Source organism: Neolamprologus brichardi, chromosome 5 (assembly GCF_056152115.1).
Source record: "Neolamprologus brichardi isolate AB-2024 chromosome 5, ASM5615211v1, whole genome shotgun sequence".
Taxonomy (NCBI): Eukaryota; Metazoa; Chordata; class Actinopteri; order Cichliformes; family Cichlidae; genus Neolamprologus; species Neolamprologus brichardi.
The window spans coordinates 2,228,963-2,517,320 of NC_142108.1; the positions used below are offsets into that span (position 1 = coordinate 2,228,963).

Sequence of the window (288,358 nt, forward strand, 5' to 3'; positions counted from 1 at the left end):
GTGCTAGCCACTGTGCCACTGTGCTACCTTTAATAATAACAACAATAAATAAAAATAATAAAAAGTCTCAAAATGTTGGTCTACCTTACACTCAAAATTTTAAAATCACTGATGCAGGATATAAGAAAACCATAATCCTAATCACACGAGCCAAGGTGTGAAAACGAGTGTGGGTCACAATCAGCCAAGGTTTTGGGTGAACCCACTGTGAAATCTAGCCCCACGCTATCATGTGTTTTACTGAGGTCAAAGGGCCCACGATGTGAGTGACCCCTCCCCCTTAGACTTCAAGCTCCTTAGACTTCTTGACAGGAACTTGTGGTCTTGCTGACAAACCACTGATAACTGAAAACATTATAACCAGATTTCATTTGCTTCATTTGTGTGGTATCTAAATATTTTTTTCATTTACAGTTTAAAAGTATAATGCTACATGCTGTAGCTAAGAGGGGTTTTACGGTGCAAGCAGCGTCCGATTTTTTAGGTTCTTCTGACAGTATGTCAGAGGAAGTCTAAATAGCTGCTCTTGCTGATGTGGTTCAGGCACCTGATCGAGATGTCACTCAGATGTGTCCCTGTGGAGGTATTCCAGACTGATGAGCAGGAGACACTGAAAAAGCTGCAGACATCATACTGCATATTTCATCTTACCTGAGGATCCCTTAGGATGGAGCTGGAGGCTGTGAGTGAAGAGACTTCTGGACTAGAGTGATTAGTCTGCTGCCATTGCAGTTGGAATAAATGCATGAATAAGTGGGCAACACAAACAAGCTAGTACTTAGCTCTACTTAGCTTACCTAACTTGCCTAGCTGTTGTTTGGATTCGGGAGACAGACACTATCTCTACTTTTAAGATTAGGCTTAAAACTTTCCTTTTTGCTAAAGCATATAGTTAGGGCTGGACCAGGTGACCCTGAATCCTCCCTTAGTTATGCTGCAATAGACGTAGGCTGCCGGGGGATTCCCATGATGCATTGAGTTTTTCCTTTCCAGTCACCTTTCTCACTCACTATGTGTTAATAGACTTCTCTGCATTGAATCATATCTGTTATTAACCTCTGTCTCTCTTCCACAGCATGTCTTTATCCTGTCTTCCTTCTCTCACTCCAATCAATCACAGCAGATGGCCCCGCCCCTCCCTGAGCCTGGTTCTGCCGGAGGTTTCTTCCTGTTAAAAGGGAGTTTTTCCTTCCCACTGTCGCCAAAGTGCTTGCTCATAGGGGGTCATATGATTGTTGGGTTTTTCTCTGTATCTATGAAGCGCCTTGAGGCGACTTTTGTTGTGATTTGGCGCTATATAAATAAAATTGAATTGAATTGAATTGTTGTAAAACCAAATACATCTCACAAATATTACTGCTTTACCAAGAGTTATAAAATTATATACTTAACACAAATGCATCTGTTCAGCCTTATGTAGAAAAGAATGAACAGATCCTTGGTTTCAAAAGCCAGTACTGTCTACTTCAGCAGGAAAAAACAAACAACACAATGCTTAATTTATGATTCTGTGATTCTGTCTGTCAGTGTAAGGATAAGGATGTGCTCCAATGCAGTTCTCCAAAATTCCAACTGCCTTTTACTTGACGTGGATGATATTTTTCTTTCTTTTTGGCACTCGGTTTCACTTCAACTTCAACTCTTCTCTGCGACTGGGTGATGACCTAACAGTACAAACATATTTTAAAATTGTTAAAGTTTCCGCCTGACCATGAAATCAAAACAGTGAGCTGGAGTACACTACAAAGCTCCATCCAGTTAACTACAGAACTGAGAGATAATTCTGTTTCGTTTTTATTATGAGACACTATTTTTAAGTCACACAAAAGCATTTGGTGGAGTGTTAGTATGAAAATTTTAATTAATGCGGCCCTAATTATTGCATTGGAGCAGCTTCTGTTTTGCGAGTATCCTAGTGCTGCCCTTCCCAAGTTGAATTTTCTGATGTGTGCAGATCTTCACATCGGCTCCTTGTTATTGCTACGTGGCATGAGTACAACCCAAACAACTCAGCAGGCAGCTTCTTTTTTAAAAGTGATTTAGAAATTGGGCTAGTACCTCTGGGACTGTCAAGAGTTTATACGCTGTGTTAAAGATTCTCTTTCTTCTATTTCATTGATTATCTACATTGACCGCTCGACATCAAAGGTTAATTTAAGGTTGATACTATTCCATACTAACCCATATGGAAAATAAATATTAAAAACTTATATGATTTACTCATGAAAGTGGCCACTTTCTCATTACTTTCATATATTGTTTTAGTAAGTATCCAAAACATACAAGTTTCATTATATAATTTTTCAAGGGATCTTATATCTGTTTTCACTCTTGTAAGCTTTTCATACAAGTTTCACACAAGACAGATACAAACTTTATAAGATTTATATATATCTTTTCCATATGGGAAAACACAGTGCTGCGCATAAACAGATGTGATAGCATTAAATGCATTTATCATCCCTCGATGAAAGGAGGTTTCATAATTAACATATTTATATCATAAAGACAAACAAAATTTTAAATACATTTCATGGATTCATTAAACTGTCAACGATGGGCAGGTGATTTCAGAGAAAACAGTGTTAAGTAAAATCATACTCTTTAAAGGAAAACCGTGGTGATGTTTAGTTAGTGAGAGGAGGGCTACCTGGTTGCAGGGTTTCATTAAAACTTTTGTGACTTAATGTAATTTATTCTGAACAAACACGTGAATAATTGGACGAGTGCAGCTTTAAATCTGTTACTGTGTGGCAAACATTTACACAGTGATTAGAATGAATTCATCAGCATACATTCCTTATTTGGCAAACACTTATGGAGACACTTTCGGCCCAACAAAGTGACACACAGAGCTCATTGTTATGAAACAATTGGTTTGTCCTCACAAAAGATACAAATTTATAAAATGAGGAGATATCTTTTATTACACATCCTAAAGTTGTGGCTAAGTTACAGACTGTCTCTGTGCTGACAATTTGTGCCTCTCAATTCACTGACCTGGACCTCTCTGCCTTTTTTATGCTGTTGGTGCCTTTTGGAGCATTTTTAATGGAATTCTCTGACAATACAGCTTGCTCTCAGTTACACACTGTCCAAGTACATACTGTGCAGTGCAACCTCATAGTTTATATGGACGCAGCAAGACTCTACTCTCCAACCTAATCACTAATTCTGGCTCCAAAAAAAGAGAAAACAGTTCACATACTCGATATATACTAAAAGTTCAAAGACTTCAAAAACTCTGTGTGACGTTCCTGTCTCATCTTTTCTTTACAATCAGTATGAAATAGTGCATAAGCCCATTGCAGGGAACATTGCCTGTATAAATTACAATACACTTGCAAATGTGTTTTCGTTTGCATGCTTAAATTGAGTATTCTGAGGACTAAGTTACAATTGACAAGCTTTACTAATCCCAGGGGGATTGAGTTAACATAGCAGCATTTCCTGTCAGGAGTGGGATTTGAACTCGCGCCTCCAGAGGAGACTGCAGCCTAAACACAGCGCCTTTGACCACTCAGCCATTCTGACACTTGATGATGACCTGTAGCACCGATTCCAAGTCCTAATTCTACACCAGTGTTTTACAGAGATTATTTGCTTTGTCCTCTGATTGCCAAGATTCATCACTGACACTGACTTCACAGTGTTAACCATGCACAGTAAATGCAAAGCACATTGTGAATGTTGATGTGCAGAAATCTGCTTGCTCATCAGTGCTCCTTCCATTCATGTAGTCCTGCAGTGGTTCCAGTACATCCATTGTGCAATATAACACAAGTGTTACTGCAGTCTTTAAAGTTCTGATACATATGACTGTTTCAAAGATTGCCAAAATGATCACTATAACCAGTAATGTCACTGGTTGTAATTGGTGATATAATATATTCGCAGTATTTGTACTGAATCATATTAATGATCTGTTCTGTGATGTTATTGTGGACTTCATAAACCAATGATGATCATTTCAGTTTTTGCCTCAAAATCCAGGGAAAGGTACTGTGACGCACCACTAATCTTTAAGATATGATGTGAAAACTGATATGTGAGCACAGGCGTCTTTATGATGATTCCTCAGACTTCATTTTAAAAGCCTGGCTTCAGTACATCACTTCGCCATACACACTATGTCACCAGGTCTCCTAAATATTTACACACATGGGTCAGAGTTTCTGAATAAAAGACATGACCTAATGTCAAGGTTCAGTTTGCAGAGCCCCTTCATTGCATGAGATGTGGTGCATGGCTCTTTCAGTTGTGTCACATGGGTCCCTGTATTACAGTTTTTCTCCATTGGTTTGGCTCATTTCTCAAAATAACATGGACAAACCTCCAAACCTCTTGGCAAATGTTCACAACAGAATGGCATTTCTCATTCATTTTATCAAATGGCAAATGCCTTGGTACATGTCTCAATTGTCTCAGTGCATCTTTGCAAATGATTAAGTACAAGTAGCCTACAGTTATACAGTTAGCCCACATGTAGCACATTTTCCAAATGAATAGATCTTGTAGATCTAAACTGATTAGTTGATTCTCAGTCTAATGATCATTCTCTCCAAAACATGTCAGCATGATTTCATTGTATAAGTACTCGCATGCACAACCGTCTGTTCAATCGTCAAAATTGGTCAAGAACATAATACCATGAATACCATACATGAATTTCTTTGAATATTTGATAAACTGATGACAGTCATTGACAGTCAGGTGAAACTAGACTAACAAAGGGGGAGTGTCACACACAGGTGCGTTCCATGATTGTGTGCTGCCAAACACAGATATATAGAGCTTGACCAGAGCCAGTCCGATCTCTGAACATGGATAGACAAGGCCAAGCAAACGGACAAGGGGAAGTTCTTCCTCAAGGAAGAGGAGGAGGAAGAAGAGGAGGACTGAGAATGCGTGGTGGAGGAATACCACCACGGGGAAGAGGCCGAGTTGCGCGAAGACACTGTGCTGTCCCAAATGAAATTTGGGCCACAATTATAGACCATGTCATAAACCATGGCCTCACAATGGCAGAGGCAGGTCGTCGAGTGCAGCCTAATGTGCCTCGCTCTACAGTCTCCTCCATCATCCAAACCTTTCGCAGGGAAAACAGGTATGTACTCCATGTAATCTATGATGGAATTATATGTTGTATAGGACAGGGCACTGTGCGTGAGGCAAAAAATGTATAACTTACTGTAGAGATTTTGTGTGCACCTGCCTACAGTAGTAGGTCTATACTAGCAGGTGGAGAGGACTAGTGGAATGTTTTGATACTAAATATGACAAGAAATATATTGAACAAATTACTCCTTTACCTGATTTCAGAATCAGTATTTGCTTCATCTGACTTCAACAATTTCAACAGAAAACTGCAGTTTTACTGTAACATCTCAGTAAGTCATCAGTATTTCCCACTCCCCTTTCTATCAAATACCCCTGCAGTACTTCCTCATAGGCCTATCACTAGTTTAGAACCACTGGAGGAGTGGCCTGTAGTATATTGAACCTGTGGGGGAGAACATGTAATTGTCTAACTGTAGTATATGACTCTTCTGTATGACTGATTTTATGTTCTTTACTCTATTTTAGAGAATAATGCATTGGAAGGACATGAGACCCCTCACATCCTGGTGTTCGTGGATGAAGCTGGCTTCAACCTGGCCAAGGGCCGAAGACGTGGCCGTAATATTATTGGCCACCGGGCCACAGTGGATGTCCCAGGTCAGCGAGGGGGCAATATAACTATGTGCGCTGCCATTTCTGAGAATGGTGTAGCCACTCACATCCCCAGTCTTGGCCCATACAACACACACAAGCTCCTCATCTTCTTGGATCGCCTTTATAGCGATTTTATCCCTGATAATGAGAGAGGTCTCATAGGGCCTCACCTACTGATTTATGTAATTGTGTGGGACAATGTCAATTTCCACCATAGCCCACTCATTAGGGGCTGGTTTGCAACGCATCCAAGGATGGTCATGGGGTTCCTACCACCTTACTCTCTTTTCCTCAATCCGGAGTTTTTCTCTGCTTGGAGGTGGAGAGTGTATGAGCATCATGCTCAGGATCAGCCGTCCCTGCTCCATGCTATGGACACAGCGTGTGACGACATTACAGGAGATCAATGCAGGGGATGGTTGCGGCATGCACGCCGTTTCTTCCCTTGTTGCATCGCAAGAGAAAGTATCCACTGTGATGTGGACGAGAATCTGTGGCCAGACGGACAACAGCATGTAAATAATCAGGAGGGTGAAGACGGTGGACAAGAGCATGAGAATGAGTACAGCGACCACTGAATAAGTCCTTGTTTTTTGATTTTGTGTTCATACAATTTACTACTGTAATGTACATTTTCTCTTTACATATGTATGAAACTTTCTTTGCGTGTGAATAAAAAATGGTTATCATTTCCTTGGTAGTGTGAGTGCAATCTGTGATGTCAAACCTTGGAGGCTACTCTTTTCTGTTGTATATTGTTGGTCCTCTGCCAATGTGACAAAACATCTAAACATTTTGTATGGCAGTACTCCCATAATGCCAAAGGGACAATGCATTTTGGGGGCATTGACTATTCAGATTAGAAAGAAATGTAGTTTTGACACATGAGTGAACTGTTTTAGGGGAGATATGAGCTTTTGCAGGTGGACCATGTTGTTGTGATCAACCATCCAGGTTTATTTTGACAAAATTACCAAGAATGATGAGAATGTCCGATCTGTGTCGAGAAATGAGCCAAAGCTATTGAGAAAGATCTTTGCCATTTTGGAGACACTGACTGTTTAAATAAGAAAGGGATTTAGATTGAAGCCTGAGTGAACAGTTTTGGAAGAGATATGAGCTTTTGCAGGTGAGCTATAGTGTTGTGCTAAACTGTAAGAGTGTTTTGCCAAATGATCTTAGAGTTTTGAGAATGTAATTTATGTTTCAAGAAATGAGCCAAACCAATGGAGAAAAACTGTAACACTATGACCTGTTCACATATGACACAGAATCCAGGTGACTATGTGGAGTGTTAGGTTTACTTACCTGTATTTCATTTGAATTTCTATATGTATGTTTATTTTGTTAGTACCCAGCCAGCCCCAGCAACTGTCTCACCTCCTTTTTGGTGAACACATCTGTAACGCAACAACATCTACCCTCTGGGCCTGTGTGAGATGGTTATCACAATGGAGGGAGGTGGGAATGGTGGAATTTAGCAACTCCGGCCCCAACTCATCTCTCTCCCAAAACCAGGCTCACCAGAGAAGCATTTTCAGTTTCTCTCCATGCTTTAAGAAGTTTGAGGTGATATATCTGTGTGGCTCCTGCCCTGTCCGACCGTACAACCTCATAGTCAATGTCACCCATCCGCCGTTTGACCAGGAAGGGTCCTTGCCACTTGGAGGGTAACACTAAGTTGATAGGCGGAAGTAATAAAAGCACTTTGAGTCTAGCCCCTCTGTTGTACAGGCGCTGTTGCCGTTCCCGGGCCTGTAGCAAATTTTCCTGTGACAACCTCCCCATCGTGAGCAGCTTTGCTCTCAGATCCAGGACGTATCTCACTTTTAGCTGGGGTTGGACCTTACCCCTGGTTTTCTTTAATCAGTTCCAACACCCCCGTGATTTTCAGTAATTCACTTCAAGCGCCTCCCGAGTGATCCGAATTGCGTTCATCCTTGTGAATGAACTTATGAATCACGGGCTTTAAAGTCTTATTCAGCCGCTTCACCAACCGATCAGTCTCAGTGTTGCAGATGCTGGGCCGAACAGATTTAATGCCCAAAGATTTGTACAGCATTTTTACTGAGCGAGATATGAATGATGTTCTGTTGTTGGTCAGTATCTCTTTCGGGAATCTGATTTGAGAGATGACCCGAAACAGCACCTGCGCCACACTCTTTGCAAAAATGGTGCGCAGTGAGACTGCTTTGGGATTTGTCCATGCTAATATGCTTAAATGGGATCTCCATTAACGGTAATGGGTGCAGCTTAACCAGGTAAACCAGCTGATATTCAGAATGCGCACCATCAGGGAACAACTGGGTGTGTTCCTTCTCTGTGCGAGTGTCACAACTCACTCGGTAAAGCCAGTCATGAATTAATTCAAAATGCAGGTAGGTCAGTGCTGCTTCAGATCGCATCAAGTCATCATACATTTTTATAATTCTGTCAAACGCTGAGCGTAGGCTGTCGTTACGAGATGCCCAAGTGGAAAATCTTCTGAATTACTGAGAGATGGCAACATCACTTTTTCAACTAAACAAAACTAATACTTACACTAAAATATCCTTTAGTTAACCAGATTGAAGATACTGGAAGCCATAACAGATCCATATAATTTCCTGCTTCATTGCCCTTTTTGACTCTAATGGGAACAACATTTACAAAATGAACATCACCATTAACATCATCAGACAAAGTCTTTGCTAAGGTCAGAGATAGGGATGGGTATTGATTAGAGGTGGGAATCACCATACATCCCACGATACGATATTAAATGGCCTGCATTTGTATAGCGCTTTTCTAGTCCTTAAGGACCCCAAAGCACTTTACACTACATTCAGTCATTCACACATTCACACACTGGTGATGGCAGCTACATTGTAGCCACAGCTGCCCTGGGGCGCACTGACAGAGGCGAGGCTGCCGGACACAGGCGCCACCGGGCCCTCTGACCACCACCTGTAGGCAAACATGGGGTTAGTATCTTGCCCAAGGATATTTGGCATGCAGCCAGGAGGCAGCCTGGGATCGAACCACCGACCTTCTGATTAGTGGCTGACCTGCTCTGCCACCAATCTGTAAACTGTCATGTTTATTGCTGCCAAAAAAAAGTTAAACACATTTGGACAGTGAAGGAATGTCAGGATTCTTGCTCAGAAAAAGGATCAACATGCTCTGAAGTCAGAGCACAAAAACCTTTTTTGTAACAAAATATCGATTTCTGCTGTCCCTGTATCGATACATTATTAGCAAACAAAATATCACCATACTACACAGTATCGATTTTTTCCCCCACCCCTAGTTTTGATAAGATTTTCACGATTCCGATTTCATTTTCGATTCTGTTTAACGATTCAATTCTTTATCGATTCTTTTTTTTTTAAAGGAGAACACTAAGGTTGATTAGCTTAGCTTAGAACTTTGTTTTATACCTTCTCTTTGAACAAGATAGAAATTTAGGAGTAGCATCTTTCTAATCTAATCTAATCTCCAAATGTTTTATTTTTATCAACCAGCTCCTCTTTGGTAGCTGCCGTGTCCATCTTGTCTTTGCCTGCAGGTGAAGCAATAGGGGAGAGAGGCGAGGCAGAGTAACGTTGCTTAGAGACAAAAGTGGACGAAAGAGAGGCAAACTTGCGGTTCCACAAGTGTAATTATAATGTAACATAGACTATATTGATATAAACGATACTGTCACATCTCATATCTCGTATAAAAATATATCAATATATTTCAAAACTCGATATTTTGCCCAGGCCTACTGTATCTCAAGTAGAACAGTGACAAATTAATCCAGCTGGTGATGAAACCTTTCTCCCAGTCAAATAAACTACTGTGTAATAGTGGAGGTGATGTTCTGTTTAGAGCTCACAATGGGGAATAAAAACTAAACCAGTTATAAAGTGAACTGTTGAGGCAGTCTCCAATGAGAGCTTCTTTCAGTGTTTTCCTGATGAAATATAAAGAGGGAATTACAGCAGTGAGTTATGAACATGCATTGTTCCAAGGTTATTCACAAAGACTTCATTACAACTCTGCAGAGATTTACATAGATTTGAGAGTGTGTTAATGAATTTTTATTGTCGTACTTCTTTAACGACAGAAGCAAACTTGACAATAAACGCTTAAATCCGTGCATATTGTTTTCTGCTGGCGACGTGGACCTGCTGTGAGGCGATAAGAAATGGCAAAACCACTTGCTGTCATGATCGGCTTTGCGCTGTGATCGCAACCAACATGACGGGGGGACGCATGGACACAAGAGCTCTGAGGGTTTGTGACTACAGATACAGAGTGCTATAACTGCCACTCAAGAAAAGTCAGTCAGGGGACAGCGGAGATTGTTGTCAGTGATATGTGGGAATAAGCATCATCACGAAGACAGGGTAGCATCTGATAATTGGGCGTGGGACTCAATGGCAACAAAGCAACATGGCCTTAGTAATGAGATTAATGATGTTGTGTTAGGTCTCGTTTCACTAAGGAGAGGATTATCTCCGAGCAGCCCTCCTAAGGTGAAGGAAAGGACAATTACTCTGAAACAGATTCACCAGACCATTCCCTTTCTGGCTGTAAACAAAATAATGTTTCAAAGCTGGGTCAGGGCTCATTCCCACAGACAAAAAAGCTATTTAGTCAAAAGCTCCTCCAATCAGTATAATAGAGAAGACAGTCGTTTAGCTTGAGTATTGCAGGGTGATCTTCGGGGCTCTGTCAAGTTGCAAGTTCTCAAAAACCTCATGGTGATTATAAATACACTCCCTGTATATGACCAAGCAGAGCACATAATGGTTTGCTTTAACACAGGTGTTTTCTACATGAATTTACTGAACACTGCCCTCACTGAAAACAGGAATGTCATCCATTAAAGATAAGTTTTGGACAGTATGAGGGTCTTGCTTAAATGATGCAGCACTTCTCCACACAATCTCTCTCTGAAAGCTTACAATGCCAGAAATGTTTGTGAAGATGGAGGGAATGGAAGAAATTTGATTTAAGCACCAAACTGTTCTTTCCAAATTACAAATGTAATGATTTCTGGGACCCTAAAGCTTGAAATGGCTAATAACTGGGAAGCAACAAAAACTGCTTCCGCTCCTGTTAACCCTTTTTGGACACTATTGTAAAAAAGGATCCAAAAAATTTTAATTTAGTTTTTTTTCCACCTCTTCCCCAGTCTACATCCCCCCAGTCTACATCGGACTACCCAGAGTCCAGCACAGACTCCCTACCTGTCGTGAACGCACACCAACACACTGCCCCATTAATCTACTAAACCTGAGTCAATCTTTTCCCAAAATCAAGGGGTGTATCAGCCGTGATCTTACCACAGCCTTCAGTCTATGCGTTTTGCCCCATACTTAATGTCCTCCAGCACCAGGGAATATTTATGAATGTGCCCATACATGCACCTAACCTCCACCCACTCTGCCTCTAACAATGCCTCCAGACATACCAATGTTTTGTGGGATAGAGTGTGTGTAGCCCAGGTCCACCATTGGCTACTCCCTCGGTTGTTGGTGCTACCAGGTGGTCCTCTGCCAAGGTCACGGCGATCTCGAAGCTCGCCGGCCCTGGCGGCTGGTGTAATGAGGAAGTCATTAGGTGATCCTTACTGGCTGTAACAACCAGCCTCCAAAAATGAGGGAAAAAAATACATTATATAGACAAAAATTTGGGGTCACACATCTTGACTTTTTAGTCTTTGAAATTGATCTTTGAAGTTCTCCGTCAGCCTATTTAACACCATTCATTCACCAATAAGGTTTGTTTTTCATTAGACCTATGACCTATGATTTTAAATCAAACTGTTGCTTAATCAAACTGTCAGGTGTGGTTACATCTGTCAATCCCATGCATCTGGTCGCAGTAGTGGTCTTATGATGCTCTACATTGTTTGTTCAAAGAAGTGTAAAGCATCAATCTAAAACCATGCCTCAGTATTGTTGTCTCACAAATCACTGGGCCTACTCCCACTACTGTCTCTACAGTCTTTGCACAAGTTGAATAAGGACTTTTTAAATACATTTTCTCAGTCTACTAATTCAGTTTGTTCTACCTCCTCTAACTTTTGTTGGGTGATTTGGATGCACATATGGCCACTGTCACTAATTATTTTACGAGGGGTCTACAGTTTATTGATTTTCCTTCGTACTCTAAAGGCCATATTTTTGATGTTACTCCTTAGCATCCGGCCTTCCTATTATCAGACCATGAGCTGGTATCTTTTGATGTAAATTTAATATTATATAAATCAAATAATTCTCACGCTATTGTATATCACATCATTAAGAACATTGAACTGCCTTCTCTGGTGGAGTTAACAGATGTTAAATTTATCTGTTTCCGATGAACCGGTATCCTTCTATAATGATGCACTGCACAGCATTCTGGATACTTTTGCTCCCTGAAAACACATCTCTCTTTCACTCTGCTCCCTGTTTCACCCTGGAATTACACCAACTTAAAGCTAAAGGCTGCTGCTTAGTAGTGATGGGATTTCTGGCTCTTTTTAGAGATCTGGCTCTTTCGGCTCCCAACCGGCTCTTCAGGTTGTTTTGTTGCTTTAATTAATTTATTATTAACAACAATATAAAATTATGCAGAAAAGGAATTGCTAATATAAAAAAATGTGGTTTTATTTATATATGCTTATATATAAATATATGATGAAAATGAATATGAAATATGACAAAAATGTTCATTTACGTGTTACTACCACACACCAAATCCGGTTGTTGGTACTTCCTGGCTTGTGTAGCCTCTAGGTAACAAAAGCTCAACACTGTGCCTAACATCCTGGAGCACTTCTCTTGTGTTTTGTACGTGCTTCTGAGTTTTTACGTGTTTTGGAGTTTGTACGTGTTTTGGAATTTGTACGTGCAGTAAATATACTTTAAATATACATTAAATATATTTTTATTTATTCACTCCACATAAAATGTAATAAATAAATCATATCATACAAAAACCAACTAGTCACAGTTCAACTTTTAACTATTTAAATTTTCAGCTTTTTTCTTTTAAACAAATTTAAAGTGAAACAACACCAAAAAACACTGCAAACCACAACACAATTAAATATAAATTATAATATGAAAAAAAAAAACATGCATATTCTCTGTCATATGGACCTGCATGAATAAACTTTCTGAATCCTTTATCATCCGCAACTGAATATAGTTGTGGATGATTACTATACCTTTCTACTGTGACGTTGTTGTCCCTGGCTCTCTTTCTCTCTCTGTCTCTCCCTCCCGCTCTGTTCCTGTGCTACTGCGAGTGTAACTACCGCCCCTCCCCCCTCTTCCCAGCGCAAAGCACAAGGCTGCATGCTGAGTGAAGCAGAAAAAAAGTGTGCGAGAGAGGGTGAGAGAAAGAAAAAAACCCACGGCTCACGTCGCTCACTTCAAAGAGTCGGCTCCATTGACTGTAGAAAACATGGACTACTTGATAGCTCCTGAAAAATGAAGCCAAAACGTCGCTATCACCCCCTGGTGTCTGGCTGCAGTATAGGTCATAAACCCCGCCTCCTCCATGTTAGCGGGTCAGACTAAAATAAATTAATTCTCCTTAGATAATTTTTTTCCAAAGATTCTTTCTTTTGTTTTCAATAGTTCTCATCACGCTGATTGATGTTCAATGGGTCTCCTTTCCCATAAGTTTGATTCTAATTCCTACCGCGGTGATGTTAAATTGGGGTGAAACGTCATCATAACAGCTTTGACTGGCAGCTGCAGTCACGGAGAAACTTGCGTATCTCTGTTCGCGAATAGCAGATAGAGCGTAGGCTCTGAGAGGACGCCCAGCGTTTACGCTACGAAAACACGACCGAGTGTTTTAACCTGACAGCCTGAGGTGTTCTTCAGTAAACTGGACTACCCGACAGAAGGACCTGAGGCCCCGCTGCACTTTTTCGGTAAGTTAAATGTGTTTGTAAGCTAATCCGTAACTACCGTCCTTAGCTAGCTCCTGAGACCTAGCTAGCTATAATGAGCACTCGGCTGTCAGGGTTCGTTTAGCTAATCTGTGCAGGTGAATAAATTTACTAAAGAAATCAAGAGAAACGCCCTGGGCTGCTCAGTCACTAATTACTGTTACTGTACTTTTATTACAAGTATTATACTGTAAAAGGAACAGGCTGCACCCTGCTTCAGCTCCTGTGCAGAGCTGAATATTAAATATGTGCAAACAACAGCATGTTTTCAATTGCCACATCTGTAAAGACAGTAACAATTTTTTTTAAAGCTTGTACTTCAGTAACTCCTCATTAATCAGGAACTATGGATTAAAGTACTGTAGTGTACTGTAATACTGAAAAAAATGTAAGAGAATAACTTCAGATCCTGAGTGTGTGAGGACAGAAGAATCAGCTTTATTTCAATATTGAGGGATAAAATTTATATCTGAGTTTGATGGTTCTGTTGTCTTTGTGATTACAGGAGCTGCCCTCAGATTCAGACCTCAGCCCCATCGAGTGACAGCAGACAGATCATCCAACATGTTAACTGCAAAATGAACTGATGATAACAGTACAAAGGTTAAAGTACCACACGTGCTGTAGTGAAAGCTGCAGCTGTTTTATTGATAAAGTTAAAGACAAAAAAACAAAAGGATTAATCACTCATGTAACTGTGTCACTATATATCAGCATTAACAGGACCTCAGTTTGGTGTTTCACAAAGCTGCTGATCTCAGACCTGCACAGCTTCCGTTTTAAACACTTGATGTACTGAGCTGCATGAAGAGCATATGAGATTTTCTCTAACACAAATAAAACCTGATGAAGGTCAAAGGTCGTCACTTCTATGTTGAACTACAAACTTGTCATCTGGAATTTTTTCACAGTTTTTTTACACATAGTGTGTTATTTACCATAAAGTGATTCAGAGTTATTCATACCAGAGTAACCAGAGAGGATCACATATTTTTAAATATATAACTTTCTACAGGACTGAATATAATATCTTTATGTAAAAGTCCGGAGCCTCTGGGGAGTATCTGAGTATTTATTACATTACACAAACCAAAGGTCTCATTACAGTGTTGATGAAATGCTGGGTTTATCCATCTCCTGGGGTGGGCCTACGGAGGAGTGCTGAAGATTTCCCTGTGAGGGAGCTGCTGGTGAAGATCATGAGTCCTGCTTGATCAATGCGATGAGCTTCAGTCTTCCTGGTGTTTCTTAAATGACGCCTCTTACAGCGGGTCAACAGGACTTCTGGCACAGGACAGCTGTGATGAAAGAAAGGCAAGAAGTTTCTCCAAACCTCTGGACCCAGGAAACCCAGCTTGGTCCTGATGGTCTCCCTCACTAGTTTCTCTCCAGGGTGAATGTAGCTGTTGATATAATATGGACTCTATTATTAAATGAAAAAAAACCGAATTAGACTACACTACTGAAACGTTCTGCTGACGTTTTTAAAGTCTCCATGTTACCAGGCTGTAGAGGGCTCTGAAGATTTAAACAGTTTTAGATCCATTACACTCAGTCTTATGTTAAAATCTCAAAGGACAGCATTATATTTTTGATATTAACAGTAACTCTGGGCCTCTGTGGAGTGTGCAGCTGATCTCAATGGATAAAAAAAAAAACATAAGTGTTGAAGACTATTAAGAGTAGCAGGTGTGTAGCATCGCTAACTAGCTAGCAACAAGCCTCCAACACAGTGCGTATGCTAGCGGCTAATCTAACTAACGAATTAACAACAGAGTGATTTTAGAACTATAAGATGATAAGCTGTGTGTCTTTTTTATAACAGTGACATGGTTGTATTTACCTTAATTAAACGAGTTGTCAGTCGCGGTAAACCAGCAAAAAAACTCGAGCAGCCGGGCTACGTAAAAAGTGTAGGGGGGCGTGTTTGCGGTCACGTCCAGCCGGTGTGTGGGTGGGAGCGTTACACAGTCGCTCTACCTCAAGTCACTACTGCGCAGACTCTGGCTCCAAATTTGCAAGATGGCAGCCTCCACAAGCGGGGTATTTTGGCTTCATTTTTGCACAATGGTAGGAGGCGGTGTCGCGTCGTCCATGTTTTCTACAGTCAATGGTCGGCTCTAAAAGCCGTTTTGTTCGCGACCGACACATAACTACTGCTTAGAACGCCTCTGTACAAAGGCTAGTCTTGTTTTTCATTAGGATATGTATTATCAACACATGCACCACTGCCAGTGTTGTGGAGTAACGGAATACAAACCCAAACAAAACACGCATTAAGAGGCTCTAATGTCTGTGTCTCAATCTCGCGGCCCATGTCACCGCTACTTGTGGCCCGCATAATGACATGAAGAAATATTTTTAAAAATTATTCACAAAAATTATTTAATATGAAGGCAATAGGCAGAGTGTTACAGGCATAGCCCTAAAGAATGCTGCAGGGAGAATGGACTGTCATACCAGTTAAGTGTCTGTGAGCGCAAGGCAGGGAGAAAACGGAGAGTGGAAAAGTACGAGCTGTCATCGAGCACAAACGGGAGATGGAAGCATGTAAATATAATAATAACCACTGCAGCCAAGAAGAGAGCCTGACGAGCCCAGTTGTAAGTAAGCTATTAAGACTCGACTGTACACCATGTTCGTGTTTTCCTCCAAAAACAATAATTGGAGTTGGAGCAGCCTTTCAACGCCTCTCTCTGTCTCTCGCTAGCAAAGTTGACCCAGACAACAAAGTGAAGCTAGTTTTCAGCTATGAGCCCAACACGAACCCGAAGTATTAGCCAGAGGTCCCTTTATGGTTTACGGTTTGGAGCCGTGGACCTGTTTTATATACGCGCGGAATAGTTTTCTATACGAGATCGCTGCAAAATATGCATCTTTACCTAATGTCCACCCAACTGTTACTCATTTATATTAAGATTTAAAAATCTAGTTGGTATTGGTATGGCGAGTAGTCTTCAGTAATAGTAATTAATCACACAGCAATAGTACAATCATGTAGTTGTAAAAAGTATGATAATAAGCAATCCAAAGTATTCAGAATACGTTACTCTCATTGAGTAACGTAACGGAATACGTTACAGAATACATTTTGGGGGATGTATTCTGTAATCTGTAATGGAATACATTTTAAAAGTAACCTTCCCAACACTGACCACTGCAAGGATGCTGTGTCTACAGATAAACCTGAATATTATGCAACACTAATAAGGTCTGGTGAAAGGAATACTTGGACTCTTTTCTCTACTATAAACAACATTTTTTGACAACTTGACAAATTTTTAATAGTAATATTCATCAACAGCTGAGTCTTCTAGGTAATATATTGAATGATCCCCCTTCTTTTCTTTCTAGCTTAAACTCCTGATTGTTGAGGAAATATCGGAATTTATTAAGAAATGTAAACTTTCCACTTGTTATTTTAACCCACTTCCCACTCATGTGGTTAAATCCAGTTTGTCCTCTCAGTTTCTTGCCTTTTACTGGCATTAACACAGATTAGGGAAAACCTAATCACTGGCTTTGTTCCTTTACCCCTCAAAACAGCCGTGATAATTCCAGTTCTTTAGAAACCAAGTGCAGACGCTTTCAGTGAAAACAATTATGGTCCTAGTGCTAGTTTACTTTTGCTTTCAAAAATGTATGAAAAAGTGTTGCTATGCAGATTTACCTCACTCACCTTAATAACACTTAATTTCAGTATGGTTTTCAGAGACAGCCCTGGTCAAAATCACACGTGATCTACTGATGTAAGCAGACTCTGCACTCCTAACTATACTTCCTTTGACATAATCGCTGATGATATTTTCTTGAAGAGAATCTATTGTTCCATTGGTACTTTACATGCCTGGTTTAAAACATGCCTCGTTATGTACAATTAAAATATATCAGATGTGTGCTAATTTTCTCACATTAGTAACAAAACATGTTCTTCTGTTTTGGATAAATGCATTGAAACCTCTCTATGTTGAGAATTCTCCAACTCTTTCATCCCAGTTAACAGTTCACGTTTGTGGCACCACAAATTTCAAAACACATATAAATAAATAATATTAATAATAATAATGTTATATTTTCAGTTGTGTAGTTTTAGTTGGTAATGCACATCCCTTACAGCTAACAATAATGGTATTCTTGTAAATGCTCAACTCAAAACATATCATATAAACATATTAAATCTTTTGAATCTTCTCTCTATCTCTTCTCTCTCCGTCTTTAAAGCCATGGTAAATGGACTGGTTCTTATACAGCGCTTTTTTACTCTACCTGAGCACTCAAAGCACTCTATACACTATACTTACCTCATTCATTTATTCATACAAGCACTTTTTCTATGCTTTTTCTGTTGAAGTGCTTTATATCTAACATTTACACACAGTCATAATCCGATGGCTGCATCAAAGAGCAGCTCGGGGTTAGCATCTTTCCCAAGGATATCTGACGTGCAGACTGGAGTAGACAGGGATAGAAACACCAACTTTCTGATTCATAGATGACCTACTCTACCTCCTGAGCTATAACCACCCCATGAGGTTATGATTTGACATGGAATTTGCTGATATTGAATTTCTGGTGTCATTGTGGGCTATTGATGCTCAGTCCATCTCATGATACACTGAGCATTTCTTCTTCACTTCTTCTGTGTATATCTCTATTTATACACCACTATTGCATTTAATCATTGGTAATTATTAAACCCAAGCTCTCTGTCACCCACAGTGTCCCTCTGGTCCTTTCTCCCTCTCTTCTCTTTCCGCTTACCCCTAAGCGTTCATAGTAGATGACTGGCTCTCCCTTCGCCTGGTTCTGCCAGAGTTTTCTTCCTGTCAAAAGGGAGGTTTTTTTTTTCTTCCCACCGTCACTGCTCATATTCAGTCATCTGATTGTTTGGGTTTTCTCACTGTTAATCTACGGCATTTTCTTTGCAGTTATATAGTGCCTTGATGTGACTGTTAATGTGAATTAAAGGAATAAAAAAATTTCAAATATATATACTCACATACATTTAGTATATTTCACACAAATCTTATGTAAAAATGAAGAGCTCAAGAGATGCTGTGTTTAACTTAGTCACATTTAAAAATAGCATGTAATTGTTTTCACTTTCATAGTGCAAATTGGCTGCTCTTTAGCCATCTGTTGGATGGGATGCTGTCACATTGATATTTTTTATTTCTCAATAGAAATCTACTAAAACCAGTCATGTTTTCAACAGTTACAAAATAATTTTTCAGAGGTCTTTAATACTAGCAAAGCAGGTAGAAAACCAACTAGCAGCTTTGCTAATCTAAAAGATCCCAGGTCAGCTGCCTGACAGTGATGTAATCAATCACAGTTGCATAACAAAATAATCAGTGCCAGCAGGAAAGTCCCTCAGCTCATGCAGTCAAGCATATAATAACTAGAAAGTGATAACTGCTCATCACACTTCATGTTCTGGACTCATTTGACTAAAACAACAAATGTGAAAAAACACGAACAGCTCCGATGAAGTTTAAGTTGCGCAGACATTCAGGACTCAAGCTAGTGCAGCGACAATTAAAAACAGTAAAAACCATTGTGTTAAAAACAGTCGCAACATCATTGTTGCAGTCACACACAGACAAACGTTCCTTTATTGTGTATTTATGGACAGTTTGCACATTAATGATTTATCATTAGCAACAAGAATGACTCATCGACTGTAATAAAACCTCTCTGATTCGTATTATTTGGAAAACAAATGAGCATGAATAAATAATGAAAGGTGAATAAATCCGGTTGTTATCATTTTTTTTCTTCCTTCCAGTGACTGAACTTGCTGTATACATTATAAATCAAGTCATCTAGCAAAAACATATCCTAACTTTATAAAATATGGGTTTTCAGTCCAGTATCTTCAAAAGCATCCTAAAGGAAAAATAAACCAGTAGTGAAATGCCACTATAATACATATTCATGAAATATCATGAGGTTCTTCTAATAAAAACTGACATCAACCATCTAGAGGAAAAACCTACCAAGGTGCACAAGAAAAGACATTCTCCTGATGGCTCGGGGGGAGGGGGGGTATAAATTAGGACTGATTATGTACTTTTTCAAAGTGTCTCGAAATAAACATTCTACTTACATGTTCTTCTTAACCTTTCCCTCAAACACTGAGGTAAACAGTGTGATCACATTTGATCAGAAGTAACACTTTATTTTACAGTCTGCGTAGCTTATGTGTATTATATCCCATTATTGAAAGACAGAACGCTGGGATACAGATTTATCGCACTGAATAGTGTCGGTGCTGATGTCAATCCCAGGAGTAAGTTTCACTGAACTAAACACGCTTTGTAGCATTTTGTTTATGGACTGCCAAAATAGTATGAGGGCTTCCAGTTGTAACACACCCAGTAAAATATTATTCAGAAGATACAGAATCTGCAATTTCCACCCAAATATTTCATTTCAATTGCAAGCTCTAGTAACTTATTACTGGAATACTAGTTAGGGGATTATTTAAGCACAAAATATAAAAATGTACAGTATGCTTAGTAATTTTCATTGTCATTTATGGGGAACTTTGAGATCGACCTGATCAGGACTACAAACATTTGTTGTGTGTAATGGTGGTAACAGCATGGAATAGATTTAGCTAACATTGGGACACTGACACCCATATTCAGGAAACAGGTGTTCTCTTATGTGAAAACAGAAATCGGTAAATATATAAATTTGTGCTACATTGATATTTATTTCACAAATGCGTGTAACTTGTTTTGTATTTTGTAGATTTTTTTCTTGCTAACAGATAAATATCTGCTTAGCACTCTCCTTCATTAAACATAGCTTAACAGCTCTTTGAACTGGCAATAAAATACAAATTTATTTTTTAAAAACGAAAAGGAACAATGTCTCTATAGTGTAGTGGTTTAAATGTTTACCTAAAAAGCAAAGATTCACTGGTCCCGGGAGGATGCTCTTTGGGTTTTTTCAGAAAGTGTATCTGGTATAAAACCTCTGCCAAATCAAACATGGAGTTATCCGCTATGGTAATCACTCGTGAATAAGGAAGCAGCCTAAAATAGTTTTACTGTGTAAGATGTAATGGTGAGGTAGCACATTGCAGCTGACTCCTTTGCTGTTCTACAGGTGAAAGCCTCACTTCAATGCAAAAAGCCAGAGTTAGGTTTATCCATTCATGGCCTTGTAACTTGGCAGGCCATGTGAAAGATAACCCTTCCACCTATATAAATAAGAAGAAGTGGTTTAAACGGACACATTTTTTAAAAATAACTGCTGTATTATAAAGTTGTAACCTCTGGGAAATTAAATTTGAAGTCACTGTGAAGTTGGAAAAAATTGGATCTCTCTAATATCTCAGGAAGAACGTTGAATTCCCAGCTTTAGGACAGCTAAAAGTAAATTTACAGCCTGGTGCTTTTATGACGGCTTCTCCTGTCATAATGTGTTAATCTGGATACTGATGTTAGAGGCATAGCCACTTTGATTTACAGGTGTACGGTCAGTACACTCGTAAATCCTCACCTCCTCTAATTTTTTTCATTGAACTGGACTTCTTGGCCATGTTTGTGCTGTCGATGCCCTTTGTAGCATTTTATGTTATTTGGTAAATAATATGGCCTGCTGTGGTTTACATCCTGCCTAAGAAATTTGTACTCCAGTTTTGTTGAGGGAACTTATAGTATTTTATTAGTCTGCTACTGATTAGCAGATACTGTGGGTTGCAAGCATAGACTCTCTGAATGCAACTCGCTAACCAAGCCTAATACCCTTAACCTCTATTTAACCACACAACCCTTTATGTAAATGTTCTAATTTCTGGCTCCAAAAGCAACACAGCAAAATGCTAACTTTGAGGCATCAAAATGTTCAGAAACCAATGAGTGTCACGTATCATTTATATACAACATGTGCTTACAGGCCACTAATGAAATCCTAGGTTTAAAACCTCTATTTCAGTTCTGCCTATAGACTCCAGTAAATTTGACACACTGACCCATTCAAGCAACAATAAAACATAGTTTTGTTTCAGGAAATATTTGCTTTGATATCCTACAACATATGTTGTAGGAAACGTACAATAAGATGAAAACAGACTTTAAAACCATTAGCATGGCAACAGTTCGACGCTTACTAGCTTGATCTCACAACTAGTAAGATCAATTCATCAACCTGCTGTTCTCGAGGTCATTACAAACTAAACGGATTCATCTTGCGTCACATTTACACCTGATTTGAAATGAATTTCAGATGACAGTGCACTTGGAATAAATATTCCCAAATATACTTAAAATACATCCGATTTATACCATTTACCACAACATAAAAATGGCCAGCATTGCTTAATATTATGCACACGGAATAACAGTGCCTAATATTTCAACATATTTCTTTTTCTGCTTTCTGACGCAGTGAAGAAAAGACTGAAATAAATCTCATAAGCAATGTATTTACTGTATAACCCCAATAAATGTTAGATTTCTCGTCTACTTCTTGGGTTTATTAATGCTTTACTTCATTATTTCCTTATTATTCTTTAAAACAGCTAACTCTTGAAAGGACTGGAGGGAGATCTAGTTGCAGTCGTAGTTGTGGCTGCAAAGAGATCTGTGACACAACTGCAAGACCTCTACAACAGAGAGAGATTGTAGAATAAAGTGCACTGTAACTGAATCACACACATCTTCCGAGTACAATAGTTGTGCGCCGTGCAGCTTCAGACTGGGCAGAGGGCTCTTGGGCTCTCCTGGGGTCATTCATCAAGGTTGGGCGGTGGAGAAATGTGCCTGCTGTTGGTATTAATAGCCCGGGGTGAAATAGGTCCTCTCCACTGCGGAGGCGATCTGGCAACTCGGGTAAACCCTATTTCACTTTCCTCAACTTTTTTTTGTCCCGGCTCAAGCTTCATTGTGGACCTCATTCTTTTCAAGCTTCTCAAGCGCCATCGAAACATTTAAACCCCCCACCCCCACTTACTACATCACTCCATCTACTCTTGCTATTGCCTGGTTCCGCAAATCATATTTCTCTGATAAATTCATGATTGATAAATTATTTTCTCTTTGTAGAATACAATAAAATCATTTGTGCTAATTAAGGCAGTCTTTTCATTTACAAACAAGACATTTAAACTCAGAAAATTTAATTGGGTTGGGAAAAAAACAAAACAAAAGGTTGGACTTTTCCCAAAGAAGTCATTATTTACTTGTTCTGTCAGTAAAACCTTTCACATTTTGTTCTTTAATCTCTTGAAGAAAAGTCTTGGAAAGTTCCCAACATCTCCCAGTTTTCTGATCCTTTTATTTCCAGTGGAGTCCCTCGTGACCTTTTAGAAGCCTGGGTTTCCAGATTTCAGCAGAGAAACCACGGCGTTGGAATTATACGTGCACCGACGGCACACTCTTGTTGAGGACTTGCGCCCTCATCAGCTGGACGCTGGTCATGATCTTCTTCTGATGGCCCATTAATGTCACCCCGAGCCTCTGGATATCCCTATATGGCACACACACAAAAACAAATCAGATTTGAAGATTTGAAGTTGAACTCTACAGGCCCCAGTTAGTGTGTTAAAGTTTATGACATGTGATCAGGAAAACAACTGAACAACTACAGCTCGTTTAGAAGGTTTTCCAAGACGAAGCCTCTTCTCTCTAAAATGAACATGGCAGCACAGCTTTTGAAATCTGACAAACCAACAACAACCTGTTTAATCATAATACATAGCGCCATATTTGGTAAAACAAATCACATTATCACAAACATCTCATAGCAACTGTCACATACTGTGATGGAGGGCAGATGATTATTATTCACAGGACCTGGGCATCTTGCAGGTAATTACAAACCTTTGCAATGGAAGTAAACATCATAACTGTAATGTGATTACTGAATTTAGTACAATAACATGTAACGCGTAACATAGAGTGTTAAGTGTCAAGACTGAGTCTGAAGCAACTGTATAAATGAGTGTATTTACCTAGAGGAAAAAATGCAAGACACGTGTGTCATTAAATATCTCACTAGCATTACTGCGCCGCTGTTAGGACATGGGAAGATCTGAGTATAATTGTAACTGATTATTCCATTAATTTAATAGGCTGCTTTAATGCAGGTATCAGTGTTTGAAAGATTTTCCTCTGATTGTTCACTTGCTGCCTGCTGAAGTGAAACAGTGTAAGAGTAATTAAAATGGTAAGGAGGCTGACTTGTACATTTTATATATGGTCAAAAAGTACAATGCCCAGGTGTTCTGTTTTATTTATTTCTATGTTATGGATTTAAAAAATAATAGCATTTATTTCCTTGTATAAGGAACACAACCAAGTTTCTCCCAAGACTTTAATGATTGTATTGGTGCCCGTCAGTAAAGGACAAAGGCTTTAGATGATTTCTGAAAACTACACACATTCTTACTTCCTACAGACCGAGGTAACGGTTTGTGGATTCATACCAGCAGTTTACTTTCAACAGAATCCCAATCAACAAAATTTGGATATTAAAATTAAATAAAAGAAGATATGACATTACAAAGTAGTTTATATAGAGTTTTTTACATTCTTCTTGTTTACACAACAGTTTATAATTTATCCATCCATCTAAAAAAAAAAATCCCCTCTTGCCCCTGCGGGCAGTCTTTATGCTTCAAACTTGGGTCCTCTACCAGCCTCTATGGATCTTGTGCACAGAGCTTGTTCCTGTGCTGCCATCTTTAGTGCCTCTGTGCTGTCTTTTAGTCCAGCTTTGTCCAGCCACTGGTAGGATTCCTGGATGTCAGCCGCTTCCTCTATCTGCCGGTGGTACATACCGTGCAGGGGCCTGTCCTTCCATGATGGTTCCTCCTCTTTCTCCTCATTCATGAGTTTCTGCTGCCCGAGGTATTCACTGAGCATGCAGTCAGTTGGGGCCATCTTCCTGATGTACTCATGAATGTTGGTTGTCTCATCCTGGATTGTGGTGCTGCTCATTAGTCCCTGGCTCCCTTCCTTCCGCTTAGCGTACAGCCTCGGGGTGAAACCCTCCATGCATGGTCAAGAGCTTCCTTTTCCTGACGTCAGTGGCTTCCATCTCCTCCTTTGGCCAGGTTATTATTCCAGCAGGGTACCTGATCATCGGCAGGGCGTAGGTGTTGATCTTGTTCTTACCGTTCAGCTGACTCCTCAGGACTTGCCTGATCCTCTGGAGGTACTTCGTTGGTTGCAGCTTTCCTAGCGGCCTCTTCATGGGTCCCATTTGCCTGTGGGATTCCCAGGTACTTGTAGCTGTCCTCTATGTCTGCAATGTTGCCTTCTGGTAGTTCGATCCCCTCAGTGTGTGTGTGTGTGTGTGTATAGATATAAGCATACAGTAAGTCAATGTATTAAATTAATGTATTAATGTAAATAATTCACTCAGAGCAGGTAATGGATGGCAGAGCTCAGTGAGCCTGACATTACCCTCGTGTTACTATACAAGGGACTAATTCCATCAGCTGCTAATATTATAACGCCTCATACTTGAGATGGCCTTTTTTTGGATATACACTAATGGACACTCAAGAAATTGATGTGAGAGAGTCTGAGTGATTTAGTTTCATATTATAGGAAATCTGTGCTAATATAGTTTGATGCTAGCTGAAGGACAGGCTTGAATGCTGGGTGGCATAAGTTCCTGACCCCTGGGTCAGATTTGAAAAGCACTGTGGGAGGTTTTAATATGTGTTCGACTGAGCTCAGAGGCTCATGGGACAGAAGAATGGAGATGATAATCAATAAGTGGTATAATATAATATATTACCTCTTTTCTGTGCACAAGTTATTCTATGTCCTGTCAAGCAGTTTAAGGTCTGTGTGAGGAGATTTTCTCTCACATTAGCTGGTAGAGATTGTAGAGCACCTGCACTACTACTATTACTACTACTAATACATTTCATTTGAGGGCGCCTTTCAAAAACTCAAGGTCATCTTACAAAAGAACAACATCAATAAAAGAAGCAATAGTCATAAAATACATAAAGTAAGTTAAAATTGCAAAGCAGAACTTGACAATCAGCACTAAAGCTGATTTTACTACATCTAACAGCTCACTGCTGCCTCTGAGCTGCTGAGACTTCCCCAGGAAGCGCTTACCCTTGGTTCATGCTTATGATGTGACCCAGAGTGTGGTACCCCCCAGCTGCAAAGTGTTCCTTGTAGCGGCTCATCTTTATGGTGTCCAGCCACTCGTCTACTGAGTTACAGCTGCTGAAGTCAGGGATAGCTCTCTCCATCAGCGTAGGACTGTTTAAACTGCAGCAAATAAAGACAGATGGCAGTGGATCAGAAGTGAAAGAGACAGGAAGATGTATCGGAAGACAAAAAGATTAGTTGAAAGCAGCTTGAAAAGGAGAGGAGTCAAAAAGTGAGCAAGAGGGAGAATCCTGAGGGAAAAGGGGCTTTTGAAATGCACGAGTATGTGAGACGGGAAATCGATAGCAGTTAAAATGATTGAGAAGAGGTGGTGACCGTGGTTGCAGGATGGCTGCTTTGGGTAGATTAACACAGGGAGAAATGTTTAACACTCCTACTGCTTCTCTGCCTCTTAATATTCCTACTGTTTCTCTCACCTCACAGTGTCATGCACCATTGACTCCATAGGACCTGAGATCTGAACTGAGCAATTTACACAGGTCTAGCTTTAGCCTGGGTGTCCTTTCAAACCTGCTCCCAGATTCACTATGGATCAATGTCAATATCACAGCGAGGCTTTTACTTAATGCACAGCGCGTCTATCAGAGATGAGCTTATTGGAAAACGAACATGACCGCTCGCTTCATCTGCCAGACAACTTTGAGGGAAACTTTAGGCTGCAACTTTATCCCACCGCGCCCATGCTTGATAGCAGCGGGATGAGATTGGATTTACTCTGCTTCCCACACCAGGATGGTTACTTAGTAGCTTAACAGTCAGTCACCATATATTGTCCTGGAGATCATCTTCTCAGGCCCTCGCAGGTGGTGTCTTGCTTTGATTTGCAGTTTAATCCGCTAATCACATGAACCAATATTTGATTAAATTTTGGCGAGCTGTCTTGCCAAATTAAATCAAAAAGACTCCTCGGCATGTGACATAATGCACTCATGTTGTGCCACTGCAAATATGGATTTATTCCGTTGCCCACCTACCTGCAGAGTGTGTCCATAGACTTCAGGTTCTCTGGGTTGCGGATTAGCTTGTCAAGAACGGTGACTATCTGGCAAAAACGGGGCCTCTCGTTGCGATCCTTCTGCCAGCAATCCAGCATGAGTGTGTGTAGAGCAGCAGGACAGCCCATAGGAGCAGGCAGCCTGTAGCCCTCCTCAACAGATTTGATCACCTGTACATGTCCAGCAGAATATGCATAATGAACAATATGTAGCATAAAAATAAACATCACATTACCTCTGGTCGCTAAATGGTAAATCAGCAAACACCACCCACATCTCTGTTAGTGAGATTCCAGTATGGTCGCTCTCCATAGGACATCACCTCCCACATGACCACGCCATAACTCCACACATCACTGGAGGAGGAGAATTTCCTGTATGCGATGGCCTCTGGAGCTGTCCACCGGATGGGGATTTTTCCACCCTGCCAGGAAGACAAAAAGATTCAAGCAAGGATACAGAGGAGAAAAAATGCAAGAAAGACCACATCCAGAGCTAAACGTTTCACTGCCATTGTGTCCACAGAGCCTGTGTCCTGTTCCAACCCTAACACATCCTGCTATTGCCAAATTGTTTAAATATAGTCAATTTAATAGATAAGTAGGTAAACATGTCATTAACGGATAAATCAGTTTCATGGTTAGCTAAAACAATAGATGCATAGTTTCAATCGCTTGCAGTAGTAATTGGTATATTTTTGAAAATAGTTATTTAGCAGATCTATTTAAATAACGTGTGGTAAAGTATTAACAGTCCTACATAATGATCATTTGAAAACAGTTTACAGGAAAAAGTGAAACAAATAGAAGTGGTTAAAATTAGGGATGCAATGATACCAATTTTTTCAAACCGATACGATACCGATACTTGGATCTGAGTACTTGCCGATACAGAGTACAAAAAACGATACTTCTACCACACACACACACACACACACACAAATGCAATGAATTGGAAGACAGGTTTTATTATATTCTCTGCCGATAAAAAATAAAATCTTAATAAAAATGACCACAAAAAAATTTCAAGTGAAAAATAAGCACATTGTAATTTTACAAAATATCACTGAACTATTGGCACTGTCTCGAGCTTTCAGAATAATAAATAAACACTTCTGTTCGGAATAAAATAAATACAAATTAGGTTTGTGAATAAAATAAACTTTTAAATTATTGCAGAGTGTCCATATTGTAAACAAACTAACAAAATAATTATTATTAAATAAATAATAAAATATAAAAAATTATAAAATAAATAATAAATAAAATAATAATTGCCCCCCTAGTGGCCAATCTAAAAAACTACAACAGAAATGACAAGCCACCCTCTAGTTAAAATAGACTTATAGGGTTATATAAACTGGTGGTTTTTATCCGACAAGGCTTTGGGGGCTTTGTCTGAGAAAAGGATTGAGAACTGCTGCCCTACAGCACCAATAATGTATATTAAAACACACATGAAAGTTAGCCGTCATGTCATGAGTAACACCTTTTGTGACCATTTTGAAGGAAAAAGTAGTGATGATGTGATTAGGGATTCTGCTAAGGGTTTCAGTATAATATAGGAAGAAAACACAGATAAAGGCGCACACACACACACACACACACACACACACACACACACTGTATTGTAGGATGTTAGTCAGATATCAAAAGTGACCAGTAATGACATCAATAAAAGAGATTTAGCAACATAAAAAGAGCAACATTTTAACCATGGAAAGAACCTCTAGTTAAATAAAATTACTACTAAAGTAAAACAGATTCATAAATGAGCTACATGCCTGCTCACTGTTTAACAGCAAATGTTAATGAAAGCAGAAAAGAACAGCACACACTAAAGGGCAACGATGTGTATGTGTATGTTCTCAGGACAAGAATAGACTTGCAAGTGTTAGCAAGTGAACTACTTGCATTGTACTTGATATTAAACTAGCACCTAATTAAGTTGACAAATGGATACATCACTTCCTAAACAAACAAATCACTCCCTGTGGGTAATTTTAAGCCTCTGAAGGTTACTCACCAAATATAGCCAATTACAGACACTTGATGTTCTGCTAAACATTTAAAATAGGCCAAAGTTTCCGTACTTCCAATTCCTTCAAAGTTACTTTGCTGCCACCTTTGACTCCATAGAAGAACTTTATACCTCCACAATTTCCAAGCAGTAATGTTTTAATCTTCAGCTACAATCAAGTGTTATTGTGACGCCATAATGTCCGTATATCACGATTCATAATCAGTTTCTCCTTCACTGGGTGATGCTGTACATAATCACCTTGGTGTCTATAATCTGATTGCTGTGAGTTTACAGACTAATAGACAAATGGGTTTGAAGCAGATTTGGATCTGAAAGCACTGGAATATTTTACTTTTTTTTTTTTTAGTTAACTCTCAATGTTTCAAACTGGTTTAAAATGAGAGTTTTCTTTAAAGTAGCTCTTTCAGTTGACTCAAAATCCATTTGTACCGCCTAATAAAAGTGTTTTAACTTCCAGCCTTTGTTTGTTGTGCTTCTACTTTCATTCTTGTAATTATCTGATACGTTCATATAATCAAGATATGTTTTTAAAGAACAAAATTCAGTGGTTTGTGCTAACTGACTGAGTACAAATTTAAAGCATCATGTTAAAGAATAAAGTTCAAATTGCTCGCTATGAAGAGTACTTTGTCAAGCACACAGCAATCAGAGGATCCATACATAAATTAAATATTTTATTGCTCAGAACAAAGCAATGTTGTGTGTGTATATATATATATATATATATATATATATATATATATATATTAGGGGTGCAACGATACTCGTATTGATATTGAACCGTTCGATACAGTGCTTTCGGTTCGGTACGCATATGTATCGAACAATACAACATTTTTAATTTATTTTATCAACTTTCCTTCTGACGGTGCTGTCTGTGTTGAGCGCTCAGTGGATCTGCGCTCGACAGTGCAGCCTAGGCGGAGTAGTCGAACGCAGATCCACTGAGCGCAGGGCAAGCTAGCAGACAGAAGCTAAGCTCTCTTGCAACATGGCAAATTGAACCTCCCCCACCCTCATTCAGATCTGGCGTTTGGAACTATTTTGGTTTTCATGTGACGTATGACCCTGAAGGTAAGCGCGTCATGGACAAAAGTAAAACAGTATGTTGGATGTGCCAGCAATGCTCAATTGCAAGGGTGGGAACTAGTGTGTTAGCGCAGTTAGCTCGTTAACGTGTTGGCCGTCCAGCCCCACGCACGGGGAGATCCGCGGTAGCTCGTTAACGGAGATTTGCCGTGTTGTGGCGTTAACCTCATTTCAGATGACGCTGACAGCACTAGTGGGAACACAACGAATATGACTGCACATTTACTCCGACATCATCCTAGTGCAAAGACAAGTGGAAGCAGACAAAAACAACAAGCAGCATGCTACAAACTTTACCCGAGTCATTTAGACAGCCGTTAGCACATGATTCTCCTTATGGGGACCTGATATGTTTAATATGCTGCTGAGAATATAGCCCAGAAGAAGCGTATAGTATAGCTTTTATTTTGGAAAGAGACATTTCTCTGTAATAAACTCTTTTCCAAAGATGAGTGATTTCTCGATCAGATACAGGGCTCGCAAAATCGCTAGCCCAGCTAGCGATTTTTCCAGTCGGGCTGCCCTGCCCGTCGGCCTATCGTAGGAAGGAAAAATATATGTCAATGCTTTTGCATTCTTTCGGAAATGTAGCTGGGTAATTATGTCATTGGCATCGGTGAGCCACTGTCAATATGTGACATATTGAAATCGCGTTTGAATTTGCGCTTGTTTTTTGCTTTCACTTTGCAATCGCGCGAACTGTGTATAGAGAGCGACAGCACTGATTGGTGAGTGATGATAATTTGCGCACCAATTCCTCTGACATCGTCTTATCAATCGTTAGCTTGCTATGCAAACATGACAAGTGAAATCTCCTGCAGCTTAAACATGTGAGAGGTTGATCGCGCAGAGAATCGCTGAGCATTATGTGAGTGCGTGTGTAAAAGCAGCAGGATATATATTTTAGTTCTGCTGAGCCAAATAAGACAGGTCAGGGTGAAGAAGTGACAGCCAAAGAAAAGCTTACCACAAAACGGGAAAGTTATGACAAATCAGACTATAAGGCAAAAAGAAAGTGCAGCTTTATGGTTTCATGGACAAAAGAATTTCTGTGGCTGCAATATGACGAGCTAAATAACCAGGGCTGCACATAAGTGGTCCGCAGGTGCGCATTCGCTGTCAAAATAAAAAACGCGCACAAGATAAGAAGTTGCAACGCGTGTTTGCATACATAAGATTTTCAGGAGGAGGACAGACATTTGTTTAGAACTCTTAAAGATGTCAAAGAAGCTCCTTTAAGCAATTACTTTGGTTTTCCTCCACCTCCAAAGAAATGTCAGAAGGAGTCCGAAACACAATAGAAGCGCGTATTTTTAGAAAAGTGGCTTCAAACAGCTGGCTTCAAACAAATGATGAACGCACAGAGATGTGGTGCAGAATGTGCCGTGAAAATTTAATAAATTACAAATTAAACAGCATGAACATTTTTTTTATTAGGGGTGCAACCCTTTATTAGGGGTTGCACCCCTAATAAATTTATTAGGGGTGCAACGATACACAAAATTCACGGTTCGGTTCGATACTTTGGTGTCACGGTTCGATATTTTTTCGATACAAAAAATGTTCATGCTTTTTTAATTTGTCATTTATTAAAATTATAAATATATATTTTAACTCAAATGTACAGTTTTTAAATTTAATGTTGCTGAAACAACAAAGGGATAAAAAAACAAATCTATCTGATCGAGAAATCACTCATCTTTGGAAAAGAGAGTTTATTACAGAGAAATGGCTCTTTCCAAAATAAAAGCTATACTATACGCTTCTTCTGGGCTATATTCTCAGCAGCATATTAAACATATCAGGTCCCCATAAGGAGAATCATGTGCTAACGGCTGTCTAAATGACTCGGGTAAAGTTTGTAGCATGCGTGCTTGTTGTTTTTGTCTGCTTCCACTTGTCTTTGCACTAGGATGATGTCGGAGTAAATGTGCAGTCATATTCGTTGTGTTCCCACTAGTGCTGTCAGCGCTAATCTCGTTGAAATGACGTTAACGCCACAACACGGCAAATTGCTGGACAGCGTCAACAGGTTAACGAGCTAACTGCGCTAACGCACTAGTTCCCACCAATGTAATTGAGCATTGCGTGTCACATCTGATATACTGTTTTACTTTTGTCCATGACGTGCTTACCTTCAGGGTCATACGTCACATGAAAACCAAAATAGTTCCAAACGCCAGATCTGAATGAGGGTGGGGGAGGTTCAATTTGCCATGTTGCAAGGAGAGTTTAACTTCTGTCTCGCTAGCTTGCCCTGCGCCCAGTGAATCTGTGTTCAACTACTCCGCCTAGGCTGCACTGTGGAGCGCAGATCCACTGAGCGCTCAGCACAGACAGCATCGTCAGAAAGAAAGTTGATAAAATAAATTTAAAAATTTGTATTGTTCATACATATGCGTATCGAACCGAAAGCACTGTATCGAACGGTTCAATACGAGTATTGTTGCACCCCTAGTATGTATGTATATATATATATATATATATATATATATATATATATATATATATACATGTGTGTGTGTGTGTGTGTTGGTTTTAAACAACAATTATAGTTTAAGATGTGTTGGATAATGTATTTTCTACAGTTGTGGAGAGGGAACAGACATGCTGTGATAATAATCTCAGAAGCTCGATGTGTTCATAAAAGTGTAGCATAGATATTTATCATTAGATAGTTAAAGGTCAGAATGTGATTATATTTACTGAAGTTGATGCCTTGAGCAACACAATTAAAGGCGCTCCATCAATTTATTTGGGCACTTACACAAAACTGGGGCCTTAAAGGAATCAGTGTTGGTGCTAGTGTGGCCCATTCTTTAAAAGCTGCAAGATCTACTCTCCCATAAGGCACAACAGAAGCATTTTTAAATAACGGCAGCACAAAATGTATTAACAAGCTGCAGATATAAACAGCTTTATGTTGTTAAACCTTTACATTTAGAATGAGACAACTACAACTAAGTTAAAAAGAAGGAAAAGTGAACCGTTATCTATGATCTCCATTAGCCTATGCTCCACTGCTCCAGTTTTCACTGTCACTTACAAGCAAAATAAACATTATTAAGTTAAATGCATGTTCTATTGTTAAAAGATAATTCCTAGTGATTAGTAAAATTATGTTACATTATGTGTGTTAATATACAAATATTGTAATTATTATGTCATTCATTCATCTTTAATCATATGTCATTTTGTGTGTTACAGCAAAGTTAATAGGAGACAATATCGCACCCGCATGCGTGTGTGTGTGTGTGTGTGTGTGTGTCGCTGCATTAATGCTTGCCTCAATGTGAAAACTCACACTGGTGGTGTATGCAGCGTCTGGGTCATCCTCGAGTACTCTGGATAGCCCAAAGTCAGACACCTTACACACCAGGTTGCTGTTGACCAGGACGTTGCGCGCGGCCAGGTCGCGGTGGATGTAGCCCAGGTCAGACAGGTAGGTCATGCCGGCTGCGATGCCACGCAGCAAGCCGACCAGCTGGATAATGGTAAACTGGCCATCGTGTCTCTGCAAGAAGGAACAAAAAAAATTGAAAGATCAGGAAGGGAGTGGCAGGGAGGTAGAGTATTAAGGCCAGATCAAAAAAATAAAATAATGCGATGGCATAGCAGCTGAGAAGATAAGCAGTGATAATAGAAGAGATTTTAATCAAGATAGAGCAAAGAGTAAAGATAAGAGAATAAAACATGACAGGGATTTGCTTTTAAGTAATAATCTGCTGTATTATCATATGAGCAAATACAGGAGCTGTTTGACATTGTCAATGTAATACAATGTTAAACCAACCTACACATGATGTTGAAGAAAACTTTCATATTTGCTCCTCTACACTATTCTCAACTCCTTGCAACAGCTCTCCATCACACTGTCAGTAATGTCTCTGCACTCTGAAACATGCAAACACCAAACATCAACAGAAAAAATGCCTAACATCACAAGATAGGATTTTATTTTCCATTTTAACAACCAAATTGATCTCTGCTGTGTTGTCAGTGCCATTTTTCAAAGATGTTGATGAGGGCACAAGATTCAGTGTTTTTAATGAGAATTAAGGTGAGTTTAAAGTGCTAAAAGTTCACCAGTTGCTGGCTATGACTGGTAAAGTTAGTGCTAGGTTCATACCAACCCACTGTATGTAGTGTTTCCCTATATGGCATACTCCAATGGAAATCTTATCACAGAGGTGAGAGGCCAAATGTGTGAGAGAGATGATCTGAAAGGCCACACGAGCAGTTTTTGAAACGTTTTATCCAACGTGTCTAAACACAAATCTATTCCTAACCTACCTGTGGTGGTTCACTAGCCATCTGACGAATGTTAATAGGGGAAACAAAGTGAAACTGACAAAACACCAGAAAACTAATGAAAGTTGTGAATCAAAGCTTCATGAATAGGTTGCTTCAAAATTAGATTTGAGTATAAATGAAAAACAAAGCCTTATTTTAATTTTCCATTTCTGTGTGTGTGTGTCAGGGGCACTTTACAGCCGGGCACAAACCCATTTGCACAACCACGTTATGTGTTATTGGAGACATTTTAAAACAGAGTTTTGGCACTCGGCGAGTCCTGAACATAAATATATAATGAAATTTCACAGCAGAGCAGATGGTGGTTGTCCAGTTTTTGCCCAAAAAAGACGAAGTCAATAACAGAAACTGGGTAAAATATGAGACAATTATAATGCTGCATTGATATATGCACGCAGTTACAGTTCACGATAAAGATTTATTTTCTTGGTTTACTGCATAGAAAAACTGAAGATGGAATTTGTTTCATGTAGACTGAGCCAGACACATTTATCTTAGCATGAACAGCATTTTAAAAATCAGCTCTCATTTTTTATGTGCCAGTGATCATTGAAAGGACAGCTATGGGTCTTTCCCCATCCAAGATAGCAGCTTCACAATAACTGTCCAGGCATTACCAAGATGGTTGCCAAATGGCAACACTTTTCTTTAAAGTTTCATGAACATTTCAATAGTTGCTGAACATGATTGCTGTTTTGTGTTTGGTCTATTGCTATATTATTTCTGATGCTACAGTGGGTTGAGTTCTTGGACATGCAGCTGTGACCTCAAGGCTGGATTACTGCAACTCACTTCATTTTGGTCTTCATTCTGCCCTCCTTCATAGACTGCAGACAGTCCAAAATGCTGCAGCACGCATTCTGACCAGAACTGGGAAGTTTGCCTGTATCACTCCTGTTCTAGCTGACCTGCACTGGCTACCCATAAAATATGTCTGTGAAGGTTCTCAGTCATCCAGGTCATCGTAGTCAAAGGAGCTTGCAAAGAAAAGCGTCTGGACTTACTTGGGGGGTCCATCAGGGGGTCCTTTTGTCCCTCTGTGGGGGGACACTCCCACCAGGTTTATATCTGGGACTCTCCACCATTTGACCTTAGAACTGAAGAAGCCTCTCGGATGAGAGGTGAAACGTCTTCAAGTAACTTAAAGAAGTCCAGACGCTTTTCTTTGCAAGCTCCTTTGACTACCCATAAAATACCGCATCCAATTTAAAATACTGCTGCTTACGTTTAAAATTACCAACAACACAGCACCGAGCTACCTTAAGGAACTCCTTAAATCGTATGTTCCTGCCAGAGCATTAAGATCATCTACTCAGTTACTCTTGGTGCAGCCTAGATCTCGGCTGAAGTCTAGAGGTGACCGGGCGTTTGCCCTGGCTGCACCAGAGTTGTGGAATAACCTTCCGATTGTGATCCGGGCGTCTGTTTCCATCCAATCTTTTAAATCACGGTTAAAAACCTATTTGTTTAATCTTGCCTTTCCTGCTTGTTAATGCTCGCACCTGACTTTTAGACATATTCTATTTTTTCTTATACATATTTTTATGGCTTGTGCTTTTATTATGTTTCTATTTTGATATGCATTTTATATTACCCCTGTGTATTAGTGGCATTGACCTGTGAGGATATTTGATACTTTGCTAAGGCCTTATAATACTCCTGTTACTTCTCTGTCTCTTATGTTAAGCACTTTGGTATACCGCTGGTTTTTAAATGTGCTCTATAAATAAAGATTGTTGTTGTTGTTGTTGTTGCAGCTAGCATTTGAAAGTGAGTAGCACAAACCTCTCCACTAACGCATTAGGAGAAAATCAAAGGAAGGAAGACTTTACACAAACTGTTAGCTGAACAACTCATCAACAGTCAGAAGTGCACTAAAACAGTTGAAATGAGATGGCATTAAAGGAAAAAGGAGTATAGAGCTCTTTAACTGAGAGTTTAAATACCAACCCGGAGGAAGGAGTCCAGAGAACCATTCTCCATGTACTCTGTGATGATCATCACTGGTTTGCCTGGAAACACAAACCAAAAACTTTATGAGCTTATTTGGATATCAACTACTTATTTGTTTGTACACACTGTACAGTAAGTGATGCAGGTGCTGAATAAAAACAAATGCAATGTCTTAAATCTATTATTTAATGTGTTTACCTCTATTTTCTTAAAGGGATTCAATCCCTCAAAAACCTATAATTTTCTGTCCTTCTCTCCCACTTGTCAGTGTCTAACTATACAGGTGGTTTCTTGGAAGAGGTTCTTGTCTTTAACGACACTGCATACTAATTCTAATTAAGAGTCTGTAGTGCTTCCACACAACTACACAACAATTTAATTAGACTCAAGGAAGGTCTGAATGCGACACTTTGCTGGTAGCTGCTCACTGTAGCAATTTGTTCAAATAAATTGTGAAAAGTTGCTGACAGTTATATATACAACTTGGAAAATACGCGAGAGAGATGTTGAATACGTGATCATCTAGGAATGTTCTTCTAGTATTTCAAAGCTGCACATTGTACAACCCACCCACCCCCACACTGGCTGTCTCCTCTACATTATTATCTACAATATCATTTATTAAATTACATGCTGTATGGAATTCCAGCACAATGTGAATCTTCTTCAACCAAAACGTTACATGACAGCTTAATTATACATCTAAATCTCAACAAAACCATATAAAACATAAAACCATATAATTAGATTATTTCTCTAATCCATAGATTTCCAACTCATACCATTTCCATTAAAGAGGCGCTAAAAGTCACCAAAATAGATAAAAGCCTTGTATTGAATCATTACTGCTTTGATTAGTATGATTCACATGGCAACAGGTTGTTTTTTAATGCAGTGCTGATCGTTTTATGCTAGAAAACGTGCCCCATGTTTGTGGAACAGATACTACTCTTTTTCAGAAGGGTACGATTACTGGCCTGCACCAAGCAAGGAAAACGACTAAGGGGTGGAAGGGTAGTGGTGAAACATCATGATGAGTAAGAAATCAAGAAAAATATCACATGTTCCTGATTGGAAATCAGTGAAACATTTGATGAAATCAAAGCTATGTTTCAGTAAGAGCATGTCCACCTGCACATTACAAAGACAACTCCAGGAACTGGGACTAAGTAACTATTTAGCTTAAACAAAAACACTTAACAAGTAAAGTTACTAAAAAAAAAAGGCTTCACTTTGCTCGGGAGCAAAAAGATTGGATTGAGAAAAGGTCATGTGGTCTGATAAGTCCAGTTTTACGCTTTCAGGCAGTATTACCAGATAACTGATCTTTTTCTTCTGCCAAGGTTCAGTGGACTCTGAGCCCACTGAGACAACATGATGACACATGAATTGACGTCACAGACTCTAGACCTTAGCCCCATTTAGAAAACTTGAGATTTGCCGGAGAAGAATTTATACAGTATTACAATTTTCCCATCATCAATAGAAAATCTTGACACACAGTTAATGCAACTCTGGATGAAAATAACTGCATAAACTTAAGCTACAATTAAATGAATGAAACAGACTTTTCATTTGGCCTGGCAGTGTATATGCTGTTACAAAAGGGATGCCTACATCATAAATTGTGTGCAAAAGTCTTTAAATGCCCGCATTTCTTTATTTTCTTTAGGGAGTTAGACTTTCTTAGTAGTCTTGATCAATAGTTCTCCAGGCTTTCCAAACAGCTTCACAGTGTGTTCATCTGTTTATTTTGGTGGTTGAATTGATTAAAAATATTTAAATATGATGGTAGTATGAGATTTAAGGATATACAATGAAATAGAAACTAGAAGTACAATTTTAGCCTTTAAACTATACCTACAGTGTATTCACGGCCTTTGCCCAAAACCTTGTTGAAGCACACTGCAGAATCTCCAGTGTTAAATTGACACTAGAAAGTGTCTATATGTGTCCACTCAAGATTAACAATGACTAACACTGAGCAGTGCTGGTTTTCTATCACTGGAAAATAACTAAAAATGCTAGTAACATTTCAGTGTTAGAAAAACAACACTGCTAATGTTAGTCATTGTTAATCTTTAACACTGACTAGGTTACTATTTGAAATCTAACACTGTCAAAAGTGTTAATTTAACACTCAAAAGAGTGGACACTTATAGACACTTTCTAGTGTCAATTTAACGCTGGAGATTTACAGCCACAATTTTTTGTGAATGTGTCTCGCGCAGAGTCCAGACTTGGACCCAATTGAACATCTCTGGAGGGATCTGAAAATGGCTGTGCACTAACACGCTTCATCCAACCTGATGGAGCTTAAGAAATTCTGTAAAGAACAATGGGAGAAACTGGCAAAAATAAGTGTGCCACGCTTGCAACATCATACTTAGAGTGGTTTCAAAGCCACTCCTTTGTTATGTTGGCTATGTGGTCAGGGTCATTGTCCTGTTGGAGATGAACCTTCTCCCCAGTCAGAGGTCCAGAGCACTCTGGAATAAGTTATCTTTAAGGATATATTGGTACATTGCTCCATTCATTTTTCCTTCAACCTAGTAGTCCCACAGTTCTGGCTGCCCAAAAACATCCTCACATCATGATACTGCCACCACCATGCTTCACTGTAGCGATGGTATTGACCGAGTGGTGAATGTCTGGTTTCCTCCAGACATGATGTTTGGCATTCAGGCCAAAAAGTTCACTCTTTGTTTCATCACACCAGAGAATTTTGTTTCTCATGGTCTGAGTGTCCTTCTGGTGTTTTTTGTAAACTCCATGAGGAGTGTCATGTGCTTTTAACTGAGGAGCAGCTTTTGTTCAGCCACTCAACCATACAGACCTGATCTTGGTAACCTCCCTGACTAAGGCCTTTCTACTCTGAAAGCTCAGATTGGCCAAGCAACCAGCCTAGGAAGAGTCATCATTCATAAAGGGTTCTTCCATTTATGAATGATGGAGGCCAGTGTGCTCACTGAGAACTTCAATGCTGCAGAATTATTTCTGTACCTTCCCCAGATCCGTACCTCAATACAATCCTGTCTTGGAGGTCTACAGACAATTCCTTGGACTTCATGGCTTGGTTTATGACATACAATGTAAACTACGGGACATTATAAATAAGCAGGTGTATGGTTCTCCACATCATGGAGGAGATCGTGGAGATGTAACTTAACAAAATGTGGAATAATTATAGCACAGTGAATACTATTTGGATGCACTGTAGTAACACTGGCTTTTCACTGGAAACTTTATTTATTTAATCAATAGACAAAATTGACTTTATGTACATGTGTGATCAGAGAAGCTGCAGTGCCTCGTCAAACTGTTTTTAGAGGTGTGGTAAGGCTGATATTAATACTTAATTTGGAAGACCACAAACAGTCACTTTCTCATTGTTTGATAACTAGAATTCAAACTGGTGCTTGCACTGTTTGAATGAGCCTGACAAAACTACAACGGTGAAGTAATTCTGCATTAAAGATTTTTGCTAGACAAAATATTAGTTGCTAGCTGCAAGCCTGGTTCTGTGAGTATGTGTAGCTCCCAGGCTTTCTTCGTTGGTTATTTGGATTGGTCCGATGCGTGGCCAGAGCCTCAGCAGAGAAAAGTCTGGCTCTGCCTCTGTTTCCAATTAGCCAAAAAAAGTAAATAAATAAATAAAATCATTGAATCCCCAAAGACTCGTGTTGTTTGCTTTTACACTTGTCTGCTGATGTGCCAGGACTGCTCCGCTATTAAGATTTAAACAGAGCTGTTAATGTTGGACTTGGAATGTGAGCTATGAAAATGGGAAAAACAAAAATACTGAACTTTGTTTAACTATACGCTATCATCATTTAGTAGTAATATGCATGTTGTGGTCTGCATAGCTACAATGAGGAGTTACTTTTTTTTACATCAAGCTAGGAAACTGCACAGGACATCGGGATTTAATGAAGTACTGTAAATCAAGCATTAGAGTGAATAAACACATCCTTTGTAATAGTGTTTGCCCATCTGGAAGGGTACCCCAGCCCAGCTAGCATGCTATAGCTGATAATGTTGACGACACGTGTGCTGCCAAAGGATTTCAGGCAGGCCTCCCTCTCTAGAGTTTCTGTGCCACCATTGCAAGTATAGTGGAATAAGCAGTTCAGGATTAATACAGGTCTTGCCATACCTGTGTCTGAAAGCAAATAGTTTTGAAAATGATCTATATTTTTCACAATGATATATTGTAGTTGATGGAGCGTACTGTGGGTTACTACCCCCTCTAAACGGATGACATTGGGGTGGTCGAACTGGGCCATTATTGAAGCCTCGGCCAGGAAGTCTCTCTTCTGCTTTTCTGTGTATCCTGCCTTCAGGGTCTTTAGAGCCACCGGGATGTCTCGTTTTCCCGGGAGCCTCATACGTCCGTAGCAAACCTCCCCAAACTCCCCTGAAAACATGGCAGAGGAACACAGTAATGCAGCACATCAAACATATTCAGCCTTTAAATCTGTTCCACAATAGTAAATATTCGTTGTGCTGCACCCTCCACCCACGCCTAAGCCATTTGTGTGAATGAGAACATGTCATTTAATTTGCCAGGGTAGATAAGAGAAAACAACCCACTTACAAACTATCTGTTCGCATATATGTGCAAAAGCTGCCATGAGCTAATTAGCCATCCGTTCTTATCTTTAGCTCAACAGAACTTTAAACTGGTGGTTGCACTGTTTGAATGCGTCTGTGTCATACATTTCTATTTGTCTCTCTGGCTGCAGCAGTCATATGTAGCACAGTGAATTGTGAGGCTGACACAGTGTTAGTATTCTCTTCCTGTCTGAGGAGCTTTGATTGACAGCCCCACGCAACGCTCTGATTCCACTTTGCTATCCTCCTCTCTGCTGCACACCACAGCCTTTACACCGGCCAATGATTTTAAGTTAGCATAGCCAATGATTCTCACTATGTGTGTGTATGTGTGTGTGTGTGTGTGAGCACACACAAGTTCATGGTTTTACCTGAACCAATGATTTTCTCTATTTTGATCCTGGAAGCTTCAATTTCTCTGGCAAACTCGTGGACCGCCTGGCAGGGGTCCTCGTACGTGTGTGGGTCGATATAGAACCTCGCATCGGGGAATGACACTAAGATAAACAACATTAGCATTTGGTCACATATTGGAGAATGAGAGCAACATCGCATCTGAGCCCCGTCACCGGTGTGTGCAGGGAAAACCTGATGAAAGAGGAGAGAAATGACACGGAAAAAAGAGCAGACAGAGGGAGTGGAAGAATACACAGCGTGCAGGGGCCAAGGAGTGTATTCTCCTGTAATCACTCAGAGCCTGATGAAAATTGTTTGCTCTGAGGATGAACTTTATTAAACAGGGATGAAAATGCGACTTTGTCAAAGAATGCCATCTAATCTACTATGAGTAATAATTGAGAAATGGGCCAAACATACCGTGACCATTCTGGTAATGCATCTTCTCCTCGTCGGAGTCCTGGAAGGCTTTGCTATAGCCACAGTGTCTATACAAAGCACACACATACACACACACACACGCACGGCCACAAAAACACACACACATGCCCATACATATAAACATACAGAGGGATGAATACAGGACAATAGTGGAAAACACTTTCAAACTCTAAGTAGAGTTGAAAATTAATAAATCAATATTTGCTCATAATTAATCACTAAGTTTAACAAAGCTATTCATCACTTACTGACACTTAGTCATTTATTAACAACAAGCAGTGAGACTTTACGGTGTTACTGGCAACCAGTCAAGGGGTAGACTGGTTGAGGTGGTCTAGGTGTTTTTTGTTGTAGCTGCAGAATAAAATGTAATGTAGAAAGAAGGGGGCTTTTCTTATAGTCTCATACATTATATATACATCATTTTGGCAGGTTTTCTGTTAAAAGCTTTTCCACACAGGGGTTCCAATTACCCTACCCCTAACTCTAGACTGGTTGTTGGTGAATTGGAGGATGATAAAAGGTTAAAGAGCAAAATTCCTTTCTGTTAGTTTGGTGAGGTGAGGTATCATTTTTATAATAGCAAACCTTTTTCTATGGGCATGTCCACATAATTAAAACTCAATATTATTAGAATCAATATTCATATTGACAAGGCAAAGCAAAGACATCCCGGGAGTACATTTAAGAGCGAACAGGAAAATGGCTTCTTCACTCATACACATTCAAATGTTGCCACTGTAGCTTTAGGGCATGTGTTTTTTGATGTTACGTCTACACTGATGCACTGCAGGGTATTTCATTTCCTGCTTACATGTAAAAATATCCTAGTTTACTATTTTGATAAAGATGTATAATAAATCAGTGACTGACAACCTACCCAGAGTGCAACAAAGTGATTATGGTGCTTATTAGCATAGACTGTATATATAAGATGGATTTTACCATTGGTACCCATTTACATGTATACTTTGGTATATGTATACCATGTACCTAATGTTAGTTCTGTTTTAGAGCCTTGAGCTGAGAGGTTTCCCTGTCATCACCTTGGTGTTTTAAAACAGGATGATCGATCAGACTGTAAAACTGAGGGGAACTGCACCCATGTTATAAGTAAATCTTGGTTTACTCTCATTTCTGACTCTAATTTGGACCATAATTTACAAGATGTTGTGTTCAATATGCCCTCAAACTAGTGACTGAACCCATAAAGTCATCAGGAAAGTATCACAGAACAAGAGGGAATTTCACCTCAAATTACTCTTAAAAAGTGTTTTTGCAACTGCAGGACTCACCCCCTGCAGGTCATTAGAAAAAAAAGCAGGTGGTAAATATGTAGGTCTAGAGCTCTAGAGCCTGGTATGTCCACTAAATACTGACCATCAGCTAAAAAAGTGAGATGAGTGACAAATGAGATGCATGCTAGCATTAGCATGACTGCTAGCATTAGCTAGGCTACTTTGTTTTATTTTCTTAGATATATATTGCATTAAAATTTTAATCGGTATAATAGATATATTATATCTATTAATATTTTGCAAAGCTGTTTAATGCAGTTTACTTTCTTTGTAACAACTAAACCTTTCCCTTGTGGTTTATTGCCTTGCAGTTAAACATTTTCATGAGTAAAGTGGCCATCCCCCTAAACTCAAATACCAACTCTTCTTTTTTCTTTTTCTTTTGTCTCAGTGGCATATGCTAAAAACTCTCCAGTCACGACAGCAGGATCTTGTCTGGAGTCCTCTAACTCATTATATTTTTTCTCACTTTTTCTATTGGCAATGAAAAACCTAATATGCACTGAAGTGTAAATTAATTAAGGGCAATGAAATTAATTATTTGGTACAGTTCTACAGAGATGTAACTATAAGACATCAAAAGGGAGGGGTAGGGGGGTGGGATAAGTATGAATATTTGGCTTGCAAGCTACTGGACATGAATCAACACAATTAAAACCACTATGAGGTGGAAATTACAAGTTAGGAAATTAGCTAAATAAGACAGCAAGGGCTAAGGAATATTAGCCTTCAAAACTCTCTCCTTTATACATTATACTTAAGCTTGAAAATATACCATGCAGGCTACTTGTGCATCCAGCATTACAAACATTTTAACGTCATAAGGGGTACTAAAAGGTACTAATGGTACTTCTCAAACACAGGCTTAAACAAGATCCTTTCCCACATTTTTAGGTGGCAACAGCTGAGAGAAATACAGTGCACACGAAAGAAACTACACAAAGAGGCATGGTCGTAAGAGTAGTGTAAGAAAGTGTTCCACACACAGCAGAGATGGGTAGTGTGGTAAAGTGTAGCCTTGCCGTTTCCTGCAGATGATGATGGCCAGAAAGGTGACCAGACCAGACACCAGGGCCATGCAGATCCAGATGATGGTCATGGTGTTGTAACGCAAAGGAACTGCAGAGACACACAAACACAGTGTGTTAGCTGAGGGAACGCTGCCACAAATGCTCACAGTTTACACAAACACTGGTAAACACAGGTGGCAGATAGAGTGTCATTGGTTAAACAAGATAAACAGAAATTTGGAGCTTTGTTAAATAGCCTCGCCATTTAATAATCACCTCCTGTTTGTCCATCACATTAGGTAGGAAATATCCAGCTAATGTGGTCAAATACCCAGAAAGACCGAATGTTGTCATAAAAGATTACATCTATATCTTTAAGTACACTGCCATACATAGATACATAGATGTCTGAGTTGATCTGCATAATAAAACTAAAGGTTTTGGTTCAGTGAACACTGAAGTACACAGTAAGTGTTAGAAGTGTGCACCAACTATCAGATGAGCTTAGTAGCAGTGAATGTGGGAACAAGAAAGACAGAGGTTTTATAGAGTGAAAAGAAATATTGAAACCAATTAGATCAAAATTTGAGTCTCCAAGCCAACAAATGCAAATATCCGAGGTGTGAAGATCCCTGTGACACAATGTGATTTTTCTGATCTCTCATAATATAAATAATTGAGCTTGTGGGTCTTGCAGAGTATCTTCACTGTCCCTAGGACTGATCTCTTCTGGACAGAGATCTTGGATGTTTTTCCTGGGATCTGCTGGAGCCCATCGCTTAGTTTCAGAGTCACTGCACCAAGTGCTCCGATTACAACTGGGACCAATGTTATCTTCACCCTCCACATCTTCTCGAGCTCTTCTCTGAGCCCTTGGTACTTCTCCAGCTTCCCATGTTCCTTCTTTGTGATGCTGCTGTCGTTTGGTATCTCTACGACTCTCTGCTTGTTCACCACTACCATATCTACTTGGTTAACCATCACCAGTTTGTCAGTCTATATCTGGAAATCAAACAGGAACAGTCCTTCCCAACCAGCCGAGGGGGCAGCTCCCATTTTGACCTTCCAAGCCTTCCAGGCCATACTCAGCACAGATTTTTCTGTACACTATGCCGGCCACGTGCTGATGGCGTTCCATGTATTCCCTGCCTGCTAGCGTCTTGCACCCTGCTGTTATGTGCTGGACTGTCTCAGGGGCATCTTTATACAGCCTGCACCTGGGGTCTTGCCTGGTGTGATAGACCCCAGCCTCTATGGATCTTGTGCTCAGAGCTTGTTCCTGTGCTACCATGATTAGTGCCTCTGTGCTGTCTTTCAGTTCAGTTTTGTCCAGCCACTGGTAGGATTTCTGGATGTCGATCATTTCCTCTATCTGCCGGGGCACATACCATGCAAGGGCCTGTCCTTTCATTATGGTTTCTCCTCTTGCTCCACTTTCTCAGGCTTCTGCTGCCTGAAGTATTCACTGAGCATGTGGTCGTTTGGGGCCATCATCCTGATGTACTCCTGGATGTTCTATGTCTTATACAGGACAGTGGTTCTGACACTCATTAGTTGCCAGCCTCCTTCCTTCTGCTTAGTGTACAATCTCAGGGTGGTGGATTTGGGCCAAAACCCTGCATGCATGGTTAGGCGCTTACTTTTCTTGATGTTAGTGGCTTCCGTCTCCTCCTTTGGCCAGCTTATTATCCCAGCAGGATACCTGATCATAGGCAGGTCTTGCACGACTGTGTTTTACTCCTTTGATAGTCCTGATATTAAGGCTGCACGATTTTGCATAAAATGAGAATCACAATTTTTTTGCTTAGAATTGAGATCACGATTCTGTCACGATTTTCTTTTCCAGTATAAATATTTATTGCACTTATTAACTGCACATCAACTTTGTAACAGTTGAGACTGAACATACAAACAATAAATAAACATAAAACAACAAATGTCTCACATTTTGTCGTTGCCGCAAAATGTTGTACTGCTTGTAATTGCGTCTCCACCGTTGCTCGACACTGCGTGTATAGAGCAGGTAGTGCAACAACAGAAAAATAGTTGCGGGACGGCACTGTGGAACGTTTGTCTAGGGTGTTGATCATTTTCCTAAATCCCTCGTTTTGCACAGTGTTGATGGAGCCATATCTTTGGTCAGGTGATAAGTAATAGCCTCCGTAATTTCTTTGTGCCTGCGGGAGTTCGACGGGTATAGGGAAGCGCTGTATAAGGTTCCCGTTATTGATGTTTGGGTGGTTGACCGGGACGGATTTTCTCCAGTCATTTTCTTGGCCTTTACAGCTTCATCATCTCTCACGTGCTCTCTGTTGTTTTTTCCCTGCCAGCCAGCTTCTGTATCACGTGGTATGAGGCTCCGCCCTTGTCATTTGCTGAGCAGGAAGAGTGAGCGCTTGTTTTCATGCAGATTACGTCCCGGATGAAAATGCGGTACAATCGTCGTCTTTTTTTCTTTTTTTAAAAAATCGTTGTCATTTGGAAATGAGATCGCACATAAGTATGAATTGAGATCACGATTTTCTAACGATTAATCGTGCAGCCCTACCTGATATTCCTGCCAATTCTTTTTGTACTGATGAACGGGTACATGGCTCAAAACATGGGTGTTTTGAGCATGGTATGAGCCCCAGCAGATAGAGGAAATGATTGACATCCAGAAATCCTACCAGTGGTTGGACAAAACTGAACTGAAAGACAGCACAGAGGCACTAATCATGGTAGCACAGGAACAAGCTCTGAGCACAAGATCCATAGAGGCTGAGGTCTGTCAAACCAGGCAAGACCCCAGGTGCAGGCTGTGTAAATTCTGTGGAGAACAGCTGGTTTATTCTCCTGCCTTCTATTTCTTTAAGCAGCTTTCCAAGGCTGTGAGTCTTTGCTTGGGAGTCCTCAGGTATGGGCAACAAGATCAGGGCAATCAATCTTAAAGCAATGAGAATATAAAATATAGAAAGGAGACACAAAGCCACTGACATCAAGACAAGGAAGCTCCTCACCATGCATGGAAGGTTATAACCGAAATCCAGCACCTTGAGACTGCATGCTAAGCGAAAGGAGGGAGGCCGAGGACTAGTGAGTATCAGAACCACTATACACGATGAGACAACAAAGAAACATGAGTGCATCAGGAAGATGGCCACAACTGATTGTGTGCATAATCAATGCCTTAGGCAGCAGAAACCCAAGGAAGAAAAAGATCAAGCAAAATAACCATCATTAAAGGACAGGCCCCTGCATGGGATGTGACACTGGCAGATAGACGAAGTGACTAACATACAGAAATCCTACCAAAGCTGGACTGAAAGACTAATTTCGCCTTTTCTCCAAAAGGTCTGCTTGAAAATGTTGATGATGGTAGAATTAATTACAGCTTTGTGTGAGAAAATTATTGGCAATTTTCTGTAATTATGTGATATTGACAGCTGACCTAACGTTCACCCACATTTTTGCGTGGCTATTAGTAGTTGTTTTCTCTGTTTCAGAAACAGCTGATGAAATCAGAGTCTTGTACTTGTCAGGATTAAGAATAGAGATGTCATCATCCTGCGCCGGAGTCAGAATTGATTGCAAACGAAATGGCAAGACATGTGGATGAAATGGATTCACTGGGCTGTTGAAAGTCAGTTAACAGAAATGGCAAACCTTAAAAAAAACATATAGATTTGACACATAGATGTTAGATTTAACAGTCTGAGCCAATGTCACAGCCTGTATGACTACCCAGCCACTGCCAACTGATTGGGGCAAAATAACCTCCACTACCAAACACTGACATGAACTGGATGTTAAAAAAAGCTGAATCCTGAAAAGACAGGATGGTGCCAAATGGTCCTCAAACTGGTCCCACTGCAAACCTTCACAATATATAGAGAACAATACAGAATTCTGCCAAAGGATAATTTAATAGACAAGTTAAAATTTTGACCTGATGTTGGATCTAAATACAGGTTGGATTATCAAAGCCTTAATATTTGATTTTAAGTGACCAAATTTAACCAGTCCATTTTATAACTGTCAAAAACAGTTGTCACACATGAACTCGACTGTTGCCTATGCAAGCACGCAAAAGGAAAGCCCAGGGCTGCAGTGCATGTGCAAAAACAGCTAAAGACCTTTGGAAATGAAAGTTGGGTATCAGCAAAATAAAAGTTATTCTATATTTGTCCTCTGGGAACCGTACACATGTCCATTGTTCATTAGAATCCACCCAGCGTGGACTAAAGTGGTGCACTGACTAAGCCAGTCTTCATGTTAAGCGTCACAGGCTTGCGCACAACTCAGTTCTTAGAATTTGCATAGTTTGCAGTTGGCAAAACACACAGCTCTGGAAAAAGGCAACTGTTGTCTGTTGATCATAAAACTTAGGACTTATTGATTACTCAGCATGAAGGCTCATGGAATGTGTACAGCCCTCTTGTTCAGTCAGCGAGAGTTTGGTCCAGTGAACAGCCTCCAAAAGGAGGCTATTAGTCAGTGAAACAGCACTGGGACTCCAACTAGGCAGGTGGTTGAGCTTTGCAGACCTAGCGCCTGCTCAGGACATTATCTGCCAAATCCCTTATTAGGAAAGAAAAATATTCGAATAGAAGTTTTCTGTAACAGTCTGTGTTGTTCTTACTTCAGGTGAAAGACATGAAACCTCTACCCCACAGCAGCACTGTGTTTAGCTGTTTGAAGCCTGGGTAGGCTGCAGCTTTGCTGACAGGGGTGACCCTCTAACAAAGCACAGATCAGGAACAGAGGGGTGGACTGGGGCATTATCACCCAAACCTTTCCAGCCTAGGACCATGCTGTGCTGTTTGGCTTGACTTTGAGGTGATAGTCTTTTAACTGTTGTTACTGGACTTTTTTTCCCAGTGTATCAAAGGTTTCTAGTGACTCATGGAGGGCAGGAGATTTTACCAAACAATTTAGCGATACAGCGTTTTCTCTTTTCTTTTCTCCTCGCAGACCAGTGTACACGCACATACACACACCTGCTTTCCCAGTCTGGATCTCTATGTTCTGGCTGAAGCGTCCGCAGCCTGCTGAGGTTCTGGCTCGGACCTGGAAGATATACTTGGTACCTGGCTTCAGCCCTGACACTCGGGCGCTGGTGTTTTTGGACTTCAGAGTGGAGTAGCTGTGCTCTTCATTATCCTGCAAGAATGACAAATACATCTAAAGATTAGGGTTGTGAAGATTGGTGTGACTTCTAAAAATGTGAACAATAGTTTCAGAAATGAATTAAATCAGTTGGCTGTTATTCTCGAGGTGTGGAGTAATGTTGCTTTGCTAAACAAGTTTTACATTCAAGTTGTTATTTGGCATCAGTGCGCGATGCATTAAACTGTAACAACAGCAAGACCAAATCTAAGCAAGACACCTTTAGGGTCTACACTGAGCTAGGCTGTTTTTGTGACTAAGCCTGTGACTGAATACCAAAATGAAAAGTGAATAAAAATTAAAATATTAGCAGACTGGGGGGAAAAAATCAAGTGGAAAACAAGTCTCTTTCTTGACAAACCCAGGTCCTCGATGCAAATATTACTGCATCCAGGACCACCTGCAAAAAACATAACAATGAGACACAAAAATTGCAATATATGACACTCTGGGTTGACTAAATCCAACAAATGTACTGACATAAAACTAAAATATTTACTTTAACACACAATGACATGAGTGGCTTTATTTCTTATTAATGAACAAGACAAGTGAATTCTAAAGCAGTGGTACAAAATCCCACTTTTCATTCAAAATGTGTTTTTTTAAAAGAATAATGACATAACCCCCAAAAGCTGAGAGACTGTCTAAAATGTAAACAAAAGCACATTGTAATGATTTACATAAACCCGTATTTTGTTTATAATAGAACACAGAAAACATCCCAAATTCTAAATGAGAAAAATTGCAATTTTAAGCTCATTTAAATTAGATGAAGGCAACACAATTAAGCTGGGATGAGGCCATGTTTACCAGTGTCTCGTCTTTTAATAGCAGTCTGGACTTTACTGTGCTGCATCCAGTTGCTGGATTTTTGGGAGAGGATGCTGTCCCATTCTTGTCTGATCTAGACAACAGTCCTGGGTCCCAGCTCTTCTTAGTCATAGTTTTTATTTCATGATATGCCATGAGAGTTGAAAGTCGGTGGATTCTGTTCTTATTTACATTTTATATACACCCTTTCTACAAATAATAAAGCACTTTTAAAAGCACACAGATTTTCAGTTTGGATAAAACCACACAGTAAAGACAAATATATATGTCCCAATATAAAAACACACAGTACAGTCTTGCAGGCTGTTCTGCTTACACACTTCATGCACACACTGGATGCAAACAAGCCAAGAATAATGGACACAAAAAATGAAGGAAATGCTAACCAATGATTCAGCCAGATTGGTGGGCTGATCCATCATCAGTGTTCATCATCATCTCTGATAGATAAATAACCGAAATCAGTTGTAATCCCAGTAGCTCTCTAACAGAAATGCTATTTATTCTTTCTATGCCTCTATAAAACACTTCATCATACATGTAAACTTACCTTGCTGTACACATACAATTGGTAAATCTCATACAGCACACATTATTTAGGATGCTTTATCACGCCCACAGCTGCTACACAGCTGCAAGCTGCTTAGCAACCCGACTTTCTCTCATTCTCTTTCTTTTTATTTTGCATCCTCATCTGTGTTTTGTAGGCAATTAAAAACTTTTTACTGTGTATTCCATTTTTAACAAAAACAAACTTAAACAACAGGCAGATGATATTCTTCAAACCAACAATTTAAACTACATTTATCACACGAATGCATGAACACTATAGTTTACTTGGACTCCTTTCCAAATGCACTATTATTCTTCCATGAAAACCCACCAGAGCGCCAAATGTGTATTGATCCATGGCTGACAATAGACCTCAACAAAATGCAGCATTTCCACCTGTTTGAGTAATATTTAATCAAAGCTACAGTGCCACCATTGTTTTAAAAAATAACTGAGCTTCTTTTTGGAAATGACACTTTATTATTGAGGCCCATTTCTTATGATGAATCTGTTCGGTATGAAGTAGAGGACCTGGATCTGAGGTTTGCAGACACCGTAGAAAAGATGTAATGAATTATGAGGCAGAATTATAGGATTTGGTGACAATAAGGAAACTGCAGCCCAGATTTATCCTGTAAGTGCCTTTAAAGACGATTGAAAAAAAATGGAAGATCACACTGAATCTACCACAGCTATCACAACACTCACTTTATTTCTTACAGTCTTCTTTAACTAGTAGACTCATTAGAGCCAATGCTGAACACAGGAAATGAATAGACTTTATTGTAAATGCCTCAGAAAATCTTTTCATCTGCTTCTGTCAGTCAGAAAAATGACATGTACCCTGAATCGTGTTTGTCCTATTTTCTTGTTTCTTTTTTTGATATTAGATTCATTTGTGATGCATCTTTTAGTTAAAAGTGAATTGTCAATATTATTATGCATACCTATCTGTGTTACAAAATTCACAGATAAAATTACAAAATTAGTGTTACAAAATTCAGCACATCCCCTTTCATCAAAAAGGGGATGTGCTGTTTACCATATTCCTATTTTGAAGTCTTGATCATGTTCATCATTATCAATAATTTAGACATATTTTAAATGTGTGGTGGAAAAACACTCAACAAAACAATCTAAAGAGTTACAAGGTGCATGGAAACAGTGGAGCAGCTGAATCATTTGGGTGTCCCGGGGAAGGATAACAGCCAAATTATAAAGTGTTGGCTCTCTCTTGTTTTCATCATCGTCAGCTGCAGCAGCCACCGTCCTCGCCGTGACTCACTGTTGTTCAGTACAGTACTAAAAAACCTTACGAAAGCACATTGCTGACTTGTCCACTTGAAAATCCCCCACAGGCGTCTCACCCCTGAGCGAGGCCAGATTAAGACAGCAGCGCAAGAGACGAGCTAATCCTTCAGAACTCCCCACACCATCCTGCTTGTTTGGCTATGAGACCGCCGGCTCTCAGGCTGCTCCCTCTGCAATTAGCTGATTTCCATCAAACCACACACACACACACACACACACACACACACAGAAAACCACACATACTCACCCAAATGCACATACATGCACGTTCTGGCAAACACTTGTGGCAATTAGCTTATCGACAGGTCACGCCCACCAAGCCGCTCGCTGTCACTGTCCCTTTCGCTAAGTTGGAAACTACACCGTCTCGTTCTCTTTCTTGCTCTCATTCTCTCAAAACCCCCATTTCCTTTCAAGTAGCTCAGCTGCCAGCAGGGTCTTTTTCTCGTATTAAGTTATCCTGAGTCTGTCCAACCGTCACTCCTCTGTTTTCACAATATTGTGCCTCAGCTCAGTCGAGGCCCTTTGAAGACAATGCGTTTACAGGTACAGTTTTTCCTCTCATGAGATGCCTGAAGAGTTTCACGTAAGTTCTTTTTGGAAAATAAGCACAACAGGTTGGCATCGGCCTCAAACAAGTGACTACAGAACTGTTTTTAAGGCTTGAGTGGTACAGATGTAGCAGCTGGCGTACCTTCTCATAATATTTGATGTCGTACTCGAGGATAACTCCGTTGGGCTGATCGGGTTCGTGCCACAGCAGAGTCACGCTGTTCTGGCTGGTGTTCTCCTGCCGGATCGCTAACACTTCAGAGGGGGCTGCACAAGAAACAGGGAAGACATGGTTTTGTCAACTCTAGATGTTTTTCCATGGTTACAGAGCGTAAGGAGATGAGGTTACTATGAAGTAAGTAAAGGTCTTCTCTGACAGGCTTTTTGTTTGGTTTGTTTTTTCACCTGCTGTTAGCTTTAAGCTGCAACTCGCTCGCTGATGGCATCCAACTTTATTTCTAGAGTTTCTAGAATTTTAACTGCTAATAAGATAGAGGTTCTAATTGTTGCCCAAGGCAAGGTGTAATTAACAAAGATTAAAAGATTTCTTCATGAAGTCTTACTTTAAACCTAGATTAAATGTAATTCTGTTGCACAAAAATATTGTATTGTTATCAGTGTATTACCTTGGCTTTTTACTTGTGTGCTGTACTCACATTTGGTCTTAAATCGAATTCAAAGTTGTATTAAAGATGTATTAAAAAGAACAAAACCTAATTTTACATCCACAAACACTGCTTTTCACCTCCTGTCATTTGTACCAGACGTCCTTTTGGAGACATGCATTAGTCAGTGAGTGACATTAACAGTTACTTCCAACTAGTCAACCAGAGACTGATTACAAGTCATCGCTGTCACATTCATCACAACAGAAATGGGACGAGTTGTGTTCGTGACGTCAGCGTGGAGCATAGAAGAAAGTTAGCCATGAGTCCTGTTTGCTGACAGTAGCAGCTATTCCAACTAGTCCTTACAGAAACAAAGTGCACATTGCACAACCTGTTTTTCATTATCAGCACAAAATGTCACTGAGACAGCACATTCCTTTTAAATATTGTTATTTTGGCACTTCTGCACATTTGACAGTAAAAGAACCGCAAAGTGAGAAAAGTATGTCTGATAAAGGGCCAAGGCTCCGAATGATGTGACTGCAAGTGAGTCGCCAATAACTCACAGGTGACTTTTAAACTTGAGATTTAAACATTTTATTTCATTTCATTTTCATAACATTTCTCTTCTTTTTGCTTCGGATTATTATATAGTTTTCACACTGACTTATTTAAGGTTAGATGTGTGCACTTGCATGTATGAACATGCACCACTGATGCAATCATATCTTATGCTACCAATATAAACCTGTCACAATCCTGCTTCAGTGCACCTTTATAGATCTGTAACGACGTTGTCATCCATTTACTTTATGTGCTACACCTACAGATTTTGTATTTATGATTATTTATTTTATTATTTAAGACCACACTCCCTTTAAGCCAACTTATTTCTGAATGGCTCAGAGCAGCAGATTTGTAAGGAGGGTGGAGATTCTGTGTCTACTAAAGCTTTGGGCCTGAGATGACCACATCCATGATGTCATAGATCCAGAGCAGAGCAGATAGTTATGCTGCAATAGATGTAGGCTGCCAGGGGATTCCCATGATGCATTGAGTTTTTCCTTTCCAGTCACCTTTCTCACTCACTATGTATTAATAGACCTCTCTGCATTGAATCATATCTGTTATTAATCTCTGTCTCTCTTCCACAGCATGTCTTTATCCTGTCTTCCTTCTCTCACCCCAACCAATCACAGCAGATGGCCCCGCCCCTCCCTGAGCCTGGTTCTGTTGGAGGTTTCTTCCTGTTAAAAGGGAGTTTTTCCTTCCTGCTGTCGCCAAAGTGCTGCTCATAGGGGGTCATATGATTGTTGGGTTTTTCTCTGTATCTATGAAGCGCCTTGAGGCGACTTTTGTTGTGATTTTGCGTTATATAAATAAAATTGAATTGAATTGAATAGATCCAAGAGTAGACATAACTGTCTGACGCCTGTGCTTTTGCCTCACAGGGACAGTTTAATATTCACTGGCTTTATTTTAATTAGAAACTACACCACTGTAACAGAATATAAATGACAGAAAATAAAGAAAGTCTCCTTAATGTATTTGTGAGAGATTCACAGACTCTTTAAATCTTTACCAAAAGACTTACAAACATTTCTACTTGCAAATTCTCTTGAACTCACAGTTCGTTTTCTGCTGTCGTTACTTTTTTCGTTTCTGTTAAGACACTTTCTCTTTTATTTCAAAATCTCTGTCATACACTTCAATTGTTTCTACTTTAAAGTCTGTGAGAAAGTAGCCATTAGCATGGCGACCACTGAGGCTTCAAATTGGACTTTACATCCAAATTAGTTTACATTCCTTGTATTTTTTTCAGCTTTATATTTCCTAATTTTTTCTTTGTTTCTTTTTTGTGTTTCTTGTGAGTTCTTTGTATTACTATCGCCTGTTTTTGAATTTCTACACTTTACAGATCCTTGTGTGGAGGCTGTGGCTTGTGCTCCAGCTCCTCTGGAGAAAAACGTCTTTTATATATTTGGGGACCAGGAAGTAATGAAGTCACAAATACACTCCTAAGATCATTTCCTCTCATCGCACTTCAGACAGAGAAATTTATTTTGAGGAAAAGTACAAGCCAAATACACTGGATATACATCAGGCTGTGATTAACTGAATTCAAAGTAAGGGCTGCCTACTAAACTCCTCGTAATGATTTCCAGTACGTCATTGTTCTGAACCCTACCTGCCTGGTTCGTTGTGATGTTGACCACGGCGTAAGGTGTTGGCTCATTGGTTAGGTGTGACACTGCATTCATGGCCAGGATGCGGAAGGAGTAGTTGGTGTGGGCCACCAGGTTGAGCACTGTCACCCAAGACTCCTTCAGCCCGGTCTGGCGAGGAACGAATCGCACCGCAGCCGTGCCCGAACGCTCCACCATCCCTCCTCCCCCAACACTTGCCCCTCCACCCGCCTTCCCTCCACCAGTGATGCCTCCAGGGGAGGATGAACAGTCCTCACAGGGCCCTGCTTCTCCTGAGCACTTCATACACAACACGCTGTACTGCAAGTCGCTGCGACCCCCTGTATCCAGAGGACGGTCCCACTCTAAATTCACAGAGGTCCCATTGACGGAGGAGATGACGCTTACTGGAGCAGATGGAGGGCCTGGAGAAAAGAGAGATTTGAGTTCATTTGGAGGTTTGATCATGTCTGAAAAAAAAAGTAAATTCGATTTCTGAGGCAAAGATAAGTTCAGCACATCATGTCACGGTTATCGTGTGCTGTTTGAGTGTGTTTATGTGCATGTCTTTTCACTTTTTCAAGGCAATCCCACACCTCGCCTGTGGGATTGGGCTTTCTGGCACACGGTGTTTTTGTACTTACGGGAGCATGGAGCTGCCGGTGTGTCATCTGCTGCCCGATAGTAGTTGGTGTCACAGGGGCAGGAGAGGGCGGCTCTGGTCTCTGAGTGGCTGTGTTGAGGACATTTACCACACAGACCATCGCCTGCCACCGGCTTATAGAAACCCACCTCACAGGCTGCAGAAACGGGGAGATAGAGACAGAAAGAGTGAGAGAGGGGCAGGGAGAATAAATAGAGTAAATAGAGACCTCGCAGGGAAGCTGCATTGCCATAATCACTCAGACCGTGATAAAATTCAGAGAGAGTGCATTCAGAGAGGCATGAATCACACTCTTATAGCAAGCTGTGCATATCAACGTGAAGCTTCAACTTTTTCAAAACTGTGTCATCTCCTCTAAAGCATTCATTTTAGGACATAGACCCACCCCAACTCCCCCTTAATCTATGTATAATTACAGGCCTTGTAACCGCAGAGACTGCAGAGCAGGGGAGATGAAAGTCATACTTCTTTCTGTTCAGATTTGGGCTGAAAAGGCGCTGCACTGTTGATACTCCCAGTGAGACCATCTGAATCCAGACCGTGTTTCAACCTTATTCAGCTGCTCTGATACATATTCACTTTTAACTCTGCACTGATTAATAATAGAGGGGCTCTGATAAATATATTCTCTTTCCAGGCAGTTAATAGGCTTCTGCTTTGGTAAATGGGGCAGGGGTAAACCTCGCGTACACGCAGCAAAGCATCATATATGAAAACGATGCATCCCTGTTTTTCTTTTTCGCACATGGTAATTTGCGCTTCCTCAAAATGCTGTTTTAGTTTACAGATGCAGTCTTTGCCTAAACTTTCCTTCTAAAGCAAATAGAAGCATTTTAGGGCTTTAGACATCAAAGACACTGCAAGAAACATAAAATGGGAAATCAAGAAGATTTATAAGAAAATATACAGCTGACATGTGTTCCTGATTATTGAAGACATTTTCAGATATGTTTGTAAACGATTAAAACCACTCCCCATGCAAATGTTCAGCAAATTCATTCAATGTAGGGTCAGGCATTTGATGCAGTTATTTTTATGATATTATATTTTGAGAATCCCTCATAAAGCAGCTTTTAGTTATTTAAAACAGTGACAGCTGACAATATAAGAATCCGTCCCTATCTAAAATCTACCCATCTTCAGTGAATGGGAAGTTGCTACCACAATAATGTAATCCCACTGGCTTCCCCACAGCTGAAATTACAGCTTTTATCTGCCTGAACCTGGTGGCAGTGGGAAGTCATCCGTCCACTACTCAGTAGGTATGCACAGGTAAGCTTTGACTGACATATGAATATGAAATGGAAATGGGGACAAAAGACAAACAATGTGGAGGACTTCTTGGCTCCAAAATTTAACCAAACCAAACAATCATGATGTTCCCTCCATGTGTCACCTCTTCATTAGATGCTTTGGTTAACAAAGGAAAGAAAGAAAACATCTGATCTTTTACCCAAATGGAAGTCCAACCAGATTCAAAACAAACACCAGAGACCAATTAGCAATTGCAACACCAATTAAGTCTTACACCCAGAGATGGGCAGTAACGCGTTACTTGTAATCTGATTACTTTTTTCAAGTAACGAGTAATGTAAGGGATTACTGTTGCAAAAACGGTCATTAGATTAACGTTACTTTCCCGTAGGAACGCTGCGTTACTGCGTTACTGAAACCGTGATTTTTTTGCCAGAATGTCTCATGACAGTGACGTAAGCGAGTGCGACGTTCGTGACAACAGCTGTGTGCAGATCAACAATGGATCATATATCGAGTGCAGAGAGAGTATTAGCGTGCAGCGTGGAAGTACTGACCTTACTTTGAGTTTGATTCCATAAAAAGTGACAAAAACATTAGTGTCCGTTGTGCGTGGGAAGAAAACTTCTTTTTACAGCGAAACGACGTAATGGGAAATTCACAGAGAAACTCGCGGATTCTTCCACTGACCGCTGCGGCACACCTGCACCAGCATAAACCTCCGCCTACCCCACTCCTGCTTTACAGGTGAAAATAGAGCAACAGGACCGCTAGTCTTTGACTTTATTTATTTTCTGCTGTGTTTTACTTGCATCTATTTGAAAGACTGAGTGTAAACACAAAAAATATTTTATTTTATGTGCTGGAATGTGCAGAAAATAGGTTTAAATGTTAAACAAATTTCTTCAAGTCAGAGAATGTTGCATAAAATTAAATTTTTGCTTGATGCATGAAGTTAAAAGATTAAAACTAATAAAACAAGTTTTAAAAAGAGACTTTTCCATTTGATTACATTTTGTATGATGGATTATGCAGAAAAAGTAGAATTGGGCTGAAAGATCTATCGCTTTATTACCTATTCAGGTTGTAAATCATGTTTTTAAAAAGTAACTAAGTAACTAAGTAATTAATTACTTTTGAAAATAAGTAATCAGTAAAGTAACGGGATGATTTTTTTGGGGAAGTAATCAGTAATTAGTTACTGATTACATTTTTCAAGTAACTTGACCAACACTGCTTACACTACACCCACTTTGGAAAATATACAGTATTTATATACAAGATATGAACTAGAGATGTTGGGAGATACTTACACAGGTAACATGTAAATGACTTTCAGGGGGGTAAAGGAGGAAGAGGCCATGGAGCCTCGGCAACAAGTGTTCAGGACACTGCCAGGTTTGTATTTCAGAGCCAGAAGTGGCCATATTTACACTGAAATGTGAGCAGTTTTATTTGGGTTTACTTATATAACAAGAACAATATAAAGTCTCACTTTATATTGTAAGCTAAGGATGCTACAATTAGATACAAAAACAGTGCTAAATTATAAGCTACAGCTAGGAAGCGAGGTTAGCAGGCTGAATTCATGGCTGCAACACATACTTGCTAATTAATCTTGTGAGTGAATGAGCTGCCTGGACATGAGGACACAGGAGTAATTATGGAGACAGTGGGTTTTATTTAACAGAAAAAGCAAAAATATATTATATATAAGTAAACAAATATAAAAAACAAACAAAAAAGTAATAAAAGCAACTTAACAAAATACCACCAAATTAATTGCATTAAAAAAACTGACTTAACAGACAAGACAAAGTGGATTTAAATATTAGCTCATCACACTAGTCTAACACACAAGGGACAACTGACAAAACGCCCCCAAAATAATTAAATAGTTACTTCAGTTAATGGGAATCAAGCAGAAAACCAAATATGTCTCATAAGTCAAAGAAAAGAAACTAACACGTTAACTTCCACTGTGGTTTTTTAATGCTTATTTTTCAGTCTCGAAAGCTTTTGGGTTGGATCATATCCTTCATTGAACCTTTACTTGGATGTCTGTACACTCCAAGTACACACATACTAGATTTCACTCCATATTGGACTGTTATTACATTAGGTCACTGACTAAATCTGCCCAGACAGACACATCCATCCAACTTGTGCCAAAAAGCTTAAAACCTGCAGAAGTACATTTTGCCACGATGACCTACTGTGACAGGCAGAAAAATTCACAACATGAAAACCGTATCAGCGAGGCTGGTAAACATTCTGTCAAAAAGGGGACTTTATATCGTAGCTTCAAAATCTGGCACCAAAGTTCTATTTTGAAGTGCAGCGAAAGCTTAAAGATTAATATATGCAAAACTGGCTATCAATTATAATCGATTATTTGAGGAAATAATCCATTTAAAACCTGTCAAGTATAGTAACAAAACATTCTGAGAAACTGAAAGCAGCAACAGTGTCTGTCCCAGGAGGTGTCAGCAGTGTTTCAATGATAAAGGCAACCATGTTAGTGGGTTCACCAAGACATTCCCAAGCCAGCCCAGAAGCATGTCCTAGGCCCAAGAGCCTCGTCCCAGCCTAAAACACCTCCCCTAAGAGTTACACAGAAATCAGATACCTGCCAGATAGAACAGAATAGACTAGACTAGACTAGAATAGAATAGAATAGAATAGAATAGAATAGAATAGAATAATCCTTTAATTGTCCCACAGGGGAAAATTTGCTTGGTAAGCAGCAAAAAACCCCCAAAAAACACATATAAAAACAGAACAGAAACACACAATATTTTTACATATCATGGACAACAGTTACCAAAACAGTTATTAAAATTAAAGTACAGATAATTAGAAAACCCAGGTTTTTAAATAGTTAAGAATGTTTAGAATAATTAGAAAAGCACAGATTGTGTATTGCACATGTGCATTAAAAAGTAGGTATGTAACTTCCAATAAGTTAGTATATATAAACTGAGAAAAGTAATGTGCAAGTTATAACAGTAGTAGTTGTTCGGTTGATTAGTGCAAATTACAGCGCTGATGTAAACATCTGTGTTTGTTGGGAGCAGTTCTGATTGTACAGTCTGACAGCTGCAGGGAGGAAGGACCTGCAGAAACGCTCCTTCATGCGTCGAGGATGCAGCAGTCAGATACCTGAGCTACATCATATGGCTCTTATCCAGTGTGGAGGAGTAACAGCTCTACTCACCCCATCTCTACATTAGAGCCCTGACACCCTTCAGAAGAGGTTAATTTCTTTCATTTCTTCACTGCCCACTGATTATAACCATAGATAAGGGAAGGAAAGTAGATCGACTGGTAATTGGACAGTTTTACATTCACACTCAGCAGCTTCCTCACCACAACAGACTGTAATGCAGTAAAGCAGATGCTGCACCAATCAGACAATCTACTCTACCCTCATCTGTGAGCAAATTCACCATACTTCACACTCGCAACTTGTTCCAGATGCACAGTGGGCATTCCACTGGTTTCCGGCTACAGGAATCAGACTGGTTCCAAATGATGTCTGCAGCATTTTACATTCACATAATATTTACAGAAATCAGCAATAGCTTGAAAATATTGTACGTCAGTTTTTGTTTTTTTTACTTTATTTATTAATTTATTTGTGAGAATATTTCATTGCACTCTGTATAAAAAGCTACATTACTGGTGTGGTAGCTTCCTCGACCTTTGTAAATGATACAATTCAAACGATATCATGACTGATACTTTCCATGAAGCAAAAGTTCGAACCGCTGATTTTAAATTAATCAACTCTACACAGAGAAGCTGTTTAGAGATCGTTAACCTACATTTTCTAAGACTCTGGGGAAAAAAAGCATTTTAAAGTAGTTTTTACCCTCTCCTGACTTTGTGTGATCAAACATCTCTTTTGCCATCTGTTGGGTTTTTGTACTTTTCTGTTCCAAACTGGTCATTTACAGTCTTTTAACTCTACAAATTTCAATGTAAAACAGGACTATTCTAAAGGCACTTCATTTATAAGGAACATTTACATAATACAGCCAGTTACAATATATTCTGGCTTTCAGGACGTTTTAGCATCTAACAATTACTAATTTAAATTTTTGGATGCTTTGGGACTGTAGAGCTAGCTGTTTGTTCAGGTGTTTCTATTATCACTGAGTGGTGTATACATAAGAAGCATCCCTCTGTATAATACCCTGTAATTTAATAGTACCACAAACAGAAGGTTTATCTTCCAAAATAACCATAAAGTTGACGTTAACAGCTCTCTAAGACTCTAAGCAAAATGGCAGATTGACACCGTGTTCATCATCTGTGGGTAGCTTACAGTACTGTATATGGGACTGACTAACAAGTCAAATAACAAAGCTATCAAGCAAAATATGACATCACAAACAGCTGGAGCTGATATTGGTTGCAATGCACAACAAGGATTTTAATTAATTACCTTTCATCAGGCTTGATGACTAGGGTTTTAGACAATGGTGCACGCACAGTGTTTTGTTAGTCTTGTCCGTAATTCAATCTCTATTATTTATAATTCACCATTTAATATACCATGACTTGTTCCTGTCTGCCTGTCCTTTCAGACAAAGATATAGGCGTCCATTAAGAGTGAGAAAGAGATGGAGAGAGGGGCTGCTGTGCTTCTAGATGTGTGTTTGTCATATAAAACCTGTCAGGGCTGATCACATCAGAAGACCTGGACAATCAATGTTATAAAAGAGCAACAGAAGACTTCTATGAGAAACGCATAACAATTAAAAGCTGGAAAAAAAAGAAAAGTTCAGCTGAAAATTCTCTGACGTGCACACATTTTGTTTTCTCCAGAGACTCCAAAGAGTAAACAACAGAAATGCAAGGCTGGCAGCAACCTATGATTACATTTGTTAGCTTTTCAAACGCTACATTTAAACACCACATATTACTTGTGGTGTTACTGTCAAAATCAGAAAGCATAATTTTTCATACATATTGTTTTAATGCTATTCAGAGTTATCTTAAATTGCCTAACTAAATATATAATAATCTTCAGTAATATTGTCACATGTTGAAAATCTTGAACATCTTTAAGATGCTGCAAGAACATAAAGAAAGCCATAAGAAAACAGTTTTTAGGGGGCTGACACATTTGGGAACACAAACCAGAATGGGGAGCTGAGGTCGGTCAGCTGGTAAGTGTAAGGTGGAGAGGAGGCAGAAACAGCTTGCTTTACCAGCTCACATTTATTCTGCTGTTTACGAACAAATCCTGTGCTGAGACAAAAACGACTGGCTTTTATTTACAGTCATCAGGCTGACATGCCTGCAAAACCGAGAGGGATCTGCAGTGTTTGCAGCACATACTTCAGCTAAGACGGTTCGGGGGATTTTACTTCGAAGTCCATGGATTCCACCACAAAGCTCATTCTGGGTATTTATCCTTGGTTGTCAGCAGTGAGCGAGTCAGTATGGAAGCAGTATCGTCCCAAGTGAGACGAATATATTTTATTTTGCCACTTGGGGGCAGCAAAACAATCTGTAAATACATAATTTATACACTATTGCATCATAAAGTTGTTTACGGGAAACATGTCACACGTTAAGAACAATATCAGTATTTATATGAAGCTGTGTTTTTGGAGAATTTAAAGAATTAAAGTGTTCTTTAAACTCAGTTTTGGTCTCCACCAACTCATGAAGATGGTTTATCATTTATAATCGCATATTAAATTCTTCTGCATGTGTTGTCAAGTACGAACGATCAGATTTAAGTCTGGACTTTAAGTCTAGGACTCTAGAAACTTGTTGTTCCTAGAGTATTTAAAAGTAGAATGGGAGGCAGAGCCTTCAGTTTTCAGGCCCCTCTTCTGTGGAACCAGCTTCCAGTTTGGATTCGGGAGACAGACACTATCTCTACTTTTAAGATTAGGCTTAAAACTTTCCTTTTTGCTAAAGCATATAGTTAGGGCTGGACCAGGTGACCCTGAATCCTCCCTTAGTTATGCTGCAATAGACGTAGGCTGCCGGGGGATTCCCATGATGCATTGAGTTTTTCCTTTCCAGTCACCTTTCTCACTCACTATGTGTTAACAGACCTCTCTGTATTGAATCATATCTGTTATTAACCTCTGTCTCTCTTCCACAGCATGTCTTTTATCCCGTCTTCCTTCTCTCACCCCAACCGGTCGCAGCAGATGGCCCCGCCCCTCCCTGAGCCTGGTTCTGCTGGAGGTTTCTTCCTGTTAAAAGGGAGTTTTTCCTTCCCACTGTCACCAAAGTGCTTGCTCATAGGGGGTCATATGATTGTTGTGTTTTTCTCTGTATCTATGAAGCGCCTTGAGGCAACTTGTGTTGTGATTTGGCGCTATATAAATAAAATTGAATTAAATTGAATTGAATTGAAGTCTGATTAAGTCACTCCAAAATGGTGGACTTCTTTGAGTGTTTTGGATCATTGTCCTGCTGAAAAAGTGCAGTTGACCCGAGCTTCACAGCTGGAAATTCCCCTTTATGATTTTTGGTAGAAACTCTGGTATTCATGGTTCCATTAGTTATGGTAAGTTTTCCAGGCCCACACTGTCACCACCATGTTTGACTGTTGGTATGATGTTCTTTTTATGATGTGTCAGTTTTACGCCGGTGAAATGGGACTGAAACCTTCAAAAAGTTCAGATTTTGTCTCGTCAGTCTTTTGTGGCCTTCTGGAGGACTCATCGATGCAGAGTAGTGAGGAATAATTTTGGAAAGCCAGCCACTCCCAGCAAGGTTCACCACTGTTCCAAGTTTTCTCCATTTATAGATAATGTCTCTCACTATGGTTTGTTGGAGTCCCAAAGACTTTTTAGTTATTTTGTAACCATTTACAGACTGATAGATGTCAATTACTTTGTTTCTCATCTGTTCTTGAGTTAGATTATGCCATGATGTGTTGACATAATCTTAGGATGCCTCAGGAATGGAGAAGTGTACTGGTACAAGAACAAGAACAAGGCTGATGTGCAGAGCTTTAGTAACTACAGAGGGATAAAACTGATGAGCCACACCATGAAGATATCGGAGAGTTGTGTAGATTGACAAAGTTGTTGAAGCTTTGAGCGCCTGGGGAGGTGGAGGGAAGCATGGGAGAAAAGAGGATTGAGAAGCAAGTAAGAACCATGTCTGTGAATGAAAAGAAGACAGGTGAAAAGGTGAAGATGTGAGGAACAGAGATAATGAAGGTGGGTGAGTTTAAAACTTGGGTTCAACCATCCAAAGTGACAGACAGTGTACAAGAGAGCTAAAGAAGAGAGTGCAGGCAGGGTGGTGTGTGCAGAGATGAGTGCAGGGTGATTTGTGATAGAAAGATAGCAGCAAGAGTGAAAGGTTTACATGATGGTAGTGAGACGTGTTATGACGTATGGGATGATGGTACTAACAAAAAGACAGGAGGTGGAGCTGCAGGAGCAGGTGGAGTTTAACATGCTACGATTTTCACTGGGAGTGAACAGGATGGACAAGGCTGGAAAGAAGTATATCAGAGAGACAAGTTGAGCATTTAGAGACAAAGTTAGAGAACTGAGATCGTTTGCACATGTGCAGATGAGGGAAAGTGAATGAACTGGACAAAGGATGTTTAATATTGAGCTTTTAGGCAAAAGGAAAAGAGAAAGACCCCAGGGGTAGCTCTTGGATGTAGTGAAAGAGGACATGCAGAGGTTTGGTGTGACGGAGAAGAATGCCAGGGATCGGGTGAGGCAGATATGACCCGCAGAGGGAACATTTCAAAGAAGAAGAATCATGTAAATTAACCCACTGCCAACAGTGAGAGTTGGGTAAAACTCAAAGCTGAGATTTTAGGGAGGTAGAACAGATCAATATTTGGTTCAGAGGTCTTAAAAGTGATGGTGGAAACAAAATCTTGTGCTGCACAAGTTTCACAGCCTTCTGTTCAGTCATGCAATTTGGCTACAGGGCTGAATGCACTATAGGTGGATAAAAACACATCTGTTCATGTGCTTTCCCTTTCAGAATACTATGTTTGTAGTGACCTCTGTGACTGCCATAAACAGGGCCTGTCAGACAGGACAAAAATAATAATCCTGCATTTAAGTACAGTTTCCTGAAGAAAAAGCTGCCCAATAGCACAGAGACCTGCTACAGAGACAGTGGAGCTCAAGCTGCTGGTCAATACACTCAGATATAAAAGAAAACCCTCAAAAAACAGCACAAAATTCTCCATTTATCAATAATTAAGATTCTTCCAGTTAGTGCAGAAGCTCATCCCCAACCTGCAGAGGGCACTCGACCCTTTTTCCAGCTGTGAACCGCCTCAGACTGGTGGGAATGAGCTTTCTTCAAAATGTTTCTGGGCTCAGCCTCAGAGATCAGATAAGGAGCTTGGTCATTCAAGAGGGTCCATATCATATCAAGAAGCGCACGTTGAGGTAAATGGGATATCTAACTAGGATTTCTCCTGAATGTCTCTTAGGTGAGGTGTTTTTGGCACCTCAGAGCAGACCCTGGAAACACTGAAGATATCATGTTTCTTGGCTGGCATGAGGAATGTCCCCTGAAAAGATAAAGGAAGTGGCCAAGGAGAGGCAGGGTCCAGGCATCTCTGCGTAGACCCTGTTATCAGTTGTAGAAAATCCATGGAGGGATAATAATTTAGACCCCAAAATATGAAAATCTTACTATGAAAATCTCATTTTCAGTATATTATATAGTTTTAAACTGCTGAAATTTCCTTTAGAACAAAACCTCTAAATAAAAATTGCCTTAGCTTCACTGAAATAGCAACACAGCACATAAACAGAGCCACACTTATCTGCAAAAAAGAGGAACTGTTTGGATATGTATACACACACACAGACACACACACGCTCACGTGTATCACTATAGATAAACAGACAGGGGGTGATAGTGTTCTGCTCTTTCACTCCCTAACAGGAGCCAGAAACTATTTGTGTTTACAATATTTATCTCAGACTGTTTTCTCTTCCTCCTTTTTTATCCCGTTAATCCCTCCATCCCTTGATGTTTTTTTGTGAAGCCCCTGAGTTGAAAAGCAGGTCACGATAAACATCGGAACAGCTCGTTCATCAATGGGAGAGGCGGCGAGAGCTTTGAAGTCTCTGACAGATTCACCAGGAGTTTCACGCACACACACTCGCGCGCACACACAGAAAGGTTATGGTAATGCAAAAAAACGCACAAACATACACATTAGGGTGATGTCTGATGCTGCCACAGTAACCACACGCAGCGTGAATTTATCAACCCACAGGTGAATATGCAAAGGCAGAGAGAAGGTGCTTTGTAGCAGGACCAGCTGTGATAACCTTTCATTTCACATCTGACGTGCTGCTCATTTGATGCTCTGGATGGAGGAAAAATTAAGATATAACTGGGAATTACAAAAACTAATGCCGTCATCAAAACACGAGTAACATGATCAACTAGTAAAAAATCTCATCAGTGCCAAGCAAAGAGGAGCAGAGCCAGCAGCAGGGCCTGCTTGGCTTTCCGTCTGCGTCACAAGGTCTGATGGATTGCTTCACAGCACAAAACAGAAACTGTTTTGGAGTGTTTCTTTCGCAGTCCCAAAGTTTTGATTGACGGCCAGAGATTGTCACTTTTGTTCACTCTCATTTCCAGCTATTTAAATTTCTGAATGTGCATTGCCGATTTCTACTTTAGCAAACAATAGCAACCCGTAGCTGATACTGTCTGCTCTCACAATGAGTTTCAGGCATTGTTTCAGTGCATTTTGCAGCTGTAAGAACTTTTCTCTCCAAAGATATAGGAGATTAAACTCCAAATGTGATATTAAAGAAAATGCAAACTAATGAGCGCTCTTGATTTTATGTGCAAATTTCAACACTTACGTCACATTATGATTCCAGCTTCAAATTTCAATATGAAGCCTGTTTTACTGGGCTCTTAGCCCAGAAAGATGTTTGATAGGCACTTTATTGATCCCACGGGGGAAATGACTGTATTACAGCAGTGTGATAAAGAATAAGAACGGTATAATCTGCAGTTGTTAAAAGTACCACAGGCCCACAGCGAAGGCTGAACGTTTAAAAATGTGGGGATTTGCAAAGACTGAGAGAAGAAAATCAAAGATCCCTCTAAGTGTGAAATCCAATACTTCTATAATATTACATTTCAGGGCTACCCCTTTACAAAAAAGTATAATGTGGAGTTGATCTTCATTAAAAAGAAAGCTGCATGTGATACTTATCTCCTTCTGGTGCTATTTTAGTCATAGAAGCACAAGGCAGGCGCTTTAGTGAACGTGCCACACTCAGTCGTCAGAAATGGTGCCAATTATGTTTTATATAAGATCCACGCTGGTTCGTCTATAAGGAACTCCTGGATGGAGGTGGTTGATGCACTTATGCACCAAATCTGTCAGTAAAGAGAATACATGACAGCTTCATAGGATGTTTCCATGAACGAATGAACCAGGAGTCAAACATTACTCATGAAGAAGAAAGGCAGACCACAACTATCATGCAGTACTGCTTACTACAAATAAAGGCTGAATAAAGATGAATTGTTAACATTTTACGTAGCACTGTGTTCCTAAAGTTGTTTCCCTTCAAAGTGACATTTGTGTGTTTGTTTTCGTGTTTCAATAAAGCGTGGATGTGAATTATTAGCTGCAGCAGCTCCTCCTCGCCTGCACCTGCGTCTGTTCCTCCAACACAGAGATGATTTTAGCCTCCAGAACAGTAATTAACGTCAACAACATTAATTAAAAGGCAGATTCCCCAAACATGTCAACATGAGAAATATTTAGGTTTGCTTAGCTAGAAAGTTCTAAATCCAAATACTGCGTTTGTGTGACGACTTGCTCGCCGCGTCAGGGATTGGCAGACATCTTCATAGCAGGAAAAGAAAAAAACCTCGAGCGATAAAGAACTTGTAACATATTGAATTAAACATGCTTGAAAATAAAGCTGTGAACAAAACGTTGTTCGCAGCTTTGCAGCAGCATGAAATGCTAATTTTGTTGATTTTATAACAAACATGTTTTGATGTTTAACAACATGTATGCTCATCCTGGGAGCCAGAAGATTCAGACAGAATCAGTTCAAGCAACGATTTTTGTTCCACATGACACACAACAAGCACTGTTCTCATAAATCACACCTCACTGTCTAGATTTTAAAAAATACATTTTTAGTAAAAGCTGGTGACTCTGTTTTTCCTGTACATTAAACTTGTGTGTTTTTAGACGGTTTCCGCGTCTGTAGCTGCTGTTTTATTATTAAAATCTTACCCAAGCCTCATAACTGACCCTAAACTGCCGTCTTCTGTGTTTTGTTACCTCATCTCAGCTTTATTCCAATACTTTACCTTTAAACATTACGAAGTCTAAGCTGACCCCACCTCAGCCCTACCCCCAAGCCTAACCTTAACCTTATTTTTTGGAGAAAAGCAACATGAAAAAAAAAAGTATGTGTACATAAAATGTTTTTGACACACATAAAAAACTATTTACAGTCCCAACAAAACCAAAAAGTTCATTTTTGTTCATTTATTGTCTCCTCATTGCCAAGAGAACTATTTTATTTTAACTGTCTAAACCTAATTTTAACCCTCTCAAGGCAGGCGTTGCCGATTTGCAACAGTTAAAAACTAACAACCTAATTACCCCACATACATATTTTATGAGTTTTTTTTACTCAGAAGTACCACTGCAGGACTTGGTTGTGCATTAGCAACAAAAAGTTTAATTTGAGCCTGAGAGGGTTAAGGTGGAGTAGAGGTAGTGCTCCACTCCAGGGCCTGCCCAGCTGCCTCCAGGGAGCTCTGTCGTCAGTCTTGTTCTCAGGTATGTAGAAAGTATGCGGTACGACCAGTGTGTGGGCCACTCTTGCTTGTGTTGTTGTTGGTCAGTCAGCCAACCCTGCAGGACAACTGAGTTCTAAACTACAAAGCGTGATGACAGGAGACCCCGCCCACTTTTTACATCTTGCGTAAGCTTACGTTTATATCGTTCAACAGTCTAAAAATATACAAGTAGTATAATTTTCTGCACTCAGGTACTACTGAGCAATTAACCAAACCACTTCTTTGAAAGCTGTTCGAGTGAAACAAGGAGTTCTTAGAAATGCAGTCAAAACGTATCAATAAGGAAAGCCAGTCAGAATTAAACAGCTGTGCTTTTATCTGCTTTTATGCAGTTTTCTGGTGAACAGGAAGCTGGCAGAGGTGTGGTGTGAAGTGGCTCGGATCCTTTAGGCAAACTGTTTACAGAGTATTACTTTGGTAGTATGCACGAGTGTCTGCATGTGTGGCTGTTTGCGTATTGCCCACCATGTCAGTACCTGTCAGTGTATTGCAAACGCTACAGCAGAATTTGCATCACGATGAATCTTAATAGCCATGTGCAGCATTGTGTGCTGACCTTGATTTATTCCTTGTATAAGTGGGTAAATAAGTGGGAGCTGGAGAAAGCACATCACTGTCCCATGCGTGAGGAGACTGTGAGGGAGGAGCACGGATGAGTGGGGGTCTCGAGTACAGCCTGGACGGGCCGGTGAAAGCTCGCAGTGTTGGTGCAGCACTGGCTCTGAGCCCTCTCTGCTCCAATAAGGTGATTTTGTAATTCTGGGGAAAATATCTAATAAATCAATAAATCAATTCTGAAGAAGGAGCAAAATAGAAACATTGTGGCGTTGTGTTAAAAGTCCAATGAATGATTAAAGGAAGGAAAAAACAGTCAAAACTTGATGAATCACATTAAAGTATTCTTACAGCACTGAGATGTGCATAGCAAGCAGTTGAAGTTGAAATGCATTAGTACGCTGATGGTCACACACTATGCCCCTCAATTAATTCTCAGCTATGCTGACTCCATTTGTTATTTCTTAATAGTTTTCTAGTAGAGCTTTTTGTTTGGTCCCTTTTTCTCCTGCTTAACTGACTGCTGCGCTGTACAAACGTCAAGTTTTCTTGCAGTGCCCATTGTGAAATATAGGCGCTAATTTTAAGCTTATTGCTACGGTCGCTTTTGTCTGTTTTGCTTTTGTTGCCGTTTGAATCGTTCTCCTTTTGCCTGTGGGTGCTTCGGTTTGCTCGCGTCGTAAAATCTGTTTGTTAGATTAATTGGTGTGGATGCAGGGTGACCAGATGTCCCATTTTATGTGGGACTGCACAGCATTTTTATCTCTTATCCTCCTGTCCCACATATTAAAGATGTTGCCCCACATTTTATAGGCTCCAGTTTACAAAGGTCAAATCGCATCTCAAAAGAAACATGTTGTTCAAGAACAGGTGTCATCCCTGCCATAGCACCCCCACCGAAACCCAAAGATGGCAGCTTTAAAAAACCTAGGGTTACAGTTTCCGTAAGTGTTTCCTTACACACTTACATATCCAGCGCTGATCTCTTAAACCTTGCAAAGCACTGACCTTATAATAAAACACGCATTCTCCAAAATCTAGCGATAAACTTTGCCAAAGGCTTCGAAGCTGCTTCCCCAGGGAGCAAATGAAGGCACTAACAAGCTGCTGAAGCTGTCTGAGTGATGGATGAACGTGCTGCTAAGATCAGCTGTGGAAATGGGACACTCACCATCCGCGCTGTCCCTCCTGCTACATCAATAGTCCAGATACCAACAGCTGAATAGCTGCACTACTACATCTCACTGCACACTTTAAACGGGGACGTCACCTTCCAATGTGAGGTAAGCTCGATATACTTCTAACCCTGAGCAGAAAATGGATGGGGCTGGTTAAGGATCATTTAAGGACATTTAAGTTATGAATGGGTTCAGCTGAGCTGTGTTGAGGTCAAAGGACCGCACGTTTTTTAGTAAAACAACAGATTTTTGACCAAACCCCTGCATTAACAGGTGCTTTAGTATATCTGATAGAGAAAAGATAGTCAGCAGGGTCACAGTAAATGTGAGGAAACATCTATTAGAGCTTGAACAAATGAGACCAAATCCTGTTAAACCTGCGGACTGGTTTTGAACTACTGCTGGCCATTTAACACCACAGCCCAAAATAAAAGGAAAAACATCCACTGGAGAAAAATGGCCGGCTTTACAGCTTCCGAGAGCGTTTGTTTCTCTGACTGAGTGCTTTGTCTTCCCCTGGCAATATGATCCAAACACACATTTAAAGTCATCTGTCTAGTAATTATCTGACCTGGGAGAGAAACTGTTGCTAGAGGGAAAAAAAAGGACTCAAAGCAAACTAGTTTCATGATATTGGTTTAGATTATCGGCTGTAACTGCACAAATGAGTTACCAGCATTTTACTGAGTAATAAAGTTTGCCAGGACTTTGTTAACTGTACAGTTTGCTAATCTTTTTGCTTTTAGCTACTAAATTAGATCTCTGATGTCAAATTAGACATCAGTGCTAAATTCATTGTCTTCATCAACAACCTTTGTTTTTCCCGATGAGAACAAAAGCTAGGTGTCATGGCCCTGGGTCATGTGACCCAGTATTCTGAGTTTCTTGGTGTTTTGTTATTCTTTTTAGTCTAGTTTCATTTCGGTTTATCTAGTTACATTCTGCCATGTTTCATGTCCAAGTTTTCTTTGTTTGTTCAAGTCATGTCTGGATCTCCTTATGTTTCCTGTTTTATTTTGAAAGAGTTGTGTTTATTATGTTTAGTTTCATGTGTCCTGTCATTATGTTAATTGTTGTCAGCTGTTTTCCCCATGTGATTCTACTTCCTTTGATCTTTCCTTGTGTGTATTTAGTCTGTGTGTTTCCACTCAGTCAGCGTCAGATCGTCTGTTAACCTCACCACAGTTCTCATAGGTTTACTCCATTGTTTCTCTGTGTTTTCTAGTTTACTCAGTGTTCATAGTTTATCATAGTTTTTCACTGAGTGTCACAGCCTTTTGTTCATAGTCTCCTTAGTTTCCCTAGTTCCTTGTTTTTCTTCTGCAATCAGCCAATAAAGGCTCGCTTTGTTTTTGAAACTACGTTTTGTCTCCACCGTGTCTGCATCTGGGTCTACCTCTTTCCTCACCCGCTGTGACACTAGGTAAAAACCTGTGCACAAAGAAAAATTATTATAATGAAGTGTATTATCAGTTTCATCAGCGAATAAAAGTGAGATAAAATATTCTCTGATACTTCCTGTTTCTCATGAAAATGTGACAGAAAACCTGTAGCTTTTGAGGCGTCACACCTACTTCAGTTCTACGATGTCAACACAAAGCTAGCAGCAGGAGATCGCTGAGCCTGATGAACGAGCTTGATTTTACGATGTTAAGAAGTAGAGATCTACAGGAGTTTTCCTTGAATAAATCCACTGCCATCAGCTCTGTGGGCTGTCTTTCACCATCAACACAGTAGTAAATAAGCTTGTTACTTCTTTTACACAATTTGCTTTTTGTAAATTAAAAAAGAAATATTTTCTTATTATCAACTGGAAACTGCACTAACGTCACAAACGTTCCTTTCTAAAAACAACAAATGAGTAAAGGGATGGATTGCTTTTTAAAAAACGAAGCACCATGTGTGATACATTGCTTTCTGTGAGTAATGACCCCTACACTTTTGTATCATTATGATAAATGATACAACTGATTCCTCTTTTGTTGGCAACATTTCTGTAAGAAGAAACAATTTTAGAAAAACTAAGACAAATAACAAGTATGGCGTCGATGTCTTCAGTCCCTATACGTTCCTGCCTCCCCTCAGCTCGCCGTTGGCCTCCACGCTGGGTTCAAATCAATTCCATCAATGAAGCCATCACAAAGGGAACATTACCACAGTGTTTTCCTGTGGAACAGGCCTGGTAATTACAAATCAAACGAGACAAATACATCCCGGTTAATGAGCGTTAAACGGATGTTAATTATCCGATTGAATGGCTGTCACCATTAAACTGTGTCTAATGGAGGGAGTGGGAGGAGGAGGGGTGGGAGGGGTTGAGAAGAAGGGTAGCTTTTAAAAAAAAAAGGGGGAAAAAAAGACGGGCGTTCTGAAAGGCATATTAGCAGCAGATTGAGAAGATCAGACAGTGTGAAGCGCGTGTGTCGGAAACGCAAGCGAGAGGGGAAAGGCGTGGGGAGATGCAGCGGTGGGAGGCGGGAGGGGCGGGGAGGCTAAACTTTCCTCTTTTTCCGACATTAGCGATCGCTGCGACGCATCAGAGGGGAAATTAATCAACTGTTTTTGATTATTTATATATTTGAAAAGGACAAAGCTTGCGGGAGGAGGAGGCAGGAGTCACACTGCGCTAATGTGGTCACAGCCGGTCTACCAGGCAGCTCCAGTCAAAACAAATCCGTCACAGAAGGGTGGAAAAAAAGAAGAAAGTTCACACACTTAACATTCAAAACAAGGGACGACCCCTCTGTGATTCATCAAGAATGTAACAAGAGGAGAATCTGGATTTGGATTAGCAAGTATGTACTGAACAACTAACAAACTGCTGTTTCAGGATGAACGTGCCGTAAAAGTATCGTAAAAATCCTCACGGGATAAACAGAATTCCTGTCAGGAATGAAGGATGCAGGTCACTAAGTGCTGAGCTCGTCGGAACCATTCAGCATCGCCGTCACCCTCTAATAAATGCAGTTGTTGCAAGCATGTTTGCTAAATTAGAAGTTTTTCACAGCTCCAGGTGTTTCGCTCGTGGAGGTCAAAAGGACAAGTGAGTTTCATGTTCTTGCATCTGCAGAGGATGGCGCCATCATTAAAAGGCTCCCCGTGGGTATTATTCTTAAGCTTTTTGGATAAAACATTAGCCTAGCATTAATAGCAGCATTACAGTTATTTTATTACATTAACAAGCGCAGTCAACGTCCTGGAAATATCCAGGCTGAGCTTGTTTCCGGACGTCAATTAATGCCGTTTTGTCAAAGCCGCTGATGTGGCTCATTTAGGCACATGGTGGCCTTTGATGGTGGAACTTAACACACCAGGTTACAGCATTAAGGTGACAGGTCTGTCACTCCCAAGTCATCATCGTTCAGTGAACCGGGTTGTTTTTGTGAAGGAGCGTATTTGAAAACACGTCACAATCTTTTCCTAAACTTCACCAAGTGGAGTTTAGTATCTAAAACTAACCAGGGAGTGATTGCAGCACTGAAAAAGTTCAGACTTCAGTGGGCTCTATCAGAGTAGTGTTAGTATACTGCAGTGTCAAACTGTCACTGCTTTCTCTATGGCTTCAGTATAGAATATGAAGGAAACACAGCTCATTCTTAATCATTAAAGACTTAAAAATAGCATGAATAATCTTAATCACTACAATTAGAATCTGAAAAAGCTTTTTCTGACACCGCACTGATTACCAGCTGTGCAAACTGGCCCCACAGTGGATTGTAGATATATCGCAATACATGCTTTAAAAAAAACATTAGCGAGTTGCAGTGTTGCACACGCTGTGCAATTTATTTTAACTCGACTACATGTGCATTCACTAAAATGGATTTAAAATGTCATCCACTGCTTAACATAGGCTTACACTTCCTTTGTGTAGTGTTGTGCACTAAAAAATTAAAGTGATCAGCTCTGTTTATCATTTTTTTTAACAGCGCCCATATTTCCCACCTGCTTCCATTGCATTTCAAAATAATGTTTTAAAGAAAGGCCTAAAAAGAAACAATCATAAACTGTATGACATGATAATTTATGGCATATTATATTTGAGTTTTCAAAAAGAAAGTGAAAAATAGTTCATAAACTGATATAAGAGTGAGGATGACGATGATTGTTTTGGTTTTTTTTAACGTGGCTATTTCTTTATTTCTCTTGCTGTTGGCACTGAAACGCAGGCTTTTCAATCATCGTCATTAAGAGAGAAAAAGCAGCTCGTTAAAAAACAAAGCAGCAAAAAAACCCAACAAAATCAAAGCTTCAGAAACTTTGTGGGAAAAGAAATGAAGAATATAAAAGGATGAAAACAAATAAAGCTCCGATTTTCACCTATTTATTTCACCAAAAGAAAGAAATAAATCAAATAAAGCTTTGACCCAACTTCAATCTCCACACATTTGAGCAAAAGCAGACAAAAAGCGAAAAGTTTGGCTCGGCTCGGGAACGAGAGCCAATTACGTGGTGAAGCAACGGCATTAGAGCCTCCGTGACTTTGAATAAGAAACGACAGATTACACAACATAAACTTTCTGTATTTCTATAGTCTCACTTTTATTTATCCAAGCAATCAACTGACATTGATGGAGGAGTGAAATTATGTCGCAGCTGGTTCCTCTACTTGAAATGCCAACATCATTGCAATTCACGGCACACACACACACACATACATTGGAGCACGCACATCCATACAAACTCTCATCCCTCCAGCGGAGGCCGTGAAAGAGCGAGAAGTAAATGACAGCGCCCCGTGTGCACATCAGTTTAACTCAACAAGAAGTCAGGGCAGAAAATCATTTGAAGAAGTCCCGCAGTCCCTTCAGATGGAGGCTGCCAGCTTCTCAGTGATCTGCTATCATGTTGCCTGTCTCTTTACTGTCAGCACTAATAGCTCTTAGACACTGGACCGGGACATGGGTGGCTACTGCAGGCCAAGGGTGGCACACACTCAATCAATAATGTAGCCAGCAGCTTCCCGGCCTTTTGTGTGCATGTTTTCAGCCCTGAATTAAGCATTCATATGGGCTGCACATAAGAGGATTTGTTCGTGCCAGTGTGCGTCTTTTTGTTGCCGCTAACATGGGTATGCAAGTGTGTGTGTGTGTCTGCAAAGTTGCTTTGTGTGCTGACGTGCAGCCCTCTGCACCTGCTGTGGAGATAGGGCTTCGGCCAATCGCAACAAAGATTGGAGGGAAGTTTGAGTGACACAACTGTGCTGTGGCTGGCTGAGATACGATTCATTCTGTTATCTCTCTCTCTCTCTCTCACACGCACACACACAAAGAGTCATGATGGCTTAACAGAATTAAATGTTTAATAATGCCAGCTATTCTCTTCCCCTTCTTTCCTTCCTCTCATCTCACCCATCTTTTCAGTTCTTTCCTTCTTTAGATCTTTTCTCATCTCTCCTCACGTCTTCTACTCCATCTCCTCCATTACCTCCTTTCCTTCCCTATATTTTTCTATACTTCTCTGCTCTTTTCACCTGTTCTCTCTTCCCTTCTTTCATTTTTCTTCGCCCCACTTTCCTTTCATTGCTTGCTCCTCGTGTCTCCCGCATTTCTTTCCTTCTCCCCATCTGCTCTCTTTCCTTTACGCCCGTCTTTTAAACTCTTGTGTCTTCCTTTCTTAAGTCCTCGATCCTCCAACTCAATTTTCCTTTATCTCATTTCCATCTGTTCATTACTCTTCTGTCTTTCCTCCTCCTCTCCTTTTTCCCCTTTCAGTTTTTCCAGATCCTCTCCTTTGTCTCTCCTTCTCCTTCTCTCACCCTTTCATCTACTTTCCCCCTCTTTGCACCTCTCCTTCCTTCCTTACTTTGTTGGACATCCACGGGCGAGGACCAACCGGACCAACACAAAAACACTAATTAGTCTTGGCACGGCAACAGCAAATCCCTCTCCACTGACGCTCCCACCCCTTAACAAACAGATGTAGGCTGCTCACACGTTTGGACTCACACATTTGGACACATTAATGAGACTCACACATTTGGACACACGCACACACATTTGTGCAATAACACACAGGGTCCCAGTGCCTGGTTTCCCAAAGCGCAGCAGGCAGCCGCTGCAGCTGTGACGGCTGTTGTTCGGCGCTTTTGTGAAGTGGTTTTTGTTTGGCAACATCAGTGTGGCTGACGTGAATGTGAGGAGTATTTAAATGTAGCAGCGTTATTATCAAGTTGAATACCCTAATTTGGCTGATTGAAATGTTTCAGTTTTGCCTCTTGCCATGCCCCACCAATCACAGCTCTGTGCTTGTCTGATTTACTCTGGAATATCAGCAAAACAATGGATACGACTATCATTCCCGAGACATCATTGCAATGTTAGTCAAGATATTCCACTTTCTGGGCTCTGCTTTTCAAAAGGGACGCTGGTGACATCATCGCCAGGTTCTTTCAGCTGAGAACAGCCAGGAGGGACATCTGGTTTTCAAAAAACGTTTTTTATTTTTATTTTTGGATAAGTTTACAGAATATGGAATACAGTGATTTAAATATATGGTAAAAAACAACAACACAGATATTTTATTTACTTGAAATGAATGTTATTATTATGTAATACTGTTACATTGTCACTTTGTGGTTAGTTAAATCTTGTATGTATGAGGGGAGCAACACGTTCTCACTCCCAAAGCGTAACATTTTAGGCTAGGTGACAAATCGTCAACATATTACGTTTTCGGCTACCCACCACGTTCCTACATGACGACCTCGGAAAAATGAGGAAATATGAGAACCGTATGGACTCAATCTACACATGTTCGCTCTTTTTCTTCAAATCGCTTCGAAACACGCTATTTAACATCATTAAAGTCCTGGTTAAGATCAGGAAAAAGGTTATGGTTAGGGCTAGGGATAAGGTTAGGTTTAGGGCTGGAACGTCGATTACCGCGGGAGTGTCATCTCACTGGATTTCGGCCATAACCCGCTGCGTACCATAAGAACGCTGAAGGTCTCCTTTCGCGTTCCTCAGGAACGCCGCGGGACGTGACAAAACGTCGGCATGTTACGCCTCGGGAGTGAGAACGGGCTGAGGGGAGGTGCATATACGCTGTTGTTTGTTGGATTCCTAATTTTACTTCTTTATAATCAGACAGAAGTAAAATAAATGAAAATAAATTAAATGACAGTTCACAGGAAACAGGATTTTGTGGAGCTACAGCATGAAAAAATACTTTCATCAGGTAAAGGTTTGATTTTTTTGAGGGGTTTGAGATAACAGATATTAGTGTAAAACTTTAACATAGGGAGGTAACATCATCTAGCTCCTGAAAATTTGCCTCTTTAGCATGCAGCTGAAGTAAAAGTGACCTGGTGGATGTTAGGAGGTTAGAAAGGTGCACCACCCGGTGCCAGTGTAGTTCACAGGGCGAGCAGGTGACCATATGCCACAAGGCTGCAAAGGGCCAGCCCGGGCTCCAGTCTGACCTGAGGCTGCTGCATGTCTTCCCCTCCTCCCTTTCCACCATCGAATAAAGACAAAAATAATACTAAAGAGGAAAGTAGTGCCATTAATTCAGCATGTGTTTAAGGTTGTTTTATTTCAGTTTGGCCATATTATTGATATATTAAAAAAAAAAAAAAGAGTGGTTGAAAAGCTCGAGTTGAGCATTCAGAATGCAGATGTTTTAGGGATTAAAAAAAATTCCATCCTAAATGAAAGACAGACAGCAGCATGGAAAGACAGCAAGTTCAAGGTAACTCCAGAAAAAAGTGATGTGCTCCTAAAAGTTCTTTATTACTCTAAACCACCACAGACATTAAAACCAAACCAAAACGATGGTCATATTTTGTTTTTTTTTCCCTTCCAAAACAAAGTGCAAAGTCCAAGTTTCATAGCCAGCTGATATCTCATCCTCTCAGCAGTTTGCCTTGTGTACAATCTTCCTGGAGATGAAAAACAAATGTTTTTCAGCTGCACAGATACAGATCCCCGGTGGATCGGCGTTACAGGACTGTGTGTGCGTTAAAGCCATATTTGTGAGTGAGTGAGTGGATGTGCGCTCGCACCGGGCAGCTTTCCCACCCCCAGGCAGCGAGTGTGGGTGTTTTTCTGGAGCCTCGGTGTCATTTGCCTCCAAACAGTAACAATGTTGTTGATCAGCAGTTGTTTACAAACCGCCAGGAGGATGGAACTAATTTGTTCACTGTGTATTCCCCCGTCTCTCCCACTCTGGAGACCATTTCAATTTGAGCTCCTTATATGTTCTCGATAGCGGGCTGCCACAAGTTGATTCTGACAGCAATTATGAATATTGTGTTCCACTCAAGTGGTCGTGAGCGGGAGAGTAATGAAGTTCTCACCAAATCATCTGTTCCCCAAATCACTTAACTGCATCTTCATTAAGAACACTGCAGCGTAGAAGAAATCATCAGATCATCAGATTAACGACGTCGCCGCTCAACATCACGCGGGACGAGCCAAAGAACTGTAGTGTTGCCTAGCTTTCCATCTTTCCGTACATACATACATAGATATTCTCAGACTTGCAGCCTTTAAACTTGATCAGGGCTGTCAGCAAACACGTGAAACAAAATGAGACACATCGTTGTGAAATTTTATAATTGGCTGTCGGAGGGGGGGCCGTCCTAGCAGCAGCCTTTGGACTCCTGAGGGGCACAGAATGCAAAGCTGGCTTTTCACCAGAAAACTTGTTAGACGCTGCACTGCTGGGGTTTAACAAGGCACTATGCATACTGTGTGTGTGTGTCTGTGTCAAGGCTAGTTGGAGTATTAGTGAACCTAAGCAGACAGATATCGGTTTTGCTAAACAGTGTTAGGTTTTTTTTATCTGTGTGATGTTTTTTCTTGTTTGTTTCATACGTGTACACACATGTAACGAGTTTGTGTGAAAACTTGCCTGAGGGAAGGTGGGAGTCACACCGTATTTGAAAGGTTGGATTCTGTGTGGGGCATTTTGGACAAATAATAATAATAATTATCACGAAAAGAACAAGACAGCAACTGAAGATTCCCAACAACAACACACACATTAACCGAGGGATGCTCGGGATATAAGAATGAGTGGAGTGTGTGTAATGTGAAGAGAACTGCTGTGTAAGTAGTTTTAACCACATTCCCTCAGCGATCGAATAAATAAATGCATCAAACTTGGTTTTGATGGTTTATCCGTGTGTAAAAATTGAAAGTAGTGCTTTGAGCTCCTTCACCTCGGCTGACACGTCGGGTCTTTTTCATATCGAAACTCAAATCAACACTTAACATGAATGTTAAGAGAACTTCAGCAGCTGTGAGTGTTTCCACAGCACATCAGCACATCCTACAAACACAAACACGTTGTTTTAAGACACTGTGAGCTATTAATATGGAAACACGCGAGCATTAGCAAAGTTGCATGTAAGAATTCTGACACTGCTTCAGTTTGTTGCATTTTTAAAAAACGATTTTTATTCTCTTTCCTTTTAATTCCAGCACTTTTTCTTGTAGCCACGTTTAATTTGCACTGCCTTTCATTTCACAAAAAAGCCGCCTGTTGTCTTTGTAAAGTGTTTTCTGACTCCTGTGTGAAAAGCACTTTTTAATTTTTTTCTTTTTGCATTTTCCTGAAAAACAACCAAAAAAAAAAACTTTTGTAGTTTTCTGATTTGCTTTTAAGTCAGTGAATTGACTTAATTGACAGACGTTTTTAAAGTGATTTGTGCAAATTCCTGCAAATTGCTTCTTTTGCTCAGTTTCCAATTATATCTTCAAACGAGAAGAGAAAATTCAAAGTGAAATTTTATTGTAAGTTGTGTGAACAAATATATTGATCTCGATGGAAAAAACATTTTTCATCAATAATTGCTGAAATTATGCCGGCTTTTTATTTGATAGATAAAAATGGTTTGAATTATAATAAGAAATATTCTCTGATATTTGATATACACAATTATACAACAATTATTCACATGTTGAATGACAGGTAATCAGAGAAACCTTTGGACCTGTGTGTGTGTGTGTGTGTGTGTGTGTGTCCACCTGTGTGTATGAGCATCATGTTGTATTTCTGAGGCGGAAAATAAAAGCTGTGAGGAAGAATGACAGCAGAGAGGAAGGAGGTACTCACAGACAGAAGCAAGGACAAAGCTCCTCACCTGCTCTGCGTGTGTGTTTGATGAAATAATAAATATATAAAGGAAGAATATTAAATCCTCCTCGTCGCCCGCTGCTGTCATCCTCTGATATTTCTCTACGGTGCCACGCTGACAGATAACGATCACATTACTTCTCCCATTCGACTTTGTTTCATAACCTCTGCGACTCGAACAAACTGTATGTTTGATTATTTTATTTCGCCCCCTTTTATTCTGCTTACCTTTCCCTTTATTCTTTTCTTTCTCTGGTCGAACCTCTGCTTAAGCCCCCGCCTGCCAGCCCTCCACCCTCACAGGGAGAGCAGTTTGCTGACACAAGAGTCAAAAAAGGCCCTGAGCAATCCTACAATCCCTCAGCGACAGGAGGAGCCAATAATTGTTGTCTGCTTAAGAGGGAGAGGTGAGGAATTTCAAGAGCTGCCAGGGTGGCACACTGTCAAACACACACACACACACACACACAGTCAGGACGTGCTTTTCTTTTTCAGATCAGCACATTTTCCTGATCGTCATCACTCACGACTAAGATGCGTCACATTACTAGAAATGTTGGTGGTTTTCAAACAATCTCAGTTTCAGCACGAATGCCTGCATGTTTTTGTGATTAATGTATTTACATAATTCCTTTGATAACATTTTTAATATCTCTTGATATTAATTAATCTCCAGCTCACCACGGAGGTAAAAAGCAGTGTAAGATAATCCTGTCAGATTTAAATGTTATCAGACACTAGAAATAACCCTTCTTTTGCTCTGCTGGCTCTGAGTGACATTGCAATTTCCTAAATCTGATTATTCTTCTGGTCATGATTTTATCTTTACAAAGAGATCAATTTAAGCCGAGTATGGGGGACAAAAAATCATCTAAAGGAACAGTTCACCACAAAAGTACAGTTTAGGTGATATCAGCTTTAGAGACTTTGTCTTCAACGCAATTAAACAAAATTTCCTTTGATTTTCACAAAAAATCCTAAAGAAATTTGACACAGCAGTAATGTATTTTCTTACGAAACAAAGAAAGAAACACAAAGCTTGCTGTGATTAGACGTAAACAGGAGAGAGCTGTTTCCTCTCTCCTGTTTACGTCTGTCACCCAGGCTGCTAGCTAACAAGCCGGCTCGGCTGAGGAGAGCTCCACTAATGTTTGCATCCTGCTACTACTGTGACCTTGTTGTCATGAGGAGCTTCACGAGCTCCTCTGCAGAGCGATACAGCTGGCAGCTGTCGTTCAGTAAAAAAAAAGCAGAAAAGACACTTCCACAGTGCAGATCAGCAAAACTGTGCAACTGACAGCAAACGCAATCTAAACAACATTTGATGTTGCTGTGAACGCTCCCTTTAAAATTATGGACATACATTACCGTGGCAAAAAATGTAATTAAATAAAATCCATCAATATTTAAGTCTTTTTTTATGTTATTTCTTTATCTTTCATTTTTCTAATATACATATTTGAATTTCCTTTCATACGATGTCTGTATGCTACCATAAATAACCGGTTGCAAATCCACATTTCTGTGTTTTAAATTGGATAATCATTTAATAATGAGACACAAATATGAAATAAATCCATGAAGGGATTTATAAAGTGTAAAAAATTTAATTATTAATGTTGTTAAACTAAAGTGTTTAATTTTTTTTCCATCTACAGACAGACAGAAAGATCAGTTGATGGATATTAAAACTGCACAGATTATCGAGTGTAATAAATTGGACAAAGTTTACAAAGCGATATTTCAGGTGTGATTCTGTTTTTACTGTTTCCTCTCTGACAATGAAACTTTTTCTTTTTCACAAATGAAACTAACGTAGGTTATACACTGCTGAGTCTGTAAAGAAGAAAGAGTTTCATTTTTAGTGGCTTTAGCATTTTAAAAAAGAAAAAAAAATGTGGCTACAATTCGGAGGAAAATTCCAAAAAATAATCTCTGTGCGGAGTTTGGTGGTGTCGATGCTCCACTGTGGGAAACGAAGGCTGGAGCAACATGAAAGATATTCAAAGTTATAAAAACAGCAATTATTCAAATGTGTTTCAGTGAATTCTTAGAGAGCACGTCAGGAAAATCTTTAAAAACTTAATTTAATCTGGAATGGCAAATAAAGAACATTATTGTTGTTGCACATTTTAATGATGTTTTGGGGATATGTGAGGAGGACAGATAAGGAAAAAGGCATCAACACAATATCACAAAAAAAGTGATAATGTATGAATATGCATCACATTAATTATTAAATTATTAAACCTGTCTTCTCTACACGTTCGACTTTACGTCGTTGCAGCTGGAACAATAAATCACCTGAAAGTATGAGAGGTACAGCGGAGTTCTCGGAGTAGGAGGACGCGTTGTGGTCCACTGACTGAGCAGAGCTAATACACATCTGTGAGTACGAACCCTCCCCTTTGCTCTATCTCTCTTGTTCTCCCACTTTCCCTTTGTATGTGTGTGTGTGTGTGTGTGTGTGTGTCAGGGTTGGATGGCCCGACTGAGCTGAGTAGATGTGACCAGACTAAGTGTGTGTGTCTCATATCAGTGTGTCCTTGATCGCTCTCACTGTATGGGGCACTTTAGCCCATTCTTCACTGGCACCGGGAGGCATGCCTCTCCACACACACGCAGACACACACAGCATCCACCTGCACACATGCATGCATGTACAGCTACACCCACACACACTCAGTGTTTTGATGTAAACGCAAGTAGACGAGGGGTCCAGTCAACCGCTCCGCCTCCGCGTCTCTCCCCCTACCCTCCTCTCTTTTTCCCTTCGTCTTTCATTGCCTCCCTCCCTGTGACATCTTTAACGGCATGTCACGCAACCCTGTGCTCATGCACACGCGCACACCATGTCGTGCTCTCTGCCAAAGCGCTGCATCTTTGTCTGGGGAGAGCCACTTAAGCACGCTCATATACGCACATATTCAAACACAGTCATGTCTGATTTTTTTTCCCCTTCTGCACACACACACACACACACACACACACAAGCAACTTAAGCCATCTTCCTTTCACCATCTCGTGCCCTCCCTCCTCTCTGGGTCTCGTCTGGTCTCGTGTGTGCGTGACTGTGGCTGGCTGTGGTGAGGGCAAATTAGCACAGCGACCCAGTTTGGTACCAGAAGAGTCAAGACATCAGCGGAAGATACACTGAAAACTCTCCCTTCCCACTGCAAAAACTCACTTTGTGCTCTGACACAAAAAATAGAGAGTATAAAGGAGCACCTCCAGCTGAGGATTATCACAAAGTAAAAGAATTCTATTTTCTCTTCCTTTTCATGTTATTTCCTCCCTTTAAAAGATCCTATCTCCACAACCTCAGACAAAGTACAGCAGTGTGTTACATTACAAATGTGGTTCCATAAACAAAACATGAACTCACCGTGGGTTTTCCCTCCACCCCTTTCCTCTGCTTTCTTTACCGGGCTCTGTTTTGCATTTCTCTGCTGCTGCTAATTGCCTGCAACTAATTATAGAAGGTCTGTATGTGGCCCTCTGAACCGGACACACGCTCACTCACGCACACGTGTGCGCACACACACCGTTTCCTATGCTTTCAAACACATTTTGACAAGTAGCTCTCACTGTGTCGGAGTGAGAGGGGGGGTTTGCCGCTGGCCTCAGACACAACATAGATTTGTGGGTGTGTGGATGAGTGCGCGTAGATGATGGGAGGAGGAAGGCTAAAAGGAGGGGGATGCTAGCAAACCGGTGTTGCGTGTCTCGTTCGGCTCGTTTAGCTGACAAACTGCTTTTAGCGTTTAATTATCCAGCGCTGTATGATTAATAGATTTTAATTACTGTAACCCAATTGCAACCTGAAATATGCACAGGTCTCTGAATGAGGTCAGCCTATCAAATCCCTGGCGAGGGAAAATCAAAAAGGACAAAACAAACTGAGTGTGAGGGCAAACAATAGCAGATCAAAAATCTCACTTGGTTTTTTTTTCATCAGCGAACGAAAGAAGAAAAGCGAGCTCGGGCAGACAGGCGGCTGTTTTCATCAGTATTTACCTCCTTGAGGAAAATGTTAGACCTCTGAAAGGCTTTTGACCAGACCTTGAACTTTTTCGTTTCATTTAAAATTTTCTTTACATGATCTGCAGCCGGAGCTTCAAAGAGACTTTTTGATTCGTTAGAAAGGTTAGAACCTTTCCACATTCGTGCGTTGCTTCTAAGGCGTTTTGCATTCTGCACACACGCTGCTGCTGCTGCTGCTCCGAGGAAATGTTCATATAGCTAATTTACTGTGCAACTGCAATGCGTGCACAATCATTTTCCTAATCAGAAGACTGAATAGCACTGATAATTTAAAACGCGATCTGAAATCTATTAGTAGATACTTTGTAACTGAAGCTGCCTTTTACACAATCACTTTGTCTCCATAGCATTGCCAACGTTGAGCCCAAACAGCACTTATGCAGTTTAGTGTTGACGACCTTGAAGTAGGATTTGTCCAAGCTGACGGGAAACTAGTGACAATTCCAGTTAAATGAGGCAGTGCACGATGAGTTGCTGGTTTATCAGACACAAGTGCCAGCTCCAGGTCTGACAAATGAGGCCAAAAACTGCAGTGCTTCTGATGACTCCAAAAGAAAGTCACTTCCCATAGATTCCCAAGTTACTTTTGATCATTACAAGCATATTTACACCCTATAGTTTTTACATTCATACAAACTGTAGATTAAAGTTTTCTAACAGCTCATCCATAAGGGTTAAAGTTTTGAAATGAGCTCAGCATAAAAGGTGTCAGAGTACGGTGAACATGCAATCAGAGCATGAAAGAAAGTAACAGCAGCGAGTAGAGTGAGATTTTACTCAATTCTTCATTGGCTCATGTGTAGTAGATATATTGGATAATAGTTACAATGTATAGTTCTAAACTTCATATCCCATAATAACAATGGTTAATATGTAATAAACTGTCAGGTTGCTACATTTCAGTTAACTATCATTTACTGTACACAATCACTAGAAAAATTCTTAATGGTAACCATTAATATTTGTGCTTGCTCTAGTGTTTATGAAACTATGTAAATAGTTAATAAACTGGAATGAATTTGATAAAATTGTAAAGGATACGTATAATACCTTTAATATATGTACAACAATTAAAGAGCGTAGTCTAAGTAGGCAGGTAGGGTGGGGTGCAGTCGTGGTGGTCTGGGTAGCTCACTGGCTTTTTTTCTTTAAGCTGACGAAGTTTAGTTCAAATTACATTCTTTGATAATGAAACTTTGAATAGAAATTGCATAAAAAGTAATGCACTCATGTCCTGTATGCTAATTAATCTTTAGTTTAACAACAAAACTTGAAGCAAAGTCGTTTTCCATTAAAATCACATACCACAAATTCAGACGTACAGATTAAACTGGTCAGTTGTGACACAGTGCAATAGGATGTAACGTTTAAGATAACTTGTAAATGTGTGCATAACATGCAATGTGTTTGCTTTTGCACTTTCAGAGCATTGATTATTACTCAAGACACCCAAACACTAGATGTGAACCTGTTCTTCTCCTGCTGACATCACGTGTGCAAGCACGAGAAATAAAAGTCGAATAAAAAGCAAAACACCTGGAAACCAGCAGCAAAGTAAAAACCACGAGCTGATGGCAAACTGCCATGTTTTATAACCCACTTCATCAGGTTTAAGTGCACAGCCCCTGCTGAGCAACAGTTCACCTCTCTCTGATTAACTTTGTTCACCTCCAGCTCTCTCTGGAGAGTTAACAGTGTGGGTCACCCTCATCTCGCCGTCCACCATCTCATCCTAACGCAACAATTTCCCTCGAATACTCTCTCTGTTTTTGAGCATTCTGTGGTCTGTTAAATGGATTTCCAGTTTTTGTTCATGAACAATAGCAAAGGTTTTAAGTTGACAGTTTTTTTTATGGAAGTACAAAAAATATACTTCTCACTAGAGGTGGGAATCACCATACATCCCACGATACAATATTATCACAATACTTAACGCACGATACGATATTATTGCGATTTTTAAAAAAATATTTTGCAATATTCAGATTCTGTACATAAAGGTAAACTTTATCAATATTCATTTTATCTAATATCAAAGTCTCACACTCAGTCTTTCTCTCATTTCAGTTTTATTGTTGACAAACTGAACGGTTTGTATTACAGTCTAGTCCAACTTAACTGAATCAACCATCTGGTACAATTATAGCTATTCTGAACTATGCAGTTTATGAAAACTATGCAGCCCCTTCAGCAACTGAAGAATTTGAAAGTAAATTAAAACAAAATATAATTTTACATTAAATAAAAAAGTTTTAAACTTAATTAAAATAAAACATGTCTTAAATGAAAATAAGTAAACTGTCATGTTTATTGCTGCCAAAAAAAAGTTAAACACATTTGGACAGTGAAGGAATGTCAGGATTCTTGCTCAGAAAAAGGATCAACATGCTCTGAAGTCAGAGCACAAAAACCTTTTTGTAACAAAATATCGATTTCTGCTGTCCCTGTATCGATACATTATTAGCAAACAAAATATCACGATGCTACACAGTATCGATTTTTTCCCCCACCCCTACTTCTTACCATGGATACTATGGCTGCACAGTTAAATAGATCTCTTTGTAAAGTACTTCCTTAATGGTTCCCACAGTCGGCACATGTCATGAAGGCTGACCTATAACTGAAACCTTGAACGCATGTTAACCTTCCCTAGGTCGCTGTTTAAGATTGGGGTTAGGGTTCGGTTCAAATCTCTCCCTTTATACCCAGAGAGAAACTGTGCAGCCAAAATTCATGTCAGAAATCATATTTCAACTCTAACATCTTCCAGGTTTGAAAACTTGCCAGTTTATCACGAGGTAAAATGCAGCATAACAGAACCTTCCAGGTACAGTTATCTGTGCCTCATGAGGCAGGCTGTCTACTAATTGGAAAGTTGGTGGTTTGATCCCTGGGTTCCACATGTTGAAGTATCCTCAGGCCAAATACTGAACCCTAAGTTACCCCGGAGTGGGTTCACTGGAGTTCACTGGAGTGTGAGTCTGTGTGTGCATGTATGAATGTGTGTGTGAATGGTTGAATGAGACTTGTGACTTGTGAAAGTGCTTTGAGTCCTCAGATAGAGTAAAGCAGTTCTACATAAGCAGCAGGCCATTAACCATTTATCTAAGGTTAGGGTTGAGTTTTTAGCTTTTGCTAAATTGGAAACTATCAGATCAATTTGGCAAATAGACTTTTTTTTTTAAAAGAAAATATAAAAAGTGTCTGATGCCCTTCACTCAGAATGGTCATTTTCTTTGTTCCCTTATTTTCAAAACATGAAAAACGAATAAAATGTTTTAAAAATGACACACTATGATTGCTCAGAGCAGCAGCTTTGCCTCCACTGCAAAGCTCCAAATATAAATACTACCAAACCAAAAGTGCAAACACACCATGCACCATAAAGACTTATCGTCAGTGGACTCATTGCAAACTTACCTATGCAGGAGTCCCTGTGCTCCTCAAATCCAGCCGAGCACACGCACCTCCCGATGGGCACCAGCCATTCCCCCTCTGCACTGCAGTACATTTTGGGTGTGTCCCTCTCCTCAGCGTGATCCACACACTGACCTCTGACCTCTACCAGAGATGATGAGTCAGCCCCCGTGACCACGTCAGTGAACACAGCCAGGTTACGGTTCACGCCCACACAGCGTTTGTAGTACACCCTCACCGAGGTGAGGGCAATGCAGGCGCCGATGTCCTGGAAGGCCAAGTAAAAGCCCCGCCTATTGAGAGGGCCCACACCGCGCACCTGTGAGAAGACAGGAAAATAATTTTTCTTAAAATGCAGGAATGCTCTTAATTTTGCAGGAACTTACCTGTGCACAATTTAAAGCCCAAAGTGTACACGAGCATGCATGTAGTAACTTTCTAGAGTTTAGAAAGTTGTTTTATTTATTTATTTATTTCATGAAACATAAACAGTGGTTGATACAGAGGTTTCTTAACAAAACAGGTGGAACAGTATGAATGCAGCTGTAATTTAATCTCTGGACCGGTGTTTGGTGCTTTGCTTTGGCAGCAGTCATTAATCAACTGCTCCGCTTCCGACCACAATGAGGAAACAGATGATTTTACATTTTTATATGCTTGTTTTTCATAAGATATCACATCACAGTTGACTATTGTTAACACCAAGGAGCTAATTTACAACATTATTTTAAAAGTTTGCAGCAAAAGCATCTAAAAATAGGCAAAAACCTTGTTCTTACTAGTAGACAGATAGAAGACTGGCCACCCACTCTGAAACAAGCTGGGGTGGCACCTTTCCCTTCAAAGCCACACGTTAACTTTTTTTTTTTAGATTGGTTGCTTCTCACAAACATAAGGTTTGTACAACATGTGGCTGTGCTCACAGCTTAATGCCTGAGATGACAGGTTTTTTTCTTCTCGTAAAGGAGACACAATAAATAAGAAATATTTTGTTATTTATATATTATTCATCTCACAGAGAGAAGTACAGTGGTATAAAGAAAGCACCTATTTTCAGTGTGTAAACTCTCAATGGATAAATGTTTTCTTATCCCCCCCAATTCTTGTACATATCTGCGGTTGCTGCTATAGGACAAACGACAAATGAAGCCCAGCATGATTCAGTGAAGCTCACTTATGTCCAGTGACAGTGGTACTGAGGTAAGTTGTTGAGGATATCCTGAACTCTTCTGTCAGTAAGCACTGCTGCTAGGAGGAGTTAGTGAACCTTTCTTTGAAATGACAGTGTTGGGGAATAACGGAGTACATGTTACTGGCGTTACGTATTTAAAAAACATGACACAAAACATGTTCTTTTTCTCATACTAAATATATATATATATATATATATGTCTTAATTAATGTTAATCTTGGTGGCATCAGTTACACAATGGACCTTGAGCCAGCACAACCGAGCCAGCAGTGCACGGGCACGAATGCATTTCTTACTTGAAAATTCTGACACCACTTCATATTTCACTAGCCGGGCCCACGTCCTCATTTTAGGTTTGACAGCATTTTAGTAGGTAAAAGTGAATGCTTTGACATGAATTGAGCTACGGTTTGGGGAAGGCCTCGAAGGGGACTGCCGATGGCTCCCAGGCCTGGCAGATCCCCATGCAGGAAATAGAAATGAAGAAGTTAAAGAATTGAGAACAAGGACGGAGGGAGGGTGGGGCATGTAAACGAGAATGAACAGCTTTCAGAACTGGGGGAACCTATATAGATGACAACTGGAAGGTGAGTGTTTGGAGGCGTGGTCCTGCTCCTGAAATTCCGATAGATAATCTCCAATTAAAGAAGAAAGGGACGGGCGAAATCTGACTGTACAACCAAGCTGCTCTCAAAGTCAAAAGACTCCACCTCAAACCTAAAGAAACATCTGGAAGTAAGTTCTTTTTTAAAAACTAACATTAGCCTACTGCAGCTACCTTGTTTTAGTTGTGGTAGCTATCTGGGTTATGTGCCACTTCAGTATCTTCGATGTATTATTGCTGTGTGATTTATTTCTATTACTGAAGGGTACTCACCACCGAGCTAACGCTGTTAGCTGACGTTAGCTGAGGTTAGTTCTGTAGTGGAATGCTGCTGGAAATGGATAGAACATTGGTGTACTCGGACACTTAGTCAAATTCTTATAATGCGAGAATATAATCACATTGTTTATCGTAGAGAAAGTGAGATTTTTAGGTCCCAGCTTTGCCTGGCATAGCTAATTGGCTGGCATAGCGTTAGCTTATAACCAGCTGTTGTTGTTTAGCTGGCTCACTGTCGGCTGTCCAGAGACAGGAGGGGTGCATGTCTAATAAACTGAAAGAGCCATTGATTATAAGCTATACTACATATGTGGCTGGTCTCTAGCTACAGACATAAAACAAGGTGGATGGCGCCATGTTTGGCGATGGCGATGTCCATCTCAGCCACTGTATTCAATATGGCGGGGAAACATGGCAGCCTCCACAAACCTGCACTCGCTCTTGATTATTTTTAATGGATTAATTCTACATTCATGAGAACGCATTAGCGTCAATTTTCATTTTTTCTATTAAGCAACCTCAAAGCTGACTTATTGTACCTTTAAAAGGGACATGTCTAAATGCTGAAAAACCATCACTGCAGTAGCTTTGTTTGCACACCTAATTGATGAATTAAATAGGCATTTCACCATCAAACAAACTCATCAAGCTTCTGATGCATCAACACTGTTTTGCTAATTAGTCAGCTAATTATGAGTTTTGCTGCTCTTTCCAGGTTATCAGGGGGCGGCTTCTGTAGCTTTTTCTTGTAAGAATTAAACATATGCTGTGCAATCATGAATCAGCATTTGTCATGAGGCAAAAATTATCATTTCCCTGTGTGCTACTCCTCCCCACTTAAACATAGATGCACATTAAGTGATCAAGTGAATGAACTCCTCACCTTACACAAGTCTAGGATGGTTCATAGAGGGGATCGGGCGTTTGCGGTTGTAGCGCCGAAAATGTGGAACAATCTACCTCTCCACATTAGAAAGGCCCCAACTGTCACTCTTTTTAAATCCCATCTTAAAACATATTTTTTCACTTTGGCTTTCGATACTGCATGAGAGTTACCAATTCTTTTTATCCTAATTTTCTTTTAATTTTCTTACCTGTTGTTGATGTTAATGTCATTATTTAATTATTACTTTGTACAGTCAACCCTGTGTTGTTATTAAATGTGCTGTATAAATAAATAAATAAAATAAAAATATATAAAATTACTTCTTTGGATTCATTTGTGAAAGTCACAGATTCTCTACAATATATATCATTAAGTATAATTATTATAATGTAATTCATTTATTTTTTTTAATGATCTAGTAACAATATTATTGGCCACAATAATATTTGTAAAAATAAAAATTAATGTCTACATGAAAAAAGAAACTGAATTTAAATACAATAATTAAATATTTCTTTTAACCTTTTTCCTGCTGCATGGTGAGAAAACCTGAAACAAGGCAAAAATTCAGCTTTAAATTTCTAAATCTAAGATATAAAAAGACTACAGTTCCTGTTGTGGAACCTCATACACACTCCACTGTTGTGAATCCTAACCTCAGTCATGAAAATGACATGTTTACACCCAGATAGAAAAAAACATTTGGGCCTGTTATAAGCTTCACTGTCATATAACATTTATAGCTAAAGCTCTTTCTGATAGCTAACTTTGAGGCTAAGTCACACCACACTACTGGCTCTCTCAGCTGTGTTAATGTGGTTGTTATATGGCCTTCCATGAGATTCAGAAAAGGCTTCAGTATTGCTGAGTAACATTCTGTTTGTATTAGTACAATTAGAACACTGCATTGCATTTATACAATGGTTTCATGAAGCTTGCTAACCCAGCTTGCTAGCTTTAGCTGATAACTAAGTAAATGTCCTAATACTGATTGTTCTGCTTCCAAACAGAGTTAGGTATCAATAATAGTGTAGTACTACTATCCTATATCAAATTTGAAGCTGTTGTCAATATCAAATCACAACTGAAAACACTGAGCCAAGTGCTGCTATTTGTTTTCTCTCACAGCTGTGCAGACGCGAGCTCAAAACAGTTTGAGTGACGTGACTGGAAGAAGCTCTCCTGTGGATGTGGATGCTTCCAACTTGTGTTGAACTTGTGTGGAGCTGTGCATGCTAACTTACAATCCAACGTGAGATTTTGCTTTGAAAGCCTGGTGTTAGGTTTTGTAATGTTGATTGTCATTTATGCTTAGAAATATCTACTTATATATGCTTAGAGTTTTATAATTAGTTTTAGATTGGTAGAGGTGTTTAATTAATTGTGTAGTGATAGGATGTGTGATCTTTAGCAGGCTGCAAAGGCTTGGTGTGCATTCCAGAGTGTTCTGGAATGCACACCTACATCCTGGGAGCATGGGAAGAGGTCGTACCTTGTTTTATTGTTTTATGGTAGGATAAACGTGGCTATATCTGTTTTAGGCTAAGTGCTTTTTGTTTAGATGAACTGCTGGACTTTCCAGACCAGTAGGTTTAGGGAAGTCATTTATGGGGTCACACTCTGACCACACACACACACACACACACACAGGCAAGGTACTCTTTGTTTGTATGTAGACGTCGTATGTTAATGAACCTATGCATATTCATGTAACCTCAATAAAAGAGCAGTGTTACGGGGGAGCGGACGAGAGCAACTGGGGTCAAGCGAAGGAACGGCGTTTGTCCGGTTCTCTCCCGAGCACAAGAAACATGAAGAACTTTGCCTACTTCGTGTCTTGCTTTGCTGTGTAATTATATTGTCTTCAACGTTCCAGCGAATAGGTTCAAGCTACAAACCTATCACCTGGACTGACATTCACCTGTAGTATTGCTGAGTTACTCGTACCTCTGTGTTGAGTTTGAGCCGTCTGACTCCCAGGTCCACCCCTGTGAAGCTCTCGTCAGCAGCGATGGTGTCGATCTTAATGAACTGGTTCTCCCGTATGGCTGAGCCCACCGCTCTGTCAGACTCGTAGTAGTACAGGTTGAAGGTTTCCTGCAGGACAATTATGGTGTCATAAGTACTGCACGCTTGTTCATCATATTAAAAAATCAGAGGTATGTTGGAACCATATCTCCATGCTTTGCAAAAGCCAAAATACTGATGTAAGGCTCACATAGTCTGTCATTTTCCCTCCCAAAGGTGGCATTTGGAAACAATTTCTACAAATAATGTAGTCTTTTCAGTTCCTCTAAAATTTGTTATTGTCCCTCCCAATGTAAGATGCTATCACCACCACAGTGATTCAAAAATGTTGTTCTTATCTTGTTCTATTACCAGTCCAAAAGTCAGGTTAAGGACTCATGTACATAAACAAGTTAGTCTTGCTAGCATTGGAGCACTTTTGTTGATAAATAACTAAGATTTAATAAGTAAAATTTGACTATCAGTGTTTATTTTATTAGCATCATTTTGAGTAAACTACACAATAGTCCCATTGTTACTTCTGGTTAGCTTCCTAGCTATGGCAAAGCTTTCATAAGTCTATATTTAGGTCATTCAATGAAGTAACAACACAGCCTCAGAGCTGCAGCTGGTTCTCATTTTCTCAGGTTTCGGATGGTCATAATTAGTGTTGTGATGAAAAATGCTTTAATTTTAGCACATACGACAGACCACCAGATGGCAAATGTTTGATACCATTACTCTGAGTTGACATAATACTCAGAATAATGAGCATACTCGATACAGTGAACACAAGTTACTCTGTGTGCATTTTCTTTGCCAGCTTTAGTCAACAAATGTTGGACTTCACCCACCCACCCCCTCCCCCCTTTCCTTCCAGTCTGTCTGTTACCTTGCAGGTGCCCAGTACTCCAGGCATGCTGTTACAGTCTCTCAGGGTGAACTTGACCTCGATGTAGATCCTCCTGGCTCCTTCCCGAGGGAGCCAGCCTGTCACCAGCCAATTGTTCTGGCTCGGGCTCATCACGTTACAGACCTGATTCAGAGGAAGATCTGTTGTCATTTCACAGCTTCTATTTGGGACATGTACATAGAAGTCATTTGCCTTAACATTAGATTAGAATAAAATAAATAAATAAATAAATAAGAATATTTCCACATAAGAATTTTGAATGGGGAATAAAAAATGATTGTTTTTATTGCTAGCTCTGGCAATTTTCTAATTTAATTTGTTATTGTTAATTAATATTTAAGAGCAAATAATTAGGATTTAAGTAAGCAAATTGTTTAAATTTTTCATTTTAATAAGTAAACTCTAAAGTAAAGTGTTTATAAACTACACAAATGTCACACATATATTTGCATTTTGTTATTCTTTTCTCAATTTGAATTAATTTCATGAGCTGGGACCACGTCCGTCCGGCCCCACTACACCATTCAGGTAAGACTTTCAGAAAAAACTGTGATGTGAGTTGAACGATGGAGAAAAATAAACAAAAAAAAAAAAAATAGTCCCTATATTATTTAAAATATTATTTAACAACATCAAGAAGTCCAGGACTGGTCACTTAACACCAGACCTTTTGATGTAAAACATCTCAGCATCTACAGTTACGGCTGCAACAGTTTGGCTCAAAGTGACTGTTCCTGCAGTCATGATGGGATTGCTCAGGTTTAGCCAGTATAAAGAAGTCAACTCAGAAAAAATAATTATATCAATATCTTTGTCGAATAAATGATTGTATAAGCTGATTTCTCTTATTGTTCGAGTATAATAGCTTTATCTATGGGAACTGTTTTATAAACAATAAAGTGTCCAACTATGTCAGGACATGGAATATCAGCCCTACTGATATACTTTCCTAGGATTTCATTGGATGTTTTTGTGAGTTATAGACTAGTCGATGAATGAAGACAAATACATGTCAAAGTTCCATCTGTCACAATCATTCAGGTGCAGACTGAAAACTTACAGATAAGTTAAAAATGTTCAACTTTGGTACATAATGAGGAATTGTAATTTCTGCAGTATTAGTAGTGCACCATCTATATAACCTAATAAAATAAAGAACTGATTTATGATTAATTAATTCACAGTTTGTGTTTTAATATCAAACTTAATTTAGATGGAAAAATCCCGGTTTCCCCAGGATCAAGATGAAGTTCTTATAACAGTAAATCCTAACACACTCAGCCCCACAGTACAATACGAACATTACACACCTGGTATGTGTGGATAGGACTGAAGTACTCGTCCATCTCATTAATGGCATCCCACTGTGGAAAGAGAGCGCACGACAGAGAAGCAAACATTCTCAGGTTAGTCAGACGTTCCTGCATTTCTCAGATTCATCGTTTCTATTTCCCACATGATCGTGCATTCTTTTGTGATCATTAGTTTTGACATCAAATAAAACACGAGGCGACTGCCGTCACAGAGGCGGCAGTCAAGCAGCAGATGCGTCATGTACTGTATATGAATCTCAGAGAATGTGAAGAGCAAGGTCTCAGTTTCCAGATGATTGGTGGTGATTTCAAACCTCATTATCTTGTGCGTGTGTTGGAGTGACAAATGTTTGCCAGTCAGAAAAAAACTGACCTTCTCATTCTTTTTCTCCGAAAAGCATCTTTTTTCTCGTTTTTAATCTGTTAAACTTAAGAGCTTAAACATGCTGATTCATTCCACCTGATCGTGCTGGTGCACGATACACACATGCAATCACAAGATCTACATTTCAGCATTGTTGGAATTCACTTTACGGAATTCCGATGGGGAGCATTTCCTTTAATGTAATCCACCTCATGTACATGCATGTGATCTGATTTACACTGTTTACTGAATACCGTTAGTGGGTAATTAAAGCATTACAGGAGGAATAGTAAGTGCAATGCTTTGGTATTTCCAAAAGTGTTTATGTGTGTTACACTTCCTTGCATCTACATTCAGGCTTAGATAGAAAGTCAATCACAGGAAGCCCCTTTCACTCCTTTCCTGTATGGTGGAGGCAGATATACAGTACCTGTCAGCTGAACTTCTAAATTCGTCTATCTACAGATACCCAGAAAATGTTCAGATTTTATGAAGTACAATAAACAGGAATATTAAGTTCAAAATCATGTATTTAAATGCACCATTGGGCACTGTTCTGCATCTTTCCAAGAAGAGGCCTCTGCCTTACTAAACATACCGCTCAGACTATTTTTGTATTCACAAGCACAACAAATGTAAACGAGGCATTTTAATTAGCATCCATTTGCATTTCATTTCACATGTAGATATGCCTGAAACTGTATAGCTGGCTGACACATAACTGTCAAATCCCAAATCGTTAGTCAAATTAGTCAATGTGAGGGTCTAGAATCAGATTTCAGTGTAGGGTGACAGTAGTGAAAGTCTAATTCACCTGACTTTATAATAATGATGAGTGTACATGTAAAATACACTTTACAACAGCGGTCCCCAACCTTTTTTGCGCCACGGACCGGTTTATGCCCGACAATATTTTCAAGGACCGGCCTTTAAGGTGTTGCGGATAAATACAACAAAATAAAACTAGTACCGGTACCGAAAAAAAGAAGATTTATTCATAACACACGTGTTATGAATAAATCTTCTTTTTTTTCGGAAAACCGAGTTAACGATAAAAACGATAACAAAATAATGCTGAAAACCGATAAAAACCCTGAAAACTATACATTTCACGCCTGAGCCTCAACTCTCGCGGCCCGGTACCAAACGACTCACGGACCGGTACCGGTCTGAGGCCCGGGGGTTGGGGACCGCTACTTTACAATACTTCATAAGCAGCTAAAGAGAACAGAGACACCCAAAGCACATATAGTCACTTCTCGACATCCATCCTGTAGCGACAAGTTCATAGTTAGGGTTAGATTTACATTTACCCCCAATATGGAATATTTAAATTGTGGCTTACCAAAAGGGAACTCTTATAAAAAGTAGGACTGTAAGACCAATGTAACATTTAGTTACATTTTTAAATTTTACAGGTGGCTGTAGCTCAGGAGGTAGCGCAGGTCATCTACTGATTGGAAGGTTGCTGGATCGATCCCTAGCTCCTTCAGTCTGTATGCCAAGTATCCGTAGGCAAGGTACTAACCCCAAATAAGAGTCTAAATGTGTATGAATGAATTAGGAAGTACTAAGAAGCTTAAAAGATGTGCTTGTGTGATTGGATATATGTGGCATGTTGAGTACTCCAGAAGAGTAGAAGAGTGCTCAGCCTGTTCACCATTTAGTCTCTGCATTTTAGCATGTATCTAAAATGCAACCCAACTCTCACTCTGTTGGATCTTAAAAGCTGAATATCCAGGTGCAAACCTGTGTTTCCATGGAGGGAACATAGGCTTGCACTTTCACACCTGTTGAGCATCAACTCATTATGCTGTGTATTTAAGGGCCAACTGTGGCAGTCGTTCGCTGCCAGTTCATTATGTCCACTCAGTATCTTTATCTGTCTTCTATTTCCTTGCCTGAAGTCGGATCCAAATCCATTGGAAAATCAGCCTCAAGGAGTCGAGAGTTCACAGCCAATCACAAGCTTTTGTCGGTCTCACAGCCAGATACTCTCTGTGGATTCCTGCCATTCACCTGCCCACTGACTCACCATCGACACTCTGCTGCTCACCTTGGATCTTCCCAGAACCCCGTTCCAAGGAACGTTCTCCTGCACTAACAAGTAAGACCACAACTTGTCCACTCATTTTATTTTGGTAATTCTCTGACTGAGACCAACTTTATCTAATACTCTCTTTCTCCTTTTCTACAGATACTGCCCCAGTACTCCCTACTGCCTGTCACTGAACTCTCTTCATTTGTAAGTAAACATTATAAAACTCTCAATTGTAGTCACAGTCTGCTCTTTGGGTACAAAAAAAGTTCAAATCATGATAGAAAAATGACTCCGGAGATGGCAGTTTCAGTCTTTCTGTGACACAATGACTCATCCGGACATGACTATCTCAGAAATCTAAAATAGCCTCCGACTGACATTTATGGTTCCAAGATGGTGAATACAATTGGGTTCCACTGATGGCCCAGTTTGTGACATGTCAAAGATTATTGCATTATATGTGAACTGTATTAATTGCATGAAATAAATGTTATCATATCATGGAAAAGTCATTTAAGATAAACACATGTGAAGTTCAATGTACATGTAAGCACTTATTACAATCTAGTCTAGACTGAGTAAACTGCTGTATAGAAGGACTTTATATATTCTTCCTACTTATAGTTTTCTCTGTATGTGCAAATCCACTTGCTCAGAAACATCATACACGAAGATGAGAGAGGGTAAATATCATCCTTCTCAGCTCCTCTAATAGTAATAAAAGCATCCCCAGACTTTTATTGAGGAAGTGGGGATATTCTGTCAACTGGTTTATTCATGGTAACATGGAGACTCAATTGTGAGATGTCAAAACTTCATGCAAATAACCAGAACTGTAGGGGAATGTGATTTTGAGAGCAGCTTTCTTCCTTTTTCATGCTTTTGTTGAAAAAATATTTTTGCATGTTACATAAAGCAAATAGATGTCCTTATAAAGGGTGAATTGTTCACAAGGGTGATTTGTATGGAATGAAATGGGTAATTTTATAAATAAGAAATCAGTTTAATTGTAACTTTTATGTGAGATCTGCCATTTAACACTAGCCAAACTGATGATTAACTATGTAAACTCCCCATGGCATAGATATCCATAATAACTACCATTGGAAAACACAAACAATATCAAAGACAGAAAACGATCTTCTAAACTAAAGGAACAATTGGTGCCATAAAGCAGTGCTTTATGGAACATTACTTAACGAATGAACACCACATTTGCAAAAGATATTTTGCAGCTGGAGCCTATCCCAAGACAGCTGGGATGTTGCAGCTTTGATGAAGATGTCGTACAGCTCTTTCTAACATGTATGTCCAAAACCTCCCATATGTCTTTCTTGTTTTTTAGGTTGAGATGTGGCCCCCAGTCTACCCTTGCTATGATGGCAGACTGGAGAAAACTCCCCTCCATGGCTGACTGCAGTGACCATACCCTCTGAAGAGACAAGTGGACCCACTTTATCCCACCAAATGCACAATTACACATTATTACAGAGCCACTGTCATTATAACAGAACCAGGTCACTAGTGTTCAGTGATGGTGTGACTGCTAATGGTATGATAAATTTTGAAGTGTACAGGGCTGTGCTCTCTGCTCTTATTCAGATGAATGCTGAAAAATGCAACCCTGAATGGACAGCACGTCACAGTACAAATAGATAATAATCGAAAGCGTACTGCAAAAGCAACCCAAGAGTTTCTCAAGGCAAAGAGAATGGAGATTCTTCAATGGCCAAGTCGGTCACCTGAACTGAACCCAACGAGGCATGCTTTTTAGTTTACTGAAGAGAAGACAGAAGGGAGAGAGACCCACAAACAAGCTGCAGCCAAAAGTGGCTGCAGTGACTCGATCTGCACAGAAGCAGTGTTGGGAAGGTTACTTTTAAAATGTATTCCATTACAGATTACAGTATACATGCCCCGAAATGTATTCTGTAAAGTATTCCGTTATGTTACTCAATGAGAGTAACGTATTCTGAATACTTTGGATTACTTAATATATTATCATGCTGTTTACTACTACATGAATGTACTATTGCTGCGATTTATTACTGTTACTGAAGGTCCGCGGCTCCGAACCGTAGTAAAGGGACCTCTGGCTAATACGGTGGGTTCTGTGTCGGGCTCTTAGCTGAAAAATAGCTTTACTTTGTTGTCTGGGTCAACTTTGCTAGCAAGAGACAGAGAGAGGCGTTGAAAGGCTGCTCCAACAGAACTTATTGTTTTTGGAGGAAAACACGAACACGGTGTACAGTCGAGTCTTAATAGCTTACTTACAACTGGGCTCGTCAGGCTCTCTTCTTGGCTGCAGTGGTTATTATTATATTTACATGCTTCCAGCTCCCGTTTTTGCTCGATGACAGCTCGTACTTTTCCTTTTTCTCCCTCCCTCGCTCACAGACAAATAACGTGTATGGCAGTCCATTCTCCCTGCAGCACGGACTACACTGCCTATGATGCTACATTCTTTAGAGCTATACCTGTAGCATTCTGCCTATTAGCTTAGCACAACAACAAAAAAAAGCTGCTCTCTCACCCAGGAAACACAGAGAGAGAGAGAGCGTCACCCTGTAACCATGGCAACCGTAACGCTGCCACCTGGAACAACAGAACGTAGCTGTCAAACAAAACCCAAACAGGCCTGACCCGCCACAATACGAAACAGGGAAGTACCGCCGTGTAATCCATTTATTTCAACAAAGTAACTGTATTCTAAATACCACCTTTTTAAACGGTAACTGTAACGGAATACAGTTACTCATATTTTGTATTTTAAATACGTAACGGCGGTACATGTATTCCGTTACTCCCCAACACTGCACAGAAGCAATAAAAAACCAAAACAACAACAAAATGTGATTGTGCATTGGCTCTGACTATACGTTGCCCAACTGGCACCCATATTTCCTACACTACTTCCTGGGTAAAAATCATACCAGTTCACACTGTAATTGCACACGACACTTTGAGACAAATTTTGAGTGTAGCTGTCAAACTCAGCAGCTATTGCAAACTTCTTTGTTTTGCTAACAAATATATACTTTTTAATCTTCATGCCACATCAGCATCAACAGGAAGTATTTACTTGTCATTTGTTATCCTGCCCCTAACCTGTGAAACCTTTTGCATACAACGTTACTATCAAAGAATTTTAACTAAACTATGTGAGAAATATTTGTAGCTTTTTAAATCTTTATTTTGTTGCAAACTTTGAAAGTGTTTTATTACATGGTGACCACTGACATTAATGTTCACTCAGGTAACGCTTCTAAATAACTACTCAAACAAATGCCCAAAGGCGTCTCATGAATGTGCAACTATGCATCAAAACACTGATGGGTGGGTGCTGCGTACTGAAACGTAATGACTTCCTCCTTCACCAAGAGAATAGAAACTCTTCCGATGAGCTGTTGTGGGCATACGTCAGAGGTAAAGTTGATACGTTTGAATCGTCATCACGATGTCACAGAAACTCAGGACTGATCATTCCTGAGTATCACAAGCTTGAGCGAAGCCAATTTGTATGCGTGTTTGAATTAAGTAATGCATGTGTGTTTAACCCCCGGGTTATCCATGATCCTCCTGGGCTGAGAATCCTTGCGCAAGTGGCGAAGTAATTGAAAGGGAAATCGTTGACCCCAGGAAGCTCGGGGCCGACCCCCAGCTGAACCTCAGATAAGACGTCTGGGTTTTCCGTAGAAGCCCTTCAACTTCTTTCCTCATCCTGAACTCACTCTGTGCCCTCCCTCCTTTCCCCAGATTCCTCAACACATGCCCCCCCCCCCCCCCCCCCCACCACCACTAGATAATTAAGATGTAGAAAGCCTCAACCAACCTCACCCTTCCCTGCCATCCTCATCCTCTCATCTTTATCAGCTAAATTGAAACTGTCCTTGAACTTGTAAAGACCCCAGCTAATTAGCGGGGTGTATACCTCTCTATCTCCCTCATTATTCCCGTCTTGCCATCACTGTGCTCTCAACCTTTTTTTTTTTGGTTACACTTTTCTTGGGAAATCTCAGAGTTTAGCTCCTGGTAATTTTCTTCTAGCGTAAAAAAACACAGCAGCTGACGGCAGACTGTCAGGAGGTTGGGAGCGGTTCGGCAAGCAGGGAGGGAACAAGATTGAACCAGATTGCTTGTACTTTAGTTTTGAGAATAATGGAAATCTTTGCAGCTCTTCCTCAGCAAACAGACAGGGAAAAGAAGAAGTGAAAGATTCAGCGGGGCATGTTTATCTTTCTGAGAGCACGATAAGGGAGTTTTCTATCACCCCAACAACAGAAATGCAGTGCTTCACAGAGCGGCCAGCTGACAGTGTGGTGTAGGTGCGCGTGGTATTGTGTGTGTCAGACAGAGTGAGAACGAGTGTGAAGTACAACAGAGACACAAAATGCAGCAGAGAACAAAATTAATTGGCTGTAAATCACACATCTGTTTCCTGCCTTTCAGATCATCAGATCTCTCATCAGGAGGAAGCAAATGTGACAGACGGAGAGTAAAAAGCCACTCGTATTTTCTGAGGTTTTAGGTCAAAGTACTTCTGGACTGCAGCGTGCATCAAAATGAAAAATGTGGCAAAATTCCTCTCCAATATGGTTTGCTTTATTTTATAAATCCAGACAATGTAATATTTAAAGTGCCATGCCACGGTTTGACCGGATTTTCTTAAAGCACATTTTTTAATAATAATAATGGATTGGATTTATATAGCGCTTTTCAAGGCACTTTACAATGCCACTATTCATTCACTCTCACATTCACACACTGGTGGAGGCAGCTACGGTTGTAGCCACAGCTGCCCTGGGACAGACTGACAGGAGTGAGGCTGCCATATCGCACCATCGGCCCCTCTGGCCAACTCCAGTAGGCGGTAGGTGAAGTGTCTTGCCAAGGACACAACGACCAGGACAGAGAGCCCAGGGATCGAACCACCAGCCTTCCGGTTACAGATACGCTTCCCAACCCCCTGAGCCACGGTCGCCCCACATCACATTTTAACCCACATCAAAATAAACATGACCATCCTCCACATCGATAACTGGGGTTAAAAGGCAAAACTGCTCAGGTTTGTTTAAGTGATAAAGATTTTAAAAAACTATTTCTCTCATCTGCGGAAAGACAAATTTCCATTTTCTGAACCAAATTTTCAGTGTCCTGAAACCATTTATTAAATAAGTCAATTTTTAGATAAGCCTTGAATAAATTTCACCTGTTAAGACACTGAAATATTTAATGTTTTTATAGAACTTTAAACCCATTCTCACTCATGCAAAACATTTTTTTCCTTGAGTTTTATTCACTTGAGTTGCATAGTGTTAATCACACTTGGTGCCAATGATTCAATGAAAGCCAGGTCAGCACTGGCTGCAGGGGTGAAGATTAATAATTGCAATTGTAAGAGGCTGAAGACGGGAAGGAAGGAAGAAAGAAAAAACCCAGTGACAGTTCTTTGAGATGAAACTGAGCTACTGCAGTAGAGCATGTTTTTATTCATGGGTTGACAGCCCATTACTTTAAGGTCTGTGAATTTTATCTAATGGGTTAAAGCTTTGCCAAAAGAGTAGCCAATTCAATAAATTAGCTCGGTGGTGGTGACGATTTGATCCAGAGAATATAAGTTGGCACTGCGACAAATCAGAAAAAGTGTAAGTTAACTGAGGAATGAATCTGCAAATGGGGGGAATCCATAGAGGTGCAGGGAGGACATGTGTGGTGGAGTGGTCTAAAGTTTTTCATGAGTAGAGATTTGGACATTAATCCCATTTTTATGGCCGAAAAAAGAACTAAATACAAACAGCGTCCAGGACAGAAAGAACTGGACTGTAGCCTCAGGTTTATACTGTTAACTGGTAACTATGAGACAATGTGTTTGATATCATTTAATGGAATAACAATAAAGAAATGTAACCAACAGTGCAAGTAATTACTTTTTCTGGTGAGTAATGTGTTGTATTATTTAGAGAAAAGTAATGAGTAATGTGTAATCCATTACTTTTCTTGAGTAACTATACCAACACTGATAAACAGTTTGATACAACAGTAAACAGAAGAAGCGATAAGACAGAGTGCTTGATAAACCACCGACTGTCTGCACCTCAGTCCACCGATCTCCAAAACATGCCCTGAAAGGACAGATAACATGACTGATACATCACTTCTTCATTAGGAAAAATAACAAGCAAAGACAAATTGATAAAAAAAAATCCAGGCTGGTGATAACTTCTCCTTATTTATCTCTGATTGTGTTTCCAATCAGGATGTCATGGGGTCACGCAGTCAAACAGCTCAGCCTCTGCTAACTCTGCGGCAATTATTTCTTCCCTGATCCACATTCTTTGATTCATCTAATTCTTTACACTCCCTTTCTCTCTTTAATCTCAATTTCTTTTGTTTGTCTCCGTCCATTTACTGTTTCCAAAGAAGCTGCCGTCTGAGTGGCCGGGAGATCAGAGAAGCTGTTGTTAAGCAGAATAAAAGCGTTTGTTAAAGCAGTCGTTTCTAAGCTGCCGTCTACATCTTGCGGGTCTATTCTCACAGAAGTTGGACGTCCTGTACCATGAAATCGATATCAGTCTATTCATAATGTGTGATATGAAAGAGAATGGATGCTGAAAAAGATAACAGAGAGAATCAAAGGCTGACTCACAGATATGTAGAGAGGAAAGGAGTTGAAAGGAGGGGTTATCGTGTGCTCGTGACTGTAGCATAAACACACATGCTGTCGCAGGGAGTCTGCTGTGCTGATGAATAATACGTCCTGCTCAGTTTCATCTCATACAAGTTTCCAACCAAGTATGCTCCAGGCTTCAGACCACACAAGCAAACAAAGTGTTGTTGAACTGATCAACTTCTTAATGAAAAATAAAAATAAGACTGAGGCAAAAATGACACAAGTTCTGTTTCTCACTGTAACCTATCAGTATGTCCCCTCCTTTTGTCCTTATTTGTATTTTCCTCCAAGCCCATGCTTATTTACATAGACCTCCATCCATGTGGTTACAATGAAATAACCTCAGATGCCCTGTTCACTAGGGGTGGGGGAAAAAATCGATACTGTGTAGTATCGTGATATTTTGTTTGCTAATAATGTATCAATACAGGGACAGCAGAAATTGACATTTTGTTACAAATTTTTTCGTGGACTGGAACATGCTCTGACTTCTTTGATCCTTTTTCTGAGCAAGAATCCTGACATTCCTTCACTGTCCAAATGTGTTTAACTTTTTTTTTGGCAGCAATAAACATGACAGTTTACTTATTTTAATTTAAGACATGTTTTATTTTAATTAAGTTTAAAACTTTTTTATTTAATGTAAAATTATATTTTGTTTTAATTTACTTTCAAATTCTTCAGTTGCTGAAGGGGCTGCATAGTTTTCATAAACTGCATAGTTCAGAATAGCTATAATTGTACCAGATGGTTGCGTTCAGTTAAGTTGGACTAGACTGTAATACAAACCGTTCAGTTTGTCAACAATAAAACTGAAATGAGAGAAAGACTGAGTGTGAGACTTTGATATTAGATAAAATGAATATTGATAAAGTTTACCTTTATGTACAGAATCTGAATATCGCAAAATATTTTAAAAAAATTGCAATAATATCGTATCGTGCGTTAAGTAATGTGATAATATCGTATCGTGAGTTGTATGGTGATCCTCACCTCTACTGTTCACCCTTATATTCCATTTGTAGTTTTGACTAATCCTGTAAAATCTGCAAAAACATAATCAAAATAAACAGTAATAGCAAATCATGAACACCTTGATTGACACTAATGTGGCAGCTGTTACAATGAATTGAATGAATTTTTAATGTAGGTGAGTGGCTGAACTGGATTTTTCCCCATTATATGAAACAGACAATTTAGCTAAAAAGCAGAAAATCTAACGGAACTTTATTAACTAGGAAATTGCTGCAGTTCCCCTTAGTTTGCACGAATGTCTGCAAACTCTCCCGATTCACTCACCAAGCTGTAGTGCAATGTGAACCACAAACACAGAGCACCTGCCTTCAGAGTAAAGGTTGTGGCTTCATCTTTTACACTGGTCTTCATTTCAAATTTGTGTCACACTTTTTGCAGTTGGAAGGGAGAGGAATGAATGTCTGCAGCAGCGAGACAGAACAGTGAGGGGCAAGGAGCAGAGCTAATAAAGGCTGATGAGTTCAAACGTGCACAAGAGAAGTGAAGAAGAGAGTGCAGAGAGGTGGAGAGGGAGGAGTTTCAGGGGGGATTTGTGACAGCATGGACAAGTTAAGAAATGAGTACATCAGAGGAACAGCACAGGTTTGGAGACAAAGTTAGAGAAGCAAAGGCAAGATGGTTTGGACATGTGCAGAGACGAGAGTGTGGATATTATTGGACAAAGGATGTTGAATGTTGCAGGAAAAGAGAAAGACAAAGGAAGTTTTTCTGAAGACATGCAAGCACCCTCCTCTGGTGTGACAGATGAGGGTGTGTAAAGGCAGATGACCCGCTAAGGTAACACCTAAAGGGAGCAGCTGTAAGAAGATGAAGAGAAAGAGTTTTCAATACGACTTGGAGAGTAGTTGGAAAGTGTTTACAGGCAAGTTGGTGTTTTACATCCAACCTTTTGGCAGTCGCTGTAATCAGCTTTTTCGGCAGCACCATACAGTTGTGGTCAGAAGGTTACATACAATTTGGGGCTTTAATCATTTCTTGAAACTGTTCTTTTCCCCCGGGGGACTGATTGCACAGCATACATCTTAAATCACTTTAGAAAACAAGAATCGGGGCCACACGTTTTCATTTATTTTGGATTTTCTCTAATCCACACAGGGTCAAAAGTATAGATTCATAAATCTGTTTAGTAATGAGGGAACATTTGGGCATTAAGAAGGACGCCAGCAGCAACAAATATAATGTGTACAATTAGCAGTATGAGCTGTGTAACTAATGAAGATCCTGTGATGCAACTGCTGGAAATAGTGAGCAGCTCTGTGCACTCTGGCAGTCGTGCCTGTGAGCCATGACTGTTCAGAAGTGTCATATATATGTCTGCATGACAGTTATTAACTGCGTTCAATATTTAGACAATGTGTTAGCTTGTTCCATTTTTACTGCAAAAGTTGGATAACGGAACAATGTGTTGCTTTGCTGTACTCAACTGGATTGCACATCTTTACTGGCTACTGAAATCCACAGATTATTGCCATGCCCTGTTTTAAAATACTAACACACTATCTGTCAGACTTCTGCACTTAACGGCCAGACGATACTAATAATATTTTAACCCGCTCCACAACCTGCATTAAAGCAGACACAAGTTTTCAGAAGAGAAATGAAAAAAAAGAAAAGACAAAGGAGACACAGCTGATGAATGGTGTCTTCATGAGAGATCTAATTTCAGATTAGTATATTTGATGGAGCTGTGGACAGCCAAAGAATGGCAGAGGGAGGGGAAACAAAAAGAGACGCTGAAGACTGAGAATAAGTGTAGTCTGCCGGCTGGCTAATACTGTGTGTGTATGTGTATGTGGAAGCTCATTGGTGGCATTTCCAGGCTTAATGCTGGGCTCTATGTGAAGTAACAGGTCTGAATATTAACTCAGTGGAAATATCAGGTTCTGCCCCGCACCTTTCTGCTTCTCATACTATCGGCCACACAACCATAACAGACTTAATAACTCCTGTGTGCGCATCTATGTGTGCGTGTGGGTGTCTGTGGGCTCTTTGACAGCGATAACCTTTCTGGAATAGGAGTGTTAATTGCACTGGTCTGGGATCAGCCGGGGAAATGGTCTAATTGCTATTAATATCTATTCTGAGATGCGATTTTTACCAGATTGCGTGCGCAGCTGTGTGCAAAAATATTCAAACGAACGGGAATTTGTTACACAATCGTTTTTCCAAAGAATGTATGAAAACAGTATCTACAGTGGCAGCGTCCACGGCAGAGGTCCACAGCTGTGTCAGCTTATGGTCTCAGTTCACTACTGCAGCCAGCAGGAGAACAGGTCCATCTTTGATGATGTCTGTTTCACAAAGTGCTTTTGCATATTTGTCACACCTGAATGTTTCAGATCAGACAAATTTTAATATTAGACAAAAATACCCTGAGTTCAGTTTTATTTGCTACATCCAGGCCTGGTTACTGCCAGAGCTGTTGTATTAAAAAATCTCTTAAATGAAATCTGTCTGTGTAATTAGATTGACCCTTCAGCCCACAAGTGCATCAGCCCTCTGGGCAAATGCCGGGGATGCCAGATTGCCAGACCAGCCACGCCTGGAGATGTATCTGGATTTGTCTGCGCATACATTTTCATGTTTCTCATCCTTCCAAACTCATTTATTGTTTGTTCTACACAAACAAGAAATAAATGTTAATAAAGCAAAATTAATCTTCAAGCCAGCTGACCAGGAGCAAAACACTGTGTGAGAATAATGTTTTGGCAAACAGCGGCTGGGTAATAAAGGGAACTTATGAGCTAGACAGGCCTCCAATAACTGGATAAATACATTCGATTTTAGAGTGAGCAGCTATAATTTTTATTGTTAGTATTAAAATTATTATAATTTTCTCAAAAAGCCTTTTTTTTAAGCTAAAGATAAATCACATTTATTACTAATGAACTTAGAAAAATAATATCACAGTGAAAAATTCTTAAATAAAACAGAGCAGTTATATTAGCTCGTTTTCATCCTTTCTATGATAATGAGGGAAGAATCCAATATGTGTTTGTGAGAAGAAGATTTAATATGTTCTGTTTTCCAGGTCAGAGGGTAATCCTAACCCTAACACATTTTAGAGAAAGACCAAAGATAATATTTTTATTTGAATAGTTTTTGTTGTGTATCAGTTAGAATTATTATTTAATGCCAACATGTGAGAGAAAATCAAACAGGGTTAGGGATAGGGTTCTGGTTCTGGTCAGGGTCATCAATGATGACAACTTCGATATCACAGGGTCAACCACAGACTAAAAGAGCAGCTACTGGTTTACTTTTTCACAAGTGAAAATTGAGATAATACAGTACAGAAAATCCATATTTGTGTAGCTTGTCAGAGAGTGAGTTTCACTGGAACAGTCAAGATGATTTCTTCCAACAGTTAGCATTTTTAAAGCTATCAAAAATGCCTCATACATGTTCAGAAACTGCTGAAGGACTTGAAAAACCATTGCAACATACATGACCAGTCAAAAGCTTTAGAACACCCCAATTTTTCAATTTTTTCACTGAAAATCATGCAGTTTAATGCCTGATTGCACTCTGAAATTAAAGCATAGTACAAATAAGTAACTGGAGTTAAAAAAGAAATCATGAAATCAATTTATAGACCAAAATGTATTTTAAACGTCTGACTCATCAAAGGTAATCTGACGGGCTTGAACCCATATTTGGGTCATTATCTTGCTGTAGGATGAACCCCTGACCGACTAGATGCACATACCAGAGGGTACTGCATGGTGCTGCAAAACGCTGAGGTAGCCGTTTTGGTTCAGAGTGCCTCACTCTGCACAAGTCACCGACCCTGGATCCAACAAAACAGCCCCAGACTATCACACTTCCTGATGGTGATGATGCCACACACTGTGGAACCATCCTTTCGCCAACTCGACGCCTTACAACGATCCTGTGTGATGAACTGAAGATTTAAAAGTTTGCTTCATCTGTCCATAATACCTTCTTCCAGTCTTCAGTAGTCCAATCGCAGTGTTTCATGGCCCAGACAAGCCTCTTTGTCTTACTCTGACGTCTGGCTTTCTTGCTGCAACTCATCCTGTCAAACCTGCAGCTCAAAGTCTTCTCTTCACAGCTGAAACTGAGACTTGCTACTACGACCACTATTAAGCTGTGCTTGAAGCTGTTGTCCTGTCGCCTATCACGAAAGCTGTTAACTCTCAGAAACTTGTCCTCTGATTCAGTTGTGGCTTTGGCTCTGCCAGATCTTCCTGTCAGAGTTTGTTTCTGAGTGCCTTTTGATGGTGAAGGAACTGTACTCACTGACACTTGACTTTCTTTGCAATTTCTCTTTAGGAAAGACCGACATTTTTAAGTGTTATGATGGTCCGTGTCTCTTCTATTGTTCATTGCCTTTTTCTCACCATTTTTGTTGCAACACACTACTTTCTGCAGTACAGTACTCTTCAACTGATGCTCATGAGGGTATGATACCACAGTGTGTTCCAACACTGCTTTTATGCAGACAGAGGGGGTTGTAAATAATCCAGAAACGTTGGAACACTTGTAGGAATTAGTAGCTTCAAGGCTTGATCAAACGCTATTGCTGCAGAACAGCTTTAAATTTTTACCCATTTTGTGTTTCCTGAAAAAGGTCTTTTTGTATAATTCTGAAATGTACATTATTTTTTGGTAACCTTACCTTTCTTTAACCTCTGTCAGTTCACCCGTTACATTTCTCCATTTCAAGCTATTCATTGGACTTGAATGACTTGAATAAATAATAAATAATAAATAACTGGAAAAATTAGGGTCTTATAAAAATTTGGGGGCAGCACTGTTGCCGCACAGCAAGAAGGTCCTGAGTTCAATTCCACCATCAGGCCGGGGTCTTTCTGTGGATGCAGGAGTGAGTGTGAGTGCGAGTGGCTGTCTGTCTCTGTGTGTTGGCCCTGCAATGGACTGGTGACCTGTCCAGGGTGTACCCCGGCTCTCGCCCTATGACAGCTGGGATAGGTTCCAGTGCCCCCCACAACCCTGAAAAGGAGAAGCGGAAGCGAATGGATGGATAAAAAGTTTGACTGTTAGTCGATATGACTCCAAAAGGTATTTCCTGAATACATTGCACAACAAACTCATCTTCCACCAGGTTCATTGGCGCACCATTTAAGGCCAGCCTTAGGGGTATGGGCAGGCTTTGGGTTAGGTTAACATGCATCTAATTTCATAGAAAACCTTCACTTAGGGTAAGGTTAAATTGAATGTTTGAGACTTCATTAAGAAGGTACCAGCTTCTACTTTCTAAAAACTGTGACTGAAAGAAAACCCAACTTCTTTTTTTAAGTTATTTTAATGCATTAAATGGGTTTAGGTATGCTAGCAAAGCGTTTTTTGTCTAGAAAACACGAACTAAAGCAAAAAGAAAGAAAAAATTAAGCTTCCAGTGGTGTAACAGTCTACAGGCATCTTAAGACAATAAAATGCTTCAGAGGGAGAATGCTTTGACTCAAGAGCATCTCAGATCCTTTCACTCTGAACAGATGATCCCTGCTGCACCTGTTAAAGCCAGCAACACAATGGTGGCATCCTGGGGAGCCTGAGCTACTCAAACACCTGGGCATTCAAACCACGAGAGGGTCTTTACCAGTGATCCAGCACCTGTGGAACATCATTGCCTTCACCTGACATCTTTATTAAGAGAAATATTTCCAAAGAGCTGCTGCAGAGGTGAGTTAGCTCCACCACCATCCAGCAGCAGTTTTGCTGAATTGTAGGATGCTACTGTCTCGTGGGAGGTTGTCGAGCCAATTACACTGTAGCGGATGGTCATCGAGAGGGTAGCAGAGATAGTTCAAAGACAAGCTAAAGGTGTCTTAAGGAAGTATGCAATCAGGCCTGGAGAATAGTCCTGCTGATGGCAGCAGAAAAGCACCCAGAGGGTTCGTTTTCTCATTGAGAAAAGCAATTCTAAACTAATTTAACTGTAATATCATCAATTAAGTCATAACACAGTGCAGCGAAATACATTTTTTATGAGAAGCCTTTTCCTGTTTCAATATAAATAAGCAGGAGCTTAATAACTTGAATTACCAATTGATTTACTTATTATTATGATTAAAATATGGTTAAATGAGTTACAATCATTAAAAGTTTAATTAGCATTTTAAGAACAGATTTTCACTTTTAGTCGATTTTGATCAAATGAATGGGAATAAAAGATAAAGCTACGTCAGTGACACTGCTGGATATATATGGTAGTGTTTCTGTTTTATTGCATTGGCACCAGCTCTTATACAACTTTCCTCTTCTGCCCTCAAAACTTTAAATTGCATCTTGTCCTGCTTAAGAAGCTTCAATTAGACTCTGGTGAAAAACAGTTAGTGTTATAAGTTAGTGCTCATTTTAACTTTTCTCTCTATTTTAATGTTAACCAATTCTGTTATATTATGTTTAGCTGTTATATTGTTCAAAAAGTAAAAAAAAGAAATTGTTCTAATCTGTTTTCCTTTCCTTAAAAGAAAAAGGGGAGATTGTTAAGATGTATCTGTCCCACTGCGCAAGTGTCCAGTGAAGGGCTACGTGGAGGCGGGAAGGGGAAGTACAGGTTTTTGGAGGGTCGGGTTTTTCCTTGTGTGGAGGAACGAAAGAAGGCAACCATTAAAGTTGGAGTTAACATACCAGTTGTGTGATTATTGGACTAACAATTCAGCTTCAGGAAAACCTCTGGAGCAGCTGTAAACTCACAAGACAAGGCAAGAGCACTGATGGTTGGATTACACGTTTACGCTACACTTTGAGTCCGCTAGCATTCCCTGTTACTGAAACAGAGAAATGCAATAAAAAGCTAATACTATAGTACATTTGGTGTGTATACAAGAAGATACGTACAGGGTGTGACCTGGCAGAGGGGATGTCCCTGGCTCTTCTAAATTATTTGGTCGCAGCAGATGGCTGCCCCTTCCTGAGCCTGGAGGTTTCTTCCTGTTAAAAGGGAGGTTTTCCTTCCCACTGTCGCCAAAGTGCTTACTCATAGGGGGTCATATGACTGTTGGGTTTTTCTCTGTATGTATTATTGTAGGGTCTATCTTACAATATAAATAGCTTTGAGGTGACTGTTGTTGTGATTTGGTGCTGTATAAATAAAACTGAATCGAATTGAATGACTGAGAACCTTCACAGACATTGTTAGCACTTGTACTTCTGTGACAGTACAGATGACACTGTATGAGGATGGAGAGGAGGGCATTATCCAGATTGTGTTCTGTTCAAACATCTTATTATACCACCAAGTACCAGTGTTTAAACATGAAAAGCACTGATAGGTAAATAAAAGATCAATTAAAAGGATTCAGTGCAACAGATCGTCGGATTTTAAAGGAACCTCGGAAAAAAATAAAAAAAACCCTACTGAATGTCAAACACGTGTTGGCCATCTAAACCAAAATTCCTCAACAGGTTCAGAGAGGGGTTACTTCATTTCTTTTCTTCTAGATTTGCTGACGTGGGTAAGAGAGCAAAAGAGGGCATCTCCTTCTACTGTAAAAGAAGGGTGAGCATCATCTACCTCTGTGAGGTCATCTTCTTTTGACGGTTGTATTTTGTAACAAGAGTAAACCTCCTCCAAGGCAGCTCAGTCTCTGGGCAGTATTTACTTCTGAGGGAATAGCATTGTATTTTTCATATGATTTCTATACATCATTATTATCACTTTGACCTTCAGATCAAACTTTGAAGGAGAGATCAGAGGTCAAATGCAAAATGATATTTTAAATCTTTACACACTTTCTATGTGTTGAGAATACACACCACACTTGTAAGAATCATACTTTCTAAGCTGTAGGGCTTTTCTCAGTTTTTGACCAATAAATTGTCTGGCTGACTTTGAAGTACTTGATGGATGTAACCAAAATTTTAATGGATTGTTAACAAATTATTAACAGAATTCATTCAAAATGAAAGAATCACTTTGGCAGAGTTATTATCCATCCATTCATTGTGCTCATCCATATTTCATATTAAACACTAAAGTTAGGTGTCAGCCCTGGAAAAATGGCACTAAGTGAAATCGAGGTAGCATGTTGCATCTTCCATGTTACAAAGCATTTCGTCTGTTGCACCGTTGCGTGTCATTGGATCACCACGGTCTGCAAGAGGAAACCATGAGGCTGAGAATAATGTGCATATTCATTTTATTTTATATGTTGTAAATATCCTTGAAATGCACTTTTAGATTGTTAAAGGGTTTGTAGCTTTTTATTTTATACACCTCTGACCCATTTGGGCATCCTTTAAAGACCTCTAGTGGTCTTTCAAGTCACTTGTATGTACTACACCAATGCATGCATGTTTACTGGTTCCTACAGGCTTTCTTCTTGTGCTGGAGAGCACCTACTCTGGTGTAGGAGCTAGAGCACCCTCATAAAAGACAGGGTGTTGAACTTTGAACTGTAAACGGTAGGAAGGATTTCCTCCAGAAGTTATAACTATGGAAAGTTCAAAAGTGCCTACTGGGTACTTTTTTCCAACTACCACAACAATTATATAGCCAGCTACAGTGAGACAGTGTATGCTATTCCGCTCTGTGCCAGGGTTTGAATATTGAATCCTAGAAACAGAAACTAAAACAGAAATGTATGGTTGGTGTAAACTGCCCAGCTGTTCTGCTCAGCCACATGTCACCAAGTGGAAGGTGCTGTGAAAAACAAGTATGTAAATGTCAATGTGCAATGTGTGTGTGTGTGTGTTCATGTGCATGTGTGGTGCATGCGTGTGAAGAAAACAAAAACAAGGAAAAGGAGAAATAATAAGAGTGTTGGTTTTTGACACTTCAGCTCATCACTTGCTCATACACATCATGGCTTTCCTGGCTGAAGTTAATCACACTCGCTCTCTGCCTCGCTCTCACACACACACACACACACACACACACACACACACACTGTACTGTCAGCTGTATCGATTGTGGGGTGGCCGGCGGATGAACCTGTCATGGCCAACATAGACCGGACTGGAGGATAATGAAGTCTTCCTGCCCTATTTGACAAGCTCCAAGAGAGTGTGTTAGAGACTGAATGAATGTCTGTGTGTGTGTGTGTGTGTGTGTGTGTGTGTGTGTGTGTGTGTGTTTGAGAGAGAGAGAAGGAAAAACAGAGAAAGATGCTCCTGGGACAGCCCAGAGGCGTCCTAACATTGCCTGAATAAATTGGATGGAAAGAAGCCCCTTGAGTTGAAGACGTGATCTGTCATGATGTCATCTAAACGAGACTTGCAATGGGAGCGGTCAGGGTGCTAATAAAGACATAACCCCTCAACACACACGTGCGTGTGCAAATGCATCCCCACATATGCACGCACACACTCACAGACACATCGATTGAAGAGTAAGTGCGAGCTGACATTCCCCAGCTATTTTGCTGGGAACATTTTAATCCGGCTGTAACGGTGCTAAAATATTCTACCCACCTCTTGCTGTCTCTCTCCATCATTCCCCTCCATCTCTCCGTGTTTCTAGAAGCAAAACTTTAGTCTTGTTAACTAATTTACTGCCTTACTTATATAATAAGATTATTTAATATTTGTTATGAAAAACCCCGTCTCCATTTAATGACTGTAAAGAACTTAGTGTCAGTTAAGCCAATTTGTAAGAACAATCTGTCTTATACACCAACCCTTTGCAACATTAAAACTTCTGACAGATGAAGGAAAGTGAAACTATCCAGATCTCCACCTGAGCTAAACAGTGAACAGAGACGCCATGAAATTCACAAGATCCAAGAGATCTCCTGCCTCCTGATAGTGGAGGATACCCCCAGAGGTCCTGTGTCGGTACCCCAGAGGTTGTTTAGCTCCACAAAGGAAACACAATCAGGTGGTTTTCATTTTGTGTCTTAATGGTTTGTTTATACAATTTTATTTTTATTTTCGTTTTTAAAGTTGTTCCAGAAGACAAAATTTGTTCAAACAGATTCCAAGGCAAACCTTAAAGCAACTACTGTTTATTTTTTATTAGTATCTATCTGTAAGTATTAAGAATATTCACAGAACCACAAGGTCACCCACCATGCAACCACCAACTACTGCTGCTTGTTATGTACACGTACATGTAGGTTTCTGTTTGAACTTTACCTCCCTTCCTAACATCTGATTTAATTAAACCAAATTCAATCCAATTTGATTTACACACAGCACCAATTCAGCAGCAGTGAAGCTTACATCTTAAACTGAAGAGCCTACATTAATAAAGAGAACGACCGCCTGTGAGCAAGCACTTGGTAAAAGTGGGGAGGAAAAGCTCCCTTTAAACAGGAAGAAACCTCTGGCAGAGGTCTTCCTACATTCAGTTTTATCTTCCAATAAAAAGATGCATCCTCTGTTGGGTTAACATCAGGTGACTTAAAGGAAATGATGAATATCACATTTTCTTGCAGTGAGAAACTCTTGGGTTGCTTTTGCAGCATGTTGTGGGTCGTTATCCATTTGTAATGCAAAACACTGTTTGATCAGTTTTTCCAGCACTTGGCTAAAGCAGAGTGCCAGGAAGAAGGGTTAGAAAGAGAGGACCCAAAGGCCCATTTCAGACAGAGCTTGACATGCCCCCTTTTAAATCTGGAAACAGAGGTTGACGGGTAATTTGAGCTGGTGAAGAATTTCAGTGAAGATTGTTCAAAAACACATTTTAAAGGAAATTAAAAGAAAAAATATTTCACATGTCAACAGTTATACCATTTAAGCAGATATCACGCATCATTCGTACATAATTTAAGGCACCAAATCAAAGGGAATGAATCTGACTGTTGGCGCTGCATACGGCAAATGTCTGCATCCAATCTCTAGCCCTCTGCCTAAAAATTACTCCACATTCAGGAAACCGCACAATGACAGCTTTAATCCATCTTCCTCTGGCACGGACCTGACACTTATTCCTCCTGTGTTCCCTGTGGGCAACCTCTCCATTTCTCCCTCTCACCTTTGCCTTTTTCACTCACTCTTAGTGACACGTGTGTCGCTTCCTGAACAACACTTCAAGATAAAAATAACATAATTGAGCCAGCGGACTATCAGCAGATCCATGCTTAATGCATCTGTTATGTCACAGTACATTCACACAATACTGCTGAATCCAAACTTCTCACCCACTTTGTGAGTCAAACACAGTGCGACTGTTCATGTAGGAGTCACGCTCTGTGCAGTAACAACAGCTTTTTGTGACACAGTCCTTCTGCTGCACTTGTATTTTCTCTACACTAAGAACATCAGAAAGCTGCTGTGCCCAGAACCGGATGCTGCTGGCATGGCACATCCATAACACTGTAAACTGTCAGGATGGCAAAAAATGACCTTATCCTGTATACGTGCTGCATGCGTGAGAATGTGTGTATGGACGTGTGACAGAGAGACATGATAGAAAGTGTCAAAATATACTTATCAAAGAACCCACGAGGTCTCACTAATGTTTTCCTCTCTTACACTGTGTCTCAGTTAAAAGTCAACCCGGACTATGAGCAGTGTTGGGAAGGTTACTTTTAAAATGTATTCCATTACAGATTACAGAAACATGCCCTAAAATGTATTCTGTAACGTATTCCGTTACGTTACTCAATGAGAGTAACGTATTCTGAATACTTTGGATTACTTAATATATTATCATGCTGTTTACAACTACATGAATGTACTATTGCTGTGATTTATTACTGTTACTGAAGGTCCGCGGCTCCGAACCGTAGTAAAGGGACCTCTGGCTAATACGGTGGGTTCTGTGTCGGGCTCGTAGCTGAAAACTAGCTTTACTTTGTTGTCTGGGTCAACTCTGCCAGCTAGAGACAGAGAGAGGCGTTGAAAGGCTGCTCCAACGGAACTTATTGTTTTTGGAGGAAAACACGAACACGGTGTACAGTCGAGTCTTAATAGCTTACTTACAACTGGGCTCATCAGGCTCTCTTCTTGGCTGCAGTGGTTATTATTATATTTACATGCTTCCAGCTCCCGTTTTTGCTCGATGACAGCTGGTAGTTTTCCTTTTTCTCCCTCCCTCGCTCACAGACACATAACGGGTACAGCAGTCCATTCTCCCTGCAGCACGGACTACACTGCCCATGATGCTACATTCTTTAGAGCTATACCTGTAGCATTCTGCCTATTAGCTTAGCACAACAACAACAAAAAGGCGCTCTCTCACCCAGGAAACACGCAGAGAGAGAGCGTCACCCTGTAACCATGGCAACCGTAACGCTGCCACCTGGAACAACAGAACGTAGCTGTCAAACAAAACCCAAACAGTCCTGACCCGCCACAATATGAAACAGGGAAGTACCGCCGTGTAATCCATTTATTTCAACAAAGTAACTGTATTCTAAATACCACCTTTTTAAACGGTAACTGTAACGGAATACAGTTACTCATATTTTGTATTTTAAATATGTAACGGCGGTACATGTATTCCGTTACTCCCCAACACTGGCTATGAATACACATATTATTTTTACCATAACATTATCATCATCAGATATTAAAGCAGAAGGTCTGGATATCTTAGTTTGTATTAAATTTGAAGGAGTGCAGGCTCTGGTTTAGCTCACTGGGAAGAGCAGGCGGCCACATGCTGCTTGGCGCAGAGCGGCCGGCCCGGGTTCTGCGACCAGCTCTTTCCCGCATGTCTTCCCCCTCTCTCTCCATCTGCTTTCCTGTCACTCTTCACTGCACTATACAACAAAGCTGAGAAGGCCAAAAATAAAATATCAAATAAATAAATAAATTTGAAAGAGTGCTTTACATAGAGAAGGCTGCCATGACATCTGATCTCAATTTAACCCTCAACCAAATGCAACTGAGGAAGAAAATATACCAGACCTAAGTTTGTTCTCAGTGTTTGTTGTCCTTTGTAAAATTCAGCCGTCACATAACTACAACTACACCAAAGAGGAGTGACAGTTACAAACAAATATTAAGAACAAAGTGCTGCACAACATCAGCAACAGTGTTGCCAAGAAGCACAGTAATGCACAAATGAAGCACATCTCTTGTCAACGCGATTTTATCAACATATTATATATTAAAAGGTCACAGACAGTTTGCAAAGTTACTGCCCCTGATGTCAGCAACTCCACAGAGACGTCCTTCTCCTCACACACAAGGTCTTGTGCTTCTCATGATGCACTAAGAATTTCTTCTTCATTCTCCTCTTTTCACTCTGTGTGCTTATTCTCTCTGCATTTAATCATTAGTTATTATTAATCTCTGGCTCTCTTCCACAGGATGTCTTTTGTTGTCTCTTCCTCTGCTCACCCCCAACCGATTGCAGCAGTTGGCTGCAGCTCCCTGATCCTGGTTCTGCTGAAGGTTTCTTCCTGTTAAAAGGGAGTTTTTCCTTCCCGCTGCTGCCAAATGCTTGTCTCATTGTTGGGGTTTTCCCTCTGTTATTGCAGGGTCTCAACTTTACAACATAAAGCTTTTTCAGTCAAATAATATAGTCCCTCAACTTTTTCTAGCCACAAACATAGCCCATATTTACCAGCTCATGGTGGCAACAATCAGTTCATAAACCTACAACACGAAGCAAAACATTAATGGTTATGACACTACAGTGCTCAGTCAGTCAGTTGATGTAAACTGTTGATCTCATCTTTACAATCTAGGCACCACTGGAAGCTCATATGCAAGAACACTGAGCTCTGAGATTGTCTGCCACTTACTAAAATAAGTTTGTTTGGCTTTCCTTTGAAAACATCATGTCGCAGGCTTGTGCATTCAACTCTTTATCAAAGAATCTGATATTATATATAATGATAGTAATGCAGTCAAAAATTACATGTTAGTATTGATGATTTAATGAAGACAGTTTTGTATCAAAGCAGCCCTTATTCTAGGATTATGAGCAGTGTTGGGAAGGTTACTTTTAAAATATATTCCATTACAGATTACAGAATACATGCCCTAAAATGTATTCTGTAACATATTCCGTTACGTTACTCAATGAGAGTAACGTATTCTGAATACTTTGGATTACTTAATATATTATCATGCTGTTTACAACTACATGAATGTACTATTGCTGTGATTTATTACTGTTACTGAAGGTCCGCGGCTCCGAACCGTAGTAAAGGGACCTCTGGCTAATACGGTGGGTTCTGTGTCGGCTCGTAGCCGAAAACTAGCTTAACTCTGTTGTCTGGGTCAACTTTGCTAGCAGAGACAGAGAGAGGAGTTGAAAGGCTGCTCCAACGGAACTTATTGTTTTTGGAGGAAAACACGAACACGGTGTACAGTCGAGTCTTAATAGCTTACTTACAACTGGGCTCCTCAGGCTCTCTTCTTGGCTGCAGTGGTTATTATTATATTTACATGCTTCCAGCTCCCGTTTTTGCTCTATGACAGCTCGTACTTTTCCTTTTTCTCCCTCCCTCGTTCACAGACACATAACGTGTATGGCAGTCCATTCTCCCTGCAGCACGGACTACACTGCCCATGATGCTACATTCTTTAGAGCTATACCTGTAGCATTCTGCCTATTAGCTTAGCACAACAACAACAACAAAAAGGCCTCTCTCACCCAGGAAACACGCAGAGAGAGAGCGTCACCCTGTAACCATGGCAACCGTAACGCTGCCGCCTGGAACAACAGAACGTAGCTGTCAAACAAAACCCAAACAGTCCTGACCCGCCACAATATGAAACAGGGAAGTACCGCCGTGTAATCCATTTATTTCAACAAAGTAACTGTATTCTAAATACCACCTTTTTAAACGGTAACTGTAACGGAATACAGTTACTCATATTTTGTATTTTAAATACGTAACGGCGGTACATGTATTCCGTTACTCCCCAACACTGATTATGAGCGATACATTAGTCACTGCTCATCCAATCTGACGTGAGTACAGTAATCCATTATGATGTATACTCATGCTTGAGGCAGGTCTTCACCTACATCACAGGTGTAGCTGATCAGAAAAAAAAAATCACTGCTTTCTGGCAAGAACAAGACAAGAAGAAATTTAAGCAGGAAACAAAGTTTTCTGAAGAACGTGTCTTCTTATTTCACCGTTGCAGCAGTACCTCCACTGTGTGTCCTGACTGCACGAGATGCTCCTGCATTAATATATCATAGAAACACTTATGAAGTCGTGGCATGCTTTCACATTATTGCCTACAAAAACTCAGGAGTCCATGTCTACTCATTTTGTCTAACAAGAATGACATCAAAGTGCACCGTGAGCCAGCAGTCGCTTGTGGCACAGCCCACCGTTTCAAAGAAGAACAACAGTGAGCACCAACCGGTGTCAGGAGTGTGAATCACCGAACATTTTCAGTGCTTCTCCTGCCATAGGGTTGGGGTTAGCCTAACTCTAACATACAATACATATACCATGTGATTCCTGTGCTGAGGTACGATTGAGCAAATCGCACCACCGCTTGCACTCATGCTCACAGTTAACCTTAGCCCACCTATTGTAAACAGCTGTGCATCAGCACCTCTAAATTCTTTATTATTTATCGAGCCATACTGTATATTTATTCTGGTGCAGTCCTAGCGAGGAGACTCAAACCATTAAACATAGGTACTTTTCTGGTTTTCTCTCACCATGGCTGAAAAAAACTGGAAGCAGAAGCTGACCCGCAGCAGCAGTAAGCGCTGCCGCTGCTTCAATAGCTTTGCTGAGGAATCATTTTGAATGCATCATTATCAAGCTCAAAACATACACACTCTACTGTCGCACTTACTGCTCTGAGTATATCAAACCTCCCACACGGAAGACAGCAGCTCCTTACTTACATTAAACAAGCCTGTGCCCAGACTCACAAATGACAAAATCCAGCTGGAGGCCATCGGTGGTGAAAATACAAACAACCTTAATTCTATGTATGCACAGTAATGTATAGTTGATAGATTCGTGTGGCAATATGAGTCTTGAATATTTAATGCCAGCATGCCAGAAATACCAAGCGCTGGATACGCTCTTGATCTCAGGTAACGTGTCAGCAGCATGATGTGTATTTATCCAGCTACAAACATTAGTTTTGTCTTACACAAACGAGCCGTCAGAGAAATGCAGAGCTTCTCTCAATGTCAAAAAATGAAGAGGAAATAAATTTTTTTAATTTAAATATTTAAAAAATTAAATATAGCGCAGTTCTTTTTATAACACTGCCCATGACACACTCTACCCTTGAGAGGATACAGAACATGAGGAAAGAGGTGTCCTTTTTTTTGTTGGCGTGGCAGGAAAAAGAGGTCGTTTTGATAACTCTGTGACCTTGACTCTGTTTAGTAGTAATTACAACAACAGCAACACAAAATCACTGAGTCTTCTTTGCAGTCTAATATATACAATTTAACTGAATACTTCAGATAGGACGTGTTTTTAAAGTGTAGGAAAACAATAAACTTGTGCTGGATATCGATATGGGCCGGGTAACGTATTGGGAATCGATGCCAAATGGTTTGATGGAAATATCAACCTACAGACATCGGGACAGGTGGCAGGACCCACCAGGACCATCTGCACCAGCACAGGGTCTGAGGATTTCATCCTGATGGCAGTCCGAGTGCCACAGCCTGTAAAGGTCTGTGCGTCCTTCTGTGGATAAGCCTCCCTCGCCTCCCTCACTGAGCCACGACCAAACCAGTCATGATAAACAATGTTACAGTCAGCATAATGTTCTCCACAGCTTCTTCACACTCTTTCAAACCTGTCAGATATGATGAACTTGCCCTCAGCTTTGAAAACAAATGCCGGACAATGAGCACAGGACCCACTAGAGCAGCGGTCCCCAACCCCCGGGCCTCGGACCGGTACCGGTCCGTGAGTCGTTTGGTACCATGTGAAATGTATAGTTTTCAGGGTTTTTATCGGTTTTCAGTGTTATTTTGTTATCGTTTTTATTGTTAACTCGTTTTTCCTGGGTCTTTTCATGTGTATTATGAATAAATCTTCTTTTTTTCTGTACCGGTACTAGTTTTATTTTGTTGTATTTATCCGAGACACCTTAAAGGCCGGTCGGTGAAAATATTGTTGGGCATAAACCGGTCCGTGGCGCAAAAAAGATTGGGGACCGCTGCCCTAGAGGATGCGGGGTCCTCTGGCCACCCTCGAGAGGTCTGCTTCTGATTGTTTGGTCAGAGACATTCACACCAGTGTCCTGCTGGAGGTGATTTTGTATCTCTGGCAGTGCTCATCCTATTCCTTCCTTGCAAGGAGCAGAAACCAGTCCTGGACCTTCTACAGGCCTGTCCAGCTCTCCTAGAGTAACTCCCTGTCTATCCTCTTCCATGCTCTTCCCTACCTTCTTGCAGTCACATGTATTCATGTGCCAAACTAGAGAAGTTGCATCCTCCAACCTGTGGATCCTCGATAAGTTTGAAGCAGTGTTGCCAACTCCTCAGTAAGGAAAATCGCTATTGGCTGTCCTAAAAGTCGCTAGAAGTCGCTAAATGACGTCATCACCTAATTTGCATAATTGGTCATGCTAATGTAATTGTAATCTATGTTGTTGGAGATAGAAATAACATCATGGACGAGACATAAAGTGAGTAAAAAACGTCCTAAATGCATTTAGAATTTATTTAGAACTACAAAAATAAATTTCTTTTAGCAATTATTGTTTTTGTAATGTCACAATTCCAACCCTGCTCCTTTACCCGGGCTTGGACCGGCAAAAGTGACCAGAAATAGGCACTGTGGTGGAGTTACTGTGTGTGTGTGTTTATAAGTAGTTTTAAACCTTGTGATCCACAAAACAGCATAAGAGTAAAAGAGTAAAAGAAGAACTGACTGCGTTACAGCACCCGCTGCTTGTTGAGAGTAAAAGCGATATGCGCTTTCACGTCTTTTTTCAGACCCCCTAGCGACTTTTTTTCTAAAAAAAGTCACTAGGGGGTCTGAAAACTCGCTAAATATAGCGACAAAGTCACTAAGTTGGCAACACTGGTTTGAGGTATCACATCCCACCACCAGTGGCAACACTGACCCTGGCCAAATGCAAAACAGTTAGAAAAGTTGAAGAGGGAAAAATGTCAGTGGTATGTAAGACCATCCCAGTTTTCAGGGTTGTCTCCTTGCTGTTGTTAATGTCATTAACACCAAAGCAGCTGAAACTGTTAAAGAGCACCCTCTGCTACCAAACTGACCCGATCAATATCCCAGAAGTTTGATTGACTTGGTCAAGTGTTTCCTTCATTTTTTCAAGAGTATTACTGTTATATTATAAGGCTTTTTGTAATTTAAGGCATGATTTTCGGAAACTCTGAATTTTTAATCACACGTGCAAATGGGTCAGTACAGTCAATGGAGTGAGCAGCTGAAATGGGCTGGAACAATCCAGAACAAAATTCCAACACTGTCAGTTAACAAGTAATTAAATGTGATAGACAGTTTAATACTTAATGATAGCGAGCAAGTTCATTCTCCGTCAGGCTGGCACGGTTTCCAGCTGACGCCATGAAGTTACTCATCAAGCCTGAAAGTGATGTCACCCTGCTGCACAATCTGCACGCACACACCCTTTCCTTCGTCTCATCCCCATCAGGTGGGGAGGGCAGCGAGCATAAACTGAATTACTTTTTCTTCAGTGGCAAAAAAAAAAAAAACTCTCAGCAAATATCATCAAACACACAAGATGTTTCTGCGCGACTTGGCCAACTGCCTCACTAGCCTAAAGGTGCAGTAGCAGTATTTAAGGGGGAAAAAAATATGTGTGAGAACTTCACTCTCAGAGATGCAGAAAGATGTGAGAAACTGCAGACAGAGGAGGAAGGTGAGAGATGACTTTTAAAGGTACAGACTGCTCAGCAAGTGATATTTGATAAACTGGAAATCTAAAGCTTACATGTACTTACTCTTTGTATTTCTTTTAAAGTCGGGCAAAATCGTGATCTGTTCATGATGAGTTGGAGAAACAACAACAAATACAACAATTTCACCTAATTCAAAGGTTATGACGGGACATAAAATTAATAATAAGAATAAGTGGTGTCCAGTCATAAATGTAGGAGAGTAACAAGTCGTCACTTTGAAACTGCAGATTTCCACCTTTAAACTAACTTGCAAGGTTGGGAAGCTGCTAGGACGGATGCAACATCTGCTTATATACTGAAGACTGGAACCTCAGAGCCAGCAGCCACACGGGTCAGCTGATCCAGCCCGTCCGCGAAAAAAACAAATTAAAATAGTTCATAATACAAAGTACTGTGTGACCTATTTCTAAATGAGTCTTTTCCCTGTGCTACACACCTACCCAATAACTTCGGATTCCCTCATCTTCCAAATCCCATTTTAATCCCTGAATACTGTATATTAAAATAACAGCTAGCCAACGGTACAGCATGTAATGACTATGTTGTGATATTTTAGTGTCTGTGAATCTTTGGGGAGGGTTTGTATTTATGCTTTTGCTTTGTTGCAACTTCATTTCCACTGAGGAAACTATTTTTATTAAAAGGATTTGTCTAGATAAGACTTAAAAATGTATGTGTTACCACAATTATTATTCTAATAATAATAATTATTGTTGTTATTATTTTGTTTTTCCACTGTTTTTTGGAGAAGCTGTCTGCAGGGGAGATACGAACATTACTTTTTAATGCACAAAAGGCAACGAGTGTGATGGTGAAAAGCAAAGTATATCCAGACTATATGTGCATTATAGTCAGTGTTGGGGAGTAACAGAATACATGTACCGCCGTTACGTATTTATAATACAAAATATGAGTAACTGTATTCCGTTACAGTTACTGTTTAAAAGGTGGTATTTAGAATACAGTTACTTTGTTGAAATAAATGGATTACACGGCGGTACTTCCCTGTTTCATATTGTGGCGGGTCAGGACTGTTTGGGTTTTGTTCGACAGCTACGTTCTGTTGTTCCAGGCGGCAGCGTTACGGTTGCCATGGTTACAGGGTGATGCTCTCTCTCTGCGTGTTTCCTGGGTGAGAGAGGCCTTTTTGTTGTTGTTGTGCTAGGCTAACAGGCAGAATGCTACAGGTATAGCTCTAAAGAATGTAGCATCATGGGCAGTGTAGTCCGTGCTGCAGGGAGAATGGACTGCCATACCCGTTATGTGTCTGTGAGCGAGGGAGGGAGAAAAAGGAAAAGTACGAGCTGTCATCGAGCAAAAACGGGAGCTGGAAGCATGTAAATATAATAATAACCACTGCAGCCAAGAAGAGTGCCTGATGAGCCCAGTTGTAAGTAAGCTATTAAGACTCGACTGTACACCGTGTTCGTGTTTTCCTCCAAAAACAATAAGTTCTGTTGGAGCAGCCTTTCAACTCCTCTCTCTGTCTCTGCTAGCAAAGTTGACCCAGACAACAAAGTAAAGCTAGTTTTCGGCTACGAGCCGACACAGAACCCACCGTATTAGCCAGAGGTCCCTTTACTACGGTTCGGAGCCGCGGACCTTCAGTAACAGTAATAAATCACAGCAATAGGACATTCATGTAGTTGTAAACAGCATGATAATATGTTAAGTAATCCAAAGTATTTAGAATACGTTACTCTCATTGAGTAACATAACGGAATACGTTACAGAATACATTTGGGGCATGTATTCTGTATTCTGTAATGGAATACATTTTAAAAGTAACCTTCCCAACACTGTTCATAGTGTTAACAGCACAGACAGCATGTTAACACAAAGTTAGCCATGAACCCAGAGAGATGTTAAAGCTAACAACCAACAGGTAACACAAAGCAGTAGGCTGCAGCCTCCGTTTCTACCTGTTTAATTTCTAAAGTAGAATCGCCATGATGATCACTTTAAAGTTTATGCTGGTTTTCAACTTTGCTCTGTGCTGTCGGCTTTGTATAAAAAGAGATTTGTGTTATTGTATGGAACTGTTGGGTAATTATGAGACAATGTGTTTTGTAATGAGAAAGTAATGTAACTAGCAGTGTAACAAATTACTTTCTCCGGCATGCAATCAGTGATTTTACAAAGTAGTTTCTTTTATTTATGATTCATAACCTTAACCTACAGGTCGTGTTTGCTGTGCATGAATGGATATAAATGGCCTGAGCTTCTGTTTAAAATAAAGAATCCCCAAAAAGTTCAAATGAATTCTGTGATTTCATAGACAATCATGTAATCATAGTGTGTGTAGCCACAAAGCTGAACTCCTACTCTACATCTACTCTGCCAAGTGTTTGTTCTGCAGGAGCAGCGAGGAAAGAAAAACTCTCTCATCAAATTATGAGTGAATATTTCCTGCATATTGAACCAATTAAATGAAACACTACAGGCTGAGTTTATGTAATCTAGATGTTAGAACATGGACCTGTCAGGATGGAGGAGACTCCTCACGCTGGTATCACGCCGAAGGAGTGATTTTACTCAAAGCTCTAATCCAATTCTTCCAGCTCTTTTCTCAGGACTTGAAAGACAATCCATCTGTTCCTCCTGGCCGCCGTTCAATCACACCGCCTTCTGTTGTGTGGGCCGGAGGTGAGTTAAATGTTTCTAGCACTTCGCTGACAGCCGAGGGAGTCAGGGACACGGTGGCATCTCTCTGCTATAAAGATCGCGGCTGGAGTCCTAATTCATCACCCCAGGCATCATCATGTGGCATTACAATATGCTAATGCGGCGACGCCGTGCCCTCGCTCTCACCTCGTTCCCTCTTTCATCTTTTTCTCTCCTCCCTGTCTCCCTGGGGGCTGAGCCACCTCCGCCCCAAATCCCACTCTGCAATACGCACCTTGCTGCCAGTATGTGCAGGGGGCTTAAGAGTGATGTCAAAGCCAATGTTGGAATTAGGTGAGTGCTGTGTGTAGTTGTCTGACTGCAAATGACGAACATGTAATTAGCCTTTCGTGTCAGAGTTACAACTGGATCACGTTTAATAAGAACAGGCTTCCCCGCCAACTGGAAAATCACCTCACATGCTTTCAAATGGGAAAAATTAGAAATAACTTGCAAACAGGTATTTTTGGGCTTTAAATTTATGGACTTGGGATTAAGCGCAGATGCACTACAAAACGACTGCCCTGCAAACATGCCGGTATCAGATGTCATTCTTACCCCATGTGATGGATATGTTAGCCAGCCCCAGTCTCCTGAGATTGTAGTCGTGTCCAGTAGATTCACTGCAAAAGAGAGAGAAGAGAACAACACACCAGAGGGGGTAAGTGGTGAACTTTAAATGATTGTTTTTCCTCATCCTGCCCCATCCATCCTGTCCTTCATAACTATCCTCTGTGTGCACTGGCACCCGACAGAGCACCCCACATACACACATACACCTGTCTGACAGGTGTGACTGATGAGCCGGGACGGTCGTCACGGCAACTCTAAGCCAGGTGTCACATCCGTGATGTCACCTTGACCTGTTTCACCCATCACGGCACCTCAGAACCTCAGTGGTATGAGCTCAGAATAGAACAGGACACGAAACACTGCTTTTCAGAGTGGAATAGAAACATATATATGGGTGAAAACCACCAATCAGAATGCTCCATTTTCATATGCGTTTTAAGTCAGGAAAGAAGTGGCATCTAAAAGGCAAGTACCAAACACCAGCATGTAACACGTGGGACGGACATACAGAAGGTTAACAAGAGTGCAAAACAGTTTGACAAAACATTACAGCAAAGTGTCACTCAGGCAGGCGGCGACCAATCAGACACTTCCTCGCATGTCTCTATTTTTCATGGTACTTTTGTTTATTGCTTGTTGGCTGGAAGTTTCAAGGGCAGCACAATGGTGCAGTGTGAACATGCCCCACAGCAAGGCTGTGGTTTCAGACCTTTCTGTGCGCCTGTGTGGGTTTCCTCCCACAGTCCAGACATGTACATGCTAGGTTGACTGGTGCTTCAGTATTGGCCGTAGGTAAGGATGCAGGCTGCGTGAATTTGGCTTACAGTGCAAACCACTTTTGTTTAGTCAGTAAAAGTAAAAATACCAGTCCAGTACTGCAGTATTATTTGGGCATTTAAGTGCAGATTTGTTCTGTTTGAAGCCAATTAAGTCAGACTGGCTAACACTTAACTTATCTTTAGCTTTGTTACGGCAAAAAAACTGAAATGAGAAGTTTTTTTTTTAACCTGGTAATTAAGCATTTGGTGCATGTGTTTTTTTTTTCCTGTTTGTTTGCTTGGTTGTTTAATTGTTTTTGGTTTTTAAATGAGCCCAACCTGAAATAGCTAACACATAGCTGAACTCTTTTTTTACCATCATAAGTGTTGTTCAAATGACTGTAACTCCATTATGCTCATTGTTTTAGAAAGTTGAGAAGACAAGCTGAACGGGATAGGGATGCACCGATACCGATACTGGTATCGGGTATCAGCCTCAATACCACATTTTCTAAAGTACTCGTACTCGTTAAAAGTCCCCCGATACCGGGAACCGATACCACGGTCTGAGACCTGTCTAAGTTTGAGCGGCATGTAAGGGGTTAATCACAGGCGCCGAGTGCCCGCTCCCAGGCCCCGAGTGCAGCTCAGAGCGGGGAGAAGGCGAGGGGAGACAAGTCAGCCGTGTGGAACTATTTCAAAGTGAACGAAGACGCGAAAACAAAGGCGGACTGCAAATTGTGCTCAGTGAAATTGTCCAGAGGAGGCTCTAAAGGTAGCGCATTTAACACAAGTAATTTAATCAAGCACTAAAATCCCAACACGACAACGAGTACAAAGAGTTTACCCACGCTTATTTACCCACGCTTATTAGCACAGAGGAGCATAGCTGATGCTATAGCAGTGGGACGGAAAATAGTTGGGCATTTTAAACATTCCGCCTTAGCCTACTCCCGCCTCGAGGACATTCAGGGACAGCTCAACCAGCCAATAAAGAGACTGCAGCAGGACGTACAGACGCGCTGGAACAGCACGTATTACATGCTCCAGTCCCTCATTGAGCAAAAGCGAGTGCTGGGCGTGTCCGAGCACGAACTCCCCGACTATCTCACCGCTCACCAATGGGCTCTTATGGAGACGACTGTTGTCACGCCCCCTTTGAGGAACTAACTAAAAAAGTGAGCAGCTACGACGCACTAGCCTCTGATGTCATCCCAGCTGTGACTGTGCTAGTGAGACTTCTAAACAGAGAAACAGACGAACAAATTTAAAATTAAATTTTGTTTTTTTATAATTATTTATTCTGTAATATGTTGCAAACAACATGCTTTTCATTTTAAATAAATGTTCTTAATTCCAAACCAGTCCCTTGTTGTTGTTGTTTTTGTTAAATTATAGGACTAAAGTTGTTACCTGTAAATTTAAATCATGTTTTTATTAAGTACTCGGAATCGGCGAGTACTGAAATGCAAGTACTTGTACTCGTTTCCAAAAAAGTGGTATCGGTGCATCCTTAGTACGGGATATTCGGTGTGTCACAGTAACACAAAGCATTCACAAAGTACTGCTGTCTGAACACGGGCAGCATAATCAGCTCCTCGATCATTTTGGGCTAGAGAGAAAATCAAACAGAAAGCCCGAGCTAAATGTTACAATAAAAGTTAAAAAAAAAATGGTTTTAGAGAAAGTCATGTCACAGAAATAGTAGCAATTTTATAAATATTTAATATAAACATAATTTAATAACTATAATTATATAATAATTCAATTTGGTAGCACTATGTAATACAGCCCAGGACCAACCCAGTAAGCTTGTTTGGTCATCAAGCTTTTAAAAAGTGCAAACAGCTAACTTAAAAAAATAAAAACCTCCATTTACTGTGAATGACCTGTAGCAGTGTCTTCATGGAGACCCACGCGCTTGAGTCATGTTCACTTCAAATGGAAGTTCAAGTATTTTCAGCTCACACAGACTCGTCCTTCTTCCTATAATTTCTGTATGTTTTGTGTCTTTATCCGATACAGCTGCATCTAAAATTCACTCCACATTCGATCAAAACACATCTGAGTGACAGGACTTTACACGTTGGGATGGACAGCTGAGGAGAAAACGCATCTTGGTGAACTATTAATTCTACACAGCAGCAGTGTCCATACAGTCTGCTCAAGCAGGTATGTGTGTGTATGTGCGTGCATCTCACCCCTCCAGCACTTCCAGCTAATATGATCTCTGCCCCAAGGCTGCTTGTCAAGCAGCCAAGTGCTGCTCCCCATATTAGAACGAGTTTAACAAAACACTTCGCACTTCTTAGCTTTCGGTCTCTCATCTTCATCTCTCTGCTTGACACTTGCTCTCTTCCCGTCTCTTTTGCTACCGTATGCAACTGTTTTGCCTCAAAGCAGCAAGCGAACTGCCAAGGCCTGGCCTCCTCCCCCTCAGCTGGCAGAGTTCATGCTTTTTACTCGTACGGATAATTTTTCAGAAAACAACCGTGAGGTGATCTCTGTGGTTTCCTTGGAAAATGCTGCAAAGTGAAAGTTCAGAAATGATGACACCGACTGTTCAGAAGTTGCGCTTTTGTGCATTTGCATGTTTTGTAGATGGCAGTCTGCCGGCAAAAAGGAAATGATGACATCTACATATCTTCCTCTGTGATAGTTCATGAGTAACTATGATGTCTGAAAACTAGAAAAGCGCCACAGAGAGACATTTCATGCACAGGAAGAGATGCGCAGACATTGATTGACGATAAGTGACAGGAAAAAAGCTGATGCGCGTAATGAGCACTTAAAGCGTCTGCACAGCTATGGTACACTTACACAGGTGTTTTCTCTTCTGCCTGATTAGATGTCCTCTCAGAACCGTGCGAGCACTTTGTGCTTGACTGACGTCTGGCTTTCTCCATAACTTTAACAACAAACACTCCTACATATCTTTTCATAATACTGCAATAAATATGCAGCATATATAATATACAGTAAAAAAAAAAGACTATAGAAATTTCAACAAATCCAAGATTAGCCCAGTATCAGCTCTAACACTAACGTCAACACCGCCTGAGTAAAACTGTATCTGAAGCATCCTGCTGCGCTTTTTGTGTTTATCAGAGTTTGTTCACTGAAACAGTTGCTTGTCGCTGCTGGAAACACGGCTGATGAGAGAGCAGAGACGGGTTCACATAGTAAATGTGGCATGGAACAAAAATAAGGGTGAAAACAAGGAGTGAAGTATCTATTGTGTCTGCAGAAGTGCCTGTAATCAGTGTGCCTCTGTGAGCCTTTACTCAAGCACGGATAGTAAAATCCCTTTTTTGTTTCACCCACCGGTTAGTTTGATTTAGCCACAAAGAATATTTGGTTAGGTCAACAAAAAACGCACTGTTTTACAGCGTTGAACATCTAAGAAGGCTCCATCTTCTAGCATGAAAGAAAATCTTTCCCTCCACATCTAAAGGTGTCAGCACATTTATTACAATAAGAGCTTATGTGGTCTTTTTTTTTTTGAGTACAGTCCTATCGGAGGTTGGCCAGAGTTTTTCTGGTTAGGGTTAGACAGCAACTGATTTTTAAATATTTACGGCAGTTAGTCACAATATTATCACAGATTACACGTAACTCCTATCTTGACACTACAAAGTACAAATACTTCGTCACCGTACTCGAATGTTCAGGTTTCTGTACTTTACGTTTTACTTTTACGCCCTACTTTTTTAAACAGATATCTGTACTTTCGACTTCTTATAATTTCAGAACAGGCTCGTTACTTTTGCTTTAACAGATTTTGAGGGGAGTTACTATTTGACGTCCCTGCAAGCCTTCAAACATTAAAACAAATATGAGAGTGAACAGTGACACATGAAAGGCAGTCCTGTTTCAGTATTAATCACCAAGTAAAAAGAGATGAAAGAAGCAAAATTGTTTACCAAATTCAGGGGTTAAAGTGGCTCGGTGTTTTTAATTAATTACTCCGGGTCTCCGTAAGTTATGCTTGCAGTACTTAAGCAACTAGCAAGCCCTACTGAAGAGGGGCACACATAAAGAGAATTTATTTTATTTAAGTAGCAGGTCATTTCAGTGCTATCAGCTCAACAAACATTAGCAAACGCACAACCTGTGTGAAGTTTGTCTCACGGTGTGTTGCAGCTAAAGGTCCAGCTGCTGTATTTCACAGGGAGAGAAAAGAAAGAAAGCTAACTTCGCTCAGAGATGGAGAACGATAAGAAAGGAGAGGAAGAAGAGAGCTTTGATTTAAAGGTGAGGACTGCTCAGTGGTGTTAAATGTAAATGTGAAGCTTATATGTAAGTCCTCATGTTTTTAAATCAGATATCGGGTCTGTACATGTGACATTAGGGTTTTTTTTCATATTGTGAAACATGCTGAGGTCGACTAACTGTGTTATTTAAAGGTTGTATGAAAATCCTCTGCAGGTTAGTGCAGGATAAACAGGTTAGTTTGCTGTAGCGTGAATGTTTCAAAGGTTCCCGCTGGATCCCATTTTAGCCTCTTCTCTACTAATGTTCCTTTAAGAGGCAAAGTCACTCTACAGTGTAGGAAACAAACTAGAGATATTTTTAAAATTCCTTCTTTTTCTCTGCTTATGTTCTTTTTTTACTTTTACTTGAGTAAAGAAGTTGAATCAGTACTTCAACTCTTACTGAAGTATTTTTAACACTCTCTGTACTTCTGCTACTCTATAAAAGTACAGAATATCTGTACTTCTGGCTGTTTCTGTTTTAATGCTGTTTTAGTGTCATCTTGATGCGCCAAAATCACTCTGAAGAAGGCAACTGACTGCAAAGCAATTATTTTATTTTTATTATTAACTGTAATTTGTGCTGATAATTATGTAATAATTATGAATTAAGAGCAATAAGATGCTTTTCAGAGTGTAGTGACTATCGAGTCTCCTAGCATAGTTGTTCCTAACTGTAGCCTGAAGAAAGTTCTAATTAGGCAGAATCATTGAAAACACCTGTGTGGGTTGACAGCTCTTCAACGCAAATGATGCGTGTGCATACACGCACACACACACGGACATGCACAAAATCACTTATTTTGCAGCTCACTTTATTAAAATGATTCTGGGCTGTCTGGCTCTTTGGTGGCTCCAAATAGCAGGAGTCAGCCATTCTTAGAAGTAATGAAGAGATCTAATCTGGGTTAGTCCAACTCTGAACAGTGCTTACTGGCTGCTGTTTTGCAGGGGGAGTTGTGTGTTTTGCTCTCAAGTGTCAATTTGTGGCTTGCAGTGGGTCAAGAACACCCACAATTCATAGAGGCAACTAGGATGAGTGCAAAATGAAGTAATGGGGATGGAGCACCCTTCTTTACTGAAGCGTCACTTCATGATTTAGAGTAATAAGACACGAGTATTTTTCCATAAAATCTTGCCAAGTGGAGTCTCGTCCTCTTCTAATTTCTCTGTGCAAAGGCTGTAGCTTTTCTCACGTGTTGCAATTAGCTGGTGTGTCACTCCTTCTAATTTGGGCATCGGGCCGCTGTGGAGGGCAGTGGGTCAGAACACATAGACAGATGGCAGTGCCACCATTTGCTCATCCCCTCCATCCATCCCTCCCTCATCTCCCAGCCTTCTCTCTGCCTCTCCCTCGCCAAGGCGCCGACATCCCATTGCATCGTATCGATGATGCGGTAGCCCCTTGCGCTCTAGCCAAGGTCACAAATGGATGTCGCCAATTACGCTCCCCTGAGTGCTCTCCGCCGGCCCGCCAAAGTGACATAATGAAAGCAGCGTACCGGTGCAAGTGGATTTAATAATTCTTCGCTGCACCGAGGGAATTTTGCTCCACTATACTGTTATTATTAAAGCACAAAAAAAAATCAAGACAAATAAATCCACTCCCTGAATCTGAAAATATGTGAGGCGGCATGTTATCGCCGCCGCAGACCGTGTGAAGATTCACAAGCCGTTCCCAGTGGTATTAATTTAATTTCCACTCAAATGAGAAATCCCTCTGTCTTTGAAGGTGGTGGGAGTCATTTATCTAATTTGCTCTAGCTGCCTGAATTATGACTCGTATACAAGCGATAGGGTTTAGTGGCATGTCTGCTGCTTTGCTTTAATGTGACGGCAACTGTGTGAATAGAAGAGAGGACAGGCAGTAATTAGCACTTTGTATACACACACCCCAACACACACACACTTTGTCTCATCTTGTATGGAGGAAAGCGGAAAAAAGCTCAGTCCTCTTCTTTTATTTCTCCTTTTCTTCCTTGCATTCCCACCTCCACCTTCAAGCGCTGTTTTCACAAAGTTCTGAAAGCAGTGCTTTGAGGGAACAGGCTGACCTCCAGTGAGCTCCAGCAGCAGAGCTCGGTCTCAGAAGCTCTGCAGCAGTGAAGAGGTTAAAAGCGTCTGTTTGGCGTTGGACCGAGAGTGCATCTCCTTGAGGACCCCCGGGCTTGAAATTGAGTTTGTTCCTGTTTCACAGCGTTCTCTTAATAACAGGAACACAAACCATCACCCCCACCTACACCTTCACCAATTTCTCTCCGTGCTGCTCTCCTCCACATCTCGGGGAGCGCCAAATGAAAAAGCTGTCCGCCAACTTGGGAGCTTGTTCCCACTCACTCAGAGACACAACACATATTTCCCAGGGCGGCGCTCAACTTTTTCGCCATTACTTTTCCCTCCTCTCTCGCCCCCACGACTCCATCGGACTGGTAGGTTAGCGCCGGGGCTCGTGCGCGAGCGCCTGCGGCCTGGCGCTTCATGTCACAGGCATGTGTCAAATCAGCCAGGCCTTCCGATGCCTCTGAAGAGGCAGCGGTGGTCGTGGCCGGCTGAAAGAGGGCGCATGTGTGGCTGGAGTCAACGTGGAAGGATTATGGGCTGTCACAGAACGGCTCGCCTGCAGCGCTGTCGATGGCTCGCAGCAAAGTTGTCTTTATAAAAAAAAAAATATATATATATAGACACACAAACACAAAAAAAGAGGCGAGTATAGATGGAGGAAATGGCAAAGCACAGCAGATGCTCAAAACTTCATTTCCACCCCAAAAGACATGGTCATACATTTCAGAAGGGAGAGTGCAGCCATCACTCTACACAAAGTGTATCAGCACACACACACATATAGCATGTGTACATGCAGAGAAATAGAAGGCAACATTCGACGGCAATCAAAAATGTGCACAGACCAACGCATAAGTGTACATCCTTTCAAGCAAATATGTACGCTCACACATATGTACAGACACACTCATTGATGGCGCAGCTCTTGTGTGAGACGGGCACTGTGACAGCTGTGTAATTGTCTCATCAACACCTCCCTGCTCTAACAAGCTTCTCCTTCTCTTGTCTCTCTTCGAGCCGCCTGTAACGCTCCTCATAGCTGCTGCGACCGCAGACGATAAAAGCCTTCACGGAGATGAGAGGAGCTTCACCAAAACACCGAACGCTCGCTTTTGCTCTTTTATTTCCTCTTAGTCCCTCTCTCACACACAGACACACACACTGGGACACACAGAGCTATTGTCCGTCCTTTCTAGTTTTGTTTTTAGAATTGCTTCGCAGTCCCAACACCAATTCCGTACTCTCCAATTATAAGAACAAGTCCACATAAATTACTGCCTCTCAAGAAAACTCAAACCAATATGAAATAATTTACAAGCATTATTTTCATCGCCAGCGCTCCCCTCCTCTCCTCTTTACAGATGCAAGTATATGTTGTTGTTTTTTTGTTTTTTTTAAAGAAATGCTGATGATGAGCGGTGACAGTCACAGGGAGGTGTGCTGGTTTAAGTCAGGCAGATGAAATGAAGAAATGAAAGGTGGAAATGAATTAAGGGAGACTGATACGATTCCCAAATTGTTCATTTGGTGCTCACAAGCAATGAGAGAGCACATTATTAGTAGATCATGTTAATGCACCACAGCAGGACACTTGAGTATCCAATGATGGTGGGTGATTAAAGTAAAGTAGTTTTCAGGTATTTTTGAGATTGAAAGTGTGAATCCTCGGTCACCGATGAGTTGGACAGCAGTCCAGATCCAGACCCAGATGCCATTCTTTGCTGCTTATTTCAGTCTGAATGGGTTCATGAATAAGGTAGATGTTAATGGATATATTCAACAGCTCTGGTACACAGGAAACACACAGACCAATCACATGCTTTGTGAGTCATTCCATGTTATGCTGCTCAGCCAATCAAATAATTTATTTAGAGTGCAGGTGGGAAAACAGAAAACTCCACGAGGAGATGAGAGAAGCCTGAAGAGGAGCAGCAAGAAAAGAGGGGTTAAAGCTGAGATGGGTTACATGTGAAGGAAAAGGAAGAAAAGGGGAAACGCAGAGTACAAGTTTTCCTTTTTTTTAAATTAAGCATTTTATTTTAGGATAGCTTTTCCTAAAGGTTTTTAACTTTTGAATGCAAACTTTGATTAACTTTGAATGAGAAAGAATTAAATATATTGAAATATCTTGCACTGAATTCTGATGCACGTGGAACTTTAGGACATTCTGGACCTCTTTCATTTTTAACTGACAGCCCTGCTGTATAGTAAAGAAACAATCGTGGCTTATCAGGCACAGCTGTGCTGCAGAGTGAGAAAAAGTCCAAAAACTAAAGAAAAAAATATGATTTTATTTGGGGTAATAAGTTACGAGCTGGAAGAAGTGCAAATAGATTTATCATGACTGTGAATGTGTTTACATTTTATTTTTACCTGTTGAAAGACATTTCATTCAAATACTGGCTTCAAATTTAGCGATCTACGATGGAGGAGTGCTGGCAGACTATACGCTAAAATGTTATGTCTGTAACATCTGTTCCCTGAAGGAGGCAAACGAGGTGCAACACAAGGTTGCCTCCCTGTGCAGCTGGGCTCGATGAGCAGTGGTCATCGAAATGATCGGGCTGCTCATAAGTCATCACAGTTCATCTCCCTATCATGTTTTCAGTTTGGAGTAGGGCTCATGGTATAGTGTTGGTTTATGAAGTTATTTATGTTCCAGTTATTCAGTATTTCATGCGCTGTATTCACTCTGTTGTTTGTATCCTCGCGTCCTGTGTGTGCTATTGTTTGTATAGTCTGTGTCTCAGTGTCTTATTGTGATAGTCCTGTGTAGGTGTTCTGTTCTGCTTCCCTGTTTCGTCAGTCAGATTATGTCCAGCCGTGTTTCCTCTCTGCCTCGATTCCCTCTTGTGTATATAATGTCTCTGTCTCCTTCTGTCCAGTGTTGTGATCTCCTTCTTGCTGTTTCCTGTCTGTATAGTAATTCCATGTATAATTCTGCCTGTTTAGTATCTCCCAGTTAACCTTCCCAGTTTAGTTGTTTATCTATAAACTCACAGTCCTGCCTGTGAGTCTGCACTTTGGGGACATAACTCTGCCTAGCACACAGATCCACTAACACTACCTTAAAGGCATGAATAGACGTGTCTTCAGCCAAGACATGCGGGGCTATGACATCCCACACTATATGTGTTGTATCGAGTGAATCAATTGAAAGAGAACATATCCTCCAGTACCAACTTGGGTCATCTTGGCACTCCACGACTCTCCGCGTCACTCTCTCTGTAACTGCTTGGGGGTTCCAAGCGATCTGAGGTGATCCAATGTGATGTCAACAGTGGGGTCACTCGATGAGTCATGTGAATGTCTCCATCACAAAAATCAAAACCACCATTTTTGAAACCTGACAACAAGGGAAATGGCTACACAAAAAAACATGACCGAGGTTCCCAAGTCTGACACAAAGCCATACACCATATTTGCCTTGACATCCTCCATTGTTGTGGCGTTCATGTTGCATAGGTACAGGTGCAAAATAATAATTGACTTTAGGCCATGAAAAAAGATCAGAGGGGAAAATGAGTGTAAAGTGTAAGTGTTAGCACATGTTGGAAAACTTCAAAGGGCTGTTCAACTTTCAGTTGTCATGTCAAGACCCAGATGCACAGAATATAATCTTATCAGAATTAGCTTGAATCATGGCCCTCTTTGAAGATTTTCTTCATAACAAAGCAGCTTTTTCTTTGCTTATCACCATGGTTACTATTCCAAGACCCATCTTAAAGTAAAATGAGTCTGATGAATGTGTGTCAACATTAGATTCTTCTTCGTCACTCGACTGAAGTTATCTGGGCTGCTTCACTAAATTTCCCTAAGTCTAGTTTTGTTTGACGAGATTTGAAGAGTTCATCAGAAGAAGAAGAAAAACCTGTAAAGTTTCTTCAGGCAGTATTGACTTTCATTTTACAGAGAAGGGAACAAAATCATGTGGCTTCCTGGATGACAAATGAGCTGTAAATAAACCACAACACATGGGAGCAGAACTCCAGGCTGGGATCACACCCAATACATAACATGTTTGTGTTGCTGCAACTGCTTACCCACAACATATGTTACTACACATTATGCCAGCGTTCTTAGTCATTTTTCTTCTTTTCCTACCTTCTTGCTTAATACTATTTTGATAATTACTGAGTTAATAGTATTAGTAAATATTATGTGTAATGCATTTTAAAAACCTTCATAGAGTTTTTTGTTGTTGTTTCTTTGTTTCTTTGTTTGCTTTTTTAAAATAAAACTGTTGCAGAAAACCTTCTTTTATTTTCAGGCTATAAGAATTTTCAAGCAGGCTCCACGAAGGTTTGCATGTGTACAACCTGCTGGCTCTCATCCACTGTGTAATAAACTAAAGACTCGAGAGAGACAGAGAGATGCTCTCTCTCTCACACACACACACCTACACACACACACACACACACACAGTTCAACACTGAATGCTCATCACTGATAAGAAGGTAGTGATCTGTGACAGAGTGGAGCAGCCATTAAGGGAAGGAACGACAATGCAGTGACTGCATCTTTTCTTGATGAGGTTTGCCTTTAAAATGTGGATTGGATTAGATTACAAACCTGAGTACATCAGCTAATTCCTTATTATAATGGTACATTTTTTTTAATTAATCTAAGCACATTTTAATGTATTTATGCTACTTTGTACTGATCGTAAAAGCTGATGCCAGTTAACATACTTTCTGGTACCTTTTTGGCCATGAATAATTTCAATAATCACCTCCTCACCTAACAAACTGATTATAATAATTTTGAGTAAAATGTAACTGAAATGTATAAACGCAAAAGTTTATTTACTCACATAATTAATCATTAGGGAAAATATGCTTAGTATAAATTGAATGCATACCAATCCAGTACATTTCATTTAAATTTAATGTTTTCCTTTGTACTTATGCAAAAAATTACTTGAAGAATTTACATCAAATCACTAAGGCTACGTTCACACTGCAGGTCTTAATGCTCAATTCCGATTTTTTGATCAAATCCAATTTTTTTGTCTGCTCGTTCACACTACAGATAAAATGTGACAGCAAACGCTCTAGTGTGAACGCTCAAAGCGGCCGCATGCGCAAAAGAAGACGTCACACACAACGCGCTCTGTTTAGACCCAGAGCAACAGTATTGTTTGACTGATGGCCGTTAATATAAAGACTTCGGACTTTACGTTTCCCAATTTTTGCTTTAAATTATTCAGTTATTTACATAATAATGTAAATAACCTAATAATGATCCTTATTGCTGTTTTAGAGAGGAGGTGCTTCAAAGGATAGTTGCAGATTTCTGTCAGAATCTGCAGATTATACAGTACAAATAAAATGTTCACGTTTCTCCAACGCTGTCTTCCCAACAGTTTCACTGACATCTACACTGGATGGCCAGGAAGCATTCATGATGTCTTCTCTGGCGGATACGGGTCGCTAAGGGTCAAAAAAATTGGATTCGATGCGCTTTCTCCTGCAGTGTGAACGTAGCCTTAAAGTCAGCATTTTGAGTTTAAATATTTTCTTCAGTGTGTCCAATCACTTGGACCTGTAGATACATGACTATAGACGTTACCTCTATTTTTAAAACTGTAAACAGTAAGAAACCACCAATGGGAGAGAACACTGCCAGCCTACAGAGGAGCCCTGCTCAGTAGAGCCACAATAGAGAAACAATGATGTAACAGAAATATATGGGCACATTTTTCTTTAAGAGAAAATGAATATTTTACACATTTATGCCTTCATTGTCCTTGTCGTTTCTAAATTTACTCTCAGCATGTTTTTCTACATATCCTCACATCTCCCCATCTGAATAAATACTCACAGTCCTTTCTGGCAGTTTTCCATATGTCTAACTTGCTGTAAAAACGGTGCTTTGTTCACTGGTGTTCAGCTCTTTTTTTTCCCATTTTCTTTCTGTGTTTCTTGCTGTGTCTTTTTAGCATTTGTTGCAGTGGCCCATTTTCCCCACAGGGATCATTAAAGCTTCATCTCGTTACCTCCACACCTACACTAACCTTCCTCCCTCTTCTTCCTCGTCTCATCTTTCTTCAGACTCTCCCTGAAGTTTTTCTCCCCAGAGGCTCTTCTTTCCTCCGAATGTCTCCATTGTGGTGTAAGCCTTTTGTCCTTGGTACCAAGAAAGCAGTACAACCGATGGCGGGAGAAGACTGCTGAGAGACTTATAATGACACGCAGATGCAGATGTTCCCTTTAGAAAAGACTTCGTTTCAACTCTTCACCCTCTGCTTCTGAACTCATATGATAAGTGCCACCAATAGGTTTTAAAGTGGTAGACAGAACAAACAAGTGGAAATGGTATGAAACAGTGTGGACACACGCACGCACACACACACACTCCTCGTGTATATGGTACGACAGCTTTTCTCCGTGTCCCTGGTACACTGCGTAGAAGCACTCTGCCACCCACACACACACACACACACACCAATTTTTGGATAAAAAACAAATATATATATATATATATATATATACACTTGCTTTTTATCCTCACATTAAATATTTTGAATGGCTCAGATATGTTTGCATAAATTTACATAATTATACAAAAAATTGTTCTTTTTGAGTATTTTGTCAAAAATTGAATCCTGAACCCAACTTTTTAATTTTTTGAATCGTTATTTAATTTTTTGGCCTAAAGTTCAGTGTTTAGTCAGGAAACAACTGTTTAATTTCTTGTGAACTTTCCTTGAATTTGGATAGATTTTAGTCTGTTGTTTCTGTGTTACTTGCATTGCAAGTTTTCTTTGGACTGAGTTTACAGAAACAATTACCACATTTAAATGGTATTTAAATCTAGTCCATTCACCCCTGCTTATTTTGTGTGGTATACACAAAAATGTGTAATCTCTTTTTTCTTTATTTCTGACATCGTTTACATATTTTAATTGTATTATTTGTATTTGCTTTATTTTCATAACATTCAGTTATTATATACTTATATAGAAACACAGTTATTCAATTCAATTCAATTCAATTCAATTTTATTTATACAGCACCAAATCACAACAACAACACCTCAAGGCGCTTTATATTGTAAGGTAGACCGTACAATAATACATTCAGAGAAAAACCCAACAATCATATGACCTCCTATGAGCAAGCACTTTGGTGACAGTGGGAAGGAAAAACTCCCTTTTAACAGGAAGAAACCTCCGGCAGAACCAGGCTCAGGGAGGGGCGGGGCCATCTGCTGCGACCAGTTGGGGTGAGAGAAGGAAGACAGGATAAAAGATATGATGTGGAAGAGAGACAGAGATTAATAACAAGTATGATTCAATGCAGAGAGGTCTATTAACACAAGTTGAGTGAGAAAAAAATAAAAACATATTATTATTAGTTCCCTGTGGAAATGGAGAGCGAAACTAATGAAAGTGGAACGAGCACATTAACAGAAAGTTAACTGGAAAGGAAAAGTGTGGCAGTCATCTCTGTTGTTTTATTTTCCTTCATGGGTCAACAAAAGCAGATTCAAGAATGAGATCTGGACTGAGGCTGATTACCAACTTCCTCATATCAAGCTACTCCTTAAACTGAGAGAACAGCTAAGCATCTTACCTGGGCTGTAACAGTGCCACATGCTGACTAATTGGTAGTGAAGTCAAAAACAGACAAACTGAAGGCCAATATGGGCTGGGCTTCATCAGCAATGCCAGAAGCTGACTGCCTCCATGCCATGCTGCACTGATGCAGTTTGTTAAAGGAATCCTAACCAAGAAACTGTACTGTCAATATTTTAACAATTTAAAACACTGGATTCCTTTGTAAAACACCAGCAAAATCATCAAAATTAAAACAAAAAAGATTAAATATTTTACTATATTGACTATACAATATATAAAAAATGTACCTTTTGAAGTTCTGTTTTTTAAGATCCACTAATATTTCGAGTCAGTCACAGGATGGTGGACTGATGGTTTTTACTATAGAAAATGCCCCTGACAATAAGGTACGTAGAAGTTTGAATGAAGGGTTTCTGCTTAGAATCTACTATTATAACTTTACTGTGTTAATACGCAGGTAACGGGTCTGACTAGAGCTCCAAAAAAGGCTAAATTAAAAATATCAGTTCAATGCTGCCATATTGAGGACATGGCTGACTTTGTTAAGTTTAAAGTAAATGAATAAATAAATAAAAATCAAATTAAAACTGAGCCAGCCATTACTTGGTCAGAAATTGGTGCACAATACAGAGTCCAGCAGCTGTGCAATAATTCTACAGTCAAACAGAAGGTCAATATGCCTAACAAAGCTCATTTTTAACATTTAATATCCATGAAAATAAACAGATCCCTGGCACCGTGTACAGCAGCAGGGCCCCCACGGGACTCCAGCACACAGAGAGTGAGGCCTGAAAACTCAATCTGTTAGGTGTACTAAAGTGATTTTTAGCATTATCCCAGAGTAATAGGATTCCCCCGCATGGTTTATACTTTTTTAATGCAATCATTACCTGGTTCATGCATTTTTGATTTGTTGATTTTTTCCAGCTCAGCGCTATAGGTGTCAAGTTTAACAGCACACAAATGTGGTTTTTTTTCACTAAGGTCTTACTATCATCCTAACACTGGCAAGAATGAATAAGAAGGCTCTTAAAATAAAAACAAGGCAGATATTTATTACATGATTGATGAAATTGTAACAGTTGTTGTGAAGGGGAAAACTTCACCTACAGGCAGAAAATAAAAAATAAATACAAAATCCACAAAAAAAAAACATTTGACAGGCAGTAAATAATGCTTTTTCATCTTTTTAGTTGGGCATTTTTAGTCTATGGGAATGGATTCCAGGTAAAGCCAGCCTCTAGTGGCCACTACAGGAATTGCAGTTCATATTGCTTCCACACTCACCCTAACTTTAAGCCCTGAATGCTGCTGGTTACCTTTGAGGCATCTGAATGGGGAAAAGGGTGATTGAGGATTGTGTGTTCACTGTTAGAGCTGTAAGTCTTATATTAGCATATTAAAGATATCACCTCTCAAAAAAACTATCTGAAACTGAATGTTTAGAGCTTTTTCATGTCAGAGCTTTTGGCTCACAGGAATTATTACTGCCATGTTTAACTTGAGCATCTGCTGCTTTAACAGTATGTATATAACAGAAGAGGAGACTAAATATGCTATATGTGCCGTGATACGATATTCTTTTTTTTGTGAGGGGGGGGGGGGTTAACACTGGAGACACAAGAAAGCTGTCGTCGTCATCACTGCCAGAGCTTCCAAAATTGTTATGGAAATGAAGCATAGAAGTGTGCACTGCACAACTTTTTCCATAATATCAGCACAAAATGCACTGGAGACAGCGCTTTTTCAACAAGTAAACAGCAGAATACACCGTAAACACGGCCCAGTTTACCGCTATCCACAACCACAAGATTGGGTCAGAAGGAGCAGGCACTACAGTACCTGCTCCTCTGCTGGATGCTTGATGAGATGATGCAGTTTACTCAAACCCCACCCAGCACAATCTCTCACATCTTACTTTACCAGGTGCTCCCATGCTTGAGCGTGAGACCCCGCTTTGTATATATATCCCTGCATGGCGTCATGCTTGCTGCATGATGAAGGGTGGAGGATGCTCAGGGCCAGCGAGACTCATCCATTCCCAGAGGAGAGAGGCGTGAATAGCAGGCTATACTGCTGCCTGGGCCTGCCTGGCTTCCCCAGGGAAAACATCCACAGGGGTGTAGACGCAGCAAAGGAGAGACATGGCAAGCTATTTATAGAGCAGGCAAAGAGGAGTGGTGGGGCAAAATGAGAGGAGGGGGCAGAAGACAAGAAGAGAAGAGCCAGAAAAGTCTGAAAGCAGATGACAGAGTATGATATCTGTGGCTCACGGTGTCCACAGAGATCTGGGCGGATGTTGTCTGCAGCACCTGCTGAACAGAACAGCTCTCCTGACTTGTAGCTCATGCTGCTGAAAAAGCTGACCAAGTATGCTCAACTTATTGATTTATGGCAGAGAGAGTTCACGCAGAGGTTAGCTGCGTTGAACTGAAGAGCAGCGAGACAGAGCAGAGAGAATAGTTAAGTCAAGATGACGGTGATATTTTATCAATACGGACTCGACTTGCAGCCCAGCCCAGAGATCCCTGTGATGTTTCCATACCAGCTCCGTTCTCACCATGCCTTTGTCATTAATAAGTAAAATTACACTTCTTTATTTATTTTCCTGCACGCTGGTTGCTCTATCCACAAGCCCCTGCGCTGTCAGCTCAGTTCAGCCCTAGTGCAGCATGTATGTCTCTATTTCAAACCAATGCCCTTTAATCATTTTCATCATTTCAGCGGGCTGACATTTTACATAAAGAGCTCTTATCATCCCTAGCTTACGCTTAATGATGAATGGTGATAATTACTGTCAGTCAGTGTGTCTAACATGCCATGGTCCCCTCACTATGTCTGCTCTGGAGGGCCCATGCTTGAAGAGGGAAAAGAGACTGCAGTATCAGTAGCAAGATAACATTGAAGAAAGAAGAAGAAAGGAATTGGGGCACACATGCACTGTACCGTATGTGTTCATGAAAATCTTTATGTATAACCCAAAGATTTCTCTGGTTTTCTGCCTCCAGGCTGAGAGCCTTAGGAACATTTTGGAGCCAGGCAATAAGAACACAACTAAATACAATGAATGACTTTTTATGCTACACTCTAGGCAACCATTGACCAGGTGTTCCCTCTGGGTGCGGGCTATATTTCCTGCCTAGACTTACAGTAGGTATCTGTAATAGTGGCAACCTGTCCATCAGTGCTGGCTGAGCTGCATTCCTGTTAGTTCCTATTAGTACAGGAAAATTACAAAACACTTTTTCAATAGAACTAAAAGCTTTAGGGAAGACACGGAATGAAATACGGACACCGGGGACATAAGGAAATATGTGGCACTCAAAGAATGTGGAGAGAATTTCATAACAGAAAATGCAGGGAGGGGAAAACCCTTATTATAGGGCAAAGTCTGCAAAAAATGCCTAAAAACAATTAAAAGATTTGGTTCTTAAATATGTTTTCTACTATACCTAAAATACTCAAAGCACTTTGTACAGCTTGCCTCATTCACACAAGTACATTTTCTATGCTTAAGTGATTTCTCTCTAATGTACACACACATTCAGACTCTTATGGCTATATCAGAGAGCTATTTGGGGTTGGTGTCTTACCCGAGGATATTAAGCACACAGACTGGAGCAGCCAGGGATCGAATGAGCAACCTTATTTTTTAGCAGATGACCTGCTCTTCCGCCTGAGCTACAACCACCCCACAACATCACAATGTCAGCATTGGACAGCTTGCAGAGCCGTTATTTATTTATTTATTATTATGCATTATTAGTTCTTTATTTAAAATTTGTATTTGTGACAGAATTTTGTTCAAGTCACCATTAAATATGGAATAAAGAGACAAACACTGCTCATATGGCAAGGTTTATATAACACTTCAAAGGATCTGCCTAAGTAAAGTATCACGATATGTGTGAAATGGTAAAATGTTCAAGGGTATTATTTATAAATGTAGCTTTTTGTATTCTACTACTTAATATATTGTAGGCAATAGTGAGCAGAAAATTTCAAAAGAATAAAATTAAAATGACAAATTTTAAATTAATATTTTGCTGTAAAATGGGCTCCATCTTTTCAGTATAGCACAATAACAAAATAATGATTTATATGTTCTAAGCTATCAGTAGCCTAGAGTAACCTACTAAGCAAGGTCAATTGAAAAGCACCTTTACATTATAAAGTATGTCTTATCTTGATAAAAATTACTATTTTGCGGCTGATAAGATATTCAAAACAACATATAAAATGGGAAATAAATTTGCATAATCATTAAAATAATTATTCCTTTGGAAATCTGCAGCAGAATAGTGAAAACTGCTCCAGAGCTGGTGGACCTAACTGTCTGTAGATTTGAATGAACTACAGAGTAGTGACTCTCTGCATCATTAGCCAGTACCAAAAAAAGCAGCCTGAGCATGGAAACATCAGCAGCAGGAAGTAAGGTGCGCAAATCAGTATCAAACCATAATTTCTAGTGCACAACACAATGACATGCTGCTGTGTTAATGTGTTTGTTTTCCCCATGGAGCCATGCGTCGAAGTGCAGAGAGCTAACTGGAGCTCGCAGAAGCCTGCAGCACGCCCTCTGCTCAGGGACTCACAGGGATACACCAGCTTTGTTGTTAATCTAGTTTGAGCACAAGTAGATGAATGAGTTTATGCATTTGAAAAGGGCTGTTTTTGAACAGAAGACGAATGATGTCAGAGAACAGAAGAACAGAGGGGGAATAAAAGAGTGTTTGGACTCCCTGTTTTGAAAGAGTTAGCCACTGCACGTCACTGAGACAGCTGTGCATTTCCTCTCCCCACTTGGCTATTCTTCTTTCTTTCTTTCTTTTCTTTTTTTTTTGCTCGTACATTCACCTTAAAAATCTTTGATCTTCCTACATTTATACGAGATATCACTGCACTGATTACACACTCACATCATCACACAGAGGTAGTTGTACTGGAAGAACATGGACCAAGAGGAGAAAAAACATAGTAGGTAACACAGCTCTCTACCGGCCCTTCCTCTTCCAACTCAGAGGTTTCAGATTAACTTCTTTTAGACTTTTCAGTGTAAGAGCCCAGGATCTAAAAATGCTCTTCTGTGCTACTGATCTGAGTGATGTCATACACAGGCCAGGCTTGTTTTTGGCTTCATTTACTATCTCTATCTCTACTTTTAAGATTAGGCTTAAAAAATTTCCTTTTTGCTAAAGCATATAGTGAGGGCTGGATCAGGTGACCCTCCCTTAGTTATGCTGCAATAGTTTTAGGCTGCTGGGGGATTCCCATGATGCATTGAGTTTTTCCTTTTCAGTCACCTTTCTCACTCAACATGTGTTAATAGACCTCTCTGCTGAATCCCACTTGTTATTAATCTCTGTCTCTCTTCCACAGCATGTCTTTATCCTGTCTTCCTTCTCTCACCCCAAACGATCGGAGCAGATGGCCCCGCCCCTCCCTGAGCTTGGTTCTGCCGGAGGTTTCTTCCTGTTAAAAGGGAGTTTTTCCTTCCCACTGTCGCCAAAGATATTTTTTCGATACAAAAAAATGTTCATGGTTTTTTAATTTGTCATTTATTAAAATTATAAATATATATTTTAACTCAAAAGTACAGTTTTTAAATTTAATGTTGCTGAAACAACAAAGTAATACAATAATAAATCTATCTGATTGAGAAATCACTCCTCTTTGGAAAAGAGAGTTTATTACAGAGAAATGGCTCTTTCCAAAATAAAAGCTATACTATAGCTTCTTCTGGGCTATATTCTCAGCAGCATATTAAACATATCAGGTCCCCATAAGGAGAATCATGTGCTAACGGCTGTCTGAATGACTCGGGTAAAGTTTGTAGCATGCTGCTTGTTGTTTTTGTCTGCTTCCACTTGTCTTTGCACTAGGATGATGTCGGAGTAAATGTGCAGTCATATTCGTTGTGTTCCCACTAGTGCTGTCAGCGTTAATCTGAAATGACGTTAACGCCACAACACGGCAAATCTCCGTTAACGAGCTACCGCGAATTGCCCCGTGCGTGGGGCTGGAGGGCCAACACGTTAACAAGCTAACGGCGCTAACGCACTAGTTCCCACCAATGTAATTGAGCATTGCGTGGCACATCCAACATACTGTTTTACTTTAGTCCATGACGCGCTTACCTTCAGGGTCATACGTCACATGAAAACCAAAATAGCTCCAAACGCCAGATCTGAATGAGGGTGGGGGAGGTTCAATTTGCCATGTTGCAAGGAGAGTTTAACTTCTGTCTTGCTAGCTTGCGCTGCGCTCAGTGAATCTGCGTTCGACTACTCCGCCTAGGCTGCACCGTCGAGCGCAGATCCACTGAGCGCTCAACACAGACAGCACCGTCAGAAGAAAAGTTGATAAAATAAATTAAAAATTTTGTATTGTTCGATACATATGCGTACCGAACCGAAAGCACTGTATCGAACGGTTCAATATCGATACGAGTATCGTTGCACCCCTAATATATATATATATATATATATATATATATATATATATATATATATATATATATATATATATATATATATATATATATATATTTTATTTTTTTTTTTATTTTTTTATTTTTTTATTTTTTTACTCTAAATGCTAAGGTTACTGCAGGAGAAGGTAATTCATAGGCTAGATGCTGATGCAAGACATTGAAATACACTTTTCCAAACCTTTTGCCAAAATACCAAAATACTCTTCATTTAATGTATTCACTTTCTCCTCCTTTTATCTTTCTCCCCTATCTGTGTATAAAAGTAAAATATCTTGAACTGTTTCCTTTAGACTAACGCTTCACATTTTCCAGACATTAATATCATCCCCACTGAGATAACTCAGTTAGATGTGTGTGTGGGAGCATGCACATGTACATATGTGTAGCCCCGCGTGCAGAGTACATGTGTGTCTGAATTTTCATCATTCCCCTTGCCAGGTATTAATTTCATCAGGGCTGTGATATATGAACAGATTACTGGTGTAAAACGCATTATTTCCTTATGGAAACAGGCCCTGGGAGAGATCCATCAGCCTCTTTCATGGTTGCTTTGGGGCTTACTGAATCATACATGAGCACTTGGCTTACCTGCCGTAGTCACCGATGGTGCACTCTCCTGCACTCAATATGAAATCAAGACTGGATCGTTTTTCAAACTCTTTATAAAAGAAGTCACTTTCATGTCTAAATAGGGAAGTAAATGCAGGTCTTCTATCTTTCTAGTTAAGTCGGTCTAAATTCTACCTACAGTCTCAGTCAGAGGTTTGGACTTTTAATGATTTCTTTGAACTATTGTTTTTCCAGGATGGAATGATTGTACAGTATAGAGTTTTGGCTCATTATCTTGCGGTAGGATGAACCCCTGACACACTAGGTGCACAAACCAGAGGGTACTGCATGGCGCTGCAGAATGCTGTGGTAGCCATTTTGGTTCAGGCTGCCTCTCACTCTGTACAAGTCACCGACCCTGGATCCAGCGAAACAGCCCCAGACCATCATACTTCCTGATGGTGATGATGCCACACACTGTGGAATCATCCTTTCGCCTACTTGACTGCATACAGAAATCCTGCATCATGAACCAAAGATTTAAGAGTTTGATTCATCCGTCCACAGTGTTGGGGAGTAACAGAATACATGTACCGCCGTTACGTATTTAAAATACAAAATATGAGTAACTGTATTCCGTTACAGTTACTGTTTAAAAAGGTGGTATTTAGAATACAGTTACTTTGTTGAAATAAATGGATTACACGGCGGTACTTTCCTGTTTCATATTGTGGCGGGTCAGGACTGTTTGGGTTTTGTTTGACAGCTACGTTCTGTAGTTCCAGGCGGCAGCGTTGCGGTTGCCATGGTTACAGGGTGACGCTCTCTCTCTGCGTGTTTCCTGGGTGAGAGAGGCCTTTTTGTTGTTGTTGTTGTGCTAAGCTAATAGGCAGAATGCAGAATGTAGCATCATGGGCAGTGTAGTCCGTGCAGCAGGGAGAATGCACTGCCATACTCGTTATGTGTCTGTGAGCGCGAGGTGGGAGACAAAGGAGAGTCGAAAAGTACGAGCTGTCATCGAGCAAAAACGGGAGCTGGAAGCATGCAAATATAATAATAACCACTGCAGCCAAGAAGAGTGCCTGACAGCCCAGTTGTAAGTAAGCTATCAAGACTCGACTGTACGCTTTGTTCGTGTTTTCCTCCGAAACAATAAGCTCCGTTGGAGCAGCCTTTCAACGCCTCTTGTTGACCCAGACAACAAAGTAAAGCTATAGTAAAGAATCCGTATTAGTCAGAGGTCCCTTTACTACGGTTCGGAGCCGCGGACCTTCAGTAACAGTAATAAATCACAGCAATAGTACATTCATGTAGTTGTAAACAGCATGATAATATATTAAGTAATCCAAAGTATTTAGAATACGTTACTGTCATTGAGTAACGTAACGGAATACGTTACAGAATACATTTTAGGGCATGTAATCTGTATTCTGTAATGGAATACATTTTAAAAGTAACCTTCCCAACACTGTCCGTCCATAACACCTTCTTCAAGTTGTTAGTAGTCCAATGGTGGTGTTCCACGGTCCAGCAAGCCTCTTACAGCTCGAAGTCTTCTCTTCACAGTTGAAACTGAAACTGAGACAACGACCACTATCAAACTGTGCTTGAAGCTGTTGTCCTGTGAGCCGCCTATCAGTTTGCCCCAGTTTCTGAGTGCTCACTGACACTTGACTTTCTTTGCAATTTCTCTGTAGGAAAGACCTACATTTTTAAGTGTGATGATGGTCTGTGTCTCTTCCATTGTTAATTGCCTTTTTCTCACCATTTTTGTAGCAACACACTACTTTCTGTGGTACAATACAGTTCAACTAATGCTTACAAGAGTATGGTACCGCAGTGTCTTCCAACAATGTTTTTAGGGAGACAGAGGGGGTTGGAAGTAATCCGGAAAAGCTGGAACACTTGTAGGAATTAGTAGCACTAGTTTTCAAGACTTGATCAACCTCCATTGCTGCATCTTTTGTTTCACCTCTGGCAGTTCACCACTTACCTTTGTACCATTTCAAGCAATTCACTGGACATGAATGACTTTAATTGCAATAAATAACTGGAAAACGTTTGACCGGTAGTGTAAGCTGTACAATCATTCTAAAATTACCATGATATTTATGCCCATGATGACTGAATGTGAACCTCTGACCACAGCTGTAAGTGTGAATTTGAAGATGAAGCTAAACAACCACCCATCCATTGATCTGAGACCTCAGTACAGAGATTGCAGATGAAATTATGGTCTCAGTCTCCAGTTTCAGTTCATATTCTCATGCTGCAATGATAGTTATTTTGTACATTCCCGTTAGAGTCAAACAGGACGGTAGGTAAAGCAGGGTGTGCTTTACCGTGCCAACCGATAAGTCACTAGTTTTATTGTGCATACGGTTCTCATTCACTTCTGTTGACTAGTCATCATATCTGGCTAAAGAGCACCAAGATTGTGTGGTGAAGCTCCAGGCTTCTTTACACACTTTATACAATCTGTGGAAACAAAGTTTGAGGATTGTCTAAACGGGACCTATTTTGACTCTCATCCAAAGCCAGTTGTCTCTGGAAGGTGCAACAAAGGAAATTACTTTGACACAGCAGCAGTGAGCAAACTGTTTCCACTTAGGTGGCTGGCCAGCGACCAGGGCAAATAGTCAGTAGGTTTTGGGTCACCGACTCTTTCATTTACTCACTCACACAACAGCGACTGCTCAATGAGCTCCGTGCCTCGTATTGCAAATACACATTTACGAGTCATGTGGGCTTTTCTTTCATATAATCATTGCCAGATGAAGGTATTTGTGATGCCCTTATCAGGGTGAAACAGTGTCACTTTGATGAAATAGTGGCAACAGAAACTAGTACAGGGCATACTGGGGGACTGTCATTTATGTTTTTGTCTTTAACCTCTCTTTAGTGTTGCTTTAAAGTATTCATCTGTTGGTGAATTAACGGTACCGTTTGAATGGGATGAAGAGCAGGAAGACATTTAGATGTACTTCCATCTTAGCATTGCCTTAACTGGTTATTCAACTAGGTAAGCATTTAATATTAACTGAGCATGCATCACTTTAGACAGCAGGAGGAACAGGAGCACACAGGCAAAAGCAGAAAATCCAAAGTTCCCAAACAATAATCTGCATTTCAGTTTGACTAAAGTCATGCTTTAAAAGTGTTTTACCTTGATTTGGAGCAGCAGTCAAGCAAACAGAATAATATTTAAATGAGCACACCGATATCAGTCTGCAAACGTTAGCATCTTTAGGCTAATGGTTATAGTGAACCAAATAAAGCTCTAACAGCAAAACTGTTTTGAGTAGGGATGCAACGATACCAATTTTTTCAAACCGATACGATACCGATACTTGGATCTGAGTACTTGCCGATACAGAGTACAAAAGCCGATACTTCTACCACACACACACACACACACACACAAATGCAATGAATTGGAAGACAGGTTTTATTTTATTCCCTGCCGATAAAAAATAAAATCTTAATAAAAATGACCACAAAAAAATTTCAAGTGAAAAATAAGCACTTCTGTTAAATTATTGCGGAGTCTCCACATTGTAATTTAACAAAATATCACTGAACTATTGGCACTGTCTCGAGCTTTCAGAATAATAAATAAACACTTCTGTTCATTTATTATATTTCATATCGCGGCTCGAGTATGCTGAGAAGACGGTGCAATCCTATGTTTTCCACGGCCGGCATTGGCTGGTCATCCAGAGCGATAAAATGAGTCAGAACCTCTGTTATTTTAACTGCCCGTGGATTTTCTCTTGACATTTTTCATCGCTTTTCCAAAACCTGAGTTAAAGTTGGCTGTTCCACACTGCTGACATTTTGTTTAGCCTAGCTACAGCAGCCTCCAGTTTCTCTTTTTTATCTGGAGCCGCCAGTCTCACTCGCCTAACCCTGTGCCTGTTTAGCGCGGGATGTCCCCCTAGTGGCCAATCTGAAAAACGACAACAGAAATGACAAGCCACCCTCTGATTAATGAAATAAGTTAGTATTGGTTCATGGTATTGGTTAACTTTTACGAGTATGAGTACACACACATTTTACAGTATCGGCACCGATACCGATACCAGTATCGGTATCGGTGCATCCCTAGTTGTGATTAAAACTTTTTTAGTTTTGCACTGTTACTTTTTTTTTTGCTTTAAATTAGTAAAAATATGACTTTTAACAGTCATCAAAAGAGTGCCTCTCTATTTTAAAATCTTAGGCTGATTCCTAATTAGTTTTGACATTAGTTTAGCATTTTAATAGTACTGCTAATGAACAGATAACGAGACAAACCGCCTTGGTAGAAGTAAAATATCACTTTGTAATTGATGGTTCAGACCAATGTGACAGTGTGTTGAGGGCTATAGTGGAAATTTCCTTTTCTTGACTCTCCTTCTTCTTAACAAAGGCAGCAAAGCAGTGACAGTGGTGCTCCTTCTCTAAGCGTCACATTCAGAGTGCAGTGACAGACGATGTCTTCCCACCTGAAGTGGCATCAGATCTAAAAATTTCGGGGTGGCTGTAGCTCAGCAGGTAGAGCAGGTCACTTCCTGATCGGAAGGTTGGTGGTTCGATCCGTGGCGCCTTCAATCCCTGGGCAAGATACTAACCCCAAGTTACTCTCTGATGCATCTATTGGAGCATGAATGTGTGCAAATGTACTTAGAAAACGCTAAGTTCAGAGAATGGGTGTGATTGGGTGAATGTGGCATGTTATATAGAGCGCTTCAAGTACTCCAGGAGAGTAGAAAATTTCATGGGTCATTGTGAACAGCACTGATGATAATCTATTTTTACTTTCTACTTTAGAGGACATGGATTTACTCTCTCTCAGCTTGTTGCCGTTTGAGCTGCTGTGACTCAGAAAATTCTCTTCACAAAGTGAGCCTAGCACAAACTTTGAGTTTGACCTTATTAGTTGGATGGCTCTTTGTTGCAGCAGCAATTTGAACAGGTTGGCAGGTTTGCCAGCGTTTATCAGAGCATATTAGACCTTCACTGGGCTTCTATTAAACTTAATGAACATTTAAATCCTTTAATGGATTGAAGGGAATTGAGAGCGGCAAATTATCAGCTAGACACTCTCCACTGGTGTTGATAAAGACACTCACCGGTGGAACTTGAAGAGACGCATTTTAGACAGCAAGCCTCCCTCTCTTTTCCCTTCTTCGTCTCACTTTGTTCTCTCACTGTGACTCTTTCCATCCCTCCTCCTTTCTCTCCTTTCACATTGTCCCTTCCCCCCTTATTCCTCTATCACACAGTCTCTCTTTTGTCTCTAACACAACCTGTACGCCTCTTCCAGTCTATAACAGAGGAGACAAAGCTGATGCTGCAGAGCCAGATCTTCGTCATTCATCAGTCCCCATGAAGGGAACATCATAGCGGTCTCTCTCCAGGAGGGATGTGCTAACACAGCCACAAGAGCAGCCCATTACAGAGCTGTCAAGCATCACCTACAACTGTCTCTCACTCTTTCACTTTATCTTCAGCCATCCCAGTGAGGGATCTTCGAGCACACACGGTAGCAGAGCTCAGACATGTGAATTACCCAGCAACACACCTCCAATCAGAAAGAGCAGCAGAGCCCGCACAGAGGCTGCTGAACTCTGCTCAGCCCAGCTTCAGCTCCTTTTAATGGGTGGAAAGGGCTCTAGAGAGCCCCCTGTTTTGTGAGGCCTAGCCGGCTTCAGCTCCAGAAGGGCTACAAGAGCCAGTTGTATTGATCTGAAAGCTAGCTCCTGTATTTCTGCCGACAGCTGGCTAACAAGGCTGATGTCTCAATAAAGACTGGTGCCTGGGGGAGAACTGATATGTGTGTTGGGGGGGGGGGGGGGGGGGGGCTGCTGGGTCAGCCAACAGCAACCTGTTAGAAGACACACCAACAGACAAAGGAATGGAGCAGTTCGTGCCCTCTCTTTTTTCAAATGCACTCTGACAGCACTCCCCTGCTCAGGATGACACTGTAAACTGCACTGAGCTCAAACTCAGAAGAAAAGGAGAAGAACATTTTATGCTCACTTCAAATGCAATACATTAAAGTAAAGTGCAGTCATTTGCTGTTAAAGCATAATTAATAAAACTCTGACTTCTAAGACTGTTTTATTCCTCGTTTTCAAGGTAAAATCGTGACTAACTAAAACAAAGCTGTGTTATACATCTCTTAATGCTCCCCACTCCATTATTGATCGGGACCAGACAGCTTTAAGTGATAGAGCGAAACAAACAAAAGAAGAATGTTGGTGAGAAAGAAACACAACATGACAGACTGATTGATTGGTGAGGCCGGGCTTGTATTTTTGATGCATGAGACTTCGGGATATAGTTTGGCCGCTTTGTGTGGCAAAGGGCTGGAAGGAAATATCAATAAAAAGGCTTGCGAGATAAAATATTGTCTGAAATTCTGTCTGCCTCATCAATCAATCAGTCTGTCATGTTGTGTTCAAGTTTACCTGTTTTATGTATGAGGTTTTGAATAGACTTGCACCATATCCTGGGAATTAATTGATTAATTGAAAAATGGACTGTGTGGTTGGCACAAGGACCACCACTAGAGGGGACTGTGAGGTAGCACAAAAGGGCACTATTTGGACAAACTGTGCTGACAGTATAGGGAGATAAATATGGGAATAGGTTACCAGCAGTCCGCCACCGTGAAAAGGAGAAGCGTGTTTACACTCTTTCAAACAGATGCAAGTAAAATACAGCAAAAAATAAATAAAACCAAAGATTCAGCAGCACTGAGTCCTGTCGCTCTTAAAGCTGTTGTCACCTGTTTAGCAGGAGTGGGGCGGGTGGAGGTTTGCCTGGTGCCGCAGCGGTCATGTCTGTGGGAGGATCCGGGATTTCTCTGTGAATTTCCCATTCCCGTGGGAGCGTGCTTGGTGCTAGCTCAGATTTGAAGTTTAATTTTTCGCTGAACAACGAAGTTTTCTTTCCACACAGAGTGAACAGCAGACGCTAATGTGAGAGGGAGAGCCTTCAGTTTTCAGGCCCCTCTTCTGTGGAACCAGCTTCCAGTTTGACAGACACTATCTCTACTTTTAAGATTAGGCTTAAAACTTTCCTTTTTGCTAAAGCATATAGTTAGGGCTGGACCAGGTGACCCTGAATCCTCCCTTAGTTATGCTGCAATAGACGTAGGCTGCCGGGGATTCCCATGATGCATTGAGTTTTTCCTTTCCAGTCACCTTCTTCACTCACTATGTGTTAATAGACCTCTCTGCATTGAATCATATCTGTTATTAACCTCTGTCTCTCTTCCACAGCATGTCTTTTATCCTGTCTTCCTTCTCTCACCCCAACCAATCACAGCAGATGGCCCCGCCCCTCCCTGAGCCTGGTTCTGTTGGAGGTTTCTTCCTGTTAAAAGGGAGTTTTTCCTTCCCACTGTCGCCAAAGTGCTTGCTCATAGGGGGTCATATGATTGTTGGGTTTTTCTCTGTATCTATGAAGCGCTTTGAGGCGACTTTTGTTGTGATTTGGCGCTATATAAATAAAATTGAATTGAATTGAATTAATGTTTTTGTCACTTTTTACAGAATAAAACTTAAAGTAATGTCAGTACTTCCAAGCTTTAAACGCTGCACGGTTGTACTCCATATTATCCATTGTTGATCTGCACACGTCTGTTTCTGCCACGGGCGTCACGCGCTTGTACATCATTGTCATGAGACACTCTCACAAACAAAATCACGGTTTAGTAACGCAGTAATGCAGCGTGCTTATGGGAAAGTAACAGTAATCTAATTACTTTTTTGTAATAGTAATCCCTTACATTACTTGAAAAAAGTAATCAGATCACAGTAACGGGTCACTTGAAACTTGGACTTGTTACTAAACAAGGTCCATAAAGACATGGATGAGTAAGTTTGCTGTTGAAGAAGTTGACTGGCCAACAATGAGTCCTGACCTCACCCTGACAGAACACCTGTGGCATGAATTAGAGTGGAGACTGCGAGACAGGTCTTCTTGTCCAATATCAGCGTCTGACCTCATAAGTGTGATTTTGCAATAATGGTCAAAAATGACCATAAACACATTTCTAAACCTCGTGGAAAGTCTTCTTAAAACGTTGCCTTTCACTGGGACACTCTAAGCCTTAGATTTGTTCTTTAACCCATTCAGAGGTGGACTCGTTGGTACGTTTGTGATCATTGCTCTATAACCCAAGTGCCTTTGAGCTTCAGGTACAAACTGAAGGCAGGACGTGCTCCTTTGGGATTTTCTGGTGGAAAGTAGAACAAAAGCAAAACAGCCTCAGATCATCACACTATCACCATGTTTGACTTTTGGTATGATGTTCTTTTAATGAAATGCAGACCCAAGACATGCTGGAGAGATTACATCTCTTGGCAGGCCTGTGAACGCCTCTGTGCCCCCCAGATAAATTGGAGGAGGGAGGTCTGAGCTTCTCGCCTTAGACTCCTCCCTCTGCGAGTCGACCCAAAATAAGTAGAGCAAGATGAATGGATGAATTCGTTTTACGTCAGATGTAGCAGCACTCAAACCTTGCAGAAAATTCATCTCGTCTGTCCACAGAATGTTTTCCCAAAAGTCTTGGTCATCACAGTGGTTTTTTGTTTTTTTCTAGCAAATCTGTGTTATTTTTGCTAGCCAGTGATTTTCATTTTTTCCCCAGTGACCAGTGTGACCTCCTGGATGAGTCGTCAGTGCACTCTTGGTCTAATGTTGATCATTTTGGGTCCTGTGAAGATTCACCGCTGTTCCAAAATTTCCCAATTTGTGGATAACTCTCAGAGTGATTCACTGGAATCACAAAGCCTTCGACATATCTTTGTAACCTTTTAAAGTCTAGACTTTCTAGACTCAGTGACATTGTTACTCGTCTGTTACCTTATATCAAGGTGTGTTGAATTCTGAGCTCTTTTAGCTTTAATTTTACTTTGCAGGCTCTATTTAAGTGATTTCTTGATTTAACACTTCTGGCAGTGTCAGGCCAGGGTGTGTGGAGTGAAACTGATCTCAAAACTGTAGAATTACTTTTTCACATAGTCCCGAATAGGTGCGGGTTCCCCCCCCCCCCTTAATCGTAATTAATTAATCATAATTTAAAACTGCATTTTATATTTTATTATGTATTATTTTACCTTAATATCAAAATTTGTTTGATGACCTGAAATATTCAAGTGAGATAAATATAATAAAAAATAAATACAAATTAAATTAAATTAAAAAATAAATAAATAAATAAATACAAATTATAAATAAATAAAAATTATAAAATAAAATAAAATAAAAATTATAAAATAAAATAAAATAAAATAAAATAAAATAAACAACTTGGAAATCAGGAAGGGGCAAACACTGGAATACAAAACTAGAGGTAATTTAAATCAAGTCTCCGGAATTTATTTTGACCTTAAAGTTATGAGATTTATTTAAGTAAATAAACACATAAATGAACTGATATGAACAAAGCTAAATTCCTAGCACTTTTTTTAAAGCAACAATGTTTTATTGGTTTCTTTTTTTCCTCCGTCTAAATCCAAAAGATCAGAACCCACTTACGGGTAGCGGTACATTTTAGCCACATGCTAAGAAGCATAGTTTCAGAAACTGTATGCTGCTACCTTAAATTGGGTCTCTTGAACATATTTGGGCCTCTGATAGGAAACATCCACTTGGCTATGTGAAAATAAAGGCACCGACAAGAACTTAACCCTGACCCTGCCTTTAAACTGCTCTCCAGCTACCTGGTAGATGTTGGGAGCTGGAGTAGCTTCAGTGCTTAACATAATAGCAACAATGCTTTTTCTTAACTCTGTAATGTGTTATAGAAAGGTTTCCTCTCTAAGCTATTAATTCTGTCCAGTCGTGCTACGTTTTATATCCGTGTGATGTTGACAAAAAATGAAAAAGCGCTACATCCTCCGTTGACTGAGGAGAGATCAATATAAACAGCAGAGCTGACTCCAGCAGTGATCAAATTCAAAAGCTTTTCTTTTCACACAAGCAAAAATTTGTTTTTGCCTTCTATCGCACAAAGAGAAGCAAAAACGACAACTCCCAACACTTCAGCCGCTTTCAACTTCTCCTTCATTTCCTTTTTAAAATTATGTGCTCAAATTTTTCAAAAGTAAAGCACAAATAATCCTCTCTGCGACTCATTGTTTTCTGCCTCTGGGTCTCGTTTCCCTTGCTGGTCTTCCTGCAGCAGAGGTATGTTGTAATAATCATCTACCTACAGTTTGCTCATTAGCAGTGAGTCCTGCTCTCTGCATGGGTCTTTTCATGTTCCTCAGTACTGACAACTACCTGAAGGAACGCTCTGTGTCCTCGATGGGAATGCGACAGTGTGAAACAGTGTGCCGGAGTTGAGTCAGGGACAGTACTCACAGACAGGGTAAGCTGCGCAGGGAAAACCACCACCCCCGTACATGCAAAAGTTGCAATAATATGTGGGAGATGCAGCAAAATGTGTTGCTTCCTGTGCGAGTGTGTCTGTTTGGCCTATAATGACTTTTCTGCAGGCAAATATAAATACAGATGATAAGTATTTTGTGCCAATAACTTTAATGTGGTCATTTTCATCCCTCAAAAACCTGTCAAAAATAGGTCAGTGTTTCCTCTGTGAATGGATTCTTAGAAAGCATTATTACTGCAGCAAACAGCTCAAAGTTAGAGGAGCGTCTGCTGCTGGTGTTTACAGCTCACAGCTTCAAGAGACTTGAAAAAAAATTATATAAAAATAAACACATACTGAACATGAACTAAAAAACTTAGTGTAACCACACAAGTGCAAATGAATTCAATTTGAATTTTAAAGACGGATATTTTTCCTCGTTTTTTTCTGGTTGCTCGTTCCTACAGACCAGTGACCATCACATACCTGACTCTAGCTTGTTTGTCTTGGTCAACAGAAAAAAAAGTGATGAACATGATAAGCATGTTATTCCGAAACACAATCAGAATCTGGAAATTAAAAAATCACTTTATGAAAAAAAAAAAAAAAGAATGGAATAGAATACAAACGACTTTATGTTTCACAACATTTCATCATGAGAGGAGCTGCTGGGTTTAATAATTCACTGGAACATTTTAAAATCATATAGATTCTCTGTATTTAATGTAATTTAAAAATAATCGTGCTACTTAAAGTGTTTTTTTTTTTAACTTTGTCTTCTGTATATTACACAGAAATATTAAAATCTCAAGCATTAAGGATAAAGCACGCAACATTAGAGATAAATATATAGTGCTGTTTTAAAGGATTGCTTCATTACAATAGTTTGAATAATTCGCTTAAATTTTTTTCTTTAATTTTCTTTTCTATAGGTCATATTCAAGATTAAAAGGAAAATCAAAAACAGCGCTCAACTAAATTGTGTCAAAAGAAAATCACGTCTCCAAAGTTGTTTAAAATTGAAGATTTGTTTTTATGTTAATTACTTTTTAACCAACTCACTTCAGCGTTGCCTGTGCACCAAAACTATTATCACAGCGCCATAATACCATGTTGTTTTCATAGGCACAAAGTTGTACAAGCTGCACAGCCTTTTCACACTTTGCTTCCTTGCTTTATGTGACTCGTGATATCCCATCTCTGCAAATGAAATATGTTGCTAAGCATACAAGCCGTACATCGTGCCTACAGCTCCTCTTTTTTTCTGCCTAGAAAACAGCAGTGATCGGATTCTGTAATAATTACTGTGGCTGTCGGGCACACAATAGATTCGGTGCGAGATTCAATATTGCACATCTCCAGCTGAAGAACATCCAGACGCATTATGAGATGTCAAAATATCATTTGCTTCCCCTTTGTCTCTTTGTTCCTCGAGGTCTGACCCCTCCTAAACACAGATCCACGCACGCACACAAACAGAGTTGCTCCAAGTAACTAAATGACAATGTTTGAAGGACACTTAAGGTTTGATGAGCTGAATATATACAATTCAAAGTCTCACTGCGTGTGAAAGCGCAGGCAGCCTCACATACACACCTCTGGCCATTTGTATGGATCTGCACACGATGAATACGATGAACAAAAACAAAATGGCTGGCCCTGGCTCCTGCTCTGATATACGTACTCAAGTCAGTCAGAGCTCTGCACGGTTGCAGTGCCCGCTCTTTCAACAATGTAATTCTTAGCGCTTTATCTGCATCTACATTTTTAGCTATCTCTTCCATGTACATGTAATATCTAGAATTGCCCTCAGGTCAGACTGCAGAAAAGCAAAGGAGAGAATTAACGTTTCATCGTTTTAATTCTTTCAAATATTTTTTAATTCAGCGGGATACGGACAAAACTACCGAAATAAATTTTTTTTTATCTTTTTTCCATCAGCTTCTGACTTGAGCTTAATTTCCTGTCTTTATTTTGATAAATGATGAAAGACCATAGGATTTCGAGGGATGGTTTTATATATATATATATATGCCTATGAAAACAACATGGTATATATATATATATATAGATAGATAGATAGATAGATAGAGTGATAGAGTGAGAACTTCTTGTTGTGAGCAGGAATCATTTGTCCTCTGACTGAGATCTTGAATCGCTCAGTAGAAGCGGCTTTATTATGAGCTTTTCAAACTTTGCTGTGACAGAACAAAGACACTAAGTGTACTAAAGGGAGAACCAGAAAAAAAAACACTTACTGTCTATCATAACATCTGTTTCCGTGTTTTCTAAGCTTCTGCACCATCTGAATGGGACCTTTAAATTCTATTTGTTAGAAGCCGTGGGAATAAGAGGAATAACATTTACTTTAAAGCATTTTTAAGGGGGAATTTCCAAACATGATCGTCTTCATTGTTTGGCAAAAAATACCAAAGGGATGCACTTGTATCGTTTTTTATTTTTCCCACATTTCCTGTCAAATTAAGACAAATCTTCTAAGAAAATAATATTAACTCTTTCCTCAGCGTATTAGAATATTAGAATATGAAACCATGTTGATTTAAATGGGTTTGCACTGCGCCAGTATTCTCAACAGTTTTTTATTAAGGTGGATTGAGACACTTTTGGACCTAAAATGTTGGACAGTGAAACTTTTGTGAATTTCTACCAATTTGGGGGGAGCGTTGTTTGGGGTTTTTTGTTTGTTTATTTTGCGTTTACATTTAGTTTTGGAGTGAGACGAACGAGTTCTTAAATTCAGTTAGCATATATGTCTGAGCAATGGGCTCCAGTCACCGTGGGCTGAATGTCAAGAGCAAAGGCACAGGAAGAATGGGAGCGCTTTACATGGAAGTGGATATGAGCGAACACTGTGGTCCAATCAGCACCAATCAGGACGGGACCGCCGAAGGATGGAGAGGTAAATAAAATGTGACATGCAGATATCGCAGGACTGAACGTGTCTCACCTCACCCTACTTGACTTCATACTGGATACTTCTCCACCACTGAGGCAATCCCACCCCACACACTCTCACACACACACACACTCTCTCTCTCACACACACAGTCATCTTTTTTTGCTGCTTTTTTCTCGTCTTCCTGCAGCAGATCAAGCTCAGTGTTGTCACGAGGGGTGAAGAAGAGGCCCTAACAGTTGAGCCGCTGCTGTCACTCAGCCTCCTGAGATCAGACCTATGTCAAGGACCGTGTCACACTCACAAACTAATATAAAGGAAGGTGTCGGGGGACTCTGTGGCGTGTGCGCGCAGCATTAGTTGAACAAGTGATAACAACAGTTTTCCGTCTCATGGTGGAAAGATGAAGGACAAGAGGATGGAAGAAAACAAACCCAGGCTGGGCTTTAGGGAACAAAGTGTGTGGAACAAGAGTATAGGGGACACACACACACACACACACACACTTTTTAAAGACGCTCACACAAGTGAGGATTCATGAAAATGTTCGGTTCAGATAGAAAAAGAGCGCAGACACACACACTTTCACGTCACCGCCTAAGCCCTCAGCAGACACATGCGCTGTTACTGCAGCTGACACGCAACCCGGCCAAATATGAGCAATGTCAAGACGAGTTCATACGTACACATGCAGACATCAGGCGGATTTCCTCGAGTTGCTCCGCGAAGCAAACTTTGATGTCTTGCCCCTGGGTTGAGACACCCTCTCTGAAGTGTGTGTTTACATTTGTTAATGTGTTTGTGTGCGTGTCATGCGTTGACTCCTTGTCGCTGTGTTCTCCACACTGGAGCGCCACATGTACATATGAAGTTAATCCCCGCTGTCTGACTATATGCATTATTTAATTCTGTCTGTTCAAATTAACACACACACACACCAAGACTCTCTCTCTCTTTCTTACCTTCATTGCTGTTAGTTCCCGAGGTGCCCACAGCCTGTAGTGATATAGTCCATAGCAGCATCGCAGCCAGCCCCGGATCTGAAGCCATGGTGTTCTCCCTCACACCCCGCCAGTCTCCCTCTGCCTCTCTCTCCTCTCTTACTCCCTCACCCTCACTCTCCCTCTCTGCAACTCACTGCCTCTTCCTCTCTCTCTCTGTGCTCTCTCCTCCTTCTTCTTCTTGTGTCCCAGGGTTGAAGAGAGAGTGAGAGCAGAGCGCTGAGGAGAGATTTTGTGTGTGTGTGTGAAGGCTGTGAGCTCATTGGGTTGGAGTTAGAGGCTGCCTCTGTGGCTCTCTTCAATCTGCCAGCTCCCTCATGCACACACACATACATAGATAGAGTTTCGGCAGGCAGAAGGAGGGAGGGAGGGACGGCCGCGTCTGTCAGAACGGTGGCAGCCAATTAGAGCGCGGCATTGGGAGTGAAAGCTCTCTCGGAACGCCACACCCTCCCTGTCCTACCTGCCTGGCCAACTCTCACTTTCTGTTTATCTCTCTGGGTCATGAGCTGGCACAGTGCTACACCCCAACTCCTCCCTCTCTCCCTCTCTCCCTCTACCTCTATTTACCCTCATTTGTCATTGGCTCGCCTCTCCCCAACAAACACACTCTCACCTACCCAGTGGCAAATATCTGACTGATGGGATAAACTGAAAACAGCAGCATGTCTGCAAGGCCCAAGGACAATGATCGGTTATCGATCATCCATATTGCATTCATAAAGCTATTACCTTCACTATGACCAGGTGCAGCACAGCACAACTTCACATATGTGTGTCTGTGTGTGTGAGAAGCACTGTTATTCTAGCACTGTGATCAAGCATTGATTCATGCGATGGTGGGAAATGTGCAAGATCACGGCACTTGTCCAGATCAATGATCTTTTTTTCTCCCGCACTCTCGATATGCTTTGTTGCAGTGACCTGAGCCACAGTAAAATAAAATTGCTGCACACGCAGAGGCACATGTGCGTGCAAACACTGGTTTAAAAGGCTGACAGAAAAAATTGATTTTATTGGTCAGTCTGCCAAATGTCACTTTAACCACATTTACATTCATGAGGTGTGAATGCGGTGAACTGATGTAAAACTAACAATATACAGCTGACAAAACATCCTTAGCAGTTCTGAGTCCGCTCATGTCGCATGTTTTGAAAAACTGGAGACATGCTGCTGAACAGACCTTGAGGTGAGAGTGTTTGCTCAGCTATTGTTTCAATGTTAACACGAAGCACCAACCTCTGGAGCTTAAAAATGAAGCCAACACAGGAAGTGCCAAAAATTGCAGGTCCTCCAACCTTACAGCATTAAAGTGCATGTTTACACCCTGGTGCGTATAGTTTCCTCCCTTCCGAACAACTCTACAATGGGTGAAGTGTGTTAAAAGTTGTATTTTGTTCAGGCTTAAAATTAGAGACCTGCCTGCTCAGACAGTTAGCTGTAGCCAGTGGCTATCTGTTAGCTCTCACCTCCGCTAACTAGTCCTTACCACCATGTCTGGATTTTTGGTGCGTTGTGAAGGATTTTAATGGACTTACCTCATAAATATTGTAGTTTGCCAACCCACTCAAGGGGTTCATGCAAAGTGAAATTCTTGTACTTTATTAGTGTGCTACTTACCACTAATTAACAGCTCGCTAACTAAAATAGCTAATCTTAGCTGCTAGCTTAGTACTATGCACTTTTGTCCAAATAAGGTTTGCTCCAACTCCACTAAAAAAGGAAATAAATAAATTAAATAAATAAAGTAGTGAGAATTTTTTTCTATACAGTCTTTGGTGCACTTTCATTCGCTGTGTGTCTACTGGTAATGACAAATAGCATCAAACCTGTTTTCTGTTTATTAATTATGGATAATTAGAGTTTTGTTCTTAGTTTCCATTTCTTCTAATAATATAATAATAATACTGCTTACTCTACTACTTTACTTTTTTCCACATAAAAAATTGCAGCTAATTAAAAAAACAAACAAAAAAAAAACGGACGAAAAAAAATTAAACGGACGGGCATAATAACAGACGCCTTGGCTCCAACCTAGCATGCCAATCGTAGCACATGGAATACAAATAGTGCAAAAACTACATTATACTATAAAAGTGAAAAGTTATCTTTTAAATTAAGATGAGAGAAAGTCTTCAGCAGTAACTGATGATCCTAAAATGATCATAAAAACCAAACAAGGTTGCGGACAAGAAACAGGGTAACTATGTGAGAATGCTGTTTGTTGATTACAGTTCAGCGTTTAACACAATGGTGCCCAGCAGACTGTTCACAAAGCTGGATCTGGATAGCAGAACGCTGCTGCAGGATTGCTCTCCACCTGCTTCAGGATACCTACACCAGGAGATGCCGGACTGAGATGGGACTACTGAAGGACCCGTCCCATCCTGGCAACAAACTGTTCCAACTTTTGCAATCTAGGCGAGTAATTTCTCACTCTTTCATGTTTCCTTTTAGTAAACAGGATCCTTTATTTAGAGGATGCTGTTTTAACCAGTACTTTTAATTTTTCAATATATTTTCCAGCTTCTCAGCATGACTCGAGAAGCTGTGCTCGAACCAACCACATGAAAGAAGAAAAAAAATGCTAAAGTTTTCACATATTTGGTATTTCAAGACCTCAGCTACTTTTACCCAGAATGTCATCACGATCATACAATCCCACACTGCATAGGAAAAATGTCCCAGCCTTTGTTTTACATTAAAATGTCTGTCATTAGTTTTAATCTGTGGAGCCTTTTATGACTGTGATGGTATTTGTGTTTGAACTTCCCTCTTTTTTTTCCACACATAGATTTTTAAAAAATAATATTTATTTTATTATATTTACTTGATTACTCATTCTACTGTTATTGTTACTATTACATCTGTACTACTTCTTCTAATATTCTTATAATAATAGTAGCAAAAAATCATAACAAATCATGTTATGTGTCAGCTATTGTCAGTGTTAAAATTACTTGTACTTGGTTGGTTTTCCTAGCTATCCGGTCGTTAAGTGATGACGTGACGAATCCTACTTCCGGGCCTAAAGTAGTCTGCGTTTAATATGGCTTTTGTGTTGTTAACATGTTTAATGTTTTGTATTTTCTTATAATTAATCTCAAAAAGCTCCTAAAACAGTCAGTGATCACTGTTGACCTCCCTCTGCTTTTATTACCGCTAATCATTTATTTAAGCTCAGTTTTTAAAACCTTAGGATGTAACTACAGCCCAGCCCATGCAGCAGTATATGAATAACTAACCTCGCATTGTGGATGGATTATCTCAGTTGTTCTCCTGGCTGAAGTTTGGTCCTTTTACAGCATCCTGCCATGCGATTACATTTGTTCCTGACCACCGAGAACACTCACGTTAACTTTTATCGAGTGGAAAAAAAGTTAGCTTGTTTATATTATGCTAACATAGCTGTGTCGCTAGCGGTCACGTAGCACATCATTATATACCAGCTAGCCAAACTTCAGTAACCCTACAAACGTCACTGCTGTTTAGTTTTCTGTCTTCATTTATGTTGGAAGTGATAACAGAGCTGTACGTTTTAATTTGTTTCCAAAACCCCGCAGTCAGGACATGCTATATTGTATTTAGATAGAAGCTAGCGAGCTAACTTCCTGCTAACTTCTAACTCTGTTAAATGTCATAAATTCCGTTTTCATGGATGCCTGGATGTTAAACTCAATTGTTACACCTGGTAGAGCAGAACGCTGATCATTTTATTAAAGATGAAAGACTTTAGACAGTTTTTCAACTCTCAGTAATGCCATAGTGATCGTTTGATATATGGACCTGCAGCGGAGTTTAGGCCCAGACACGGCTAGTGACGTCAGACTTAACGACCGGATTACTCCAGCTTCAATTACTTGTAGTAGAGTATTATAACAGTTTAAACAATGTACATTATTTTTACTTGTACTACTACTGCCGTTACTAATTATCTAATTTCTATTATTTGTATCAGTGAAAATAATAATATATCATAACTGTCAGTCTTATTAATGAATGAACAGATTTATTTGTACTAATAAAAACACTAATGTACAACTATTACTGATAACTAATACTACCATTAAATAATTCTTCCACTGATAAATCCAAAAGAGATTATAATAGAGATTTTTGTTAGATATAATTTGCACACATTATGATGATGATGATTATAATTATTATCATTATTATTACATTACAGTTGTTAGTAATAATAACAATAACATGACTTACATCAATAAATAAAAATATTGTAATTCTAAAAACCTTAAAAATAATTATTGGAATGTTTTTAAAGACATTACTTCAGTTAATAATAGTGCTTCTCAGTCCAAATATGTTTTATTGTTAAATTATGAAATAAATAAATCTAAGTAAAGAATGAATTTCTTTCCACAGTCCCCCTTTGCACAGGGCTAGCCACTCATCCTCCTGCTGTAGCTGTGTTGTGTGTCACAGAGGTCTGCTCAGGGGTCTGCCAGCCCTGCTGCGTGCTGAGTTTCCAAACAGGACTGTACGCCCCGTGAGCCCTGGGACATGGCAGCACAACACTGTCACAGCTTGGCTGCCATCACGACAGGGCTGCTTCTTCTGCTGCTGCTTGATTGGCCTTGCACACACACACACACACACACACACACACACACACACACACACACACACACACACACGCACACACACACCAAACTATTACCCATCCTGCAAAATATTTAAGGATTTAAGTAAGGCCTGTCCGTGAATGTTGAGTGTGAACATACAGACAGCTGGCATACTAAGCAAAGAGGATGGAGGTTAGTTGACATGAGTGTCAAGGCCAAACTGAGGCAGTGCTGCACCTGCCAAACGCCTGCCTCCACCCTCCTCAGGCCTGGAGACACAGGGGTGTCTGTGTGAGTTCATAATGGTTCTTCCACAGCATGTATAGGGGAGCTTTGTGCCTACGTGCAACGTCTGGCTGGAGCGAGACACACATAAACACAAACACACAGATGCGGATGGATGTGCATCATATTTCAGATGCTGTTATGCTCTATAGCTGAGTTGTCCCTCGTCTGCAGCATTTGTGTGTGTGTGTGTATGTGTTTGTGTGTGAGGCTTCGTTTCTTTACCACTAGGCTGCACTGTCAGTCTGCCTGTCTAATAGGCTTGCACGCTTGCGATGACAACACTGTCATCTTCACCCGGATGCTCCAATCTTCCAAAGCAGAGCAAAGAGTGCTCTCTGAACCTTTAAACACCATCGACATGCCAAAAACACCAAAACAAATCACTGATTTCTGTCAGATTCTCCAGGGATTTGTAGAATAAAAGGCTGCATTGTAGCCAGATAACTGACCAAACAAGTTCAAAGATGAACAAATTTCAGTCCACACTTTTTTATTACCAGTTAAAAAGTACAAAAAATACAGTATTGTAGGATCTTAACCTTACAATATATAGCACCTTGAGGCAACTGTTGTTGTGATTTGGCGCTTTATAAATAATACTGAATTGAATTGAATTGAATTTACAGCAGAAATTTACACAAGGCTCTATGGTACTGTTCTGGAACCATGTGCGCATATGCAAATTCAGGTAGAGCACATCTACATGAATTTACATATATACAGGTAGAGCAGCAGAAAAACACTCGTATCCTATATGCTGTCTTATACTCATATACTGTCATATCGACAACAGCTATGACTTTGCCTCCAGCATGATAACATGAGCTGAGGTTAAGGTGGACTGCTGAGTGGTTTGCAGATTTGCAGCAACTGTGGGAAGACTAAAGCAGATTAAGTAGTCCTTCCTAAAGGGTCATCTGGTATAACTTTATGATAGCAATTGATAATAAAGGATAAAGTAATGATTAGTTATTTTAGTGTCTAATAAAAGTGACTAATGACTAATAGTAAAATTATATTTTATATTTATGTCATTAATTTGTGTACAAAAAAAACTAAAACAATTTTATTTGAACCCAAAACCACTGTCTATCAGACTTCTGTGTCCAAGAGTGAGATGGGTCACACTCTTGGGTCATTTTTTAACCCAACCGTACTGCCTAAAAAGAAATAAAAGCTATCAAAATTTAAAAGTGGGATCAAAACTAACTAGTGAGAGAAACAGCTCGTAGGTTTATATAAACCAAGAGCAGGTCTGTATAGCAAAAAAGAAAACATACTAATTTTTATTTTTCTTGTTAATGGTAACTAACTAAAGGTGTTTTAACTATCAATTCATCATTTGTTACAGATAGTTAATATAAAGTGTTCACAAGATGGTTGTGTGGGAGGGTGTCAGCTGAGCCATGAGCTGATGTGGGCTGGCACTTAGATTGGCTGACCTGCCAGGATTGTGGCATTGAGCTTGACTTGGTGCCTGGGCTAACATTATGTTCGAATATGTGTAAGCAGAAAACAGATCCAGAAAAATCCCACGAGCTGCTGTCTCGGTCACCTTTTGCATCTTTGGCAGTTAATTTTCAAGCAGTCGTGCACCTGTGTGAAATGTTCTATCACTTCTGGCTAAAGGGGGTGGTAGGATAAAAAAGAAACCCAAAAACAACAACAACAACAACAAAAATCCATCCCACAGTGTGTGAAACACAGCACTCTAAGGGGCCAGGTATTACACGTATAAATGTGTGACTCAGAATATGAATATAAATGTGAGCGCAAACAGGAGCAATACAAATGTTGTCGGGTCATTTTGTCCTCTTACCATAATTGAAGGCGTGAGGGAGAGAAATGCATGATAGATGTGTTATATACATACTCACTTCGATGCCCCCCCCCCTCCCCCCCCGACACACACACGCACACATGCACAGAAATCCACATCCAAGCTCATTAAAATGGCTCCCCATAGCTCTCTGCTCTCCCAGTAAGTCTTTGAAAAGCCTTGTTGTTATATACAGTATATGTATCCACCATAATGAGCAAATTCACTAACAACTCTATATTGCTGGAGTCCCCCTCCCGTGTATGTGTGTGTGTGTGTGTGTGTGTGTGTGTGTGTGTGTGTGTGTGTGTGTGTGTGTAAAACACCTCATGACGCGAATCTTAATAAGTCCACCTGGGTTTACCTGGGGGGTCTGTGGGCAGCAGTTGGCGGTAAAACCATAAGGTGTGTGTCTGTATACTTGTGTGTGTGTGTGAAAGAGAGAGAGTGAGCAGATGGTGGGGGTCAGTGCGCGCTTACTGTTTTGGGGCTTGTTGGTGTGTGTTGGCTAAATATAGCGCAATAGTGACAGAGCGGCTCAGAGCACAGTCCCTGACTCGGTGGCCACTCTCACTTTAATTTTTTGATCAGTTCAGCTCCTTTTATTTCATCTCAGTGTAATCAAACGGATTTAAACCAACACGGGTCAGTTCAGGTAAAGTCATCTGGAGCATAAACTAACAAGAATGACACTAAAAGCACAACAGATGTTGTTTAAAAACAGAAAAACATCAGTGTCTTACTTTATTTTGTGTTAGTTTAATAGATGTCACTATGCTATACTGTGAGCCAAAATAGCACCAGAAGCCTTTATTTACTTCAGTTGCAGGAAAACATTACACACGTGAATGTGTGCAATGCAAAACTGTTGTGTCATGACACCAAAAAAAAGTTTCAAATTGTATTTCTGCTCAAAAAAGTTTTATTCATAACAAACATTCTTCTCATTCTATTGTTATTCTTACATTGTACTCAATTGATGCGTTGTAGTGTAAATGAGCATCATAATTTCCTGCATGAAGAAGAGCTCATATGACTTTTTCTTCTGTTTTTTGTTTATATAATTGAATTTAATTTGTAGATTGTCCTCAAATATATTTTCTGCAATTGGTGCATTAGCAGCAAAAAGGCAAAGTTGTCAGTTTACTGGTCTATCTGTGCAGCAATCAAACAATCCAACAGAGAACCTTTGGAATGTGGTGGAATAGTAGATTTGCATCATGGATGGAAACCAGACAAATCTGCACTGTGTGATGCTATCACATCAATATGGGCCAAATCTTTGAGGAATATTTCAAACACCTTGTTTAGTCCATGTCACAAAGCTTCCGAAAGCAAAATAGGGTCCAATCCAGTAATAACAAGATGTAACAAATGAAGTAGCCAGTGAGTGCATGTCCCCAAGCAAAAATAAATACATCTTTGCAATATCAGAAAAGTCTCTATTTTTTATTCTAGGTTTTTTTTGTTGTTGTTGTTCTAGTTCACTTTAATAGAGAGACACTGATTGAAGCTGTAGCATACATTTTTATTGCTATGCCAATGATACCAAGCTTTATTTATCAATTATGCCAGACACACAATTAGTTAAACTGACTGGCCTGGGCTAGAGAAACTGAACTTAGCTTTCCAAAGATGTGATACACCACAGATCATTTATGTGGCTGTAGCTCAGTAGGTAGAGCAGGTCATCTACTGATCGGAAGGTTGGTGATTGGTGGTTTGATCCCTGGCTCCACCTAGTCTGCATGCCAAATATCCTTGGGCAAGATATTAACCCCAAGTTCCTCTCTGATGCATCCATCAGATTGTGAATGGTAGTTAGAAAGCACTTCAAAGACAGTCCTTGTGTGAATGGGTGAATGCGGCATGTTGTATAGAGTCCATGAGTGGGATGCTGGACTTGGTTGTCCTACTGGGAGACTTCAGTGCTCATGTGGGCAACAACAGTGAGACCTGGAGGGACTTGACTGGGAGGAACGGCCTACCGGATCTGAACCTGGGCGGTGTTTCATTACTAGACTTCTGTGCAAACCACATGTTCGAACAAAAGTGTCACGACTGTGGCAGCAGTCGTGTGATGAATAAATGAGGACCCAAGATGCAGACGGTGATGGAGATGCGAGTAGAGGTTTATTTACATTGAAAATAACAGAAGTGAGGGCAGGACTGAACATAAACTGGGTGAAACTAACAAACAAACCTGGAACATAAGGTCAGCGGGAGAAACTCAGAGATGGCAGATGAGGACGGCAGAACAGGGAGACGTAGAGAAACATAGGGAATGAACACAGACGATGCGACGAGGAGCACAGGCAGACACGCAGTATAAATACACACAACAGGTAATTAGGAAATGGCAGACAGGCGGGGACACAGCTGGAACTAATGGACACAACGAGACACAAACCTACAAAGTAAAACAGGAAACACACAGACTGTTTTACACAACCAACTGGGGACACGAACAGAACATAGAGGAGAGACACAGGTAGGGATGATAGATACACACAACTCAAACCCTAAGAACAAATACAAAATCAGAATATACTAGAAAAATGATAATAATAAACTTAAAGCGCTGGGTCACCGACCCAGGACCATGACAAAAAGGGTGTCCATAAGTGCACGTGGCACTAGGTTGCAGGTCGATGATCACCAGACCATATGTTCTGGGCACTCGGGTGAAGATCACCACCTGGTGGTGAGTTGGATCAGGTGGCAGGGGAGGATGCTGGACAGACCTGGTGCACGTAAACGTATAGTGAGTGTGCAATGGGAAAATCTGGCAGATACCCAGGTCCACGAGAACTTCAACTCACACCTCCAGTAGAGCATCCGTTGCTGCTGCACCGAGCTGCGGCTGCAAGGTGGTTCGTGACTGTCGTGGTGGTAGCCCTGGTGAAGGGAGCCATCGGCTGAAGAAGGAGTCCTATCGGGTTTGGTTAGCCTGTGGGACTTTGGAAGCAGCTGATAGGTACTGACAAGCCAGCTGGAAAGCAGCTCGACAGTGGCTGAAGCAAAACAACTGTTGCAGAAGCTTGGTCCGCATAGCCGGCAAAAAGTTGCACTTGTTTCTGGTGGGTGATAGGCTCCACCAGGGCTGCCCTTTGTCATCGATTCTGTTCATAACTTTTATGGACAGAATTTTTCGTTGTAGCCCAGTGGTGGAAGCCTTTCACTTCAGTGGTGTCAAAATCTCTCTTTTTTTTTTGCCTGTCCCGTTTTGATCTTTAGACAGACATACAGGCACACACAGATACAAACATCCATTCCCACCCTCATGCTCTCATATGCAATTACTCAACACTCACCCAACGTGGAGACAGACATAAATAGACACTGTACACACAATCACACTCCCCAAGCGTACTCTAAGCCCCGGGTCTAGGTACCCTTGCCCCTGGAGGGGGAAACTGCACCCAGACCCAGGTGGTGTTACCCTTTTCCCTGGGGTGGGGAGAAGCAGACCGCCCCGACTCAAAATGGTCTCAAAATCTCATCTTTGCTTTTTGCAGATGATGTGTTTCTGTTGGTTTCATCGGGTGATGGCCTCAAGCTTGCACTGGAGGGGCTGACAGCCAAGTTGAAGTGGTGGGAATGAGAATCAGGAAAAGGGTGGAGTGCCCACTCCAGGTCAGGGCCGAGTTTCTGCCCAAAGTAGAGGAGTTTAAGTATCTTGGGGTCTTGTTCACGAGTGATGAGAACACTCGCGGATACTGTACCAGTCCATTGGGGTGAAGAGAGAGCTGAGTGTAAAGGCAAAGCTCTCAATTTACCGGTCGATCTATGACCTATGGTCATGAGCTGTGGGTAGTGACCGAAAGAACAAGATTGCAGATAAAAGCAGAAGAAATGTGTTTCCTCCAAAGGGTGGCTGGAGAAGTTTGGCCACTCGGAACGGAGCTCAGAGTAGAGTCACTGTTCCTCCACATCCAAAGGAGCCAGATGAGGTGGTTCGGGCATCTGACAAAGATGCCTCCTGACAGGTGTCCTGGGCATGTCCCACCAGGAGGAGGCCCCGGGGCAAACCCAGGACACGCTGGAGGGATTATATCTCTCGGCTTGCCTGGGAAGGGTTGGGTTTTCACCCGGACAAGCTAAAGGAAGCAGCTAGTGAGAGGTAAATCTGGGCTTCTCTGCTTAGGCTGCTGCCCTCGAGACCTGGCGATTGATCGATCGATCGATTGATAGACCGAGATAGATAGGCAGGCAGGCAGACAGATGGTTTGTCGGGTCACAAATTTTAAAGACAACACGATAGCCAATGAGGTTTTGGAGATCCAGCTTTTTAGATCCAATTAAAATTAAATCACTCAAAAAGATCCTCTGGAAAAGAGTGAAATTCTTGAAGCATATTTATATGTCATATGAACAGGAAAATAGTACATCACAATACACAGAACAGCAAGACAACGTGGAGCAAAACAAGAAAAGCAAAACCTCAGGGTGTAGAGCCTTTAAGCTCATACAGCAGAGACCCACAAAGACACATACTGTCACGGCTGGGGCGGCAGTCGTGTGGAGGGTGAGAAAGGAGGATCCAATGGCAGACAATGGTGGAGGTGCAAGTGGGTTTTATTTACAGTGCAAATAACAGAAGTGAGGGCAGGACAGAACATAAACCTAAACTGGGTGAAACTAATGAACAAACCTGGAACATAAGGTCAGCGGGAGAAACTCGGAGATAGCAGATGAGGACGGCAGAACAGAGAGACGTAGAGAAACCTAGGGAATGAACACAGACGACGCGACGAGAAGCACAGGCAGACACCAACTATAAATACACACACCAGGTAATCAGGAAATGGCACACAGGAGGGGACACAGCTGGAACTAATGGGCATAACGAGACACAGACCTACAAAGTAAAACAGGAAACACACAGACTGTTTTACAACACAAAACTCGGGGACCTGTACAGAGCACAAAGGGAGACACAGGTAGGGAAAATAAACACTACAAACCCCAACCACCAATACAAAAACAGAATAAACTAGAAAATACTAATAACAAACTCAAAGCGCTGGGTCACCGACCCAGGACCATGACACATACAGCTGGTGGGGGCATATCTGCCCCTCCTTTAAAGGAGTCCAAAATCTTTCCTTATTGTCCTTTTGAAAGTTTTAAGGTTTAAAGTGAGTTCAAAAGTTTAAACTTAATGACTGTTGGTCCAGCTGTACCTTCTCGACACTCTTACCACTCTTAGAGCAAACAGGGTGCATCAGCAGGTACTCATTGAGTACGCAGCCTTATGATATAAAGAGTCATTCCACCAGTGGTGCAGACTTATGATATAAAGACTGAACGTAAAATAAGTGAAAAAGTAGACAATGTTCATAGTTCAGCCAATCTTCAATTTCCTCCTTCTCCGAATAACTTTTTTGAAATGCCCTGAAAAAGTTGATGGAAATGATGGCCAGTGAACTCAAGTTGAATTTATCAAAACATGCCAATTGGGCAGATGGTTTAAATGTAGTTTTATGGTAAACAGGAGAGTGATTCATTATGTGAACGATAAGCAGTACTTATTTTAAGTTATATTCTTTATAATCATTTCAGTGTCTTAATTAAAGCGTATTCCAGCTGACATATGGCAAACGGTTGCTCCATAACACAGCCAACATAGAAAAACAGACAACTTATTAATCTAACAAGGATGTCTTTAGACTTGGATAGGAAACCCACAGAGATACAGAAGAAACATGCACCCTTCCCACAGAAAGGTCACAATCAATCAATCGAAGAACATTTGGCTATGTTAAATATAAGCTATAGTCCTGACTTTTGCTTGTCGTGTCTGCAAACTGCTTCCTCTTGCTAAATTTTAGTGCCATGATAAGTGAGAGAAATTTTTATATTTTGTTGCCATGCCATTATGGTATACACAGGTTCTCAACCTAATTTTTCAACCAAGACCAGGTCTGTATTTGTTCATTATAGGGATGTTCCTGGCTATTATGTGAACACCAGTTTTTATTTAAGACTTTATGGCGCAGGGTTAAAGGAAGCACGCACTGTCCCTACAGAAAGGTGTTTAAATTAAGTTGAGATGGATTCAGTCTGCACTATACCCCTAGACAAAAGTAACCACAGTACATGTTTGCAATCATAGAGTCAGCCAGTTGAATCCGCCGAGACCATCATCTCATCTAATCTTCCTCTCATCTGGATTGCTTGTTTGATCAGACTCAGCACTAGTGAGAATCTCCCACCCTACAGTCCACTCCAATGCCCTGACATATTCAGCTTCTTCGAGATAATCGTTTTCAATTCCCCTCTCTGGCAACACTGGGTATCTGAAATGTCTGACTGTAAAGATACTGCTTACTTCTTCTTCTTCTTCTTCTGTTTTTTTTACATCTCCTAGTCTGTTTTGCTTGTCATCTCCCAATTCTCTTCTTCCCACTCCAACACAAAGGTCAGTGAACTCTTATCAGGGTGCTGTGGCTTACACAGCTGAGGGGCAGAGGTGCTGCACTTAACAGGTAGGCTCACAGAGACAAGTTTAGTCATAACGTGCTGAAAAAACCTGAGGGTAAAACATTCTGCATATGACTAAGCTTGATACAAAGATAGTTCTATCAAAAAGAGAAGGGAAATGATAATTAATGATACATATAAATCATTTTTAAAGATACACCCAAGATCATTTTTTAAAGCAGTTTAGTGTAAATCAAAAACTGTAGCTTATTTAAATTTCCCTGAGCTCATTTATTACTGCACAACAAAATAATTCCCATTTCCTTTGCAGTTTTTATTGGAGTTATTCTTTAAAGCTCAGTACCATTCAGTACAGAATGTACAAAAAGGCAAATAGAGACAATGTACCACACACACACACATACACACACACAAAATGATTAAAAATTAATGAAAACGAAGGTGGTGTATTACCAAAATAACTTTTAAACTTTATTCATTTGATCAACCAAGTGATTTCTCAAAGATGCTAATCTGTAAGCATTGATGGAGCCTGTGCTTGAGTTCCCCTGTCCATCATTAAAGCTTCTTATTGCTATCATGTTAAACAAGCTATTAAAGTTTTCCTATATCAGCTTGACGAGTTTCAGTCATTGTTACTAGGACACGGACATGCCCACGAGAACACCTATCAGTACCAATCTGTAGTGGTATCAGTTTCAATCGAAGGGCATTAATTAGGGGGTATTAATTCTGCTTCCAGAAACAATAGCCAACTATAGACACAAGATGACAATGATTTAAAGGATGGATGTTGCTGGTTCGATCTAGTCTGCATGCTAAACATCCTTGGCCAAGATGCTAACCTTAAGGTTAGCCAAGGAGAAGGCGAAAGAGCTCCCCACTTTCAAAGACAACGACTTCTTGAATGAAGGCCACAAGCTGCAGATAGGAGACGACAACAAAAAGTACTTTACAAAACTAACCTTAAGTTTCAAAGTGTGAATATGTGTCAATGTTGAATAGAAAGCACTTACGCTTGGAAAAAAATGCTTGTTTGAATAGGTGAAAAAGGCATGCATATAAAGCAATTTGAGCGCCCAGGTAGAGTAGGGAAGCACTATATAAGAACCAGTCCATTTACTCTATCTATTTTTAGATTTCACTAGACACGCACGGGCTTGCCTTGCTTGCCCTGAAGGCATGACATTGCCTCACGAGCTAGTGAATGACCTAATTTTCATTCTAAATAAATGTAGGAAGGTCGGTATTACGGGACATGCCACTGGATGGCGCAGTTTCTTTTGGAGTACCTCTGAGAGTGCAAGGGTTGATGGGGATCTACAGAGACATTCACGGAAGTGCTAGCTTGCATTGGCGTAATGTGGGTGTGCAATGCCGTTTTTCGCTGCGTGGTCTGTTTTAAATGCAAAGTGTGGAACAGTTAAGGCACCAGGAGTTGCTGCAACCGACTTCGCCGTTCATCTCAGAGGGATCTGTATTTCGTTTTAATGCACTGTATGTATTTGAGTTCACACTTGTATTATAATATCTCCGTGGGTGAGGGGGAAAATGTACCTTTGTTAACTGTTTAATTTTGGCTCTGTATTTCAGCAGGAAAAGCCACTACAGTTATTTTTGCACTGCTAAGTTTGTTTTATTTCTGCATGGGTTTATATCAGTCACAAATTGACGCTAGACATCCTTGAGTTCCAGACGCTGATAAAGTTGGGGAAATAACCTGCAGTAGCAGTGGGTTACCAGTGCACAAAGCTGTTACTGGATAAGAACTGTCTGTAACAATTTTATTTCTTTATTTTTACAACCTTTTTATTTTCTTCTGAGCGCTTACTTTATATGTCAGATTAAAAGAACCTCAAAGATAATCTGTGTTCAGGGCTGGTTAATTTAGCCAGGCTACATAAATATGACAGTTTGTTCCAAAATGTGATAGACATATACACCCTCAGTCATGCCATGATTGAGAGTCATAAAACTACTACTTAACTGAACAATTAACATTGCTTGGTTAGCACTGCAATAATATAACAGTGATGTGGTTGTTTAACTTGTTCATGAAAAAAGCTAACATTGAGAATCGAATCACCAAATAGCACAATAATTACCATATCAATAAATCATGTTCAATTTCTCTTATATCTCCTCTCTTCTTATTAACTTTACTCATATTTGTTACAGTAAGCCAGTAGAATTCAACAAAGCAAGTGGACTCTCAGGGCTCATTAATAATGGCATAACTACTTAGTCCTTTTCTATCATTTTGCAGTTGTTACTTAGTGGTGAGTGCTGGATCTCAGTATACCCATTATCATTTTTAGAAAGCAGGAGTTCCAGAGAAAGGTAAGGGTAAGGCAAATGATAATTGCCGATTGTGTTTTCAGGGCTAAAACAATTATTTTCAGTGTGCTGTCTGCCAGCATAGGGTAGCAGGCTGGCTTGCACCACACTTTAGGTGATTTTCTCCTTCAGGTGCCTTAGGATGTAGAACTCCACACAGACAGCATCACCCTGAGGGACACATTCACAGTACACTACCTTGTGAATGTTGGAAAAAATAACAAGCAAGCTCCAAGTCTCTCTCCTTACCTGATGCTTCACCCTCGGGCTTGGAAACTGTGGACTCTTCAACTGAAATCTGCTGTAAATTGCTCGAGCTTATATAGAGACACGCCTCTCATCACAGGTAACGATCCACACACAAAATTCTGATCATTTTGAAAGAGTACAGTGGACTGTCTAATAATGAAATTACAGAACACACAGTGCAAGTGGGTAGAAAAGAACTTCCAGGGAGTGATTTAAGTATAACAGTTCCAATGCGAGCTGTTGGGACACACCCACGAAGACTATTATGAACTGTGAGATCTGGCAAATTTAATGATTAAAATTTATATGATTTTTAATTTTATTGGCCTGTTCCTGAAACTTTTTGTGTACACCTGATACAGTAGCAGTGAAAAAATGAGTATACCAAATCATTCAAATACAGCTTTTATATAGTCTGTTGTTCCAGACAATATTTTCAGTTTTGTACAATGTAGAATAACGCTGGAGTTATGTAAATGGCAAATGGACTGTTTGTCATATATCGCTCTTCTACTCAATTTGAGCCCTAAGCATTTTATACAAAGTGGCTCATTCACACAAGCATTTTTTCTACATCTAAATACTTTCTATCTATCTGCTTTCATGGAGACTGGAGCAGCCAGGGATTAAGGCACCAACATTCTGCCTTGCTCCACCTCCAGAGGTTATGTATATACAGTGGGGCAAAAAAGTATTTAGTTAGCCACCGATTGTGCAAGTTCCCCCACTTAAAATGATGACAGAGGTCAGTAATTTGCACCAGAGGTACACTTCAACTGTGAGAGACAGAATGTGAAAAAAAAATCCATGAATTCACATGGTAGGATTTGTAAAGAATTTATTCGTAAATCAGGGTGGAAAATAAGTATTTGGTCACCTCAAACAAGGAAAATCCCTGGCTCTCACAGACCTGTAACGTCTTCTGTAAGAAGCTTTTCTGTCCCCCACTTGTTACCTGTATGAATGGCACCTGTTTGACCTCATCATCTGTATAAAAGACACCTGTCCACAGCCTCAACCAGTCAGACTCCAAACTCCGCCATGGCCAAGACCAAAGAGCTTTCGAAGGACACCAGGAAAAGAATTGTAGACCTGCACCAGACTGGGAAGAGTGAATCTACAATAGGCAAGCAGCTTGGTGTGAAAAAATCAACTGTGGGAGCAATCATCAGAAAATGGAAGACATACAAGACCACTGATAATCTCCCTCGATCTGGGGCTCCACGCAAGATCTCATCCCGTGGGGTCAAAATGATCATGAGAACGGTGAGCAAAGATCCCAGAACCACACAGGGGGACCTGGTGAATGACCTGCAGAGAGCTGGGACCAAAGTAACAAAGGTCACCATCAGTAACACACTACAACAGCAGGGAATCAAATCCCGCAGTGCCAGACGTGTTCCGCTGCTGAAGCCAGTGCATGTCCAGGCCCGTCTGAAGTTTGCCAGAGAGCACATGGATGATACAGCAGAGGATTGGGAGAATGTCATGTGGTCAGATGAAACCAAAGTAGAACTTTTTGGTATAAACTCAACTCGTCGTGTTTGGAGGAAGAAGAATACTGAGTTGCATCCCAAGAACACCATACCTACTGTGAAGCATGGGGGTGGAAACATCATGCTATGGGGCTGTTTTTCTGCCAAGGGGACAGGACGACTGATCCGTGTTAAGGACAGAATGAATGGGGCCAAGTATCGTGAGATTTTGAGCCAAAACCTCCTTCCATCAGTGAGAACTTTGAAGATGAAACGAGGCTGGGTCTTCCAACATGACAATGATCCAAAACACACCGCCCGGGCAACAAAGGAGTGGCTCCGTAAGAAGCATTTGAAAGTCCTGGAGTGGCCTAGCCAGTCTCCAGACCTCAACCCCATAGAAAATCTGTGGCGGGAGTTGAAAGTCCGTGTTGCTCGGCGACAGCCCCAAAACATCACTGCTCTTGAGAAGATCTGCATGGAGGAATGGGCCAAAATACCAGCTACTGTGTGTGCAAACCTGGTAAAGACCTATAGTAAACGTTTGACCTCTGTTATTGCCAACAAAGGTTATGTTACAAAGTATTGAGTTGTATTTTTCTTATTGACCAAATACTAATTTTCCACCCTGATTTACGAATAAATTCTTTACAAATCCTACCATGTGAATTCATGGATTTTTTTTTCACATTCTGTCTCTCACAGTTGAAGTGTACCTCTGGTGCAAATTACTGACCTCTGTCATCATTTTAAGTGGGGGAACTTGCACAATCGGTGGCTGACTAAATACTTTTTTGCCCCACTGTATCTATCTATAGGGACCTATGGATGTTTGGATACCCAACATTCACAATGATGGCAAAACAACTAGTAGCTCAGTGTTCTAACATTCAAAAGAAGGGGCTGCTCTCACAGCTAGAGATTGACGAGGTACAACTTAAATGCTACGGCAAGGGGGAGCCAGGATGCCAGGTCAGGGGGGAGATATCATCACCCCCACCCAAGATTGGGTACCAAGCCCAAGGGCGATAGGAGAAGAATCGTTAAGTGCGAGAGGAACTGACCTGAAAGGTAAGATCATGGCCAAGCTTGAAACCTGGACCCCCTGCAGCCAGTTACCAAGATTACGTGAAGTACCCTCAGAAGGTCTGCTAGATGACGTTAATGCAGCACTACGGACGATACCTACGGCCACCATTACCAAGACTAACAAGCTGATCTACAATACGGCGGCAGTGATGCTTGGCTACAAGGGGCAGTACCCTCCATGGAGAAGGAGGCTAGAGGCTAAGATCAAGGTAGCACGGAGGGAGGTTAGCCAACTAACGGAGTTGCAGAAAGGTGCGATGAAGTAGGTGCCTAAGAAGTACAGCAAGCTGTCCATACCTGAGGCCTTGGAAACTACCAAGCAATGACTCACAGCCTTGGCCAGCCGCTGGCCAGAGAGATCGAAGGCAGGAGAAAAAAACAGCTGTTCTCCACAGAACCAGCCAAGGTGTACACTCAGTGGCAGGGGAACAATAAGAGAACAGCACCACCAAGGCTGGAGACGGAACAATACTGGAAGAGCATATGGGAGAAGGACGCAACCCATAATGACAATGCTCAGTGGCTAGTGGATCTGAGGGCAGACCAAAGCAACCTCCCTGAACAGGGTCCAGTAACCATCACAGTGGCAGACATCCAAGAAAGGGTCTCCAGTATGAAGAGTTGGACAGCACCAGGCCCCAACATGGTTCACGTCTACTGGCTAAAGAAGCTGACTGCACTCCACGAGCGCCTGGCAGCACAAACGTACTTGACCAGAGAAACCCGGGTTGGTTAACCGAAGGCCGGACAGTCCTGATCCTCAAGAACCCCCAGAAGGGACCAGTCCCATCCAACTACCGACCAATAACCTGCCTTAGCACCACATGGAAGTTCCTGTCAGGCATCAAAGCACCTAAGATGAACAGGCACATGGCTCAACACATGAGCGGGACACAGAAAGGAATTGGCAAGAATACAAGAGGCACAAAACACCAGCTACTGGTAGACAGAACAGTCAGCTGAGACTGTAAGACTAGGATGACCAATCTGTGCACTGCCTGGATTGATTACAAGAAGGCCTATGACTCAATGCCTCACACCTGGATCCTGGAATGCAACAATACAAATATACAAGATCAACAGGACCCTAAGAGTCTTCATCAGGAACTCAATGGGGATGTGGCGGACAATGCTAGAGGCCATCTTCAAGCCCATAGCACAAGTGGCACGGTTGCCCCTCCGTTGGTCTTCCTTGGTTTCTTGGGCTCTGAGGGCCACTGGATGTCTGGATCTCCTCCATACCTGCTTCATGCCCTGGAGGACGGGGCTATGCCCCCCACACACACACACCCTCTAGCAGATCATTACATGAAGAAACCTTTTAAATACAAGCGCGCTCATGCTCACAGGTGTACACATGGGTGCTCACACACACAAACTACACCCTTTTTGGCTCCTACCTCAAAGCACACTGTGCGCTGTCGATGCTGCACAACAATGTTTAATATTTAGTATTTACAGTTATATTCCCACATATCATCGTGATGATGTTGTTTATTATATTGCTCTCTTTTTTTTGCTTGTTTGTTTGCTTGTTTGTTTGCTTGTTTGTTTGTTTTTTCTCAACAGGTGATCCAGGTGATTGATATGTATTTTTTGTCTGTTTGTTTTTTTGTCTTTTGCCCTTTATCACCGTTCCTCTTCCCCGCTGTTTTTTCTTTCCCTACCGCTCTTTCTTTCTCCCTTTTCTTTCCCCCAGTCATGTCAGTCCTGTGTATAGCAAGTGAAAATAAATTAAAATAAACAATAAAAGCAAAGGTGAATCAAATAGACCAATACAGCAAGGCCGGGGTGGTCCATTTGGTAAAGTAAATCCGTTGGGCATCTTTCTTTACCTTTAGACAATAATTCTGATGGCAAAAGAACCAAACAGGACAGGCGGAAAAAAAATGTAATTAGTCCCCCTCTTTACTGTGCTTCAGAGAAACACAGGACTATAAGTGACCCAGATTTTACATCCAAAAGAAAGTGCTTTATCGAGAAGTCCATGTGGAGATACTGAGCTGGCCAATAAAGCCTTTCCCCAACTTTCATTAAAGGTAATTCTAATCACTAAATGCATTGTTGGATTTAAATTGTCTCTACAAATTTGTTTCCTCCGACTGAATCTTTTTATGGGCAGCTAATGTAACTACATGTAACCCTGCAACACCTATAAAAGCATTCAGGTCTGCTGGACCTAACGAGCTAACATTGCACTGTTCTGCAGTCTTCTTCTGTTAATCTGCGATGCTTCCTTTGAGCAGCCAAACAGAATCCAGCTGTCAGACGTGTCTGTCGAGCCAAGCTTGATGTGCAGTGAGATTAGATTTCTCTGAGGTGATGTAATCTGCTCTGAAATCAGTTTGCTCAGGCAAGACAGAGACAGACGTCTCATTCTAATTAGTATGTTACACTTTGATTAACTCTTCTTTGATTATTCGTTCTAATTTACCAACATATGTTACTGATTGCTACTTAGCTGATTTGTGTCAGTATTTTCTTGTGGAGCATCAAGCACCCCTACAATAAAATAAATAAATAAACATAATCTAAACATATGAAATATTTATTTTATATATACTTCGTAAATTTCATGATATTCTTTATTTATTTATGTATGAGACAAATGTGAAGAGGGCATCTTTATTGAGTAACTCATATAAGTTTTACAGGTATTGTGAAAAAAAAAAAACAACCATTCAGCTGTTTATGTTTTTGTTCTGTTCCTTTTAAATATGAAATGCTTAGAAGTCTGTTGCTGCTGGCTTCATCATATCAGAGGTTTAAAATGTTTTGTTACAATTACCTCGCTAAAAAATTAAGTTTGAGCAGTTTTGAGAAGTTCACATGCACTCATCATGGACATGCATGCCATGGTAATTTGGGGGGAATGGAATAATTGTACTGCGTACATCTTTAGTGACATTAAGAAAACACGAATTGAGTACAAATGGAATTATAGGTGTATTGCACTAATACGCAGTTTTTGGCTTTTCTTTCAGAGCCTTTTGCCACAGGCTCATTACATTATACGAACCACAGCTGGTATGCGCAGCTCTCCAAAGAGAATTCCCTTTACATGATTTGATGTGTTCTTAGTCAAAAGTAATTTTAAGACCTTTATTCATTCCATCTCATTTTCATTTGAAATTTTACTTTTTCTCTATCGTGAAGAAGTGTGCATTTATTTGTCTGCCTCCAACTTCCCTTATCTCTAGCATCCTCTTTTGTCACAACAACCCTCTGCATGTCCTTCTTATAATAATAAAAAAAATACTGAGTGATAATTTTGTAATTTGGTGCTAGCAAGTTATTTAAAATTTTTGTAGTTTTCTTTTTAATGAACTATTCAAAGAACACACAGCAATCATGACATCTCACTTTTTAATGTCTCTTATTTAACTGAATGAAACACAAAAGACTGTAAGTTGCTTCACTCTTGTTTACCATCCAAGTTTTTTTCTTCGTAGTATAATTGTAAGTCATCAGTAATCAGATTACTGTCACAGAGCTGGAATGGTTGCTGAGATTGAGTTTGTGGCGTGCTTGGTTAGTTCAGCATCAACAAGATTACAAAAAAAAAAAACATGAAGGTGATCAAATAATTATAAAACATACCTCATAAGGATGATATACATTTCCTCAGTTCTTTATCCAATAATCATAATACTATCACTAACCTGCTGATGTTGTGCATTTAGCAGATACATTTTATTTTAACCTACTTATTAAATACTAAACACTTCATTCATTTCATCTTTGCTCAGCCTTTTACATTTGATCCATGTTCTTTCCTTTGAATTACTCTAGCTGTACTAGAGGTGTCATTTGAATGTAGTTTAAATGTTTGAGATGTATCTTCTTTATGAATAAAAAGACCCTTGAAGGCTTTTAATGGGAAACATTTTTGCACGAAGTAGTGAAATATCTTTACAAACTAATTGTGTTAAAAAAAAGAAACCTGACAGTGGTGGATTATTGCTATTAAAATATATGCTGATTGTATTCTCCAAATTTTTAATGCTAGTTTCAGTATCTTTTCTGCTTCCTTTATTTTCTGCCGTACATGAAATGGACAAAAGTATTGGACAAACAACACAATACACAGACAGGAGCTGTTTGGCCATGAAAACCAATGCTAATGTCAGAAAGTCAGCAGTGTTGTTAAATCTTATGCACTTCAGCACTTTGCAACACTGCTCTGTAACTTTATGTGAACTGCCACTTCCAGCATACAATAATACTACAGGGTGGGCCATTTATATGGATACACCGTAATAAGATGGGAATGGTTGGTGATATTAAAGTCCTGTTTGTGGCACATTAGTATATGTGAGGGGGCAAACTCCTCAAGATGGGTGGTGACCATGGTGGCCATTTAGAAGTCGGCCATCTTGGATACAACTTTTGTTTTTTCAGTAGGAAGAGGGCCATGTGACACATCAAACTTATTGGTAATGTCACAAGAAAAACAATGGTGTGCTTGGTTTCAACGTAACTTTATTCTTTCATGAGTTATTTACAAGTTTCTGACCACTTATAAAATGTGTTCAATGTGCTGCCCATTGTGTTGGATTGTCAATGCAACCCTCTTCTCCCACTCTGATAGCAACACCGCAGGAGAAATGTCAGCACAGGCATCAAGTATCCGTAGTTTCAGATGCTGCACATCTCGTATCTTCACACCATAGACAATTGCCTTCAGATGACCCCAAAGATAAAAGTCTAAGGGGGTCAGATCGGGAGACCTTGGGGGCCATTCAACTGGCCCACAACGACCAATCCACTTTCCAGGAAACTGTTCATCTAGGAATGCTCGGACCTGGCACCCATAATGTGCTGGTGCACCATCTTGCTCTCTTTTTTTTTTTTTGCTTGTTTTCTATTTTTTCTTTCTCAACAGGTGATCCAGGTGATTGATAGATGTATTTTTTGTCTGTTTGTTTTTTTGTCTTTTGCCCTTTATCACCGTTCCTCTTCCCCGCTGTTTTTTCTTTCCCTACCTCTCTTTCTTTCTCCCTTTTCTTTCCCCCAGTCATGTCTGTCCTGTGTATAGCAAGTGAAAATAAAATAAAATAAACAATAAAAGCAAAGGTGAATCAAATAGACCAATACAGCAAGGCCGGGGTGGTCCATTTGGTAAAGTAAATCCATTGGGCATCTTTCTTTGCCTTTAGACAATAATTCTGATGGCAAAAGAATCAAACAGGACAGGCGGAAAAAAATTGTAAATAGTCCCCCTCTTTACTGTGCTTCAGAGAAACACAGGACTATATCAAGTATCCGTAGTTTCAGATGCTGCACATCTCACACCATAGACAATTGCCTTCAGATGACCCCAAAGATAAAAGTCTAAATATCCAGTGGCCTTGAGGTTTCCACTGATGAAGAATGGACCCACTATCGTTGTACCCCATATACCACACCAAACCATCACTTTTGTTGTTCCAACAGTCTTGGAGGGATCCATCCAATGTGGGTTAGTGTCAGACCAATAGCGGTGGTTTTGTTTGTTAACTTCACCATTCACATAAAAGTTTGCCTCATCGCTGAACAAAATCTTTTGCGTGAACTGAGGGTCCTGTTCCAATTTTTGTTTTGCCCATTCTGCAAATTCTGTGCGCCGATCTGGGTCATCCTCGTTGAGATGCTGCAGTAGCTGGAGTTTGTAAGGGTGCCATTTGTGAGTAGCTAATATCCGCTGAAGGGATGTTCGACTAATGCCACTCTCCAGTGACATGCAGCGAGTGCTACGCTGTGGGCTCTTGCTGAATGAAGCTAGGACAGCCACTGATGTTTCTTCATTAGTAACAGTTTTCTTGCGTCCACATTTTGGCAAATCCAACATTGAACCAGTTTCACGAAACTTAGAAAGCAGTTTGCTAACTGTAGCATGGGAGATGGGTGGTCTCGTAGGGTGTCTTGCATTGAAATCTGCTGCAATGACCCGGTTACTGCGTTCACCAGATATCAACACAATTTCGATCTGCTCCTCACGTGTTAACCTCTTCGACATGTCAATGGCTGTGAACAAACAGAAACTTGTAAATAACTCATGAAAGAATAAAGTTACGTTGAAACCAAGCACACCATTGTTTTTCTTGTGACATTACCAATAAGTTTGATGTGTCACATGGCCCTCTTCCTTGTATCCAAGATGGCCGACTTCTAAATGGCCACCATGGTCACCTCCCATCTTGAGGAGTTTGCCCCGTCACATATACTAATGTGCCACAAACAGGACTTTAATATCACCAACCATTCCCATTTTATTACGATGTATCCATATAAATGGCCCACCCTGTACTTAAAATTGATCATGGAATATATAGGGGGGATATAAATTTCACAAATTGACTTTTTGTAAATATAACATTCTATTTTAGTACCACGAGCTCTTTAGAATGACCAGTTCCCTTCACAAATGTTTGTGATGGCAGATTATATGGCTAGGTGCTTGATATTATATTCTCGAGACAAAGCAACTAAAAACACCTGAAATGAAAGATTGAGTTCTGGTACAGTATTTTTCTACATGTACTGTATATTCCCATATTATGGTTTACTTATTATTATTGTGTACTGGGAGTAGATTGATGGGTAAAATAATCCCACCTTTACCTATTTTATTTGAAATCTACATAAAGTATCTTTTTCAAGTGACTCTATTGGCTAGCTTTATGTTTGAGTTAAATAATTATCATAGACAGTATTTTATCACTTAAGGAACTGACTCCCACAATATGTGGAACTTTGTGTTGGTGATACATTCTCAAATACCCATCTTTAGAAAATCTCTATATTTCATCCCATTTAAAACAGTAGTGATTAGTGTCAGGGAAATAATCAACATCCCTGCCCATGATTACTGAGCCCTTGAAGCAGAAATAACAGGGTGTTGAGTTTTTAACAATAATTGGTCGCTATATCTTTGTGAGGTTTTTATTCAGTGAAGTCCAGAGTAGCAGAGACCGTGAGAGTATCTTAACCAAGAAGAGCATCAATAATGAGGTCATATTCTGTGTGTGTGTACATTTAAGAACAAGGCTCAGCAGGGGTCACGGTTCTTGTTGCTTTAATACAGTTTAGTCCTAATTAGCCAGCTGCCTGTAAGCCTCATGTGCAGTCTCACAATACACACCAGTTCCTCTCAATCAATTTTCATGAGGACATGAATTAGTCCTAAGACAGCATGATGACCCACAGTCTTTATTTATTTTTTTCACCTTTGTGTTCTTTGTGAATGTGACATTTCTGCATAAGACTGGCATCCCAAAAGACCACTAGCCAAAAGTGATGAGTTGTCTTGTATCTTGTCTTCAAGAAAGCTTGTCTTGGCTTGTTTGGAAACCCCGAGAGTTGACAGACTGACAGGGGATGTCTCCACTGAGACCCTGTCAGACGCTGTGAGTGTGTTTCTGTTCTGTCCTTCCTATGTGTGTGCTCGTGAGGGTCAGAGACAGTGTGCATGCGACACATTGCTTGTTGTAGCTTAAATCAGGAAGAGAGAAAATATGGACAGAGAAATAGATCGAGCACTATCAGGCCAAAATCCTAGTAAAATGGAAGCTGTCAAATAATATCAATCTAAACTCACATTTTCCAGGTAAGATACTGTAAATGACACAAAGGTCTTTCCATCACCTTTTAATCAAATACTTAAATAACTTTTAGGGATTTGTATCTGAGAGTGAGAGGATCGGTATCAGCCTCACAGAGCTGAAGCCTGACTGAGGCAAGCATAGAAAAGGTCCTTTGGCGTGGACAAACACATAGTTAGTTTTTAAAGAAACAGTTTCTTTAAACTTGTATGGGTGCCATTACGGCTCACCTAGTTGTGCAGGTGATCGTATCTACTGCTGAAGGGGCCTGAGCTCGAGTCCACTGCTGACCTACAGCTATTGAAAGCTTTGAAAGCAAAGATCAAAGTTAATTATGAGAGCCGTGAGCTGTGTTGGCACTTGATTGAACCATGAAATAATTGCCAGAAAATTCAGCTTTTTTGAAAGTGGAGTGTTTATTGAATAATCTGACACATTTTTAAAAAGGAATTAAATATAATTTTGCAGATGTGAGTACTAATTTATATCATTTTTGCTACATCCATTTGCTCCCAACAGCAAATCTGCGTGCAACTCTACACGTCAGGTTTTTCAAAATAAAAAAAATCATACTGACGATGTAGAGGTATCAAAGTCGTTATGTCAAATATGATACATTTGGCATTACAGGGTTAAATTTTTCTATCCTTTCCTTTCAGCAGTGGCAATCTCTCAGGACAAAATGTGAAAATAGACTGAAATTAAAACATAAGACAATAAGGTCATCTCTATCCTTACATCTCACTGTCATGAACCTGCAGGCCTTTTCCCATCTAGCCTTTACATTACTGCCATTCTTTGGCTGCATTAGCTATTCTGACTGAAAACACTTCTTGTTTTGCAGTCATAGGAACCTGTATTGTCTCCATTTTAGGGGTGTATCTGTCTCCCATTAACAATGACTTGAGCTGGGTAAACAGCAGTTTTTTTCTGGTGGTTTGCATATTGTGGCTAAATTTTGATCTTTAAAGTAAACTGATAGCAATCTGATGCGGACTCTGCTTTCACAGATCATTTCCAGTCTTCACTTTGTATGGAAGCACTCTTTAGCATTTATCGTCATAATAGTTATGTTTCCTCTTGCTAACCACCTTGGCCAATATGTGTGATGCAGAGAAGATGGTGGGTAAAAAGGTTGTTAATAACTCTTTTAGTACAGTAACAAGGAACACTGATGATAATCAGAATCACAATCAGAATACTTTATTAATCCCTAAGGAAATGATGTGATGGAAGGGGATGCCAGCTCGCTGCTAGCTGCCATCCCAACGGCAGGCTCAGCAGTTCCTCAAGGTCAAGATCAGAGGACAAGTTTTCTAAAAGTCTTGTGAATGCGACAACTCAAGAAGGATTTTCAAAATGACACCATGGATGCATCTTCTAAAAATCTTTGATGAATTCTAATCTCATTTTCTGAAAACCTTGTGAATGCTATAACTTCAGAAGACAATGAGATAGGCTTTTTAGATTGTTACCATGGGTCTGTCTACTACAAGCCCAAGGGACAGCAGTGGCAGCCGCTGGTCTTTTTTACGAGTGCTGTTACATTCTGGTATTTTACTCATTTAATCTTCGACTTATAACCACCACAAGCCTGCAACCACCTGGTTTGTGTTGCTCATACAGCAAACCATAAAGGCTTCAGGTCTTTCCACAAGGTTTAGAAGTGTGTTTATGGGGATTTTTGGCCATTCTTCCTGAAGCGTACAAGGCCTGGTTTGCAGTCTCCGCTCTATTTCATCCCAAAGGTGTTCTTTTGGGTTGAGAGCTGTGGTGGCCAGTTAAGTTCTTCCACACCAAACTCACTATCTATGTCTTTATGGACCTTGCTTTGTTAAAATATCCTTGGGCAAGATGCTTACCCCATGTTGCTCTGTGATGCATCTGTGAGTGAACGTTAGATAGAAAACACTTAAGTATAAAAGAATGCATGTATGAATGGATGAATTAAGCACTGTATAAAGCACTTTGGTACTCAGGTAAAGTAGAAATGCACTGTACAAGAACCAGTGTATTTACCACTTTTGGGGGAATTTAAGTCTTACATGAAAGAGCATAATAATGTGAATATGAATATTCACATTATAAAAATAATACTGCCACAATCCACAGTTCATGATAGCAGCAAAATCCTCCAGTCATAACCTTTAATAGTCTTTCCCTCCTGCTTGTGCTGCCTGGTTGCTGAGTAACATGATTTGGGTTTTTATTGACTAAAATGAATTCACGTTTTGTGAGGACTAAATGTGAACAAACATCAGGTGCCAAAATCAACCCCGCTTTTCTCTGCTGTTGCTTCCAATCTGTCCCTAACTGACTTAACTTAGTTATCACAGCCAGTTATCTTATCTGCCATTTATTCTTTGAAACATCTGCACCTCATTGTTCTCACTCACCATCCACCTTTTTTCCATCACCTCATGAGCCTGCCTCCACAGCTGAAGCACTCTGGTGCCACTGAAGAGTCTCTAAGATAAAAAGTACACTAGATCTTCCATGAGCATAAATTTTATCATTACTCCTAGCATTCAGCGCTGACCACATTAATTACACAGTTGCCTGCCAAAAATAAAAAATACAAATACAAATAATGAAACAACCCTTCTGCAATTAGCCTCAGAGTCGTGTTCTTTCTCTTGCAGCCTTTCTCTAAATCGCACCCACAGCTCCACAGTGAGTTGGTCATGGATGGATTAGAGAGCGGAGTAAAGTTCACTTTGCAAAATTACACCAACACCTGCTCTCCAGTTAAAACATCCTGTTGAAAACTATTATTATTATTTCAAATTGAGCCATCTCATGAGCTATACAGGCGCAGAAAAATGTTCAACGTCTGTCTAAAACCCATTAACCAGCTTCACAGGTAGCTTAAAATAAAGACAACTTATAGCTCGCATTTGTAGCTTGGACAGAAGTAAAAAGCAGTTATAGTTTTAAACTTCAGTCAGTATTTTTACTCTTTAATCAATTTGTCTGGATTAAATTTTGTCCTACATATTTTAGATCTAATGGATCATATACAATGTATCATGAAAGTATTCACAGAGCTTCACTTATTTAACATTTTGTCATATTATTCCAATGTGGAATAAATTTAAAAAATGATTTAATCCATTCTTGAAAAAGCTGTAACATGAGAAAATGTGGAACAAATGAAACACTGTGAATACTTTCCAGATACACTGAAGAAAATGGCTAAAATCCACATCTTTAATGGATCATGGATTTAAGAAAAATGGTTCATCTCAAAAAGAGGCTGTAGTTGAACTGATGCAAGTTTATGTATACAGGAAGAAATAACTTCCCACGGATTACCAATGAAACTACAAAATGACAATGACTTTAACAAAGTTGTCATGGCGGGGTACGCCAGTGTGATGATGCAGTGGCTGTTATATAACATGAATACAAAACTCAAACGCAGGTAAACAGGGGCGAGAGCTAACTGAAAACCTAAACTGGGTAAACATAAAATAACTGTGCCAACTGAGACCGATGAACTATGAATCACTTATGATAACTGTGATAACTGTGGCGAGACGTGGAGACGAGGACAGAATGAGAAGACACAGACTAAATACACACAGGAGGTGATCAGGAGAAGTGGAAACACACAGGAAACAGCTGACAAAAATGAACATCATGACGCTGCAGGGAAAGGCAACACTAAACATGATGAACATGGAAACAAGACTTTCAAAATAAAACAGGAACATGAACCACGCAGACATGAAACACATGAAGGGCGAGGGGGACTTAAACACAGGTGATGAAGACACAAGAGGAATCTGATAGATAATAAACTAGAACAAGGCAACCTGGGCAAAACAGAAACGAACTTGGAATATTAAATGAGACTTAATGATAAACAATGAATATCAAAATATAAGAAAACTCAGAAACACTGGGTCCCGCGACCCAGGACCGTGACAAAAGTTCTTTTAGAATCGGATCACTTGGCTTCCATTTTTTGAAACTCCCCAGGGCAGATATTTTTAAGCCCCTTAAAATGAAGTAGAGTAAAAGAGTAGAGACCCTCAACGTTACATCACTATAGTCTCTGCATCCAAGGAAACACTAGTCAGGATTCACTGAGCACCATGTCTGCCGGTTATAATAGATTTGGATTTTAACAAAGCCTTACTTTCTGCTAAAGAACTTGAAAGGGAATTAACAATTTGTCCTACATGCCATCTTGTAGCACTGACGTTTTTAGATCAGAGAAGCATCATTACTTTCTAAACACTGAAGATTAAATTCCCATTTTACCATCTGAGGGGGGGTAAGCTATATAAACAGAAACTCTCTGGTTTTGAACCGATGTGATGAGATACCATATATGCTTCCATATATGACTTATTGTCTAGAGACATGGGGTAATGCATATAAAACAAATACTCTTCCTAATTTCAAGTTACAAAAAAGAGCTATAAGAATTATAAAACACTCAAACTATATAGAACAAACTAACATTTTGTTTATTAATCTGAATACCCAGAAACTTTATGATTTAGTTTAATATAAAATGGCACAGATAATGTATAAAGCACAAAATAACTTGCTTTGCCACAGAACTCAGACGCTGTTTAAAGTCAGAGAGAGTCAATATGACTTAAGGGGAACAGATTTCTTTAAAAAAAAACAAAACAAGATCAAGACGAACATAAAGCAGAGATGTGTTTCTGTTAGAGGAGTCAACTTGTGGAATAGTTCTGACAGTGATTTAAAAAGGTGGAGTTTATTTTCTTTGTTTAAAAATATGTTTAAAATAGAGTATTAGAAAAAAAAAATCGAAAATGAAAGGAGCAAAATAATAATACTGAAACTCTTGGTTGTTTTGCTTTGATTATGTTCATGAAAGTTAATTTAATGTAGTTACTTATCTAAGGTGGAAAGTTTGTTTTGTTTGTTTATTTGTTTGTTTGTTTGTTTGTTTGCTTGCTTGCTTGTTTGTTTGCTTGCTTGTTTTGTTTTACTCTTTGCTTCGAGCCCTGTGTACATGAGCTGCATGCTAAAAGATCTTTTGTTAAAAGGGTTGGCGTAATAAGCAAATGCTTCAGCCAATACCTTTTGATTAGTCATGTCTCGTGCTTTCTTGCTTTGTGGTAGATCTTTATTCTGTATTCACTGAGATATTTGAATGCTAATCAATAAATCAATAAATAAAAAAACATACCTGCATATATCTCAAGCAAAAAAGTGACAGCTCAGGGAAAAAACTTTACTTTACTTATGTATTTTGTTTTTTCTCCTATTCCCAGATCAGGTGCAACAAAACTGTAAGCTCTCCCCCTGCTACCATGACAGCTACGACCCCACACAGGACAACTGGCGGTGTCTGTGGGCTCTTTGTACTGTTCCTTACACCACGCTTTTCCTTTCTAGTCATTCACGCTAACACAACACCTGTCACTAGTTGTAATAAAGTTGCTATTTAAACCATAAATCAGCACGTGGAGTTGTTCCCTCATTCTCAGTGACTCTGCTGCCCCGTCTTTCCCTCACAAAAGAGGCAAGCAGATCACTCGACAGACTGTTTGTACAGACTGTATTTCCCTGTTCCCTGTAGGCCCATATCCACAGATGATCTGATTGGGTAACAGACTATAAAACTAGTCTGTATAGAGTTAATATTGCTGTGAATGCCTCTAAAACAAGGTAAACTGATGGCAGTAAATAAATAATAAAAACTAAAAAGCATTCAACAAAAGCACTAATAGCTGACCCTCCATGCAGCCTTAGAAAAACTCCTTCACCTGTACTGGCTGACCCTAACAACCAAATGTGACAAGGTGACACAAGAATAACTGAAACACTGATATACAATCTCTTGTCTGTATCCTCGAGTCTGCAGAGAAGTTATTCTCCTGCTTTTATTATCTCTGTTCTTGTCCGTTTCTGTGCCCTTTGTTCTCTATAAATCACATTGTGACAAAAACACTAGTTTAAGGAGAACTATAAATAAAATTGACCTACACAGTACAATGATATGGGGACATATAATGCAGAGAAATGGAAAGGGCTATACTTTGACGGGATATTGTGTTCATGCTGCATGAAAAATAAATTATACTTAAATGAAAACGCAGCAGTCCTGGCAGCAGTGCCAGTGTTGAAGATTGCCTTTGTTGTGAGAGAAACAGCAAGAATTTGAAGCTGAAGCTACATGTTCGGTTATTTAGCCCTTTCACCGCCTGACTAGCAGGTTAGTTAGATGGGATCAAAGCCAGAGTCAGACCTTAGACTGCATGTAATAATGAAGCAAGACATTTGTTTTCTGTTAAACACCACTTACACTGCAGCAGCAGGTGGCAGGGCACCAGATGTGCTCCTGATACGTGTTCTTTTTTTCATTTTTATTTGTTCCTTTTTTTACTTTTTGCCTCTTCACAGCTTTTTCCCCCTGTGGTGCACATTTTTACATATTTTAAAACCGAAACAGATTACAGCTCTGTATATTTTAAGTATGTATAAAACTGAACTTCAAAGATGTTCAAAGGCTTTAGCTAAACCTCTGACCCTCATCATTTACAAAACAGCTCTTGTTCAGCATGCATGTAGCCTCAAGCTGACCCAATCCTAACAAATACATCCATCTTTTACAACAGATTCTCATGCACTGAGGAACTGTAAAATCTAAATTCAAGGTCTGGCTGTGTTTGGATTTTGATAAAAGCATTTTCTTCTATCTGACATTTAAACACAATCAGCTGAAGCAGCAAGCTTTTCTTCTAAACACTGAAAACTTTCTAAGCAGAACATTTTACTCGAGCACATCTTTAGGTGCACTGATCATCTGTATTATACACAGCTGATGGGGAGTGCACTTAGACACTGTGCTTTTGTTAAAAGACAAAATCATGTGTGAGTCTGGAGGATCCAAGCTCGTTTCATTACTCTAGTGTTCTAATGGGCAGCAAACATGGAGGGATTATGTCTTTCCTTTTGGATAAAACTAACACAAGTGTTACAGGCTGATTCTCCACGGTGACCCATGGTGCACTCTACCCTCTTTCACTCTCTCCATGTTTATTTAGCACTATTAAATAACATTACGTGTGTCTCCTCTCTCTTCCTTGTTTGTACTTGTTCTTCTCTGTCCTCTCGTTCCCTCTCTGCCTCTTTCTGTATCTTTTGTTCCAGATCTCCGTGTTCCTGATCCTCCTCTGACCTCACCAACCTGAAAACTGTTTATTTATTCATTTTGTCTGTCTGTCTACCAGGAGGCCAGTGTTGGGAAGGTTACTTTTAAAATGTATTCCATTACAGATTACAGAAACATGCCCCAAAATGTATTCTGTAACGTATTCCGTTACGTTACTCAATGAGAGTAACGTATTCTGAATACTTTGGATTACTTAATATATTATCATGCTGTTTACAACTACATGAATGTACTATTGCTGTGATTTATTACTGTTACTGAAGGTCCGCGGCTCCGAACCGTAGTAAAGGGACCTCTGGCTAATACGGTGGGTTCTGTGTCGGGCTCGTAGCCGAAAACTAGCTTTACTTTGTTGTCTGGGTCAACTTTGCTAGCGAGAGACAGAGAGAGGCGTTGAAAGGCTGCTCCAACGGAACTTATTGTTTTTGGAGGAAAACACGAACACGGTGTACAGTCGAGTCTTAATAGCTTACTTACAACTGGGCTCGTCAGGCTCTCTTCTTGGCTGCAGTGGTTATTATTATATTTACATGCTTCCAGCTCCCGTTTTTGCTCGATGACAGCTCGTACTTTTCCTTTTTCTCCCTCCGTCGCTCACAGACACATAACGTGTATGGCAGTCCATTCTCCCTGCAGCACGGACTACACTGCCCATGATGCTACATTCTTTAGAGCTATACCTGTAGCATTCTGCCTATTAGCTTAGCACAACAACAACAGGCGCTCTCTGACCCAGGAAACACGCAGAGAGAGCGTCATCCTGTAACCATGGCAACCGCAACGCTGCCGCCTGGAACAACAGAACGTAGCTGTCGAACAAAACCCAAACAGTCCTGACCCGCCACAATATGAAACAGGAAAGTACCGCCGTGTAATCCATTTATTTCAACAAAGTAACTGTATTCTAAATACCACCTTTTTAAACGGTAACTGTAACGGAATACAGTTACTCATATTTTGTATTTTAAATCAAAATGTCTTTTTTTTCCTCTAGAGCTCTCTTTTAAAATATATGTGTATTTTTAAAGATACTAATAATTTTATTCTACAAATTATATTTGGATCAATTACTTAACTGATAATTGGTTTAGTTTACAAGAAGGCTTTGTGTTAGTTTGTTTTGGTTTGTCTGGATCACCTTAATATTCGTCTGAATCACCATTTAAATATAGGATCCGAATAGTTTGTCCTTCAAACTTCTGTTTTAAGGTCTTAAGGAAAGTGTTTATTTATTTTTTGTTTCTCAGTGTTTTTCTTTTCACTCACTGATTGAAGCAGACCATCAATGTAAAGCTCCCTGACAAGACATTAGTACTAATGAACTAAAATCAAAGTCCTCCATACTTTGCATGCATTTCATTTAAAGACCTTCATATGTCTATAATCCCATTGCAGTTTTGCCTTACATTTTTATTTGGTGTACTTGGTGAGTTAATCTAGTTGGCTGTCATCAAAGGTCCAAAGCATAATTACATTTAAAGCTAACTTTAAAACATATTATGTCATCGCAATCAAGAATAAAGAGGAAATGAACAAACACTGTTTATATGACAATATCTCCCAAAAATTAAACAGATATTTGTTTATTATGTGTAATATTGCTGAGGGAATAGTTGTGAGAGCGAGTTGAGAGGGAGCATAATGCTGAGGACAGCCTTTAAATCCACTGATCTGACTGGTGGGCACCTCCTCCTGTCATCTCCAAAGACATCTCCTTGCTCATTTCCACTTCTAAAGGAAGCCTGCCTCCCTTACCAGTGCGCTGCTCGTATGTCTAGGTAAGTATAGGCATAATTACAGGGAGCCATCCATCTTTGCACCCTTGAGGTTTCCTTTACCAGCTAGAAACAGTGATGTCAATTTCATGATTCTCCTTTCATCAGTTTACATTTGAGGCTTTAGAATCAATATGGGACACATGCAGCTGATAAACTGTGACAGCCCTGTTGTGTGTGTGACCCATCAGCTCTGAGGCAGCACAGAAACACACGCACACACTTTCTTGAATAAAGGAAGACAGAAATAGATGTTCATGTATTGTGCAGCTTGCAGCAGAAACAACAGGGTCGTCCTCACTCAATCCTAGTCTGTGTCTTAGGAGCGCTTTATCCATGACAGACTCTCTCAGAGGGGTGGTTTATAAAAAAAAAGAGCAACAAATAGGGAGAGGAAGAGGAGGAGGAGGAGGAGTGAAGGAAGGTAAACAAGGACTGTCACCAAACAGCCCAAGAGCTCTTTGTCACTTTGAGAAACAGAGCAAACAGCCCAGGCAGAAAAACGACTGAGGTGTGTGTGTTTGTGTCAGCATCTCTGCACAGAGTGTGCGTGTATGTATATGTGTGTGTATATCTTTGTGCCCGTGTGTGGGTACTAATTGTGGAAAGTCATGGTAGGTTTCTAAGAGCGCTGCACGATGGGAGGTTGGGGTCAAATAGAGTTCAGAGCTGAGTGTGTTGGCCCAGAAGCATTGTCAGGATAAAACATGGGATAATGAATCAGTCCAAAATTTAGCATCTTGGGGGCATAATTCCCGCGGTGCCTTAAAGCACTGGGTAAACCCGCAAACACACACAAACATACAGAGGATGAGCTTATCTTGCCTGAATGTAGGCTATTCATTTGTTTGCCAAGAGTGTAGATAATGCAGAGGGATGAAAAACACCAGATACTGTAAATCCATTTATGTGTGAGAGAAGCGAGAACGTCTGTATGTGTGCAATGCACATATTGAACATGCATATAAGTTCCATCAGTTGAATTTGTAGATGGTTTATAAGAGATGAGTATAGCTTCCATTTCTGAAAAGAACTGTGTAACTTGTGTATCTTAACTCGTCATTCTTCACATTAGCCTGCAGGGGGAGACTCCTCTGCTTTTAAAAAAGATACTGATTATATAATACTCAAGAGAAATTAAGAGAGTTCTTTGAAAACACATGAGATCTCAATTTTTTAAAAAAACATGGTTCTGATTTCAATACTGAAATGGACGAGGTAATGTGTCACATTGTCTTAATGGAAAAGAAAATGATCAACGAAGGCTGAATTCAAAGACACCAACATCGGGGTAATCTTCTGTCCTGGGGGTTTTCCTCCCAGATCTGGACCAGGGCAGTCTGTAGAGGTCTGCGTGTCCCCCTCGACTCCATTCGACTATCACTGAGACACCAGCAAATCAGCCATTCTGATGTTCTCGGCAGCATTCTCTACATCTTCTTAAGTCCCTTTAATGTCTGTCATATGTGCTGTAGCTCAACCTGCTGTCATCTGTGAAAAGAACGGGGTGCCAGTGGTGGACCTACCAATTCTGGTATCCTATGCCAAATACCAGTTGGGCTCCATGGTACAGGGCGATGAGCAGTGAAGGTTGTCGGGTAGAAAGATAAATAATTCATTACTTTGGACTTTTCAATAATAATAAAATAAAGGGTAAGTTTGCTGTACATTCAGCATCCGTTGTCTTGCTTTGTGTATTCTTTATCTTTATTTACCTGAAAAACGAGCTTCTCATATTTTATTTTTCTTTGTTTGTTTGTTTGTTTTTTATGACCACTACAATATGAAGGTAGGAAATTGTTTTGATTAGTAAATTCACAAGTTGACTGCAAAAACTGAATTTGATCCTAGTTTAGACAAAGCTGCCTTCCTCTCAAGTCAGTAGGAATAATTCATGTACAATGTCGCTAGCATACTGAATTAAATATGAGATGACCTGTTATTCCAACATCTGTTTTATGAGAAATCAATTCTTTTTAAGCTGGGAAGCTGTTGTGTACATGTACCACTGCACAGGTTTTCTTGATAATCACTAAATCTTTTTAAACTCTTCAGACTTTTTAGAATCTGAACCTTTAGCATGTGGAAGACCATCAATCCACACAGTGAAGGTTCAAGAGAAGGTATTTGGGATATGCCTGTATACCTAAATTGCTACATGTTTAACATATTAACACCTACTAGGTTCCCAGGAATTACATGTGCTATGGTTAGGATTCAGTTTTGTTTTAGCCACATGCTAAATGCACAATTTTTCAAAAACAAGTCCAAACAGTCAAAGTATTATTTATTTTTATTATTATTTTCTGTTAAAAACTGTATTTCTCATATATTATTATTATTTGCTGTTTTTAATATTGTGCAATGAGGACATAGTTTCTGTCTTCTGTGCTGAGTCTGGAAATGTGGCCAAAAGCAAATTTCCTCAGAGCACAATGCAATAATATATCTTTATCATTTAGCTCTCATTGAAGTCTGTTCTTCAGTATTAATAACATATCATAGGTATTAAATTAACTTTTACATTAACTTGCTTCGCCTCCCCTAACCTGGGGCCACACTATATTTGTTGTCAAGATATCAGCCTCCTATGCAAACTGCGATTAGATCAAAGGCAGATCAAGAGAACATTTTCATAACAGGTGCTAATGCAAAAAGTGATAGAGATCCAGTATTAAGACCAGCTGTAACATTTACTAGTCTAAAGCATTAATGTCATGAACAACCCATAATACAGATAAACACAAAATTGCAGAGTCCTCAAATATAAGACTATCCTCAGCATTTCAAATCTAATTTCAAGAGATGGTAAATGGTTCTTATATAGCGCTTTTCTACTCTGTCTGAGCACTCTAAGCGCTTCAGGTGATGCTCCTCATGTCCTGAGCTTTCAGAGATTGCAGCACGTAAGAACCACTGTAGATGTAAATGCTGCACAAAGCTGCAGTGTACATGAATAAATCTTGTTTGAGGGGCAGTTTTGAGGTCGGGGACATATCATCAATGTCTGGTTTCTGGAAGAAAAAAAAATATCAGTACAAAATGCATGGTCAAGGGTAGTGTGTTGTCACCCTGTTGGTCTAATTGATCTGTTCTGACAGCAGTGGAATTGTATAACCATCAGTTTTAGGTCCAGTGCTCCCGAGACGAAGAGTCTGATGTAATCATACAAACGTGACAGAAGTTCTACTTGTTCAACATTTGAGTTTGTGACAGGCTGAATCTAATAGTGTCAGTAGTCCATTTCTTCCTTTGGATACTCATAAAACTCGGACATTGCACCAACTTGGGGTTATTCAGTCTGTATTTGTAACCATTTTATGGCCGTAAGGTATACTGCTGCAGAACTACAGACTAAAATACAGTCTTGGCCAAATTAATCTTTATTTTACATACCTTGTATTGGCCTTAAGGGAAGATATTAATTGAGTTGTTTTTGTTACTTTAATACCCAAAGGGCATTTCCCAGCTAGAAGCACTCAATAAAATAATGAGCCCCTAAGTGACTGACAGGTCCCTGTTGTGTGGGCTACCCTTGATCTTCAAATCTCTAAACACATAACTAATATTCTAATGCTCAGCATTCACATCCTATTCTGTAAAGTAGCCTGTTAGTTATGGCTACCAACTGAAGTCTGACATGGCCTAAAATAGCCACAGTGATTAATAGCTTCTCATTTAGTGACCATCCCCGATCAAATATCAGTTTTTTTCTTAAAAGTGGTAACAGGCAAAAAATATTTTTCTTCTATGCAGCATTCTCTAGTGTGCACCAAGGATTAGAGTTGTTTAGGGCAGAGCATTAAGTGCTTGAGCCACCCAGACGAAGAAAATAATCATTATTTTAACCATATTGCATATCACCATTTGGGATCTGTTGGCATCTCAGAAAACTGAGTGATAAGTTAACTAATTCGTCACATTCACTGTGGGATCAACGGTCATGTGTTAAAACCTGAGTAAATCTCCCATAGGGCAAAGTCTTATGATGTCTTATGAAAGTGTGTACCAGTTAACACCAGTTCAAGTTGGAAGCAAAAATGAACCAGGTAAACAGTTCTTCAGTTTGTCCTCAAACAAGAGCGTTGAAGTAAAAAGCCTGTAGAAGTTCAAGAAAGATAACATTTTGTTATCCAGAATATGTATGAAACATAAAACAATATTGTGAATATTTCAGACCCTACACGACATTAACCCTTTAAAGCCGGTCAGAGCGGGCACGCTCCGTTTTGCGTAACTATTTTTAAATCCCGGTAGCTCTGCAACCACATAAGCTAGCGCAATATTTTTTTTGCATATGAAACCGGAGGAGTTGTACTTACATCTTATGCCATCAGCTTGTCCTCGGTCACAGTTTCCTTCCACATATAGCTTTGCAAAAACTGCATAAAAAGCGCTTGCAGCAACAAAAGCATAATATTCCAGAAACACGCTTTGCCGATCCGATCAGCTGTCTGTAACACTTCCTACGTCCATCAGCGTGAACTATCGCATGTCCGCCATGACCTGCCCGAAACCGGAAGTGACGTCATTTTGCAGAAATGTAGTTTTTTACTATCAGGGCATTATGAGCCTATACTGGTGTTTTTAAAAGTTATGTTTGACTTTATGACTTTCTGTGTCGTTTCTGGGATGCTTAGGACTCATATTGCACTGCTGGAAATAGTTTATTTTGATGCATATGCTGCTTTTTTGCAAATTTGCATTATAATATTCATTTTCATTTTTCCAGCAGTGTATAGAAATTGGTGCATTTCAAAAATAAAACTATGAAGACACTTAAAATAAATTTCCTGTGGTGGGAAACTATTTTGTGCAACTTTTTTGTATTTACAGTTTTGAGGGATAAGCCTCTTAAATTTCTCTAACTAGAAATATATGTTAAAAAACAAAAACAATTTTCAATTTTTTTGTAGTTTATATGCAATTTATGTAATTACTATGGACTTAATGCAGACATATTATTAAAATCTGGGCTATAATGGTTGTATTGATGTATAGCAACTTGAAATGCTCCCAAAAATGGCTCCACAGCATGTAAAAATATAATATAAGCTCTGGCGTACACTGTAAAAAAGATCCATATATTTAACAGTGAAAGACAGTAAAAATAGGACAGGAAAAATCTGTTAACTATAAAACAGTTTAAAACTGTTGATTTGATGTGAAATTGCCGTAAATAAAGAAATGTGGAAAAACCGTAATATGTACATTTTTTCTCTGAAAAAAATACATAAACCTACTGTAAATCACTCTTGCATAGTTTTTTTTAACGGAAGATTCCAATAAAGTTTAGAACAGGCAAACACAATTTTTTTTACATTTAGTTATTGAAAAAAATACAGGTTTTAATTGCTGATTGTAAGCATGGTTGTGCTGGTAATGGATACATGCTGTAATATGACTTTGTGATTTTTGCATTCATTTCACATAATAATAATAATAATAATAATAATAATGGATTAGATAGCGGTTTTCAAGAAGCCCAAAGCACTTTACATTAAATCCATTCTTGATTCATAGCACATTTAATACAGCATATTCTTCCTCAAATTGTAATATAACAGGTACATATGTCCCAAGATCTTTATACTAGAAATGTATTAGGGCAATTTTTGGATGTAGTTTTTGTAAAGAATATGGGATGTAGCTGTTAAATCTATATTCTGTTGAACTCAATAAACCATGAGTTTAAAATGTAAAAGCTAACAACAACTTGAGAGACCTACAGCTAATGATAGACATACTATATTATTGAGTAAATTCATATAATCCCAAAAGTGTTAAAATAATAATCTGTTGTCTGTTCTATTTATTCATAGTTAATTATCATATGAAGAAAAAAGATTTTAAAAGCACCTCCTCCCAAAACTAGGCATTTCCCCCTGACGTTTAGAGCGCCGTTTCACATCAAGGCGCCTGATTTCAAATGGGCCAATCAGCGCACTGCATCAGGCTCCACCACAGATAACGTCTGTACAGCTCCACACTAGTGATGGGATTTCCGGCTCTTTTTAGAGAACCGGCTCTTTCGGCTCCGCTCACTAAAAAGAGCCGGCTCTTTCAGCTCCGAACCGGCTCTTCAGGTTGTTTTGTTGCTTTAATTATTTAATCATTAACAATAATATAAAATTATGCAGAAAATGAATTACTAATGTAAAAAAAGTGGTTTTATTTATATATGTTTATATATGGCCCCTAGAGACAAAGCACGTACAAACTCTAAAGCATATACAAACTCCAAAAAGCACGTACAAACTCCAAAACACATTTCTAGCGTTTACTGAACTTCCAAAACAGAGCTACCCAGATCACTTAAATTACACAATTGAAAGCATGTGTGTATTGTTTGTGTATTTATAGACAAGCACTCATATTTATTCAAATAATAAAAAATAAAAAAAAGTTCATTTACCTGTTACTACCACACACCAAATCCGGTTGTTGATACTTCCTGGCTTGTGTAGCCACTAGGTAACAAAAGCTCAACACTGCGCCCTAGCATCCTGGAGCACTTCTGTTGTCTTTTGTACGTGCTTCTGAGTTTTTACGTGTTTTGGAGTTTTTACACATTTTGGAGTTTGTACATGCTTAGGAGTTTGCACGTGTTTTGGAGTTTGTACGTGCTTAGGAGTTTGCACGTGTTTTGGAGTTTGTACGTGCTTTGTCTCTAAGGGCCACCGTAAATATACTTTTATTTATTCACTCCACATAAAATGTAATAAATAAATCATATAATACAAAAAACAACTATTTACATTTTAAACTTTTAACTATTTAAATTTTCAGCTTTTTCCTTTTAAACAAATTTGACGTGAAACACAAAACACTGCAAACCACAACACAATTAAATATAAATTAAAATATTAAAACAAAAAGAAGATGCACATTCTCTGTCATATGGGCCTGCATGATTTCTGAATCCTTTATCATCTGCAACTGAAAATAGTGGATGATTACTATACCTTTCTAATGTGACGTTGTTGTCCCTCGCTCTCTTTCTCTCTGGCTCTGTTCCTGTGCTACTGCGAGTGTAACTAACGCCCCTCCCCCCTCTGCCCAGCGCAAAGTACAGGCCGCGCATGCGGAGTTTAGCGGAAAAAAGGGCGAGAGAGAGGGTGAGAGAAAGACAAAAAAAACCTCACGGCTCCCAATAAGGAGCCGGCTCGCGTCGTTCACTTCAAAGACCCGGCTCTAAGAGCCATTTCGTTCGCGAACGACCCATCACTACTCCACACAAGTTTTGCTTTGGACTATGACAGCAGGCTATCTTCATTTTCGTGGACTTGTTTCTCATTTTTTTAATTTAACGTCTGCCACAGCTCGTCTTCAGTTACTACGGTAAGAAAATAATCCAACTTGGTTTATTTATCGACAGCATTGTGTTGCAGGCAGTGATGGCGCAAATGATAAATTTACGTTAGCTTTAGCTCGTTTCTAGCAGTAGCGTTAGCTACATTAGGCTGAAAAGAGCCTTGCAAAACCAGCAGTGCGCGTTTTGAGACATGTTTTGGAGACGGGTGTATTAATGGAAACTGTCTAATTAGTATAGCAATATTTGAATGCTTTGTCTAAATGCGGCCTGGATTTTCCCGCCTTGTTTGACATCCGGCTGAAGCTTTAAGTTAGCTAGCCTCGCAGCTGTGTCATATCGACTATGTATTTTTGCAGCATATGTGGAGAATCGGTTCAGTGTGTTCTCTGTAAAATCTACATTTACCTCCCATATGTCTAGAAAACACAAACGTTTGGAAAATGTGATTTGTGGTTTAAACAAAGATACTCAGTCAGAGAGTCCATCTACAAGTGCCACCATACAGGAAGGTGCCAGTGTATCAGATATAGAATACCCTGGTATGGATGGGTCTAATTTCAGTGACCTGTATCTCAGAAATGTATGTATGTTTTACATTAAACTACAGGGACAGCATCTTCTGCCAGCATCTACCATTCAAACCATTGTTGAAGAAATACAAAATATACATGAATTGGGACAGATGTATACATTGAATAGACTAAGGTCACTTCTAAAAGATATGTCAGTTTCAGATGAAGACATTATAAAAATCTGTGACACAGTAAAACAATCTGACTTGTTCTCAGCTTGTCACACGGGGCCCCTGAGAACTGCTTATTCAAGAGTTCAGTGCTTTAAAGATGTGTTCAAGTATGTTGAACCCAGAAAAGTGTTTTTGGGCAGGGACGAGAACAGGATGGAGAGATTTGCCTATTATATTCCTCTGCTAAATATTTTGAAGGGTATGCTGGAATCAAGTTTTTGGCAAGGTCTCATATCAGTGGATCCTAATAATGTCAAGACCAGATGTTCTCAGGGACTGTTGTGATGGTAACGTGTTTGTGTCAAACAAATTTTTTCAGGAAAATCCACATTGCCTCAAGCTGGTTCTATACAAGAATGCATTTGAAGTAGTGAACCCACTTGATTCTGCCAAAAAGAAGCACAAGGTTTTGGCTGTGTACTTCTCTCTACTCAACATCCCACTAAGAACCTTCATCATTGTTTGCGGTAAGCCGAAAGAGCAAAATTCAACTTTTTTTTTTCTGTTGTAACTGCCACGTTTTTGTACTCTTGGCTTGTTTAGTTTCATGTTCTGTTGCTTCCACACTAATACACTGGATAACACAACCATATAAGTTCAACTAGTAACATAACTCATCCTATGATCCATGTAACAAGTATCTCTGTATTTGTATATATGACTGACATTAAAGCTCTTGTTATTAAAGTTTTTAAATTGTTGTTGTTGTTTTAATTCTCAGGTTCCTCCTGCTTCGCTGCTGAAACATTCATGTTGAGCATTGACAAGAAGATTGTCAACGACCGCATCACAACCTTCACCTCTGCTATCTGCCTAATGTTTGGCAGTTACTACTGCTTTAACATACACTACCCTGTAGAACTACGATCAACACTGGAGTTCCTTCAACAGTAAAATTTATTTTATTATGGATTTATTTTTGTGCTTTTCAAACTTGGCCATTTGATATCCCACCTCAGGTTGTTAATTTCCTCAATCTCTCTTGCCCTTTTTTCATGAAGGTGTTTCTTTTCCATAAATCCTGAGAGAGGCACCAAGGTTGAATCCAAGAAGAAAAAAGTGTTCTCAGTCAATTCCAGAGTCCTCACTCTCATCTCAGACATTGCTGACCATGAGTGGATCTAGTCCTACCCCTCTTGTTTGAGACGAAGTGATAAAGGTATACTATGTTACATACTCTACAGATGTTCTGTTTTTGAAACAATTATTACATTTCTGATTGTGAGTGGGGAAGTTTTTAACAATGTGAAGTTTTACTAGACACAATTTGTAAAAGTACATGCTCTACTTTTGATTCACTGTTTTATATCTGAAAAATGTATCTGGTAAAAATGTGGTAAACCTGCGATTTTGTTTCTTGGATTTTAATTTTCCCAGTTTTAAAGATATTTGTATTCCAATAGTGTAAAAGTATGCTGCATGTACATTGCTGGCATTTTGTAGTTATCCAAAAATTTGCAGTTGAACTTCTCAAAACAAGTGTAAAGTTTTTGTTTGTTACCTGATGCAGTTTTAAGATGTACATTTTCAGCTTTACTGCTCAGTTCTGTGTGCAAAATATGTGGGTGTAAACTTGTTCCTGTAATTTCTTCAATTCAGATTTTCTTTCAATTATAGAAAAAAATGTTTAATTCTCTATATTTGTATTTGGATAATTTGAAAAGTCAAGATTCTATGTGTACTGACATTTATGTAGTGAGAACAGCACCAAAACACTTAAAGGTGTCTGAATTGTCTGCTAAAGGTAAAGGTAATGTGTGCTCAACTTACAGCACTGGTTTTGCACAGTTTGAACAGAACTTGTAAGAATTCTGTGATTCCTCACTGTTACTGTCATGGAGATAACTAGTAACTATTTGTGATTTGTTGAGTAAAAATGTAAATGTTTGATGTTCAAAACATAAAAGATGTTAAATAAAATACTTTTTTGGAAATTTAAGGTGGACATTTTTGTGTTACATTTAGTAATTTGAATAAAATCATGGTTTGTGTATTAAGCTTACAGAGTAGAACACTTAAAAGCACTCTAGTCTAAAAACGGTTACAGAATAAAATTGTATTTTATTATTTTTTGATAGTTAATTTTACAGGGAAAAAATGTTGTGTTTTCTGGCACAAACTTTATTTTATGTTATTTTCATGTTAATTCTAGGGAAAAACATTATTTTTTCTTCAAGTTAAAACATTTTCTTCTACAGTAAAATATTGACCCTAGCACTATTTTTAACCGTAAAATCAACAATAACAATACCTTCTTACCGTTAAAGAAGAAAATGTTTCACCCGTAATTTTACGGTAGATTTCTGGCAACCACAGCTGCCAGCATTTTACCGTAAAATCTACAGTTTTTTTTTTACAGTGTACTTGGTTCTATGGTAGGTCTTAAAGGGTCAAATGGCTGTTTTGTCACTTTTATTTAGGTGCGTGCACACAAACGCACATTATGGTTCGGCACCAAACGCCATTGGTGTGGTCAGCTTTTCAGCTGACTCCACACTTCTCTCCTGTCTCCGGTCCCTGGCGACATTAAAAAGGGAAGCGAGCTCATCAGCCTGATTACCTCCACCTGGACCTCAGCCTCCCTGGCACTGTCCCTTGATGCAGCTGCACCACCCCTCAGCCGCAGCAGAGAAAAAAAGACCACCCCTGCTACAAATCCCCACTGCCTGGCTGAGGCCGGGGGCTTGACCACCCACCAGATTGCCAGACACTCCTGTTCCACATTGCGGTACCACGTTTCTCATTTGGTCAGCTTTCGGTTTATGTACACGACTGGTCGACCCCCCCCTTACCTGCTAGGGCAAAACGGCCCCGAGCCCTCTGATCCTGCTTTTTGGTTTTGGGGCGTGGGCAGGTTGCAATGGCGGCTGTGTTCTTCTGGACACATCTGCCAATCCTCCAAGTGGTACCCCAGATACCATACCTCCCTCCGTCCAACTGCACACTTTTTTGGTTTAGCCATGAGCCCTGCCCGCCTAAGAGACTCCAGGGCCGTGGCCACCCAGTGCACATGCTCTGCCTAGGTGTTACTGTGGATGATCACATCATCCAGGTAGGCGGCAGCATATGCAGTGTGCGGCAGCAACACCCGATCCGTGAGGCGCTGGAAAGTGGTAGGAGCTTCCGACCAAGCCGAACGGAAGTTTGACAAATTGGTACAAACTGTACAGAGTGGAGAAGGCTGTCTTTTCCTTGGACTCTACACACAAGGGAATCTACCAGTAGCCCCTCGTTAAATCTAGTGTCATGAAAAATTAAGTGGTGCCTAAATGGTCCAGGAGTTCGGTAACAAACCTTGACACTTCATTCACCTTGCAGTAATCAACACAGGACCGTATAGACCCATCTTTCTTCACAACCAGAACTATGGGGCTACACCAAGCGCTGCGCAACTCTTCTATTGCCCCCATTCTCAGCATCTTGGCCAATTCCTTCTGAACAATTTACCGTTTATGTTCAGTAACCTGTAGGGTCGTGAATGCACCATCACGCCAGGCTGCATCTCAAAATGGTGCTCTATGAGACTCGTACGTCCAGGCAGATGGGAGAACACGTCCGCAAATCCCTTTTGCAATGCAGCAACACCCACTCTCTCAGCCTGTGTGAGATGGTTATCACAATGGAGGGAAGCGGGAATTGTGGAATTTGGCACCTCTGGCCCCAACTCATCTCTCTACTCCACCAAGCTCACCATAGAAGTGGTTTCAGGATCTCTCCATGCTTTAAAGAGGTTTAGGTGATATACCTGTGTGACTCCTCCCCTTTCCGACTGTACCACCTGATAGTCAACATCGCCTACCTGCCATGTGACCACGAAGGGCCCTTGCCACTTGCTGAGTGCCTTTGAGCTGGAAGTAGGGAGTAACACAAGCACTTGGTCTCCCGGTGAAAATTGCCTGTGTCTAGCCCCTCTATTGTACAGGAGCTGTTGACATTCCTGGGCCTGGAGCAAATCCTCTCGTAATAACCTACCCAGCAGGTGCAGCTTTGCTCTCAGGTCCAGGACATACTGAATCTAATTTTTCACCAGATTTGGACCTTCTTCCCAGTTTTCCTTAATTAGTTGTAACACCAGTCCAAAGGGAGAAAATCCCGTGGAGACCTGGGATACCTCCTGCACTGAGATCAACAGGGGGTCTAAACAGCAATCCCATTGCATTCATCTTCAGGAATGAACTTACGAATCATGGACTTTAAAGTCTTATTCAGATGGTCCACCAACCCATCAGTCTGAGGGTGGAAGAAACTGATCTGAATAGATTTAATAATTTATTGAGTGTGTGAGACATGAACAACGAGCCCTGGTGAGTGAGCACCTCTTTTGAGATACCGACTCAGGAGATCACCTGAAACAGCGCCTGCACCCCACTCTTTGCAGAAATGGTGGCAGTCAGAATATTGCACAATCCACTGGAACGAATACAAAGCAATATCCCCGTGCACTCAGGTGAAATGGCCTGATAAGGCCCATGATAATGCGCTCAAATGCTTTTGGGTGCATTGGCATGGACGGCTGGTTAACCAGCTGAAACTCCGGGCAGGACACGTACCATCAGTGCACATCCGCTCAGATGCCTGGCCAATAAAATCAGGCCGTTATTAGCTACAGAGTTTTATCATATCCCATATGCCCTGCCATGGGGCTATAATGGGCTGCGTGGAAAATCATTTCCCAGTGGCTCTTAGGCATCAACAACTGCGTGTGTCCCTCCTCTGTGCAAGTGTCACGACTCACTCAATAAGGCCTATCACTCAACAATACAAAGCTCAAGTAGGTCCACATGGCTTCAGGGCACCATGACCAGCAATTTTTTATCACAAGCATAGAGTGTCGTCACGAGACTGCTGCATTGGTAAATCTTCAATCGGCCAGGCCTCACTAGAAGGCCCTCCCGTTCATCCCCGCCTGTCTTGGTGCTGATACCACACGTCATTTTCAGAGGTTTTGTGTAGTCCAAGCAGATAAGAGCAGTTGATTTTAAGCGCCAGCAAAAGAAACATGGGTAACATCTTGATGCATGCTCAGTCAGGTAAGGAAATCCCAAAAAGTGGATTCTGTTCAAGTGAACAGAATCCACTTTTTGAGAAACATGGGTAACGTTTTTGCTCGTCTTTTTTTATGTCACTTAAAATTTTTTACCATTTTCTCAACCACTTATCTAATTTAGGATCATTGGTGGTAGGAGCTTATACCAGTTTTCATAGGGCAAGGGATGGCATACACCCTGGATACATCAGCATGCCATCACAGATTCATCACAGAATGACCAAAGAACATTACTTGCAAGTCTAGGGACTATGGCCATGCATAAACGAGAGGGCAACATGTGTACCTGTCAACAAAATGTGTTTTATCTTCTACTGTTCTTCAGTTAAATAGATGTGATGCTGAATAGACAGTGCACCCAAAATTTTGTTTCATGATTTATATATATTCTGGATAACAAATTTTATCTTTCTACTAATTTATTTTGCTAGTCTTCATCAATACTCTTCCAGGCTTCTTAAAGGATAGTCCAAAAATCTTTGCAACTTGGTTTCCTTTTGTTCTGTTTTTGGTCAAGATGATTTCCACACTGCTTCAATAAAGCAAATACAGAAGCAAAATATACAGAAATAGGGACTGTTCAAGACTTTTTTACAGTACTTTATGTCTATGACAGTCAACTCAATAAATGCCAGTCAAAGGCAGAATTCGGGCCATAACATACCACTGAATGACACTCATGAGAGAAGATTTAAAAGTACAGTAGGAGCATACAAAAACATGTCTAAGACCATGTTTCAGCACATACTCCTTTACAATACCACTTTTTTCTTTTGCCAACTGAAGGAATCTGTCCCTGTTGGGGATCAGAGTTTAACGGCTTAAGGCACTTCCATACCAGCTTTGCCTTTCAGACCCAGAAGCTAAATTCATCTTTTATATAAAAATATTGATGCATTCGGACTATCACAGTGCAAATAGAGAAAGGTATAACACATCTGAAATACTTGTTACAGACCTGCAGCTATCAGTTATCAGTTAAAATGCATTTTGTTTTTTAACTCTGGGATGAAACAGGACCACAGAGAGACACAGAAAGAACTTGCAAACTCCATACAGAGCGCCCCAGCTCTCTAGAAGGTTCCAACCCAGACATTATTCTCTATGGCAACTGTTTTTTAACCACCATACTGCCCTCTGTTGTTCACATCTCATGACAAGAAATCAAGTTTTGATCGGTTTATTTTTTCTCAAGTGTCTGGTATGATTGCCACTGCAGGACTCTTCAAGTTTTCAGGGACTTAAAGAGAATAAAACCATAAATGTATGTGCCCGCGAGCGGCTATATTTGAATTAAACACGCTGCGTGGAGAATTGACTTGTTAAAATAGGCTTTACTGTTATTAGGCTTCAACAGACAAACCAAAAACAAGCGTGGTATGGGGCATGAGGTTGCATCCACAATCACCCCAAAAGTGCATGTGGCTTTGAGAGATAGTTTAGAGTAGCGAGAGAAATTTCAAATTGCATATTGTCTAACACTTCAAAGGTCAATTAATGCGTAACCATCATAATGTGTATTCAAAAGTAATGGCCATTACATGGTCATTATCCACAGTTTTTCTCCAGTTGTTTTTGTGAGTGAATGTCTCAAATGGTAATGAGGCTGACAACATCCACATGTAATTCAAATTATTATTACAGGCTGCTGTGTACTTCAGAACTGCATAAGAAATGTTAGAAAAAAATGGATCTCTTGTATTGTATTCAGACTGACACTAGGTCTTTGCTTTTCTTTGAGTTTCAACTTTGTGACAGCCCCTGACAGTATATCCCCTGGGGTCACAGGGACACAAAACCCCTCCAACGTGATAAGATGGTTATTCATGCTTATTATCACAAAATTTTCTGCAAGTGTTCTTGATACCAGCGCACACCTGATTGGTCCCAGTTGGACTAACTCTGATTTTGAGGTCTATGAAATAAGAAAAATCAAGTTTACGCTGTCTGGGACAGGGTTACTAGGACCCAGACTGGGCCAAAGCCTGGTTAGGGAGCTAGAGCGCTTAGTGGTCAGAGCTTTGCCCATGGAGCTTGGCCCAAAGAGTAGCCTGAAGATCTGATATGGACCAGCTCATAAAAATGCCCCTCTTCACCAGATTGTTTGCCTATCTGGTGGTAAAATCGGCTCAGTCAAACTCCCTCTTTTCCAACTGTGAAGGACCAACTCACAATGAACCCCCTTCATTCAAGGAATTAGTCTCTCTGCCTTTGTATAGGCAGAGAGTAAGAAACACATGCCCACTTACCAGACTTCTGCGCCCTCTCACGCTACCACCCTGCCGCTCAGCGGTCCCTTTTCCCCTCCACCAAAGGACCCAACGAAACCCATGCAAATTGAGCAGTCGAGGCTCACTCTGGTGGAAAGAGAGAGAGGTATTTTTGCACTCAGGAGTGCTTATATTGCAGCCGTGCTGGTCATTTCATTGCCTCCTGTGCAGTTCAGCCAAATAGTCGCCCAGTAATTTTGGGGGTACTGGTGGGCGATTCTTCCCTTCCCAAGTCCCACCTCTTACTCCCAGTGAAACTCTGTCACCAACACACCTTTCACCCTCTCCGTGCTTTTGAGGATTCTAGCTATGCACTGAATCTTATTGACGCTGAAATAGTCCATCATCTGGACCTTCCCCTGATCCCTCTCCAACATACTCTCCAACTTACCTGCCACTGCTCCAAATATCAAGGTTTTTGACAAGATCACTCACTAGACTGAGCCTGTGCAGTTGGTCACTTCTGGGAAACAATAACATTCTACACATTCACGTCTCCAGATATTCCACTCATCCTTGGTTTTCCCTGGCTGGAGAATCATAACCCCCATCTGGAGTGAACACACTAGAGTTTATTCTGTCACACCTGATGCCTTAGATCTGCTCTCCCTTCAGGCCCCGCCACCACTGATCACCTGTGCACCACTCCTTCTGACCTCATTGGTACCCAAGAAATATGCCATCTTTAGAGGGTTCAGTAAAGAGAAGGCTCTGTTGCTGCCCCATCCCCCCTGGTTGCTCCATTTATCTCCTTCCTGCCACCACACTCCCCTCAAGCTGCTTGTACAACTTGCTGAACCCTGAGAGGGAGTCCATGGAGAAATACATTCAGGAGTCTGGTAGCAGGCACCTCCACCTCCCTGGTAGGCGCAGGTATTTTCTTTGTCACCAAAAAGATAAGACTTTGAGGCCCTATATAGCTTAGCAGGGACTTAATGACATCACTGTAAAAAACAAGTAACCCCTGCCTCTGTGTTTGGGGGCAGATGTTAATGTTAAGACAGAGAAGTGTGAATTTAAGACCTCTACAGTCTCTTTTCTGGGCTTTGTTATTTCAGGAGGGCAAATGAAGAGAGAGCTTCAACATTTCTTGGGATTTATCAACTTTTACCCTTTGCCTTCATCAAAGATTGCTGTAAGGTAGCTTCCCCACTTTCCAGTTTCAAACCCCACAAGGTTTCGTTTGTCTCACATGGCATTAGACTTCCCTCACTATCCTCCCTCCGCCCAATGGTAAGACTATCATCCTTGTACATTATGTTTTCAAACTCCGTGGTATCCCCAATTAAATATTCTCAGACAGAGGACCTTAATTCATCTCACAAACCTTGAAAACCTTCTGTCCTTCCTTAGGAGCCGAGGTGTGCCTCAGCCCTGGTTACCATCCACAGACCAATGGGCAAACTGAGCAGCTGAACCAGGAGCTCGAGGCTGCATCACCTCTCAAAATACTGCCACTTGGTCCCAACAGTTACTCTGGATTGAATACACACACAACTCTCTCACCTCCTCAGCTACAGGTCAGTCCCCTTTTGAAGTATCTCTTGGATATGAACCCCCCTTATGCCAGTGAGGCCTTGCTCAAGTTCAAAATAAAAGGTACGTGGACTAACCCGTCATCACGCTCCAGCACCAGATTACTCGCCAGGACAAAAGGTAAGGCTGCCAGGAACATCCCGTGTAAGGTTCTCAATCGGAAACTTTTCCTTGTAGCAAGACTGGACTCTTCTTTGGTTGAATTCTTGCATGTGGGACCATAAATTCTTGATCGATGTAACTCCAAGGCGATGTCTATTGCTATTTGGCTTGGTTTCGTTTTGTGGTTCTTTGCTTCATACATGACTCAACACTTTTTATTTATCATCGCACGTTACTCACTGACACTACTGATTTGAATACTCAAAAATTATGAATAAGTAAATCTTTGAATAAAAGTCATCTTTGGCTGTCTAGAACTTACCTTTGAGATAGACTTTGACAAAAAAAAAAGGAATTTAATATATATACATATATAGATATATAGATATATAGAGTCATTTTTCTTCTTTCTGCAGTGACTTGATTCTAGCTAAATTGCAATAGATGGCATTTTGACCAGACAAGGAAGAATTTGTAGCAAGATAACAATTATCTTTGTGGGTTCAAGCAAGGTCAAAACCAACTCATACATGGTCCCACAAGTACATGCAACTGTGGTGTGTAGAGCTTGTAATCAGAAACAGTAATGTTCCCCAGCATACAGCTGCTAAGTGACAACAAAAGGCCTGTCACTGTGATTAATGACAAGGGAAGTGTCCCAGTGTGCTTCCTCTGTGCCGCACTGTAGCCGCGGCTCTGAATGGAGAATGAATGGTGCATGTGCACCTCTGTTGCTCTCTTTCTGTTTCATTCCACAAGTTAATGCCTCCACTTATCTCCGACCTTGCAAGCTCTTTTCCCCTTTCTCTTGCAAGGTTTTCCCACCCCAATGCCTTACATAATTTGTTTTAGGGAAGTTAAAAAAAGGAAAAGTGACAAATCTGATGAAAAGACAAAAAATGGGGCAAAATCCATTGTGACAACATGACATATTAACCAAGGTGCAACAGGTCTTCTTGCCATAAAGTTGTTTTTCCAAACAGCAGTCTGCTCTCCGTGTCAGTGAGGGTGGACTGCTGTTTAGTTCAATTGTTTTGAGGAGAAAGAAAAGGGGGGAGTCAAGAAGGGGGAGAGTCTATTGATTAACGTTTCTGATTCTCCTATTGTGACACAAGATCCAAAACCAGCTGGGGTAAAATCACACCAGCCATTGGTGCTAAATTGACGGCTCAACTCTATGGAAAAATCTATACTTTAAGGTTTATTTCAGCAATCTGGATGCACCGCACAGCAGTGCATGAAAAGAAGAATCCAGAAGAAAAGAAAGAAATGCTGTAATGTTTTTGACCCTGAAATATCTCTTTTTAACTTTCTGTAAATGTTTTTTTTCCTTTTACGCATGTTTGTTTATGTCACGGTTCTGGGCCAGTTTTGACCCAGTATTTTGAGTTTTCATGTTTTAGTTTGATTTTGTATTTTTGGTTATTTTCTTGATCTATTTGATGTTGATGTTCTAGCTTATTCTGGTTTAGGTTTAGTTCTGCCCGTGTTAAGCCTGTGTTTCTTAGTCTGCGTCCTTGTGTATTGTTTCCTGTTTTATTTTGAAGGATTGGGTCTTATGTCAGTATGTCCAGCTTTGCTCCTCCTGTCTTGTTAGCCCCAATTTCTCCCAGCTGTGTCTCCCTCCTGTTTCACATTCCCTAATCACCTCAGTATGTATTTTAGCTCTGTGTTTTTTCCCTGCCAGTTGTTGTGTCCTCCACGTTTGTTGTGTGCGTATTCTTTGTCGTCTGCCTTCAGGTTAGAGTCATTTGCATCTCCAGTCTAGTTAGTTTAAGTTGTTGTTTGTGTATCGCCAAGTGTGTCTCACCAGCAAATAAAGCTGCCGTTTAAGTTAATGTTTTGTCTCCGAGTCCTGCACGTGGGTCCAGCCACTGACAGCCACACAACTCATCGTGACAGTTTATAGATTTTTATTTAATCTCTTAACTTCCACCAGGTTGCAGCTAACTGTTATGTAATTTGGTATTTAGCATATGGAAATAGAGCATCTTGTCTTACATGTATCTCCAATTCAATATTAGTCCGAAGTAGTTCACCAGAAACCTGGTGGACATTAAGAAGTTATAGAATAATTTAGGTGCATTTTCACATTGTCTTCTGTTTGAATGGCACCAACAAAATGATACAATATCATCTATTATTTCTGGTTCTCAAGTCTTCCAGGACGGAGATGCCTATCCCAATTGTCACAGGGAAAAAAGCAAAGTACGGCCTTCACAGGTCACATATGGACAGAAAAACATTCACACTCATTTTCAAATCTATGGCCAATTCAGAATCACTAATTCTCCTAACAAGCATGACTTTGGACTGTTGGAAGAAGTCAAAGTACCCGGAGAGAGACCAGAGCCAGCCAGTTGACTGAACCTTCATACTGTGAGGTGACAGTGCTAACCACTGCAGCACTGTCCTGCCCATATTGTGTCTAATAGCGTTTTTGAAAAGGGCCCATCATGTAGACATAGCCTTTAAATCAGAGTTTTTGATCTTTGGATGCCTGATACAGAATGATCTTACTTTATCCAGGTGAAATAAATCACTGTATTCATTTACATATCTAGAAAAAGGCGCTGCATGTTACAAACAGTATACAATATAAAATGCTGCTGCAAGGTTTTCACTAAATTCTAGCCCGGGCATCAACCTCATTTTACATTCTGGGCTACAAACAGCTCACTTTGATCTTAAATAGACCAGTCCAGTAAACTTCCCTTTCTGTTAGTGAAAAGAAGTTTAACCAGACATTTAATCCCTGATATATTTATAAGGGGGAAAAAAGTGCAATGTCAACATTATGCCTTCAATTTTCCCACGTGATAAAGAAATACTGCTGCAGTTAATGAAATGCACGTAGCATGACTGTTTGGGCTGAAATTCATGTAATACATGTGTAAAATGTGTCGTTTATTGCCTGGACTGTCCTGTAATTTTGGTAAATTCACAGAAAATGTGATTTTAAAAAAATTCAAAACAGACATTTTGATAGTCAATAGTGAAAAACAGGAAATGTAATTTAATTGTTTATTATTATTGTTATTATTGTTGTTATTTTGTTACAGTATAACTTAAATGAAGGATATAGAGGAGATCATATTTTCCTTTTTTTTTTCTTCTTCTTTTTCTTTCAGCCGCTCTCTTTAGGGATCACTACAGTGGATCATCTGCCTCCATCTAAACTTCTCCCTACCATCTGCTTCTCCCTGACAGTTTCATCATCCAGATACTTGTCAGATATATCCACTATCCCTCATCCAATGTCCAAACCATCTCAACTTTTAATCACTAACTTTGTCTCAAAACTGCTCAACCTGAGCTCTCCCTCTGATTCGTAATTCCAATAGTGCTCACTCTCACTGAAAATCATAACATCTTCAGCAATGCCACCTCCAGCTCCACCTCCTGTCTTTTTGTCAGTGCCCCCATCTCCAAACCACGCATCATAGCAGGTCTCAATACCGTCTTGTAAACCTGCCCTTTCACTCTTGTTCCTCTCCTCCTGTCAACATCTATATTCTGCTTGATGATTGCTGCTGTTGGGTGCAGCAATCATCAAGGACAGAGAGAGAATATTTATTTTTTATTGTTTTCCTGCTGTTTTGCACAGAAGAAGCTGAAAAAAACCCAAAACAATTAACTGAAACAGTGGAATCAGATCAAAAAGTATCAGTTATAACTTATTTGAATTTTTAAGATCACCAGTATGTTTCAAACAAGATTCAAATTTTTGCATTAAGATTTTTATATTATTATTTTCTAGACGTTTCCTTTCTCATCTGCCAAAAACATCTGGTAAATACCTGAGCAGTTACTGTGGTCCACTAAATCCAGTGACTACAGTTCCAGGCAGAGTCCAGTGACTGAGGTTTGTTATGGAACATTTACATGGAAGCTTTTGTAGGCCTTCATATCTCATCTGTATAACATGATAACGTAATGATAAGTCTTGCGGCATGAAGTCAGAGAGAGTGCCAGGCTTTAAAACATCAGTAAACACACTCGGATAGAGTAACTGAACATCCATCTTCAGCCCTCCGTTGCCCAATTTCTCCACATAACGTGCACGATGCTTGCCGTGAAAGTGTTTTTCTTCTTCTGAGAGAGAATATAGACTTGTTTGTTTACTTATAGTTGCCATAGTTCTCATCTACATAATGTTTAGCAGGTTTTTCACTCACTTGACATGTCAGGATAGCCCACTTCGAGTGCATTGTACTTTGCAGCATCTGAGCTGGTGACACCAACAGACTGAGTAAAATGATCAGGAAGGCTAGCTCTGTGATTGGTTGCAAAACGAACGAGTGCCAAGTAAATGTTGAATGTGGAATTTTGGTGGAAATGTAAAAAAAGATAAGGAAATGTACATCTTTGTACATGTATGATCTATGCATCAATGTAAACAAGGTTTTTTCTAAATAAAAATACAAAAGCATAGTCAAGAACTCAGGTCAGATTATAGAAAAGAATTAATGCAAATTGATTTTCCACAAAACGTTTTTGTGAAGCTGAGATATGTAGTTTTCAATCAAAAGCAGGATTTGTCACCTCTTCTTTTTCTATGGAGGAAAGAAAACTCCAGAAGACCTGCCATTGGCAGAGCTCTTTAACAGAATTCTGCATGGCAGCAGCAATGGCAACCGTCGGCAGGGTGGCACAATAACGAGGCCGTGGCAATGCTGGCTGTCCTCTTGCTCCGAACTGGAAAAGTGTCCTCTCCTAGAATGCTGGAGACAATCACAGGGGGAGTGAACTGTCTTATATTGTCCCACATGGACTCATTATCTCAATAATGAATCTTTTCCTCATGCGTGCACATGTTCTCTATCTCTCTGTCAGTATTGTCTCTCTCGCGAGCACATCAAATGAAAGACGAGTGAGGAAAAGAGTGCAGGGAGAACAGACGACGGGAAAGTTTTTCCTTGACACACTTCCCTCCACTTGATTTAAGATGGTGGGGATTTTTCTCGAGCAGGTTGATCGCACTCTGCTCCCTTTGAACGCAAAACCTTGGTCAACTTCACAGGCGCGATGAGATAAAGTCTACCTCCGACTGAAGTTCAACAAAGGGCCAGTTTCTCTTTCTTTATGCAAATTAGCTAAATTAAAGTTTTTGCTGAATGCTTTGCTGCCGCTCTGCTGTGAGCGTTTGGCCTGCGTCGCCTCTGGACACTGACTTTCTCTTGGCAGAGGTGCCGTTGGACAGCGTGTTCTGAAGATTCAAAGAATGCACGCTCCCAAACATCCTGTGCGCACACACTGCTGGAAGGAGCCGCACAGAGGGCAGCGGTACGCCTGAACATAATGGCCACCATTGTCGGGACTGTTGACAGCTTGGCTGCTGTAGAAAACGCTGTGTGTGTGTCAGTCATTGTGGCTCACTGTTTATGTGTATTATTGTGCAGAGCAGAAAAGAGCATGCTGATCAACACAACACAGCTTCAGTCCCTCTATTGGCCCCTGCAATCACCAGGGATTCTGGGCACAATTAAAACAAGCCAGCTGCAATTATTAGCTGCCTTCCCTCCTCCTCCTCATCCTTCTCCGCTTTGCTGTTTCTCTCCCCTCCCTCTTCTTTCCCTTTTAAAGCAGCGAGATAAAGCCAGGCCTCCTATGACTGTAATCTTGGGCCTTGCTATACTTCCTTGATTGGAAACACTGCAGACAGTAGGAAGGGAGGGAGGGACTGACAATGTTAAATATCAAATTTAGAGCGAACCAAAATGAGCCTCTGTGTGTTTCTTAAGCTTGTGTAGTAGATACAATTGCACCATGTGTATCTGTTGGAAAAAAAAACATTTCTGAATAAAATTACTGAAATTTAAAATGCTCAAACAATGGGCAAAATAATGACCCGTGAATTTACAACAGCCGCAGTTATCAGTGTAATGTGTCTTACAGAAAAGGAAATCTATACAGGAATAGCCGGAAAGTGGTGAAGGGTTAGACTGATCCATCTATCCGTCTATTCAATTCATTTTCACTTCTTTGGTTATTAGTTTTTTTTAAATGTATTATTTATTTATTTATTTACATAGCCCAGATCACAAAAGCAGTCCCCTCAGTGTGCTTTATATCTGATGACCCTCTATGAGAAAGCATTTGGTGACAGTGGGAAGAAAAAAATCCCTTTTAAGAAAGCTCCATCAGAACCAGGCAGCCATCTGCTGTGACTGGTTGGGGGTGAGGGGAAGGAGACAGGACAAAGACGCACTGTGGAAGAGAACCAGAGTTGAATAATTACTAATGATTAAATGCAAAAGGGTGTATAAAAACACAGAGAGTGAAAAGGGGTGAGTGAAGTAGAAACACTCAGTGCATCATGGGAAGCCCCCAGCATCCTAGGCCTATTGCAGCATAACTAAGGGAGGATAGGGTATGATTCATCAAAAAGGAAAGTTTTAAGCCTAATCTTAAAAGTAGAGAGGGCGTATGTTTCCCAAACAAACTAAGAGCTGGTTTACTTGTGGTTCCTTGGATATTTAAAAGTAGAATGGGAGGCAGTCTGAGAGCAAAGTGCTCTACTGGGGTGATACGGTACTGTGAGGTCTTTGAGATAAAATGAGACCTGATTATTCAAGACCTTGTATGTGAAGCAAATTATTTTATTCTGGATTTAACAAGGACACAAAGAAGAGAGGCCATTATGGGAGAAGTATGGTCTCTCTTCCATCATCGTATCTTACATCCATCCATCCATCTTCTTTCTTCTACTAAATCAATTCAGGGTCAAAGAAGGGTGAGAGCCTTTTCCAACTGTTGCATGGCACAGTTCACAATACAACCTGCTGGGTTGCCAGTGCAACCTTAACAAGATTAACACAGATGGAATAGATAACCATTCATGCTCACCTTCATAAATACGAACAATTTAGATTTACATTATCCTAACCCATTTGAGTTTTTGAACTAGGGAGGAAGTCGGAGAACTCACGAAAGCACAGAGAAAACAAAACCTCTAGGCAAGGCAAGTTTATTTGTATAGCACAATTCAACAACGAGGTGATTCAAAGTGCTTTACAGATACATTAGAAACAAAAACAGTGATTTAAAATTGATTAAAACAAGCAAACTAGCTAACTAACAAACAAACAAACAAAACAGTATATAAAATCAAAAATCAAAACAGATAAAATCAGTAGTTAAAATGTAAGTTTTGAAATTTAAGCTTAAGTGCGGATTTGGTGCTTTGTTCAAATGCAGCTGAGAATAGGTGAGTCTTCAACCTGGATTTAAATAAACTGAGTGTTTCAGCTGATCTGAGGCTTTCTGGGAGTTTGTTCCAGATATAAGAAGCATAAAAGCTGAATGCAGCTTCTCCGTGTCTGGTTCTGACTCTGGGAACTGATAAAAGACCGGATCCAGATGACCTGAGGAAGGATGGAAGGTTCATACTGGCTCTAGACCAAGAGATTCTTTTTTCTTCCGCATACTATCAGTTTTGCAATTTGTCAAATACTAAGTGGAGTAGAAAGTGAAATCAAATAGCGCTCAAGTCCAACTACCTTAGAATAGTTTTAAAATGTATTTTATGAAGTAATAGTGTGTGTGTGTGTGTGTGTGTGTGTGTGTGTGTGTGTGTGTGTGTGTGTGTGTGTGTGTGTGTGTGTACTCTTCCTAAACTAAGCTGGAGGCCTGCAGCTCTGTCGATCTCAAACTGTTTTGGAGAAGCTACTCCACCCAGCCATTTCAAATACATGTCCACACCTACACCCTGACTTCCTACCATTCCTGCATGAAGACAGCAGACAAAGCAGACAAAGCAGACAATGGAATGAGGGCAGAGCACCGATGCATGGACATCACCGGGCTATGATGTCATGAGGGAAATGAAGTGAGATTTCAGACACGAGGCTTTGAAGAATGCAGCAAAAGGAACAGCGGGGTTGAAGTCATCCCCCCATGGAGGAACCCCAACTCCCTGCTCTCCCTTCCTGACTTCTCTGCTCCCCTCCTTTTTCTGCCTTTTGCTCATTTCTCCTTTCCTCTTTTTGACATGTTGTGTCTTTGTCCCACCCTCACCCAGCTTAACCCTGTCTCCTTCTTCTCTAGCCCCCTCAGCCTCCTCGATCCTCCTCCATCATGCGCTCCTTGACCCATCCCTCACCCTCTACAGTTTAGCTTTTTTACTACCCGTCTCAAACTGTCACCCTGGAAAGCATTCAGGATGGCTTATGCTATGCTGCCTCGCTATCTTTGCACCCTAATGCAAGTATTCAGAGGATTAAAGGAAGAATGTGTTGACTGCGCCATAAGCCATTTCCATGGCTCTTGATCACAAAGTCGAGCTGACTTCTGATAAAAAAGGCTGACAAAAAAACAAAACGAAAATGAAAACATCACAACCTCGTCACTAATTCAGCTGGTATTGATGAAATACTCATGCACATATAAATATGCAAGCTTTAAATATGCCGTGAATCTTGTCCTGGCTCAGGAATTGAGCCCAGTTCATTAGTTCAGCTTACGTAAGTATGCTAATGAGCTACTGATTTTATTGGCCTCATTACACCACAGGGAACTGGCCCGATAACACAGGAGTTATGCAAGAGAGGAAAAAGACCACTGTTTAACATCTGCCCCTTTAATGGTAGAGAGCTCACCAGGCACCAGTCTGACAATAAACTGATAGAGACGTAGAGAGAGGGACACATCCCAGGCCAAATCCAAATTTGTCAAGCCTACACGTAGGAGGGTGCATGAGCGTCTAGGAGTGAGCGCATGGCCGATGTGCTTTTGTCTTCATCTTTTTTTGTGCCTACTGCTTTTGCCAAAGCTGAAATTTCATGGCTGAGACTATCAGAGGTGATTCTCAGTGCAAGGCTGAATGATTTCTTTTTGTGTCTGATATAAGCACCTTGGGATATACGAGTGTGTGTCTGCATATGTGTGTGTTTGCACTTCCTCCTGAAACATTTTGTCAGCCGTTTGTTCTCATTCCAGTGCATCAGCAAACACAAACAAGCACATGCTATGAAAAAGAGCCATCCGACTATTTGGCGTCTGCACCGATTCCACGCTGCATCCAGGCAAGTTGATACAGCAGCTAGCTGAGAGCTGCCACCCATTTGTGCTGTGATGATGATTACTACTAGATATTATCCTAGACCTTTTGAAAAACTTTGCATAATGCCGAGATGGCGTAAATAACGGTAAACGACTCTGACGCCAGCATTGCAGTGAGCTGGATTTCATCAGAAACTTACCCTGCAGCTGAGAATGTAATTACCAGATATGATGAAGCTGTGCCACGTTTGTCTCTACATGTGATAAGCAATAAACCTCTGCACAAATTCTCAGTCAGGTATAAAGAGAAATATCTCTATCTATCTATCTATCTATCTATTAGGGGTGCAACGATACACAAAATTCACGGTTCGGTTCGATACTTTGGTGTCACGGTTTGATATTTTTTTGATACAAAAAAAATGTTCATGCCTTTTTAATTTGTCATGTATTAAAATTATAAATATATATTTTAACTCAACAGTACAGTTTTTAAATTTAATGTTGCTGAAACAACAAAGTAATAAAAAAAAATCTATCTGATCGAGAAATCCCTCATCTTTGGAAAAGAGAGTTTATTACAGAGAAATGGCTCTTTCCAAAATAAAAGCTATACTATACGCTTCTTCTGGGCTATATTCTCAGCAGCATATTAAACATATCAGGTCCCCATAAGGAGAATCATGTGCTAACGGCTGTCTAAATGACTCGGGTAAAGTTTGTAGCATGCGTGCTTGTTGTTTTTGTCTGCTTCCACTTGTCTTTGCACTAGGATGATGTCGGAGTAAATGTGCAGTCATATTCGTTGTGTTCCCACTAGTGCTGTCAGCGTTAATCTGAAATGACGTTAACGCCACAACACGGCAAATCTCCGTTAATGAGCTACCGCGGATCGCCCCGTGCGTGGGGCTGGACGGCGTCAACACGTTAACGAGCTAACTGCGCTAACACACTAGTTCCCACCAATGTAACTGAGCATTGCGTGTCACATCTGATATACTGTTTTACTTTTGTCCATGACGCGCTTACCTTCAGGGTCATACGTCACATGAAGACCAAAATAGTTCCAAACGCCAGATCTGAATGAGGGCGGGGGAGGTTCAATTTGCCATGTTGCAACGAGAGCTTAACTTCTGTCTCGCTAGCTTGCCCTGCGCTCAGTGAATCTGCGTTCGACTACTGCGCCTAGGCTGCACTGTCGAGCGCAGATCCACTGAGCGCTGAACACAGACAGCATCGTCAGAAGAAAAGTTGATAAAATAAATTAAAAAATTTGTATTGTTGGATACATATGTGTACCGAACCGAAAGCACTGTATCGAACGGTTCAATATCGATACGAGTACCGTTGCACCCCTACTATCTATCTATCTATCTACATATATATATATATATATATATATATATATATATATAGGGATGGGTACCGGTATCGGCAACGGTTCTGACATAAACGGTAGTAACCAGACCGAAAAGCAGCGCACATTTCGGTGCTTTTTTTTTCCTGAGATGTCATACACTTTAGATTCTAGCCAATCATTTTACGTTTCCAAGGATAGTAGGCGGGCCCAGGTACTGTCAAAGGAGGTAACACCTCGAATCTGATGAAACACCTGGTGACGCATAGCGTTTTTTTAAAAGCAGAGAAATGCACGTATTTGATAGCTTGCTGCGAGACCTCACACCGAGCACATCTACTGCGGGTGTGGTGCCTGTTATCTGACCCGGAGTTAGCAACATCCCCCAAAAACCCGAAGAGGAGAGTCCTGGCCCCTAGCCCTGCCAGTGTAGCAGAAATGATGAGGATGATGATGCAGCAGCAGCCGTTCTTCTCTGCGTGAGTAGCTTAATGTTGTTCGTGTGTAATTTACGTTGAGTAGTTTAACCACGTTATTACATTAATGCATGTAAGGTGAACTAGCAAACATCATCATAGCTACATGCGGCTGTCTTCTTGTTTGATGGCAGATACTCCCTTCACCCTGGCCAAAAAGGCTAAAATGACCAAAGAAAAAGTGGAAAACAGTTAAACATGAGAGGTTTTTGGACAAAGTTTGTGTTTTTTCCATTGTTTAAGCACTGCTTCCAGCCAAGAGTGATACCATATATGCCCTATAGCTGCAGAAAAGGCTAACATTATTATCTTTTTACAAAAAAACAGCTGAACATGAGAGGTTTTTGGACAAAGTTTGTGTTCTCCAAGCACTGGTTCGAGCACCGTTTAAGCACCGGCACCGTTTCAAAAGTATCGGTTTGGTACTGGTATCGGATAAAACCTAAACGATACCCATCCCTATATATATATATATATAGATAGATAGATATAGATATATATACATATGTGTGTGTGTGTGTGTGTGTAGAGAAAGGGAGGAGCTGGTTGCAGCCACCCAGCCGCCGCGTCCCGACACCTGTGGGGACGCGGCGGTCACATATGCTCGGCCTGTGTTTATGCCTAAACTGCGTGGCAACCCTCTGCCATGCAGTTTAGGCATAAACAGTATTTTTACACCCAAAGTGTTATTAGCTTAAAACTTGCCATATCTTGGCATGATGTACAGTGTATCTTTAAAAAATATAATTTGCAATGGCATAATTTATTTAGCATGACAATCCCAAACACACTGCCAGTGTAGAAAAAGCATCCAGAAAATGGCACATTCATGTGCTCCCCTGCACGGAGCCCTGACCACAACATCACTGAAGAAGAACGTTGGACTCTCCTATAAGAAGCCTGCAGAACAATTCATGAAGACTGCTCAAAGAAACAAGAAAGCTTCCCTTCTGCAAACCCACATTTGCTCCTGTATCTGAGATAAGATGTGAAGTCTGAGTACTTTTTTAAACCTTTCTAATTACTTAACTGATGTGATTATCGTTGCAGTCGCTTGATCAGGTCCACAAAGAGTGGAAGGTAAAACTGGGCAAAACAGCTGTTACTTTCTTGGCTGGAGGAAATAAAAAAAATAGCACAGTGCAATAAAACAGAGTAGAAACAGACAGAAATGCTAAATTTCCATCGTGAATTTTTTTTTAGATTTTTTGCGTTAACTGGAACTGTTTACATTTTGTCGTGTTGTGTCCTCTCACTGACTGACTGCAGAATTACTCACGTCAGCTCTGTATCAACAATAGACAGAAATGTGGACATCATTTAAATTCTTCTTTAACTGATTGTACAATGTTATAAAACGTTGACTATATGTGCATGCAAACCTGGCTTATTTTTTTTTTAATTTACTCAGTGCTGAAACTTTATGGTAGGTTTATTGTAGGACTGTAATGAAGTCATAGGATTAGATCAAACTGCAGCATACACTAGTCTGACAGTGAATGATATTAGAGTCAATGTGAGCAGGATGTGGTTTTTGCTCCCCTCTTAGAGCTTTTAGTCAAAATTCCTCTCTCAGCTGTTCCACATTCAGTCACAATCCCCCTCTTGTTTGCTGTTCTACAAATGTGGTAAAAGCTGCCTGTCAGATGCATTATATGATGTGAGGTAAAGTTCTGATGACAGGAAGACCAGAACATACATCATTTACTGTATACATTGGAAAGTAAAAAATGTATCGCATATAAAAGTGTTTGAACTCATAATTATATTTTAAACAAAAGATCAACTTAGTTAAATTCAAACCAGTAGAAAAGAAAGACCACATACAGCAACCTGGTTTGTGTGGTGTGTCATGCTGAAATCTACATCTGTGCTACCAGTGAGATAATCTGTTCATTAACTGGAGCTGGAACATACAGAGTGGGTTCAAGCCACCTCACACACCTCAGGAAGTCATGTCCCTCTGTGCCTTTTATTCTGTAACAGCTACAAGCAAATATCTGTAGGCCTAACACATGTTTTAAAAAGTCAAAACATGTTATTTTTTTTTATTTTGAAGAGCTTTTAAAAAACAGCTGTTCAGAAAATGTGCTGTCGGCCTTATTAATTTTTTATTTTGCACAGACTTTTGCATTTTCCCCTTTCTAATTCAATATGTCTCATTCTTTTGTTTTTGGAAGTAAACAACTCAATGTTAGCATGGCTCATAGTTAGCAAATTCATCCTTGTTAGCTATAGCTTCACAGCCCAAAATATACAGCAATATTAACAGCTTTAACAGTGCTAATGCTGCTAATGTTGCTAATAAAGCAACTAAATTGGCTAAACAGCTAGTATAAAGTATGAATAACTGTCATTACCAATATCTTAGATAATTTATCTTTTGCAAAATCCCAATGCATTTATTAGTTTTTATATTAAATTTCATTTTATGTAAATTCAATTAGGGACCATAGCTTTGGTAGCGACAAATCTAGCTCATTGCCCCAGGGCAGCTGTGGCTACAACTGTAGCTTGCCTCCACCAGTGTGTGAATGTGAGAGTGAATGGGTGGATGACTGGACGTGTAAAGCGCTTTGGGGTCCCTAGGCAGGACTAGTAAAAGCGCTATACAAATACAGGCCATTTACCATTTACCATTTACTAGCTCAATTAATCCTACCTCAACCAGTACACTCACAGGTAATTTCATTATATTTCGTAAGATTGAAAAGCTGGGCTTGCTTGTGATTGATGTTCAGACTAAGCATCAAGGTCAAAAGCAGCAATTAGTAGTATTACCCGTGTTGTGATGGCTTGAGTGCTGTCCTTTAAGAGAGGTTGAAGGTTTAAAATTAGCTGAAAGGTGACAGCGCTGTGACAACTCCACAGTGAAATGAAATGACATTTTGAAACAAACGTGATGTTACTATATATATATATATATATATTAGGGTGGGCCATTTATATGGATACACCGTAATAAAATGGGAACGGTTGGTGATATTAAAGTCCTGTTTGTGGCACATTAGTATATATGAGGGGGCAAACTCCTCAAGATGGGTGGTGACCATGGTGGCCATTTAGAAGTCGGCCATCTTGGATACAACTGTTGTTTTTTCAATAGGAAGAGGGCCATGTGACACATCAAACTTATTGGTAATGTCACAAGAAAAACAATCGTGTGCTTGGTTTCAACGTAACTTTATTCTTTCATGAGTTATTTACAAGTTTCTCTTTGTTCACAGCCATTGACATGTCGAAGAGGTTAACACATGAGGAGCGGATCAAAATTGTGTTGATATCTGGTGAACGCAGTAACCGGGTCATTGCATCAGATTTCAATGCAAGACACCTTACGAGACCACCCATCTCCAATGCTACAGTTAGCAAACTGCTTGCTACGTTTCGTGAAACTGGTTCAGTGTTGGATTTGCCAAAATGTGGACGCAAAAAAACTGTCACTAATGAAGAAACATCAGTGGCTGTCCTAGCTTCATTCAGCAAGAGCCCACAGCGTAGCACTCGTCGCATGTCATTGGAGAGTGGCATTAGTCGAACATCCCTTCGGCGGATATTAGCTACTCACAAATGGCACCCTTACAAACTCCAGCTACTGCAGCATCTCAACGAGGATGACCCAGATCGGCGCACAGAATTTGCAGAATGGGCAAAACAAAAATTGGAACAGGACCCTCAGTTCACGCAGAAGATTTTGTTCAGTGTTGAGGCAAACTTTTATGTGAATGGTGAAGTCAACAAACAAAACCACCGCTATTGGTCTGACACTGAACACATTTTACAAGTGGTCAGAAACTTGTAAATAACTCATGAAAGAATAAAGTTACGTTGAAACCAAGCACACCATTGTTTTTCTTGTGACATTACCAATAAGTTTGATGAGTCACATGGCCCTCTTCCTACTGAAAAACAAAAGTTGTATCCAAGATGGCCGACTTCTAAATGGCCACCATGGTCACCACCCATCTTGAGGAGTTTGCCCCCTCACATATACTAATGTGCCACAAACAGGACTTTAATATCACCAACCATTCCCATGTTATTATGGTGTATCCATATAAATGGCCCACCCTGTATATGCATATGACAGAAGAAGGCACATGAACATAAAAAAGCCCAATATGAAATAACGACATACTTGAGTATTTTTTTTTCTTCTCTTTCTTTTCTTTCACTGAACAATTTAATATATTTTACTTTTTATTTAATATCTAGAACCGACTTCTCGATAACAAAATCACTACCTATAACAATTAATGACAAGTATAGTTTGTAATACATGATACTGTTAAATGCCCACAGTCTTTTTTAAGTTGTTTTGAATGCAGGAGCACCTTCTATTTATTTGGTGAAAGGTAGTTGCAGCTAAACACTCGAGGCCTGGTATTTGCTGACAGATACAGTATGGCAGAGCTCCGGGGAACTGCCTCTTATTACAGAATAACACTGACCTTTAAAACATCCCATCAGGCATCCTAGGTGTTTTTAGCAAAACATCTGTTACTGTAGCTCAAAGCCACACACTGCCACCAGCTCCACAACTTGGTGTCCTGTTCTGCTCTAAAAATCACAACTTTTTCAGGAACCTAGAAAGACTATCGCAGAGTCCTTACTCCTTTTACTGTCTGCTGTGGACTATTTAGAATTTATGCCTTTTCTTCAGTATCAGAGCTCCATCTAAACAGAGGCAGTTTGTTTACAGTGTAAAATCAGGATTATGGACCATGAGTCTTTCAGCCCACTGGCCTCGCTTTGACTCTGTCCACATTTAGGGCTGAACAAAAACAGGCTTTGTCCCAGAAACACAATTTGCAACGGTACTATCGGGCACCCTTCATCCCGGCCCCCACCCCTAGCCACTGTGGGAAACAACTGCACCGAGGCTTAACATCCAATACTGTGAGAGGTTTCCTGTCCAAATTTACAAGAGGGCTGTACCGGGGGAGTTCTGAAATGTCTGGGTCACATATACTTGCCCCGATCCATTATTTCAAAGGAAAGGGCTTTAAAAGTGTAACATTTAGATAGAGTTTCTCTTTGAATTGAATTCTGGCTAATTATGCTTAGGTGATATTATTGTAGTCCCATTGGCAATAGCTTGCATTCTTACTTCTTTCTGATTGTTAAATGAACAGCACAATTATGAATGTGACTTGAATGGATGAATTTAGGTTGAAATAATAATAACATCTTCTAAAAGGCATTTTTTAGTTAATAACTGACCGTTGTGTGTACATCAGATTAACAGTGAGAGCCATGTCCTTAAGAAATAGAAAATAAATCCAGTAAAGACCTCGCACAGGACCTGAGATCATCTGGCCCTTGACCGGAAACATCTACATCTACTTATTACTGTCTCCCCTTCAAATGTAACAGATCTTATGGACTTGTGAATCCAAATCAGGGGAGAGGTACAACAGTGAGTGCCTACAGCCATCTTTAAAACACAGTGGAGGCTCTGTCATCCCCCGTCATCAACCAGAGGCTACAGCATAGTGGAAACAGTTAAGCATGAACATAATAATCCCAACCTGGTAGAAGAGAGCAGTGTAACTCAGCTAGATGATGCCCAGGCCCTGCAGTGACAATTTTAAGTGTAGCCACTCAAATGAGGTCACGACTCCCACAGCTCACTGACAAGGCCCCATTAGAGGAGATGCTTGCAGATGTGAACACTTTTCTATGCACCATACCCACAACCAGTATCACTGAAAAACTGAGCTCATATATGCTGTTCCAACAGCAATCAAAATGCTCGCTGCTCTGGTCACGACTCTGAAAACATATATTAGAGAAGCAGAGGCCTGAGAAAGTAAAGGTGTAAAGCTACAACAATCCTATGAGGGCAGACTAAGCAATACTGGATGAACATCTAAAAAAAAAGAGGTGTCACACAACGGCAATTTCAAGCAACTGGTGGAATTAAAAGCAGACCTTCCAGAACAAGAACCAGTCAACATCACCAAGGGAGACATCCAACAATGAGTCTCCAGAATAACAAGCTGGAAAGCATCACTGCCGGATATGATCCACACCGACTGGCTGAAGAGACTAACAGCATGCCATGAACACCTGGAAGCACAAATAAGGGGGGTGCTAGCGCCAGGTTTTTCATCCAGACTGGTTAACACAGGGCAGAACAAAGATCCATAGAGGCAGGAGTCTACCACAGATGACAGGACCCAAGAGTCAGACTGAGCAACAGTGCCCCAGAGACAATCCAACACATGGCAGCAGGATGTAAGTTCCAATGTGAGCAGTGTTGGGAAGGTTACTTTTAAAATGTATTTCACTACAGATTACAGGATTACAGAATACATGCCCCAAAATGTATTCTGTAACGTATTCCGTTACGTTACTCAATGAGAGTAACGTATTCTGAATACTTTGGATTACTTAATATATTATCATGCTGTTTACAACTACATGAATGTACTATTGCTGTGATTTATTACTGTTACTGAAGGTCCGCGGCTCCGAACCGTAGTAAAGGGACCTCTGGCTAATACGGTGGGTTCTGTGTCGGCTCGTAGCCGAAAACTAGCTTTACTTTGTTGTCTGGGTCAACTTTGCTAGCGAGAGACAGAGAGAGGCGTTGAAAGGCTGCTCCAACGGAACTTATTGTTTTTGGAAGAAAACACGAACACGGCGTACAGTCGAGTCTTAATAGCTTACTTACAACTGGGCTCGTCAGGCTCTCTTCTTGGCTGCAGTGGTTATTATTATATTTACATGCTTCCAGCTCCCGTTTTTGCTCGACGATAACTCGTACTTTTCCTTTTTCTCCCTCCCTCGCTCACAGACACATAACGTGTATGGCAGTCCATTCTCCCTGCAGCACGGACTACACTGCCTATGATGCTACATTCTTTAGAGCTATGCCTGTAGCATTCTGCCTATTAGCTTAGCACAACAACAACAAAAAGGCCTCTCTCACCCAGGAAACACGCAGAGAGAGAGCATCACCCTGTAACCATGGCAACCGTAACGCTGCCGCCTGGAACAACAGAACGTAGCTGTCAAACAAAACCCAAACAGTCCTGACCCGCCACAATATGAAACAGGGAAGTACCGCCGTGTAATCCAATTATTTCAACAAAGTAACTGTATTCTAAATACCACCTTTTTAAACGGTAACTGTAACGGAATACAGTTACTCATATTTTGTATTTAAAATACGTAACGGCGGTGCATGTATTCCGTTACTCCCCAACACTGAATGTGAGACACCATCACAGGTAGTTTAAAACAACAAGTCTAAGGTCCTGTGTGACTTTGAGTTCCAGATAGACAAGCAGATGCTGGCCAATAAACTAGACATATTAGTGGTTGACAAGTAGAAGAAGACAACAGTTGCTATAAATGCATCACTCCCAGTAGACAACGAAATCATGAAGAAGTACCAGGGGCTGAAGGAGAGAGGCCTGTGTCCAGAAGAGAGTGATCTGAGAAACACGTAAGATACTGCACAGAACCCCCAGAATCCAGGCCTCTGGTAGAGGACCAGAGCTTGTGGAATACACACAAACAGATACACAGACACACTCATGCATTAGGAGTTCCTTTCACTATGTACATGTACATGTACCACAAATTACCACACTGGAATTCACTGAGTTCCTGAGAACGACCCATTATTTTACAAATGTTTGTAGAAGCAGTCTGCATGTCTGAGTGCTCGATTTTATACACCCGAGGAAGTGATTGGAACACCTGAATTCAGTGATTTGGATGATTGAACTTTGTATAACTGACCATCCTTTAATCGTTTGTATTAATACCAGATGTTTCAAATTTGGCAGGTGCGACTATGGCAAAGATTTAGTTTTTCCTTATAATATTCTGTAAGACAACAAACTTTTTAATCTAGTATTTTTTATCAGGTTTGTTACAATATGGTTCATTTCAAAGAAATTGTGAAACTTCATTGGAAACAGCATGACTGTTGTTCAAAGAGTCAGTTTCCTTGTCCAGCAGGTCTTCACAATTGTTGTCATGTGACTAGCACAAAAGCATTCTCTTGTAGGAGACGAGACTAACAGGCCATTTCTCAGTTAGTCAAATATGAAGAAGGCCAAAAATACTAAAGGTCAAATATACTGAAGGCCAGCAACCTGCCAAGTGTTTAATCATTGGCTAAAGTGAGACGGAAGAATCTAGAAGGGTAATTAAAGAGTAAGTAAATCTGATAAGCAGTTTAATACATAAAATAATAAAGCTGGTTAATTTTCCATGTGCTGCACTCTGATGTTATATCCAGCTGAGGCCACTGAGGCTCTTCAAGAAATCCTTTTGTTCTTTCACACCTTTGTCACCTGTTTCTGCATGCAGGTGTCAATAAAGTTGTGATCATAGTTTTTCAACATTTAGAAAGAAAGGGAGAAAACATAAATTTAGCATGTCTTTCTAAGTGTTTGATTGCTATTTATTGAGTTGGTGTATTTTCCAGGGAGAAAAACTCACTCTCAACAATCAAAATGTAAGTTACAAAGGACAGGTTTTGCATTGGGTAAGAGTGACAAGAGTTTAGTGCATGCTGCATTGGCTGATTTCAGCGGTACTATTTACACTACTACTACAGAACAAGATTAGGTGTCATGGTCAATGTTGGGCTGGATCAAAGGTCGGAGTCTTTAATTTGCACTAATAATTCTGTTTAGTTTCACTTGCAAAATTTTACCTTTTGTAGTAACTTTATACTACTACCACTACTACACAATGGCACATATAAATACTTATATACATATATATACTATATTATATATACTATATTATTATTATACTGTATTATATTATTATACTATATTAATAAAGTTAACTAAATGACCTTAAAACCAGTAGGAGCATAGATCAGCTGAAAAAAATCTACTGGAACAGACAATTCAAAAACAATGTTGTGGCTTATTTTAAAATGGGTTTTAATAGGATTCCTCACATTCAGTGTTTATTAGGCGACTCATTGTGTAGGCCTATGTGCTTGAAGTAGCAGCATCACCCGGCAAGATGTGACAAAAATAGCCAATCATCACCTGGTTAGACAGCTGTTAGAAATGGGCATAAAAATAAAAGACATATTTGATTGAACATTTCCATCCTGTTTATCCAACTTCCTGAAGAGTCCTGATGCATTGCTCCACTTGAACAATCCCTCCGCCCTCTCTTTCTCTTGCCTGAAAATTCTGACATGCTGACCAGTTTTGTGTTTGTTTGTTTAAGTTGACCCTGTGTTCTCACAATTATTGATGTAAAGAATAAATAAATAAATAATGCCAGCAGGGAGTACACATGCCAGCAGAGACAAAGGTTGGCTGTTAATGAAGTCACATCATTGCAGCAGAATACAAAAACTGTCAGAGACATGCAGGGACTTCAACCGAATTACTTGAAATCTGGTAAATTAACTGATGCCCTCGTCATTTGCTTTGATAATTATTTCCATTTTGACACAATCCCACTTAGAGATCATTTCCATCACATCTTTGTACTCACATTTTACGATAGGGAAAAAAAAAAATATTAGCAAACATTAATATGGTGTTGGTGATTCAATAAGTTTGATGAAAGGACCAAAAGACCTTGTGAGAGCAGGATAGCCTCTGGCAGCACTTCCTGACTTGCGCTGGTAGTCTGGTGAAAGTGTTTTCAACCTCTCAGTCACGGAATTTGGATGACTTTTACATTCTACTTGGATCCTGTGATGGGACAACACACCAGTCAGCAAGTGTGCTTTACTAGTGTATTGTGATTTTGTGCATTCCGTGTTTTGCTGTGGGCTTGCATGTATGCATATACTGCATCTGTGTGTGTGCTTTCAGTGGTAGCGTGAGCAGGAGTGTATGTTTTCAAAGCTTCCGTGACTTGCCAGAAAGCCCCCCTGCTGTGGTGCTGAGTGCCTCCCCTTCAGACGCATTAAAATAAGATGAGTGTGTGTGCTGCAGAGTGTGTGTGTGTGTGTCAACAGTTAGGAAGAGTTAGGAAGGAGATAGCAAAGAACAGAGAGAGTTAAAGGAAAGATTAAAGGATTGGAAACACACATCATGAGGAAAATTTTGTGTGCAGTCACACTGCACACATGCAAACATGCCTGTATGTGCGTGTGTAAAGGAACGCGTGTGCTGGATTCCCTGCGGGCCATTAAACTAAGATGAGTACCATGTTGGATAGCAGAGAAGGAGAGATAGCAGGAGAAAGAGGGAGGAGGAGTAGGAGATGTGTACATGGTTGGTAATTGGCTCTTAAGTGCAGCACGCGTCTTTACTCAAGAGCCTCTCCTCTGCGCTCCTCTCATGGCTGCTGTTTGTTGGGCTGAAAACTCCATCCACTTATCTCCACAGCCAGCAATCGCTACAACCTTAAACACACACACACTCACTGACTTACATGATTTCTTTTGCTTCTCCATCCTCTTTACCTCTCAATTCTTACTTCCTGCTCTTTCTCTTTCTCAAAAGAGCTATAGCAGGGCTAGCAGCAGATCGCTTTGTTTTCATGCACCACATCAGTGCTCAGTGATTAGCTAACTCTACCAAGCTTGGTTAGCGAGCTGCATTTATAGACACTTTAATTTGATTGAATACTAGAGTTTCACTCACCACGACTGAAGCACAAATTATTTGTCGGAAGTTTCCATTAAAAATGCTCCTAAGGGCAAAAGTAGACAGTTATGAGGTCAGTTCAATGATATGGATTAGCTGAGGAAATGTCTATTTGACAGCTGTGTTGGCTGATTTGACTATGTGTCAGTCAAATCAGACTTCTCTCTAATAATGCAAAGTTTCTGAATTGATTTTAATATACTTTGTATGGGCATTTCCCAATAGAGCAGTATTATAAAAGAAGTCTAATTGGATGACAGGACATTTTCAATTGTAATTAAGGCTCTTTTATTTATTTAATTTTTATGAACTTTCCATGAAAGTTTCACATTTGTAAAACTTTTTAATTCACTGGTCTTTGCTTTCATTGGAATATCAAAGGCCTGTTATTTGCATAAGCAAGTCAGCAAAGATGCTATTTCCAGTATAAATGTGTAACAGTCGCAATTGTGTGGTGTCTCTTTAGGACAACCTCAGTTAATGTTTAATGTTAATGTTCAGTGATGCTAAAGCATATAGTTAGGGCTGGACCAGGTGACCCTGAATCCTCCCTTAGTTATGCTGCAATAGATGTAGGCTGCCGGGGGATTCCCATGATGCATTGAGTTTTTCCTTTCCAGTCACCTTTCTCACTCACTATGTATTAACAGACCTCTCTGCATTGAATCATGTCTGTTATTAATCTCTGTCTCTCTTCCACAGCATGTCTTTTATCCTGTCTTCCTTCTCTCACCCCAACCGGTCGCAGCAGATGGCCCCGCCCCTCCCTGAGCCTGGTTCTGCTGGAGGTTTCTTCCTGTTAAAAGGGAGTTTTTCCTTCCCACTGTCGCCAAAGTGCTTGCTCATAGGGGGTCATATGATTGTTGGGTTTTTCTCTGTATCTATGAAGCGCCTTGAGGCGACTTTTGTTGTGATTTGGTGCTATATAAATAAAATTGAATTGAATTGAATTGATGTCACAAGTATGCGCCACTGCCCTCTGTAGGGTGTGGGAGAAACGTGTTTGCACACGGACACATGGACTAAGATGGGCTTCATATCTTACCTCCCTAACTCACAGTAACGTTACAGGTTGTATGAACACTGCTCGCTGCATGTATGATAAGAAAGCAGCCGTTCAACCGAGCCTTGTGAGGTTGGTGAAGAGTGTGTTTATTAAACGACAAGCACTGTGGAATTGCCACTACCAGTGTGGTTTTGAGTTTTTTATTGTCCTGCTGAGGGTTTCTGCCGCCTCCTCTCAACCACTGAAAACAACCCACGTTACAAAGGCCATACCTTTTCAGTGTTTCGGGGTCAGCTTCAGGTCAGCTTCTCCACTAGACCCTAACGGAGTCCATGCCAGACCCACTCTGTGGGCTGGTAATCCCACAACATATCAGAATATTTAATAAACATCAATCATGAGAAACACATCTCTAAATCATTTTTTCAACAAGACCATGTGAACCCCCTTTCATGGCAAGGGTATTCCCTGATGCCTGTGGGCTTTTTCAGCAAGATAATAATGCTCCCTACCACAAAGCATAAACGGTTAAAAAGTGATTTGAGGACTTGACTTCACCTCCAAATTCCCCAGATGTCTAATTGAGCATCTGTGAGATGTGCTGGACAAATTAGTCAGATCCATGAAAGCTCCACCTCACTCATCTGATAGGTGAGTCACAGCCCTGTTTAGCCTCCCTGTAGTCTAAACAGGTACAATGGATGGCTTTATCAATTCTTAAAAATGGTTGCCAAATGCTATCGTTTTTCTTTAAAGCAAATTTACGTAGGGGTATAAATAAAGTAACCTTAACCTTAATCAACTTATAGGACTTAAAGAATCTATTACTAACATCCTGGTGCAGCTACCACAGCACACCTTTGTGGGTCTAGTGGAGTCCCTGCCTTGATGAGTGAGGGCTGTTTTGGCAGAAAAAGGGGGACAAACACAAGTAGGTAGGTGTTTTGCCTGCTCAGTCTGTCTTCCCTTTAATTGTAACTTCTATTAGATATAACTTCATTGCTGAAGGTGTGAGATCCACTTGTTGGCCTGGGCCATGCTTGGCTCCATCTGTACACTTGGCTGTGAGGAATTATGGATCAGAATCTAGTGCATAATGTGTCACATGTTTTTTCCCCTCTTTGTTTCCGTGTTTTCCATCTGTCTATTCTGCTGTTTAGAGAAGCATTAAAATGATAATCTAATGCGCCTCTTCTCAGAAATAAACACATCAGATGCAGATGCACACATACAGAAACACACTAAAAACTGTACCGCATGATTTCTATTCCTGGATCTGTGGCACACCTGAGTACAGTATATTACAAAGTTTGCTCGGAGCCCTGAACTTTACTTTTTCTTTCGCAGACACAGGGTGGTGACAAACACTTTAAAGTTTGTCCCCTTGGTGCCCTTAAATAACATCTGGTTAGGGCTGTTAGCATTTGTTCCAAAAACCAGGGGACCTAGCAAGCACAAAAGCATTTTGTCCATGTGCTGTGGAGAGCATCTGGTGAGTAAAATTAACCAATTAAAATCTAAAATATCAGCCTATCTCTCGTAGTAATTTCACACCGACGTGTCATCCTTCCAAACCCGTGGCGCTGGCTTTTGTGTCTCAAGGTTCTCAGGCATTTACATTGTCATGACACATCAGAGACATGAGTGACTGAAAAGAAAAAAACAATGGTACATGCAAGGCCAATCCAACCCATCTGAAAGTCCCACTATCCCTCCGTCTCTTCCTTTTTTCTCGTTTAAAGTATTCACAGCAGAGAGATAAGCTCCTCTGCTCGGGGAGAAAGAAAGAGAGAAAGGAAAAAAAAAACTCCTGCAATGATAAACAGCTGCTGGAGTAAAAAAAATAATATTCCTCCACAGAGTGAGAGAAAAGGCTTATGTTTATGATTTCTCAAAACAACTTTATTTCTGACCTCTCCATAATCCCCAGAAAGTCTTTCAATTAGAGAATAGCTGAGATTCCCCCTATTTTTGAGCACCCCGCTCCAAGACAGACTGGGGAGAGAGGGAGATAATTGGCCAATAAAAATGTAAATAGGGTGGTGGAGCACACCAGCATGTGATGTGGAAAAGCTTGTGTGTGTGTGTGTGTGTGTGTGTGAGGTGGGGGTGTTGGAGAGAGGAGGTTTTAGGATAATCCACTGTGACAGGTTGTGTTGGTTTTTGTTGGTTGCTAATTGGAGTTTCTTTTCTACGCAAATACCATAATACAACAGAGCCGTGATTACTGATGGGAGCTGAAGTAAATGAGATGAGGGAGGTCCAACGACAGACCCCCTCCCCTCGTGCTTCATCTTCCCCACTTGACCTGTGCGGGTGACAGCTTTAGGTAACAGGTGAAAGCCTGAGGAGTGACTTGGGCTCATGTGTTTGGTTAAAAGTTCAAATTGGGGTTACACCTCCAATTGGATTTGACAGCAAGCGATATGAGACTTTAATTAGCACTCAGATATGATCATGTTAAGTCTGGCTCCAATAAGATGATGATGTTGTACAATTACATATTTATTGTAATTTATAACAGTAGGGAGCTTTAGAACTATTTAACCTTGGTTTAATTAAACTACAGTTTTACGAAGCTGCCACAGAAAAAGATATTCTCGAGAGAAGGAAGTGGCACCGTCTGCCCCATCTTCAGAAGGACGTTCTTGACATTTTCAACCTTCTAAACATGAACTCAGTGGAATGCAAGTACTTGTTACATTCAGCTTATTCACCCATTTATTTTCTTTTTGCTGTTTAATTGATGCCATGTTGAGGCAAAATTATTATTTATTTATTATTTAACAATTACTCTATAAACTTTATCAACAACGGGATGGAAGAAAGTCCACCTCTTGAGTTCTTTGGCTGGTAACACCACTTGGTATACTTTAAGCTCTCGAGACTCACATTAAAACTTGGCCTATCAGGTGAGGTAGTAGAGACAAGATCACAATTCTTCTTCTCCTATCAGTTGCTCCCTTTAAGAGTCACCACAGTGGATCATCTGCTTCAACCTAACCCCAACTCTACAATTCTTCACTACATCCATGAATCTCCTCTGAGGTCTTCCTCTTTTCCTTCTGCCTGGTAGTTCCATCTTCAACATCCTGTGTCCATTGTATCCACTACCTCTTCTCTGTCCAGGCTATCTCAACCTTGCCTCTCTAACTTTGTCTCCAAGGGACTCAACCTCAGCTGTATCTCTGTAATCCTTTCCATTCTGGTCACTCTCAATGAAAGATGAGCACTTGACACCTCCAGCTCGGCCATCTTTCTTTTCGTCAGTGCCACTGTCTCCAGACCACACATCGTAACAGGTCTCACTAACATCTTGTAAATCTTCTTTTTCACACTTGCTGCTATGCTACTGTCACAAATCACCCCTGATACGGAGCCTGGAGAGCCTGGAGAAGTGTGAACATCATTTGACCTTTTTTGGAATAGTGATCATCCAAAATAAATTCAAACTTGTGCACTCAATTCTTGTTTTTTAAAATCATTAAAGATGAATGCTGCGCGATCATTCTAACAGTTCAGAAAATTTGTTGAAAGCCATAAATTACTATGGCATTCATAGCCGTGATGAGTCTATAAAACCACAATTGTACAGGAGACACAGGTACTGAGACTTCAAATCAAATATTCCTCAATATTTGCTGTGTTTAGGCACCAGTTTCCCTACATTTATTATGTACTTTTCTGTCTTCAAATTGGTGTAAAGAATAGTTATTATTGCAGCTTTCAAGAAAACATTTAAAATGCAAATGAACTCATTTGTTTTCTCACATAAGGTTTGAGAGGAAAAAAAGCTGTTACCAGCAAGCCTGTTTTAAGTATAGAGCGAGAGCTGTGTGGCAATTAGGGTAGCGACTGGAAGCAGGGAGCACAGCTATCCTTAACAGATCTAAAGTTAAACTAAACCTAACAGCACTAATGACATTTATAAATGGCAGTTTTAAATTATGGGTTGTGTAGATGTAAATTGGTAACCTTTAAAGGAAGGTGGATTTCTTTTTTAACCTTTGGACAGATCAGTTGGGCCCGCTACGCTAACCTAAGCTAACTTATTCCTGGCTGTCTAGTATACAGCGAATAACTGTGTTCCCAGTGAGATGAATATAATGAAAGAAATGTGACTTCAAGGATGCAGTTATCTATGCAGGTCTCATGTCTGTGTAGGTTCTCAGTCGTCTAGGTCATGGTAGTCTAAGGAGCTTGTAAAGAAAGCAACTAGACTTTACTTTATTTTACCTCTCATCAGAGAAGCTTCTTTAGTTCTACAACTAAGTGATGGAGAGTCCCAGGTATTTAAACCCTGGTGGGGATTGTCCCTTAAGAGGTTCATTACCCACTATTAATCATGTAAGTCTAAGTCTGAGTCAAGGTGTAATATAAGGCGTGGGTTATCAGAGGTTTTGGGTGAAACCACATGAGACCTTGCCTCACCCTATCCCACTGAGGTCATCTGATGCAAAATATGAGTGGGGGATGAGAACCCTGGAAAGGGGTCTAAAAACAACATTGTAGGTGGAAGACAGTTGGTGTCGTAAACCACCACCTCTGGCCAATGATGGTCGTTCATGGTGGACATAGATGGCGTCCTTGAAAGAGGATGCCCATGTACCCTTTAGATGCAGATGTACCTGACAGCTTAGCCCTGTCCTGTTGAGGTGGCTTGTTGTGCCATGCATTTTACGAAGTGGATGTTTGGTTTCTCCAATGTAGAGGTCGAAGCACTCTTTGCTGCTCTGCACAGCATACATTATGTTGCTTAACTTATGCTTGGGAGTTTTGTCATTGGGATGAACCAGGTTTTCTCTGAGGGTGTGGCTGCTTTTAAAGTGTACTGGGATGTTGTTCTTGAAGAAAATTCTCCAGAGTTTCTCTGACAAACCTGTTACATAAGAGATGACAGTGTTGTTATATTTGTCAGTCTGTTTCTCCCTAGTTGGTGTCTTCTTTACCATGTATCTTCACTGATATGATGAAGGCCCACTTGGGATAACCACATTCTTTACATGTGTGTGTTCTTTTTCTTTTCTTTCTGCCTTAGAAAGAACATTTTCTAGCTGATGTTCTAGGGTCTTGATCACCTCAAGTTTGTGTTCCAGAGGGTGGTGGGAGTCACAGAGTAGGTACTGGTCTACGGGTCTGGATTTCTGCTAAACTTGCTGAGGTTTCCATCCTCCTCGATGTGCACAGCACACTGCAGACATGGCAAACTATTATAATTGATATCTTTCTTGGTGAACTTTACATTTCTACTTACTGACTTGAACTCCAGTGGCTTGCAAAAGTATTCGGCCCCCTTGAACTTTCGCACATTTTGTCACATTACAGCCACAAACATGAATCAATTTTATTGGAATTCCACGTGAAAGACCAACACAAAGTGGTGAACACATGAGAAGTGGAACAAAAATCATACATCATTCCAAACATGTTTTTACAAATAAATAACTGGGGTGTGCGTAATTATTCAGCCCCCTGAGTCAATACTTTGTAGAACCACCTTTTGCTGCAATTACAGCTGCCAGTCTTTTAGGGTCTGTCTCTACCAGCTTTGCACATCTACAGACTGAAATCTTTGCCCATTCTTCTTTGCAAAACAGTTCCAGCTCAGTCAGATTAGATGGACAGCGTTTGTGAACAGCAGATCTTGCCACAGATTCTCGATTGGATTTAGATCTGGACTTTGACTGGGCCGTTCTAACACATGGATATGTTTTGTTTTAAACCGTTCCATTGTTGCCCTGGCTTTATGTTTAGGGTCGTCGTCCTGCTGGAAGGTGAAGCTCCGCCCCAGTCTCAAGTCTTTTGCAGACTCCAAGAGGTTTTCTTCCAAGATTGTCCTGTATTTGGCTCCATCCATCTTCCCATCAACTCTGACAGCTTCCCTGTCCCTGCTGAAGAGAAGCCCCCCCAGAGCATGATGCTGCCACCACCATCTTTGACAGTGGGGATGGTGTGTTCAGAGTGATGTGCAGTGTTAGTTTTCTGCCACACATAGCGTTTTGCATTTTGGCCAAAAAGTTCCATTTTGGTCTCATCTGACCAGAGCAGCTTCTTCCACATGTTTGCTGTGTCCCCCACATGACTTGTGGCAAACTGCAAACGGGACTTCTTATGGTTTTCTGTTAACAATGGCTTTCTTCTTGCCACTCTTTTATAAACGCCAACTTTGTGCAGTGCACGACTAATAGTTGTCCTATGGACAGATTCCCCCACCTGAGCTGTAGATCTCTGCAGCTCGTCCAGAGTCACCATGGGCCTCTTGGCTGCATTTCGGATCAGCGCTCTCCTTGTTCGGCCTGTGAGTTTAGGTGGACGGCCTTGTCTTGGTAGGTTTACAGTTGTGCCGTACTCCTTCCATTTCTGAATGATGGCTTGAACAGTGCTGGATGTTCAAGGCTTGGGAAATCTTTTTGTAGCCTAAGCCTGCTTTAGATTTCTCAATAACTTTATCCCTGACCTGTCTGGTGTGTTCTTTGGACTTCATGGTGTTGTTGCTCCCAATATTCCCTTAGACAACCTCTGAGGCCGTCACAGAGCAGCTGTATTTCACTGACATTAGATTACGCACAGGTGCACTCTAATTAGTCATTAGCACTCATCATGTAATGTCTATGGGCAACTGACTGCACTCAGACCAAAGCGGGCTGAATAATTACGCACACCCCACTTTGCAGCTATTTATTTGTAAAAAATGTTTGGAATCATGTATGATTTTTGTTCCACTTCTCACGTGTTCACCACTTTGTGTTGGTCTTTCACGTGGAATTCCAATAAAATTGATTCATGTTTGTGGCTGTAATGTGACAAAATGTGGAAAAGTTCAAGGGGGCCGAATACTTTTGCAAGCCACTGTATTTCTTGGGTTTTGATTATGACCCAGCACCAGTGGCTAGTTGCTGTCCCTCTGAAAGAGCCAAGACCCAACAGCTGCCTCCGTCCTGTCTCAACCTGAACTCTCTCTCCAGTTTATTGTTGAAGTCACCTAATATTCATGGTGTGCATGTATCTTAAAAACTTACGTAGCTTAGAGAAAGATGTCTGGGAGTACATTGGAGCCTGCACTCAAAACAAGATGGCCCACATAGTACCTGCAGGACTCTTAAACCCTTTAGCTGTTCCCTGTCGACCGTGGTTCCAAACAGGGTGATGTTGGACATCCCTTGACGAACAGTGATGTGCTATCATAGGACATTCCTAACTCTTCAGGTAACAGAGTCATTCTAGCTACTGTCAATCGTTTCTCCAAGGCAGTTCACCTGATCGCCCTGCCCTGGTATCCTCCAACCAATCAAACTGGAGCTCCAACCTACCCAGGTTGAGTATGCTCACAACTCCCTCACATCCTCTGCCGGCACATCTCCTATCAAGGCCAGCCTTGGTTATCAGCCGCAATTATTTCCACTCCAAGAATCAAGAATGAACTCAAGAATGAACTCAGGGTTCCATCCGGCTCCATCTCCGTCATTGCCGCCACCTGTGAAGGTCCACCAAATCCAATCTCTGTCTCCCGGAAAAATCTGTTTAAGTTTCATTGGCTCATTTGAAATCCAATCAATAATAAATACTGTCACTGTTCATCTCAACCTGCCTAGAAATATTAAGATTCAATACTCTTTCCATGTCCCCTGTCATCAGTCTCTTGAACTGACCTGCGTTGCTTTTTTGTTATTTCTGTATTTGTAATCCAGCAGTGGATGCAGAGTTTACTAGAACTTTCCTGGCTGAAAAGACCTGAAATTAAAGACCAAAACTCTAAACTTAACAGTAATGCTGTAGGTAATAAAGGCAGCAAGTAAAAATGCCACACGTTAATTGAGCTGCTGCGCTGGATAATCAAAGTAATAGAGTTTGGAAATACTATATTGCACAGAATTAAATGCATAATCCTGCCTTAACCCTTTAAGACCTACCATAGAACCAAGTCCGCCAGAGCTTATATTATATTTTTACATGCTGTAGTGCCATTTTTGGGAGCATTTCAAGTTGCTATACATCAATACAACCATTATAGCCCAAATCTTAATATGACATATGCATTAAGTGCATAGTAATTACATAAATTGCAAAAAAGTGCAATAAACTACAAAAAAATTTAAAATCGTTTTTGTTTTTTTAACATATATTTCTAGTTAGAGAAAATTAAGAGGCTTATCCCTCAAAACGGTACTTACGCAAATCAGAGCGTGCCCGCTCCGACCGGCTTTAAAGGGTTAAAGTAGTCAAATTATTAACAGGTTTTTGGGTTAGTTTTGTAAACACAAACACTCAAAACCCATTTAATAGCAGAAAGAAACCAACCTAAGACAGTGTCATAAAAAGTAGCTAGATTGAAATGGACAAATACAAAAAATGGGAAGACCCTCCAGTTTTGAAAAACACAACAAAGTGTTTGTTTTTTTTCCTCTTTGCGTTTGAACTGACATCCTTTTGCCACCCCTTGTTAGGGAATCACACGTTGGGCATTTTGTTTTGTGTGTTTATCTTGAATTTGTGCCTACATACAAATGTGCTATTGTGTGTGTGTTGAGCTCTTTGTCAGCTGGGTGAGCTCTTCATTAAGGTGCCTCGCTGAAGGAGAGCCATTCCAGCCACTTGTATTCTGTCCTGATGAGAATTTGCTCCCAAACTCACTCACACATGGCAGGAAGTGACTTTAATCACTGATTGTGCCATTGTATTTACTCACACCTCAGAGTCTTGCAGATCTCACAGCATGCCACTTTGATGCGTTTCATTACTCGGGAGAAACTGGAAAGTGTGTACTTCATAATAAAAGGAAAAGGCAGTGTATTATTTTGAAAAATCTGAGAAACATGTTTGGGAATAAAGAAGCAAAGCAACTTCTTACACACATTTCTTTACAAAAGCATTGTAATCCTTTTCACAGTAAATGCCCTCACATAATCAATGACTCTTTTAAAAATTATAAAATAGAGTAATTCTTGTTCTTGTTATATTCTAAGGCCTTTATGGTCTCTTGCACAAACGTGCTGGTTTTACAGTTACAATCACACCAGCAACAGCTCCGACTTAATGAGAAAATATGGTGGTCTAGAGACCAACTTCAGCTTGAGAAAAGACATGCTTTTTCACCAATCTGACAACACAAAGCACTTACAAAATAATGTTGACAAAACAGAAAAATCAGCCAAATACTAGAACTCTAAGCAAGATGTAAATGTCAGTTAAAGAACTTAAATGGAGATCATAAAAGAAAAACACATTTGTCGTCTGACTAATGCCATTCTTTCAGTGAAAGGATACAGCCAGCCTTAAAGAAAGACATCTGCAACCATATTCAGAGTGGTTCTTGAAGAAAGCCTGCTCTAGAAGTGCAGTGGCCTTGTACTTAAGGAACTGGTTCCCGTTCAACATAACAATGTCCTCGAGCTTAGAGTCAGGAAGTCAGAGAGTTGGCAGTGGGAAAATGAGGCACGGTTAGTTATTTATGTAGCTGAAGTAGACTTTTCACTACAAACCAGTCATATATCTGCCAACAAGGAAGCTTGTGCGACTTCAAAGTGGTCATTTCATTTATAAATATAACCAAAATTACCAAACAACTAAGACTTTTATCAGACAACTTATTTTTGCTAAAAGGATTTAGACGTGATAAACCTTTAACAACATTACTGATGTGTTCAAAGTCTTTGTCTCTAATTTCAGATCATTAATCTCATTTCCAGCCAGCAAAGTAAACAGTGCGTTCTTGCTGTATGTCACTCTAACTCCGATTTCTTGACAGCATCTCATGTATGGATGTTCAGTGACTGCAATATCTTTCTAATTCTAGGTTGACATACTCATTTATATTTTTTTCTTCTGGACGTGCGAGTTGACTTGTGAGTGCACAATATGGGCCTGTGATGGAGCTAAAACATGGCGTTGACACAAAACTTGACTGAATTTGATAAGTTTGAGAATATTTTGATAATCATGACTTCTTTTCACAATGATGATCTCTAATTGTGGCCAGGAGAGTTGAAGCATGCTGGGAGGATGGGGCTTTTGAGTGAGAGCAGAGATCTTTTACCATTTGAAGCCATAAACTGTCCAATCTCTTCTGAACACAGCAGTAAGAAAACATTTCATTACAGCTGACGTCTTTCTGAAAGTGCTGTGACCATGGTTGAGGATAAATTCCTCCAATGTTATCTTCTTCATTGCCATGTACAAATACAGTGAAGAGCAGCTTACCTGAACTGTCCTCGCACAGAGGTCATTTATTTTATTAATAGTATTACATCTTCACATACTGTGACTCCTATCAAAACAAAAACCTCAGATCAGAAGACCTTGACTGCATTCCTCAAATACTCACCTTACAGAATAAAACCCATAAGTTGAAGAGGAAAGGGCATCTGATTAATTTAGAAGAGCTTTATCTAGCTTAAATAGTTTGGATGCGCTATTTCTTTAAAAAGCCATCACTGAAACTGATTATTCATCACCGATTGACGAAAATAAAAACAACTGTTAAGCCAGGCTGACAAAAAAGCCAGAGTTCTGTTGAGGTCATCAAGCCATGACTTAACGAATTTGTTCACAAATGAAATTTTAACCATTAGAGATTATTATTCATAGTTAACCATTATTCATACAGAGATGTATAATTATGTACAGGTACATTCAGTGTCATCCATTCTCTTCTGCTTATCCTTATCAGGGATAATCAGGGATAAGCGGTCTAGTACTTGGCTGAGAAACCACCTTCGAACAGCATTTCCTTTGAGTTTTTCCTTCTTCTTTTTTTGTGAAAGTCATATATCTATTGTTCTCAGTGTTTAGGGCTGGCTTTAGGGTTAATTATTTAGTCAGAGCTAAGAAATGCCCATTGGTTTAGATTTGGAGCTAGGATTAGAGTTACAGCTAGGGTTAGGGTTACAGTCTGGGACAGGGGGTTAGGCTTAAGGCCTAAACTCAACACAGTGGTCACTTCACTTGCCGCCTCATCTCACAGTCACTCATATTTACACCAGTAAAGATGCAGGAAGCCACTGTAGCACTCTCCTGAACAATAGCTGTCGCCACTCAGACAATATCACTGCACAATAGAGGAGATGAAGTCGAAACCCAAACCCCTGACTTTGTCCAGTGTTTTCAAACAGTTTTGATATCATCCTCTGTATATCTGTATGTCTCTGAGCTTCTGTACAGTAATATCATTAAAATCGCAGTGGAAACTTGCACAATCACATACTCTGTCTTTAACCCAGCTGTGTCGGCCCCGGCTCTGTCGTGCGACACATGATGTGATGTCAGAATTCGCTCACGACATCCACAACACAGGCAACTCTGCGAGCATGGTGGACCCATTAGGACTTGAGCCCAGTGGTACGGTTGGGTTAGGGGTAGAGCTGGGGTTAGAGTGACAAGAACAATTAGGGTTACAGTCAGGAACAGGGGTTAGCATTAGGATTGGAGCACCATTGGAGGGTTCACAGTTCAAGGTTCACAATTTGAATCCATAAATTGGTAATCTCTGCTCCAGTGACCAAGTTATGGTCATAACAATCAAAGCACACCTAATCCCATCTAAAACCCTAGAAGTTAAGTAGGGAAGGGCCTGGGAAGCACTTAGATTGGAGACCTCCTCAGAATACCAGGTGCATTTAGGTTTTCTTTTTCTCAGAAAACCACGTGTATCTTGTTCTTGTACAGCCCAATCCGGCGGGGAGCTGCGGGAAGCCAGGTCGGGAAGCCAGGTCGGGCACCCCCCCCCTTCCGGCTCTGCTCTCTCCTATCTTGTCCCTTTTGTTTTACTTCTCTCTATCACCTTTTCTATCCCTTTGAAGAAGTGAGGCTCCGTAAATGTTAAAGAGGTAAGTATTATTTCTCAGTTGCAGTGAATAGATAGCAGAAAATAAACTGTAGAAAAACTAAACAGAAGAAAGAAGAAGAGAAATAACAAGTTAACACAAACCAGTGACACACTCCAGGGCCTGATCAACCCTGGCAGGGCCTCCTTGGATGAGGGTGTCTAGTGATAATGGCCGAAACACCAGATGAATCCAAGGTCCACTACTGACGATGTGTCCCAAAACTTAATATGATCATCTAGATCAGATAATCCCAAAAAAATGGCAGATTAGCTTGGGTAAAAGACCGAAAGTTGAGGCACACAACAAAGTGTGCTGCTGGTAAAGTTTCTGGACTGCCTTTCCTCATAACAGTCATTCCTCAAGACTTTCTCCATTTAAAGCAATGCAATACATCTAATCCTTTTACTGAATCTTAAAGTTTAGAGCTGGCCTTAGGTTTAATTCATCAGAACAGAAAAACCTCGGACCCATGGTGTTGGGATTATTGCCAGAATTTGGGACACAGCTAGAACACAGAGTTTTCTTTTTCAGCTTAATTTTGTCATCTTTCAATGTCAATCTTTTTTTAATATGATTATTTTCAGCACCAAAATCAAGTATCACTGTTCTGGCTATTCTCACATCGCTAGAGAGTTTATTCACTAAATGTCCAAATCAATTCAATTCAATTCAGTTTTATTTATATAGCGCCAAATCACAACAAAAGTCGCCTCCAGGCGCTTCATAGATACAGAGAAAAACCCAACAATCATATGACCCCCTATGAGCAAGCACTTTGGCGACAGTGGGAAGGAAAAACTCCCTTTTAACAGGAAGAAACCTCCGGCAGAACCAGGCTCAGGGAAGGGCGGAGCCATCTGCTGCGACCGGTTGGGGTGAAGAAGGAAGACAGGATAAAAGACATGCTGTGGAAATCCAACGATGTTAGCTCCACTTCAAGGCGTTTCTTCAAATTTCAGCATGGCCTCATAAATTTACCTCAGTATCAATGAACAGGACTGATCTTCACTTCCTCACTGACCCATATATCCCTCCTCTCACAAAGTTTTACAGCCTACTCCACAATAAAGAGTTGTAAGTGTACCACACCCAGCATTTTGAGGTAAATGATGATATGACAGCTTACTTGTCACAAATCTGTTTTAATTCCCAATTTATTGCAAAGTGTTTATATTATTAAAACATGCTAAATTATAATCGGTACAAAAACGTTTTTATCCAGAAACAATAGTAGAGACACACCAGCCAGCTGCAGCCGTTATAGGGAAACACTAGGATGGCCACTGTGGGGTACAGAGAGTTAAGCAAATAAATCTTTATAAAGGACAGAAATAAAAATGCATTTACAAATGGGACGATTTAACGGGTTGTGGCTTTCATGCCTTTGCTAGGTCGTGGATACCCTTCATGAATTAAGCTTTGATTGTGAGAACATACAAACACAGATGAATGAAGCCATACACAGAACCTACAGGGAGGGTTAGTTGGTAGGTTGCCAGCATGTGGACAGTGTTAATCTCTCCATCTCCTCCTCTCTTTACAATTTTTAGATCTCTCATTCAGCTGGTTCACCAGACCCCTGAGAAGAGTCTAACCTCACAATGAACCCGCATCTCACCTCAAATATGACAGCTTACACTTCCCTCTCATCTCCCTGTTCCCCTTTCACTCTGACACACACACAGACTCATCTCAGTTTCCCTCTCATCTCACCACGCACATGGCACTAGAAAGTTTGCAACTTCTTCCTTCCTTTCCCTCTCTGTCACACACACACACACACACACACACACACACACACACGCACACACACACACACACACACACACACACACAGGGGAGCGAACTCAGCTTTGAGACAAGACGGTGAGAGGGAAGAAGAAGCGGTACAGGGAAGAAAGAGCCAGAGAAATGTAAGATGTGTCACTGTGACCTTTGATGGTGACAAGTGTGAGAGCGCTGCCATACAACTGCTGTCTTTACCCCATGTCTCTGTCTTCTTGCCTCTCTAAAATATTCGAATGAAGAGCAAGTTATGTTTGTTTCAAGATATGAGACGAGTCGTGTTTTAAAGTCTTGCCAACTAAAGCAATTCAAAATTTAATCCAGCTTGTTAGGTAGCTGGTTTAGCTACCTAACTACCTGGGAAAGGCTAACCACAAACCTACCACTAAACTGTCAGAACAAGACATGTTTGCCTTTTTGGACAAAATTAGCTGTACTCAGGGTGCCGTGGCATGAAGCTGCTCAAGAGCCCAAACTTCCCCATATGGTACAACCTTAACCCTAGCCGTAGTCTTGAACTTTGTCTTAACCGTGAGCCCAATCCTATCGGTTTGTGTGTGGTCTGACCACAAACCCAACCCTGAACCTGGCAACAAACTGTCAGAGCATGTATGGCTTTTTGAAGTATCTCAAAGTGAATGCAGTAATTGTATATCCTTCAGTTGGCCAGTATCATATTTTTTTTTCAGTGGTCTTTCTCTACACCATACAGTGCAAACTGAGAAATCGTGGATTCAAATGGTAAACCTGACTGTATCTGCTCTCATTCAAAAGCCCAACCGTGTGCTGCAACTCTAACCCTAAAAAGGAGAAAGGGTTAGGAGTTAAAACAGTCATATTATAGGCATAAATTTGCGAGTACACTTTCTACACTAACATGACAAATTTGAAATAAATTGCTATCAGCTCTCACTGGCTGTACGTAGGCAAATTACTAGTTAAATGCTAGTTTATCATGATAAAAAACTCTTGATGCCAGGATTAGGGTTAACATTGACCTGCTTTTGTCAGGTGGACTTTTAGTTCTGCTTTCAATGCTGACCATTTGCCCTAGTAGTGTCTGCAATCATTTTCTCATTATCACAACAAAAAGTCTTCAGCGTTCTTTATTGGAGCAGTTGTTGAGCAGCTTCAAAAACTCCTTTCCATCTAACACATCTAAACTGGGGGGTGTGTTCAACAATTTCTGGTTATTCACACTGATGTGCATGACTCCCGACTCCCAACCCTCTCTGTGACAGTCAGATTGTATGCTTCCTTTAGAACCATTAGAACCAACCTTTGCCCTTTGAAGTGATCGCACCACATGTCACATGTTTCCAGTAGGGATGCAACGATACTAATTTTTTCAAACCGATACGATACCGATACTTGGATCTGAGTACTTGCCGATACAGAGTACAAAAAACGATACTTCTACCACACACACACAAATGCAATGAATTGGAAGGCAGGTTTTCTTTTATTCGCTGTTGATAAAAAATAAAATCTTAATAAAAATGACCACAAAAAATTTCAAGTGAAAAATAAGCACTTCTGTTAAATTATTGCAGAGTCTCCACATTGTAATTTAACAAAATATCACTGAACTATTGGCACTGTCTCGAGCTTTCAGAATAATAAATAAACACTTCTGTTTGGAATCAAATAAATACAAATTAGGTTTGAGAATAAAAGAAACTTTTAAATTTTTGCAGAGTGTCCATATTGTAAACTAACTAACAAAATAACGAAAGTATTTGGCATTGACGAACGAACTCCCCATCTGCCCGTGGATCATCAGTCCACTGTGCCGTTAAACCAAGGACTGACATCGCGCACACACTGCTTGTCTTTACCTCTTCAGAAAGTTTTGGCACCATTATCTCCCTGATGTGTGGGCGGTTGGGAATTTCATATCGCAGCTCGAGTATGCTGAGAAGACGGTGCAATCCTATGTTTTCCACGACTGGCATTGGCTGGTCATCCAGAGCGATAAAATGAGTCAGAGCCTCTGTTATTTTAACTGCCCGTGGATTTTCTCTTGACATTTTTCATCGCTTTTCCAAAACCTGAGTTAAAGTTGGCTGTTCCGGTCCGCACTGCTGACATTTTGTTTAGCCTAGCTACAGCAGCCTCCAGTTTCTCTTTTTTATCTGGAGCCGCCAGTCTGACTCGTCTAACCCTGTGCCTGTTTAGCGCGGGATGTCCCCCTAGTGGCCAATCTATAAAACTACAACAGAAATGACCAGCCACCCTCTGATTAATGAAATAAGTTAGTATCGGTTCATGGTATCGGTTAACTTTTACGAGTATGAGTACACACACATTTTACAATATCGGTCCCGATACCCGATACCAGTATCGGTATCGGTGCATCCCTAGTTTCCAGCTTGCATATTTTCCAGGTATTTGGACACCAAGCAAATTAATAAATACAAAATGGTTTGGTTGAGCACGGTGGTTAGCACTGTTGCCGCACAGCAAGAAGGTCCTGAGTTCAATTCCACCATCAGGCCGGGGTCTTTCTGTGTGGAGTTTGCATGTTCTCCCCGTGTTTGCGTGGGTTCCCTCCGGGTACTCTGGCTTCCTCCCACCGTCCAAAGACATGCAGCTTGTGGGGATAGGTTAATTGGATAATCCAAATTGTCACTAGGTGTGAATGTGCGAATGAATGAGAGAGCGAATGGTTGTCTGTCCCTGTGTGTTGGCCCTGCGACAGACTGAAGACCTGTCCAGGGTGTACCCCGCCTCTCGCTCTATGACAGCTGGGATAGGCTCCAGCGCCCCCCGCGACCCTGAAAAGGATAAGCGAATGGATGGATGGATGGATAGTTTGGTTGAATGTAAGGACAGATGAAATGTTTTGAGACAATACATTTACTTTGAATTTAACCTGATGGGTAAATAAATGTCTGAAACAGTTTTCTTGTCTCTGCAAGCAGACAATGGCAAATTCACATTAATGCTCCAGGATCATGTCACTGTATCATCAGAATCATAAAATTCTTCCTCTGGGGATGAATGTCTGTGCAAAGTTTTATGGAAATCCATCTTATAGTTATTGAGTTGTCTCATTCCTTCAAGACCAACAGCAGCTATTTAGCATTTTCAACTCAATCTTGACTTTTTTTAAAGGACTTTTCCCTGTTTCTGTGTGTTGTGCTTGTGTGGCTGTGGATAGATAGAGAGCTCAAAATAGTCCCAACACAAGGCAGTTAATTACTGGCTTTTCTGGTCTAATCGGCTGTGATGTCTTCCTCTATTTTAGGAATAAAGCCTTGCTAATAGACACACCACACATTCACAGACACTGATGTTTAGTAATTGATGCCGAACTTTGTCACCAATTAGTGTTTCTCCCACTTATTTCTAATTCTGAACTGTGCAGTCTATGTGTCTCTTCTTTAGTAATTCCCAGTGATGTTTTGCCTTTCTTCAGTGGATTCCAATAACTGTAAGTGACTCATACATACATTTCAGGTAAGCACAGTAGTTCACTTATTTATTTATTGCATTGACGGATATACAGAGACCGTGCTCACCAGAAAAAAAAACAGCAATCTTATTGTTTTATTTTAAATATTTACAAGAATGGACAGCAGCTACACAGCTGAAGGTTGTGACTGACCCAACCCCTGCTGAGCAACTATTTGGCTGGAACCACCCACCCGTCCATCCACCCACCCGTCCATCCGTCCATCTGTCCATCCTCCACTTATCTGCTTTAGGTTCGCGGGCAAGGTAGAGCCTATCCCAGCTGTCACTGTCCAAAAGAGTGTGGTACATCCTGGACAGATCTCCGCTTTCAATCTTGCCTTCAGTAACTGAGATGCAGGCTCTGTTGAACTGAGGTCAGACGAATGACTTGGTCAGTCCCGTTTCTCACCTTGAGAAACTCTGGGTGGGTTTGGGTTTTTGCATTAAGCTTTGGTCATCATTAGTTCAGATTGTGAAGTGTCACCTGATCAGTTTTCAGCATGTGGCTGAATTTGAGTACCCGTTTACACTTCAGAATTCATTTTGCTACTTCTATCAGCAGACACATTATAAATAAACATTAGTAACCCAGGTCCACTATGCCATAGCACTGCCTCCATCATGTTTGACATGCTTCAGATCATGGGCTTTTTCTCTCCTCCTGCTTTTCTCTTCCCGTCATTCTGATATAAGTATTTCTTGATCTCATCCATCCAGAGAATGCATTTACAGCACTGTGCAGGCAGTTTTCTTGCAAGGTCCTTAAAGGCCTTTATATTCTTGAGTGTAACCAGTGGTTTGCACTTCGTTCTTATCTCTTTATATTTGTGATGGTGGCTCTTGATTGTAGATTCTGTACTATCCTAGCTAGATGTTGGCTAGATGTTGTGAAGGGTTTTTTCTTAACCAAGGAAAGAGTTCTGTTGTTGCTGTTTTTAAGAATGTTTGTTGATTTGGTCATGCCTGACATTTTTCCATCTCTTATTTTGGTTTATTTTGTTTGGTTTTTTTTTACTTCTGTCTCTTTGGACCCTTAAATTAAGAGTTCCAGTGAAAAGCTACGAAATCGAAGTTCAACAGTCGGGATCTTTAATCTTCTTAATTTGTCAAGGAATAATGAACTGACCTCGCCTGATGGCCAGTTTTCCAGTTACGTTTGAACTCCTGATTGTGTATAAAAATATCTGTCATTCTTAAACAGATAGCTGATACCTGATACCTCTGATACCTGAACAGGCAGCTGAGAGGAAGAGGTTGGATAAACTCATCAGGAATGCCAGCTCTGTTCTGGGATGCACCCTGGACCCAGTGCAGGTGGTGGGAGACAGAAGGACTCTGGCCAAAATAACATCTCTGATGGACAGAGTCTCCCACCCCATGCATGTAGATGTTGCTGAACTGCAGAGCTCCTTCAGTGACAGACTGCTGCATCCTCGATGCATGAAGGAGCGTTTCCGCAGGTCCTTCCTCCCTGCAGCTGTCAGACTGTACAATCAAAACTGCTCCCAACAAACATAGATGTTTACATCAATGCTGTAACTGCAATAAGTTAGTTAATTAACCAATTCGCACTACAACCTGGTTTGCTTGTCCTTCTTGACCTTAGTGCAGCATTCGATACTGTTGACCATAATATCCTGTTAGAGTGATTAGAACATGCTGTAGGTATTACAGGTACTGCACTGCAGTGGTTTGTATCATATCTATCTAATAGACTCCAATTTGTGCATGTAAATGGAGAGTCCTCTTCACACACTGAGGTTAATTATGAAGTTCCACAGGGTTCAGTGCTAGGACCAATTCTGTTTACATTATACATGCTTCCCCTAGGCAGCATCATTAGAAGACATAGCATACATTTTCACTGCTATGCAGATGACACCCAGCTCTATCTGTCCATAAAGCCAGATAACACACACCAATTAGTTAAACTGCAGGAATGTCTTGAAGACATAAAGTCTTGGATGGCCACTAACTTTCTGCTTCTTAACTCAGATAAAACTGAGGTCATTGTTCTCGGCGCTGAAAAGCTTAGAAATATGGTATCTAACCAGATTCTTACTCTGGATGGCATTACCTTGGCCTCCAGTAACACTGTGAGGAACCTTGGAGTCATTTTTGACCAGGATATGTCCTTCAACGCACATATTAAACAAATATGTAAGACTGCGTTCTTCCATTTGCGCAACATCTCTAAAATTAGAAATATCCTGTCTCAGAGTGATGCTGAAAAACTAGTTCATGCATTTATTACTTCCAGGCTGGACTACTGCAATTCATTATTATCAGGATGTCCAAAAAACTCACTGAAAAGCCTTCAGTTAATCCAAAATGCTGCAGCAAGAGTACTGACAGGGACTAGAAAGAGAGAGCATATTTCTCCTGTTTTGGCTTCCCTTCATTGGCTTCCTGTTAAATCCAGAATTGAATTCAAAATCCTGCTCCTCACATACAAGGTCTTAAATAATCAGGCCCCATCCTATCTTAATGACCTTGTAGTACCATATTACCCTATTAGAGCACTTCGCTCCCACTCTGCAGGCCTACTTGTTGTTCCTAGAGTATTTAAAAGTAGAATGGGAGGGAGAGCCTTCAGTTTTCAGGCCCCTCTTCTGTGGAACCAGCTTCCAGTTTGGATTCGGGAGACAGACACTATCTCTACTTTTAAGATTAGGCTTAAAACTTTCCTTTTTGCTAAAGCATATAGTTAGGGCTGGACCAGGTGACCCTGAATCCTCCCTTAGTTATGCTGCAATAGATGTAGGCTGCCGGGGGATTCCCATGATGCATTGAGTTTTTCCTTTCCAGTCACCTTTCTCACTCACTATGTGTTAACAGACCTCTCTGTATTGAATCATATCTGTTATTAATCTCTGTCTCTCTTCCACAGCATGTCTTTTATCCTGTCTTCCTTCTCTCACCCCAACCGGTCGCAGCAGATGGCCGCCCCTCCCTGAGCCTGGTTCTGCCGGAGCTTTCTTCCTGTTAAAAGGGAGTTTTTCCTTCCCACTGTCACCAAAGTGCTTGCTCATAGGGGGTCATATGATTGTTGGGCTTTTCTCTGTATCTATGAAGCGCCTTGAGGCGACATTTGTTGTGATTTGGCGCTATATAAATAAAATTGAATTGAATTGAATTGAATTTGCCTCTTACCTGTAATTATTTTTATTTAATTTAATAACTGTACAGTACTCTCTGTTTATAGTAACCATTGTCCTTAATGTAAATATGTAAGAAAAATTGTGTATGTTTCTGTTCCGTGTCCTGTGTACTGTTTGTTTGTATATTTGTCTTTTTGGCTGCTGTTACAACCAAATTTCCCCTTGTGGGACAATTAAAGGATTATTCTATCTTCTTCTTCTTCTAAACACTAAATGCAATACTTTGGGAAATCCCTTGAAATTTTAACAAGTTTAACAAGTTGTTTGAGTTAAAATAATCTATGGAGGTGCACAGGGGCAAAGTTACAGGAAAATAATGTTTAATTGTCCAAAAACTAATGGATGTAATTCTACATACAAGATCTACTCTGTCCTTTTAATATTTCCTCCTGTTGTTTCTTCATTCTGAGAAATTTGTATCCAATTTCTGAAATTTTATACACACTTCCATGATCCTTTTCACTCTTTTCCTCAGCTTTATATGCACATCTTCATCTCTACCTTCACCTCCAAACAAACATGCACATTTTTCCCTCTACCTCCAAACCGGACCCTGTGGCACAGCTCTGTGAAGCTGGGGTCTGACCATAATGCCCCTGTTGTTGCTGGCCTGCAGGCTTCAGAGCCTGGGAATAGATTAGATGCCTCCATTCCCACTCTGTGACACCCATCCAGGCATACCTGCATGCAAGACAATCTTCTAAGAATGTCCAGAGTTGTTTAAGGGGCTGTTGTTGCTGCTTTGTCTCATGCCATTCCCAGATTCCTGCAAGGCCCAAGGCCAGACCTAAGGGAGTATTGGTTTGTGGTAAAGAAAAGCAGAAATACATTTTTCTTTGTCTGTAAGGGAATTCACCTACTCAGCTTACTCCTCTACCTCTCTTTTTTTTTCAAAATAGCATAGAAGTGCGTGAGAGTGATCCATCAAGTAGAGTTGACAGAGAGGCAAAGAAGAAAATATGACGGACGCTGAAATCTTGTGAGAGCAGGAAGAAGCAGAAAAAAAACACAACAAGAGGTGATAGAGGGGCGAAGATGTGGAAAAGGTGCACAGAGGTGGAAAAAATGGTGGAAGGTGGAGAGAAAAGGAAGAGCGGAGAGAAAGACGGAGCAGCTAGTTTTTGTCTCCTCATCAGGGTGCTGTCAGGTTTATAAATAACCGTAATCAATGGCTCAGCTGGCTCCATCCTCTGCACTAATTGCTTTAAGTGCTTAAAAACCAGCTCGTGTACTTTTTTTCCCAGGACAGCATGGTTATAGAACTGCCACGGTGCTTTTGTCTCGCCCGCCCCTGTTTTATTTGGACCCGTGTGTTTTTGAACCCAGTGGTCATATGATTGTTTTTGTGTGCTGCACGGTTGAGGTCTTGAAAAAAAAGGTGATTAGCACATGACATTGTTCCTGTAAACAGCTGGTCACATAGGATGATAATAGCCCAGCAGAGGTTGATTTTATATTCTTAATTACAAGTTGGTGGAGTTAAAGTATTTATCTTAAACTCTAAAAAAATAACCTGTAATATAATAGGGATGCACCGATACCGATACTGGTATCGGGTATTGGGGCCGATATTGTAAAATGTGTGCGTACTCATACTCGTAAAAGTTAACCGATACCATGAACCGATACTAACTTATTTCATTAATCAGAGGGTGGCTTGTCATTTCTGTAGTAGTTTTTTAGATTGGCCACTAGGGGGCCATGCCGTGCTAAGGCACAGGGTTAGGCGAGTGAGACTGGCGGCTCCAGATAAAAAAGAGAAACTGGAGGCTGCTGTAGCTAGGCTAAACAAAATGTCAGCAGTGTGGACCGGAACAGCCAACTTTAACTCAGGTTTTGGAAAAGCGATGAAAAATGTCAAGAGAAAATCCACGAGCAGTTAAAATAACAGAGGCTCTGACTCATTTTATCGCTCTGGATGACCAGCCAATGCCGGCCGTGGAAAACATAGGATTGCACCGTCTTCTCAGCATACTCGAGCTGCGATATGAAATTCCCAGCCGCCCATACATCAGGGTGCCAAAACTTTCTGAAGAGGTAAAGACAAGCAGTGTGTGCGCGATGTCAGTCCTCAGTTTAACGGCACAGTGGACTGATGATCCACGGGGAGATGAGGAGTTCGTCAATGCCAAATACTTTCGTTATTTTGTTTGTTTGTTTACAATATGGACACTCTGCAAAAATTTAAAAGTTTATTTTATTCTCAAACCTAATTTGTATTTATTTGATTCCAAACAGAAGTGTTTATTTATTATTCTGAAAGCTCGAGACAGTGCCAATAGTTCAGTGATATTTTGTTAAATTACAATGAGGAGACTCTGCAATAATTTAACAGAAGTGCTTATTTTTCACTTGAAATTTTTTGTGGTCATTTTTATTAAGATTTTATTTTTTATCGGCAGAGAATAAAATAAAACCTGCCTTCCAATTCATTGCATTTGTGTGTGTGTGTGTGTGTGTGTGTGTGTGTGTGGTAGAAGTATCGGTTTTTGTACTCTGTATCGGCAAGTACTCAGATCCAAGTATCGGTATCGTATCGGTTTGTAAAAATTGGTATCGTTGCATCCCTATAATATAACCTATAATATTTGGGGGGGGTAGGCAGACAGCAGGAGTAGGGGCAGACAGCAGAACATGGAAACTCAACTTCAGTACGCATGTATGTTCCACCATTTTCAACCAGGGTATTGTAAGACTAACAGTACTCTACTCCAATGTCATATCAAAAATAGTTTTTTATTGTTTTCTTAAATAAGTTGAGGTAAAAATGTGACACTTTACCGGATTATATTCAGAGGGGGGATATTTATGTAGCTAGTGAATTAGCTATTTTGTTTATTAGCCACATAATTAGTTAATTAGTCCGATGGTTATTGAGACATACTTGTCAGGGCATCTCTGTATTGTGTTTTCTGTCATTGATTAGTCTTACATCTTTCTTTTTGTATAAGCAGGGTTTCCTTTTCTTAACTGTAGTTATGTACACTATAAGGATTCTGACCCCTTCTTGTGTAATGACACAAGTGTTTGCTAATTAGTTGCAATCTAGCTCTGCCACTATCTGGACAACTCCACGACAAAGTTTTTAGTGAAACACTTTCCCAATGAACCTACTTTAAAGGAAACTGAATGTGAACTCAGATTCAGTACATTTTCACACCTACCTTCCAACACCATTTGGACCAGGGACATTGTTCCAGCTCTTCCTGGCAGATATCTACTGTCTTTGGACTTGCAGGCACAACTCTGGCCATGAACAGGATGAAGGAGCCAAGGCTCTTACTGCCATGAAACCCATGGATTTACTATCCTTTCTATATCACACTGAAAAATGTTCATAAACCTGTTTTCATTACTCTCAAAATGTTTTAGAATATAAGAAGTGGTGAAATAAAAGTTATAGTTTAGATCCAGTAGAATAAATAGGCTAATAGTGGCAGAAACGAGCATTAAAAGAAGAGCAGGAAGTTCTAAGTTGTTGGTAGTCCCAGTAAATTTGAGTATAAGAACAGCTACAGACTATTGTTCATTGGAACCAGAATATTTATTAATAATAATCCCAGAAAGTATTGTGATTTTGTTATGTAATGCACTTAATATATTTATTATTATTTGCTGTATCGAAGGTAAGCATGTCAGAATTGAGAGAGATTTTGCGACCTGACCAAACCTCAACATCTGACTTTATCTGCCCATTAGTAGTGTAGACATCTGATTCAGGGTCAGTGATTGGCTGTTTTCCTACTGCAGTGCTCTTTAAGATTTGTGGATGACCTCTCTGCAGTACTTAAGATTTTTCATAAATTTTTTACAACCCAGTTGTTCATTGTTTCAGGAGAGTTTATCCAAGCCTGGCAACCTCCAGCTACCACTCACCTCACAGAAATACAGAGGCCTAATACTCTGCACCTTCAAAAGCTCCATTTATATAGCACCAACGTCTTTATATTTGTTAGCAAAGTAAAAAAAAATGTACATACCCTTTGACCAGAGTTTATGATACTATAGTGATAAACATTATTTTAGTAAAATTTGATTTGCATACTTTTTTTTTTCTTGTTAATCATTAATAAGATATTGTGGGATGTGCGGTATGAACTTGTTTTGGCTTTTGAAGTGCTGTGTGCTAGAAAAGGTCTGAGAAACAAAAACAACCAAAAGTGAGATGCAAAATAACATAATAACATATAACATTATTATAACATTAAACACTTTTGACTATGTGCTGATGAAAACCTGCTGAGATACTTCTGGAAAACAGAGTTCAGGAGACTAACCTGATGGGTTGCCAATGGGTTGGCATTACCTTAGATTTTGTTTTGTATTAATTGCATGCTTTGGTGTTTCTTTGTGTTTGATGTGAGGTGTGTGCCACACCCATGTGGGAGTGGAGATTCTACTCTAGTCCAGCTGCCAGCTATTTGGAGTTGAGTACAGGGAACAGCTGATTGGGAAGGATTGGAGCCCTTCTCTATAAAGAGGAAAGGAAACAGGAAGTAGTCGTTGTCGTTGTTTTTTTTAGTAGGACACTGGTGTAGCAGGGAAGCCTCGAAGATCCAGGATGAAGTGTGCACGTTTTAACGGAAAAGATTTTTAACCTGGCCTGGTTTTGCTTTTAAAATAATCTGAGGATGTAGGAGGGAGGACTCGTTTTTATTGGGATGTGAGTGGATGTGCTGGGAGGCAGGAAAACAAACACTGGACTGGAGACTCTGTGCCCCTAAAAAGGAAACTGGACCAGTTTTGGGGAAGTTCCAGCTCCCAAGATGTGATGTGGAGACCCAGCCTCGAACGAAGTCAGGCCTGAAAAGGTGGGTGGCAAGCCTTTTTGAGGAAGATGCAGTATTGATACGTTTTGGCTGCTTGTTCTTCCAAGTGACCACCTTTCCCCTGTTTGTAACCAGGCTAACAACCCTGACCGCGGTGGCTTTGGGCCTTGGATTCCTGGCCAGAGTTGTCTTCAGCCAGTAGTTTTACCCGGAGAAAGAACAAATAAATCTTGTGTAACCCATTGCAGTGTGCGTGTGGTGGTTCGTTACTGGTCAATATTAGAGCTGCTACTTTCTTGTACGGAGGCCATTTTGGGCCATACGTAACAAATGTAAACTGGTGGATTCAAAACGTTGTTAGGTTAAGTTCAAGTGGTTTTATTAACACTGAATCTTCAACAGGTAATAGCATCTGAGGGATAAGCAGTCAGAGGATGTTACAACATGTAGAGCAGAGAGAGGTGTGGATCAGTCACGAGGAAGGCAAAACTAATTCTTAACAAAAAGCGAGCCAGTTTATTTGAGGCTGATGGGGGAAAAAGGGCCAAAAGGGAACTAAGATGCAGCTAATGATGAACTAAAGTAAACACTAAACACTTGAGCACAGGAAACGTGGTGCATGAAACATGAACCCTAGACATGGATACCTGGAAGATGGCATGATACAAATAGACAAACTGACAAGGGACAAGAGAAAAAATGGCACAATATAAACACATGAGGGTGATCAGGGAAGAGGAAGCACATGGGAACACAGCTGGGATGACACAGTGGAAGCAAAACTTAACACACTGAACTGAGAGACTTTCAAAATAAAACAGGAAACATGCTGACACACAGACTAAGACACACAGCCTTGACACTTGGACAGACATGGGGACAAACAGACTGATGAGATGAAGAGGGCAAGAGATATGGCAGGCTGGGGAGAACACACATGGATCTTCGTGACAGGCAAATCCACAGACTCTTTCCACAGGAAAAAAAACTCACTGAGAAGAAGATCCAGGAATCCTGAGCAGAGGAGAATAAACAAGTACGTTGGAACGAGTAAAGCACAACAACGAATCGTGTAAGAGGAGTGGAGAACACTGACTGTATCCAGCTTTAAAATCAGGCGTCCAACTTCAATTCAATTCAGTTTTTATTCAATTTTATTTATATTTATATAATAAAGTAAGGGATTACTATTGCAAAAAAGTATTTAGATTACTGTTACTTTCCCATAAGCACGCTGCGTTACTAAATCGTGATTCTGTTTGTGAGAGTGTCTCATAACAATGACGTGCGAGCGTTCGACGCCCGTGGCAGCGACAGACGTGTGCAGATCAACAAAGGAAAATATGAAGTGCAGCGAGAGTACGACCGTGCAGCGTTTAAAGCTTGGAAGTACTGACATTACTTCGAGCTTGACTCTGTGAAAAGTGACAAAAACATTAGCATCCACTGTAAACTTCTTTGTACAGCGAAAAATAAACTAAACTTCTGAGCGAGCACCGAGCACGCTGCCACAGGAATGTGACATTCACAGAGAAACCCCCGGATCCTCCCACTGACATGACCGCTGCAGCACTGGTCAAACCTCCACCTGCCCCACTCCTGCTAAACAGGTGACAATAGATTTAAGTGACAGGACTTAGTGCTGCTCAATCTTTGATTTTATTTATTTATTGCTGTGTTTTACTTGCATCCATTTGAAAAAGTGAGTGTAAACACAAAACATTATTTTATTTTATAAGCTAGAATATGCAGAAAATAGGTTTAAATGTTAAACAAATTTCTTCAAGTCAAAGACAGTTGCATATAATTAAATTTTTGCTTAATGCAATGTGCATAAAGTTAAAAGATAGACATATTCAGGTTGTGTATCAAGTTTTTAAAAAAAGTATTAAACTAATTACTTTTGAAAATACGTAATCAGTAAAGTAACAGGATTACTTTCTTGTATAACTAATCAGTAACTAATTACTATTTTTAAGTAACTTGACAATCAATAGGAATATGTCCAAAATATAGATGTATTAAAAAAACAAGAGAAAGTCACAGATTAGACAACAAAACATTCATAAAGTACTTGGATAATAGATAAAAGGCATTGATCTGTAGATAAATGGATATGAATAACTTTTTAATATTATATAATATTACACTACAGTATTTTTCAAACTAACCAGGCAGCTCATTTTCTTTCTTTTGACAATATTTTTTCTAAAGATGTAGCACATTTGGGAGTCAACTTGAGAGAAAGGCTGATGTGAAATATAAAAGTGGGACGATCGTGGCTCAAAGAGTTGGCAGTTCGTCCTGTAACCGGAAGGTTGCCGGTTCGAGCCCCGGCTCAGACAGTCTCGGTCGTTGTGTCCTTGAGCGAGACACTTCACCTACCGCCTACTGGTGATGGCCAGAGGGGCCGATGGCGCGATATGGCAGCCTCGCCTCTGTCAGTCTGCCCCAGGGCAGCTGTGGCTACAACTGTAGCCACAGTCTGTAGTCTCTGTTTTAAAAAGAGATTTCTTCATTTGATTCAGTTTTATATGACGGATTATGCAGAAAAAATAAAATTGGGCTAAAAGCTCTATTGCTTTATTACGTATTCAAGTTGTGTATCATGTTTTTAAAAAATAATTAATGAATTAATTAATTACTTTAATAAATTAAATTAAAAAGTAACTAACTATTCTTGAAAATCAGTAATCAGTAAAGTTACAGGATTACTTTTTTGGAGAGGTAATGAGTAATTAGTTAGTAATTACTTTTTTCAAGCAACTTGACCAACACTGGTTAAGACTGTACAACAATACTTGAATAATAATTGAGCTGAATTGTTAGAAAGTCACTGATGCTGGCAGATACCTGAACAGAGATGCAGCACAGCCTGACATGTGGAGAGCAAACAGTTTTTTCCCTCTCATTGATTCCCTTGGATGGTGCTGCTTGTAAGTAACAACATAGCACGTCTGTTAGAATGTATCTTTTACAGAATCACCGACCTGTGTTTTACTTGAAATCTATACCCTAAACACAACAGCAGTCCTGATATTTCTCTGAGCTGAAGAGTTATCACACAAATGAGCGCTTGGCAATGTTGGAGTGTAGATTGATTTTTCAGGCATGTGAAGGTAAGCGCTTAGTTCCACAGCAAGCGCCCGGCAGTGCAGTGGCTGCTTTTATACTGATCTGTCCTGCTGTCATGGATCAAATCAAAATGAAAAGAACTAAATCTGTGGGACATCCCAGAGGCTTAGCGCGCTAGACAACATCTCTTGTCTTCTTTGTCCTTTGGTTCCTCTTTTTTATTTTATTTTCCTTGCATTTTTTTTTGCCCTTCTTTTTGTTCCTCTTATTTCCCCACTCTGTCGACCTTTCCTAACCCTCTTTCCTTCTCATCCTTGATCTCTCTAAGGGAAGCTCAACCGAAGAGTTTCTTTTTCAGTGCCCCTGGCAAAAGTTTGTCACTTTCAAGACTGAACTATAAAGTCATCTGTGTGAAGACATTAGCAGAGTTGCACTGAATTACAGCGAAGCCTCCAAAAAATTCCCAATTGTACTTTGACGTAATACTTTGCTGTGTCATATGAAGTGCTATCCCCAAATAAGCATGCCACTTTGGCACATTTATATGTGTGTGTGTGTGTGTATGTTTTGTTTGGTTTTGGCCTTCTTAGTCTCTTAACTGTTTACCTCTTATAAGTCTGCAAGGAGTAAACTTAGAATCTCTTTCTGAACTGAACAGTTTCTGTCTTGTTTCAGGGCTGCTTATAGTACAAAATGACTAGATGTGCATCAGCTGTTGGTGAGGGGGGTCTATGACTATGCAGCTACCCTTGGAAGGCTGAGGTGTCAGAGCACGTCACTGAGGTTACAGGGGAGGCCATCAAATGTGATCTTTAAGAGAGTTGATTCTAAAGTTAGCTCCTCTAGTTCTTAAACTATGCTTAACTAAACTTGGGCCTTTCTTTAACTTTCAGATTACAGTAAGATTACATATGTGGCATAAACTTCTCATTGTACATGGTTCTGACTATAAAGTGAGAATCAACAAAGTGACCTAGGAAAAGGAAAATGAACACAAAGACACACAAAAAGCCCTGTAATAGATATAAACAAGGCAAAACTTTAGAGGAAGAAAGTGTCTTCTGCTTATCGTTATCAGGGTCACAGGGGCCTGAAACCTACTCCAGCCACAATAGGGTGAGAGACAGAGGACACCGTCGACAGGTCACCAGTCTGAAGCAGTGCTAACACAGAGAGAAAGACAACCATTCAAACATATGGGTAATTTAGAATCACCAATTAACCTAATCCCACTAACTGCATATCTTTGGTCTGCAGGAGGAAGCCAGAGTAACCGGAGAGTCACGCAAACATGCAAACTCCACACAGAAAGGCCCGAGCCAGATGGTGGGGTCAAACTTAGGACCGACGGTGGTGAACATCGTGCCACCATGTCGCCCTGGGACACTACTTTTTAGAAAGAAAAACCTTTAAAGAAAGATACAATCAAAAGCAAAGAGCAGCTTCCCTCAGAATGAAGTTGTACTTGTGGTAGTAGCGGGTGCACATGTGAATTATATCGAGCTTTTCTGTGTAGCTGAAATAAATGGCATTCAAATTATTCTTGCATAATCCATGGATTTCAGGTGTGCATGTTAGATAGTCACAGTTGTTGCATGCTACATAAATTAAAGTGCTTCAAGTAAAAACGGTCTCTATTTATTTATAATGGCTCTAGTCCTCCGTGGAGGGAGGAGGTGGGTTATAACATAAACAATACACAGTGTAAAAATGTAAACGCTACTGTCTTGCTGGGAATTACCTGTTATTTACTGAGCAGGGCCCAAATACTGTAATTCTATTTATTATTTTGCAAAAAATTAAATAATTAAATAATATACACTGGATACTAATAATTTATTGTTAAAGATACATCTACCAACTGCATTATTTCAAGCTACAACTTTAAAGTGATGACTTAATGAAGCAATATTAGTAATAATCAAGTAGTATTATATAATTCAAAATTTATAAATATACTAATAAGTGTAGTACAGTATAAGTACAATGTGATGCTAAAATGTCTGTTCAATTAGACGACATAAGTATGGATAAGCCTTTTATGAAGTTTGATTTTTTTTCATTATTCTGATTTCTTAAGCTGCCCGGTTACGAGCGGGTTGTCAAATACACACCTTACATTATACATTTCTATTTCCAGATTACATATCCAGCCAGCTGTATAGTGATAGATAGGAGAACTTGTGTATAAGTCATTTTTTCACAGCACACTTGCACATTTTCACAGAGGTAAAAGATACATTCAAATTATGTACAAGTGATGCTATAATGAAAGGTCCCAGGATGACCCAGCAAATCACCAAAAAACATTATGAATAAATGTGAAAAAAAATATGTTTACTGTCAATGTCAATGGATGTTTGTGGTAATTAGAGGGCGATGGGTTTAAGTAACAGGGAGTGACTCTTCAAAAATATGTTTTTCCGAAAGATTTGCATAGATACCAAACCAGCTTGTCCAGATTTAGAGGAGTTCAAATCAAAAGTGAGCTGTGTGGCCAAATGGCCGATGAACCGTGAGCAAAAACAGATTTTGCTGGGATAAAAACAATTATGTGTGATAAGATTAGAGAGGACAATTAGTGGTGAAACAGCACTTTTATTCAGTGACATTAGACTAACAAAGAAGTCCTGGGGCTGTTTATTTAGCATAATAAAGGCTATGTAGATGGAGCCAAATAATGTGGGCTAGCCAGACAAAAACAGTCCATCAAAACTCATTAAAGCTGAGAATAAGATACATTAGGAAAATATGATGGTGAAGAAAGGAGGAAGTGAAGCTCTGAAAATAAAGGATGTTTTCATTGTTTAAAATTTCAAATGCTTACTTTGATCAGCACGGTGAAATGTTGAAAGGGTCCACTTTGTATTCTAAAGCAGGAGGCATGGCAGCTGATCCCAGCCGTTATTATTAATGGACTTCACCTCCGCACAAACTGCACAGTGATTCCTTAAAATGCAAAAATGAGATGCCACCACCTGTAGACAGATACAAAGGGGCAAGAGGATAATGTCAGCCAGAGGTTCACAGGTCAACATAGTAAATCTTGTCAAAAGGGATAAACACTGCCTCGGAGCGCACTGACAAGCACTCTCTGTCTCCCAGAATGTGGAAGTCTCATGAAAACTTTATTATTTATCTTCTCCTCTGCTGCTTGTGCCTAAAATGGAGAGGAGAGAAAAGATTGAGCTACACGAGAAAAAAGAAAAAGGGTTAGGGCCGAACCACTGCAATAAAAGTGATGTATGAGACGTCACACAGTGATTGGCTCAATACATCACCCTCAAAACGCGAGCCCGTGTGCACGCGTGCACACACTCGCTCTACGGTGCGCTGAAGTCCTGAATGCCCGTAGGCTAATAGATGCAAGATAAAATAAGAACTTTGCAAATATGGGATGAAGCAATCTTTTATTGGACTGTATTAGCTCCACCCGAAGATCCACACACGCTCACATACTCTCACATGTGCACGTTTATTGTTTCATTGGAGCTGTTCTGAAGCTGAAAGCGCCGGAGCATCGGGGCTGAGAATAAGCAGATGGTAACTAAGTGAGATAACAGAAATGGCAACTGACCTGATTGATGTTTCTATTGGTGCTCGCTGATGCTTGGTGCTTCCAGCAACACTTACGAACCTATAAAAGTATGGCGGTGTAAAATTGGGATGGTGCACTTCCTCGCTGCTGCGGAGTCCAAGAGTAATTTTTTCTCTGTTCCCTCTGTTCTCACTGTGAAATCAAATAAGGCCCACCACAAAGACGCTGCACATGTTAGTAAATGTTCATATATTTAGTTGTCGGTATTATAAAACGGTATTATTGTACAAATACTATTACATTACAACCAGTGCTTTTAAAATCTGTTAGACTTTACACTCCTAGAATAGAACAACTCACACCAACACCTACATTTCGAATATGTTTCCAATTAAAATTGTTGCAAGTAGTAAGATTTGTAGTTTTGTATGTTTAGGGAAGACTAGGTTATAAGAATTAAGTATATAGTAAGTAAAATTGAACATATACAAAGGAAACTTGAACACATCAAAGAGCCTGACTGTTTATCACAGCGTTTGTTACCTGTGGAAGATCAGGCTCTGGCTGCTGAGGTGAGCAAACAGCTTTAACATCACTCTGTGTTTGTTGCTAGGCTTGAAAATATGCTTCAGTAGAACATTTGCATAGTGACTGAAACCAGCCCACTGAAGGAACAATGTTCTGTGAGGTCAGTTCCTTAATAGTAATTATGCAAATTCTCATGACCATTGATCAACAACCACTGACCAAAGATCACTGATCAAAGACCACTGATCAATGGCCATGAGTACGATTCACAGAGAGTTGGGGAATGGCTGCAATCACAGCATTGTAAGATGTACCCTTAGGCCCCCTCCTCGATGGTCTTTCCTTTTTATTCACGTTGGGATTGGGGAAACCTGCAGTCAGCTGAGACTGAAGAAGTCACTTGGATGAGTGACGAAACGTTTCTCCCACAAAACGCTACGTCCAGATGAACAGAATCAACCTTTGGAGATGCTTCAGTAGACAATCTCCAGAAAACCAGTAATCAACAAAAAACATTATCTGTGCAAAGATTGATGCTGTTGAATGGAAACCCAGAAATGTTACAGTGGGTTTAATAAACTTGTAGTTTTGGCATACTTTGGCACCATTTGTGAGCTGAAATTTTTTATGTATTGAACAGCAGAAATGATTTAAGTCTATTTACATGCCAAAAATAGTTTTATTTAGTCCCACGCACTTTGGAACTTTTTTCCCTTTGCTTAACTAACTACCTTTTCCTTTTCCCTTTAAACTTTGTGGGGCCAACTTTGGCTTCTATTGGCCGATCCCTCCTTTTAGTAGCTTGAGCATCACGGTAACATCTTCGTGTTCACATCAGTTCCACCAATCAGAAGTTGCAGGGCGAGAAACACACCTGACACTAAATTTATGACACTTGCCCCCATCCAATCAAATGTCTGTAACTGGGCAGAAATTTGCAACCTTTGATGGCAAATGGCTGTGGGGCATTGAGTTAGTCAGGAAAAAGCTCTCATCCTATATAAACCACTAATAATAAGACAGACAGTAAATTGAGAAGTCCTCGTCTTGTGTCTGTACTGTTTTTGTCATGCTTATACCAAACAACTTGAGTCTGTCACCTTTGTTATAAAGCCCAACATTTCTAACTAGGGATGCACCGATACCAATACTGGTATCGGGTATCGGGGGCCGATACTGTAAAATGTGTGTGTACTCATACTCGTAAAAGTTAACCGATACCAACTTATTTCATTTTCATTAATCAGAGGGTGGCTTGTCATTTCCGTTGTAGTTTTTTTAGATTGGCCACTAGGGAGCCAATTATTATTTTATTTATTATTTATTTCATAATAATTATTTTGTTTGTTTGTTTACGATATGGACACTCTGCAATAATTTAAAAGTTTAATTTATTCACAAACCTAATTTGTATTTATTTTATTCCAAACAGAAGTGTTTATTTATTATTCTGAAAGCTCGAGACAGTGCCAATAGTTCAGTGATATTTTGTAAAATTACAATGTGGACACTCTGCAATAATTTAACAGAAGTGCTTATTTTTCACTTGAAATTTTTTTGTGGTCATTTTTATTAAGATGTTATTTTTTATCGACAGGGAATATAATAAAACCTGTCTTCCAATTCATTGCATTTGTGTGTGTGTGTGTGTGTGTGTGTGTGTGTGTGTGTGTGTGTGGTAGAAGTATCGTTTTTTGTACTCTGTATCGGCAAGTACTCAGATCCAAGTATCGGTATCGTATCGGTTTGGAAAAATTGGTATCGTTGCATCCCTATTTCTAACAGGATTGCATGTCCTGTTTCCCTTTCTCTTAGCTTTTTTTCTCTCTGATTAAAAACATAAAGTGTGTCCATGTGATTCTATTAGAAAACTGTTTTCATTCATCAAGTTAACAGATATATGATAAACTTCTGCTGCTTTTGTTGTTAACTGCCACAGTTGATTTCTTTCTGCAAATGTCCAAACTCAGGTGAGACTGAGAAACCCACCACTGCAGGTGAGAGGTGACAGGACAGAGGCTCTCCACCCCGGTGATACAACAGGACAGATCCAGCAGTGTGTGAGGAAGAGGAGGAGAAAAAGGAGCCAGCAGCAGCTGAGAGATGGAGAGGAGTACAGGGGGAGAACAGACAGACGTTCTCTGTAGTTGAGGGACTGGTGGAAACAGTTAAAACAGTTTCTAGATATTTGCTTTATGTATTTGCAGAAGCATCTCCAACACAAACTGCAACAGCTGCATACAGGGAACCCCTCACTGATGTTTATCCTGCAGGACGGGATCTGATGGGGAAACAAGGAGAAATAAAGGGAACCACGGATAACTTTAATAATACTTTGATTTATCCAGAATATTGTTTTCATCACAGTGGGATTGTGCTGGTTTCAGTGTAAAAAGTATGCAGCTCATTTAAATACAAAGTTCAAAGAGCTGTGAAAAGTTGTACATTGATAAAGTTTGTCAGTATTTTATAAGGATGTCAAGTTTCTGTATCAAGAGCCTCTTACCCTGTTTAATGCTCTCATGTCTTCAACATCTTAAGCAAATTATACTGCACAGTTTTCTCATCAATAAAATAATTTTTACTGCATCAGTTTGTCTTCCATTTTATCTGAAACATACAAGGATCAAATCTTATTAGTTTATTTCTGGGATATTGCTCTTAAATATAATTAAAGCTTTCACACAGTGGTCACTATATATTAATATTTGTCTGTCAGACAGTAAAACTGAGATATGAAATATAAATATTCCTTGAATTTGAACTGAAATGTAATATTTGAGACAACTAAGTTAAATTTCACCACTGAGCATTTCTTTTTCCAAAAATCGTGTATATATAATAATGGATTGGATTTATATAGCGCTTTTCAAGGCACCCAAAGCGCTTTACAATGCCACTATTCATTCACACACTGGTGGAGGCAGCTACAGTTGTAGCCACAGCTGCCCTGGGGCAGGCTGACAGAGGCGAGGCTGCCATATCGCACCATCCTTGCCCAAGGACACTCGGTGCGGGTGTCTCGATGCTCGGTGCACTCGGTGCAAGGACACAACGACCAGGAAAGAGAGCCTGGGGATCGAACCAGCGACCTTCCGGTTACAGATGCGCTTCCCATCAAAATTAGACTTGTTTCAAGAGCTAAACTAGCAAACTAGTTTACTAGCTAAACTTAGCATCATTGTTGGCTAAAGGGACTCATGGTGCACATGGTTGTGGTATTCTCCCAGATACATCACATGGAGATGAAACAACACAATTTTTTCCAATCAAAGTCAAACAAATGATATAAAATAAAGATTTTCTCTGTTTCTATCGAACATGCTGTCCGCCAGAGCTATAGCTGCTTATGTCGCAATTGCTAGGTAACAGGAACCGCCTGTCATAGATTAGACCGTCCAATAGAACAGCACTTCTGGCTTTGAAGGATGCAGCCTCTGAATTTGGACAATGCCAGTCACTTTTCACCTTAGGAGCAAAAGCATTTTGGTTATGGCCAAAATGCTAATAATCAAGAGTAGCATTTAGGCCGTAACCATGCAAATGACCATGTTTGAGATAAAATTACCTTCCTGTCAAATTTATGCAGTAAACAACTGATTGTAGAGTAATACATTAAAGTACTGAGTTAAGTAAACAAATTGAAATGCATTAGAAAAGTTTGCATGCAGAGAAACATTTATGTTCTATTTTGGTGAAAAATTAGATAGAAAACTTTTTTTAATTGAATATTTTTGGTTGTTTTGTAGCTGTCCTCCAGGTGAGGTAAACCCAATGAGCTTTACAAAATGTTAATGTTAATAAAATAAAAGTTTATAAAACACACTGCCTCCGCCTGCAGGGAAGCAGAGTGTGGCCGGGGCTGGGGCCGATGGTCGGGTAGTGAACTGGTGACTCAGGCAAGACACTTGAAGTCGCCCATCCTGCTGGCCTTGCTCTTGACGCTGACAGCGCCGTTGCCCTTGCACTTGAAGATGTCAGCACCTCGTGTGTCCGGGTGTGTGCGCGAGCAGCAGTGCCTGGATGCAGACACTTAGATGGCAGTCACCATGACAGGGTCAACAAGGAGGGAGAGCAGTGACACTGACATCACTCGACCTCTTATGACCGCTCTGTACACACATACACGTACATGTGCTTCCTGCTCAAACCAGCTGAGGAAAAGTTACATCGAATTAAAAATCAATGTGAAAACTTGGATTGGAGATGTCACACCGTTAAATGCAATGAGCGCGTGGCTAACAAAACACATTTAAAGCAGTGAATCAGAAGCATGCAGAGACGGGAAACTCATTCACACCTGAACTGATAATATGCTGTCACTACATCAAGGTTTCAGCGATTTCAGATAAACAGAATGGCTGTTCCCACATTCCTGGCTTTGGCGATAATTACAAACTTATCTGAAAAGCTGCAGTTCATTCCCAGAGAAGCTTTGTTTGATGCAGTTGCAGCAGCACACTTTCGCAAAATTAAAGCTGTGGATAAAAAGAAGTCGCAGGAATTACAGTTTCGGGACTTGTTTTCAATCTTGCTGAACAACTTAGATATGCGCTGCAACAGCTGGAGAAGCAATAAACTGCATCGCCAATAAGTTGATTTGCAAGAGAGTGGGTTTGTGTTAAGGGTCCCACTTACTTTACATAATTGAATTCAAGATATTTAAATTCTATTTAAGGTTATTTGTCCAAGCTTTCCACTTGGTTGCACCAGAGACTCCTGGAGGCTAAGGAGGCTAAAAAGGGGTTGTCATGGGTCAGTTGGCTGCACTCAGTCGGCATACCTGAAAGAGCAGAGGAAGAGTCTTATCTGCTGCACAAGACTATGTCCGACTCTCATAAAGAAAAGCCCAATCAGAACAGTGGATAGAACCAGGTGTTGTGTATTGATCTATTTGCAGGTGATTTTTGTTAATCTAGTATTTCTTAAGTGATGTGACTCAGCGAATGATTGAAAATACACAGTTTTCCTGCAAAAGTATCTTTGAATGTAAATGGCGAATACTGCTTGTCGTGAATGGAGCAAATTTCAGAAGAATTATTGGGCTCTTAATTACAGATCGTACATCTTCTTTTTTAATAATAAAGGAAATAACAACAATAAATAACAGAGAGAGACCTGGGACCTTGATTGTAACAAGGCCGAACCATTGTTGGTTCTTCTTGCTGAGCTTTTGAACGAATTCTTATAATCTTATAATACATTGTACGGGTGTAGAGTGAGGTCAAGTTAACAATCTATTAAAATTTGGCTTACATCCACTAAGATCTTCAAGGTGAACTTAATAATTTATTGGTTGAAAATGAGCCTTATCACTTAGAAACTATGACTCTTACAAGTGTGTTGTGTATTGTCAACACTGTATAAAGATTTAAAATATCATGTCACATTTGACCTCCCTTATTGCTGCAACATCATTTTGACTGATTAGAAAATAGCCTCACCTGCACTCTGAACCACTCTGTCCTCCAGCCCAGCCACACACTGATGAAGAACAAACCTTGAGAATAACGCAACAGATAACCAGGCCTTCGTGATCACCCAGCCACATCCCCTGCTGAGTTTTGGGATTTGGTTTGGATTAAGTTGAGCTTATAGACGGTGCCACCAAAAACTGATGTCAAAATATTACAAAAATGGGCACCAACAATCTCTCATGTGCAGCTGCAGTCTGTAGTAGAGACAGGCGTTTAAGACTTATACCAAAACACTGCTGGTGCCAGTATAGGTACTGTCAATGGTGCCTTAGTCTAAAACTAAAATTGATGTCAGTAGAAGAAACAGGTGTCCTGAAACGTTTTTCTCAAACTCTCACAAAAAGGTTTTTTGTTCTATAAATTATACAGATAAGCAATACTTCTGTCTTTACTGTCCAAGCATGTTACAGTGGTTTGCCTTGAACCTTTGAAGCAAGTGACTTTTCAAAATGCTGAAGAAAAAAATGTAATTCATTATAATGTATTATATGATACACTAAGTACAGGGGTTAAAGTGAGCCAAATGAGCCAGAATGGCATACTAGCACCTTTTCTAAACATTAAATTGAAAAAACTGTTTCAAATAATGTCACTCAGCTTCTCTTTTCATGTTCTGCAGCTAGTGTTGGGAAGGTTACTTTTAAAATGTATTCCATTACAGATTACAGAATACATGCCCCAAAATGTATTCTGTAACATATTCCGTTACGTTACTCAATGAGAGTAACGTATTCTGAATACTTTGGATTACTTAATATATTATCATGCTGTTTACAACTACATGAATGTACTATTGCTGTGATTTATTACTGTTACTGAAAGTCCGAACCGTAGTAAAGGGACCTCTGGCTAATACAGCAGGTTCCGTGTTGGGCTCGTAGCCGAAAAATAGCTTTACTTTGTTGTCTGGGTCAACTTTGCTTGCGAGAGACAGAGAGGCGTTGAAAGGCTGCTCCAACAGAACTTATTGTTTTTGGAGGAAAACACGAACACGGTGTACAGTCGAGTCTTAATAGCTTACTTACAACTGGGCTCGTCAGGCTCTCTTCTTGGCTGCAGTGGTTATTATTATATTTACATGCTTCCAGCTCCCGTTTTTGCTCGATGACAGCTCGTACTTTTCCTTTTTCTCCCTCCCTCGCTCACAGACAAATAACGGGTATGGCAGTCCATTCTCCCTGCAGCACGGACTACACTGCCTATGATGCTACATTCTTTAGAGCTATACCTGTAGCATTCTGCCTATTAGCTTAGCACAACAACAACAGGCGCTCTCTCACCCAGGAAACAGAGAGAGAGCGTCACCCTGTAACCATGGCAACCGTAACGCTGCCACCTGGAACAACAGAACATAGCTGTCAAACAAAACCCAAACAGTCCTGACCCGCCACAATATGAAACAGGGAAGTACCGCCGTGTAATCCATTTATTTCAACAAAGTAACTGTATTCTAAATACCACCTTTTTAAACGGTAACTGTAACGGAATACAGTTACTCATATTTTGTATTTTAAATACGTAACGGCGGTACATGTATTCCGTTACTCCCCAACACTGTCTGCAGCCTAGTTGCCCTCCTAGGTGATGCCAGAAGACATTAAAGTAACTACATGGTCTCACCTGCATCCATGCTTTTAATTCTTTTTAAATCACTATCTTAGGCTGTTGATAAAGTTGCAGTATTTCAGCATCTGGATAGCTCTACTGACAAAGAGTAGAGCTTAAACATAGTAACACTTTCTAAGTTGCAGGTAATTTCAAATGAAAGAGCTCGATCCATATCAGCAACCACAGCACAACTGTTTCTGAGCAGTTTTGATAATCATCTGTCTGTGAGCTACAGGTACAGTTGCTGTATTTTCGGGGAAAGAAAAAAGCTATTGTGGAGAAAAATTTATTTTGTAATTATTTTAGTGTTAGATAGAAGATATAGACAAGACAGGACAGGGGAGGAAGATGAGAGTGACATTTATAGTATAAGTAGGTGTGAGTTGCAGCGGAAAAGGATTGTCAAACATTGTTTGTGAGCAAGGTCAGTATACTCTCAAGCACATTTGCTAGGATGATAGTATGGTCTATGGTGACACTTGCCAAATGCTAACTGTCTTTAGTGGAATGAGAGATTTGCATCATAGATATGCATCTGATGAAGCTGCAGCAAACATGTTTCAAGCACCTTGGTGCTCTTTAAATTTCAGCATTGAAAACAATAAATTGAAGTTATTAATATAAACTGTATCATGATCATTCCCAACATGTCATGCACACATTGCTCGGAAGTTGTTGTGTATTCCCTGACTGACTGGCAGTGGTTCCTGGAGCTTTCTTGCTTTTGTTAGATGGAAATGTTAGCAAAGAATGTGCTGCACCAAAAACTTCCCAGTGATTGCTTTGGTTGCTAGCAGATTGGCACAGTCATCTGTAGTTTTTCATGTTTTTCTGAAAATACCAAGTTGCAGAGTGGTAGTGAAACAGAAATGGAGAAGACTTGTTTTGAAAGTGTGTCTCAGCACAGCAACTTTGACTTCTGACTTTTGAAGAGTACCTGATCAGTGTTTGAAGACAAGTTTGTCACTTCCATTCAAAATACAACTGCAACAGTATTATAGTAACCAAAGCGATCACAAAGAAGATTTTGCCGTCTGGTTAGAAAATGCAGTTTTACAGGGAAAGTGATTCACACCATTCATGTCATTCCAATGCAATGTTCTGTAGTAATAGTAGCATTAGTAAAGGTAATACTGTAGATTTGAATTATATGAATTTTAATGAAGTAAATTTAAATTAAATGTGTGAGTTGGGATGGGATAGAATAGAATACAACAAAATAGCATTTTATTTTTATTGTACATGTAAAACAAAACCAGGCACAACAGAATACCCCTAGAGCAGCGGTCCCAACCTTTTTTGCGCCACGGACCGGTTTATGTCTGACAATCTTTTCACGGACCAGACTTTAAGGTGTTGCAGATAAATACAACAAAATAAAACCAGTACCGATACCAAAAAAAAAGAAGATTTATTTGTAACACACGGGAAAAGACCCAGGAAAACCGAGTTAATGATAAAAACAATTTAAAAAAATGATAAAAACCCTGAAAACCATAAATTTCACACCCGAGCCTCAACTCTCGTGGCACCAAACGACTTACAGACCAGTACCGGTCCGTGGCCCATCTGTAAAATATTGTCACATCAAAGATGTTGAGTTACTTGGTCAAATATGTCATTATATTTGACTTTGTCAGTATTGCCAGCCTTAACGCTTCACATTTATTACTCTACATGTCCCTGCTGTTGCACTCTGACTGAGTTCATGAAGAGCTTTTGAGTATGCTGCTGTAACATTACAGTGAAGAATAGGAATGGGCCAGATTTAAGAGGTGATAGATTGTCCCCTGTAAGAAGTTTAACCCAAAAGCAGGATCTCGGAAAACCGGGATGGTCACCATTATGGGTTACAGTGTGAAGCAATCACCATGGTTATCATTCTAGATGTTAATGGACTTTTTATGGAGTGAGAGACAGATGGAGAGTGACTACAAAGACACATTAATGTCCTCCTCTTAATTTTTTAACCTTGACCTACCTATCGTGCTCCTGAAATAATCGCAGACACAGTGATGCACACACACACACACACACACACACTGAAAAGAATTCTGCAGAGGTCATTTATAATTAGTTACACAGCATGAAAGTAGTGCTGCAGTGCCACACACAATTCCAGACAACTCTCAGCATCCACTGCATGCAAAAAATAATCAGCATTCAAGGCAATCAAGTAATCATATTTTTAATAATGCATATCCCACTGGGGGATGGTGTTCTACTGTAGGTTAAATGTTAGATAATAAGCAAAAAAGAGACAGAAGGAAAAAGAAAAAGCCAACCCATTATCTTTTTATTTTATTGTTGTATTGTATTTTTAACACCAGTTTTTTGTTGAGTTCAGCTGTATGTGTGGCTGTCAGAGTGACAGCTCTATATCACAGCTCCAGCGGTGAGACAGGTTACCACAGGAACCCTGGAGAGAGCTGCAGGCTAATACTCAACAGCAGCAGTTGACACTGGAACTACAGACCTCTCTGCGGCTCAATCCAACTCAGGTTTCCCATTTTGTGGATTAGTGCAAGTTTAGGTGTCTGCCTCAGAAAGAAGCCTCACACCTGCTCCACTGCTTTTCCAGTCTGTAAAAACTGTAACCTGGACTTGGTTCAGTGGATAAACCCCAAAATGAACTTTGACTGCTGTGGGAAGAAAACTTCTTTCTACAACGAAAAATTAAACCTCAAATCTGAGCGAGCACCGAGCACGCTGCCACGGGAATGTGACATTCACAGAGAAACCCCTGGATCCTCCCACTGACATGACCGTTGCAGCACCAGGCAAACCTCCACCCGCCCCACTCCTGCTAAACAGGTGAAAATAGATTTAAGAGACAGGACTCAGTGCTGCTCAATCTTTGACTTTATTCATTTTCTGCTTTATTTTACTTGCATCTATTTGAAAGACTGAATGTAAACACAAAACATTATTTTATTTTAAATGCTGGAATATGCAGAAAATAAGAAAAGAAAATAATAAGTAAAAGTTAAACTAATTTCTTCAAGTCAAAAACTGCTCCATATAATTTCCTTTTTGCTTAATGTAATGTGCATAAAGTTAAAAGAGACATATTCAGGTTGTGTATCAAGTTTTTAAAAAGTAACTAAGTATTAAAGTAACTAATTACTTTTGAAAATACGTAATCAGTAAAGTAACAGGATTACTTTCTTGTATAACTAATCAGTAACTAATTACTATTTTTAAGTAACTTGACAATCAATAGGAATATGTCCAAAATATAGATGTATTAAAAAAACAAGAGAAAGTCACAGATTAGACAACAAAACATTCATAAAGTACTTGGATAATAGATAAAAGGCATTGATCTGTAGATAAATGGATATAAATAACTTTTTAATATTATATAATATTACACTACAGTATTTTTCAAACTAACCAGGCAGCTCATTTTCTTTCTTTTGACAATATTTTTTCTAAAGATGTAGCACATTTGGAGGTCAACTTGAGAGAAAGGCTGATGTGAAATGTAAAAGTGGGGCGATTGTGGCTCAAAGAGTTGGCAGCTCGTCTTGTAACCGGAAGGTTGCCGGTTCGAGCCCCGACTCGGACAGTCTCGGTCGTTGTGTCCTTGGCGAGACACTTCACCTACCGCCTACTGACGGCCAGAGGGGCCGATGGCGCGATATGGCAGCCTTGCTTCTGTCAGTCTGCCCCAGGGCAGCTGTGGCTACAGCTGTAGCTGCCTCCACTAGTGTGTGAATGTGAGAGTGAATGAATAGTGGCATTGTAAAGCACTTTGAGGGGTCCCGAAAAGCGCTATGTAAATGCAATCCATTATTATTATTAAAAGTGACATCATAGGTCAAATGTGACATGATATTTGTATGTATGTGATATTTAGAACCCCCATGTATCCTTCACTATATGCCAAGAAGTTATCAATGTAAAACACTGCAGTAAGAACAGTTTAAAACAGCTCTATAAGGCATTATTATCACTTTAACCCGTTCATGCATGAATTATGACAACATCAATCAGGATTTTTTTCTTAACTATTTTTATTCATCTTTAGGCATGAAAAAAGATTTTTGAACTTCTAAGGGGTTAGAGAAATTTAGATTTAACTTTAAATAAAAAATGTTTGTGCACTTACACTGGCTGAAAAGTGGGTGGCAGGATATGGAGTGACACATCAGTGTCCAATCGAGTGGTTTATGTGCAAGTATACCATCAACACTGACACAAATAGAAGAAAACAGCCTTTGAATAGCTTTCCACTGTAGTGAACACTATGCATGAAAGGGCTAAACCTTTAAATCAATCTGTTGTCCTTGAAGGAGAGACCAGAGGTCTAATGTCACATGATTTCTTAAATCTTTATATGGGACTTTCTAAATGTTGACACTACACACCACACTTGTAAGAAACATAAAATAAAATAAAAACAAGTAAGCATTTTCATCCTGATATTTCTTGATGACGCTAACAGGGAAGAGAAGAGGAGGAGCACCGAGAAGATAGTTGGATATTGCACGGAAGGAGAAAGGAACTGAAGAGGGTTGATGTGACAGAAGAGATGTGAGGTAGAGGCACATACTGAGCTTTGGTGACCCATAACAGGAGAGTCGAAAGACTCCTACGTTATAGGAAAATCATTCTGCAGTGAAAATCCCTACAGTGACAATGCTAACATGTTGTTGTTTAACAGGTAAAATGTTCACCAACATAGTTTTCACAATACACTGAGATTGATGAACATGTTACTACCTTGTCAAGTATACGGTCATGCTCTAACATACTGGACGCATTAAAAATCGCTAGATTGGAAGCTAAGGGATCAACAAAGTGATGGCAATGTATTCTCATTAGCAAAATGAATCTAATGACAGTAAAATATATGATAAAAATATAAAAGAAACATGAAGCTTAGGAATGAGTATTTTCGCATTTGTCCTGTTGAGTTTAGAAGGGGCTTATGCAACTGTGAAATCGCGTTCTTATTGGCTAACAACTTGTGACTGGTAGGTAATTAACTAATTACCATAGCCTGATTCTTAGAATGATTATAATTTACTAGATGGATTTAACCCATAATGAACCCATAATGTAACCAGTGTTTACTATGATGACAAAGCAAGACAGCTCTTATCCCTCTATACAACTGGGAATCTGTGCAACTACAGTTGTCGCCAACAGGTGGCCAGTAAAAAGAATGTGTTTTTAAGGCAGTGGTTCCCAAACTTTTTTCGCTGGGCCCCCCTTTGTTTTACAGAAAAATGTTCGCGCCCCCCCATCACGCGCGCGCGCACACACACACGCACGCACGCACGCACTAACACATCCTCCAACCACACACACACATATTTTGCTCAATTGCCGTTTATTTCACACCTCAAACATTTAAACAATTAAGCAAATACAAGTAAGGTAGGTAGTGATAAAATAAACTACTAACTCTTTTACGCTACGTCCGCACCTACACGGGTATTTTTGAAAACGCAGCTGTTTCGTCCACATGTAAACGGCATTTCTAATCACCGAAAACTGAGATTTTTTGGGTTTACGTGTGGACGAGGAATACAGAGTTCGTCACGCAAAGGTATGTGCCTTTTTTCACGTCAGCTGTGCACCACGTTATTGCTTACATGAGAGGAATTGCAGAATGGCAGATAAACAGTATTTTTTCTCTATCTTCAGATTTTACACACTTACATATACACACGCAGTTACTGTCCTTCTATTTAGAAAGGCAGAGGCCTCACGGTTTAATTCTTTTACATGTAGTTGTTTTTTTCCTGTGTAATAATATTCAACATTGCTATCAATACATTTTTCAAAAAAAATGCCTCTCTGTGCAAAATGGGTTTAAAAACATAAACAGCTGTGGGATACTGTTTGTCCGTGATTTAGACAGGGGGAACAAATCGTGGCAGGATCAGCCTGATGTTATTTGTATCCCGCTGTAACTTTACTGTATAAAGAGCTAACATCTCCAAAATGTCAGGAGTAGTTAGTCATTACAACAAGTGTTTGTGAACTAAAAATCAAGAATGTGGGATACTGTTTGTCTGTGATTTGGAGAGCCCAGGGGGGAACAAATCCTTGCAGGATCAGCCTGAGGTGAGCCCAGCGGTGCTCCCTACGAAGGGAAAACCAATTTTGCAGGGGAGACCTACCTCGGCACTTGTGCAGGTGAAGCCAAAGGGAAGATTTGCTTCACCAAATTTTCTAGTCTTTGGCTTAGAATGAAGTTGATTTCGAAACATATTCAGCGATGCTTCATCTCCTTCTTTGCGTTTGTGTGGGCGCCGTGCTAGCAGTGTCCAAGCGTTGTTGTTTTGTTTTTTTTCCCTTTTCATGCCACGCCCCCCCTAGGGGGCGGGCCCCACACTTTGGGAAGGTCTGTTTTAAGGCATTTTTGCTCTGGCAACACTTTTTAAAATTATGTTGACTTTTTTACTACCTATTGTCACTAAATGGTCTGACAGTCAAAACGGTGTCACCAAAGTGGCAGTGCAAAGAACTGAAAGCAGTTTACTGTAATACTCAGTTCACCCAAAGGCCGAATAGAAGTCTCAACATTAGGCAGAGATCTTTGAAAAACCGCTGGGCAGTTGTTTTGAAGCACTACCTAATTTATCTTCCAGAATTCTGCCTCTTTTAATTCATGATTTTTTAATGCCATCGGCCTCCTATGATGCCTCTTGCTTACCTCACAAGTACAAAAAGTGTTTGTAACACCGCTCCATGGACAGGCATAGAAGGGTTTGAAACTGATAGTAATAGATACAATCTCGAACTTTATAAATTTTATTATAATAGATTATTTTTCAACAAGACTCTTCACCTGAACAGAGCCATAATGCAAGAGAGCACCTTCAACTATCTCTGAGTTTTTGTTCAGCTTTTAGAGAGATACGCTTAAACTAACCATCCACCCAATTACTGACAAGGTCCAAGCAAACTGTGCCTTTATGCCTTCTAATATTTTGTTTGTGGGTCAGTTATAGCCCATCTGTGAAATATCTTCCTCTTGCCCTTTTGATTCATTTTTCTAAATACGCCATCTGGCGCTCGCTAACTTCTAGTTCTTGGGTTTACTAGAGGTCTGGTATTCCTTAAAGACCTCTTCATTTGAATAGCTGCTGACCTCTACCTCAATGACATTCTATAATATTAGCAGTTTTAGGTCATGTACATTTGATGTGCAAGGATTGGCAATTGCAAAACCCTCAACCATGGCCAAGAAATGACTTTTAAAATGTAACTCATCTCGGGCATGACCAGTACAAGTGTGTCAGAACTCCAGAGGACTGAGAATATCAATTGAAAAACTGACTTGTCTCTCAGTAAATGTAGGTCATTAAACTTTGCTAAAGTTTCCGTAGGTGTGGTTTAGGACCCTTCTCAGGAGTTTTGCAGGGATTTCTGGAGCATTGCAAAGGGCATTTGAAGTTGAAGATTTCTTTTTATTTGTTAGGACAAGAAAATAAGAACGATAGTTTCCCTTTTTGAAATTGTTCTCCAATAAAATGACCCAAGTTGAGGGTTTTTAAGGATCGTCTAGATTGTCTTATTTAGATTACTGGAAGGGCTTAGAAAGAGACATATATATTCTACCATATTAGCTTATCTTCACTGGCTTAAATACAGAATTGAATTAAAAATCGTATTCTTGCAAAGTGCTGAATATTCAGATGCCAAATTTAAAAAATCCATAAAGAGATCCATATTTTCTGATTAACTGCTGAGCTCTTAGATCCTAACTTTTGTCTTTTTCATTTCAAAACAACCAATAGACAATCAACTTGTCAAATTTATACAAAAAGGAAAAAAACTGAATTATTTAACAGTACAGGCCTAAACATACCCAAAGAGAAAATGTGATGGGTGAAGGATGTAGCAGATAAATGCAGCTCATTACCATCATTTAACAGGTTAACAGATTTCATTTAAAAAATTCTTGGGTTTTCTTTTTTTTTTAAGATATTTTCCCCAATCCAGATGTTTTATCACATGATTTATAAGATTAAAAAGTGTTGGCGTTGGAGTTGTCAAATGTCACCATACAAAAATGGTAGAGTCGGTTATTGCTAGAACTGCAACCAAGCGGTCCAGGTTCAGGTCTGTATTGTTAGAAAAAATCGTTAGATAAATGCTGGACCAATAAGATGAAATTCTACATCAGCTCCAAAACATAAGACCTAAAGAAGTTGGAGTCAACTCCAACTAATCTATTATCAGTTTAGGCCAATGTAAACAATGTGTTACTTTGAATAGTAAAAGGTCATGTCTTGCACAGACTGAGGTTTTGTGTTTGTTATAGAGCTCCGTACAGTTCCCTCCATTCTGCCATGCTCCATATTTCTTATACATTTTTGAGATAACTCCTTTCTTACAAGGCTCGTGTATTAACATCACCTCCATGGGACATTGTTTTCGGGAGTTAGGAAATGATGGATTATTTTGCCTTAACAAAACGTTGCACCTGTGGATATTTGAAAACATGTGACCTACATATTTAAAATCCTTATTCATAAATATAAATTTCTCACTGAGAAATTATGAATTTCTTTTTCAGCACGATCATTGGATGTTGTCTTTAATAAGAGAACTTAAGGAGAGCTTGTAGCTTGTGGGATTCCAGAGGCTGTCAGGTTGAGTGTGAATATGGCAGCATATGTAGACTTATGTAGACATGGGAGGCATAATATGCTTTTAATGAGTATGAGAAGACAGTCCAAGGGAAACAAAGTCCAAAAGGTATCTAAATCCAGGAGTCCAGGGAAACCATGAAAGTAGAAAAACAAACCATCAAGGAAATGGCACAGGAAGGGATAACTAATATACTGATAAGGAACAAAGGACTGAGTGGGCTTAAATACACAATGAGGGATAATGGGAATTGGATACAGCTGCAGGAAACACACGGGAGCAAACACGACGTGGGGGAAGTAGGACTAAACACCAAGCACAAGAGCTATCAACTATCAAAATAAAACAGAAAGTAATCTAAACGGGGAAACACAGACACAAATGAACTTAATACAGGGACTGACGCAAGAGGATGACAATAAACTCTAAACAACCAGGAATCGAGAATGGAACTAAGAAAAACCATAACAGTATAAATAAAACTATAAATAGAACTAAGCAAAAGGGAAACATGAAGCAAACTTAGACCAAGATTGTGTGTTTGCTACTCCTGACAGTCTGGGGATGGTTTGTTAGGAAATCCATGTGCAAATGGTTTTGCTCAGACCCAGATTCTGGAGTTTGGACACCAGTTTGCTGGGGACAACAGTGTTAAAGACAGAACTGAAGTCCATGAAGAGCATTCTGGCCCACCTGCCTGGTTTGTCAAGTTGCTCTAAAGTAGTATGGAGGGCAAGGCTGATGTAGGGGTGGGCGATATATGAAATGTATCGCAGGTTTTCCACGTACAATGGTTAAAATGGCTTCATCTTAAACATCGAGTATAACTTGCCATGGAAATATTAACTGTCTGCACCTAATTCACAGCGAGTTATTTTTCTCCCACATGCTGCGAAAACATCATTAACATCATTAACCATCATTAACTACAGTCCAGCACATGCAGCAGTATATTAATGACTAACCTCGTATTGTGGATGGATTATCTCAGTTGTTCTCCTGACTGAAGTTTGGTCCGTTTAGAGCATCCTGCCATGCGATTGCATTTGTCCCTAACCATCAGAAACCCTCATGTTAAAAGGTGAGAGTGGAAAAGAGTTAGCGTTCATCCTCCAGCTTCACTGTGCTAATGTGTTTATATTATGCTAACATAGCTGTGTCACTAGCCACCACGTAGCCAATCATTATATACCAGCTAGCCCAACTTCAGTAACCCTCCAAACATCACTACTGTTTAGTTTTCTTCATTTATGTTGGAAATGATAGCAGATCTGTACTTTAAAATTTTTCCCTCAGTCAGAACATGGTGTATTAGGTGGAAACTAGCGAGCTAACATCCTGCTAACTTCATTAAATTTCATAAATTCTGTTTTCATGGATGCCTGGATGTTAAACTTAATTGTTACACCTTGTAGTGCAGCCACACTGATCATTTTTATTAAAGATGAAAGAATTTAGACAGTTTGTAACTGTCGGTGATGTCGCAGTGATCCTTCGACTTTTGGACCCGTAAACGTCAAATGACGTCAGACTTAAAGAGCGGATATCCAAATAAAAACATTTTAAATCCAAGAAGCACTCTATCTAACACGCGCTATCACCGCTCTGCAGGCCTATTTGTTGTTCCTAGAGTATTCAAAAGTAGAATGGGAGGCAGAGCCTTCAGTTTTCAGGCCCCTCTTCTGTGGAACCAGCTTCCAGTTTAGATTCAGGAGACAGACACTATCTCTACTTTTAAGATTAGGCTTCAAACTTTCCTTTTTGCTAAAGCATATAGTTAGGGCTGGACCAGGTGACCCTGAATCCTCCCTTAGTTATGCTGCAATAGACGTAGGCTGCCGGGGGATTCCCATGATGCATTGAGTTTTTCCTTTTCAGTCACCTTTCTCACTCTCTATGTGTTAACAGACCTCTCTGCATTGAATCATATCTGTTATTAATCTCTGTCTCTCTTCCACAGCATGTCTTTTATCCTGTCTTCCTTCTCTCACCCCAACCGGTCGCAGTAGATGGCCCCGCCCCTCCCTGAGCCTGGTTCTGCCGGAGGTTTCTTCCTGTTAAAAGGGAGTTTTTCCTTCCCACTTTCGCCAAAGTCCTTGCTCATAGGGGGTCATATGATTGTTGGGGTTTTCTCTGTATCTATGAAGCGCCTTGAGGCGACCTTTGTTGTGATTTGGCGCATGAATTGAATTGAATATCTCAAATATTTTTTTACCTCAGTATTTTACTCTTATATTCTGGATCGATATAACAAAAATTACAGTGTGAGACTCTAATGTGAATCCTTAACATAGCATTAAAAATCTATATGTATAGTATAGTGTAAATAGATTTTTGCACCACCTTCACTTAAGCCAAACAGATTAACCGCTGCCTGTTACAATATTTTAAATTGCTATTGCCCAAATATATAGTTAAACATTTGCAGTGTAGTATGAGGTGATTTACTGGGTCAAATGTGCCAGAGCCTGTAATTTCACAGTCTTTGGTCAGATCATCCAACGCTGTCACCTTGTGGTAGAAAGAAAATACTGCACTATATGTGTAAGAGGATTCATATGAAAACATTGTTACACGCCTCAGATCTGTAATGACAGCGGCTTCTCAAACAACACCAGCCATGTTGCTTTAACCTTTCTCACACGATCAGACTGGGTGACATGTGTGTTTATTAAGTGTTTTATTAAGTCCTCTGGAAGTAAGGAAGGGTATGACATTAATATTCAGCTGTATATTTGATCATTACGAATATGCGTTAGCTTTTTTTCCATTCATGCATGTGCCCTTTCAGGAGCAACCCAAATCTCTGCACTCCTCACAGCAGCATATTTTGCAGAGGCTT

General features: G+C 40.2%; 1 protein-coding gene and 1 long non-coding RNA gene across 3 annotated transcripts; one reads left to right on the plus strand and one right to left on the minus strand.

The window, feature by feature from the left end:
* Positions 1 to 19,236: 19,236 nt before the first annotated feature.
* epha8 (eph receptor A8) lies at positions 19,237 to 163,630 on the minus strand. Of its 2 annotated transcripts, none has more exons than XM_006800191.2 (20): positions 163,378 to 163,630; positions 127,419 to 127,483; positions 95,354 to 95,407; positions 94,023 to 94,166; positions 93,071 to 93,220; positions 88,166 to 88,481; positions 55,783 to 55,938; positions 55,141 to 55,563; positions 52,487 to 52,611; positions 48,927 to 49,089; positions 43,924 to 44,056; positions 41,619 to 41,686; positions 41,174 to 41,299; positions 40,420 to 40,605; positions 36,186 to 36,247; positions 33,226 to 33,435; positions 27,064 to 27,213; positions 26,769 to 26,959; positions 25,735 to 25,893; positions 19,237 to 23,122 (listed from the first exon to the last, which is right to left on the minus strand). In XM_006800191.2, the coding sequence occupies exons 1-20, from the start codon at positions 163,463 to 163,465 to the stop codon at positions 23,008 to 23,010; spliced, it is 3,084 nt and encodes a 1,027-aa protein (XP_006800254.1). In that variant the 5' UTR covers positions 163,466 to 163,630; the 3' UTR covers positions 19,237 to 23,007. The 2 variants fall into 2 exon arrangements, with proteins under 2 accessions (XP_006800254.1, XP_006800253.1); XM_006800190.2 differs by having other exon boundaries at positions 33,208 to 33,435.
* Positions 163,631 to 206,671: 43,041 nt separating this feature from the next.
* On the plus strand, positions 206,672 to 207,864 carry LOC148102680 (uncharacterized). Its single transcript, XR_015719069.1, has 3 exons — positions 206,672 to 206,753; positions 207,008 to 207,176; positions 207,288 to 207,864. It is a non-coding gene; the product is annotated as an uncharacterized LOC148102680 (long non-coding RNA).
* The last annotated feature ends 80,494 nt before the right edge of the window (positions 207,865 to 288,358 follow it).

What these genes read in the sequence shown, in the direction of transcription:
- epha8 (XM_006800190.2), bottom strand. Translation starts at nt 163,465, where the DNA reads ATGGCTTCAGATCCGGGGCTGGCTGCGATGCTGCTATGGACTATATCA. An exon ending in GTGTGAGTTTTCACATTGAG is followed by an intron (nt 27,214 to 33,207) that starts GCAAGCATTAAT and finishes TCTTCCTGGCAG; the next exon opens with GGTGGAAAAATCCCCATCCG. An exon ending in GGAATCTCACTAACAGAGAT is followed by an intron (nt 26,960 to 27,063) that starts GTGGGTGGTGTT and finishes GGACATGTACAG; the next exon opens with GTGATCAAATCTGTTGAGGA.